General features: G+C 42.9%; 1 protein-coding gene across 4 annotated transcripts; it reads left to right on the top strand.

The window, feature by feature from the left end:
- The first annotated feature begins 143,428 nt into the window (after positions 1 to 143,428).
- Positions 143,429 to 287,221, top strand: glra1 (glycine receptor, alpha 1). Of its 4 annotated transcripts, none has more exons than XM_030740163.1 (11): positions 143,429 to 144,623; positions 171,620 to 171,744; positions 172,028 to 172,039; positions 180,513 to 180,551; positions 203,986 to 204,053; positions 220,706 to 220,929; positions 225,978 to 226,060; positions 226,993 to 227,130; positions 252,103 to 252,317; positions 260,204 to 260,350; positions 286,268 to 287,221. In XM_030740163.1, the coding sequence occupies exons 1-11, from the start codon at positions 144,553 to 144,555 to the stop codon at positions 286,574 to 286,576; spliced, it is 1,431 nt and encodes a 476-aa protein (XP_030596023.1). In that variant the 5' UTR covers positions 143,429 to 144,552; the 3' UTR covers positions 286,577 to 287,221. The 4 variants fall into 4 exon arrangements, with proteins under 4 accessions (XP_030596023.1, XP_030596025.1, XP_030596027.1 ...); XM_030740165.1 differs by having other exon boundaries at positions 286,292 to 287,220; XM_030740167.1 differs by lacking the exons at positions 172,028 to 172,039; positions 180,513 to 180,551 and having other exon boundaries at positions 286,292 to 287,220.
- The last annotated feature ends 1,137 nt before the right edge of the window (positions 287,222 to 288,358 follow it).

Genomic DNA, 288,358 nt, shown 5'->3' with positions numbered 1-288,358 from the left:
GATACAGACAAACTGGTGATGGCTAACTAACCCGATATAGTGGTGGTGGACAAGTGAAAGATGGCTGTGATAGATGTAGCAATACTAAATGATAGCAACATCAGGAAGATGGAACAGAAGAAGCTGGATAAATACCAAGGGCTCAGAGAAGAGCTAGAGAGGATGTGGAAGGTGAAAGTATCAGTGGTCCCCCTGGTAATCGGAACACTCAGGGCAGTGACCCCCAAACTGGGAGAGAGGGTCCAAGATCTCTGTCCAGAAGAGCACAGTCCTGGGAACAGCTAAGATACTGCGCAGGACCCTCAAGCTCCCAGGCCTCTGGTAGAGGATCTGATCGCTTGTAGGAGAAAGACCGCCTGCAGAAGGATTCTGGATATACTTACTGTTTATCTTAGTGGCTCAGTGTGAGCACTCTGTTTGCAGCATGTGAAAAATCAAAAGCATATTAGCCAGGGAACGTGATAATGAACTGCATGAAACACTATTGTACGTTCTACATTTTGTTCCTAAGTTTTAGCCTTAATCTGCATTAACAAATATGACCCATGCAATTAAAATTCATACCAATAATATCTGTGCTCATCTTCTTCCAAAATGTACTGGTCGTCTTCTCTTCTTGCCTATGCAGGCAGATTATATTTGCTACATTCATATGGTAAGGTTTCTGTTTCCTCCTACTCTTTGAGACCTCTCTGTGCTCCCACAGCTTGTCGCCATAAAAACAGATGGCTCTCCTGCAGACTAGCATCCCTACTGCTCTTGCAGAGGATCGTAAATTGAGCCGCAGTGGATACAACACAGTTTCATCAGGGCCACAATATCTTGTCATGCGAGCAGAACGTGGAGCTGAATAACAATACAATACAATGTCAGGCAATGACAGACACCTCTCCAGGGACCAGTCGTGACCCAGGAGATGGAGCGAGTGTGTTTATGTGATTGTGTGGAGGGAAAAAGAGCTTCACTGCCTTCATTCAACTGCTATGTGAGGCGTAAAGAAAAGGAAAAGAAAGTTAAAAAGATTTCATGTAAAAATGTTGATTGTTGTCTCTTTTAATGCTAATGAAGGTAAGTTGACATTAAAATGAGGGAATAAAGCAGCATCTCACCTGCAAACTATACCACACATTGTCTCTGTATCACTATGGTATTAATTCAGTCATGACACCAGATCTAATCAGAATGGAGATGTTTATTATTTTAAAGATATTTGGCATTGATGTTAAATTGTAGCATCTTTTGATGCTCTGGGAGCTCTGACAGTGGTAGTGGTGGATGAAGCTGCACTGACAACCATGTGCTGTTTTATGCAGAGTAGTTTAAAGCTCCCTGTAGCTAACATGATCTGTCACGGTCCTGGGTTTGGTCACAGGGTTTTGAGTTTTTGTGAGTTAATTGTTAATGGTCAATAGTTCTTATCGGTTGTGAGAATGATTTATATTCAAGTTTTTTTCTTGTTTCTTTAGTGTGGCTGTGGCTCAGGAGGTAGAGCAGGTCACCTACTAATCAGAAGGTTTGCAGTTTACTTTCTGGCTGCTCTGGGCTGTGTGCCAAAGTATCCCTGGGCAAGATACTGAACCCCAAGTTGCTCGTATGAGTTCATGTGAATGGTAGACAGTAAGCACATAGTTTAGCTTCATAAGGAAGTGAATGGGTAAATGTGTTGTAAAAGCACTTTGAGTGCTGGATTGCTCAGTCAGAGTAGAAACGTACTAAATAAGAACTATTCCATTTAGTGAATGGGGTTGTCAGCATTGAGTATACTCTTTGCATTTATTATACCTTTCCTTGGCTCCTTTGGGTTTAGAAATTAAAAACTTTGTTTATTTTCTGATGGTTTATTTTTCTAGTTATTTAGGTCTGATTTTCATTTGTATATTCCACTGTCTGTCAAGTCTTTAGTTATTGTCACCTAAAGTATTGAGTAAAAACCTTGGATTACATAAACTGTATGATTACAAGTGTTATATAAGAGAAGAATTGATATTTCTTAGTAGTTTTTGATGTGTTGTGAAAATGTTTGACTTAAATTGAAACTACAGTACACTGAGAGTAATATGCAGATTTATATGTATTAAAATATGATGTTAAACAGGTGAAGGCCCTTTCTGCTGTGTGCACCTCTGCACTAGGAGTCAGAGACACGCAGCTGTCAAATGCAGCAACAAGCCTTCTGACTCTAAGCTAACATGGTTCGACAAGTATTCAGTAATCACTTCTTTTTCCTCACTGAGGAGCTGTAATGTGTTCTGAAGGCTGTGAATAAACTGATGGGATCATATCAAAGGCACAAAGCTGCTGGAAAGAAGCCTGTGAAGGAAACAAAGGCCCCCTGGCCCCCAAAGAAGCAAAGCTGCAGTGCTGTGACAGCCCAGAGAAGGACAAGTCAAAATTAATTCCCTCCTCTGTGATTGACCCGCTGCAGAAGTTGTCAGAACTTGGCTATAAGACAGCATGGCTCAGACATGGCTGGGAAAAAGACATCTAACCATTTGCTAAAAGAAAAAAGGAATATGGAGAAATGTGCAAGACAGAGAAAAGATGGTTTGATTCATGAAGCTTGATGGAGCTTATCAGTAGCAGACAAACAGTGAGGAGACATCAAGTTGACAAAGTAAAATTCAAACTGGGAGTCTCTTTGGAGCAAATTGACAGTTAATTCCTTTAAGCCATTTTGGAGAATGAACATTTGGGACTGCGTGGAAAATCTCAAAGTGAGCTGCACTCGTCTCAACACTTATGGTTTTTTTCTTTTCCAGCAGCTGAAATTCTAGGATTCAAGAGTGCCATCAGTCATTGCACTGGTGATTAGTCTTGATGCTTGGAGCTTGTAAAGTGAGCAAGGACTTAACATAGAAAACCAGTTAATCACCAAAACCAGGAGAACCTGATAAACACAGCTGACCCAGGAGCTGCATTTCTATGCTATGGCTCCAAATAAACAGAAGGCGAGTGCTGTTGTGAACTGAAGCCATATTAATGGGGTGGCTGTGGCTCAGGAGGTAGAGCAGGTCATCTACTAATCAGAAGGTTGGTGGTTCGATTCCAGTCTACGGGCCAAAGAATCCTTGGGCAAGATACTGAAACCCAAGTTGCTCTCTGATGCAACTGTCGGAGTGTGAATGCTAGCTAGAAAGCCCTTCAACATAAAAGAAACAGTGCTTGTATGAGTGTGTAAATGCAAACTTGTTGTGTGAAGTACTTTGAGTGCTCAGCTAGAGTAGAAAAGCGCTGTATAAGAACAAATCCATTCATCATCAAATTGAAATTGAAAATAGGGGCATTGGACAACCGGAAGGTGACATGATAACATCAGGCAAAGTGTCAGAGAAAATCCAGTCAATGAAATGATTGTTTTAGTCACATAAAAACCAATTTCTTTTTCTCTTAGGCTGAAACATTCAGCAGTACAACAAATTTCAATTTGCTTATGCAACTCTCAGTATTTTGGTATGCCATGACAGAAAGAACAGAGCTCTGACATCAATGATGGATGAACATGACTTTAATGATCCTGGTTTAGCATCAAAAAGACATTTTCATTTGTCAAAGCTAGAAAAAAAAAAAACACAGAAGGAACTAATGACATCAACGAGGGCTCAGTTCCATTCAACTGGTCCCCAATGGGAAATGAATTAAATCATTACTGTAGCACTGTGTGCTGGTGCAGCAGCAAAAATATCAGGATTCAGCAGGGTGAAGGACACGCAGAATAGAAATTTAATTAGAAATCACCTGAGAGCGCACATTTGGACAGCCATCTTCCTTTCTTATAGATTCCTAGCATGTTTGCTGAGAACAGTTACAGTCACATGTGAAGCAATGTGTGACTGTATCAAAAACTTTCATGAATCATGAATTAATAGGCTTGCAGTGATGCATCGTCTAAGTCTCCTCTGCTGGCTTATAAACCCTGCCAGCAGCAGCTTGCAGCTGTCTCTGATTTGCATGTATATGATCAGATTTTACCTCCTCCTCTTGAAAAGCTGCTCCTTGCAATCCCATCAGGACCTCTCTCACCTCTCGTCCCTCCTGCCCCCGCTGCAGTGATGCACTGGATTGATCCGTACAATTAGTCAGGTGCCAAAGCTTTCAAGTTAGTGTCCGTCATGTGGACAAATGCTGACTCGGTGAGGGCAGTCGGGCTTCATCTGCACTGCTGTGACAGACCAGGCAACGAGGCCATTTTCCCCTCTGCTCAACAGTTTTCTATTTACAGATGTATCTCCAGGCCTGATTAATGTTTTAGCATTTTTGACTTTTTAACTGGAGAACTTCATTTCCTATGTTGAAGCTGTGGCTGAGGGGGACACCGGCAACAGTCAGGTCAAAGGTCACATATCAAAAATTAATCCAAGCTACAGGCTGACACAGCTGTACATTCACACCCAGTTTAACACGATGGAGCTCTAACTTTGCTGCTCTATTATTAAAAATATTCTGTGCTTTCATGGTACTTAGAAGCATACCAGAGGAAAATGGGGTTTTGGTACCTTCAGTGTGAGGTGAAGCAGCCTATGACACGCTTCATGGAAGGGAATACCAACAACCTCGACAGCATTTGATACAGTGTATGAGAAGTTAAAGTGTTATTTTATTCCCATATTTCCCTCACAGACATGGTGTGCAGTGCAAGTCCTGCAATCACTCAGGCTATGTAAAAAGACAACATTTCCTAAATTACTTTCTCACTGTAGCGTTTTGAAGGAATTTTTCTGTAGACTTATTTGCTTTCTTTGCAAGAGTTTTGTGAAATTTGTTCTCATCTGTATATGAAGCCACTGTTACCAGCTGGCTAAATAAACTCAGCAAATAAACTGGAAAGAGCTGGCTTGGCTGTGTCCATGGGCAACAAAAGCTGCCAATCAGCACCACAGCTCATAAACCTCAGGTTAAAGCTCGGTCGTTTAAACTGAACCAAGGTTAAACCCAGAACTGTAACACTGTGATCCTGGGTTTTACATCCATGGCTTTGTTTTGTTCCAGAAGGCAGATTTCTTTTGGGCACAGCCCAGAGCTGGAGGGTTTCAGATGATGTGCTTCTGTTGGCTTCATCAAGTGATGAGCTCCAACTCACACTATGGCAGTTTGCAGTAGAGCCATGAGGCCATGGTTCTCAGCCACAAATCTCATGAGGAGATTGAGAAAAAGAGAACCCTCTTTCCTCTTGTCTGACTGACAAACCCTGCTGGCTATGTTATGGACTCCTGTGGAGAGTGGAAGATGACGTGCCTGGCTGTACTGTCGATTGGACGTGGCATATATATTTGGCTTATTGATACCAGAATTTCTCCTGATTGGACTTGGGGATACCTGGCTTATCGTGAAATTCAGGACGTCTGGGCAGCCATTCGGGCCTTGGTAAGGCTGCCTGTGAGGGTGCAGCGCAGTACAAACTCAGACTCGGCTGGAGCTGAATCGGAATGGATTAGATCTTGGGAATGTCTGTGTCTGAACGGCAAGGGTAGAACCAAGAAAATTTGGATGATTGGATTTTTTCACCATTGAGAGGTTCCAGCAAGCCTGTAAGGCTGTCAGCAAATTAATCAGTTATGGCAGCCTGTAGCAAAACAGTTGCAGTATCTGAAATTTGGCACCCTGACCAGCCTTGGATTGCCGGTTATCTCGTTTTTCTCCTGGATGTTATGTAAACAGATGCACTGTCCCGTCTTCTGACCTGTGTGAACTGACCAAGCTGCTGATGAACACTCCACCTCTTATCAGGAACTGTTAGCTGAGGGGGGAGCTGGGTCAGCTCCACAGTAACCCAAATCCACTCACCTCCACTGGCCCCATTCCATCCCCACCCCTCCCCACTCTAGCGCTCCCATGCTATTTGTGCTTACACTATGCTATGCTATGCAGAGGTTTTTTGAACCTTATATATTACCCTGGAACGGGGAAAGTATGAGATGCTTTTTTCTCCTCACTTACACTATTGTATTCACTATGTTTCCATCTTCCTTTTAAAACGGCAGCAAGGCTGCCGACACTTATCTCCCCTGTTTGTTTGATTTCTTTGTCTTTTCTTGGATGGGTGTTCTGAAACTGATTTCGTTATATGTCTGACATGTAATGACAATAAATTGATTCTGATTCTGAAAAGGGTGAAATGTCCACACCGAGTGGAGGAGTTTAAGTACCTCAGGGTGCACGAGTGAGGGGAGAGTGGAGCAAGTGCTGCTGATGCTGCACTGGTCTGTTTGGTGAGGAGAGAGTTAAGCATGACTGAGCTACATTCCTCCCCTCATCTGTGGTCATGAGCTTTGGGCAGCAACCTAAAGAATGAGATCACTGATACATGTGGTGGGAATGAAGCTTCCTCCAAAGGGTAGTGAGCCTCAGCCTTGGAGATAAGGTGAGGAGCTGGCTCTGAGTAGAGTCCTAGACCTCCACATCCAAAGGATCTGACCAGGATGCTGGACCACCACTCCTCGATGCCTTCAGGGTGAGGTGCTGCTGGGAGGAGTGCTCCTGGAGCTGGCTTAAGAATAACCCCCTCCTGGAAGAGCTGGAAGTGGTGGCTGGTTTCTAGTTTCTAGTCAAAATATTATATTTTCTTATTTTTAAGAAACCCCATTGAAAGATCATAACCAACAATAATACACACAGTACTTTCTGCTACTGTAGTTTCAAAGTCCACTGGTTCTGATTGGCTATGAAATGTCTTTAAACAGCCTCGTCTTGAAACAGCAAGACAAATATTATTCAGTGTGTATGTTTATGATATACCTGTCATGTGTTCAGCTGTTGCAAAGGACTTACACTGTCTGAGGCGCTGCCTGCACAGGTGACACGTGTTAGTGATAAAGACTGAAGAAGAAACTGAAGGCAGGGAGAGTCCAGTGAGAAAGAAAGGACACATGAGGAAAATATGTTTATATAAATGAGCTGCGCTTGAACCCCGACTGCCCCGTTTAGAGTCACATTTTATTTTGTTTCATGGTGCGCCATCAACATCCATCATCTGCTGCTGCTTTCAAACAATTTGCAAAGCTTTTAGTGTTTGATTCAGCTATTAAAACCCTTTCTCCAACCAGAATCACTCGAACTGCATCTTGTATTCAAACGTTGGGCTAACAGAATGAAAGGCTCGGGCAAAAAGCACATTTGGCCGTAAACAGCTTTTTGTAATATGTACAACATTAGAAGTGGCTTTTTAATATATTAGTGTTTATGATTTGGGCACTGCTGTTTACCTCTGTCCAAATCCAGAGAGACAGGAAAACAAACTACAGATTTATGCATGGTGAAGAGATTTATCAATAGTAATAATGCTTTACAGTAATTAATTTGCTCTGGAAACAGCCTAAGGAGGCTGGGACTGCGTGACTCTGTCATCTGTTAAATTACTTTTTTCACTTCAGTTTATTTCACGTCCTTCGTGACTTTTCTGTGTTTAAAGATTATGTTTTCTATCCAGTTTTTATCCTGCAGTGCACCGTTTGAAAATGACTTTGTCCTATAAAAGGCACACACGATGACATAGAACTTTTCTATTATATTTCCTTTTATTATGGTTTATTTTCTTTCTATTATTATTTTTTAAACATTTCACAAGTTAGATCTGTCTCTGTCTTCATTACTTTCTGTAAGTGGGGTTTGGGTCAGCTATATAAGGATTACAGCTACTTTCTGGCCTTACTCACTGTTGCTGCTATTCATTTTACACAGCAATGCAAATATAATTATGCTCTACATGATAGTCCACCAGCCGATTCAGCAGCTTGTGGAAAACTTGCAGTAATGGTTTTCTGTGTGACTTTGTCAGTATCTCACTTCCCTGTGGAGGAATTTTGGACCTGTCTTCTTTACAGAACTGAAGCAGCGCTGCAGATTTTGTTTGTGCACAGCAGATGTCACGCTGGAGCATTTCATCCAGGTCTGAACTAGGGATGGCACGATACCACTTTTTTATGTCCGATACCGATACCGAACTTTTAAATTTGGATATCGGCCGATACCGATATAAATCCGATATTTAAAATTTATCTAGGCATTTAAAAACATTAAAAAAAAAAATAAAAAAAGAAGTCAACAGTCTCTCACACAACAAAATCAAAGTCTTTTAGTTGTCCCACATACAAGACTAAGGACTAGGGTGGACAGAGCTTTTTAGGCAGTGGCACCAAAGCTCTGGAACTGTTCACCACTCCAGCACCATTTAGCTGACTCTGTGGCATCATTTAAAAAATAGTTGAAAACTTTTCTGTTTAACCAGGCTTTCTGGTTTCTGACTTTATTTTTATTCTTTTAATATGGTAATGTTATTATGTTTTCAACATAGTGTTTTCTGGGGGTGGGGGGTTGATATTGTGTTTTAATTATGTTACAGTGCCTTTCTGTCTGTGAAAAACGTTATATAAATAAACTTTACTTACTTACAACAATAACTATCACCTGAATCCTGTTGCTTCTGTGTGAGAAGGTGATGCATTGGCTTATGGTATGTTGCAAATTTCATTAGGGCTGCAACTATTGATTATTTTAGCAATTGACATTTCTATTTATATTGATTACCTAAGTAACTGGATAAGAAATACGTTTTTTCAACGGTTCATCTGCATATTTTAACTTCCGTACTGCAGTTTTTCCCTGTGTGAAACAAACAGGGTGGATGGAGCAGCTACAAAGTTCTCTTTTCTTCACTTACTGATCAGATGGTTGATGAAGGACCTCCGGCTGTTTCCCAGTAAAGGTTTATGGAGGTTACAGGGACGAAAAAGACGAAAAAAAATTTCCTTCTGCTCCATCTGAGCTCACCGGCTCCGCCTCTTTCCGCTTGTGCAGACAGACTGCAGTAAATCAGCTGACTGCTGCTGTTGCGTCATCAGTGTTTATGTTGACAAACTGGGGGCTGCGTGAGCGCAATCTTGTAATGCTTTATATTTACAAGCATTCTCCTAAATACGTTTCTACTGCAGGTCTATATTTAGTCACAAATCAGGGATTAAAGTATCAAAAATATTTTGACGGGAAAGGGGTCCTTCCGGTACCGGACGGTCACCTGTGCTAATAGCTGCGCTCGCTAGCAGTATGTCCGGGAGCTGAAGTAGAGAAAAAAAAAATAACAGCTGATTCTCAGCACAGCGAGCACAACACACAAACAAGACAGAGATCGGTGGAGGCGGAACAACATGTCAGCGATGATCGCTCACTGTCAAAGGGAATCCGTCGCAGCGACGGCGAACTATATAGAATGTGCGGAGGGTTGTTTTCTAACTCCTGATCCCCCCACTCCAATCCAGTAGGTGGTGGTAATGCAGCTCTAAGCTGGTTTGGTTAGCCGCAAACCCACAAGAAGAAGAAGACGACGGAGCACTGTAATGCAGCTAATGTGAGCGAAACGTTATTTAATGTATCGGATTACATTTTTTATTTCTCTCCGATATCCGATCCAGTAATTTAGGCCAGTATCGGACCGATACCGATACTGAATATCGGATCGGCGCATCCCTAGTCTGAACTCCGACTGGGCCGTCAGTCGTCCTGTTGGAGATTTGCTGCTGTGCTTGGATCATTGTCCTGCTGATGACTGTGAGACAGACGGCCTCACGTGTGACTCTAGAATACTTTGGGCACCTTGCAGTCACTGAGTCAGCCGTGAACTCCTCCATATACCAAATCCTCAGCCCTCCTCCACCATGCTGACAGCTGGTCTGAGGTGTTTGTGCTGCTGAGCATGACGAACAAACATCTGCGCTTTGGTCTCGTCTGGTTCCAGAAGTCTTTGTGGTTTGCTCAGATGCAGCGTTGCAAACATAAGCTGTGCTGCCGTGTTCTTTTAGAGAGAAGAAGATTTCACCTGCAGCCCTTCCAAACCAGCCATACTTGTTCAGTCTAACTGTGCTGTCATGACCTTTAACCTTTAACATGCTGGCTGAGGCCTGCAGAGTCGGAGATGGGGGTCTTGGCGCAGTTTCTGAGCGTTGCACGGTCTGAGCTTGGGGGGAGTTTGCTGACTGGCAGCTGTCTTGAGTGTTTTGCAACTTGTGAATAATCTTTCTCACTGTAGATATTTGACTTCAGGTTGTTCGAAAATGGCCTTAAAGCAACTCCCAGACTGAAGCAACAGTTGCTTTTCTAAGATCATTGCTGGTGTTTTTCCTCACTGGTGTTGTGTTAACACACACATGAATGCTCCAGACCAGGAAATGTTTTATAGAGGTGGTCACACTTGCTGGTGTTCATCTGATGAGCAGCACCTGGCTGATACTCAGCCTTTGAATTGCTGAATTATGGAGATGGTAAGGATGTTCTTCTATTTTCCCCACAGGACTGTGAAAAGTTTATTTTCCTTGTGACTGCAGGTCACTGTGGGAACAATATCAAATGTATGGATGTGCAATATAAGTTTAAAAACAAGCATGTTTTTCTACATGCAGTCATTTGTAATGTTTCAGGGCAATCAAACAATAACTTGTTCCTTTCTGAGTTGATAAATTAACGGCAAAGATCACAAAGCCTGAACAGCTGAGGCTTCATGCATCGGAGATGATATTTATGCCACGTCTGCTTTTTGATTTAGTGGTTTACAGATAAATTCATTAACACTGAGCAGCTGTCCTGCCTTCATATTCATCATCTGTGATCTTCTGTTAGTATCTGTAATGTTTAAAATCCTCACTGCTACGATCAGAGGCGACGTTTAAGGGTTTCTGTATTGCTGCCTTTGAGGCTCTCTGACTGTTCTGCTGACTGATCTCCCCAAACGCTGCATTGTGACAATCAGCACTACAGATCCATTTAGCATTCATGTCATTACAGAAGAGTCTTAGTCATCAGTACAGTACACTGGAGAGTGTGTGTGTGTGTGTGTGTGTGTGCTCTCTCCCACCACATTTTACTTATCTTTACAGAGACATTGTAAGTGCAGTGCAATCATGTCACCATCACCAGAGTAAATTAGTTCTGAAAGTGGTCATTTTTCAGTTGCACTGATATGTGGCAGCAGTCAGAGCTCTCTGCTCATCCTGCATTGGACTGCAGCTCTGCACTGCTGCAGGTAATAAGCATCCATTGATCCACTGAAACTGCTCGAGCACATCATTCACTCCAACACAATGAAACATTCAAATTAGGCTTTGTTTGTTTCTTTGTTTGTTTTTATCAGGCAGGCTGTTTCTTTAAATGAATAATATGAATAATATTAATGCAGTCTCTCCTGCTGATGTGAACTTTTAGAAGATGATGTGTCTGCTAGGTTTCATTTTCTTAGATTTTTGCCAAAAACAAACCTCATGTTTGCATTTAAACCATCACAGCGGAAATATGACAAAATATTTTCCTGCAGAATTCCAGCAAAAATTGAAATTCTGACCTTTTTTTTTTTTCAAAAGTTACAGTCAAGATGCCCCTGCTGCACTTTCCTGTGTGGTGCTTTGTCCTGTGCTGCAGTGGACAGTGGATGATTTATTCCATCATGTTAGTAATCTAGGGCATTTGTTTTTCCATCCATCCATCCATCCATCCATTCTCTTCCACTTATCCAGGGCCGGGTCGCGGGGGCAGGAGCCTAAGCAGAGAAGCCCAGGCTTCCCTCTCCCCAGCCACCTCCTCCAGCTCATCCGGAGGGACCCCAAGGCGTTCCCAGGCCAGCGGAGAGATATAATCTCCCCAGCATGTCCTGGGTCTACCAGGGGCCTCCTCCCGGTGGGACATGCCCAGAACACCTCACCCAAGAGGAACCCAGGAGGCATCCTAATCAGATGCCCGAGCCACCTCAACTGGCTCCTTTCGATGTGGATGAGCAGCGGCTCTACTCTGAGCCCGTCCCAGATGGCCGCACTCCTCACCTTATCTCTAAGGGAGAGGCCAGCCACCCTTCGAAGGAAACTCATTTCTGCCGCTTGTATTCGCGATCTTATTCTTTCGGTCACTACCCAAAGCTCGTGGCCATAGGTGAGGGTAGGAACGTAGATCGACCGGTAAATCGAGAGCTTCGCTTTTACACTAAGCTCCCTCTTCACCATGACAGACCGGTGCAGCGTCCGCATCACTGCAGAAGCAGCCCCGATCCGTCTGTCGATCTCCCGTTCCCTTCTCCCATCACTCGTGAACAAGACCCCGAGATACTTGAACTCCTCCACTTGGGGCAAGAACTCGTTCCTGAGCCGGAGATGGCACTCCACCCTTTTCCGGCTGAGGACCATGGCCTCAGACTTAGAGGTGCTGATTCTCATGCCAGCCGCTTCACACTCGGCTGTGAACCGTTCCACTGCGAGCTGGAGGCCCCCCCCTGATGAAGCCAACAGAACCGCATCATCTGCAAAGAGCAGAGATGAGACTCTGAGGCCACCAAGGAAGAAGCCTTCTGCCACCTGGCTACACCTAGAAATTCTGTCCATAAAAATTATGAACAGAATCGGTGACAAAGGGCAGCCCTGATGGAGTCCAACACCCACAGGAAATGAATCTGACTTATTAACGGCTATATGGACCAAGCTCTCACTGCGGTTGTACAAAGACTGAATGGCCCGCAACAATGGGCCAGACACCCCATACTCCCGCAGGACCTCCCAAAGGACACCCCGAGGGACGTGGTCGAATGCCTTCTCCAAGTCCACAAAGCACATGTAGACTGGTTGGGCAAACTCCCACGCACACTCGAATATCCTTGAGAGGATAAAGAGCTGGTCCAGCGTTCCGCGACCAGGACGAAAACCGCATTGTTCCTCCTGGATCTGAGGTTCGACTGAAGCGGAAGGACCCTCCTTTCCAGCACCCTGGCATAGACCTTTCCGGGGAGGCTGAGGAGTGTGATCCCCCGAAAGTTGGAGCACACCCTCCGGTCTCCCTTCTTAAAGATGGGGACCACCACCCCGGTCTGCCAATCCAATGGCACTGCACCAGATCTCCACGCGATGTTGCATTTCGTTTTTGTTGTACAAAATTCTAAATAGTTGGGATACTCTATAAAATGTAAATAAATAGAGAATGCAATGATTTGTATATTTAATTTAGAATACAACATAAAACATGTTTAAACTGAGAAAATCTCCATTTAAAGAATAACATGAGCTCATTTTGAACTTGATAGCAACGACAGTGCCGGAGTCATGTTTCCCACTCTGCAGTATCTCTGTTCTTTTCTAGGAACTGAGGAGCAGTGGCTGGACTTTGGGAGAGGAATGTTGTCCCGTTCGGTGTGATAGAGGATTCCAGCTGCTCAGCAGTCCTGCTGCTGCTTTGTCCTGGTTTTGGGTTCCTGATGCTCCAGATGTTCTCAGCTGGTCAAAGGCCTGGACTGCAGGCCGGTTCAGCACCTGGACTCTTCTACTGTGACGCCGTGCTGCTGGAATAGCTGCAGGCTGCGGTTTAACATCGTTCTGCTGAAACATGAAGGCCTTCCCTGAAGAAGACGTCTCTGAATGGGAGCACATGCTGCTCTGAAACCTGGATACACCTTTCAGCACTGATGGAGCCTTTCCAGATGTGCCAGCTGCCAGTTCCATGGATCCACCCCCCCCATACCGTCAGAGATATGGGCTTTGTGACACTGAACTTTCTCCATTAACTTCACAGTACACAGTAATAAAACATGGGAACATGGGAACACAGATGACATCTGTAGCTTGAAAAATCCTTGGAAAATGTATTAAAAAATAACTAAAATTAGACCCTGATGAAGAAAATACCTTTTGACTAAAACAAGACTTAACCTAATAAAAAAAACAAAAAAAGTATTTGGAAGTTAAACAAAGTCAACACTGCTCACATAAGGACGGGGTCAACCTGCTCATATATGGAGTCCAAACCTATCAAAGAGGGTTTTGTCTAACTTCCTTACAATGCACCTGGAAGCTTCTAGAAATGGGAAATGGACTACTGTAGTTCTTAGACAGCGCTGTTCTACTCTATCTGAGCACTCAGAGTGCTTATACAACACATTTACATTCACCCATTCATACAAGCACTTCCATCTGTAGTTAGGTGCTGACATTCACACTCCAACACTTGCATCGGAGAGCAACTTGGGGTTCAGTATCTTGCCCAAGGATACTTTGGCATGCAGCCCGGAGTCAAACCGTCAACCTTCCAATTAGTGGGTGACCTGATCTACCTCCTGATCTACAGCCACCCCAAGAATAGTTTGGGATAAACATTCAGTTGTCTTCATTCTTCATTCTAAACTATTCTAAGAGACAAACTGGATACAAAAAATGTCCTCCGTGTAATAAGATATCAGTCAATAATTAATATTACTTAAGCAAACATTTAGTTTTGCTGGCACTGATGGATAGTTTGGTGATGTAATGCTCTCACATTTATATACAGTAGCATTTTCCTAATCTCACTGATCATTTGAAACCCTTTAGACTACAGGTCACACCTTACCTCCCCCACACCTGTTATCCTCACATGCCCGTCCTTACTCTGTGGGAGGGACAGAAACCAGCGAGAACATGCACGCTCCACACAGAAAGAACCCAGCTGGGATTTGAAGCTGGAACCTTTTCCTCGTGAGGCCAGAGTGCTAACCACTCCACTACTGTGCCACCCCAGTGATGAAGAACTTCATGTAATTTGTGGAAAGTTCCAGGTTTTTAACTTTTTGGTACCCTGGCACATGCACACATGCGCACGTGCACACACGCACACGCACACACACACACACACACACACACACACACACACACACACACACACACACACACACACACACACACACACAGATTCTGTTTTTCTCTTCCATCTCCTGGATGAAAATATCGGGGGAACTCAATCAGTGCGCTGATAGTGAAATGCCGCTGAGCAGGGCTGGAGGGAATGCACCTGAGAGGCTCAGTGATTTATTGCGAGGCGAAGCCGAAGCCAAGTCGCCAACTCTAATTAGAAAATCCTGTGCAGGCAGCTGAGTGCAGCAGCCAGCCTTAAATCTCAGACTGCAGCACCATGCTCACTCAATGTGGAGGAGAGATCGGGTCCTCACAGCACAGAAAACACTCGTCTGCATCTGCAGAGTTTAACCATGAACGGGAACATCAGACGATGTCCGCATCCCTGCGTGGCTACAATATGTCTGCATCTTTCTGTGCTAACGAGCGTTGATGCTGAGGTGCATCAATAAATGTGTGTATTTCAGATGTCAAATCTGCAATATGTACAGGACATACACAGGATCGAAATTCCGTGTGTTTGTGTGAGCAGGCGTTGGCTAGTACTGGGCTGGAGATGATACTAGAGCTCTCTCACATGCACCTATACTAAAGGTCTTATTCTCAGTTATACCATTATGATTAGGGGTCATGCCTCACCTGCCCTCTCTGCTGAAGAGGTGACATCAGACTCTCTGCCGCCCCTGCTGTACATTGTTCTGCAGTGGAGTTAGCTTGTACAAAGTTAGCGTGAGCCACTAGTCATAATTTACAGCGTATCGCTATCATAAAAGGGGAAATCTCACTAGAAAAGAGCTGGTAAGATTTTGTAATTATGAGAAAGGTTAATGTGATTATCAATCACAGTGAGGAAAGGAGCAGTGGTGCTCTATGTTATGTCTATGAGCTTGAATCTCATTATGCTGCTACTGCTGGATTGGATGATGTTGCCATGGTTGCAGGCCTGGGAGTCAGCGTTTGGAGATTTTTGTACTAAATTCTCGTCTCTTATTTGATAACTGGTTCTTCATTGATTGTTATATTTGATTTTCATGTATCTTGGGCCAGTAGCTCTTAGTTTCAGCTTATTTCTAATGATTTCTTCTAAGGTTTATTTAGAACAGTTGCTTATGTTAATTTTCCATCCACAGAGCTCAGATCAGCAGACCGGTTTCTTGAGCATGACGATGAGTTCACTGCACTCAAATGGCCACAGCAGAGCCTTTGGGATGTGGTGAAATGGGATATTTCAATCATAGATTGCCAACAAGTCTGTGATTCTGTCATGTCCCAACATGTTTCCAGCACCTGATTGAATCTGAAGAATTAAAGTAGCTTAATAAAGTGGCCAGTGAGTGTATTTATTTCATTGTTAGTTTTTATAGTGAACGACGCTGTGAATTGTCACAGTTTAGTATGCTTATGATCATCCACTCTTCATTGAAGAATAATTAGGCTAACAAAGCTTGATATGAGCAGAAATATGTGTGCTGTCTGTGTTAGCTGCTGCTGAATCTGATTCAGGGGAAGCCCCAGTAATTACAGGATCCTAGCATTAAGTAAATACTGTATTTTCTCTCAATAAAGACAAACATCACAATCAGCTTTGTGTTCCTAAGTGTATGAACACATCAAGGAGCTGGGCTCTGTTTTTCCATTGTTTTTGATGTATTTGACAGAATAGACAGAAAATATGAACAAAACAACACGTATAGCATATTTTCAGATTTATATATGCAATGGTGCAGAGTGCAAAGAATAAATAAGGGATAACAAGTTACTATATATAGCAGGGGTGTCAAACTCAATCACAGAACGAGCCAAAACTGAAAACACAGTCTAAGTCGGGGGCCAAACAGGACAAACCATTATTGAACATCTAAAACTGGAAATATTTTAATCAGCAATATTAATTTGAACAGCCAGAATACAGCAACTTTTTCCTCAACACATTAAATGAAATCTAAAATTATACTTTTCTTCAAAAACAACATCAGGGAAAATGAGAATGTTTCAAGCTGATGAAAATTAGGTGATTTTTCAGATAAAAACTGTGATGTGATGTCAACAAAAAGTCCAGAAACCAGAAACAACTAGATATTTAGTTTCTCTCTTATTCCATTTCTTACTTTCCATAAACTGACAGATTTCCTCAGGTAGCTCAGCTCACCTGCGTGATCAGGCACGTCACCAAATTCAGAACCTATTTCCTCCAGAAACCTGCAGGGATTTAAACCTTTGCCTCTAATAAAGTTCACGTCTGTGTTATGGTGCGTATGGCTCGTTGTGTCTTCAGGATTTACTGCAGTATTTCCTGCTGTGTGGCAGTGATGCACTGTCAGCTCACCTGTGCAGGTCTCCCTCTGCATCCACCCCACCAATCCGCTCTGTTCCCCGCACATCGCAGGAAAAGAGACCCACGGTTTACCTCTGACGTCAGGGATCAGGTCCTCTGCCTCCCACCTGGTTAGTGTACAGGTCTTGGCCTGCGCGGCATCTGTTGCAGTGCATTGTGGGATTTACAGTATGAGTTGGTGGGAGCGCTGTTTACCGGCCAAATATAATTATATCGCAGGCCGGATCTAGCCCGTGGGCCTTGAGTGTGACACGTGATATATAGTATATACATGAGGACTTGACAGTATAGATGTCTAGTATATACTGCAGCTACATATGTCCAACATACAGGATACACAGCATGGTTTTGATTCAGTAACAGGTATGAATAAAGATATGTGCTTCTGTAAGAATTAAATAAATACATCAGTAGAAAACTGAGAGCAATTTTTAAACTGTAACCTCCTTAAATCATGCTGTCAGTGTTAATGTTTTGTAACTAATACTTTTCAGTCAATTTTTGTATGGACAGCTATAACTAATGGAATGTCTCCAGAAATGTTTGAATGCTGTGTTTAAATTAGTTTAAGGCAAAGACAGTAATTAATACTTCCTGCTCTGATCAGCCTGTGTCATTCAGGCTGATCATGTGGACTTCAGCCTTTTCACACTTTGACAGCAGCCTTAAACTTCTTTAGAGAAAACAAATGTTCAACCTGCCAGCGCTCTACAAAGCTCATGCATTTTCAGATGGCACCAGTGTGTGAGTAGCATAGGTAATATCATGGTGCACTGACAGCAAGCTGGAGACGTGTGCTGCATGCAGTTCTATCCGGGTACTTCCCAGACCTAAACCCAGATTAGTGTGAACACGTCTGAGTGTTTTCAGCTGTGGGAAAGAACAACTGCAGGAAATATCCTCACTAGATTCTCCCAAAATTATTACGCTCATGTGTGAAGAGGGCTATAGAAAGTTCCTGCTGCGGCTGTAGCTCAACTAAGGCCCCAGTCACACAGGCCTAGAGACCTGCCGGTCACCACCTGCCAAACACTGAATAAGGAAAAAATGGGAAAACCTTTCCCGGCTGTTTGGCAAGCAGTGGTGGGATGTTGTTGGCAGTTGCTGGGTGTTGTGATTACTTTATGGTTTCCCATAGTTTCTATGGAAGACAAACTGTGAAAAGAACTGCACAACCCTAAGACTGAGACATTTCACCTTCAAAGTAAAAGCTGCACCTTTCAAAACATGCTGGTTTCAGTGGATGGTGCAGCTTTTACTTTGAAAGCAAATGTTCTCCATGTCCGGTTGGCGTCACACGCAGTTTTCGAGCTGGTTAGTTATCCAGTGTCTGCAGACAAGTTGTGTCTTCAATGCAAAGTACAAGCAAGAGGTTAGTGACCAAAGCAACCACATCTTTGCAACTGATTTCGCTACCAGCAACCACTCCAAGCAGTCCCCAACTGGTCTGTATTCTCATATGAGTGAAGATGGCCTCAGTCACACAGGCACAAAGTGTGAGTGAGTGTTTTTGTGTTCCAGTATTTCACGTAACTGTAAGATTCTGTATATTTGTCTGCGTATCTGCCTTTCTTGGTCTGTTATCACAGAAATGTACTGATTGTCGACATGTGTGCACATTATTGTGCGATTAGGAACACCTGTGAACACTGTGTTTTCCAATCTGGATTGCAAAAGCCAAAAAAACCAGCAACACAAAAGGTGACACACATGGCATATTTCATTGTTGGGCATCCCTCTACTACACACACACACACACACACACACACACACACACACACACACACACACACACACACACACACACACACACACACACAAAGATTCTCAGTGAAGCAAAGCCGAGACTTTCGTAGTCTGTCTGAATGGCAGCAACGTTGGCAACTTGGCAAGTCTGTGAAATTATATTTAGATATGTCCTGACACACACTCGCACAGACACACACAAACACTCAGATACATGGCTGACAGCCCTGTTCTCACTAAAAAAACAGCAGTATCAATGGAAGCGCGTCTCGTCTGCTGAATTGTGTTTTGATGTCTGCTGGCGCGCAGAGAATACATTTAAACGTCTGTCCCACTGCAGATATAGAGCACACACACACACATACACACACACACACACACACACACACACACACGTATTGTCAAATAATGGTCCAACAAATGCAAATTACCAACAATTTTTCCATTCAAAGCTTATCAGAGCTCCTCATATATTTACACCTCAGGATCAGAATAATGTTTATTCAGCATGAGAGTCCAGCCACCCAAATTACCGTATTCATTATTCTGAGGATTAATTTCAGCTGTGTTATACAGCTGGAAGCAGGGGAGCCATGGGGAGACATTAATGCCCGACTAAAAGAGCAAATATCATCTACAAATGTGGCTGATTAGATATGTTTTATAACAGTGCAGTTCACTGATATTCCATAACCTGCATGTTTTATGTTTGACCCATATTTTTTAAGCCAACCGTGTTTTATCATTGTAATTTGCAGTTATGGTTACTGTTAAAATTGCCATTTTTGGTCTCTCTATAAAACGGTCATTGCCGTTTGTTTTCATTGCCCTTTGTCATTGTGACTCATCACAGTTGATGCTATATTGTAATATAGCAGCACAGCAGGAGGACGAGGGAGTATTTCCTCTCAGTTTCAGCACAGCTCTTCAAGTCTAAGACTAAACCTTCAAATCCAGGAAGTGTCACCTCACCAGTGTTTAAAAATATACCAGTATAATCCCTCCTCTTAGCAGAGGTGTTCAACTGTGTGCAGCCTCAGTCGTGCTGGCTCTCCACCCAGTCATCCCCACTTTGAGAACTCCTGCCATTCAGTATAAACGGGATTGAAATGACCGCTCCTATGAACTATAGAATAACGTGACTGCATGAAGTCTCAAGGAGGACGGATCTGACAAAGGGAATAACTTTAATCCAAAGTTTGCAGTTTGTCACTGACAATCAGTGCTGGTTTCTTTTGCCAGTGAAAACCCGCCTTTCCCAAACTCTAACAGCAGCATTTTGGACGGTCTGACCAACTACTTCATCCTCTTAAAGAAGAAGTCAAGTCCACCTGTGTGATGATCCTCATGGATTTATGGGGGCAAAGCTCAATATACAAATAGGTTTTGGAGGCTCTCGTGTCTCCAAAGCTCTCCAGCGTGGGTGATATGTTCAAAGTGAGCAGGAGCTACTGAATGAAAGGAAAACACATCAGGTTGAATTTTACACTCACAGCTAAAGGTGCAGGAGAACCTCTGCTGCAGTCAGAGGTAGACTCGCTGCATATACCCGCCATGCAGGCCATACTGAAGCCACATGGGAAGCATGACGTGTCATGGCTTTGACCTTTGACCTCCATCCACCTGGCAGCTTGTAATATTGCTAATCTAGAAAGTTCAACATGTTTTACTGTTGCACTTGTCGTGATTCACAGTATGAGCTAAACACCTGAGACAGATGAGGCCATTTTAAAAATGCAAATGCTCACCTTGGATCAGCTTGTTAACAGATTCTCTCTCATCTGCATTCCTGCACCAGCCGGCTCACCTGACACAGCGCCGATTATATCTTTATTGTCTGCCACAGTGTGACCTCTGCAGAGGTAATTCACAGCCGATTATGCTCTTTTCCCAGCTGTCTCCATTAATTATTATAAGTTGCATGTGGAGACTGGTGTAAAAGCTCCATTTCAATTATTCCTCCTGCTTCTGTCCTGCATCATTACTGCCAGCACTTCTATTTTCTTTAATGTGACATGACACAGACCAATGGGAATGTCTGCACTGCAAATAATATTAGAGGTTCTTGTTGGGTGTGTGCTGCTGGGGTGTTTACATATAACACCTGAGTCAGTGGAAAAAGATATTCGCTTCGATTTTCCTTTCAATCTACAGCAAGTACAGCTACGAACCTTTATGATCCGTCACATTTTACGTGTTTGGTGCACCATCACCCTGTGGCAGTGTGGTGAGATATTTGTTTAAGCTTAAAACTTTGGAAGCAGCTCAGAGCTGAGAAACATAACTGCATCCTGTGATGAGTCCTGGGTGTGGACAGAGTTCAGGAGGAATGTAATTAAAATGTGACTTTGATGGCTCTGTTATTGCAGCTCCTGCTGTGCTGTTTCCATCTGCTGTTTGTACCTAATGTAATTAGGAACTTTAGTTAAAGACAGAATTCATTAATTATGCACACTATCAAAATATTCCTTGTTGTAGTTATGCAAATTCATCTGAATAATTCAAGACTAAGATGCAAACCGTCTGATGCTTTTTCAGAGGAGACGTTTGTTTCCCATTAAACTTAAAGGAATTATATTTTTATTAGGAATTAAATGGGAAAGGCATCATTTTCCTATTAAGTCAGACTGTTTTTTAACGAAGCTTTCTCATAAGACGGGAGTTTACATGGTCATTGCTTTAATTCTGTGAAAAGTCATCAGTAATGTTTGAACTGACGGCTGCCATCAAACACAGCATTCAGCATCTTGTATCTCATGTGGTTCTGTTGTGTATTTGTTGTCTTAAGTGTGTTATTTCAGTCTCATCAGTTGCTTCAGAAACACACCCACTCTAAGTCCAGGTGTGAAGACTGTACTTACTCACAGAAGGAGGAAGAGGAGGAGGAACAGTACAATGTGGATTCTGCCATGTTAGTCATACTAGGGGAGAGGACCTAGTGAAGCAGGCATTTGGCTGGCTGCCTATTTGAGAACAGATGGTTTGTTCTTCTAGATCATGCAGCCATAATCACAGCTCAATATTGGGTATTGGTTATTCAATATAACCATGCTGTTGATGATTGTGGTTAGTATGTTTTTCGAGCTCATCTTCCTCCTCATTTTTCCCTTTCTGTCAGCTAAGCAGGGGTGACAGAACATGTTAGCTGGGAACCTCTTCAAATGCCCACAAAGGGAATGCCAAGCAAGGTTGTCAGCTGCCAAAAGGCAAATGGTACCATAAGGCAAATGCAGTTGACCTTTGATGTCAACTGCAATACCTTGACTTTCGAGACATGTCATGTCTTCCTCCAGCAGCTGTAGTTTGCCAAGTCCCTCTGTCTGTGGCAGGAAAAAAGAGACAGAAAATGAGCTTCGCAATCGAGTTCCTTTAATAATTGAATAATCAAGTCATTTTTGGATATTTATCTTTTAAAACCTGCATGATTCTTTCCATAGTCTAAATAAAGCTGTATCTGTAAGGCATGTGGATATCTACGCTACAGAGGATGTGCAGTATGCTACATGTAAAATGGTCCAGCTAAAAAGAAACCCGATGGTGACCAGGACAGAAATATACTGAAACATGACTTCAGCCATTTGGCCTTTTTTTCTGTTGTTGGTTTCTCAAGAGACATTTTTAATCAGAGACGTATTTTCCTTCCATGTTCCAGTTCCAACTCAAACCATCATCACCATAACGTTTGGCACTGGTATCTATAAAGATGAGCGTCCTCAGCTGAACAGTGTCCCCGGTCTGCACATATAATGCTCCTGTACAGACCAGTGAGAGCTGACCTGGGTGAAGAATGTGAAATCAATACTTCATGAATCTGCCTTAAAACCTTCAGGACTGAGATCTGCTGCAGTTTCTGCTAAAAATGCTTCATATTGATGTTATTTGACACTGAGTGGTCGTGGACGTGCTCAGTTTGTCCATTTTATGTCTTTTTTGTCTGTCTTGATTTGGAAGTTCTTCTGGCAACAAAGTTATTGTGAAAAGACAGATGAGCTTCCTGACTGTTCCTCCAGTTACACGCTTGTACTTTGGGCCACATACATATGTACCTTATTATGACATAGCCTAGAGCATCAAAATATGCTTGAACAACCTGGGATCTTTTCTTACAGGAAACAGGCATCCTATAAATATGCTCCAGGAAACAGAGACTGAATTTGGAGGCACAGCTGCAAATCCTCCTCTTGAGTGTCCGAGGCATAAGATGTAAGGTTGGCGGGACCTAGGACCCGTAAGCTCCAGAATATTCTCTACTGGGACTGAATAATTACGTTTAATGGAGTTCTTTTAACCCTTACACACGGTTCATATTTCATGCCTTCACAGTATGGTCCTGTTCCCTCTTAAAGTATCCATCCTGAATTATGAACTACAGATCTACATTAATATATGGATGATTATCCCTTAATGAATGTCTCAGAGAGTAGGAAAAGTGTATTTTTTAGGTTTCATATCAGACACAATGATTTAAATTTACTTTGCTGAAAGTGAAAATTTCAAGAGTATTTTGCTAATCATGTATATCCATTACATCTCTGTCCTCACTGCTATATCATTAAAAAAAAATCCTCATAAATCCAATTCAATTATCATTTCCAGTCCATTGAAAATGTGCCTTTGGAAATCTACTTTTTTTTCCTCCTCCTGTTCCCACCCACAGCACTCAGGATTATGAACCAGGAGATGGGATTTCACTGGACAGGATAAATATTGACTAGTTAACCCTTTCCCAAAGTGACAGATTGTCATAAAATCTTTATGTTTGACTTCAGGAAGCAGGGACATGTTCATTACCACAGGTTTAACACCGTGGAGCACATTATAAAAATAAAGCTAAAGCAAAGCCCAGATTGTTTCTGCTGAGAGAGAAGAATGTGGGAATATTTTAGGGCCTATTTTTCAGTTTTGAAGGTTTTACTTGCAGAGAGAGACCAAATCAGTGTTATCATAGTGATGATCCATCAACACTACAGTTAAACTGAAAGGCGACTGTGGATGAATGCCCAACAGTCACGTGATGCTTTCATGTTTCCAAACAGGCCGAATGAGATTTCTTTAGCACGCACTGCAGAGCGCTGAGAACCTGTGGTTTCATCTCTGTGCTCTGATCTCTGCTCCAAATTACAGCAAGCACTTCTCACAGTGCTGATTGTGACAAAGGAGCAAGCGAGTGACCTCACATATTCATGTGTCTGTGTTTGTGATCCAGCATTTTTGAGCTAAAAGAAAGATTCTTCACCATCTGACATAAGAGCAGTCCTCAATCGCCCGCAAGCGTCTGAGGGGAAAGAGCAACAGAGACTCTGTCCTCTCTCTCTTGCTGTGTGTGTGTGTGTGTGTGTGTGTTCCTGCTGAAGACACACTGAAACGTCAGCTATTTCCGAGCGTCCAATATTTTCCGCCACAGTCAACAGTTGCCTCGAGGCACAGAGGAAGCTCCCATTTGGCTCTGAGTCTCTACTCCCTCCTTCATAGCCCTCCAACTGCAAACACACACACAAATAAACCCACACACACACACACACACTAATGCACACACCCTCAGCTCCTTGGGTATAATTCAGTATTTGAAGAAACTGCAGTCAATAACAAAGAGCAGCCGTCTCTTAACTTTGATCGAGGCGTCTGTTGGCCTCGTACACAGTACTCTTTATTTTGCTAAAAGGGTTTAGAAAGATGAGGGCATGCACACTCTGCAGGACATTAGCAACAAAAAGTCCTCATTTTCATTCATTTTCTCCCCTAAAATGATTCTTTAAGCATGCACCAGCACAGGAAATGTACATTTAATCCTTTATAAAGTCATTTTCAAAATGTTAAGAGGAGGTAAAATCACAGATTTATCTATGCTGTAATGCAAATAGTTCATAAAGATTCTGACCTTAATCTGTGATCAAACACTTCTGCAACTCTACCAATAAAAAATGGCTTAAATTTGCCAAAACTCCCTTTGAGGTCATGTCCTTGTGCACCTCTGGACCTCAAAACCTGTGCAGAGAGCAGGTCGAGGGTAGCACTTCAAAACTGCAGTCATGCACTTTGTCACTTTGGCGTCTCACAGAGGATCATCTCCATGGTTAATATGGACAATTAATAGTTTGTTAATAGTTATTGCATTTGAAAATAACACGTTACTGTTACCACATTACATTTTCCAGTAATGCAGTAATCTAACATGTTACTGTACTAAATTCAGTAATTACATTAGAGTTACAATTATGTCATCACTTGCATTACAAGGGTTCTTCAGCTATCTGCACCCGGAGTACTGCGCTACAATCAGCTGATTACAGGAGGAAACTGGTGGAGCGGTCTACAGCTCGTGAAGAGTGGCGATATGGACATTACTTTTATTTTTATTGCACAAAAGGACAAACTGCATCTAAGACAGAAACAGCTGCATTCTGCTGCAAGCACAACTTCAGCCCTTTGCAAGCATCCGCACAGACAGCATGCTAACACAAAGTTAGAGACGGACCCACAAAGTGTGTGCTGACCCCAGCCCAGCAGCAAGAGCCTGAGCTTCAACAGCTGAGCAGCACTGTAGCTTGTTCCAGCCCACCCATTCTCCTGCTCTCCTCCTGTCCACTCACCCGACCCTCACACACTTGGTACAACATGGCTCCACATGCCGAGTCTTAACTGAATCCATCCATCATGAATTATTCATGAGAGAAACCAGCTCAGAACAAACCGTTCAGTGTTTCCGTGTGCGTTTTATCATTAGCTCTATCATAATTGTTGCATGCATTGGCACGTTAAACCATTTCCATATTACTGATGTTTTAGAAAAGTCGTTTCCAAATGGGCTCCTTTCAGTCCTAGTTTTCAAAATTTCCATTTCTAACTACATCTTCATTATTAAACCAGTTACAGTTATCAAATGATTTCTTGGCTAGTGCTGAAAGTAACAACTGTCACACAAACACAGATGACAGCAGAAACTTTGTTGAAGTTTCAGATCATTTGAATGATTCTGAGGGACGCATTCAGCTTTATGGATTCTGAAAGCTGGATGGGAAAACCCCTTCAACAGTGTTTGAATGAAATTATTCTGATCATTAATGCTCGCAGATAAACTGATGCAGAGGGATAAACGTTGGTGAACCTTAGCATAAATCTAATCTCTCCATGAGCCAGATCTTTACCCTGCTGACACGGCTGATTTATTAATGTCAGCTACAGAGGAGGTGTCTTCCTCACAGCAACTTTGTTGTTTAGGTTTATTGGTTTTTTGTGTGACTGCCCAACTGTGTTATGTAATGAATGTTGTTTTCAGTACAAGTTCATCATATTAGTCCAATAACGTTTGTTTTTAAACCAAAAACATGAAGTGATCAGGTGATCAAAAGAGAAAGAAAAATGGTTTCAGATTGTGCAAACACAGAATCTGGAACAGTCATGTTTTGGGTTGTGAGTGCTGGTGCTCCTGATTGGAAAGTATGGCTTTGTGGATTACATCACCAGTCACTGCCTCGATACACTCTTAAGTGTGCTTCAGCTGTTTTTGTTGTCATGAGATGATATGACAGGATGTTTTTGGTCTTCTCTTTTCTTATATATTAATATCTGTGTTCCTGTCAATGAGGGATGAGAGCACAGAAAAAAATGTGCAGTGCTGTGAAAAAGTATTTACCCCCTTCCTGATTTTTCAGTTTTTTCCATATTTGTCACATGTACACGTTTCAAATCATCAAACATATTTTAATATTAGACAAAGAAAACCAGAGTAAACACAAAATGCAGTTTTTAAATGATTTCATTCATTAAAGGCCGTTGGGCAACAATAGTTTGGTGGTAAATCAGATTGAGATGCTTTGGCATGACCTTAACCCTTTAAGTCTCAAATTATTGTAGGGCCTTTACAATATAATGCACCATGAGGTGACTGTTGTGATTTGGCACTATATAAATAAAAATGAAGTGAATTGATCTGACCACTCCAAAACCTTCATTTAGTTTTCTGGGCCACTCAGAGGTGGACCTGCTGCTGTGTTTGGGATCTTCGTCCTGCTGCATAACCCAAGTGAGCTTCAGGGCACCAACTGATGGGCGGACGTTCTCCTTCAGGATCTTCTGGTAGCAGAATTCACGGTTCCATCAATGACAGCAAAGCAGCCCCAGACCATCACACTCCCACCACCACGTCTGACTGTTGGTCTGATGATCTTTTATGAAATGCTGTGTTAGTTTCTGCAGATGTAACGGGACTCAAACCTTCCAGAAAGTTCAGCTTCTGTCTCATCAGTCCACAGAATATTTTCCCAGAAGTCTCGGAGATCATCCAGATGTTTGTGGGCAGATGTGAGCCGAGCCTTTGTGTTCTTGCTGGTCAGCAGTGGGTTTCTCCTTGGAGCTCTCCCATGGAGGCCATTTTTGCCCAGTGTCTTTCTGATTGTTGAATCATGAACTCTGACCTTAACCAAACTAATGTCATCTACAAAAGCCATTAATAAGCTCTTCATTTAGAGCCTTGTTGTCCCGGAGGTTTCTTCCTGTTAAAGGGAGTTTTTCCTTCCCACTCTCCTTGAGGTAACTGTTGGGATTTGCTGCTATATAAATAAAACTGAATTGAAGAAATTGTCCCCTTTATGTTTGGCAAAATCAATAAAGACTCAGAGTGAAATGTAGAGTGAAACAGTTTTGTTGTGGTTAATTAATTGAATTAAAATAAAGAAAAGCATACGTTGCATATTACTGGGACACATGTTTAAAGGCCCCTGCTTCATCAAGGACAGCTCACACCCTGGCTTTGACCTGTTTGACCTGCTGCCCTCTGGCAGGCGCTACAGGTGCATCAAAGCCAGAACAAACAGACTGAAGAACAGTTTCTTCGCCAGAGCAATCACCACCCTGAACTCTCACACTCACCCACTGTAACTGTGCAACACCTACATCTCTGTGCAATATTAGATTATTCATACTGAACAATATCTAACATTCCTATATTGGTAATATCCAGTATTCATTCACTAGTGCAATATTCATCATCTTCATTATTATATGTATACACTTATTTACTTTTCTTACAATGTACAGATGCACCAATGTATGTATATATTTTTATACATGCTATTTTTTGTATATTTTATACATTGTTTATTTTCTGTATATTTCTTGATTATACTAGACTATAATATTTTTATTTTTTATTTTAGAGAATTTGATTTTCTATTGCATGGCACTGAACAGGAGTGGCCCTCCTATCTCATTGTACATCCTGTATAATGACAATAAAAGGCATTCTATTCTAAATATATTGTGCATTGTAGGACTCACAGATGCTGAAACCATACAACTGTTATGACCAGCAGAACTGAAACCAGACTTTGAAACTTGATTCATTTAATGTAACATCCCTCAACAAATCTAACCCTGCAACATTTATGATATTTGAGCCAATTCTTACACAAAACACCTCATAATAATTATCTCTTGTAGACAGTGGCCTACATGGCAGTGGTTTCTGGCCAAGATGAAGAAACAGGCAACATCTGAACAAAAGGCAGAAAGCCGTCCCCTGGGACTGGCAGCTTCACAGTAGTGCAGTAGCACAGAGTCCAGTGCAGTTACTTCTGATTTGGGCTGCAGCTTTGATATTAATTGTTAGATTTTACCAATGAGAAATGTCACAGTGAGTTGAGATAACTGTAATGCTTCCTGATAACTTTCTTAAGTTGAGGGAGTTGTTTGAGAGGAAGGAGGATGAAACACAGCAGAAGTGGAACAAACATCACCACACAGGTAGGTTTGAGTCTTCCAGTTCTTTCAGCATAAATTGTATCTGTTATATTTCATTATCTGTCATTTCAGTTGTGTCAACATTTTTTTTAAAAATCCAACACATTACAAAAACAAAGACATGAAAATGGATTGGGGAAATGCAAAGAGAAAAACAATCAAAAGAAAATAAAACTCACATTTCAGGAAATGATTTAAAAAGTGTCACTGTTTTTCCCGCTGGCAGGGAGTTACAAGTTCAATTCAAAACGACACCATTACATTCATTTTCTTCTGTTTTCTGTTTGTATTGGATACAGCTTTGTCCAAATGGACCACCTATGATTTTTACTTTTTGCATCCCTGCAGCTAGATTACGTCATATGGTGAGGCCGATCCTCCAGTGGAGAGGTAGAACTGCTGGAGAAGCACTAACACTGTTTCTGCCAGACAAACGATGACCTGCTTGGTACCGATGCAGGACTGTAACCGGGCTTTCTGTCACATGTTCATCTGATCTGTTTTTAAATTTGATCGTCATCTTGGATGAAAGAAAGAAAGAAAGCTTGTGAGCCGTCACATCACTGCTTGGAAGATGTTCCAACCGAGGACAAACTTGTAAAGCATGAATAAAAGAGCTGAATGCAGCTCAGAAGGCACACGCATGTTTCACATGTGTCCTTCTGACCACATTAATTGCAAGGCCCTTGGCTCTTTGTCAGTCTGCCACTCAGTGCATTCAGTCAACCTGCAGCCTCTCCCTCCACAGATCACACAAAAGCTCAGAGTATAGTGATGACCAGAGGCCATGGGACAGAGAGGAGAAAAGAACTGAATCATGCTCAGCTGGACTCTGTTGATGGCTCAGACTATACAAACATCAAAGCCACAACATAGTCAGTTTGTGTTAACTGGCTTGACAAAACCTTTAGTTAAGTTAGTATAGTTGTGTTATGTAGTATAAGTTATACATTTATATAGGTATATATAGGTTACATATAGTATAGGCTAGGATAGTTAGGGATAATCACAGAAAAGATTTGCATAGGTAAATGGAATATTACTGTTTGGATTCAAGCCTCATATCTTTGTTCTTAGACTAAAATATCTGCTTCACACGCCGTTCATCTCATGCTGGACCCCCATACTCTCAAACATACTGTTTTAGCTCCTCGCCCTTTAAGCTAACTTCTTCTGCTCCTTGGAAGCAGAAGCTTCAAAGCTGTCAGCCTGTAACGACCATATTCAGAACATCACCTCTCTCCAACATCACAGAGAGTCTGGTGGAGGAGATTACTCGAGGTCCTCCTCATTTGGAACCCTGGTCGTGAACATTCACCAGTGTAACAGTATCACACCACCTGACTTGCTCCTTGTCACTTCACTGTAAACATGCAAGCTAAGGTTTCTAGCTTCCTCAGGAGAGCACACTCATTTTGCTACAGTTTGTTACTTAATTCCAGCATCAGTGGCTCATTTGTAACATTTCTCTGCTTCAATCCCAGGTTGAACGAAAAGTATTTCTTAACTAAAAGTCAGCGGCTCAGCAATGTTCAGCAAGCACAACACAAAGAGCAGAACGTAAGCAACACCGTGACGACAAGGAGAGATAAACTGCCATGACAACTGCCTCATCAGCACATCACCCTCACTGTTAATTAACAGCATAATTAACAAAGACAGTGTTCCAGTGCTCACCTGTGGGATGCTACAGTTTCTCTGTCCACCATTATTTCCTCTCTCTTGCCCCACTCTAAGCTCCCATTTTCCCCCCAGTTTCTTTTATCCACGGCAGAGTTTTTCTTAATTTGGATCGCTGCTCCTTTGATTATCTTCTTTGAAATCTGTCATCCATATTTCAGCTACTCTCTCTTCATTTCACTCAAGGCTCCTCTCTTTTCTCCATCCAGGTTTTCTTTAACTGCTTCCTGTTTTTTCTCTTCTCTTTCTGTCTGTCCTCCCTCTGCTGCCCAGATTTCAGAGGACTCGAGAGCTCACGTTTCCTCCATGTTCTAAAAATCATTGTATTAATTTTCCTTGATGTCCTCCTCATTTATGTTTTCTCTCCTCTGTAGTTTCATAATGGTGCGGCTGGTGTTGCTCTCGTTTCTCGTTCTTCATCTCGTTGCTGTGTGGCTGCAGTTTTTGATCTCACTCGTTCCATCTTTGTTTTCCTGCATGTTTCCTTGTTATTCTCAGCTCTTGTGCAACATTTGCATTATTCTCTCTGTTTTTGTCTCATTTGTTCTTTGTCACTGTTTTTACTTGTCTCTGTAATTCTCCACTTTGTATTCTTTCTCTCTCAGTTGTTCCCCAGCCTTCCTTCTAATCTCTTCTATTTTTCCTTCCCATGTCTTCTTTATCACCATCTTTTCCTCCATCCCTCATCATCTTCCCTGACCAGTCATCCCTCTCTTTTCTGTGATTTAGACAAGTGTTATTTCCCTTGAGGCGTGCGTTCACCTGAGCCCATGAGCTGCTGCTCTTCTCCTGCCTTCTTGCATTAAATGGTGCAAAGCTGCTAAACCCCTCATTCTTTCTGAGCTCTCCAGAAATGCAACTTACACTGCACTGCTACCTCACAGCTAGAAGGTCCTGGGTTTGAATCCACTGTGGCAGCTTTTCTGTGTGGAGTTTGCATGTTCTCCCCGTGCCTGTGTGGGTTTTTTCCAGGTACTCCAGGGACATGCAGTCAGTGGGGTTAGGTTAACTGGTGATTCTAAATTGCCCATAGGTGTGAATGGTTGTCTGTCTCTCTGTGTTAGCCCTGTGAAAGGTTGGCGACCTGTACAGGTGTACCCTGCCTCTCGCCCTATGACAGCTGGGATAGGCTCCTGCGACCCTGGACAGGATGGATGGACATTTAGAAACTATTCTACATGTTTGAGCTTAATTACCATGAACACACACGTACTGTAGTACCCATACTCAATCTACTGCTGCAAATGGTCCCCAATGTTTAAGCCACGGATCAGTTTAGTGTTAGACAATATGTCCACGGACCGGCCTTTAAGGTGTGGTGGATAAATACGTCAAAATAAATGATACGTCCATAATCAAAAGTGATTTTTTGTAAGTATAATAATAAAAGTGAATCCACTGTGTATTCGTATACAACTCTATCAGTAGCATCCTCCTAACATCGCGCCACAGCATGAATAACATCCTCTCTGCCCACAACGCTCTCTGGTCGCCATGGTAAAGTTTAATCATGCCTTCAAAATAAGAGACAAATAAAGTAGAAATCGCCTCAGTCGGATTCAAATGGCCCTGGAATTTCATCCTACTTGTAAAAATCCATCATAAGTGTAAGTCAGATAAAATCCAAATATCCAAATATTCTTCCAAATATCCGACAGTTTGGAGTCTAATATCGAATTTTGCTGCAATTGATTCTGCTTTGTCTCTGGATTTGTTTCTGCAAATTTTATCTCATATTTTTGCTTGTAAGTGCAACTTTGTAGCTTATGCTTGACTCCAGCGCTTACCATGATTATCTCTGGTGAAATGAACTGATTCACCCAGTGCAGCCAATCCAGACATCACACGACTAAAGTGATCTCCGGGCGTTTAGTTTGTGTAGTAAAGGCAGTATTTTTTGATGTGGAAAAGGCATATGACATGTCATGGAAGGAAGGACTTCTAATTAAACTGAATAAGTTAGGTGTAGGGGGCAGACTGTATAACTGGGTGACAGACTTCTTGTTTGGCATAACAATAGAAGTTTGGGTGGGCAATAGCTTTTCTAAATTGTATACAGTGGAAAATGTGTGTGTAGCCTGGTGCTGTTTAATATAATGATTAATGACATTTTTGTAAATCTAGAACAAGGAATAGGCAAATCTCTGCATGCAGGTGACAGAGCACTCTGGATCAGGGGCTGGAATCTCACCACTATACAACAGAAAATGCAGACAGCAATAAATGCAGTAGAGCAATGGTCAAATGCACGGGGATTCAAACTTTCAGTGGCTATGACTCAAATCATTTGTTTCTCTAACATTACTCGAACATTAACTGGGCCTTAATGAGATCAACACTTGACTATGGTTCTATAGCTTACATGTCAGCAGCAGAGAGCAATTTAAAACTTCTGGATGCAGTACAAGCTCAAGCCCTCAGAATTTGCAGTGGTGCATTTAAAACATCCCCAGTAGCAGCTGTGCAGATGGAAATGGGAGAAATGCCACTGAGAATTAGAAGAGTTAAACTTATGCTTACGCATTGGGTCATTGTACAGGGGCATAATGAGACTCACCCTGCAAAGGCCATTTTGCAAGAGTGCTGGGAGCACAGCAAAACCAACTGCATGAGCTTCGGGTGGGTCTCAAATGTAAAGGCTGAACAGCTGGGTCTTCATAATATAAAGTGTTGTCCAACAGTCCCATATTCACGTCTTCCTCCCTGGGAATTTGTCTTGCCATCCGTGGACTTTTATATACAAAAGGCAATATAAGGAAAGTCCAGTCACACACTTGTTCAGTATTTAACGCAGAGTTACTTGGAGAAGCGGCATACAGATAAGGTCATAATATTTACAGATGGGTCAAAAGATCCAGAGCCTGGGTGCACCTGTGTGGGAGTCTGCATCCCACGACTTGGAGTTTCTATTAAGAAAAGATCAACAGATTATCTGTCAGTATATACTTTAGAACTGGTGGCCATAATGCCGTGTTTACAGCAGGCAGAAGGAAACAATCAGGAAGATGTACTTATTGCATCAGATAGCTTGTCAGCTCCAGTGAGTATTAGATCTGGGAATTCGTGGAGATTAGATGTTGTATATGAAATATATTATAATCTGCAAAGCTTGTGTAATAGGGGTGTGAAGGTGGCTTTTCTTTGAGTTCCAACACATGTAGGTGTGGAAGGGAATGAGGATGTGGATATACTGGCTAAGCAGTCATTGAAAGTGCAATCAGTTGAGTTACAGATACCACTGAGTAAAGCTGAAGTCAAGAGCATTATTAATAGTCAAGTCTGGAAACTATGGCAGGAGCACTGGGACATCTGTGACACAGGAAGGCATCTTTATAATATTCAAAGGCATGTTGGTCATGGGAAGAGAGTGGGTAGGGACTGGAAAGAAGAGATAGTAATCACTTGTCTTAGATTAGGACGCACAGGTCTTAATACAACTCTCCAGCTGATAGGAAAGCACCCAAATGGACAGTGTGTTCGCTGCACTGAACCTGAATCCATTCCGCATGTGTTGTTAGCGTGTCAGGCCTATGACCGGGACAGAAAGGAATTGGTGGAAACTTGTAAACACATGAAGGTTAGTTTCATATTAGAGAACCTTCTTGAAAAGGGGCTGTCGCAAGTTTATGGTTCTTTGATGAATTTTTCAAGAAGAACGGGCTTAATTATGACAGCGTATTAGGGCCACATTGAGAAAAAAATAAATAAATTGTGCATTTTGAGAACAGTCAAAATTTAGAGAATAAAGTCGAAATACTCTTTCGAGAAAAAAGTCGAAGTCATCATTTCAAGTCATATAATGGCCACAACTGCTATACCCTCTACAAAATGCCTTGGGTAGATGAAACAACTTGATCAGCTGTCTTAGGGGCTCGACACACAGGGAGCGACGTCGCTCCCGCTCCATTCATGGAACTTGTGTGAAGTGATTGTAGCCTCATCGCACAAGTTCCATAGGAAAAGAATGGAGAGTGCGCAACGTCGCTCCCCGTGTGTCGAGCCCCTTATTGTGTCTTGTGATTCTGCAAATCCCCGCTGTACTGCACGAAGGTGCAATCATCGAAGTCCTTGCATCTGACCATTGCCAGTTTGTGTGGTTTTTCCTTCTGAGCCGATGCAGCTTTCTGCACTCTCTCTTTAACGTCTTCATAGTCATCACTACGTCGTGTTTGTGTACTAAAAGAGAAAAAAGTTCCTTGTTACTAAACCCGATTCTAAAGTATAGTTTTTCTGACTAGTTCATTCTGACTAGTCAGGATGATGTTTGAGATATCTTGAATTACGGAGCATTTTGGCAGAATGTTTATAAGGCAGTTTATTAAAACGGCCATAAAAATCTGAGATTCTGTGCATATTTCTGAAGCAGTCTTTAAGTACACGATTCTCGCGCTCCCCGCATATCCCATACTGAGGAGCTCTTTCTATATTGTTGCATTTTACTACAATTTTGTCCACAACAGTGCCATTGCAGCCACCTGAAATTCTACACAGGCAATTGTTTGGACAGCTCAGTACAGCACAAGGGGGATTACACGCAATCGTTTAATTCAGATCTAAAATGTAATTTTGACTAGTCATAATTACGTTTGCGATATCTTAAATTGTAATTACAGATGTGTGACCCGTCAAATCCGGTGACGTCATTTGAGATATCTTGAAAGGAATTTTGACTTGTCAAAATATAATTGAAGATATCTTGAATTATTATTCTTACTAGTCAGAATGTAATTGCGGATATCTTAAATTACCATTCTGGATAGTCAAAATGTAGTTTTGTCTAGTCAAAATGGAGTTTTAGATATCTGAAATGTAATTACAGATAGTCAGACAAATGGATTTTATGTTAAAACGACCTGCCATACTACTTCTAATATAGCACTTTTCTACTCTTTATTTATTTAGTGCGGCCTGGTACCAAATGAGGCACGGACCGGTACCGGTCCACAGCCAAGGATTGGGGACCTTTGCCCTAACCCATCCCAGTGTTACATGATGATAATTACCATGCCATCTGTCTCATTATCTATGAAGTTTTATTCCTTTTAAATGGAACTGTGTAGTTGTGGGGTTTTTTTAAGGGGAGGGGAGCGGGGGAGGGTTAAATACCTGGGTCTCTCCATCATTTGGTTTGAGAACTGAAGAAGCCTTTGGGATGAGAGGAGAAACGTCTTCAAGAAGCAAAAAGAGGTCCATTCGCCCTTTTTCAAGCTCACGTCACAGGACCTCTGAATGCTGCTGGTGCATCATGTCTGCAGCCTAAAATCTGTGCTTCAAATCCTCTTTTTCAAAGGTCAGATCGACACAAAAAATTGGGATTGAAGTGAATCTTCCCTCAAGTTTTACTTAAAAAAAAGAAATATTTCTTGTGTATCTGCTGCTGATACCATAGAGATTTGTTACCTGTTAGCTGCAGTTTGTTGTTGGGTGGGTTCTGCTTGGTGAAGTTCTTTTTAATCCCACAATTGCATTACCATTCATTGGGATGTCTTGAGCCTACTATTATCCCCATCATCCTTTTTTAAAAAAGGAATTAAAAAAGCCAAAACGGACTACAGGAGGAGAACAGAGTCCCATCTGTCCAGCAATAACACACGGGAGGTGTGGCAGGGCAGAACATCACAAACTTCAGAGGCTGTGATGTGACTGCAGGAGACCTGAGTGTGTCACTAGCAGAGGAACTTAACTGTTTCTTTGCTCGCTTTGAGATGCCTCAGGACCACCTATCTGCTCACCCCCCACCCCCCCACCCACCCACCAGGCTGCACCCCAGCGTGAGGTACGGCGCGTGCTCCTGGCAGTGAACCCCAGGAAGGCTGCCGGACCAGACGGGGTACCTGGCAAGGTGATCAGAGCGTGTGCCCACCAGCTCACCCTGATTCTCACCAGGATTTTCAACAGTCATGCAGTCATCCCCCCCTGCCTCAAACCAGCCACAATCATCCCCGTGCCCAAAAGGTCATCCATCACCAGCCGAAATGATTACCGCCCTGTGGCCCTCACACCGGTAATCATGAAGTGCTTTGAGAGGCTGGTTCTCCAGCACATCAAAGACCATCTGCCCCCCACTTTCGACACCCATCAGTTTGCATATCGTGCAAACAGATCCACAGAGGACGCCATTGCTGTAGCTCTCCACTCTGTGTTGAGCCACTTGGAGCAGCAGCAGAGCTCTTTGTGGATTACAGCTCAGCGTTCAACACAATCATCCCAGACATTCTCACCACCAAACTGCACACCCTGGGCCTCCCCCCTCTCACATGTTCCTGGATCAAGGACTTCTTAACCAACCGGCCCCAGACTGTGAGACTTGGCCCCCATCTCTCCTCCACCCGCACACTGAGCACTGGCTCCCCACAGGGCTGTGTGCTGAGCCCCCTCCTGTACTGCCTCTACACCCATGACTGCAGTCCGGCCCACAATAACAACCTCATCGTCAAATTTGCTGACGACACCACAGTGGTCGGACTCATCTCGAAGGGAGATGAGGCAGCTTACAGAGAGGAGGTCCTGAAGTTGACAGCCTGGTGTTCAGAGAACAACCTGGTACTGAACACCATGAAAACCAAAGAGATCATCATCAACTTCAGGAAGCACAGGACTGACCCAGCCCCCCCTCTACATCAACGGCGAGCGTGTGGAGAGGGTCCACACCTTCAGGTTTCTCGGTGTCCTTATCTCTGCTGATCTCTCTTGGTCAGATAACATCACAGCTGTTATCAAGAAGGCTCAGCAGCGACTTCACTTCCTGAGGGTCCTCAGGAAGAACAACTTGGACTCAAACCTGCTGCTGACCTTCTACTGCTCATCCATTGAGAGCCTGCTGACGTACTGTATCACAGTATGGTACGGCAGCTGCACTTCTATTTTTTGTATATTTTATACATTGTTTATTTTCTGTATATTTCTTGATTATATTTTTTTTTATTTTAGAGAGTTTGATTTTCTGTTACATGGCACTGAACAGGAGTGGCCCTCCAATCTCATTATACATCCTGTATAATGACAATAAAGGCATTCTATTCTATTCTATTCTATTCTTTTAGTGAGCATGGTGCTTGGAATTGCTGCCAATCCATCTCAACTTTCATTTAAAACTGAGCAAGATGAGTAACACTTAGCTAATCTAATCAGGATCTCATCCTGTTTGGAAATAACTGGATGGGTTTTAAGGGTTTAAATTAAGGATGGAAGTCTGGGCTACAACTACTGTAATGTTAAAAAAAGAACTATTTGGCCACACTCTCTTCCAATGACTGCAAATAAGCAACATCATTTAGCAAAATTAATACAGCACAACAAACATCAGCTACTACCGCCAGTGAAGGTGATCTTATTTATTAACAGGCTGTGACACCCACACAAGGCCACTGTCAGCTAGTTTGAGGATGTACCCACACTTGGTAAGTACAGTATTTGCATTCCTGAGCTTTTAGAGCCCAAAGTCCAGTTCATTTGACTAGAGTTCTCTGCTTACTGTGCCCTGACCTGCTCACAGAGATAACAGTTTCCTCATTGCTGTCAGCACGAAAGTCATTGTGTTGAGTGACACATTTATAAAGGTAGGTGGAAGAAAATTTGGTCACCACTTCCAAAAAATATCCACGTTTAAGCCACAAACTGTATCATAAACCTCACTAGGGTTTAATATTTTTCCCGAAAATGACATGAATCAAATCCCGGGAAATGACGAGCCATTTCCCGGGAATCCCGGGAAAAAGTTTATTTATTTTTTTATTTTAATTAGGCCTTCTGTAGCCTGTGTCGGCCTTAACCTATTGTGATATTGTAGAGGTAGCTTTCCAGCTATGTCCTGTTATGCCCAGTAGGGGGTAACGTTGGCTTGATTAACGCAATAAAACCTACATCTCAGCATTTGAGTGCTCGAGCTATGCGGTGTTGTATCGTTCCTCAACACTCCCTTAACAAATATAATTCGAATATTCCTCCATTGTACATGGAATTATACCAAGCTATTTTACAATTGCTGGTGCAAAACAATACGGTTCATCTCCACAGCATTGATAATGGCTCAGCCACGCTGTCGTGGCGACATCTGTTGCACTATATCTCCACCAGTGGAACGCTGTAATAGTCATTGAAAAGTTAACTACCGTACTACACTATAATATGGCATAACACAGGGCCTTGAGTAATGCACCACGACTTGGTCATTGCCATTCTGGCAACAGCAAATTTATAACACCGTGTCTGAGGGTTAAAGTAGGTTCGCTGTGAATCGTCTTTTGAAAAACTGGCCAATCCTTATAGCCTAAAAAATATACATTTTACTCAACTCCATTTTAAAAGCGAAATATGTTAAAGCAATCTATTTCATGATAATTTCTTCACACATTAGGCCCGTATCCTAATTCATGATTGTTAGTAAGCGGCTGCAAACGAGGAAAAGAAACACTCGAAGTTAAACAGATATTTCTTTATTGTTCAGGGCAGGCGTATTTTATAGGCTATATAATGCAATATAACAATATATAATAATATAAAATTATATAATACAAAATACCTTAGGGTAAACACATTGCCTACGATTTCAACAAATTAAAGAGGAAAAAAGCACAACTGTGTAATACCTCTATTAAAACGCTTGAGATGAAGGCTGAAGCCTTAAACGGAGGCTGAACGTGCCTGAAATGAAGAGTAATGCTTTTCGCATTAAACGAACCCTTCTCTCAACATTTCCTTTAAATTTAACTTTCTGAAGCTTTCTTTTCTTTCTGAAAGTCAAATCGACGCGCGCGACTTTTTTCCCGGTTTCCCGTCTAACGTTTCCCGGGAAACGGGAAATGGTTCTGATCGCATTTCCCGGGAATCCCGGATCCCGGGATTAAACCCTAAACCTCACTGTGCTTCGCACCTGAATAAGCCCCGCCCACATAAAGCAATGCACATCCGTTTGTAGCTTTTGGATTTGTCACAGCATTCTGTTTGCAACAGTAACTCTGTATTACTCACCCTATCATATCAGAATCAGAAAGCTTTTATTGTCATCAAACACAGGTGCTTGACAAAAGTGACAGTTGCCACTGGTCAGTGCTTTATGTCATGGGAGCTGTGGCAGGGAGGCAAAGGTTAGACCCCAAATGCAGGACTCAGTGAACTGAACTTAAGTGTAGTTTATTGAAAATGATGACAGCTCATACAAATAAACAGAACTGAACACAAGGAACAGAGAGACACAAAGCAGGAACATTGACAACACAACAAAGAAAACACAGAAAAACTGAGGGCTTAAATAAACACACACTAGGTAATCAGGGTTGAGGAAACAGCAGGCACAGCAGGTGAAACAAATGAAAATAACAGGGGAAGCAAAATTAAACACAAAGTACAGGGAACACGAGACTGTCAAAATAAAACAGGAAACACAAATACAGGACCGAGACGCGGGGGAGACAGGAACAAAGGGAACAAGTAAATCAAAATGTAAAACATAAGACAGGAACTACGATGACTAGTGAAAACCCAAACAAACAAGACATAACAAAACTCAGTGAAAAGAGAACTAAACAAAAGGCTGGGCACACAGCCCAGGACCATGACAAACATAGAAAAATAACACATTTGCATATAAATATAGATAAATAAATACAAGTATATACACACACACTGCTCAAAAAAATAAAGGGAACGCTCAAATAACACATCCTAGATCTGAGTGAATGAAATATTCTCACTGAATACTTTGTACAGAACAAAGTTGAATGTGCTGACAAAAAAAAAAAAAAAAAAAAAAAAAAATCACAAAAACCACCAATTAACCAATGGAGGCCTGGATTTGGAATCACACACACAAACTTAAAGTGTAAAAACACACTACAGGCTGATCAACTTTGATGTAATGTCCTTAAAACAAGTCAAAATGAGGCTCAGTATTGTGTGTGGCCTCCACGTGCCTGTATGACCTCCCTACAACACCTGGGCATGCTCCTGATGAGGTGGCAGATGGTCTCCTGAGGGATCTCCTCCCAGACCTGGACATCTCCTGGACAGTCTGTGGTGCAACGTGACTGGATGGAGCGAGACATGATGTCCCAGATGTGCTCAATCGGATTCAGGTCTGGGGAACGGGCGGCCCAGTCCATAGCTTCAATGCCTTCATCTTGCAGGAACTGCTGACGCACTCCAGCCACGAGGTCTAGCATTGTCCTGCATTAGGTGGAACCCAGGGCCAACCGCACCAGCATATGGTCTCACAAGGGGTCTGAGGATCTCAGCTTGGTACCTAATGGCAGTCATGCTACCTCTGGCGAGCACATGGAGGGCTGTACGGCCCTCCAAAGAAATGCCACCCCACACCATTACTGACCCACTGCCTAACCAGTCATGCTGAAGGATGTTGCAGGCAGCAGATCACTCTCTACGGTGTCTCCAGACTCTGTCACGTCTGTCACATGTGCTCAGTGTGAACCTGCTTTCATCTGTGAAGAGCACAGGGCGCCAGTGGGGAATTTACCAATCCTGGTGTTCTCTGGCAAATGCCAAGCATCCTGCACGGTATTGGGCTGTGAGCACAACCCCCATCTATGGACGTCGGGCCCTCATACCATCCTCATGGAGTCGGTTTCTAACCATTTGTGCAGACACATGCACATTTGTGGCCTGCTGGAGGTCATTTTGCAGGGCTCTGGCAGTGCTCCTCCTGTTCCTCCTTGCACAAAGGCAGAGGTAGCGGTCCTGCTGCTGGGTTGTTGCCCTCCTACGGCCTCCTCCACATCTCCTGGTGTACTGGCCTGTCTCCTGGTAGCGCCTCCAGCCTCTGGACACTACGCTGACAGACACAGCAAACCTTCTTGCCACAGCTCACATTGATGTGCCATCCTGGATGAGCTGCACTACCTGAGCCACTTGTGTGGGTTGTAGAGTCCGTCTCATGCTACCACGAGTGTGAAAGCACCACCAACATCCAAAAGTGACCAAAACATCAGCCAGAAAGCCTAGGTACTGAGAAGTGGTCTGTGGTCCCCACCTGCAGAACCACTCCTTTATTGAGTGTGTCTTGCTAATTGCCAATAATTTCCACCTGTTGTCTGTTCCATTTGCACAACAGCATGTGAAATTGATTGTCAATCAGTTTTGCTTCCTAAGTGGACAGTTTGATTTCACAGAAGTCTGATTTACTTGGAGTTATATTGTGTTGTTTAAGTGTTCCCTTTATTTTTTTGAGCAGTGTATAATACAAGCATTCACACAGCAAAGCTATATTTACATTTTTACATTTACACAGGGCAGCCTGGTGGTTAGCACTGCTGCCTCACAGTTAGAATGACATCTAGAAGGTCTGTGTCTGTGTGGGTTTCCTCCCACAGTCCAAAGACATGCACTTGCTGGGGTTAGGTTAATTGGTCACTCTAAATTGCCTATAGGTGTGAATGGTTGTCTGTCTCTCTGTGTTGGACAGGCTGGCGACCTGCACAGGGTGTACCCTGCCTCTTGCCCTATGGCTGCTTTTCCACTGATGGGGTGCCGGTGTCAGTATTTGAACCGTTCAGTGGTCTTTACACCGTGAACGCACTCGGTGCTCGGCCAAAAAACGGGTTCAACTCCGGCCCCGCAAACTAGCCGGTTTATCTCTGTGCTGCACACAGATGCTGCAGTAGTTTGGTTTGGACCATAAAATGTGAGAAAGAGGAGCGTGTTCTCCCACGTTTGTGCCCTTCGGCTTCAATGTCCAGACAAGGACCCCCCCCCTCCACACACACACACTCATATGTAAAGGAGCAGTTAACAAAGCGCGGTGGAAATGCGGGCCCGTTCTTAAATGTTTTGCTGGTTCACTGAAACCGACACCAGCACTGGCACGAGCACTGGCACCAGCCCCCCCGTTACCCTGAACGGGGGGGCCTGTTAATATTCATAAATAATGCATTGTATTGCATATGGGTTTGTCAGTCAGTGGAATCCTTTGCGTCAGATTTAAGATGGACTCTTCCTTAATGGCAGGTAAATGGACTGGTTCTTATGTAGCGCTTTTCTACTCTAGCTGAGCACTCAAAGCACTTTATACATGTTTGCATTTACCCATTCACACACATTCACACAAGCACTGGTTTCTATTTCAAAGTGCTTTCTATCTAACCTTCATATTCCAACAGTTGCATCAGAGTGTGACTTGGGGTTCAGTATCTTGCCCAAGGACACTTTGGCACGCAGACTGGAGCTGCCAGGAAGCAAACCGCCAACCTTCCAATTGGTAGATGACCTGTTCTACCTCCTGAGCCACAGCCACCCCGAAGGCCTATGGAGAAGTTGTAGTATCAGCCACCAAGAATCTATGGAGTAAAGGTTATTTTACCTTTTGGAGAGACCGTTTGTCCTAAGAGCATCAGTGGAATCCAGGTAATCAAGACTCATGAGACAGTTTTCATTCCTAAAGTTTTAAACTCTACCATTTTGCTAAAGCTGCAGAAATCAACGTGTGCTTTGTATCTGTGCTCTAAAACAACAGGTTATGGCAGTAGACAGAAGGGCCTCAGTCACATTCGAATGTCTATAAAGGACTCCTTGGCATAACATTTAAACACACTGGGTAGGTGTCATTTTTTCAGTGGGCGGGGCTAATGATGTAACTCAGTATATCTGAACCCAAACCATGAGCTTTTCTGAAACCTAACAAGCAGCTTTTGTGCCCATGCCTAAGGAAGAAGGGTGTGAAGGCCAAAGCAAAACAGCCAGTAAAAACAAAGCAAATTACAGAGCTCCCAAACCACCATCCTCTGGATGACTACAGATTGATAAATGTCAGCATTTATTGGGTAAGTTGCCATAAAACTGTTGAGTGCAGTTAAGAATTTGGATCCAAATGCAGAAAACCGAGGACGGGCAGGCTGAATAAACAAAAACTAATAAAAACTGTCAGGGAAACACAAACTGCACAAGACAGTCCAGCAGAAGATAAGAACACCAGCACGAGTTCAAAAACTAACACAAAAGGCTGAACAGCAAGTGGAAACAGGGCAGAGCGGATAAGACCAAGGCAGGAAAGAAGGCTGAAACAGGAAGCAGCAACACTGTAGACACAAAAGAAACACTTTCAAAATAAAAAGAGAAACAGGGAACAGCTCTGATGTAACAAAATCCGAAAATGGATGTGTCACAGTCAGCCGTAGTGATGTTCAGAGCCTTTCCAAATGAAGCCTGTGTCGAGGCCTACATCGTTTTTCAGGATATCACGTGATAAAAGCTTCGTTTTTGTTACCTGTACAAATCAGCACTTCGGTTTCTGTGCACCCTGCTGCTTCAGTCCTTTGTGAGAGAACGTCTTCTAAGGCTGGGGTAGTTATACCAAAACGGAGGAATCGCCTGAACTCCAACACATTTTTATACACTCCTGAATAGGAATCAATAAAGCACCGCCCACCCCAACCCAAGCACTTCCTGTAACTGTTCATCCACAGACACACACCACACACAGGCTATATACAGCATTCCATTGACTGATCTATTGATACTTAAATCTATCCTGATCGTGGTCTATTCACCTGGCTATTCACCTGGCTTTACAATACCTCAAATGGAGATTTTGACATAATATTTACATAATTAGCCCACATGTAACATGACAGCAGGAGTGCTGTACATCAAATGTCCAGCAGGTGTCAGAACTCCTAAGTGAGCTAAATGGGCTTTGTGTGATCAGGCTTTTGGAGAAGCAGTTTGCTGGAAAGATTCGACACATTCACAGGGCCTCAACACACCATCACATCTCTGCAGATCATGCACACTGTGTGGAGCCTGAAGTGGATGACCCAAAATGCAGATTGTGGAGCCTAATAAAAGGGCCAATTTTCTGTTGAAACCAAGGGCCAAAAGAGGTACTGAAAACATGATGTACAGGAATATGATAGCAAAGACTAGGGCGAAGCCAGGACAGTATACACACACACACACACACACACACACACACACACACACACACACACACACACACACACACACACACACACACACACACACACACACACACACACAGAAGAGCAATCAGGGAGTGGAGACAGCTAGGAAAACAAGACACAACTGAACTGAATCAGATGACCAGATAAGGGAAGTAAAGCTAAAAGTAAAGCACAAAGGACAAAAAAAATATCCAAATAAAGCAGGAAGTGAGGCGTGATAACTAACTGGGGAAACAAATGAACTTCACAACTGACACAAGAGGATGTAACAAGAAACACAGAGGGAAGAATTAAATTAATACAGCCAGTAAATTAGAACCTGAGACTAATTACACAAAGGAAATACATAAAGAAGCAAATATAAACATAAGCAAACTAAGAATCAAACAGAAAATATTTAAATGAACAAAACTCGAAACTCAAAAACTCTTCAGTTTCTGTGCATCATTACAAAGAGGTACAGACAAAAATGTGAAAACCTGCATGATGAAAATAGAATAAAAAAACCCACTCCATTCATACTAAAGGTCCATAACTGATTCAGTTCTTTAAAAATATTTTCAATACATTTGTGTTAAGAAACTAGGCTATACACGGCTATATAATTAAATACTTTTAATGATAAAATTAGCTTTATATTAACCCTTGCAATGGAATTAATACAAACCCTCTGCCATGTTTAACAGATCCTGAATAGAGTATTAAAGAATATGTAAAAGGGAAAAATAACAGAGAGGGTGAAGAACAAAATGAAGGAAGGGACCAGAGGATCCCTGAAAGTGTGTGATGAACAACTGCAGCAGTATTGTCAGCTTGAACCTCGTCACAGCTCATAAACTCACAGGAAGAAGCGGAAACAGGTTTCTCTCACTCAGTCCATCAGATATGCCGACTGTCTGTGCCAGGCAGGGTTTTTTTCCTTTTATTTTTTTGGATGAAAAAATAAGACAGTGAAACGGCCTTCGTTTCATTCTTTTATTTTATTACTTTCATTTTCTTGTTTTTATACGTTCATTTCTCGGAGGAGGGCGATTCATCACGGTGGAGGAGAACAACAACAAAACCCAGACTCAGATGGTGGAGGATGATTTATCACCCCCCCACTCCACTTTCTTCCCTCCCTTTCTCTCTTCTACCATTGCCCCCCACCCCCCATCACCACCACCACCACTATTTACTCTTCTTCATTCTTCCAGCAGAAAGAAGAAGGAAAGCAGGGGAGAAATGCAAGAGAGCACGGTCATCTGGAAGTGTGTCGTATGAGCTCAGTGCAGAAAATGTAGAACATAAAGGAATAGAGATACTTCACGTTTCCCGGTCAGCAGGGGTGGCTGCAAAGTTTAGATTTACACCTACATTTATCATGTGGTTTATGAAGTGAAGTGACAAAAGAGGGAGAAAGCTTTTAGGACAGCACATCTAGCCTAATGTAATAATCCAGATAAACATAATAATCAGAATAACTTTATTACAAATTGCTTCACAGTTTAAATAAAAGCCACACAAATGTACATGTTTGAACCAGGGTTATAATAGTTTTGGATTTTACATTATAGTTTAGTTTTAGTTAGTTTTTACTTTTTTTTCTCCAATTCAGTTAGTTTTAATTAGTTTTCAGAGCTGTTTTTCTCATTTTTATTAGTTTTTATTTTTGGTTTCATGCTTAGTTTCAGTTAGTTTCAGTATTAGTTTTAGTATTTTCATACTTAATCAGGTGCAAGATTCAAGGCGCAAAAGTGACTCTTGTGTAATGAAAACTTGACAAAACATACCGTTTAAAGAAATATATTCAACAACCAACTGTTCACAAGACATGCTAAATGTGTGTAATATTAAGGACACTCATGAACATCAACAGGGAGAAACAAAGAAAAACATGAACTCCCAAACTCAATAAATTCTACAATAAACTCCACAATAAAGTTCAGCCTCAGTGCAGCAGATTAACAACACCTACATGTGGTGTTTGACAAAAACAAACTCCTTGAAGGAGTCAAAGCTCAAATCCAGCTGCATCCTGATGTTCTCACCACCTGAAGCTGCTTCTGTTTTGGAGCTAGCTTGGTTAGATGCTGCTAATTAAACCTGCAGGGTCTTTGCGGCCTCTGTACATAGCCTATGGAAGTGTCCGACCTCATGTCCACATTTATGCTTGTGTAGCTGGATTGTGTGTGTTAATTACCTTGTGGTCGTGTGCAGGTGTTTTATATGCGGCGCAGGCTGGGACTTCTTTTTTGGTCCTCGCTCTTTGTGCTCAGTTTGTTGGCTGCAAACATATTTGTCCCTGTTTTTTTTTTTCACTTTCTTCATTCCTTCACGTCCATCCTGATAGTTTCAGCAGTCTCCCTCCAGGAATTTGCTGACAGTTGTGAGTCCTTATACTGATGCTTTGATTATTATTCCTGATTGTTATTCTCTCACTGATAAAGTAGCCGGAAACGCACAAGGACGCAACAGTTTAGTCACAACACTCTGGGCTGCGTGGACCCGACAAGTGGTCCCGTTTCTCAGAGGCTCAGGCCAGGTTACCTGGTAGGATCAGAGCAGTTTCTGTTGTGCGCTTCTCAGGTGGACTTTGATGTTGCTGGTTTTTCCTGACTGAGAAATGTTCCACACATTTTTCATCATCCACAACAAGACTTTAGATTCTATCTGTGCTCTTGTACTCAAAGAACCTCCATACGGGACTCTGCTGCTTTCTCTGCAGACCGCAGCCATTACTTTGCGGACCAGCGCGGTGAGCGCACGCACATGCACACACACTCACACTCACACAGTTGTCCTGTGGCGCTCCCAGCTTAAACTCGGAGAGCAGAAAAAATGATTTCATATCAATCCACAAGGCTTAAAAAAAAAAAAAAAAAAACAAGTAAATGAAAGTCAGTTTATCGATAATTTCAGTTAGTTTTAGTTAGTTTTGTAAACTCACAATTCAGTTTTAGTTAGTTATCGTTTTTTCCTTTTAATTATACTTTTTATTTATTTCAGTTAACGACAATGTTTTTTCAATTTCAGTTTTCGTTATTTCGTTCGTTTTCGTTAACTATAATAACCCTGGTTTGAACATACATACTTCCCACACACATAAGTAAACTATGGCCTAAATATAAGGGGAAAAGATTAAGGGAAAGCTGACCTATGAAAATGTGTTTTCAGCCGTCATTTAAAACAAATCAGAGCCTCAGCTTTGAGGAGGGCTGTTCCAACGCTTCAGCGCAACCTCAAAAACGTGATCGTATGGTTTTAAAATCACACAGTTAAAAGATCAGCGAGGCCGGCTACAACGATAGGGTCTTAGAAGCTCAGCCTGCCCATGTCGAGCTTTATATGTTAATAATAGGATTTGAAGTGGATTCTGAAGCCAGTGAAGGGATGCAAGAATAGGTGTGATATGTGAGCACCAGCTAGTTTTTGTTAGCAGCCTAGCTGCTGCGTTCTGAACCGACTGGAGACGGCAGCGGAGGACTGAGAGAGCCACGTGAAAAAGGAGTTACAATGATCACGTTGGGAAAAAATTAAACTGTGCAAAAGTTCCAAATGATTGAATGATATGTTTGATTTTTGCCATATTTTTGAGGTGAAGGAAACACGACTGGATGATATTCTGTTCTCTGGACATCATTCTGCCCTTCACAACCTTCTGCTTTAACAGAGGCCGCGCTCATTTTGACTGTGCCGGCACACCGTTTGGTCCAAGGTCAGAGAAGCCTGGTTAATGTAGTACCGATGGTGTGACCTATGAGAGAGCAGGCATGACGCCAAAATGTTGATCACACTTGCAGAGATGGTGAAAAATATCCGCCACGTGGATTCAATCACTCCAAACTAAGTGAAAAATGTGTTCATTAGTATTGTTGGTACAGTTCACTCATCAAAACTGAAGCAAAAAGTTGCTGAATGGTCCACGCAAACTGTGAGCTATAATGTTTGTTAGGTAATTCCATTAAAATGGTGCTACAGCGGGAGAGGCCGCTCAGTTAGGCCTCACAGACCCAGATGGACTCGAACTGTAACATTCGTTAATTAAAGCAGTCGCTCACTTAATTCCATCCATCAATCCATTTTCTGACATGTATCTGGACCCAGGTTGGGGAGGCAGCTGCCTCAACAGAGAAGCTTGGTCCCCTTGCTCCCTGGCCACCTTTCCCACACTAAGCCATTCTCAAGCTGAGAGGTAAAATCTCTCCAGCACAGTCTGGATCTGCCGCAGGGCCCGATCCCAGTAGGACATGCCTGAACCACCTTGCCTAGGAGGCATCCTAGTCAGATGTCTGAACCACCCTGGAAACTATCCATACACACACACTATTTTGTGTACAATGCTGTACACATGCTTTTAAGTGTGTATTTTAACATGCAAGTCTATGCAGACTGACTTCTGGAGCCTTCTGGAGGTATATTAGCTATAGTTTATCATTGGGTTCTTCCTCAAAACAGTCAGAGGACCTAAAGGTTCAAAGCCCCAAACTTTAATCCAAGACGCCAGCGCCATAGCAGAGGAAGGTCAAGCCTTTGAGTTACGCCCAAAGAAACCAACAAAGATTAAGTTATTTAGTAAAACAGGTCTCTGACTCCTTTTCACTATTTTTGGTTCTAGTTTTTCTGATTTACTTTGAGTCAAAGCAAACAGAGAATTTCATGTATGACCTCAATTCCTACAGAGTTGGGATGCTGTGTAAAAATATGGTCTTCAAACTCATATTGTATCCACAGCGTGACACAAAAATACCTATGTTTAAACTGAGATGGACCATTTTAAAAATGATCTGAGCTTATTTTAGTTTGATGGCAGTAACGTCTCAAAAAGTTGTTACAGGTCTGTGTTTCCTGCTGTGCAGCACGCCCTCTTCTTTCAACATCAGTCTGTAAATGTCTGGGAACTGAGGAGCAGCGGCTGGACTTTGGGAGAGGAATGTTGTCCTGTTCTTCTGATAGAGGATCCCAGCTGCTCAGCAGTCCTGGGGCAGCTTTGTCCTGTTTTTGGGTTCCTGATGCTCCAGATGTTCTCAGCTGGTCAAAGGTCTGGACTGCAGGCCGGTTCAGCACCCGGACTCTTCTGCATGAAGCCGTGCTGCTGGAAGAGCTGCAGGATAGGTTTTAGCATCATCCTGATGAAATATGAAGGCCTTCCCTTAAGAAGGCATCTGCGGATGGGAGCACATGCTTAGATGGTGAAGCTAGTACATAAAACAGATAACTGGTTGTGATACTACAGACTTATGGAAACATTGCAAGTTTCATCACTTTCAACAATAGGTTTCTCAGATGATCTACGAGGTGGAAAATGTAGGATAAACTCTCCCTCAGTGCTGAAAATGAACAGCAGGCTTTCTCCAAGAACTGTTCCGTACTCGCCACCTTTCAAAATAATAAGAATGATTTGTTCTCCCTTGTTTTTAATTTAACAGACATTCTGTGCACTTTCAAGGAGATTTTTGCCTGGAGACCCTGTTAATGTCTGTCCCTGATTCAGTACATGCTTCAGTACAAAGTACAGTGTGAGATATCAGTGGCCATCTCTGGAGGGCCATTGTCCTTAATTAGAAGTGTGGTTATCTCCTTCGTTCTGCCCTTCATCATTAGCAGCTCCTCTGCTTCACACGGAGGCTATGGTTCACTTTCAGTTCACGCTATTCAGCTGAAGAGGAAAAAAAATCTCCTTTAGTTCAGCTGCAGATTTGTTGGTGGTATGAAAACCCCAGGTAGCTCATAAGATGTGTTAGCAAACTGCTGTGTACCTGCAGTGTTTTATAAAGGAAAAACAGCATGAGGTGTACTCGCTGTCAAATAAATAATCATAAACACAGAAACATATGCATGAGAAAGTTCGTAGACTATACTGTACCATTCAAAAAGGATTAGGACACACCATTTATTCTCATTATTAGACGCGACACAATGACTTTATGTGCTGAGTGAGATACCAAGTGTTTGTGGATGTCTCTCGGGGGCTCCCCCCATCAGCTGCACAGCCAGTGTGCAAACACTACACTACACTTGACCTTTAACATCGCTGCACAGCCTCACAGGTGTTTTCACTTATTCTGGCTAATTAAACCCCTGCTGAGGTTGACATTGACTGGAGCTGTGATGGGAACTGGATGAGCAAATGTTTTCCTATCAGAAGACACTGTGTGGAAAGCACCACACTGTCGCTGTGGTGGACGATGTGACCTCAAGGTCAGGTTTGAATTTGCTGAACCAAAACACTTGAATTTGAGCTGCTGTCGCTTCACAAGTATCGTGACAGTGTAGAACAATGCAAGCACATGCTTCAGTACATGTCCCCCCTTTCCATCTGTTTTACTTAAAATTTACCACCAATATTAGTGCCTGCTCGGTAGTGTGTAGTACAGTCAGTGGGACAGTTGGTTCACACATCACAATACTGGCACAAAGCTATCCTGACCTGTTAAACACTGGGAACTGCAGACTGTAATTGGTAGCTGGCACCTACATTGACGTCACACAGACTGTCACTGGTCTCCAACCAGTGATTAGTGTGTCATTTAAGGTCCTGTCCTTGAGCTCTTCTGCTTCATGTGCAACAATGTAGCCAAGAAATCATATTTTGGTTTCACTGATCCTACTTTATCCTGTACATTTATGTAAATGAGACATATACATTTAATGCCAAATGTAGTTCTTCAGTATCAAATTTCAGAGCCTTCAAATCAAATCAAATTTGACTCCAGTAACCCTGGAAACAGCAACTGAAGGCCGTTTTTAGCTGTTTAACAAAGTGGATGGACATCAGCTGAGAGAGAGAGTTATACTCATATTTGAATGACTTAGCTGTATGGTAATACAGTAGACATCATCTCTCAGTTTAGGGCCACCCCAGCATTGTGGTTATACTACAGGAGGGGTCCAGCCTAGTTAACCAATCACATGCTCTTGGTTTAGCAGCATCCCATATTCTGTGATGAAGCCATTAAAATGCCTGACTGAGGCCAGATGGTCGAAAAAGAGAGAGAAGGATGGAAGGAAGAAATCTCAGCTGGGGGAAATAGAAGAAGGAGGGAGAGCCATGATGAATAGAAAGTGAGAATAAAAAGATGGAATAAAGGAGAAACAAATGAGGTCGTGTTTGAGGAGAGACCAGAAAAAAATGCCAACAACAGAAAAAAGAAACTGATGACATGTAATGTGGAGGGAAGTAAAAACAAGAAGGAAGAAATCAGAGAGCATGAGATAAAAGAGAGGGAGACTGGAAAAATGAAGAGTCAAACAGCTGGAGAGGGAAGTGGAGCAAAGGCAACAGGGAAAACAGTGTGTGTGTGTGTGTGGGGGGGGGGGGGGGGGGGGGGGGGGGGGGGGCAGAGTCAAAAATTACAAAAGGAAGAGAACTTGGGATGCAGAGCAGGGGGAGGAGAAAAAAGGATCAAAATATGTAGTTTTTTCTTTTTCGCTTCCCTTTGTTGTTTTTGCTGTATGCAGGTGACTAAATGCTCCAACTGCATTTGTTTGTAAAGGACTTTAAAGTTCATTGATATATTACTTATATCCAGGAATGAAAATGTAATCACAACCAAATGTAACAGCAAACGTGACGAGCTGTTTGGCAAAACATTATGTTTGTTATGTTTGTGCGTGTGTGTGTTTTCATGTTTGCCATGTTGTACTGTTAACTGAATAAAGGTAAATACAGCCAGAACAACACTGTGAAATCTGCTCGACAACAAGTCATTAAATGTATGCGTAGCAGTGGGTGTGGTTTCTGGCTCAGCTGCAGGAGGAGAGGTGGGGCAGAGTGATTCGGGGAGCAGTGCCAGGTGAGATGAGCGGCACACCTGGTGTACATGTGCCTATCACTCGCTCCAGCGTGGGACCAGAGAGCGACTCGCACACACTGACCTGAGGGGACAGCCAACAGGCTGTGCTCTGCTTAATGTTTAAGTTACTGTGGACAGTCTGTGTGAGCTTTGCCTGCCGGGCAAACTCTGCGAAACACATGGTGTTCGGTGTATACAGTATGTGTGTTTAAAAGTGCAAATAAAGACTGGGGTGTGGAATTGCTGAGCGGCTGTCTGCTGTACTGAGGAGAAGCCACGGGTAGCACAGGCAACTGCTTCAGCACAGTCTGCAAATGATATTCTTTATGTAGCACCACACAAACGAGTCCCCACGTTTTGCACGTTCTCCTGCCTTCCTGCCATCTGAAACTGGTCTAATAAAGGCAAAAAATAAATAGATCTTAGAGATGGTATGAGGAGCATTTTTTGGCCCGATGAAATCTTTAGAAGGTGGAATTGATTTGTTAGTCTTTCAGAAGACGAAAGAAGAAGAAAGCTGTTTTCATACACTGCTCACTCAGTGGCTAAACACACACGCACACACACAGTTTATTTAGCATGCATGGATACATGGTAACTGACGGGGCTTTGCACTGCCGTCTGTTTAGCTGTCTGAGTGTGTAAACAGCAGAAAATATCGCCCTACATCACAAATATGACGGCAATTTCATATTGTGAGCATGAAAGGATTAACGAGAGACAGTGTGAGTGAATAAAATTATGATTTAGAATAAATAGCTTAGTAGTAGAAGATGACAGGCAACATATAACTGAAGGAACTGAGGTATGATTGAAGGATTGGAGGTGTGTGTCAGACATGAGCTGTCTGTCTGTGCTTAAGCAAAGAGGTAAATTCATGTGTTAGTGAACAGATGAATAAAATGAGGTATGAAGTGAAAGAATGGGGATGCAAATGATAAACTGCTGCAACAGGTAGGCTATTTAAAACAGCAACTCAGTGATTTATGAATGAATAAGTGGTTACAACAATGAATTAATTTTAGAAAAAATGAATGATTGGGGAACTGATGTATGACTGATGCTAGAGCTGCATCACTAAGTCTTTTGTATCAGTTTCCATGAGGTGGAAGCTGAGTTCAGCTGGAGGTTTATGAAACTGGAAGTGGAGCAGAGATCTGTGTGCTCACTGTCAGAAAGGCCAGACGATGCTTTGCTGCATCGGGCAGGTCTGCAGGGAAGATGGTTGAAAAATTATTCTTTTAACCTCCTGTTAACTTCTCCACCTATGCAGGCGCTAGGGTCTCATCTGCAGCCAACCTGGGGCTTCTGCTATCGCTCCCCAACATGTGTATATATGTCAGCACTCTCATTGTACCCTCATGGATGTGACCTGGATACACCCTTAATCTGTCACGGACCCACGAGGTTGGATCATGCAAATGTGGAAAGATTGTTTGTGGTTATAAGCAGAAAATGTGATGTAATATTCCAGGGTAGATGTGAACTAAGCTGCCATGTTTAGCATAAAAATAAATTCAAAATTTCTCTTTTGAAGGGAAATAGTGAATTTAGGAATTTAAATGTCCTACGAACCTCCTGTGCTCAGACTTCAAACACGGTTTTCTCATATTTGTAGAGATGTTGTGAAAGCCGTAAGATTAAAGTGTAGGCCTCAAAGCTAGAGGGTAAACTGGAATAAAGGAATGTGATCGGTTTGTTTGTTTTACTGCTGACCAGGGTTATAATAGTTTTGGATTTTACATTATAGTTTAGTTTTAGTTAGTTTTTACTTTTATTTCTCTAATTCAGTTAGTTTTAATTAGTTTTCAGAGTGGTTTTGCTCGTTTTTATTAGTTTTTATTTTTGGTTTCATGCTTAGTTTTAGTTAGTTTCAGTTAGTTTCAGTATTAGTTTTAGTATTTTCATACCTGATCAGGTGCAAGATTCAAGGCGCAAAAGTGACTATTGTGTAATGAAAACTTGACAAAAGATACAGTTTAAAGAAATATAGTCAACAACCAACTGTTCACAAGACATGCTAAATTTGTGTAATATTAAGGACACACATGAACATCAACAGGGAGAAACAAAGAAAAACATGAACTCCCAAACTCAATAAATTCTACAATAAACTCCACAATAAACTTCAGCATCAGTGCAGCAGATTAATAACGCCTACATGTGGTGTTAAACAAAAACAAACTCTTTGAAGGAGTCAAAGGTCAAATCCATCTGCATCCTGATGTTCTCACCGCCTGAAGCTGCTTCTGTTTTGGAGCTAGCTTGGTTAGATGCTCGCTAATTAAACCTGCAGGGTCTTTGCGGCCTCTGTACACAAGCTACAGAAGTTGCCGACCTCATGTCCGCATTTATGCTTGTGTAGCTGGATTGTGTGTGTTAATTACCTTGTGGTCGTGTGCAGGTGTTTGTACTCAAAGAACCTCCATACGGGACTCTGCCGCTTTCTCGGCAGACCGCAGCCATTACTTTGCGGACCAGCGCGGCGAGCGCACGCACATGCGCACTCACACAGTTGTCCTGTGGCGCTCCCAGCTTAAACTCGGAGAGCGGAAACAATGATTTCATATCAATCCACAAGGCTTAAAAAACCCCCCCAAAAAAACAAGTAAATGAAAGTCAGTTTATCGATAATTTCAGTTAGTTTTAGTTAGTTTTGTAAACTCACAATTCAGTTTTAATTAGTTATCGTTTTTTCCTTTTAATTATAGTTTTTATTTATTTCAGTTAACGACAATGTTTTTTCAATTTCAGTTTTCGTTATTTCGTTCGTTTTCGTTAACTATAATAACCCTGCTGCTGACCATGTATGAAACGAATTGTTGCTCTACATGAAGACTGTTATATAAGCTGCACACAGACTACTTTTCATTATGTCAAAGTGTCATTTTGTTTCATGGCGGGCGGTGTGTCGGGCAAAGCTGGACCCAGACGCAGGACTCCAGATAATATCATGACTAAAAGGTGTTTATTGGAAGACGTAAAGAAACAAAAATACAAAATCCTTCTGGGGGTAAACGAAGAGCAAAATACAAGGCAGGCAGGAACACACAGAATAAAACTGAAATAGCACCAAAAGAACATAAAACACTGGGCCACCGGCCCAGGACATGACATTTTGTCAGTGTTGTCCCATGAAAAGATATACTTAAATATCTGCAGAAATGTACTCACATTTGTGATACACTGTATCTTGGTGAGAGTAGTCAGCTTGGAGTTCTCCCAGACATGAACTGTCAGTCATCCTAGAGTTGTTGCAGCCTTGCCGATGTGTTTCTTCGGCATCTAAGGACAGGTTGTATGATGATAGAACCAAGATAAGTGAACTGGTGTACCACATTGAGATCATAATTGTCGATGGTCATGACAGGCAGTGAGTCCACATCTTGACCCAGCACACTGGTCTTCTTCAGGTTGATGGTTAGACTTTACAGGCCTGTGAGAATCTATCCATCAGACACTGTAGATCTTGTTCTGTGTGAGCGGTGACTGCTGCATCATCTGCAAAGAGCATGTCTCTAATGATGGTCTCATGCACCTTGGCTTTTGCTCGGACTCTTGCGATGTTGTAGAGTCTGCCATCTGTGCACCCCTTAAATGGAGTTCCCAAAAGCATGTTTCAGAAGAAGGGAGGAGAGGATGCTGAAGAGGTGTGGAGAAAGGACACAGCCTTGCTTCACACCACTTTTGATGTCAGATGGTAAAGACATGCTACCCTCGTACTGGATGGTTGCCTTCATACCATCATGAAAAGATCTAATCATGCTGTGAAGCTTCGGGGGGCATCTGCTCTTCAGGAGGATGTGGAAGAGCCCATCTCAGCTAGCCAGATCAAAAGCCTTGGTCAAATCTATGAATGCATCGTAGAGGGGCTTCTGCTGTTCCCTGCACTTCTCCTGTAGTTGGCGAAGGGAGGAGATCGTGTCTACTGTAGTACATTCTGCTCGAAAGCCACATTGGGACTCAGGGTAGATGCTTTCTGCTAGCTGTTGGAGGCGCACCAACACAATTCTGGCAAACAGTTTGCCCAGGACGTTCAAGATGAAGATGCCTCTATAGTTATTGCAGTCACTCCTGTCCCCTTTGTTCTTGTACAAAGTGATGCACTGAAAAAATATATCATTGACTCAACTTAAAAAAATTGAAGTAATCTGTCACACCTAATATTTTTGCATTGACCAAATGTAAATAAATCTTTTAGTGTAACCTAAAATTTTTAAATTCATGTAAACTAATTTATAAAGGTGAAGAGAACCAATTCTTTCAAATTGTTCTAAATTGAAATTAATACATTGGCTTTATTACTTAATGTAAATATTCTACTAAATCTAACCTGAAAATTTTAAGTTGATGTAAACCATGTTGAAATGTTTGAGCATATTATTTCTTTTTAAGTTGGCTTGAATAATTTTATAAGTTGTTCATAATGTATATTAAGAATCAAATAAGCATTTCAGAAACTTTTATTTGTAAAATTTTGATTTAAACACAAAACATGTCTTTACATAAACATTTATGGTTCAGTGAACATCCAAAACATTACATATATTTGAAAATGTATAAACATTAACAGGCATTTTGAACAAAAATGCTTTGCATTATAAATTGAGAGAAAAAAAACAATTAAAATATGTCTGCAGTTTTAGTTAACATACAATGGGTACATATTGTCCTTGTCTTCCTAAAATAAAATCAGCAGTTGCCCCCTCTTCAAAATGGTCAACATAAAATATGTTATCAAAAATAATAAAGTGAGAGCTATTCCAAAAGGAATTATCATCAGTTCCATAACTTTCAAACATATGGGTGGGGAAGGGCCAGCCTCTTTCATGGTCTGAAAAACAAACACTGCAAATCCAATTGCTCTTCAGTTTTTCAGCACAGTGACGATGTCTCTAAACTCAGGTCATCGTGCAATTTAAATCTCTGAATGCGAACGTCTTGAATGTACTGTAGAAGAACCAATGGAAAAGTAAAATCAAGTGACTGAGTCAAATTTAACAGCTGTGAAGTTGGGTACTCAGCCTATAAACCTTTGAGGACATATTTTTTCCACCAAGCTCCATGAGGACTTTTTGAAAGAATTCAAGAGTGTACTGCAGATTTTTGGGATATTTTAGGTTGAGTGCATATATGAGCCCAAAGAACATGGCAACAGCTGTTGCAACAGAAGGCCCATCATCCAGGACCTGTGTTCCATCGATGATTGTCTTGATGTCTTTGGGTGGATGAAGAGGATCCTCTCTCCCAGTGACAAAGATCGCCATGGTTTCCAGCTGCAGTTGGTCATCCTCCTGCTCATCCTGCAGACACACCAAGAAAAAATTATTTATGACAACTAAAAGAGTACAGACCTCTACCAAAGCATAACAGCCTAAATATAAACAGTTCCATTACTTTCTGAAACACTAGACAATTTACCAGATATACTACAACAACAAGAGTTCTGTTAAAATTAAATGTATTTGTTTCTCCCACTATGGCATGCCGTTACTTCAATTTGGGCCCAAATACAATAGACAAAAATAAGAGGAGAAAAATATCTAGTGAAATGTTGAATTTCAACCACAAAAAATGGTCTGTGGATGTTACTAGTGTTAGTGCAACAGATCTCCTTACCTGGTACTCTTTAAAAAGATGCTCAACAGGCTCACCCAGGTAGATCATCAGAGCTTTAAGGACAGCTTCTCTTTTGATGGTGATGTCAACACTCTGAGTAAGAACAATTGTTATTAATTAAAATCTAACTCACTCCTACACAAAACAACTTTTCAGCTATAAATCCCACTGAGTCTTCTCAGATACCTCATCTACAACTTGTAAGATCCTGGAGGTCTGCTCTTTCACACGTCCTCCCTTCCTCCTAATGACCTCCAGCAGTTTGGTGGAGTGCTTGTGCCAAAAACGTAGCCTCCAAAGGAACTGTTGTAATTTGCAGGAACTCAGCATTGATCTGCAAAACAAAAATGAGCATGCAGACAGAACTGAAATTTTCTTTCAAAAAACATCTATGGGATTGATCACACTGCTTCAAGATCAGCTTTTTTTTGAATGTGCAATTAATATTAATAAATTTCTCTTCTCAGAAATTGCTTATCTTTATTCTTACAGTATAACCATTAGTACATGAATAAACGAACTGCTCAGAAGAACAACAACAAAGCATACCTCTTCCATTAGGAGAAGTGCTGGCCATCTCACCAAAATTTCTTCAGCGGTTGGCTGCTTCTGTACGATTTCCTGTCTTCGGTATCCAAATGTCTTTGCCATCTTTGCTTTTACTGTTTGCTGGTTGTTTCTTTCTGCATTTCTGCCAAAAGGGAAATCCTCTCTTGTTCCAAGCTTTCTATAGTCTCACCAATTGGAAAAGATGGAAAATGGTTGACCTCAGCTCGTCTAGGACTCTTCACATTCTGTGCCGGAAAGGCATCCCCTGGAATTTTTGCTTTTAAATAATTCACTGTGAGCTCAGCAGACGTGCCATGTGCCTTGAGTTGGGTCCGGTAGTTGGCCATTTTTATCTTGAGCCTCTGTTTCCACCCATAGCTCTGACTGAAAGATCCTGGCTCTCTAAGGCAGGGGTGCTTTCTTGTGAGTGGATCACTGGCATCCAGTGCTGAAGTGGCAACAACATTCTCTCTGGAGTAGAGCTCTGAATAGTGATCCACCCATCTCTCCATCTGCTTGGCTTTGTCCGTGATCACTTTTCCACTGCTGGTTTTAAGGGGTGCTGTTTTGTTCTGCACTGATCCGAGAGCCTTCTTTATCCCCTCATACATGCCCATGATGTTTCCTGTTGCTGCTGCATTCTGGATGTTGTGGCTTAGCTCTTTCCAGTACTCGTTGGCGCATCTTCTTGCAGTCTGCTGTCCTTTGCTCCTGGCTGATCTAAGTGCTTGCAGGGTCTTCTCACTAATCAGCAAGGGCAGCATACTTTGCTTCAATAACAGGGGTCAGCTCTGCAGACTTGGCATCAAACCAGTCACAGTTCTTGGAGGTCTTACTCCCAAAGGTAGCAAGAGCTGATTTCTGAATTGCTTCACACAGGTGGTTCCATGACTTGGAAGCAATGTTGAATGGGTAGCCTGCAGACAGAGCATCCTTGAGAGATGCTGTAAATTCTTCAAGCTTCTCTGAATGTTGCATCTTAGTTGTATCAATGTGTGGCTTCCCTTCTTGTTTGGAGCGGTGCAGTTTCTTGGGTTGCAGCTTGACCTTGCAGCATACCCGTGAGTGGTCGGCGTCACAATCGGCGTTATGGTATGAACAGTGTTAATTTCATTGGTGAACTATTTTCATCATAGTTTTCATCAACGACCCTTTTTTTCATGACAAAAACGAGATGACAACTAAATAAAAACTACCTAAAAGGATAAAAACAATGACAAAATTAATTGACACTTTTGTCAACGAATGAAAAAGAGACAAAAAGCTTGGCGGGGACAACATCCAGTCAGAACTGATTTAATTTTGTGACAGGGTGGGACAAGTTAGGAAAACATCCAATCAAACACACAGTTGCACAAACTTCCTCTAAACCCGGGAAGACCAAACTAGCCTGTAATTGGTCGTTACTTCCGATAGAACTAAGTGATGTAAACAATGTCAGCAGGGAGAAAGAGAAGAGCCGATGTATGGACACATTTGTCCTTTGACGTTGTGACAACCAAAACGATGTGTAAACCATGTGGGGCGACTATCTCGGGTAAAAACACGACAAATCTTAAACAACATCTGCAAACCAGTCACCCAGATCTCCATGCAAAGGTCAGCATTTTAATGTCATGCAGGGTAAAGTGTTTTACCCAGTTTGTGTTTAGAGAAAATCTCCACACCGCGGTGGATTAGCCTTTATAATCTTAGTCCTGAACACTGCCCTGTACCTTTCAGAGCGTCCTGCTGTAAAACGCTCAGATTATCTCAGTAAGGTGGTGTTAATGATCAGGTGTGTGGGAAGCAGGTGAAACGCTAATGTTAATATTATTAATAATATTCATAACTTTTAATAAATGTTTAATTTTGTGTAAGTGTGTATAATGACTAATTCAAGGGAACTGAAGAAAAAGCATTTACATTTTACACCCTTTCTATTTTAGTCGACTGAATCGACTGTAGATTTAGTCGACTATATTCTTACCATAATTTCGTCGACTAAAACTAGACTAAAACTAAAACTATTCAGATGACTAAATTATGACTAAAACTAAATTACATTCTCATCAAAAGACTATGACTAAAACGAAATAAAAATTTGTTGTCAAAATTAACACTGGGGATGAATGATTGAGAAGCACATGTTTGAGGCTTGTCCGTCTGAAGATAACCGTGTCAAGCTGGTGCCAGTGACTGGACCAAGGGTGGCACCATGACACTGTGTGATGTGGCTTCATCTGGAAATAGGAGTTGGTCACACAGACGCTGTGATAAGAGCAAAGCTCCAACAAGTGCTGTCCATTCTCGTTGATCTTGCCAACTCCAAAAGAACCCAAGGAGGAAGGCCAAGAGTCATGGTCTGCACCTACTCTGTCATTGAAGTTGCCAAGGAGGATGAGATGGTCACTGGTGTGGATGCTCTTGATGGTGTCATTCAGGTTGGTGTAGAACTTGTCTTTTGCCTCAAATGTGGAGGTCAGAGGTATGGAGGCGGCAGGCATTTTGATCCTGGCCAGCTGGTTCAACCATCTTCAGCATATGTTCCTGGCGACTAAGTTATTAGTTGACTAAACGAGGAAAAGAATTTGACAAACCGACTAATCTAAAACTAAGAAACATTCAGATATCAAGTAAAATTTTAGGCCTGTTTAATGGACAATGTCAAAATCAAAGGCATTTGAAACCATCAATCACATGACTATGCACTATGAACAGTGATGTCAGTAACGCATTACTCTAATCTGACTACTTTTTCTCGGTAACGAGTAATCTAACGCGTTACTATTTGCAGTCCAGTAATCAGATTAAAGTTACTTATCCAAGTCACTGTGCGTTACTATTTTTGTCATCTTCCTCAGTACAAAGATATATTTTTGCTTTCTTCTTGCGTCTCGGGGAGTGACGTCTGGCAGACGCAACAATTAAGTCTTGTTTTCAGCATGAGGACAATAACAGCACAGCGACACAAATGTAAACAATGGAGGGATGCGTGTTTTCTATCTGAAATACAGGAACTATTGTGAGTCTGTGCCAGCTAAAGATGACAACATCAAGGGTAGTTGTGCACTCTGTGCTGGTGACAAAGTGCTGTCTAGCTTCAAAAACACTACGTCAGATTTGAAGAAAGATCTGGAGTCAAGGCGCAGTCACACTTACAGAGAGAGCCCCACCAGGTGGTGAAGCAGAGCTGCGGCTAACGCAGGAGCCCCCCAGCACCCAAACAACAAAAGCTGGACTTCAGTGCAAAACCTGTAAGTGGGGGGAGTTGAAGAAGCTGGTTGGACAGTATGTAGTAGAGGAAATGCTGCCCTTAAACAAGGCTGACTCGCCCTCATTTTGAGGTTGTCATTTTTATATTCAGGGACAACAGATGAAAAATAGCCTTTTGGCTAATTCTGGTGCATTTACTGTAATGTTAATTAATGTACACTGTCCCTGTCAAATAAACTAATAATAAATAAAATGCTGAGGCAGCGGGGGTGCTGCCGGTCTTGTGTCAAAAAGTGATCGTCTGCCAAAAGGCGATTTTCAGTGTTTGCTAAAAAATGATTGCTTGTATTTAAATGGCTGTAAATGACTTGTTGACCTATAATCTGTGAAACATGTCAAACATATCTCTCATGAATGATATCAGGTCATTCTGAGCAACAAACAGCATTTCTATCACAAGGTAGAAGCTGGACTCAGTTTTTGGCAAAGTGACTTTTAGATATAAATTTTTTTTTATCAAGGTAAAAACTGACATTAAAAATGTCTTTTTAAACAGAAATCTGGCTCAGAGCTGCAGAAATCACAACAAATATAACATTACAGTTATATAAAGATATTTGAAGTGGCCAAAAAGCTCTGGATTGATTATAATGTAGGTACAATAACACAAACTCCTAAAGATTGTTGAAAAACAGGTTATTTCTGCATTTTATATATAAGCCTTCATAAATCATGCTGACTGCACTCTGTTTACCAAAATAAGCAAAGACCTTACACATAAAAACACACAGAAACATCAGGATCACTTTATGGCAGACGATCACTTTTTGGCACAACACCGGCAGCTGTTGATGTAACTAATGAAGTAACTTGTAATCTAACTTAGTTACTTCTAAAGTAATTAAGTAATCAGTAAAGTAACTAAGTTACTTTTTAAAAGAGTAATCAGTAATCAGATTACTTTTTCAAGGTAACTATGCCATCACTGATTGTAAACACTGCACGTTATACTCCAAACAGACAACGAAGAAAAGAAAATTAAAAGAAACTGATGTTAACTACATGAAAACGCGTTACTTCAAACGATGTTCACGCATCACCGAAATATGAGAAAATAACATCTGAAAAACAAATAAAAAAAGTATGGTGCATTGTGCAGCGAATTATGAAAAATGCTTGTTCTACAATTCATGGCACACATCTCAATAAAAATTAAAATCTAAAATGATAATAAAACAATACAATACAAATATCCATCATTTCCTTCTGTTTATCTGGGGCAGTTCATGGGGCCTCAGTCTGAGCAGTAGAGCCCAGACCTCCCTCTCCCCCAGCCTCGTCCTCCAGCTTAGCCCTGAGTCAGACTTCAGCGCCGGGTCTTTGTGGAGCTACAATGTAACCTATGTTGTGACGATGCTACGATGTTGTTGCCGCCTTTTATGCCTGTGCAGGTGTGTTGCATGTGTGTTAATTACATTTCAGTCGCGTCCTGGTGTTTTACACGCGGTGCCGGCTGACAGAAACTCAAAATGCTGGCACTTTGTTCCCTCCTGGGTCTTTACTACTCTACACACATTTGTCCCTCTAGTTTTTTTTGTTTGGTTTTTTTTTTTGCTTCTTTGAACAAACTTGGAGGGAAGTAGTTGAAAATGAAGGAGTTTCCCAGGAGGTGGGCTTCAGGTTACATTGTAAGACTTAAAAATAACTAACAATATTAGACCTAATAAAAGTATCAGGCTAAGATAAACAGAGTTATAGCTTTTTTCTATAACGATGTCGGGACTGCAGCGCCATCTGGTGGCAGATGGCTGCATAACATTTAGGACAAACATTAGGCTAACCAACTAGTACGTCTGGTACAGACTAATGGCAATAGTAACAATTAGTCCATTAGTCAACTAGTCTCACACATCACTAATATATATATATATATATATATATATATATATATATATATATATATATATATATATTAGAGGTGGGACTCGATTAAAAAAATTAATCGAATTAATTACAAGCTTTGTAATTAATTAATCGAAATTAATCGCATTTTAATCGCATTTCAATATTTGACATGATAAATATTAATTTAAGTTTGGTTGATGAATGAATCAATATACATAAGCTTAAACTTCAAAATGTTGTTTATTTTCCCACCAGTCTGCTACACAGACCAATGAAGGGTGGAAGTGCTCCTGTGATAAGCAAACTCCTGAAACTAAAGTTAAGCATCATAACTGGATAGTTTTATTCAACATTAATGTCTCACTTGTTATAGTTGGAAATTAATCATTCTCTCAGCTGTATTCCTTGATGTTGAAATGTGTTATACTTGTTTTAACAGCTTATTTTGAATTACAGACTTAAAATTAAACCACAAAAAGGAGAAAAAGTTCGTTCTCTGTTTAAACAGCTGCTTTTACACAGCTGTGCTTCACACTCACGGTTGCTAGGCGACATGAGCTACGCAGAGGTGACGGCAGCTGATATGAAGGCTAGCCGCTCACTTCCGGCCTTTGTGGTGTTCGTGGGCTGCGAAAGACGTGGGCCGGGTCCTTCGCAGGATGCGGCCCCTAATTTGGACATTGTGCGTCGATATAATCTGTATGCCGGGAACTCGTGCACTGAGAAACGTTCCACGGTGCAAAGTGCGATTAAAACGCGTTAAAATTTTTAACGCGTTAATTTCCCCATAATTAATTAATCGAAATTAACGCGTTAAAGTCCCACCCCTAATATATATATATATATATATATATATATATATATATATATATATATATATCCCAGCTTGCCCTGTTCTCTCTTCTGGACAGAGATCTATATATGTGTACGTATTCTGCTCTTTGCTGGAAAAGACTGTGACAAGTCACTGTTTCTCATTTCTGAGTACAAGAAACGATTGAAATATCAGCATACAGCCAATTAGGCTGCCTTCAGTCATTCAGTCAGACCCAGGACTACGATGCTGTCACATTTTACTTTCATTTTCACTTTCATATTTTCTTCAAGCCAAATATATGCAGAGGAGGGGAAAGAGTAATTTAAAAAGAATGCATCCTCACTTCAACCTCCATACTTTCCATCTTTGTAAGCACAATCTTCAAGTTTCATTTTATCTTAAATTTTTCTTTTAGGTTCACCTTAAATCTCTGAATAAACTCTACATCACTCCTGGATGGTGGTCTATTATGTCCTGAAACTGGCAAAGATCTTCTGCTATTTTTTTCTCTTTCAGGGCTGCTTTCAGCTACTGTAGGCATTTGCTCTCTGTGGAAGAGACAAGCACCAAATAGACATTTATGTTTAATATGTAGTAAGGGATGAAGAATATCATCCAGTCAACACGCAAAGCCAACAAACATAAATACAACTGACCTTCCATAAATTAATCTCTAAAAAACAAAATCTGTATATAAATATGTCAAATCTGTAAGCAAGGGACAAAAATGTTGGTACAGGAAGGTGCAACTGACCAGTTGTGTTTGTGCAGCCTTTGGTTGTACGCAAGTATGTAAATAGTGCAAAGATTTGCAAAAATGTATCAGACAGCCATCGGCTACTGTCTGACAAGGAGTTCATGTTCCTATAAGAGCAGCATTTGTCTTTCAGGACATCTGCTGCAGACACTGATTGTTTATCAAGCCCACATTTAGGACAGAATCTCAAATGACCTAGAGACATTCAAAGGACCTAGTGTGATTGGATTTTACTTGTGAATCTGATTAAGACCAGCAAACTATGCTGTGATTGAACTTATTGTGATGTTTACCACTTTAAAGCCCACAGCACCGTTCGTCCCCACCTGGTGTCTGAATGATCGGCTATTATGGGATTTCACATTCATATACAAAGCAGGTAGCTTATTAGAAAGGTTAGCATGAATTACAACCTCATGGAAAAAATCTCTCTGCAGTGTAATAATTTATTTATGAGTGTTTGTGTGACGTTCTGTGGATTTCTCCATTTTTATGTGAGTATTCCTGATTAAACCAACCTTTCATGTCTGTACACTTGCATATTTATGTTGTTTAAAAAAAATAAAAATCAGTGTGTCTTTTTACTATACAGGTCTGCTTGAATAAGTCTGAGGCGCCACACAAAGTAAGATATGAATAAAAGAGTATGCTAATGGAATAGTCTGTTTATGAAGGAAATATGTATTCAGTGAAAGCAGAAAAGACTCTTTGCATCTATAAATTACTTTGGGGGCTCTGCTGCCTCTCTCAGGGATGCTGATATATCAGACGGGGGGGGGGGGGGGGGCTATTTGTAGAGAAAAGATAGATAAAATGAGAAAACAACAGATGAGAGAAGAAACCTCTATGCAGCTGATCTAAAAGTGTTTTTAAAATGTTTTGTAAATATTTCATGTAATGTATTATCTTTTGCAATCTGTGCAATTAAAAGCCTTTTCAACAAATGCCTGAAAACAACACACTGAAGTAAGAAGTTGTTATGACTCAGGTCGTGTGGGAGCAGGGCAGGAAATGGGACTGCTGGCAGAGTTTGTAAAAAGTCCAGGTGCGTCGCTCAGCAAGCATTAGAAATAAACTCGAGAGAATCGCGTTTTCTTCGTGTTTCCTAAAGTGTCAGCTAAACTGTGAGGGTCGCCGCTCTTTAACGAAGCAAACGTGATCCTAACTACAAAATCTCTCTAATGCTAACAAACTCTTCCAGGGGTGTCACATTTTTTGCTCAGATTTTAACACTGATGCCATATCCACAAAGTTTTCCTCATCATGCTTCAAACATCACTGTATTTGTGCTGGAATTTTCCATCTCTTGCTCTGCTTCACCTACTGTGCCATTCCCTCCTCTGGAGATCCAGATGACCCAGACAGGCGCCTGCCCAACCTCTGCTCATTCACACTGACAAGTCAGATGTTTCAGCCTCACAGGGTCAGATATCAGCTTCTTCCTCAGAACGGTCTCACATTCACTTCTATTAGCGCGCACAGTGACCTCCAGCTGACTCCAGGAATAACTTGCAGTTCAGGCTTTTGCTGAGCCGTGACAGAGTGGATGTGCTCCAGCTCTCAACATATTTGTTTCTTACCCACATGTAAACCATGATGTTAGATTCTTCAGTGGGAACGGGGGTTCAGAATATTCCAATGATTAATAAATAGTGTAGTAATGTAATGTGTTGGATGTAGTTCTGGACACAGTTGGTGTCTGGTTCTCTGACCAGGTACTGTCCTTGTTCTTCTACCAGAAGGCAAAGGGTCTCTATACTAAAATCTATCAGAATCAGAAGGTTTTTATTGCCATATGGGTGAACAGGTTCACAGCATTAGGAAATTGCTGCGGTACTTCGTGCTTACAGAAAAAAACAAATAAGTATAAAAACTATAAGACAATATACAAGTATACAAATTGCAAATATACAGAGATATTAGAGCTATAACTATAGCACAATATTACAAAATTACAAAATATACAGTGCAGAGACTAATTAAAAGATAAAAGAATGTAGACTATATTCCACTAATATGTACATCAGTGCAGTCAGACAGGTGCATAGACATAGGGTCATCAGCGTTTGTGGAGGGTGGTGGTAACAGTCTTAGGGTTATTGTTCATGAGTCCAACAGCAGAGGGGAAGAAACTGTTCTTATGGCGGGAGGTTCTGGTCCGTATGGACCGTAGCCTCCTGCCTGAGGGGAGAGGGTCAAAAAGTCTGTGCCCAGGGTGAGAGTGGTCGGCTGTGATCCGACCTGCACGCCCCAGTGTCCTGGAGGTGTACAGGTCCTGGAGAGATGGGAGGTTACAGCCAATCACCTTCTCAGCAGAGTGCACAACGCGCTGTAGTCTCTGTTTGTCCCTAGTGGTGGCTCCAGCGTACCACACAGTGATGGAGGAGGTGAGGATGGACTCAATGATGGCAGTATAGAACTGCACCATGGTCCTTGCTGGCAAGTTGAATTTCTTCAACTGCCGCAGGAAGTACATCCTCTGCTGGGCCTTTTTGATGACAGAGGTGATGGTGGGCTCCCACTTGAGGTCCTGGGTGATGGTAGTTCCCAGGAAGCGAGAAGAGTCCACTGTGGTGATGGGGGTGTCAGTCAGGATGATGGAGGGTAGAGGGGCTGTGTGCTTCCTAAAGTCCACTATAATCTCCACTGTCTTCTGGGCGTTCAGTACCAGGTTATTGTGGCTGCACCAGGACACCAGACGTTTGACCTCCATCCTGTAGGCCGACTCGTCCCCGTCTGAGATGAGTCCGATGAGAGTCATGTCGTCTGCAAACTTAATAAGCTTGACAGACTGGTGGTCAGAGGTGCAGCAGTTGGTATACAGGGAGAAGAGCAGAGGAGAGAGGACACAGCCCTGAGGAGTGCCAGTGCTGATGGTCCGGGAGTCCGAGACATTCTTCCCCAGCCTCACGTGCTGCTTCCTGTTCGTCAGGAAGTCAATGATCCACCTGCAGATGGGATCTGGCACGTTCATCTGGGACAGCTTGTCTTGGAGGAGATCAGGGATGATGGTGTTGAAGGCAGAGCTGAAGTCCACAAACAGGATCCTGGCGTAGGTTCCCTGGGAGTCCAGATGCTGTAGGATGAAGTGCAGAGTCAGGTTGATGGCGTCCCTGACTCTTGGAGCAAGTCAATATTTGCCTCTGCCTCTCAGCTGAAAGTTGTGTTGATCTCAGAGCCTCAGAGTTTGCCAGATTTGGGATATTCTTTTCCTGTTTGTACAGTCTTGGGTCCAGGTCCATATTCACAAAACGCCCCCAGCTAGAAGTAGTGGCTAACTGAATGTGACAAAGGTATCGTTATGATTGGAGGGATATTTGATAGTGGTGAGGCTGATAAAGGACGCCTCATCATCTCATCACTAACTTTAAATCAAGTAAAATTAAAGTGCTTTGTCAACTTAATGCAATTAATGTGGTGTTTATGCAGTCAACACATTTGCATGGCAAGTGAGCGGTCACTGGGTCGATTCCTTTCCCTTTGGGGTTACGTTTTGAGGCCAAATCAAACATGTGGAGCTGCAGACCCGTCACTATGGGTGGGCCCTAGGGGGCCGTGCCCGCCCACTGATACACTTGGGCCCGCCCTGGCCCGCCCACCCAAGCCAGATCACTAACCAAGCTAATAATAGTGGTGCCCCCCCCCCATTGGATTTCATAAGGTCCCCTTAAGACTGAGATCTGGCGACAGGACTGTGGAGCTGCCTGCTGTGGTGACACAGGGGAGCAGCTGAATCCACTATTGTTTTTAACTGACAGCATACATCCACTCACTGCCTAATCCGAGTCCTGTCCTGTGTATCCAGAATCCAGCCTGCTTCTTCCTGACTGCTGCGCTCAGGCTGAAACTCTCAGGCCTTTTTTGCCCTGTTCTGATTTTCTCTTTATGATTGTCTCATAATTCTACTTGCATGTGGATTATTGGCTATAGTCACCAGGTGTCTTCAAAACAGGCTTGTTTTTCATTTTCATGGACAAGTGTGTGTAATTTGTCTTTTTTAAAAATTATTTCTGCATGCACCCCACTGTGTGCGTACCAGTGCACAAACCAGAGAATGGAAGCAAAGTGATGCTTGCATGTATTCATTTGTATGGAAGAGGAAGTAAGAGAGATGGGTCCAGGTAGCCCAGCAGGTAGCCCATAGTCAGAGCTGTTCCTTTGCTAGAGATCTCATTTCTTTTCTTTTTTTTTCATAAGCTCATTTCAGACACAGGATCCACTTTGAGATGTCATCAGATGGACAGAAAGGAGAGCATCTTTTACTGTACTTTCCTCCGTCTCCCACCTTTTCCACAGTTGGCTCACAAAAACAGTTTTGAGGAAGTTTTGGACATTTCCACTGATCATAAAAAGCCAAGCAGTAAAGCTGATTATCACATTTCTTTTAGGATTTCAATGCAGAAAGGCAGAAAAAGCATTATAGCAGTTTTTCTTTTATTCCACTGATGAGTGAGAAAAATTAAACATAAAATGAAATTAAAGTGAAATAATTAAAAGATTTTTTTACAACATGCTGTTGACAAAACTGAGACTGGCAATTTGATTAAACTGATTCCTTGAGTGTCGTGCTCTCTATTAGGATCCATAAAAGTATTAAGATTGTGCATTGGTTAGCCTGTGGGTTCTGTGGGTATGTCTGGAAAGCAGACTGGTTTATTTTGCTTTTTGATAGGTCATCAGCTGATGGTTGGTAAGGGTCTCTATTTTTCTGGTTGTTTTTCATTGGTTGAATCAGTGCATTGTTTGTAGGCTTGTGGAAGCTACCAGGATGAGAACACGTGTGACCAAAGTATCTTTTCACCTGAAGGTTTCATTTGACCTCAGGGTCCTGAACCCCACTGGGGTTTTCGCTCTTTTCTCTTTACCTTACTGCAGCATCACAGGATCAAGCCTTCCTGCGCTGCCCTCATTCCACAAGAACACACACACAAAAAAGAAAAACAAGCACTGCTGAAGGCTGCAGGCAACAAATCTCAGAGAAAATGACAATGTTTCTTTCTACTTGAGAACAGACCAGCCACACCAAGGCACAGCACCAACCCAACTGTCTTCCATCTAACAGACAAGAAGCCAAATAGGTTTTGATTTGTCTGAATGTGGCCTTTGGCCTTGTTAGTCTGTATCAGGAAGTCTCTGACAGGCTGCTGAAAGAAAGGGACATTTTATCATGCTGTAGCTGACTGCCAGGAACAGTGTGACATAGGAAGACGGACCAAAAGAGTTTCTAAAGACACTGCTGCTTTCTTAAATGACTTTGGGAGTCATCTGAAAGTCAAATACAGTTTCTACTTTAAAAAGTGCTATGTCCCAAATCCAGACTTGGTATTTAGTTCAGTTGAAAGACTTTCAACTTGTAGTCTTCTGCATTTAATCATTAGTTATTATTAATCTCTGGCTCTCTTCCACAGTGTGTCTTTTGTCCTGTCTCTCTCCCCTCAGCCCCCACGCTGAGCCCCTCCCTGAGCCTGGTTCTGTTAAAAGGGAGTTTTTCCTTCCCACTGTCACCAAGTGCTGCTCATAGGGGGTCGTTTTGACTGTTTGAATGTGTTTGGCGCTATATAAATAAAAGTGAATTGAATTGAACATGCAAAATAATTGTACAGTGGGCATCAACACTGTTGACTGACAGTTTATGGCAGTCTCCAGTCATCTATTTCCCATGCATAATAAATCATTTACATTTGAGGAGATGTCATTTTCACAGTTGGTTTGACACATGACTCCGACATAAGAGAAATACAAACCTGTGCCTGCTGGGTTTAGCTGGAAAAAGTTCAGATCGCTCCGATTGCTCCGCCCACTTTAACCCACAGATGTTACCGGGGTTTGTAACCAATGCTAACAGATGTTCTGTCAAAAAAGGGTAAAAATCCTTGTAAAGGTACAGATGTGAACCTAACCCTTAGCCCAAAATAATCACATGAAATGTGGTGACTGTAAAGAGGTTAAAGTACACTATCCACCAAAAATGCTGGCTCTGAACTAAACAGCATAATTACATTTCTATGCATTCTTTGGCATCAATTATTTAGTGCACAATTAGTGCATCTCACTATAATGTGGATTACTTGTTTTTCCATTGCATCAGGTCATATTCATAGTCCATGATTATTTTTTCTTTTTCTCAGCCATGTCACAACCAGAGACGAGTTAAGTACATTTCTAAAAATCAGATTCCTCATACAGTATCAGGCTCCTTGCAGCTGTGAAGCATGGGAGCATACCCATGAAAACACTCTGCTCTTTTACAAATAAGTTCATTTAAATGTTAATTCTGCATGTAAATAAGTAAAGCCAGAATACGACTCCACCTCCACAGGGTAAACATTGCTCATATTTGAGCTTTCCACCTGCTGGAGGTTTCACCCTGCTAACATGCAGAGAAGAAATTACATGTCAGCCACAGTGTCAGAATGATTAATTTGCCTCTGCATCATGGCATAGTAATCCTCCTTGCAATGGTGTGATCAATCACACAACACCCGGCGGGCCGCCATGGCACACACCACATAGCCCAACTGAATGCTGAGCTGAGATGGGTTCCTCCCATAATACAGTCACATCGAACAGCTTGATAGAGTGTGGCTGCCTGGTAGGAACAGAGGGAAAGGATGCAGAATCAGAGAGAGCCATAATTTGTACGTTTAGCTTCTGTTTCATCATGCAACAAAGGAAAAGTTGGAGACGAGTGTGCCAAGATGGGAGAAGCTAGAATAAAATGTATTTGATACTTGAAAATACAAAGATGGCAAATGAGGAGAGTGAGGGAAGGAAAACTGGCAGCAGCTGAGAACTCAAGTGTGTTTCTTACTTGGAATAGCAAGAAAGAAAAACAGCAGAATACAGCTTAATGCAATGAGGATATACAGAGAAAATAATATTTTGTCCCAAAGGAACAAATTAATGACCACGAAAGAATCTAATATTAAAAGAAAAATCATTGTGAATCCATCTGTGTGGTATGTGGTGTCTGCCTCACAGGAGACTGACACAAATGTCAGTCAAGGCTTTTTTGAGAGAAGCAGCTAATGAGAAAATCTCTATCAGCTTGTGGCATCGTGGCAGTCATGGTGCGATGATAATGGTAACCTTTTAGTGACTCTGCTGCTCACAAACCTCAGAAACTATAAAAACAGCATCGGTGTCAAAATCAAAAAAGAGTGGACTGCAATGGACTTCATCTTATTCAAAGAGAAATATGAGCTTGTTTTTATGGACTGATTTGGATTTGACTAAAGGCTGACTGGCTTTAAGGTGCCTGAGTGTGCCAGATGATTGACAGGTATGCAGCTGTTGACAGAAAGTGCAGGGGGTCTGTGAGCATTAAAGATACAGTTGTGCTCAAAGGTTGGCGTACCCTGGCAGAATCTGTGGGGTTTTTAGCCATTTTACAGAGAATATGAACAATAACACAAAAATGTTTCTTTCAGTCACCGTTAGTGGTTGGATGAAGCCATTTATTATTTCAGATCAAAATGACAACAAAACTACCCAAATGATCCTGATCCAAAGTTTACTTAATCCCATGTATCGCCTCCTTTAACCGACGACAGCCTGAAGTCTTTGGTGGCCGTTGTGGATGAGGTGCTTTATTTGCTCAGATGCTGCCCATTCTTAGCAAACTGCCTCCAGTTCCTGTAAATTCTCGGGCTGTCTTTCATAAACTGCATGTTTGAGACAGCCGCTCCAGAACCTTCACTTCTTTCTGCTGTAGGTCAGGTCGACTCGGCCTTGTGTTTTGGATCACTGTCATGTTGGCACGTCCCATCTCCACTATTTTCTGATCTGCTGCGATCATCTTACCATCAGTTCTGACCATGTTCCCTGTGCCTGTGCAGCTCACACATCACCAAAACATCAGCCATCTGTGTGTCACAGTAGGGATGGTGCACTTTTCATCACAGGCCTTGTTGACTCTTCTCCAAATGCATTTATGCATTTATGATTGTGACCAAAAACTTCTATTTTGGTCTCATCACTCCAAATAACTTTGCTCCAGAAGTTTTCAGGCCTGTCTCTGTGCTGTTGTAAGCATGCTGCTTTGTGGCATTGGTACAGTAATGGCTTTCTAACTTTGTATGTCCTGTATGTCAGCTGAAGTTATTTGTTGGTTTTTCTTTGCATCATAAACAATTTTCCTGGCAGATGTGGCTGAAATTTGTTGTTCTACCTTCAACAGATCCCTCATTAATTAGAGTTTGAATACTGCTGATTGGCATTCTGAATTCCTTGGATATCTTTTTACATCCTTTTCCTGTTTAATAAACTATCTTCTCCCACAGATCCTTTGATAATTGCTTTCCTCGTGGCTCAGAATCCAGCAGCCTCAGTGCAGCACTGGATGAAACTACAAGTAAGCAGATCGCAGGTGAGGACGTGGTGAGGTGAGTTACCTTTATCAGTCATTTTAATGCATGTCAGCGTGTGTGTACAGCACCAAACGTTTGGACACGCTCACAGTACGTGTCCAAACGTTTGACTGGTACTGTATGTTATCATGCCATTACACACACACACACACACACACACACACACACACACACACACACACACACACACACACGGGCATCCAGTAATCAGTCTGAGACAATACTGAGCTTTACCACCAATAAATGGCACATTGATCTGCATGTACGGGGAATAAACTGAGCAGTTGAACTATTGAGTTTTCTGCAAAAAGAGATGTTTGAATCCCTGCTGTTCTTCTTCACCTGCTCAGGAAAGTTTCTCTGAGTTTCAACTGAAGAGTTTTTTCAATAAAATGCAATTTACTGGCAGAAGATACATCCATCCATCCATCCATTCGCTTCCGCACATCCTGTTAAGGGTCGCGGGGGGGCTGGAGCCAATCCCAGCTGTCACAGGGCGAGAGGCAGGGTACACCCTGAACAGCTCGCCAGCCTGTTGCAGGGCCAACACAGAGTGACAGACAACGTTTCACACTCACGCACTCAGTCACACCTATGGGCAATTTAGATTAGCCAATTAACCTAACCCCAGTAAGTGCATGTCTTTGGAATGTGGGAGGAAACCGGAGTACCCGGAGGAAACCCACGCAAGCACGGGGAGAACATGCAAACTCCACACAGAGAGAGGGAGAGGCCTGGGCCAAGGTGGAATCGAACCCAGGCCTTCCAGATGGTATTCTAACTGTGAGGCAGCAGTGCTAACCACTGCACCACCGTGCAGAAGATACATTCTGATTAAATATATATAACCCTGAAAATGACAGGACACAATAACAGGGGTTCTTTAATAACGTTTAATAACATTTTTTATAACTTAAAACACAGATGGAAGTTGTAATGTTCCAAAACTTAAGTACAAATTTAGCAAACAACAGTTATTTATATTAAAATGCAGGCGATGCCTCGAGCATTTCTGTATTAACTATTACAGAACAATCAGGTGTCAGTAAGATGCCACACAAATCATTTTCTCCACTGCAAAAACAGTTCCTGTCCTCCACAGACAGAGGGCGCCATCACAGGGCTGACACTTCCAGGTGTGCCCCTCCTCCTGCGACAGTGTTTACATTTGAGTCTACCTTTGGTGGTGTTTTGTCCATGACTACACAACACACTAACCTCACACTCCAAACACGCTAAAGGCTCTTAAATTTAAAAACTCGCTTGTCGTGGTCCTGGCTGTAGGACCCAGTGTTTCTGTTTTTGGTTTTGACTCCTATTTATGATAAGAACTGTTTATTGTGGTTTGTTTTCCTTCCTTATTAGTATGTTTTCTGTTTTTGCCTTGTTATGGGTTTTGTTCTAAGTTTTAGTGTATTTGTGTCTTCAGGCTTTCTTAGTTTCGTTACCCGAGTCTTGTGCATGTTTCAGTTATGTTTGATTCCCTCAGTGCGCCTGCCGAGTCTGTAGTTCTGTGTTCCTGTTATTTACTTCCTGTTTTATTTTCCTGATCTCTTGTTCCCTGTGTGTTCAGTTTTTCTTCCCCTGTCTCATTCCTCATTCTGTGCACCTGACCTGCCCAGCTGTTCCCTCTTGTCTTGTCGCCCTGATGTGTTTATATTGTCTGCATTTTCCCTCGTCCTGTTGCGTCCTTGTCGTTGGTTTCTCTGCTGTGCGCCTTCATGTTCTTGTTCATGCTCAAGTTATATTCTAGAGAGTTTTGTGTTTTCTTGTGTTTTTATTCCACCAATAGGAAAGGGGATGTGATTTTTTGTTTGTTTGCTCACAGGCACTTCCTGCTACCAAAGACCCCATTTTTACCATTTCTTCTTGCACCAAACCACATCACACATGAGGACAATATAGAGGAAAAAATCATGGCATAAAGTACTGGTCATAACTCTGGTCTTTACTTGGTCTGTCAACACAATTTTAAAACTGGTATCAAAGTCCACACTGTCAACACAATTTTAAAGTTGAAAGGACGCCTCACCGAGGCTGCGTCCTGCTGCTACATCATCTTAAATCCACGATGTCATTTGGACGCACCTGCATGGTCGTCAGGGCCAAAGATAGAGTTTTCTTTTTTTTACCTTGACCCAGTTATGGCCAAAATCTAATCAGGTGATCTCAGAGTGTACTGGTTATATTTGGTATGAATCAGAGTCCCGGTTTTGCTGCAGTTTTGTTAACAGACAGACAGACATACCAAAACAATACCCCCTCTCCCCTCCGGGGGCAGCCTAAAAATACCTACAGGCTAACTTTCACCACCTTCACTGTTGGACACTCTGCAGACTGCACACCTGGCGTCTTGCTACACATATAAGACGTGACCATCTTTAGCCCGCTCAGCAGATACCTGTCACGAACACCACCAGCAACAAACATATATACACTTGTTAAAAAATTTCCTGATAACTTCTTTGATGTATTGACACAAGAATATTTTAACGTGTTACCGGCATATTTACCAAACAGGTTTGCATTTCCCGCTTGGTCCAGACCAAACGCAACCCCAGCAAAAACAAACGTGACACGAACCTCAGGCCAGGGGGAAACATTGTTCTTTGCAATGCTGCCCCCTTGTGATGGGTGTCTGTAACATTATGCTGCCAATACATTTGCAACCACAAATTAAAAACAAATGCATTCAAAAGAAACTGACAAAGCTCGTGTTTACACTGGCTCTAACATCCCAAGAGAAACACGTATTCAGCCCAGCTGGAAACTCCATTATGAGATTAAGTTAGGTTTGAACCACCTGGTTCCATAAAGTTAGAGGACAGTTCCTGCTCATTTCAGAGTCTGCTGCAAAGACACCACCTGACATGTTCTGCATGTAGACCTCTGTGTTACCCCTGTACAACCTGCTTTACAATGTTGATGTCCAAATAGATATTTTCTTCATTAACACACCTTAAAGGTATTTTAATAAGCTTAGCCTAACTTCATGTGTTGGGGAACATGGGACAGAAGAGCCTCTGCTACAGTCTGAGGTCCAAACTGCTTCTGTGTTGCTGTGAATCTGAAGATTATTGGTGAGACTGTGAGCTTCAGTTATGCCTTTTCCCTGAAGTCTTTAAAAAAAAAATAGTTATCATTTCATGAGAGCTTGCTGTATTTTTTCATATTAATTTGGGAAATTTTTCTTGAAGTTCTTAAGCTGGACCAGCTGACACTGGTTTTGTGTGTCACGCTCCTGGGTCTTTAACCTGGCTCTTTAAGTTTTGGGGATCAAGTTCTGTTTATTATGAAATATTTTCTGTTTCCTAATTTCCTTTTTAATATTTTTATCTTCGTGAATTTCCTTGCTCTTTTCTGGCTTGAGTTCTTAGTTCCAGTTTGTTAGAGTTTAGTTTTTTTTTTGTGTGTTTCCGGGTTAGTTATGGTTCTCACTTCCTGTTTTATTTTGATAGTTACTTGTCTCTAGTGTCTTGTTTGGTTTTGCTTCTCTGTGTCTAATCATCTGATTAGTTTAGTTACCGTATTTTTCGGACTATAAGTCGCACCAGCCAGAAAATGCATAATAAAGAAGAAAAAAACATATATATGTCGCACTTTTTTTTGGGGGGGGGGGTTATTTGATAGAATCTGAGACCCAGAGCAGACGTTCCATCTTGAAAGGCAATTTAAAATAATAATGGATTAAAGAACAGGGCGAACACGGTTACGCATACGTTATGCTAACGTAACACATTCAGCTACATGACGCACAACGAACTGCGTATGTGTCTGGTATGTTAACGTAACATTAACAGTTATTCAGATAACCATAGCATAAAGAACATGCTAACAAGTTCACCAAACCATCAATCCATTGAATTCTTCATCCTCGGTGTCACTTCTAAACAACTCCGTAGGTAGACGAAGCGCCGCTTCCTCTTCTGTGTCGCGTTAGTCAGACTCGTCGTCAGCTGCAGTTCCAATTATTCCAGCCTTTCTGAATCCCGACAGGATGGTTTCGGTTGTCACTGAAGCCCACGCTTTGTTGATCCATCCAATGACTTCCTGGAAAGTTGGGTGGCGCATTCTCCCAGTTGCAGTGAAGCTGTGCTCTCCATCCATCATCCACTGCGCCCACAGGTTACACAAGACTGCCTTAACGCTCCGGTTCACGGAGATGTCAAGTGGCTGGAGTATTTTGGTTAATGTGTTATAAATTTCACATATAAGTTGCTCTGGAGTATAAGTCGCACCCCCAGCCAAACTATGAAAAAAAGTGCGACTTATAGTCCAGAAAATACGGTAGTTACCCATGTTTCTGCAGTGTGCATGTGTGTGTGTGTGTGTGTGTGTAGCCTCAGTTTGCCTCCCTTCCTTTGTTGTGTCATACTGTGTTCCTGCTCTGTAATTCCTGCTGTGTTCCCTGTGTGCTTTCCTTGGTTTCTTCCTGGAATTCCTGGCGCTCTGAGTTTCCTCTTCACTTTGGACTTTGATTTCTCTGTTTTTGGATTTATTGTTTCAGATTTAATCGGCCTCAATGATGGCTCACCTTTTGTTCTGCCAAGTTTGCGTCAAACATCTGCGTTTGTGTCCTCCACTTCCACACGCTCCCACCTTCATGACAGTGTCTCAGTTCTGTTGCAAAAGTGGCAAATAGCCACTTTTTCCCATTTCTTTTGGCATTTTTTGCCAACAAAGCGAAAACTGTAAATACCTGCAGAAACTTCTCAGAGGATTTTTTCTGTTTTAAGCCTGTCATGTCTGGCAGACAGAATTATGATCTGAATGCATTGTTGTGCCAAACGTATTTGCTTTTACAAGAAGAGCTCTCTAAATAGGCTCCTCTTGTTAAAGATGATTTATTGTTACCAGCACGGTTTTGCTCCCCTGTGTCCTCCACATTTTGGTTGAGTAGGTTAGTTTACTGATCAGTCCACTGGGTATGGTCTCTGCCAGGCTTTGAGGGAAATCATATGAATTCTTGTTGTATTGACAGAACATAAATATAGAAACTGACAGTGGATCTGAGAACGTTTTATTTGTTGGTTAAACTTTATCAGGATGCTCTATGAAGAGTTTCTAGTTTTCCTGTGAATGATGAAAACAAATCTGCATTTTATCCCAGCTGAGACCTTGAATGTTACTTCTTATCAAAGTCAACAGTGTGTGTGTCTGCAAGTGTGTATTACTACACTAATAGCTGCACATTGATGTGTTTGTGTTTGCTGCATAAAAGTATATTGACGTATGCGTGTGTGGCCTAATGTGCTGTGTGTATAATTACAACCCACCTCGCCAAAGTGTACTTAAGACATCATGCTGCTCACCTCATTCGCAGGGATAATATGATTAAGAGCCACCTATGGCGGCTGGTGAGTGAGTGTGCCTGTGTGTCTGTGTGAAGGGGAACTGGTCAGCAGCCAAAAGCTCCATCTTAATGCGTGCTTCCTGCCCGGGCCCCTGTAGGGCCAAAGCAGCACGGCGCCTGCGCCACACAGAGCCTGGCCTTCAACATAAGCCAAATCATCACCCTGTACAAGGTTACATTAACACTCTGAAGCATCCAATCACATATTAGACTTCACACACTCCGGGGCCTGAGATTTCATGTTCTTATAGGACAGAGATTGCCTTGCAGTCTGAAGTGTGGCATTTGCCTCTGTATTTCCAAGCCTGCATGCTTCGGTGTACGTGTGAATTTGAGTCGCACTCTGACACTGATGAGGTGAATCCACATAAAGCCGCCTTTAATAAATCTGCAGGGATATAAAAAATGAAGGATTTAATATAAAATACTGATGCTGAAGATGATATACAGCCATATAAAATATTCAAGACATTTAGTTCAGTAAGTGCACTAATGGCGGAAAGCTAGGTATGAGCATTCTTCCTAATAGATTTCTCTCATTAATGGTGTAATGATTAAAAAGGAGGACATGGAGAGTCAGAAGGAATTTTAACAGTGCAATTTGATATTACTGGGTGGTTTCTGCTTTTTGGGTGTCTCCACTAAGAGAAAAATCAGCAGTCAATGTGAATTTAATTTTTGTGCATGCACTATAGAAACAAGTTTGGAACTCTTTATATATATATATATATATATATATATATATATATATATATATATATATATATATATATATATATATATATATATATATATTAGGGGTGGGACTTTAACGCGTTAATTTCGATTAATTAATTACAGGGAAAGTAACGCGTTAAAATTTTTAACGCGTTTTAATCGCACTTTGCACCGTGGAACCTTTCTCAGTGCACGAGTTCCCGGCATACAGATTATATCGACGCACAATGTCCAAATTAGGGGCTGCATCCTGCGAAGGACTCGGCCCACGTCTTTCGCAGCCCACAAAGGCCGGAAGTGAGCGGCTCATATCAGCTGCCGTCACCTCTGCGTAGCTCATGTCGCCTAGCAACCGTGAGTGCGAAGCACAGCTGTGTAAAAGCAGCTGTTAAACGGAGAACGAACTTTTTCTCCTTTTTGTGATTTAATTTTAAGTCTTTAATTCAAAATAAGCTGTTAAAACAAGCATAACAACATCAAGGAATACAGCTGAGAGAATGATTAATTTCCAACTATAACAAGTGAGACATTAATGTTGAATAAAACTATCCAGTTATGATGCTTAACTTTAATTTCAGGAGTTTGCTTATCACAGGAGTACTTCCACCCTTCATTGGTCTGTGTAGCAGACTGGTGGGAAAATAAACAAAATTTTGAAGTTTAAGCTTATGTATATTGATTCATTCATCAACTAAACTTAAATTAATATTTATCATGTTAAATATTGAAATGCGATTAAAATGCGATTAATTTTGATTAATTAATTACAAAGCTTGTAATTAATTCGATTAATTTTTTTAATCGAGTCCCACCCCTAATATATATATATATATATATATATGGAGCATGGTGGCGGCCAGGCCTTTCTGTGTGGAGTTTGCATGTTCTCCCCGTGTCTGCATGGGTTTCCTCCCACAGTCCAAAGACATGCACTTACTGGAGTTAGGTTAGCTGGTGATTCTAAATTGCCCATACTGTAGATGTGAATGTGAGTGTGCATGGTTGTCTGTCTCTCTGTGTTAGCCCTGTGACAGGCTGGTGACCTGTACTGGGTGTACCCTGCCTCTTGCCCTATGATATCTGGGATAGGCTCCAGCCCACCCACGACCCTGAACAGGATAAGTTGAAGAGAATAGATAGATAGATAGATAGATAGATAGATAGATAGATAGATAGATAGATAGATAGATAGATAGATAGATAGATAGATAGATAGATAGATAATGTAGTGGTAATGGCAGGTGTTGACAAACTAGGGCATACTGATGATAAGTTGGCTACTGGAACTAGAAGGATACGGCATAAATGAACACAAGATGGGACTTGGGAATTGTTGGAATGCTACTACACATGTAGTCCCAGTAAAAGGGGTTACATGATGTGGGACCTATGGACTCTTCAACACCAAACATCCAGACTGAAATCGAAACAACTTGTAGCTCAGTGTTCCAACATATGAAAGAAGCAACTGCTATCGCAACTAGAGACTGACAAGGTGCAACACAAAAAAATGCTACGGCAAGGGGGAGATTTCATCATCCCCACACTCCGAGATTGGGTACCAAGCCCTGACAATAACAACAACTAGTACGCTGAATAACAGAGCAGCTAACCCAAAAGGTAAGATCATGGCTAAGATGGAAACCCAGACCCCTTGAAGCCGACTATCAAGACTACGTGAAATAGCCTCTGAAGTCTACTAGAAGATGCAAATGTAGCATTACGGACAGTCCCTAATGAGTTGATGTATACCACAGCAGCAGTGATCCATGAGCTGCTTGGCTATAAGATGAACAGCCACAAGGAGCAGTACCCTCCATGAAAAAGAGAACTAGAGGCCAAGATCAAGGCAGCACGAAGGGAAGTTAGCCAGCTATCAGAGCTGCAGAAAGATGTGATGAAGAAATCAGTGCCTAAGAAGTACAACAGGCTGTCCATACTTGAGGCCTTAGAGACTGCCAAGCAAAAACTCACAACCTTGGCTAACCACCTGAAGAGGTATACCAGAGAGATAGAAGCCAGGAGAATAAACCAGATGTTCTCCACTGAACCATCCAAGGTGTACTCTCAGTGGCAGGGGAACACTATGAGGACAGCACCCCCACCAAGGCTGGAGATGGAGCAATACTGGAAGAGCATATGGGAAAAGGATGCATCACACAACACCAATGCTCAGTGGCTAGTGGATCTAAGAGCAGACCACAGCAACCTCCCTGAACAGGCTCCAGTAACCATCACAGTGGCAGACATCCAGGAAAGAGTCTCACATATGAAGAGTAAGTAAGTAAAACTTTATTTATATAGCACCTCTCAAGGCAGCTGCCACGAAGTGCTTCACAACAATAAAACACAGAAAAAAGAAAAAAAAAACTTTAAGCAAATGCAATATTAAAAAGATGACTTTTTAACTGTCCTTTAAAAAATGCCACCGAATCCACCGCTCTCAGGGAGACAGGGAGAAAATTCCACAGATGGGCAGCACCAGGCCCTGATTCACACCTACTGGCTAAAGAAGCTAACTGCACTCCACAAGCGCCTGGCAGCACAAATGATCCAGCTGCTAAAAGCTAAGACACACCCAGAATGGGTGAAGGTCTGAATGTCAGACTGAAGGTCGGATGGTCCTGTCCCCTAGGACTCACAGAAGGGACCGGTCCCATCCAACTACCGGCCCATAACCTGCTTGAGTACAACATGGAAACTCCCGTCAGGCATCATAGCAGCTAATATGAGGAGACATATGGCTCAATACATGAGCGAGGCCCAGAAAGTAATTGGCAGAGACACCAGGGAAGCTAAACACCAGCTACTGGTAGATAAAGCAGTCACTCAAGACTGTAGGACTAGACTTACCAACCTGTGCGCTGCCTGGATTGACTACAAGAAAGCCTATGACTCGATGCCGCACACATGGATCCTGGAATGCCTAGAACTGTACAAGATCAACAGGACCCTCAGAGCCTTCATCAACAGCTCAGTGGGGATGTGGAGAACAACACTGGAGGCCAACTTCAAGCCAATTGCACAAGTCAACATAAACTGATACCGACTATGAAATGGAGCAACCAGCAGCCACCTCCTGTATATGGATGACATCGAGCTGTATGCTAAGTGTGAACAAGACATCGATTCACTGATCCACACCACCAGGATCTACAGTAATGACACTGGAATGTCATTCGGACTGGACAAGTGTCGTTAAATGGTAACAAAGAGAGGGAAGGTAGTCAGAACTGAGGGGATTGCACTACCAGAAGGCAACATCGCAAACACTGAAGATAGCTACAAGTACCTTGGAATCCCACAGGCAAATGGGAACCATGAAGGGGCCACTAGGAAAGCTGCAACCTCCAAGTACCTGCAGAGAGTAAGGCAAGTCCTGAAGAGTCAGTTGAATGGACAAGATCCGGGCAATAAACACCTACACACTGCCAGTTGTCAGATACCCTGCTGGGATAATAAAGTGGCCAAAGGAGGAGATGGAAGCCACTGATGTCAAGACAAGAAAGCTCCTTACCATGCATGGAGGGTTTCACCCCAAATCCAGCACCCTGAGACTGTACGCTAAATGGAAGGAAGGTGGCCGAGGACTAGTGAGTGTCAGAACCACCGTCCTAGATGAAACAATGAAGATCCATGAATACATCAGGAAGATGGCCACAAAGGATCATGTGCTTAGTGACTACCTCAGGCAGCAGAAACCTGAGAAAGAAGAGGAACCATCATGGAAGGACAGACCTCTGCTCAGCATGTACCACCGGCAGATCGAAGAAGAAATAAATAAGGTTGATGTTCTTTCTGAAAAAGTAACCATTCATCAATTTGCCCAGAATCTAAGATGTGCTATTCTGCTGTTAATATGATGTTTAACTTAGCTAGGCTAGACATTTGTGTGCTTTTGCATTGTACTTCTTGTTATTTGATTTTGGATAAATTTGATGCTGCTTTAGCAAACAGAAGCTAACTGAACACTGATAAAGCTCCACTCCCTCATGTGACCAGCTGGATCTGATGTTCTTCAAGTTCAGAAACATGGTAACCAGGTGGCGTTACCTTGGCCTCCTGTAACAGTGTGAGAAATCTCATCTTAACCTTTTAGAGGGCACTCATTGAGCTACTTTGAAATTCAAAAATTCAACCTTAGTGTGTTATTGGAGGACATAACAAGACTTAATTACTTTTGTGACATTTTCAAAATCAAGGTCAGTGAAGTTACCATACTTGATTACTCGCCCGTACATGGTAAGAAAAAAAAAAATCAAATGGCCTAGGCTGCTGTGGGGTCGGGGTGGGGTGGGGGGTGTCCCATGATTCACTGAGTGTCTCTTTTTCATTCACCTTTTTTCACTCCCCACATGTTTATATACCGCTGCAGCATATTATTATTTTTTCCTCTTCTCGCTCCCGTAGTCTGTGTTTGTCCCGTCTCTCTGCCCCTCCCTGAGCCCGGTTCTGCCGGATGGTTCTTCTTGTTAAAATGAAGTTTTTCCTTCCCACTGTTGCAAAGTGCTGCTCATCATCTGATTGTCTGAGTGTTCTCTGTAATATTTTAGGGTCTTAACGTACAATATACAGAACCTTGATGCGACAGTTACAGCAAAATGGAATCAAATATATTTTGAAATGAGAACAGTTTGCGATTTGCTATAAAACAATGACAGAGTATCAGGTTTATTTCAATGAATTTCATATTCAGTAAGTTTTAATCATTTGTAATTTTTTTCACATTCCTTGTCTCCCTCTGTCTTTTTACTTATTATGGCATACTTTATTTGTTATGTTCCAAAACCAAGAGCCCTTTAATATAAGCCAATCAGCTGACTTTTTTCTTGTGACTGATTGATAGTGTGTCTACATAGCCAGACTTAAAATGTATTATATAAAAAAATAAATATAAATTATAATAGAATAAAGTCAGTGTGTCTGACTTTCAGACACACATGAAAGTCAGGCATGTAAATGTAACCATGTAAATTCCCAAAGCAAAAGGGGTGATGATTATTGTTCATAAAAGCACAATGCTAGATTTCAATGCTTCTTTATGTGTTCAGTCACAGGTCAGTCTGCAATATCTATCTGTCACCAATGAAACTGCAGCTATCTTCTGACTCTACATGCATGCTGAGTTATAATTTTAAGCCACGAAGCTCAAGTAGGAAGCTGCGAATCAGTGAGCTGCATTTTGTACATTCACTAACTGTGAGTGTGTGAGTCTGCATTGTGTTGTATACTAAGGCTTGTGTGTGTATAAAAGGCTGAGACTCCAAAGTAGGACTCCAGCAATTATCTTCTAGAGAGATGTTGCTCATTAATCACAGATGGAATGACCCCCCCCCCCAAAAAAATCTCTATTGTGACACAAAAAACATTTGCTGAGAAGAGAGTGTGCTTGTACACAATCACCAAGGATGGAGGCTGCTGCTGAATTTCTCAAGGTTATAGTCAAAGAAAATTCTGCTCTATCTCTGTGACATCCACGTGCTCAGAGTGAATAAAGAACATTAGAAAAGACAGGAAGAGACCTTGTCTTGTTTATTACAAAAGCCTTTTTGTCTGAGAGCGTCTCATCTCACTTTATGCGTTGCCTTCATGCTGCTGTCCTATTTCATATGGTCATTTTGTTCAGTTTGTACATTTAACTTTAAGTATATTTTGTTCAATTCAATTCAATTTTACTAATCACAACAAACAGTCACCTCAAGGCACTTCAACTCTACCATCAATTTCATGCTCTCAGTTTAACAAATGTGAAAACAATGTGACAATCACCCTGACCAATGCCCTGTTTCATGCTTCTAAAGCTAACAATAATAAAAAATACAAAGAGACAATCAAATAATAAAATCCTTCACTCTGTGCCTTTATTAAAGCTGATTCCAGTAATAACCCGCCCACCCAGAGCTTTATAATGAGTTCCACCTTGTTGGTCAGCTGTCGTGTCTATAAATTAACTTTTTTTTTTTTAGTTCATTCTGGCCATTCTCAATGGCAGGTCTGAAAAATGACTGATGGTGAACACAGTGAAACTTCTAGCTGATGAAAAGTCAGATATTTTCCCTCAGGAGGTTGTGGACACCGAAAGCTGAGACCAAAACATCTAAAGGAGAAGCATGTTCAACATATGGTTGCTAGGCTGCACACAGCATTATGATGCTGTATCAGTACTTTGATTACAACTTGCACTTGTGAAGGTTACTACAGAAGCAGACTTTCAACCGAATTTATCCCAGATGTTGCTGCTGTTCCTGCTGTCAGATGACAGGATTCTACAGTTTGTGTTAAATGAGGCTCTGTGAGGGTGAACACCACTAACAGTGAAGGGAAAACACATGAAAAGAGATGGAAATAAGGTACTGAATATACACCAGTCCCTACTTAAAATAAGCTATTAAAAAATCAAAGTGTTTGTTCTGTGAATCCTGATTTATGGGTGCACATTTGGTTTGTGCACTGGAGGGGGGACTTTAAGCTGAGGCCTGCAATCTCACATTTTTAAGCTTCAGACACTTGAATGTCCTGTATTCTGGTGAATTTCTGTTCACTAATTCATAACTCATTTATGATAGAAATAAGGCACAAGGATTTACTTCAACTTATACTAAGGATAAGTATGGAGTTCCACAGGGTTCTGTGCTAGGACCAATTCTATTTACATTATACATGCTTCCCTTAGGCAGGATTATTAGAAAGCACAGAATACATTTCATTGTTATGCAGATGATACTCAGCTTTACCTATCAATGAAGCCAGATGACACACATCAATGAGTTAAACTGCAGGAATGTCTTAAAGACATTAAGGCCTGGATGACCTCTAATTTCCTGCTTCTAAATTCAGATCAAACTGAAGTTCTTGTACTCGGCCCCACAAATCTTAGAAACATGGTGTCTAACCAGATACTTACTCTGGATGGCATTACTTTGGCCTCCAGTAACACTGTGAGAAATCTAGGAGTCATTTTTGACCAGGATATGTCCTTCAATGCACATATTAAACAAATATGTAGGACCGCTTTTTTGCATTTGCGCAATATTTCTAAAATTAGAAACATCCTTTCTCAGAGTGATGCTGAAAAGCTCATTCATGCATTTATTACTTCTAGGCTGGACTATTGTAATTCATTATTATCAGGCTGTCCTAAAAGCTCCCTGAAAAGCCTTCAGCTGATCCAAAATGCTGCAGCTAGAGTACTGACAGGGACTAGAAAGAGAGAGCAGATTTCTCCCATATTGGCTTCTCTTCATTGGCTCCCTGTTAAATCTAGAATAGAATTTAAAATTCTTCTCCTCACCTACAAGGTCTTGAATAATCAGGCACCATCTTATCTCAAAGACCTCATAGTACCATATCACCCCAACAGAGCACTTCACTCTCAGACTGCTGGCTTACTTGTGGTTCCCAGAATACTTAAGAGCAGTGTTTCTTACTCATTTATCTCCTTTCTCTCTGTTTGTACACCATTCTGCATTTAATCATTAGTTATTATTAATCTCTGTCTTCGTCCCCTCACCCCCAACCAGTCTCAGCAGATGACTGCCCCTCCCTGAGCCTGGTTTTGCTGGAGGCTTCTTCCTTTTAAAATGTAGTTTTTCCTTCCCGGTGTTGTCAAGTGCTGCTCATATGGGGTCATCTGATTATTGGAATATTCTCTATATTATTGTCAGTCCTGATGGTATTTACCCTTACAGTTTAAAGTGTTTCGAGTCAACTGTTGTAACCTTTGTGGCGCTATAAATAAAATTAAATTGAATTGACTCGAACCATTCTGTCTGTTACCTGTGTTGCAATCAGTGTGTCAAACAGCAGCTGGTGGTGAAGTAAAAGTCAGAGCTGCAGAGGGGAAATGGTTAGATTTCAGCTTTCAGGCCCCTCTTCTGTGGAACCAGCTCCCAGCTTGGATTCAGGAGACAGACACCCACTGAGTGCCTGGTTCTGCTGGAGGTTTCTTCCTGTTAAAGGGAGTTTTTCCTTCCCCTGTCACCAAGTGCTGCTCATAGGGGGTCATTTTGACTGTTGGGTGTTCTCTGTATTATTGTAGGGTCTTTACCCACAATACAAAGCGACTTGAGATGACTGTTGTTATGATTTGGTGCTATATAAATAAAATTGAACTGAACTGAACTGAATATGTTGAGGCTTTTTACATGTGTTCTGAATCACTTTCAATAATTATTTCCAAATTTGTTTTTTTTCTTCTGGGAAGTAACCTTTTTAATTATGCATTTGTTCACTGTACACTTCTAAGATAACTTTATTTAAATGCATCAGCCCTGGATGTTAATAGCTCAGATGTGTTTAAAGTTCAACACAATCTGAACATTTAGAACATGATGCCTGTTTCTGCTTTGGGAAGATTTTCTAGGAATCACGTTCCTCTCGGCTTTGTTACTGACACTGGATGAAAACACGGAAGAGCAACTTTATGTTAAGATTAGTTTAAAATCAGTATAAAACGTTGTCAGTGGAGGTCGAGATATTTTTCTAAGTCCTGACACAGGACTTTTCTAAGTCCTGTGTCTGGGGTGGGTGGGGGGTCTGGGTTCCAGCATGCTGACGACCTCACCTGTTTCTCATCGCCGTTCAGGAAGCAGTTAAAGGATCAGCGTGGACACCCAGCCTTCGCCAGATTGTCAGCGCACTCAGAGTGGTAATCTAGCGTGCCTTATTTTTGCAATTGCCTTTTTCCCAACTAATCTCGTGCTCTTTTTCCACTGTCTCCAGCTATGCTTCACCTGTGTTGGACTCTCAGATCATTCCCTGTGCTCACCCATTTTCTTGGATTAGCAACGCTCCTCTGCTTGCCAGTTCTCAGACTCTCTGCCTGCCCTCCCAAAGAAAGCTCTTCCACTGACTTTGTGGACCATCTATCCACCCCATTTAGGATTTATCCAACCATCCAAGTAAACCAAAGAATTGCTCTCCTTTATATCACATCTGCTGTTGGAACTCACCTACTCAGCCCAGGTCTCTAACTCTGGTCCTCCTCTCTCCCTGAGCAGACTCCCCATGGACTGTAGCCCTGCCTTCCTGAGCCCCTCCTCTAAGAAAGTGTTCAGTAATCTTTGTCCCTGCTTACTAATAAACATTTAATGTCTGCCCAAGCATTCGAGTGTTGTCTGCATTTGAGTCCTCCATAGTTTCAGTGACAGCTGTTACAACGATAAAATATAATCCAGTGGCTCACGACATACTTGTTTTTTTTTTCCTAGTAGACTAAATGTCCTGATATGAGACCTCCTGCTTTTCCTTCTGGCTCCTCCAAGTTTATCAACCTGCCTGCAAGCACACAATGCCAGAGGAAATGCTGTGCAGCTGCTGACTGAGATCACAACTATGTGTGTGTGTGTGCTAGAGATAATTATGTTTACCACACAAGATTCATAGACTGTATGAACACATATTTCATATTTTGGGACTAAAAAAGACCCATTGCTGGAGGAAAAAAAAAAAAAGCTACCCACCCCTGTCAGAGCTATTTCTCACTGAGCAGTGTTATACTGTTTTTTTTTCCTGAAATCAGCCCTCTGCTACCTTCATACTGCAGTGTGTGTGTATGTGGGGGGTCTACACATGGTCTGAGCTGTGGTGCACTGGGCCCAACTTCTCTGGAGCTGCACGAAGTATGAAGCATAGAACTGATTATGGGAAAATGAAAGCAGGTGTGCATCATCACCTTACCTGAACAGTAAATAAATGTGCGCTGTGGGTGGGAGAGGAAGGGCTTATGAGTTTGTAAATTATGATATTTGGATCTTAAACCAATGCGATTTTCCAAAATTCATCCATAAAATTGTGCCTTGCTTCAAATGCAAATATATTTATGTTTGATTGAGAGACTGGCACCAGAATTCTGCTCTAGTTCAACATCTGGGGTTATTTTTATACTGTTTTGATAATTATCTCTACATTGCTGTTTTCTATGACTTTTCTAAAGGGGAACTGTAGTATGCACTAAGTGCTTATGATGAAGTTAAATTAAATAATGTGACTCCAGATGAAGCTGCATGAAATCTGAACTGAGGGAGTCTTCGGACTTGATTAAAAAGAAGTGAGCTCATTCTAGTCGAGTCCTAACCTGCCATGTAGATACCAGATTTAGACTAAACCAGGAGTAATGAGCATCAACAGCATTTTTTTAACTGTCCAATCCATTATTGTTATTGGAGTGGATTACTAATGTGCCTTGTTTTCCAATATGTATCCTGACCTTTGTATGCAGAACGAAGTCTCCAAACACAATGGAAATAATTTCTGATGCAGAGAATATTGAAGACCAGTTTCTTCCATTTGAAGATCACCCTGAGGCCAAAACAGTAACATGATAGATAGTTTTGATTTGGTCAGTTGTGCGTATCACATTCTCCCACTGTTCATTTGCATGCATGTTACTGTTCCCATCTCAGATTTCTATTTGTATCTTGTGCGATATTCTTGTTATCTCCTGTGGACTGTATGAAATTGAAGCTTTTTCTTGTCGAATGCAGTTTCACCTTCTGGGTAACTGCTTATTTTATCTATCTCTGCTTTGTGCAGACTGATGATGACATTACCTGAACTCTTGTTTTTTTTTTTGTTTGTTTTTTTTGTGTTGTTGCATTTTTTCATTCACTTTGTGCAATTATGAACCTTTTTGAGGCTGGGGAAGAATGTCTCGGACTCCCGGACCATCAGCACTGGCACTCCTCAGGGCTGTGTCCTCTCTCCTCTGCTCTTCTCCCTGTATACCAACTGCTGCACCTCTGACCACCAGTCTGTCAAGCTTATTAAGTTTGCAGACGACATGACTCTCATCGGACTCATCTCAGACGGGGACGAGTCGGCCTGCAGGATGGAGGTCAAACGTCTGGTGTCCTGGTGCAGCCACAATAACCTGGTACTGAACGCCCAGAAGACAGTGGAGATTATAGTGGACTTTAGGAAGCACACAGCCCCTCTACCCTCCATCATCCTGACTGACACCCCCATCACCACAGTGGACTCTTTTCGCTTCCTGGGAACTACCATCACCCAGGACCTCAAGTGGGAGCCCACCATCACCTCTGTCATCAAAAAGGCCCAGCAGAGGATGTACTTCCTGCGGCAGTTGAAGAAATTCAACTTGCCAGCAAGGACCATGGTGCAGTTCTATACTGCCATCATTGAGTCCATCCTCACCTCCTCCATCACTGTGTGGTACGCTGGAGCCACCACTAGGGACAAACAGAGACTACAGCGCGTTGTGCACTCTGCTGAGAAGGTGATTGGCTGTAACCTCCCATCTCTCCAGGACCTGTACACCTCCAGGACACTGGGGCGTGCAGGTCGGATCACAGCCGACCACTCTCACCCTGGGCACAGACTTTTTGACCCTCTCCCCTCAGGCAGGAGGCTACGGTCCATACGGACCAGAACCTCCCGCCATAAGAACAGTTTCTTCCCCTCTGCTGTTGGACTCATGAACAATTACCCTAAGACTGTTACCACCACCCTCCACAAACGCTGATGACCCTATGTCTATGCACCTGTCTGATTGCACTGATGTACATATTAGTGGAATATAGTCTACATTCTTTTATCTTTTAATTAGTCTCTGCACTGTATATTTTGTAATTTTGTAATATTGTGTTATAGTTATAGCTCTAATATCTCTGTATATTTGCAATTTGTATACTTGTATATTGTCTTATAGTTTTTATACTTATTTGTTTTTTTTTCTGTAAGCACGAAGTACCGCAGCAATTTCCTAATGCTGTGAACCTGTTCACCCATATGGCAATAAAACCTTCTGATTCTGATTCTGATTCTGATTCTGATTTTTGTGGTTCCTCCTTCCTTTCTTGAAACTCACACTGAGACTCTGAGACATGGAGTGGGCGTTAGGAGTGTTTGGTTCATGTGTCTGATATTTGGACAGATATTTGCCTTGGACAAACAGGACAAGAATAAGACAGGAGAAACAAAGTGGTTTGGAACCCCCATCTGCTGCTGGAGCCAGGAGTGAAATTATGGGTTTGCTACGTCAACTAATGCATTCTTAATTAACATCTTTACTCAACCACCAGATATGTACTGTTTGGTGGATACATTGCTAAAATAAATGTGACTCCCAGAAAAACACAACTGTTTAGGAAACAGTGGATCTCTTCACACCCAGCATCCATCCAGCTCTAAGTAAACATGAAGCACAGCGATCATTCAAGGCCACATTCCTTGGGAGGTGTGTAGGGCAACACACTACACCGAAGGACCACCCACTCAACGGACCCCTGCAGAAGCACGAGCACATACTCATCCATGCACTAATGCATTACTGCACTGAAGTAATCCATTGGTGCAGGATTGCAACTGGAATCGTGTTACAATTACAATCATGTTGTTACTTGTGTTACAAAAGTTCTTCAGTTATCTGCGTGATGATGAACAGATGGAGAGAAAAAATCTTCAGTTCAGTTCATGTGCATTGCAGAGCATAACTGCTCTGCAATGCACAGAGAATAACTAAGTAACATAATACATCACCTTTTTAGAAAAATAAAAACATGTAAAGCAACATTTTTTGAGCGCTGCCAATAACACTTCAACTCCCGCAGACCCTCAGGTGCATGCTGAGTTGTGTGTTTGCATGCTAATGTCACACTGGAGCTCAGAGCTCATGTTTCTGTCAGGTGTGAAGGAGGCCAACGCGGCATTCAAGATGACTTTTTTACTTTGGATTATTATCGAGCATCCTTAGTGTTTCAGTTCTGCAGCTTAAAACCAGATTTATTTATTTGACTGTTTCCCAGCTGGTGTAGCTGTCCCAGGGCAGGACAGATGGTAGAAAAAGGAACTGTGGTTGCTCCTGTTGTTTGGAGTGTTAAATCAAGAAATGGGTAAAATACAAAAACACTGAATTCAAGATCACATCTGTCAGGCCTTCATTAGTATAGATACAGTATTCAAAGAAGGAAAAAAGTCAAATCCCTTCAAGCTTTCATTTTCAAGGATTTTTAAAAGTATGGTCATGTGCTATCATCTCTTTGCCTTCTTTCATTTTTTTTCTCCCTCTTAAAATTGTCAGCCTTCTATTGCTCATTTTATGTCCTCCAAAAAAAAACAAATCCAGAGCCATAAAAGAGAACAACAACAGCATTTTACAACGCAGCAGATGTCACTGTGTTTCTGGGATGTGTCCTCATTTGGCAGCTCTGAGCACAGAACCTCTGCAGTGTCATTCTGTCCATCACTCGCTGTCTGGGAAACAAATGAGCAGGCACATTTCACACATCTAAAGCTCAACAATGTGATGGCTCCATTTACAAAATTCCTGCTGACATATAACTGAAACAAGCCTGCTGTAGCCGGCACTGGAGTCTCTGCTTTCTTTGAGGTGGTTGCACCACATTGCATTGTAGAATTTGTTTTAACTGCCTTCATGACAGGCATGAGGAAAGCAACAGCAATGCACATGATTCTTCATCTTCTTCTTTCAGCTGCTCCCTTTAGGGGGAACCAAAGTGGATCATCTGCCTCCATCTCCCCCTATCCCAGAATCCTCCTCTGTTACTCCAGCCCTCTGCATGTCCTCCTTCACTACATCCATGAACCTCCTCTGAGGTCTTCCTCTTCTCCTCCTGCCTGCAGCTCCATCTTCAGTAAATCCACCTGCCTCCCTCCCATTTACACCCATAGATTCTGTCTTGCTTCTACTGACTTTCATTCCTCTCCACGTTCTCTTCCATGTAAATGGTAAACGGACTGGTCCTTATATAGCTTTATACAACATGTCTTCATTCACCCATTCATACAAGTACTTTCTGCTACATCTAAGCGCTTTCTATCTAATGCTTACACACACATTCAGACACATCAGAGAGCAACCCAGGGTTCAGTATCTTGCTGAAAGAGCAAACTACCAACCTTCCAGTTAGCAGATGACCTTCTTCTACCTCCGGATCCACAGCCACCCCATATAAACTCCTGCTGACATCTTCTGTCAGCCTGTCCATCTCCACTGCAAACAAGAAGGGGCTCAGATCCTGATCCCTGATGTAATCCCACCCCCACCTGCAACCCATCTGTAACTCCTATCACACACCTCATCCATGTCCTGCACCACCCTCACACTGCAAATCCAAATGACCTTCTCTAAACTTCTCCATCAGCACTCTTAAAGCAAACATCACATCTGTGGTGCTCTGTCTCAGCATGAGGCCATCCTGCTGCTCACTGATCATCTAATAGTAACATAGAAGCAACAGAAGGGTCAGTGGAAGCATCACTGAGCACATTCACAAGTAGTCGGGTAAAAATCTATAAATTGGTTCATCAGTATTGTGTTAAACATTTAACTGAATGCAAAATCTGCTCAGTGCAAAGAAAATAGCTGTTTGTTCACTTTTTAACTTGATTAATGCACCGCAGAGCTGCCAGTCCTGGAGGACAGCTGACACTGTTAAGAAGTAAATGTTGTCAGAATGATATGCTCAACAGTCACTTATTAAATATTTTCACACAGTGGAAAAAAATACCACAGCTGAGCAAAAGATTGAAGCTGAACTGTGCAAAAATCATGTTCATGGGAAATCTTAAGGCGATTTTATTTTATATTCAGGGCTGTAAGTTTTTGGACACATATTACACACATAACACATATTTTGTGATTTTTGCTCCTCTGTACACCAGCACTGTGGACATTAAATCAGATGAACACTGCAGTGCAGATTTTCAGCTTTAATTTGAGGGATTTAGCAAAGTATTGCTCTGTTTTTGGAGTTATGTACATTTTTATACTTGTTGTCCCCCATTTTCAGAGGCTCAAAAGAAATTAAATACTAGTGAATAAAAATTTAAAAAGTATAACAAATGAAAAAGTGATATCTTTGTTGGGTCTGTTTGAGTAGTTTTAAGTGTATTTCTATGCATTCATTTTCAGCACCATGGACAGCTGAAAACGTCTCAATAGCTGTGTGACTGCACCCAGAGATAACTGCTTCTTAAACATACAGTGCTGTGCAAAAGTCTTGAGCCACCCCTCAATTCTTTATGTGTTGCTTGGAAAATGGGAAATAGGTGCAGCCATTTAGTGAAATAGACATGGAAATACAGAGTATAAGGCAAACAGGGGTTTTACAACTCTAACAAGCTTAAAAGCTGGTACGACCACCTTTATTGTCCATCACAGCCCGAACTCTCTGAGGCAGATTTTTGAATAGGGTTCAGGAATAGTTCCCCAAGCTTGTTGAAGGACATTCAGAGCTCTTCTTCTGGATGCATTTTGTTCACTGTGTGTTTTTCTATCCCGTTTTGCTTTTACTGCACTGGCAGTGTGTTTGGGATCATTGTCATGCTGAAAAATGAATGTGGATCAAAATTCACAATTCCATCAGTTTTGGAATGAGTGAAAAAGCATCCAAAGAAAAACTTGGACCTGGATTACAGGCCAGTGGCACTGACTTCCCACATAATGAAGACCATGGAGAGGCTCGTCCTGGATCAGCTCCGGCCCATGGTCCAGTCATTTCTGGACCCCCTCCAGTTCGCCTACCAGCCCCGCCTGGGAGTTGAGGACGCCATTATCTACCTGATAAACCGAGTCTATGCTCACCTGGATAAGCCGGCCAGCACTGTGAGGGTCATGTTCTTTGACTTCTCAAGTGCATTCAACACCATTCAGCCTGCTCTTCTGGGTGATAAGCTGACAGCGATGCAGGTAGATGTCCCCCTTGTGTCCTGGATTGTTGACTACCTGACTGGCAGACCACAGTACAGTATGTACGCCTGCAGCACTGTGTGTCTGACAGAGTAGTTACCAACACTGGAGCCCTACAAGCGACTGTCCTCTCTCCCTTCCTCTTCACCCTCTACACCACAGACTTCAGCTACTGCTCAGAGACCTGCCATCTTCAGAAGTTTTCTGATGACTCTGCAATAGTTGGATGTATCAGCAGGGGTGATGAGGATGAGTACAGGAGGACAGTGAAGGACTTTGTCACATGGTGCAAGCGGAACCATCTAGAGCTCAACGTGACAAAGACAAAGGAACTGGTGGTGGACTTGAGGAAAGACAAGGCACCAGTGGCCCCTGTGTCCATCGGGGGGGTCAGTGTGGACAACCGTTGAGGACTACAAATATCTGGGAGTACACATTGACAACAAACTGGACTGGGCTAAGAACACTGATGCCTTATACAGGAAGGGCCAAAGTCGTCTCTATTTTCTGAGACGCCTGAGGTCCTTCAACATCTGCCGGACTATGCTCAGGATCTTCTATGAGTCTGTGGTGGCGAGTGCCATCCTCTATGCTGTTGCATGCTGGGGCAGCAGACTGAGGGCGGCAGACGCCAACAGACTCAATAAACTGATCCACAAAGCCAGTGATGTGGTGGGAGTGGAGCTGGATTCGCTTATGGCAGTGTCGGAGAGGAGGATGCTGTCTAAGCTGCAGGCCATTATGAACAATGGCTCCCAACCACTCTACAACACAGTGATGGGACACAGGAGCACATTCAGTGCAAGACTCATCCCACCAAAATGCAACCACAGAGCGCCACAGGAGGTCATTTCTACCTGTGGCCATCAGACTCTATAACTCCTCCCTTAATAGGTGACATTGTGGTTCATCAGTGTCATTCATTTATCAGTATTCATTTATCAGTATTCATTTGGTGTGTGTGCCTGCAATTGTACATACAATTGTTTAAATTTCCATATACATTGTTCATACACTATATACATTGTACAAAAAAAAAGGACTGTGCATATATATATATATAATGACACTTATTTAAAAAATTTTTTGCACTCACAAGTTTCATATGTGTATAGATTTAGATGTGTATATAGTCAAATTATCTCTTTAGTCTTTATATTTTTAGTCTTTATATCTTTATATTTTTATGCCTTTAGTGTATGTTATTGTGTTTTTGGTTTACTCATTTAAATGAAACGGTTGCAGCTGTAACAACAGAAATTTCCCTCTGGGATCAATAAAGTATTCTGATTCTGATTCTGATAATGCCCACTATAAAAAAAAAAGAAAGAAAGAAAAGAAAAAGAAAAAAAGATGATTCCTTGGAAGCAAATTATACAAATTGAGGGTGGCTCCAGAATTTTGCACAGTTGTATTTAACAGTAAATATTCTTTCAAAGAAACAACCTAAAAAAAAAAATCATTTCCTTCATAAGTGATGAAGCACCTAAATAACCACATCTCAGGCTCCTGCTAATGGCTGCTGTGGTTTTGATGGGAACACAATCATTTCAGTGGGACTGACTGCTGTGGCTGTAGCTCAGTAGGTAGCGCAGGTCACCTACTGATCGGAAGGTTAGCGGTTCGATTCCTGTCTACTCCAGGCTACACGCCAAAGTGTTCTTGGGCAAGATGCTTAACCCCAAGTTGCTCTCTGACCCAACCGTTGAAGTGTGAATGTGTGTGAATGTTAGATAATTAAAGCACTTAGCTTTGTTAATCATGGAAGTGCTTGTATGAATGGGTAAATGTGTTGTATAAGTGCTTTGAGTGCTCAGACTGAGTAGAAAGCCGCTATATAAGAACTAGTCCATTTAATTACTGTGTACATTTCTCAGTAATCAAGTCAAACTATTATTTTTCACAAGAGACATTCTGTATGACAGCTGGGATAGCCCCCCCCCCCCCCCCCCCCCCCCCCCCCCCCCGTGACCCTGAACATTTCAGTATAAAAACATATTGTTTCAAAGAGGTTGGACAGAAGATTCTCCAGGAAGATGCACCCCAACCACAGGGAGTAACACCAGCTGCAAATACTCAATATGATGCAGTCGATGGTCACACTGATTTTGAGAGGTTTTGAAAATGTCCATGTCACATAGACTTTTAGATTACAGGAGAGAAACATTCATCTGTCACTCAAAATACAAAGAAGTCTTTTCAAATATATTTGTGTTTAGAGAAGCTAATACACTGTAGGCAATCACAGGCACTTTTATCTATTCTGAGCAAAGCTCTGCCTCTCTCTCAGCTCTGATCTGGACAGCCGTATGCGGTTTGTAAAGTCCCGTCTTGGCTCTGACTTCATGCATGACTGGTTCTCTCAACCTCAACATCTTATGAATATACCATTGTGGTTGCAAAGGGACTTTTGTTACACATCCAGTATTCATGGCAAACTGCCGGGGTAAGGTCTGGAGAGTAGGAGACAGTTTATCATAGCTAATGCTTTTCTCCTTCTTTAGCAATGCTGCTCACCATGCATAATTCAATTAGCATTTCCAGCAGATTTTCCATATGTCTGATGCATGTTTTTATGTCTTTCTGGTTCATTTCTGCTTCCTTCCCTCTGTTTCTTCTCGTTTCTCCTGGGTTGTACAGCACAAGTGTCCGGGTCTTGACATCTTTTTTGGGGTTTTGGATGAGAACTGTATGTCGTAGTACGTGGATGCAGACGGCTGCTTGTACAGTGTACAATTTTTCAGTAGACAAGTCGAAGCCAGAGTGGAGGCTAAGAGGATACATGATTGCAGAGCTGATTGCAGAGTAATTCACTGTACAAGTCTGGACATAAGAAGGAGACAGAACCAATCTGCTCAGTAAACTCACATCACTCTGTCCTCTCAATCAGCTCCTCTCACTCTGTCCTACTTGCTCCTCAGCTCGCTTGTGTTCTGCTGCTCACAGCCATATGGCTTCATCAACTGATTCTTTTGCCACATGCTATTTCTGCATGTGTAATTCCCTAATGCACTCTTGTCTCTTAGGTCTCATCTTTTCTCACTGTTTGTTCACTGGTTTTGCATTTGGCTAGGGTCAGTGTTACTGCTGGTAGTATGAGGTCATACCTGGACCCTACAGAGGCTGCACAGGTAGTCCAACTCCTCCAGGATGGCACATCAATACATGCTATTACCAGAAGGTTTGCTGTGTCTCCCAGCACAGTCTCAGAGCATGGAGGAGATTCCAGGAGACAGGCAGTTACTCTAGGAGAGCTGGACAGGACCGCAGAAGGTCCTTAACCCATCAGCAGGGCCGTGAACTGCTCCTTTGTGCAGGACGAACAGGATGAGCACTGCAGAGCTGCAAAATGGCCAGTCCATCTGACACCATCAGGGTGCACCTCAGTCTGTCCAGGAGCTCAGTGATGCCCTGGAGATCCTCCAGGACGCCATCCATCATCTCATTAGGAGCGCCGACCTTGTCAGGCATGCATACAAACACGTGGGGGCCGCACAAATTACTGAGGGCCATTTTGAGTTGCTGCAATGAAATTTCGGGAAACTGGACTAGCCTGCTGCATGTACCTTTGAGTTCAGCCTCTGTAGGTTGATCATTTTCATTTCCATCAAACAATGTAGCATCCTTTCATTCCTCACACACCACCCAGTCCATATCAGTGCAGATATCCAGCAGGAGTTTTTCCACTGAGATCTGATGTGATTTCAGTTCCTGCAATTTTTTTGAGCAGTATATTTAGATTTTGGGGCATGTCCAAGGTTTGGGTCCTCTCCTGTGCAGCAGGTAGGTCAGTAGGGATGAATGTTGTAATCCTGGGGATTGGAAATTGAAGCATGTAACCCTAAAGATCCTGGTTCATTATCAGATTGTGAACCATTATGATGCTGCCAGGAGCCTTTGGAACATGTCATCATCTTCTCCCTCTCTTTGTGTTGCTGTCTCTCTTTCAAACTACTGACTGCACACTGATGTTTTATTCATGTGATCACTGAGTGCATGTTAGGCTCGTCGGGTGACTGCTGTCTGCACATGTTTAGTTATTAAGTTCAGGACAAATCAAATACCATAAATACTAGATCAACAGGCCAGGACTGAACTTTGGGGGACACCAACTGAACTCTCCCAAAATATATTTATTTTTCCTTTAATTTTTGTGTGTTGTTCAGAAATATCACCATTCAGTGATGTTTTCTCATACATTACGAGAGCATCAGTTAGATGACAGCAAATTGTGACTGATCATGTCAAATGACTTTTTCAAACATATCTCATACATATATCATACATGTATCTCTACGACATATTTCCATTTTCAGAGTTTTTTCTTTTCTTTTCTTTTTCATAATGGATTTCTTTGTAATCAGGTGAAACAAACTGATGATATTACCCATTATCAATAGTCTGTCCCATGAACTACTGAATTCTTTAAAGGTACAGCCAGTCCTTTTTTTTAAGGTTTTTTAATAGGAGAAAAATATTGTACCAACAAACTGATGCATTTTCATGAATTTAGAATTAATCCATGCATAATACACAGGAGCAGGTGGTATGTTGCCCTGCCATCTTAAGTACAGTGGCCTAAAAGGACATCGCCAATCTGCCTAGAGACTGTATGCAGTAGACCTTATAAGTTACTATTAAGTCAAAGATCTCATTTACCTGTTTCAAACTATATATGATTATTTAACAAACGTACATGTGTATTTTCACATATTCTTATTCATTATGTCTTTCTCCAAACAGCAGCACTTACCAACAGAAAAGCTCAGACCGCCTCAGTAGCTCAGGTCAGTGTTGTGGTCATCGGTCAGAAGTGCTTCACTGACTCATCAGCTTGTATCGGACTCCTTTCACAAAGTTTTTCAGCCCCCTCCGGAGTGAATAGACGTGGAGACCTGCTGAGGTAAACAGCAGCCTGAAAGCCTGCACTCACTAGACGGCAAAATCGGGGTGCCAGGGCACACTTCCAGAGGCACAAGACGGAGACAAACGGGAAACTTTTTTCAATCTTCTGTCGTCCAGTCTTGGTGAGTCTGTGTGAACTGTAGCCTCGGTTCCCTTTTGTTAGCTGACAGATGTGGTCTTCTGCTGCTGCAGCCCGTCTGCTTCAGGGTTCAGTGTGCTGTGCATTCAGAGACGCTCTGTTGCAAACTTTGGTTGTAGTGGGTGTTTATTTGAGTTCCTGTTGCCTTCCTATCAGCTCCGTTCTCCTTTGACCTCTGTGACATCAACAAGGCCTTTCCTCCCAGAGAGCTGCTGCTCACTGGATCTTTCCTCTCTTTAGAGCTTCTCTGTGAACCCCACAGATGGATGTGAGGAAAATCCCAGCAGATCAGCAGTTTGTGAAACACTCAGACCAACAACTACGACACGTTCAGAGTCACTTACATCACCTTCCTTCATCATTCTGATGCTCACTTTGAACTTCAGCAGGTTGTCTTGACCTTAGTGCTTTAATGCCCTGAGTTGCTGCCATGTGATTGGCTGATTAGACATTTGTAAGCAATTTGATGAGCAGTTGAACAGGTGTACCCAACAAAGTGGTGAGTGCAGATCACAAGTACACATAACTCTGATCTGCAACACTCAGTCGAGGTTCTCTACTGCTTTTCAAAAAAAGCTGTTGCTACAGTTGAAACATGTATAATATAATATGGGATACAATGTGGATAATATATATAACGCTGTGATGGAAATGATAAAAAAGCTTCATCCATCATGTCTCATTGGACCCACGAGGCTCGAGAGCTCACATCATCTGTGGGTTGTCGTCGTCTTCATTGTGTGTGCTGCTCTGCATTGGAATTCATGCAGGTTCTTTATTTCTTCATATCTGAAATAATGTAAAGAAACAAAAGCTTGTTTCCGGCAGGATAAAATCTGTTTGTTTTTTCCCTGCGAGGAGCCACAGAGTGCATTTCTCTGTAAACATACCTCATCTTTCTCCGAGCAACATATGGCTATTACTCAAAGGCTCCCTCTGCTTAAGCTGGATAGACAGCAAGAATTACATAACAGGTTAACTCACTGTTTGTGTGTTTTATATAATTTTACGTCCAAAAAGCTACACACACACACACACACACACACACACACACACATGTGCAAAGGAGCCTTGTTTGTATTTCTAAAAGGAGATATAAGATGCTCATAAGCTGAAATGTATTCTAACTTTTGCCCTTGACAGCTGTGTTTAACAAGCAGAGTGGATTTAATAATTTGTGCTAACAAATGGCTCCGCCGTCCTTCGCTGGCAGCTCTCCTCTGAAGAACAGCTCAGGGTTTGCCTGCAAGATAACAGCTGTTAGACAGTGTGCTCATCTAACTGGACATTAACACAGTAAAACACAAGACATCCTTCAGACCTGTGTGTGTGTGTGTGTGTGTGTGTGTGTGTGTGTGTGTGTGTGTGTGTGTGTGTGTGTGTGTGTGTGTGTGTGTGTGTGTGTGTGTGTGATAAAAAGGGCTCTTTAACTGCCAGAGTGAAGAGTTTCATGTACCTGCCTCTATAAAGGACACACACAGTATGACAACAAATGAAAGTAGGACATTGACTGTTTTCTGTCACGGCGGCGTTCTCCTCTTACAGGTCATCTGTCTGTCCACCTCTGGACTGTTTCACATGTTGCTTCTATATTTCTTTATTTCTCTTCTGTTCTGTTCTGGCCGGTTTGCTTCTGCGATTTCACCACAGACCTGGAACTGCCTGCACACACAGCAAACATCAAACTCTGCGTCAAACATGCTCAAATTTCATTTGAAGGATCTTCAGTGGTGGTGAGAGACCAAACAGAAGTCTTCAGTAGAAAAGTCCACGGTCTGAAGCCCAAAGCAGGTGCATCAGAGGAAGGCCCGACACCAGCAGCGTGCTTCGTATTTTTATCCCCGTTCACAGGATCAGGCTGTCAACGCTGTAAGCACACACAGCACGATTCACACACTTCTATTAATATCTGTAGAGGAGATTGTCCACACTTAAATCAGACATGAATTTTAGCATGTTTTTAGTTCTGAATTCAATTGTTTTTTCTTTGAAAGGAAGATTCTCATGTCTTGTTACCATCACCAACATTTTTGTGGGCTATTTGGGCAATATTAGGAAACTGTCCAGTTCCACACATTTAGTTATGGGTTATGATCGCTCATGATTTGCATAGTGTGTAACCTGTTGGTTACTAGTCAAGAAAGAAAGATTACAAAGTTGTGATGTGAAAGAGCGGATGGTAAATTGGAGAGCTGGAAGAAACCAAATGATTGCGCTGTGTGGGGGTGAGGCCCGCCTGAGCTGCAGCACAAAGGAACCAGAAAACAAATTCAAAATGATTCTGCCAGCAACGCAGAGAGGCAATTCAGCAAAACTATCTTTAGCCCGCAACAGGCTTACTGTACAGTTTTGCTACTGTAAACGTGTGTGTGTGTGTGTGTGTGTGTGTGTGTGTGTGTGTGTGTGTGTGTGTGTGTGTGTGTGTGTGTGTGTGTGTGTGTGTGGCGTGTGCATGTGTTTGCATGACTGCCCCTTTTTTGTTCTCCACCCATTTAGCAGTCACCAGCCGTCCTCTGTGCAACAACCAAGCTTTGAATTATAATTAGGGTGATACCTGTATGTGTGTGTGTGTGTGTGTGTGTGTGTGATGGTGTATAAGTGGGTGAGAGAGGGTGCAACAGACAAATTGCTGCATAATTGTTTGTGTGCACACAAAATGTGTGTATTTGTGTGTGAGTTGATAAGAGATATGGAAGGAGGGAACGTGAACGCGAACTCCTGCATTTTCAAAAGTGTGTGTGTTTGTGTGTGTGTGTGTGTGTGTCTGTTTGTTTGTGTGTGTGTGTGTGTGTGTGTGTGTGTGTGTGTGTTGGCATTGCAGTAGAGGGAAATCCATCATCGTCAGGCTTCTATTGATGTGAATGTCGGACTCAGTGAGGACCAATCACAGTGAGACGTTCTACAAAGCACTCACTATAATTAGATACATGCGCGCACACACACAGACACACAGACAGACAAACATGAACTGTCTCCCAGGATCTTGGAGAATGTGCACATTTCAAACACACACACACACACACAGACGTGCGCAGGTCCTGTGTGCACAGCAGTGACATCATTCATGTCAGAGTGACTCAGAGCAGTTCGTCATTTTAACCAAAATAAACTCAGAGCGGCACCAAAGTCACTCTCTGCTTGTTATCTGGAGCACTCTGTTCACCTTCTGTCTCATTTCAGTTCAGTGTGATGCACTGAAATCTTCACCATGGTTTGAAAAATAATAAAGCATTAATTTTATCACTTTGTTTGTTCATGTGAGGTCCGAAGCTCCTGAAACCATTTTTGTTTTGCACAAAGCAGGTAGGCTAGTGAAAATGCCCGCAAAAATTTGACATACCCCTGGAGGTAGAACTAAACCCAACCATGTTTTTCCTCATCTCTGAGGTCTCCTCTATATAAAATGGATTCTTGGACAAAAATATTTTACTGCCAAGGTGGTTAAATTGATAGATATTGTTATATACCCCAAAACTAAAAAAGAACTCAAGTACAGCCTGTCCGCATGGGGGCTAACACACAAAAACTGATGTAGATTAATAACACAAGGCCTGAGAGCTTTCAGAAAAGACATATATGTAGTCAGGATTTTGCTTTACCCAACAGAAAAAACTGGATAAAGTATGGGGTAGATAGAGACCTTGGAACATATACCTAAAATAGGCGAACGTGGAAAAAAATATATCTAAGCAAAATGTTTTGATTTACTTTGTAATTTCTTTGCCAAGGTTTGTCATAGAAACACATATGATGGCTTGTTCGAAAGGCGAGGTTGTGCTGAATCCATCAATATCAAATATGTAAACATAGTCTGCATAATCAGGGTGTTAAGTCACTTAATGTATGAAGTACCCCAACTGAAACAAAGTGAAGTATTGAGAAAAGTCTCCAGTCCCAAGCTTTATTATGCTGCATGTATTGTCTTATAACACAGTAGGCTTGTTGAATTAATGTGCATGTTTTCTAAATCCAGCAATACCAAATATGTAAATATACCATGCAATATACTACATTTCATTGCAATATACTAGACAGTACCGGGAAAATCAACAGAGGTGAGTGAGTAGGACAGGAAACCACAAGAGAGTATAACAGTTTGGCCTTGATGGGCCTTTTTAATAAAACTATAACTTAACTGCACACAGTATAAATCAAATTCCTGACTCAAATCAAACAAAAGGCCATTTAACAAAACAAGTGTGGAGGTGGAATTCCTCCTTTTGTCGAGCTGCAGTGTCCAGTTTTAAGCTTGAGGCTTTTAGCAGCAACCAGAACACATGCTGCTTTGGTAGCAGGTAGGCCACCTCCAATAAATACTTTGGTGAAGTCAGCTCCCCATGATATCACGACTGAAACACATCACTGCCACTCTTCCAAATAATCATCAGTAACAAATGTGGTCATATTTGGACAGTTTGAGAAAGAGCAGGAGCAGAACTCTGTGCACATCAAGCCCTCTGACAGACACCAGCATCTGCTGATCTCACTGCAGCTGCCGTCCTTACAGTACAGGTGTGTGAGGTCACAGACCTCTTTAGGTGCTGATGCCTTCTGATACATAACAGGTTCAATGAACCCATCTTCTCTGAGCCTCCATCTTCTATCCACTGGGTCCCAGAGAAGAGGTTTGGGCAGGTGATTGTGACATTTTACAATGAGGTCTGAATGTGAAGGTGCAAGGTGTATTGCATGTAACACCAGCCTTGTGTCAGCCTCTTCCTGGTCACTGTAAAGTTCTGTCAGTCAATTCCTGACGTGCTAATCTTTCTGACCTCTTCACCATTTTCAAAGCCACCTGCCAAGATGACTGTGTTCCCTAACGAGATTCTCTTTGGACCAATACTGATGATGTAGCTGCTGATAAAGCTTCATACAGCAGCTTTGTTCCCACTGATCCTCAGATAGTTCTTGTAGTTTGGACCTCTTGCCTGGCCCGTGATAATATGTGTTGCCTGCTGGTTTGAATGGTGCCTCTTCTTTGCCTTTCAAGATCTTTGACTGTTGATGGTCACATCTATCAAATACTAGAACAACACAGCTCATGCTTCCTCTCCCATTAACACTCTTTTTTCCAAACATATTCTCTGAGATCATTGAATGTCTGAACTAATCATGGAGACTCTGTAGAAGAGCCATGCCATCGATGATATATGCTGATGGTTCATCAACATTATGAAGCTGCTGTCTCTCTTCAATGACAGTTTCTTGGAATGGCCAGCTTTTCTCATCTTCCATCATCATAAAACAAAGAAGGTGGGACAGCTGCAAGCTCATGAGACATCACCGTCTCCATGGACACGTCTCTTTGCTTGGAGACAGCAAGTGAATGCTCTGATTATTAAACGTGAGAGTGATGCTTTGTTCGTGATGACAGTTTAGTTTAAGCAGCTAACACGGGCGTTGTTCGGTGTGCTGCAGGCGTTCAGTGACTTTTACTTCATTCATGATTTCCACATGAATCTGTCTGCACGTTCACATGCTGTTTACAAACAGGCGTCCACAACTTTCCACACTTTTAAAGACTTCATTACTCATGTTCTGCTTTTTGCAGTATTAGTTAAGTCTGTGTGTGTCAGTGTCTGTGTGTGAGAGAGTGTATGTTTAATTGAACAGTTTAACGTATTACAGAAAAGATCCTATTTTAAAAAATGCCAGCAGTCAAATTAATATTAACAGAGCCGAGAGGCAGCTGAGAACAGTTTTTACCATTGAACCAGTTAGAGAGTATGCTCCGTCTCTCCGGGGGAAATATTCTTACAAGTATTAGCATATGAAGCTAAATATTGAAGCACACGAAATGCCTTGTGGAGCATAAAGCAAAGAAAGAGGAGGAGGAAGCATTATAGTCCCGATGACTCATAACATGCACAATGAGCATTTGTTTTTATGTTTCATATGTTTCCTCATTTTCTTGTTTTGTTTGTTTTTTTTGGAGGTTTTTTTGTAATTTGAGAGTCAAATTGCAGAAGGCAGCCGGGCTTTGGTTGCTCATGTCAGCCTCTTCCTGTGTGCTGGCTACATCTGTTCGCTCTGCCCCACGGGAATACAGCTGGGCTTCGGTCTCCATAGGACAATACGGAGAGAGCGAGGCACTGAATGACAAGACAGAGAGCGGCAGCGGGAGGATGAGGAGGAAAGAGAATCTTTTCTGCTTTTGTAAACTTCACATATCCTGCACACAAAGTCCCAGAAGTCAGCGTCCTGATGAACTGACCTCACTGTGGTTATTGTAACCAAACACAGGTATTAAACAGAAAAGCAGAAGTGATTGAAAGCAAAATTACAAATGACGTCTGCAGTGCTTTTAAACCTGAGATCAGCGCCCGCTGAGCCAGGATCAGCCTGATCGAGCAGTCCGTGCTGAAACAACAAATCAAATCAAATCTTTTTATCTAAAAATGGAAATGTTAGAAAAAGAGCTTCCATCCATCCATCCATTCGCTTCCGCACATCCTGTTCAGGGTCGCGGGGGGGCTGGAGCCTATCCCAGCTGTCACAGGGCGAAAGGCAGGGTACACCCTGAACAGGTCTGTCGCAGGGCCAACACAGAGTAACAGACAACCTTTCACACTCACATTCACGCGCTCAGTCACACCTAAGGGCAATTTAGATTAGCCAATTAACCTAACCCCAGTAAGTGCATGTCTTTGGAATGTGGGAGGAAACCGGAGTACCCGGAGGAAACCCACGCAAGCACGGGGAGAACATGCAAACTCCATACAGAGAGAGGGAGAGGCCTGGGCCAAGGTGGAATCGAACCCAGACCTTTCAGATGTTATTCTAACTGTGAAATCAAATGAAAGACTGAATGATAGAGAGTTTATTTATCTCAGACTTGGGAAATTTTTTTCCCAATGTCAGTCATTAACAGCTTGAAAAATTAAAATAAATAAATAAATCAAATCAACAAGGTTAACACAGCATATAACAAAAGCTGAAATACACAGAATTGTTCAATCAAATAAAAACAAATGGAAAACGAGCAGAGCTGCCTTCAGGGGGACACGTGCTGCAGAAAGTGGGCAAACCTCAAAGTGTTGTCATGTAGCTCAGAGCACTTGTGTCGCCTTCAGAGGACGTTTGATTCCAGCTCCTCAGTTTTCAAAGCATTTAAATGTTTCTCCTTGTGTCGCTGTAGGTACCAGGACACTTCAGCCTCCTTCAGCTCAGAGAGCAAACTGAGCAGAAACTGCTTACAGCAGGAGAAACTGCTGCTCTTTGCAGTTCAGGCCTCAAAGGTTGACTCCACAGTCAGGATGGACAACCACACTGGAAGAAAAAGAGGATGGGTACAGATCAGGCTTTTCACTGCTGCCGACTTCCCTTTAACGCCACATGAAGTGATGCTGTTGCTGTTCACCATCATCACAGCACTGATGTGGTTTCAGAACGCTGCCGCACACTTGGATCAGTTACTGAGTGGAAACTGCATCAGAGATCAAAATGAAGACAGTCAGATGCTGTTTTTAGGATACACCATTACAGCCTCATTATAACTCAGTGATAAAATGGATAAAAACAATGGAAACAAAATTATTTCTATTATTATCTCTGCTTCTTGTTGATTAGCTGACACATGCTGACAACAGTGTCCAAGTATAAGAAAGTTGCTCTGCTGGCAGAGACAGAAATCCCACCCAAAGCTCCCCAAACGTAATAATAACCTTGCACCTTTCACCCTTTCACCCCATCTTACTTTCTCTCCTCACACTCTGATCGCAGTTTGCCTGAATGTCACCCACATCCTTCCTCCTGGTTAAACTTGTGTCAGTGAGAGCTGCAGTGACACAGAGAGCCGCTCATCTGGGCTGGATTGAGATTTCAGAGTCCACAGGATGTGATGTAACTCCTCGCTGAGCTATTTTAGACGAGCCTCAAGGAAGAAAACCTGGCCTGCATGTTGAGGGAAAAGTAGATGAGCGTGAGCATATGATTGGGGATGTGAAGTTATATAGCATGTTTTTAACTTATGCTGTAATTTACATTTATTCGGCGTGATGTCATTGGATAATAAACGCAGTCTGTTGTGCCTTTGTGTCATGTCTTATTAACGTCTCGCTCGGCTTCAGCCACAGCAGATAATCTAAAGAGGGCAGTATCATTTTTTCTCTATCATATGACTCATGCAGCATATGCTGTTTGTTGGCCTCTTATTTGATTCAATATGCCTGTGAATAGCATTGACCCCTTTCGTGTTTGCAATCAGCAGCAGGTTTGCATGCAAACCCTGCAGCGTGAAGTTAGTGTGCGCTGACGAGGTCAAAGTTCACTTCACATTGTTCTGTCATTTTCCAGCCACAGAAATAAATCCCTGTCATGTTCTGATTGTCAGTCTGTTGAAAATAGAAAGATTCAGGTCTCACTGCTCATTAGCACATCAATAGTGTGACGACCACTGGGTTGGCCATGTTTTCTTGTTGCCTGTCTCTTTTTCAGGCAACTAGTGGGTGGAGCTGACCCAGTTTCAGATGCCGCACACCTGAGCATGTCAAACTCAGATGCACTATAAAGCAGCCCTGCCTGAATCTACAGGAGGTTCCTGTTTGCTCCTCTTCTCCTTATGGAGGCTGTTTGGCTGACAGTGTTTTGGTCCTTGGTTTAGCTCATTCTCATTCTCACATCCTCCATCATTCCAGCATGGGATGCAGGCTGATGTGCTGACAATGATTCAGATGATTTTTTTTCAGTTTCTTTGTTTTATTTTCAATAAACCATTCAATAACCTCCTACATCTGTGTGTGGTCTCCCCTTTGTATCACATGCTTTTCAGCTCAATTCAATTCAATTCAATTCAATTTAATTCAATTCAATTCAATTCAATTCATTATTTATATAGCACCAAATCACAACAGTCACCTCAGGGTGCTTTGTATTGTGGGTAATAACCCTACAATAATACAGAGAAAACCCAACAGTCAAAACGACCCCCTGTGAGCAGCACTTGGTGACAGTGGGAAGGGAAAACTCCCTTTAACAGGAAGAAACCTCCATCAGAACCAGGCTCAAGGAGGGGGGGGTCATCTGCTGGGGGGGGCAGAGATTAATAACAATTAATGATTAAATGCAGAGTGGAGTATAAACAAAGTAAATAAGGTGAATGAAAAGAAACAGTGCATTATGTGAACCCCCCAGCAGACTAGGCCTATAGCAGCATAACTAAGGGAGGGTTCAGGGTCACCTGATCCAGCCCTAACTATAAGCTTTATCATAAAGGAAAGTTTTAAGCCTAATCTTAAAAATAGAGAGGGTGTCTGTCTCCTGAATCCAAGCTGGAAGCTGGTTCCACAGAAGAGGGGCCTGAAAGCTGAAGGCTCTGCCTCCCATTCTACTCTTAAGTATCCGAGGAACCACAAGTAAGCCAGCAGTCTGAGAGAGAAGTGCTCTGTTGGGGTGATATGGTACTATGAGGTCTCTGAGATAAGATGGTGCCTGATTATTCAAGACCTTGTATGTGAGGAGAAGGATTTTAAATTCTATTCTAGATTTAACAGGGAGCCAATGAAGAGAAGCCAATATGGGAGAAATCTGCTCTCTCTTTCTAGTCCCTGTCAGTACTCTAGCTGCAGCATTTTGGATCAGCTGAAGACTTTTCAGGGAGCTTTTAGGACAGCCTGATAATAATGAATTACAATAATCCAGCCTAGAAGTAATAAATGCATGAATGAGCTTTTCAGCATCACTCTGAGAAAGGATGTTTCTAATTTTAGAAATATTGCACAAATGCAAAAAAGCGGTCCTACATATTTGTTTAATATGTGCATTTGTGGCACCTGGGTGTAGATGGAGGTAGAGAAATAGATGCCCCCCCATTTAATTTTTACTCTATAAAAAGGACACATTTGCTTGGGACAAATACTATTGCTCTTTTTGTTACTGTCAAATCATCTAAATGTGTGTTTTGGGTTGATATGTAGTTCCGCCAGCAGGGGGTGCTTGGTGCCTAACGCATTAGCAGCTGACGGCCAGAAGAAGAAGGCTAGTCAGTTGTAATGGCAGACTTTACACCGAGTGCGCTCCGAGAGTAAACCTTTCTCTGTATTTCCACAGGTAAGCTGGTTGTAAACAACACTTAAATGTTAGACAACAGTAGCAATAGATCATAAATGCCCAGTAGTGTCAAAGAGATCGAGCTAAAGAGTAGATCTTAAGGTTTGTGTCTGGTAGGATCAAATCGCCACACTGTTATTGTAAAATGGCGGATGCGTGTCCATAGCGACCGCGGCGATTAATCAGACGAGTGTTTGTTTGTGAAAGCTAAAATGATGAGAGTAAACTGTCAAAGGAAGCAGATGTCTAGCACAGAAGCATGAGTGGCTGGCGAAGAGTATGTTGGACAGAGTGAGTGTGTCAGGATAATGAGGTGACATCAGAGCTAAGTGTAAAGCTAAGCTAAAGCACCAAGTGTTGGCTGTGTAGTAGTACAGACCCAGTTACTGAGTCGTGATTAAAGTCTATGGACTCTATATGCTTGTTATGTGTTTTAAAGCAAGGATTTATATTTTGTTTGTGTTTGCTAAAGTTTAACATGCCTGAAGTTTGTTTTAAGAAGAGTTAATACAATATAACAGTGTGTTTTGAGTTCTTAAAAGAATTTGTTTATTATGTGAATTTATAAAGTTATGTGTAAAACTGTGGCTACAGATACACCAGTATGGTGATCAGAGAGACTGTCCAGAAGTAATATGGTTTGTGTTTAACAGTATTACTGTAACATGTTACGCATTAGCAGCTGACGGCCAGAAGAAGAAGGCTAGTCAGTTGTAATGGCAGACTTTACACCGAGTGCGCTCCGAGAGTAAACCTTTCTCTGTATTTCCACAGTGTCTGGAAAAAAAATAAATATGTTGCACGGGATCTGACTAGGCCCATCATTTCCGTCTGTGCTACATATTTTGGCGAGCCAGCCAGGAGGTGGCGCTAGTGAGCCACAACACCACCAGCCGCCCCTCCTTCCCAAGAGACGAACCTCCCTCAATCAGTCAAAGATGGAAAAGGTGCAACCTCTGCGAGATCAAGTGAGTGCAGCTTTGTGGCAGCTGGAGAGAGAGCCTCTCGTGGACGTCTGCAGGCGATTGAAATGTTCCGGCTTAGACAGCGGAGGCCTTCCCAGCCAAGCCAAGAGGACACTCATCAAGATGGCAGAAGGCGTGTTTGATGAGATTGAGGAAGCTCAAGAAGTGGATGAAGTGGAACAGTTCTACACAGACATAGCCACATACATCCAGAGTTTAAGTGAAAATGAGTGTCAGTCATCTGAGAAACCCCTATCAGAGGAGTCTGTGCCAAAGAAAGGCCCTGAGAATGTCAGGCTGTGCGCCACTCCACTGAAGACTACAGATTCTCCACCCAAAACCCAGCCAGAGCCAACACGAACTCTGCAAGAGGTAACCTTGAGGAGGGAGTTTAAAATCTGTGGGCAGATTGGAGAGCAGGGACAGAGGGATAAATTATCCTATCTCAGCTTAGTCCGCCAAATTGAAATGGGGGTTGAGAGAGGACACTCAGAGGCTGAAGTAGTTGAAGCAGTAATCAGGGCTATTACCCCAGGAATGCCTCTAAGAGATATGCTGGAGATAAAGCGTGGGCTGACCCTCAGTAAAATGCTCACTATATTAAAGGGTCACTACAAGGTAGACAGTCCCACAGAACTTTACCATCAGCTCCTCAACATCTCCCAAGAGCCCAGAGAAACTGCCCTAAATTTTGTATTTCGTGCCATTGAGCTAAAAGATAAACTGTTATGGAAGGTAGCAAACGAAGAGACTGATGAACTGTACAGCAGAGCCACCATCCAGCGCAAGTTTCTACGTTCTATTGAAACCGGGTTGCTCAGTGATTCAATAAAGTATCAGTTACTTCCTCTTCTTCACAACATAAGCATAACAGATGAAGAACTGATAGAGAGAGTCAATGAAGCTTCAAAGTTGGAAGGTAAAGACTTGAGAAACGTAAAAGGTCAACTGCAGCCAAGATTCCCAAGGTGCAAGAGCTCCAAACAGAATGCCAGGTCACTCCGACGTCCACTCAGAGCTCCACCGTGCCCAAAGATTCTCTTACTGCAGTGGCTGTGAAGACAGTTAAAGGGAAAGAGACTAAGTCGGACAGCCCGAACACACAGCAGATTATAGAAGAGCTGCGCAAAGAAATGAAACAGATGTTTGCGGCTGCTCTGGAAACCAGTTCACGCCCTATGCAACCAAAACAGCGAGAGAGAGGCTGTAGAAAGTGCAGAGAAGAAGGAAAAGGAGAAAACTGTTCACACTGTTTCAAATGTGGGCGAGAGGGCCACTACTCTCGTGGATGCCGAACACCAAGACAGCCGTCAGGAAACGGAGAGGGACTGCTGAGATGGGACCATCAGTAGTCCAAAACCATGTGTCCCAAAACAAACAGTCGAGACCAGCACCAGCCCCGAAGGAGACACCTAGTGCCTCATCAGCAGTAACTGAAGTTCACTACCTTCCCCCCCGACGTCAGTCACGTTTGGTGAGTCTGGTAGGAAGAAGATGCATGGTGAACTGTTTCATGGACAATCATTCAGTCAAAGCATTGTGGGATACAGGTGCACAGTCCAGCATAGTGAATGACACCTGGCGGCGAAACAATCTTCCCCACACAGTTATTCGGCCCATTTCAGAACTGTTAGAGGATGAGACACTGACAGTTTTTGCCGCTAATGACACGCCCATCCCCTACATTGGCTGGATAGAAGTCAGTTTCAGACTAGATAATGACTCTTCCCAAGTAAATAATCTACAAGTCCCGATATTAGTATCAAGTGACCCAGCTGTAGCCAGTGACCCCATCATTGGCTATAATGTTATAGAGGCTATTGTCAACAAGAAAGATGGAAGTACAAAAGATGGAAGGAAACAGCTTGCACACAAAGTGAGTAAAGCCTTTGAAATAACTGTGAAAACGGCACACAACATGGTCAAGCTGGTACAGAACAGCAGCAAAGATTCAGAGACTGGTGTGGTATGTACAGGAGTCAAGAGAGTGCCCTTACCAGCTAACCAAGTCACAGTAGTCTACCTGCGGGCACATGTTAGTCCACAAGCCAGAGGTCAACACATGCTCTTCTCACCAGATATGCCAGACCCACCACCCGAGGGCATAATTTATCATGAGGTACTTCTACAAATCCCAGAGAGAAAAGTGCCATATGTGCCCATCCCAGTGACTAACACAACAAGCCACCCCACCTACTTGGAGAGCCGTAAGGTGATTGGACACCTCGAGCCAGTTAAGACAGTCTATGCAGCAACCGTGGAGACAAAGGTAAATGAACTGACACAAGAACCCAAAAGCAGTGCAGCGCTCAAGTCACACGAGCCAGAGAACGTGTATGGAAACAGGCCAGAGTCATGGGACCCACCTGTTGATCTCCAGCACCTAAGTCCAGGTCAGCAAGCAGCGGTAAGAGAGGTGCTGAGAGAGGAATGTGAGGCTTTTGCATTTGATAGCGACGATGTGGGCCAGATACCATCTCTGAGGATGCACATCACCCTCCATGATCCAAGCCCAGTGCAAAAGACCTACATGTCTGTCCCAAAGCCCCTGCACAAAGAGGTGAAGGAGTATTTGCAAGACCTGCTTAACAAAGGCTGGATCACACCATCACGATCCCCCTACTCATCACCTGTGGTGTGTGTCCGGAAAAAGGATGGTAGTCTCCGCCTCTGCTGTGACTTCAGAGAGCTCAATCGCAAGTCAGTTCCAGACCGCCACCCGATACCCAGGATTCAGGACATGTTGGATGCGCTGGGTGGGAGCTCATGGTTCTCAGTTTTGGACCAAGGAAAGGCGTACCACCAGGGTTTCCTGGATGAAGAAAGCCGCCCGTTGACAGCCTTCATCACACCCTGGGGGCTTTATGAATGGGTGCGCATCCCTTTTGGAATGAGCTCCGCACCTGCAGAGTTCCAGAGGAGCATGGAACATTGTTTGGCTGGCCTCAGAGACACTATCTGCCTCCCATACCTGGACGACAATCTTGTGCACAGCGATAGTTTCGAGAACCACCTAGAGCACATCCGCCTTGTCCTCCAGCGGTACAAGGAGCATGGTGTTAAGTTGACCCCGAAGAAGTGTGAACTGTTTAAGTCGAGTGTAAAGTTTCTGGGTCGGTTGGTAACAGGAGAAGGCTATACCATGGACCCAGCGAAGTTGGCTCCAGTAAGGGCTCTAAAGGAGAAGACACCTGCCACTGTTGGAGAAGATGCTTGGTTTTCTGTCTTATTATAGACCCTTCATCCCCAACTTCTCTCGTGTGGCCCAGCCACTGTACAGCCTGCTTAGTCCGCCAGCCCCTGAAACCAACTCTACAGCCTCACCAGCAGATAAGCACAAGGGAGGAGAGAAGAAAAATAGAGGCCACTTACCTTCACGCACACCTGTCCAGTGGACCAGCTCCCACCAGGAAATACTGAGTCAGCTTGTAGACGCTCTTACACGGCCTCCTGTCCTTGGATACCCTGATTTCACCCAGCCCTTCGTGTTACACTGCGATGCTTCACAAGTTGGTTTGGGTGCTGTGCTATACCAGCGACAGCAAGGAAAAATGAGAGTGATAGGCTATGGCTCCCGCACTCTAAGTCCAGCAGAGAAAAAGTACCACCTGCACTCTGGCAAATTGGAGTTTTTGGCGCTGAAGTGGGCCATTTGTGAACGTTTCCGGGATTACTTGTATCATGCCCCATCCTTTGTGGTATACACAGACAACAACCCGCTGACGTATGTGCTCACTACTGCAAAACTCAATGCCACAGGCCACAGATGGGTTGCAGAGTTGGCTGATTATAACTTCACCATACGCTATCGTCCAGGCAAGACCAACACAGATGCAGATGGGCTGTCGCGGATGCCGCTGGACATAGACGACTACATGAGTCACTGCACAGTGGAGGTCAGTCAAGAAGTATTAAGTGCATCTATAGAAGTGGGGGCAATAGAAAAGAACGACCCCTGCCAAGGCATTGGAGTCGTGCAGGCCAGTGCTCTTGAGCTGGTAAAAGACCAGAACAGCAATCAGCCTTTTACCCCAGAACAGATCCGCAGAGCACAACAGGAAGATGAAGTCCTGGCAAGAGTCCTCTGGTACAAGTCCCAGAACCAAAGACCGAGGAGAACTGAGGTGAAAGCAGAACCACCTGCTGTAGCTACACTACTCAAGCAGTGGTTAAAGCTTCAGGTAGACCGAGATGGCATTCTGCGCCGGTATACTTCTCGTCGAGAGCAGTTGCTGATCCCCAAATCTTATCGTCCATTGGTCTTTAAGGAACTGCACCAAGAGATGGGCCACTTAGGAGTGGAAAGGACATTAGACCTCATTCGAGAAAGGTTCTACTGGCCTCAGATGAGTAAAGACGTGGAACACTTTGTCACCAAAGAATGCGAATGCCTCAAGAAGAAGAAGCCGAGTAAGCAGACCCGTGCACCTCTGACACAGATCCATACTACCTACCCATTCCAGCTTGTGTCTATAGACTTCCTGCACGTGGAAAAGTGCAAGAACGGATATGAGTATATATTGGTCATCATGGATCACTTCACGAGGTTTGCCCAGGCTTATGCTACAAAGAACAAGGCAGCTAAAACAGTCGCTGACAAGCTCTTCAACGACTTTGCGCTCAAGTTTGGTTTCCCAACCAAATTGCATCACGACTTGGGCAAAGAGTTTGACAACAAGCTGATGGCAAGGTTAAAGGAACTGTCTGGCATCCAGGGCTCACACACGACACCCTACCATCCACAGGGTAACGGTCAAGTGGAAAGATTCAACCGAACCCTATTGTCCATGCTACGTACCCTGGAGGACAAGGAAAAAGATGATTGGAAAGAGTCGCTAGCGAAAGTTGTACATGCGTACAATTGTACAAAGAGCGAGGCAACAGGCTACGCACCCTATCACCTGATCTTCGGACGTTCACCACGCTTGCCCATTGATCTGCTGTTTAGTCTATAGAAGGATGAAAGTCATCTTGATTATGATGACTATGTGGACTGCTGGAAGAAGAGAATGCAGGAGGCATATGCAATTGCTGCCAGGACTGCTAATAAAGAGGCAGCTCGAGGAAAGGCCTATTATGACAAGAAAGTTCAAGGGAGAGATCTTCAACCCGGGGATAGAGTGCTCCTCCGGAACCTCACTCCTAGGGGTGGCCCAGGGAAGATCCAGTCCTACTGGGAGAACCACGTCTACAAAGTGAAGGAGAGGAAAGCTGATGACAATCCTGTCTACCAGATCAGTCCTGAAAACGGAAAAGGAAGAGATAAGGTAGTGCACAGGAACCTCCTGCTCCTGTGTGACTTCCTTCCCCTTGAAACAACGCCAGCGAAGACTGTTCATCTGCAGAGAGACTCTCAGACTGTTACACGGAGAAGGTCACCACCAGCACATGGACCACAGCAGCGGCCAGAGGACAGCGACACTTCAGATGACGACTACAGTGGTACCTATCAGGGGTACCTCAGACCCGCTCCAGGGAGAACACCGAGGCACACTTCACTAAACCCCTTGGTGGAACCCTTCCAGCCTCAACGAAGTCATCAGGAAACAGCAGAGTTGCCACCGCAGAGTGACAAGGATGTATCCCTGCAGGTCGGAGTCCCTCAACAAAGTCGTCAGGAAGCAGAGGAGTTGCCACTGCAGAGTGACAAGGATGCATCCATGCAGATCGGAGTCCCTGAACCTGACCTTGACAGGTTGGGGAGTGGTGAGTCAGAGACAGATGTTCCAGCTGGAGTTGGAGGTGAGACAGAGACTGTAAGACAGCGGCCTCACCGGTCAAGACAACAGCCAACGATGCTGAGTTATGACACGTTAGGTCAGCCGACTTTGGTTCAAAGACACTGTAAGATAATTAAGACTCAGGCTATTGAGACAAGGGCCTTTTGGAGACCCTGGGCTGTTGGACTGTGTTAAAGACACTATTGACTTTGTGATTTGAACTGAAATGTCAGGAGACATTTAATTTTGTGGGGGAGAGTGTGGCACCTGGGTGTAGATGGAGGTAGAGAAATAGATGCCCCCCCATTTAATTTTTACTCTATAAAAAGGACACATTTGCTTGGGACAAATACTATTGCTCTTTTTGTTACTGTCAAATCATCTAAATGTGTGTTTTGGGTTGATATGTAGTTCCGCCAGCAGGGCGTGCTTGGTGCCTAACGCATTAGCAGCTGACGGCCAGAAGAAGAAGGCTAGTCAGTTGTAATGGCAGACTTTACACCGAGTGCGCTCCGAGAGTAAACCTTTCTCTGTATTTCCACAGGTAAGCTGGTTGTAAACAACACTTAAATGATAGACAACAGTAGCAATAGATCATAAATGCCCAGTAGTGTCAAAGAGATCGAGCTAAAGAGTAGATCTTAAGGTTTGTGTCTGGTAGGATCAAATCGCCACACTGTTATTGTAAAATGGCGGATGCGTGTCCGTAGCGACCGCGGCGATTAATCAGACGAGTGTTTGTTTGTGAAAGCTAAAATGATGAGAGTAAACTGTCAAAGGAAGCAGATGTCTAGCACAGAAGCATGAGTGGCTGGCGAAGAGTATGTTGGACAGAGTGAGTGTGTCAGGATAATGAGGTGACATCAGAGCTAAGTGTAAAGCTAAGCTAAAGCACCAAGTGTTGGCTGTGTAGTAGTACAGACCCAGTTACTGAGTCGTGATTAAAGTCTATGGACTCTATATGCTTGTTATGTGTTTTAAAGCAAGGATTTATATTTTGTTTGTGTTTGCTAAAGTTTAACATGCCTGAAGTTTGCTTTAAGAAGAGTTAATACAATATAACAGTGTGTTTTGAGTTCTTAAAAGAATTTGTTTATTATGTGAATTTATAAAGTTATGTGTAAAACTGTGGCTACAGATACACCAGTATGGTGATCAGAGAGACTGTCCAGAAGTAATATGGTTTGTGTTTAACAGTATTACTGTAACATGTTACGCATTAGCAGCTGACGGCCAGAAGAAGAAGGCTAGTCAGTTGTAATGGCAGACTTTACACCGAGTGCGCTCCGAGAGTAAACCTTTCTCTGTATTTCCACAGTGTCTGGAAAAAAAATAAATATGTTGCACGGGATCTGACTAGGCCCATCACTTCCGTCTGTGCTACACATTGAAGGACATATCCTGGTCAAAAATGACTCCAAGATTTCTCACAGTGTTACTGGAGGCCAAAGTAATGCCATCCAGAGTAAGTATCTGGTTAGACACCATGTTTCTAAGATTTGTGGGGCCGAGAACAAGAACTTCAGTTTTATCTGAATTTAGAAGCAGGAAATTAGAGGTCATCCAGGCCTTAATGTCTTTAAGACATTCCTGCAGTTTAACTAATTGATGTGTGTCATCTGGCTTCATTGATAGGTAAAGCTGAGTATCATCTGCATAACAATGAAAATTGATGCAGTGCTTTCTAATAATACTGCCTAAGGGAAGCATGTATAATGTAAATAAAATTGGTCCTAGCACAGAACCCTGTGGAACTCCATAATTAACCATAGTGTGTAAAGAAGACTCCCCATTTACATGAACAAACTGGAGTCTATGAGATAAATATGATTCAAACCACTGCAGTGCAGTACCTTTAATACCTATAGTATGCTCTAATCTCTGTAATATAATGTTATGATCAACAGTATCAAAGCTGCATTGAGGTCCAACAGGACAAGATGAGTCCACTGTCAGAGGCTGTAAGAAGATCATTGGTAACCTTCACTAATGCTGTTTCTGTACTGTGATGAATTCTGAAACCTGACTGAAACTCTTCAAATAAACCGTTCCTCTGCAGATGATCAGTTAGCTGTTTTACAACTACTCTTTCAAGAGTCTTTGAGAGAAAAGGAAGGTTGGAGATTGGCCTATAATTAGCTAAGACAGCTGGGTCAGTGATGGCTTTTTGAGTAGAGGTTTAATTACAGCCACCTTGAAGGCCTGTGGTACATAGCCAACTAATAAAGACTGATTGATCATTTTTCAGATTGAAGCATCAATAATTGGAAATTCTTTGAACAATCTAGTACAGGGGTCTTCAACTCCAGGCCTCGAGGGCCCCTGTCCAGCAGGTTTAGATGTGTCTCTGCTTCAACACACCTGAGTCAAATATAGAAGTCATTAGCAGGACTCTGGAGAACTGAGGAGGTAATTAAGCCATTTGAGTCAGTTGTGTTGGATCAGGGACACATCTAAAACCTGCAGGACACTGGTCCTCGAGGCCTGGAGTTGAAGACCCCTGGTCTAGTAGGAATGGGATCTAATAAACATGTTGCTGGTTTGGAGGAAGTAACTACTGAAGTTAACTCTGAAAGATCAACTGGAGCCAAAGAGTCTAAACAAATACCAGCAGTGCTGAAAGCAGCCGAACATGAAGATAAATCTTTGAGATGGTTATGAATAATTTTTTCTCTAATGTCTAAAATTTTACTTGTAAAGAAATCCTCTTTGTCGCCACTGCTTCCAGACTCTAAGCTAAGCCAAGAGTCTGCTGGCTCTCAGCCAGGGGCCTCGCACTGAGTTGCTGCTTTATAAAATCAGACTGTTCATGACTGAGACACTGACTGTGTGTGATGGACAGATGAGGTTTCACTGGCTTGTTCTGCTAATTGGTTCTAAACTGGAAGTAGCTGTGAATGTGAGCATGAATGTTTGTCTCTGTGTGTGCGACCTGTCCAGGTGTACCTCGCCTGCTCTATGAGGGCTGGGATAGGCTCCTGCCCCAACGTTACTCTGAACAAATGTTCAGATTCACTGACGTGTTCTCAGATAGAAAATAATTTACTCCTGAACATTGGCTACTCACTAAATTATAGCCGTCCTTTTAAATTCTGAAGCTTATGTATTGCACAGGGGCGTCGCTAAGGTACAACACACAATTATCACCACATTCCACAAAAGCACAAAACATTTGCAGCTATAAAGGTCACAATAACACTTACAATCTGTTTTAATTAACTCCTTATCAAGCTGTGCAATAACTTCACCCTGCAGCTTTGGAGTATGTAAGCAAGAAAACAGCCACACAATTAGAGAGCAAAGATAAGATTTGTTCCCAGACGGCCAACAAAGCGCACATTCATCCAGCTTCATGTATATTTATTTTTTAAATTGTGTTTTTTTTTCCCTTCCTTCCTGCCTTTACTCTACAGCTCTTGAGCACCTGAGGGAAATGTAATTGCACCCTCCTCTTGGCAATAATACAAGCAGACTGGCTTTATGCATTATTCATGCTGTCTAACATGGCTCGTTGGATTTTTAAATTAGAGGTCATCGTGTGTTTTGACTCTGTGGGAATTACCGTCTCCACAAGACGCATGCGTATGAGTAGCTCTGTGTGTGTGTCTGTGTGTGTAATCAGTACATTTATATGTGTTGATGTGTCCATACCAGAGGGTGTGTATTTATTTAGTATATATTTCTATATGTGTGTCTATGTGTTGAGGTGTGTGCTGTTCATTATCTCCCTGCAGGATTACCTCTTACTGCATAAACCTTTCATGATATTTGCACCTGGAAGCAGCCGGCGCTGTGACCTGACTCCTGTTAGGGTTCAGTGTCAGGACGGCAGGGCCGTGTTCTCCTAATCTGAGCAGTCTGGCCGGGTCAAATGCAAATGCACAAGATTTAAATACTGGGGAATAGAATAGGTGTTTTGCACTTTTAAGTTCAAATAAGTTAATTGTGTAGTACAATGCATGCATGCATACATACAACCTTAACAACTTGCACAATACATTTTTGAAACTTGAAGCTTGCATATGCAGATATGCAGCAAAAGATGGATGGATGGATGTATGGATGGACGGATGGACAGATGGATGGATGGAAGAACGGATGGATTGATTTTGTAGCGGGACAGCGTGGGGCAGCGTGGTGTGGCAGGAATGAGCCATCACCTCACAGCAAAAGCATCAAAGCTGCCATCTTTCTGTTTGCATGTTCTCCACGGGTTCTCTCCGGGTCCCTCAGCTTTCACAGTCAGCTGTTGTCTCTTTCAGGAAAGGTCTTGCGTATTTCAGCAAGACAACGTCAGGCTGCATTCTGCACAAGCTACAACACGTTTCATAGTAACAGAATCCAATCCACTGACAACATTCGATGCATTGTTGATGGAAATATAACAAAGGAACCTGTAAGAAATCAGAAAAAAGTTGGAGAATATTTGATTTTCAAAACTACATTTAGTTTCCTCATTTTGCAATTTTAAAATGACAAATTAAAATGGACATTTCATGAAAAGCAATAAAACTTCAGTTTCAGTGCATAATGTGTTTGTACTGTTTTTGATTAAATACAGAGGAGCTGAATAAAAACACTTTAAAATCCATTGCATATCAAATATTCAGAGTAAAATATCATGTTTAATAGAGCGTTACAGCTCCAGGTGTGAAGCAGAAAGGTTGCAGAGCGTGTTCCTGTCAGTGACACTGCTTAAACCGTGGCTGTAGTCTTCTGTTCAATACATTTTGTCTAGTTTTAGAAAAATTGCACATTATAGGAAGCTAATTTCTGTGCATGTGACACCAGCATGCTGTCACATGCAAACATAAACACATGTACACTGTAAGGTACACCAGCCACGATCTCTGCTCACTACACAGACACACTTTAGATTTTTCAGCATAATTTCACACACAGATAAATCCAGTCTATAGCTGCTTTCAGTGAGGACTGCAGCCATGCATCTCACTGTCAGCACTGAAAAGTGAAACCACAACAGTGAGCATGTAGCACTGCAGGGTGCCGAGATAAAACACCTGTACATTCATCCAGCAGCTACTCTGGTGTTTCAGCTCACTCGGCAAGACAGCAGTTTTTCATGCCAGGTCTCTGATTTGAGTCCTTCTCTAATAAATTATTCAAGCATTTGAGTTAGCCTCTTAAAGTGCGCGTGCACACACACACACACACACACACACACACACACACACACACACACACACACACACACACACACACACACACACACAAGTGTGTTTTGCTATCTTTGTGGGGAATTTCCATTGACTTCCATTCATTTCTACAGCCTAAACCTTACCTTTACCCTTTTCCTAACCCTAACCATCACATACCTAACCCTAACCCTAACCTAAACTCAATTCATACCTTAGCCCTAACTCTGACCCCTGACCCAAAAAACAGGGTTTCCCCTTGTGGGGACAAGGTTCCAGTCCCCACAAGGAGCAATTGGTCCCCACAACGTAGTATATGTCAGGAAAATTGTCCCCACAAGGTATTATAAACATACGCACACACACACACACACACAAATGGCAAATTAAAATAAAGGCCTTGATCTCCTGCAGGAAGGAATGTGATGGATATGTTGTGTTGTGAGGGGCATTTTTGGAGGGGTATTACTCCTGCTGTTATCATGACTGTACCGCGGGGGGGGGGGGGGGGGGGGGGGGCACTCTCTTTCAGGACAGCAATGCCTCATTCATGGGAACAAATGGTCAGTGAGTGATCTGTGTATGACAGTAATGTGATAGACTGGGGTATGAGGCAGTTCTCCTCTCCATCAGCATCAATCACAGCATTTGGGAATTTCCTTTGGAGAATGGTTTTCATCCCTCCGATAAAGTTCCAGAGAGGAGGCAGGATCACTTTAAATTTAGAGCAGTCCCTACAGGCTGTTGTCTCTAGAAATGAAGCCTTATTACTTTCTCTCCACATTTCACTGAAGTGTTTTTGTGCACTAACGATGGTCATAATTTAGTTAGCAGGAATAAACTCATTAAAATGTTACATCATGTTGAAGACTAACTCTGGTATTCTGGTAGTGTTGCAGTTCTTCATCTGTCTTCTGTTACAATTACAGATTATTTGTAGGGAATAATTCCAAAGTTCAAACATCTGGCTGGTCAGATACAGCTGAAAGTTAAAACATGCAAAAAGAATCTTCCACCATTTAATTCATCTTTCCTCATTTGCATCTGCAGACATATGGATCCCATCAGTTTGTTGCCGGCTTCCTCCATCCCTCTCTTCCTCTCTCATCCCTCTCCCTTGTTCCTGATGGAGCAGCCAGTGTGTGAACTGTGATTCAGGCCCTCATGCTGCTCGTCGATCATGATTTTCCTGGTGGAGCTCTCAATAACTCAGCAGGCCCTCATGCACCATGAGAGCGCAATTAGGTCGACTGACAACTGCATTTTTCTCCTCAGGAATAAAGTGGCTCGGCCCGTGGTATTAATCTCAATGGAGATTCTGACTGATGTAATGAAAGGATGGTTTCCTGCTGAGCTTGGTGCTGCTGTACTGTCACCTGCTTCCCTTTAACCCAAAGTGGGGACGAGGCTCTTCAGAGGTTGCTTCATTTCTTTTTTAAGAAAGAAAAATGTTCAAACTGGGTCAGCTGTACTTAAGCGTAGCTGCACAGTGAAGTAAAGGTCACACCTTCTTTTTTTAAAATGTCCATGACATGAAGGCAGACGATGAAAAATGAGACTGTAATAACGGTGCTGCTGTGGAAAATGTTCCCTTTCAACCATGTGAGCATTAAAAATGCTGATTTTGCACAGTTTTCACAATGCTTATTTTCAGACATACAGTATAAGTGCTATATGTCAGCTAAACTATATGTCTTTTTATGTCTCAGTCATTAAGATAAGTGAAGATAAGAGAAGATAAGATAATCTTTTATATGTTTTAGGTTTGTTTCCTGTTTTCAGTCCATTTCAGTCCATTGTAGCAACAAAGGATGGCAGCGATGCTCAGGCATCAGCGACATCTCCCAGATCAGCTTTGGCACTGCCAATGAGCATTTGCTGCTGGATTCTTTCACCTGTACTTTACCAAATTGCACTTGTGCTCCAAGTATTGGACAACTAGGATCACAGGACAGAAATTAAGGAAAAAGTTTGGTCTCCAGAAATGTGAAGCCAAAATTCAGGAAGGTGTTTTTGTTGGTCCTGAAATCATTGAACTGATGCTTGACAATGAGTTCAAAAGGAAACTGAAGCCAACTGAATGAGCAGCATGGGAAGCATGCACATTTTCCTGTCACTGACAGAGCAGAGAATTACTCTGAACCTGTGGAAAACATGCTGAAAGCATATCAGCCAATGAACGTCACTGAAGATGCACTTTTTACATTCTCATCTCGGCTTTTTCCCCGCCAAATCTGGATGATGTCAGCCATGAGCAAAGGGAAAGATTTCATCGAGATATAAAAGTGTTGGAAAACCGATAACAAGGAAAATTGAATCTGAGCATGATGGGTGACTGCTGTTGGTTCTGGCAAAGAGAGACAGATGTGCAGCACAAAAACGAGTGCCTCAAACATGTTTGAGCAAGCTGACAGTTTTGAGATCACAGATTTGGAAATAGTTAAAATTCCAAACATTGTGTTGATCCATTACACTGATATTCAAAAGTGTCAGAATGCCAGCGGCGTGCACGTCATCAAAAACCTGACGTGCACGCTTAAATCAGATTGCATATCTGAAATCAGCTGAAAAGACTAGATGAAGAGCTGGGCTGAAGTTCCCAGTAGCATGCAAAAAATATGTTTTTGGAGACCAGTGTAATCCATCCAGGTAGCCTTCAGTCAGCTGGCTGGAGTTGGTAGCTGGTAGGTCCTGAAGGGAGGGAGCCCGGGAGAACATCTTTTTCAGCTGTCCAAACCACCTCAGCTGGCCTCTCCCCCTGTAGAGGAGCAGCAGGTCGTCTCTGAGCACCTCCCAGATTTGAAAATGCCCTGACTGATTGAGCATTTCCACCCTGCTGTTGTTTGTTGTTGTTTCACTACCCAAAGTTTGTGACCATAAGTAAAGACAGGAGTGTGGACACTGTACAGTGTTTGATTCTCTGCAGACACTGACACTCTCACGGTTTCTTTCCCATTAGACACATCTGGGATAGGCCATCTCCTTCATCTGAAGAGGGCATGCCATCATTTTTTGGGATATTCTGCCTTCGTCACACTCAGCACTCAGTGAATGATGGAGGACCTGATGATGGTGCCAGGACAACAGAACAGAAGGTAGAGACATCACCTCCTGATCCCCAGGCTGAATGCCTTCTGCACTGCAGCTATGCCTTCAAATTCTGTCTGTGAAAATCATAAACAGGAGGTCCAACTTTTGTAAAATTCAGCACCCACGCTGAGCAGGTCTGGGATGGAGCTGTGTTTGCACGCTCAGCACTAAATGTAGAAGGAACTATCAGCACACAGAAGCACCCCGACACCAGATACTTCCAAAGCACCTTCCACAGTATCCCCAGGAGTGCCGGGCCCAGAGGCCCTTCAGTCATCTGTAAGAGAGTAAAAAAAACTGGTTCACAGTCCCACAACCGGACTGATGAAATGTCTTTTTCCTCCTGGATCAGGGCTGGAACCTGTTTTTAAAGTACCCAGGCACTGACCACGGTGGCTGACAAATGAAATGATTCACAAGTCCACCTCCTTAAAAATCCACTCCATCCAGTCGGGTCTGTGATGCCTTCACAAAAACTTAGTGATAAATGTTTGTCCCTATAGGATTGTTCAGATTCCCCAGCATCCTCGAGCTCTACTTTTCACAAGTCTAAAATAGTGAGAGAGTAGGTCTGAATGTCACCTCCTTTACTCCGCAGGTCAGTACTTGTCCTGTAGCGCACGGGGCCCTGAGAGTGCATATTATGCCTTATTGTGTTGCAGGTGTTTGTGTCCTGAACGTTTAAGGAGGACCACATTGTTCTGTCCTCATGAGCCGGCCATCGTTTCCCCCCCTCCAGAGGACGTTTGGCATGTGACGCTGTTCTCGTGCTGCTGAGGCTGCAGCTGTTGTAAAGAACATTTCAGTGAAATGGTTTTAAGATATTGCACACTATCTAAAAAATCATGTACATGCTTGATGTTGGTTAGAAATAGCTGTGCATTGTTCTCAGCTTTGATTAAAGTTATATTTAGCTCTTGTGTAACTTGTTTGTAATGAAATTTTGAAACGTCACTGTCCTGGTCACAAAGCAAAGTTTGGAAAGAATAAAATAAATAATCGAGCCAAAAGCACATCTGACACATAATAGAAAACAGTAAATGCAGTAAATGTCCAGCTTTAACACATTTCTGTTCAGCTGATAATTAAACTATAATGTGCCAAATGTAGGCCCAAGGCTCACGAGCTGAACTTGAACTCGAGCTGCTTTCTGTTAACCACAATGTTGACTTGACTGAAGTCAACTGTAAATAATCAACCTCCCAGTTTATCGGAGGGACTTCTGCTCAGGGAAGCCACAGAAAGAACCCACATGGGTTCAGAGGTGAACTGTGGCAGCACAGAGCAGCTGCTGCTTGTCAGTAATTAGCAGTGAGCTCGGCAGCTGGAAGAGGGTGAGCCTGTTTCAGTGATCAGTTTCACTGACATGACATGAAAACAGAGGTTTGATCATTTTATGATAATTTAGTAACAAAGAAAATATTTCAGCCAGCATGCAGGGAAGCGCAGCAGCTGCAGCATAAGTGTTGTCTGAAATATTCTTAGTGCTTCCTGTAAAATGAAACAAAGAGGACTGACAGTACTGGGTTCAAACTGATGTTTTAAATGTAGCCTTTCATGCTGCCTGTTTCTTTCATTTTAAGTCAGGACTTTAAAGGTTGGAACAAAGTAACTAATTAGTTTCAGTGCATGTGAGCTAAGATTCATTCTTTTCACTCATGTAATCTCCCATCATGCAGCACAAAGCAGCTGGCTCTTTATCTTTTCTTTATTAAAGACTAAAACACCACTTTCATTTTTCAAAGTTTTCACTGTGTTTAGTGACGACCCAAAATTCTGTCACAATAAACAGATTTCAGGGCTGCTGTTAGATGACCGTACGGGCGACACGTGAAGCAAACAGAAAACGTAACATTGCATTCGCGGGGGGCGGTGTGGGTGGTGTGTGGGAGGTGGGGGCGGTGATGGATTCGGGGCTGGGTTGATGGATACAAAAATGTGGGATTTATAATGAATGTGTTTTTAAACACGTTAATAATCAGTGTGTGTGTTGAGACGATGTTTGTGCAGGTTCACTGAGATCGGCCTGCCCTTTAAGGAGGAGATACAGACACATACACACTACAATCATCATAGTAACATTTGCAAATGCCCCCAATAACTGGGACTCCTGCAATAACTGGTGATTCCAGGTCAGGGGTCATATTTGGGGTTGCTGTGGTGTGACGCAGTTCTCTGTCTGTGAACACAGTCATAGAGTTTATTTGCTAAAACAATGCTAATGAATAAATTACAGCTAACATTAAGCTCTTATTCTGAGTGTATTAAGTTCATCCTACAAACTTAATAAAGTTCATACAGCATGCCCCTCTTACTTAATATTTAAGGAAACAAGTTTTGTTTTGTTTTGAATTGAAACCAGTTTATTAAATCTTACAGTGTATGTGCTTATGCTTTTAATCATATCAGAGAAGTGGTCATTAACACATCACTCATTTGTCCAAGAAAAAGGAAAATGAGACATTTTTAGTGAGATCATTTTAATTCCATTAAATATGAATATATTGGAGCAGATTTGTTTCATTTGCATGAAACACAGTAAAGCACATGGGCTGAAATATATGAGATGGGATTTTACTGTTCTGCCTTTGGAAAATGATCCTTCTCATATTTCCTGGACCTTTGCAGGAAAAGATATGCTGTACGTTAACTATCTGACCACAGCACCGGCCTGTCGACAGGTAACTGTCTGAGATTTCACCCAGCTGCCAGCTCCATGTGAAGGACAGCAAGGCAGACACAGAGGAAGACAGCAGAGGCTGAGAGACAAAAAGATGAAGACAAGAAGTGACAAATTTGATGGGGTCAGGGAGAAAAAGACAGAGGGAGCAGAGCGATACAATTCACCAGTCTGGCTAAATTAAGCAGATTAATCATGTGCTCCCCTGTGTGGATATGAAAAAATGCACCTCTTAATGTGATTGCCAATAATGGCCACGCTCTGAGGTTGAGGTTGTGGAGGACTTCACAAGGACAGTTACAATGCGATGATGCCAGGCGGCCATCGAGAGGAGGACCTCAGCCAGTCAGTGGCTGGTTGCAGGCAGAGGGTGGAGCGGCTGAGAGCAGTGGGAGCAGCTTCTGAAATTAACTGGTCTTAGTGTTCTGCTTCATACAGCATTACGTCTGCAGCATGTTTGGACTGAAGCAAAATAAAGGAGATTTTGACTTTGCATCATTATAATTTAAATCTGACTGAAGCTCAAAAGTTTCCATCCGACACACACACACACACACACACACACACACACACACACACACACCCTCACTAATTACGCCAGAAGCACATAATCCTGGCTGGATGTGTGACCGCTCTTCTTGGTAGAATTGGTAGTTTGATTTCCCGCCACAGACCCGACTTTAAGTGTAGTCCACAAATTTCCAGCAGGAATGAGGTCGGAGGTGCTGTATGATCCACCCTGGAAAAAGTTTGTGACCTCTTAGTAATAAAATGTACATATTAATTACTTCTATTAGACCTCTCCCTTTTAATGTCAATGCTGGTGAAAAAAGTCAACTTTTCTGGACAGATTTCATTCAAGGCTGAACTGAAAGTCTGTGCCTTTCAAGTGTCTTCCTACTTTTAAGCTTAAGCTGAAAACTCTCCTTCTCTGATGAGGCTTGAGCTTGGCTGATGACCCTTAATCATCTTTTAGTTGCACTTTTATAGGCCTCAGGCTGCTGCTGGACCCACCACAATGCTCTGAGCACATCTCCTCTAATCCCTTCTCTTTCACTCTCCATGCATTCACGAGCCACGGTTGTGTGTCAGTAACTCTGTCTTCTCTCTCTCCCTCAGGTTTGTGCGTTTCCCTCCACATTTGTGCAGGTGGCTCCTGAGCTGCTTGTTTCTGATCTGTGGATGCTGGTGTGCCAACCTGCGTCTGTTGTTGCTCACATTTTTTCTCTCTCCTCTCTTTTGTCATCTCAGCGGGTCGAGACAGATGACCCTCCCTCCCTGAGGCAGTCCCATCAGATGTTTCTTCTTGTTAAAAAGGAATTGTTCTCCCTACTGTTGCTAAATGTTTCCCCCAAGGAATCGCTGGGGTGCTTCCCGTGATGCTGTACGGTTGTCACCTTACTGTGTAAAGTGCTTGAAGTGGGATCATCCAAAACTGGTTTGAAATTAATGGAATTCTCAAAAAACCTAATTGGGACGTGATTCCATTTTTTATTAGATAATGATGAGATGAGAAAACATTATTAATACATTTGTCACAAATATTTAGATACTGCATGAACCTCTGATATATTCACTTAAAACATGGCTGCTTTTTCCATCAAAATGTCTGATCCTACAGCACAATAATAGCACGCAGAGATTACGGGATTATTAAATTACTTTGTTGCTCTAAATTAGCTCGAGTCCACCCGCAAGACTGAACTGGAGCCGGTAGTTATGAAAATGATGGAAGGAAACTTCTTATTTTTACTTCAGCCATTCGACATGTTTGTTCACACACAGGTCTCAGGAGTTACACACATTTTCTTTTTCATTAAAAAACTGCATTGCTGTCTAGTTTATCAAAGGTTTAAGGTTTTATTACATCACCCAGAATATGACTCGTAAATATTTCAAAGCTGGCTTTATCAGCTGACCTCTGTCATCTTCTGATAAATGAGGACTCTGTGATGTTTGGAGCCACCAAACCTACCTGGAGTTACAGTCCAGATATGGCTCCCACCTGTTTGACTTTTACAAAGAGTGATGAAGATGAATGAGCTTCTTTCAGTCTTTAAAGCCCTGACAGTGTTATGTTACAGGCTTTAACTGACCTTTCAGTCCTGGTTAGGCTCTGCTGTGAGACAGAAAAATGAACACAGTTCTTACACAGTGATGCACAACAGTGCCTGACCCACAAGTATTGCGATACAGTGACGTACAGATCTGTAGTTTGTTCATATTATACAGTACTGTCAAAAGGTATCTGCCTCTTCCTGATTTCTTTTTGTTTTGTTTTGTTTTGTTGCATATTTGTCACACTTACATGTTTCAGATCATCAGAGGATCAGAAACACAGCAGCAGGTCCACCTCTGAGTGGCTCAGAAAACTAAATGGTTTGGAAGGTTTTTGAGGTGCTTTGACCTTAAACAGGTCGCTCATGCTGGAAAACCCTCCAGTGTGGCTGAATTCAAACTATTCTGAAGATTTCTCTTCTGAGCCTGGTCTGAAGTTCAGCATAAAACATAACCAACACTTTGAGATGAAACTCACACTTGAAGAGTTGGGAAGGACGTGGCACTTAGGGGAGGTAATGCAGGTACACTGGTCATGATGCTGAGGCATCCCTGTGATTTCTATTGTTATATCTACAATAGCTGCAGGCATTTCAGTGTATCAGCACAGCTGCACCATGGTTAGCACTGTCTGGCCCGGGCCTTTCTGTTCTCCCCGTGTCTGCGTGGCTTTTCTCCAGGTACCCCGGCTTCCTCCTGCAGGCCAAATACATGCAGTCAGCGGGACTGGGTTACCTGGTGATTCTAAATTGTCCACAGGTGTGAATGTGAATGGTTGTCTGTCTGTCTGTGTTAGCCCTGCAACAGGATGGTGACCTGTCCAGGTGCAGTTTTGTTCTACAACCCGAACAATTGTACCACACTTGGAGAATGACAGAACAAATGATGGCTGAACATTAAGTTCATGAAACAAACAAATCCAGTTCAGTTTAATTATTACAGTGTTTTCCCAGATCAGGTAGGAAATATGATGGGATCTCACTGCACTGTGCATTTCTAAAACAAAGCTTTAGTAAAGAAAATAATTGCGTGTCATATCTGTGGTTTGATTATTCGCTGCAAAGCAAAAGAATTGCTGAGGGAACATCCTCCCAGTCTGGGGATTCCTTTTTGGGGTTCAATATTAAACTTCAAGCATCCGTCTCATGGTACATATCATAGTGTCGATGGCAAACATGCACCTCTGCACCTCCATTTATCCCATGAGTTGTTGTGGCTGCTGGAGGCACCAGCTGTCACAGTATTTCACCCCAACTTCCCCGTCATCAGACTGTGTGGTAAAATCACCTTTATATCATGTCTTGTGCCCTGCTTGTTAACCTTTCCTTGCCTCCCAGTGTATCAGCCTGCCCTTCTTGAAGCCCCTGTCTGTCCCACTCGTGTCCTGTTGACGTAACTTACCTGTGTCTAAGCTTGTGGAAATCTGAGGAAACCTACCTGTGCTGAAACCTGTGGGACCTGGACTCAGACCTAGAGAAACACTCTTGGAACTGAATCCTTGGACTTCACTGCCGTTTGAATTGAAAGCATGAACTTGCTGTAAAATAGTGACCTGTTGTACTTACCTGTGTTGCTCATTAAACTGCTGAACCTTTTTCAGCTGTGTCCTGCTGTTTTCTTTTAGGGTTAACTGTGAGACCAATTTAATGCCTATGATACAGAGGAACAGAAACAAGCATCAATTTTCTGATAATTCACTGGAGAAAACTTTAAAAATTGCATTTTCAAGTCTTATATCACCCTGTGGGAGAGGTAGATGTTTGAAACAAGTTAGAGCATATGAAAGGTCTCCTTTTACTTACATTCTGAAACCAGGCTCATCTTCTTCCCTCTGTTTGAAAATAATTTTCTGGTGTAAAATTGATGTGGTTGCAGTTTCTAACAAGACCTTAAATGTGTTTTTTACTTTGTGTCGATATCTTCTGTTAAAAAAAACATGAAATTCCAACCAGAAAATGTTCATTAAATGCTGAAGTCACTGTACAAAAAATCAGTTAAGTCTGACCTGCAAAAAATCACTGACACAAACCCATGTAGCCACTTAGCCTGAACCTGCTTCATCCACTGTTTCAGGTTGTGAGTCCTCACATCTTCCTGGTCCTGGACCTTTGGTCTTTTCTTTACAGAGAGCAATGTTTCTGCTAACGGCACAAACTGGGTTTTGATTTGATTCCATGTTGTTGTATTTTTCCCAAATATAAACAATATATCACATGTCCGACCAGAGAGGAGAAAGCACTAGACCACTGCTACAGCACGATAAGCGGGGCTTATACGCAGTGCCCCGCGCTGCACTCGGCCTCTCTGACACGACATGATCCACCTGATCTCCCCGCGTACAGACAGAGGCTGAAGCTCTCAAAACCTGTGGTGAGGACAACAAAGCAGTGGACCCGTGAGGCTGTGGAGGAGCTCCGCACATGCTTCGAAACTACAGACTGGGACTCAATGAGGGCTGCCTGTGACAGTCTGGATGACTACACGGACACTGTAACCTCGTATATCCACTCTGCGAGGACAGCATTGTGCCATCACGCACCAGGGTGTGTTATAACAGTGACAAACCCTGGTTTACTCCCAAACTGAAGCAGCTGGGATAGAGAAGAGGGAGGCTTTTAAAGTGGGGACAAAGACTGCTACAAAGAGGCCAAGTACAGGTTTTAGCACAGAAGTGGCCACTGCTAGATCCATCACCTCTGAGAATATACAGCAGCAGATCTCAGAGAACGACGCGGCCTCTGTATGGAAAGGTTTTAGGCAGATTACCAACTACAAGCCTAAAACCCCCCACTCACAGACGACCTACAAACTGCAAATAGACTGAACGAGTTCTATTGTCGTTTTGATGATCAGTTCAGAGCCTTCACACCTCCACCAGTCCCAACTACATACAGCCAACACAAATATTCACCCCCCAACCTCCCCCACTCACCCCAACTAGGAAGCCCACATCATCAAGGACTCCCACCCCAGAGTCCCCCTCCTCCCCCACCCCCACAGTCTTTTGTATTCAGGAGGACCAGGTGCTAAAGCAGTTCAGGAGTGTCAAGCTCGCAAAAGCTCCAGGTCCAGATGGTGTCTCACCTGCCACACTGAGACACTGTGCTAACGAGCTTGCCCCATTGTTCACGAACATCTTCAACTCCTCACTGGAGGCTTGCCCACGTGCCTGTCTGCTTTAAACCGCTACCATTGTTCCTGTCCCCAAGAAGCCAAGGATCACTGGACTAAATGACTACAGACCTGTGGCACTGACTTCTGTGGTCATGAAGTCATTTTGAGCGTCTGGTGCTGTCCACCTCAAGTCCCTCACAGCCCCCCTTCTGGACCCCCTGCAGTTTGCCTACAGAGCCAACAGGTCTGTGGACGACGCCATCAACCTGACTCTGCACTTCATCCTACAGCATCTGGACTCCCAGGGAACCTACGCCAGGATCCTGTTTGTGGACTTCAGCTCTGCCTTCAACACCATCATCCCTGATCTCCTCCAAGACAAGCTGTCCCAGATGAACGTGCCAGATCCCATCTGCAGGTGGATCACTGACTTCCTGACGAACAGGAAGCAGCACGTGAGGCTGGGGAAGAATGTCTCGGACTCCCGGACCATCAGCACTGGCACTTCCTCAGGGCTGTGTCCTCTCTCCTCTGCTCTTCTCCCTGTATACCAACTGCTGCACCTCTGACCACCAGTCTGTCAAGCTTATTAAGTTTGCAGACGACATGACTCTCATCGGACTCATCTCAGACGGGGACGAGTCGGCCTACAGGATGGAGGTCAAACGTCTGGCGTCCTGGTGCAGCCACAATAACCTGGTACTGAACGCCCAGAAGACAGTGGAGATTATAGTGGACTTTAGGAAGCACACAGCCCCTCTACCCTCCATCATCCTGACTGACACCCCCATCACCACAGTGGACTCTTCTCGCTTCCTGGGAACTACCATCACCCAGGACCTCAAGTGGGAGCCCACCATCACCTCTGTCATCAAAAAGGCCCAGCAGAGGATGTACTTCCTGCGGCAGTTGAAGAAATTCAACTTGCCAGCAAGGACCATGGTGCATTCTATACTGCCATCATTGAGTCCATCCTCACCTCCTCCATCACTGTGTGGTACGCTGGAGCCACCACTAGGGACAAACAGAGACTACAGCGCGTTGTGCACTCTGCTGAGAAGGTGATTGTCTGTAACCTCCCATCTCTCCAGGACCTGTACACCTCCAGGACACTGGGGCGTGCAGGTCGGATCACAGCCGACCACTCTCACCCTGGGCACAGACTTTTTGACCCTCTCCCCTCAGGCAGGAGGCTACGGTCCATACGGACCAGAACCTCCCGCCATAAGAAACAGTTTCTTCCCCTCTGCTGTTGGACTCATGAACAATTACCCTAAGACTGTTACCACACCCTCCACAAACGCTTGATGACCCTATGTCTATGCACCTGTCTGACTGCACTGATGTACATATTAGTGGAATATAGTCTACATTCTTTTATCTTTTAATTAGTCTCTGCACTGTATATTTTGTAATTTTGTAATATTGTGCTATAGTTATAGCTCTAATATCTCTGTATATTTGCAATTTGTATACTTGTATATTGTCTTATAGTTTTTATACTTATTTGTTTTTTTTCTGTAAGCACGAAGTACCGCAGCAATTTCCTAATGCTGTGAACCTGTTCACACATATGGCAATAAAACCTTCTGATTCTGATTCTGATTCTGATTCCTACTTATTTTATTTCTTCCTTATTTAGTTTCCATCCAAACAAACTGAATGCATATTTCCATCAGCTACTGTTATGGAAATATTAGGAGATGGTTTGTTGAAGCTATCAATTATTGACACTGTAATTTTCCATCTGGGTGCCATTAAACCCTTTCAGAAGAAAAAGTGCAGCAAAATGATTTAATTAAGATAAAACTAGTCAAACCCCAAACTGTGGAAAAAATGTGATAAATTAAATAAAATGAGAAAACACGACCCTCTCTGTAAATCACCATCTCATCGTGGTGGAGGGGTTTGTGTGTCCCAGGGATCCCAGAGGCTATGTTGTCCAGGCGCTTTTGCCCCACTGGTAGGGTCTCCCAGGGCAAATTGGTCCTGGGTGAGGGCCAGGCACAGGGCATGCAGATAACCAACAGGACAGTGAGATCAATGGAACAGTTTACCCTGCCTGGGATAGGGTTTACCGGGGCTCCAGTTCGAAGCCAGTACTGGGGAGGGTGCTTGAGGGAGAGCATCTGATGCCCAGGTCTGGGCCCATGGGGCCTTGTTGGGCACAGCCCAAAAAGGAGGGATGGACCTCTCCTGGTGTAGGCCCAACACCCACAGGAGGCACCGTAGGGGTTGGGTGCAGTGTGTGTCGGGTGGCAGCCAAGGGCAGAGGATCGGATGGACCAATCCCCAGCTATCGAGGCTGGCAATTGGGACACAGAACATTGCTATCCTTCCCCACCCTCCTTTGGTGGGGAAGAAGCCTGAGCTAGTGTATGAGGTCAAGAGGTGCCGGCTAGATATTAGCTCACCTCGACCCATACCTTGGGCTCTAGAGTCAGTTTCCTGGAGAGGGGCTGGACTCTGTTCAGACTGGAGTTTTCCTTCGCTGAGAGGCGGTGAGCTGGGGTGGGTATTCTTATATCCCCTCGGCTTGGTGCCTACATGTCGGAGTTTTCACTGGTTTCCCTGTGAGGGAATGGGTCGACCATATCTTTTGGGTATCCTATCATTGGTGCAGTGGCAGTATGAGGCCTGTTGTTGCGGGGCATTCAGTCCCTGTGCAACTGCAGCGACAGCTTGGTCCATGTTGCCAGCCATAAGTCGGACTCGTTTCCTGTGGGTGTTGGACTCCACCAGGCCTGCTCATTGTCACAGATTCTGGCGTAGCCAAGTAGCAGCAGGCTTCCACCTCAGTGGCCTCAGAATCTCATCAATGCTGTTTGCAGATGATGTGGTCCTGTTGGCTTCATCAGGTGGTGGTCTTCAGCTTGCACTGGAGCAGTTTGCAGCCAAGTGTGAAGCAGCTGGTATGAGAATTAGCACCTCTAAATCTGAGGCCATGGTAAATATCCAGAAAAGGGTGGAGTGCCCACTTGGGGTCAGGGATGAGTTGCTGCCATAAGTGGAGGAGTTTAAGTATCGCAGGGTGTGGAGTGGAAGTATCGCAGGGTGTGGAGTGGAAGTATCGCAGGATGTGGCTCAAACATTCCACTCCGAATGGAGTGAAGGGAGCGGGAAACTGACAGACAGATCGGGGCAGCGTCTGCAGTGATGCGGATGCTGCACTGGTTTGTTGTGGTAAAGAGGGATCTGAGCATAAAAGCTAAGCTGTCGATTTACCGGTCAATCTACGTCCCTCCCCTCACCTATGGTCACGAGCTTTGGGTAGTGACTGATAGAACAAGATCGTGGATACAAGCAATGGGTGGCCTCAGTGTTTCCCCAGATAAACTGGTGGAGGTGGGCTTCTCTGCTTAGTCTGCTGCCCCCACAACCTGGCCCCGGATATGCAGCAAAAGATGGATGGATGGATGGATGGATGGATGGATGGATGGATGGATGGATGGATGGATGGATGGATGGATGAATGGATTCATAGTGATGTTACTTTGGCATCTACACCTCCATGGCAATGGCACTATTTAATTCCCTGAGAAAGGCAGTGAACAGCTCAAGGAAAAAAAGAGCCCAAGATTTAGTGCCACCCTCCCAGTCTGATCAAGCATTTGTGAGATGTGGTGGAACAAGTTAAATCCATGGAGGCCCAACCCTGAAACCCACAGGAACCAAATCATTTTTTTGCCAGTGTCCCAGTGCGAGACACCATGGGACACCCCCACGAGGTCCTGCATTCATGACCCGCAGTGATGTTTTGGCACCACCAGTGGCACCTACACTATATTATTCAGGTGGTTTTAACACCTGAGGAGAGGAGAATATTGATTTCATCTCATGCAGTTCTTTTTTCCAAGTCTTTCCAGCAGAAGCTTAAGTGGGTGTTAAAGTCACATGCTTCATGTACATCATTATTTATTTAATACAAATGGTTTCCATTATACTTTAGTGATACAACAAAGCTAAAAATAAAATTCTCCTGTGGTTCAAAAATAAAGCAGCTGCTTATTTAAACTGAAACCTTCATGTTTAATGATTAAACTAACTCAACAAATTTTACTGTCAAATTCCAAATATCTACTGAAAATAAATTTACATCATCTTCAAAGCCCATTATCCACGCAAGAAAAAAATATGCACATTGAAAACTGCTGTTTTTCTTCTTTTTACTCTGCTTTTAATCTAATGTACTACATGTTTTCTTTTGAAGTTACAGCCTAGTCCAATATGACTTTGCTGACCAGCTCAACATAGGCATTTCATGAATACAAATCAAATATTCTCATTTTATATGGAGATGATCCAATGAAGGTGATCACTTTCAATGCAGTCCCATATTTTGTAGATCTTTTTAAGAACCAGAGTCCTCTTATATAAATGGAAACATGTCCTAACGACTGAGGACGACATCAAAAAGCAGCAGCAGTTTTCTTTGTGATTTCCAGTTAAAACAGCTGGGTTAAGGAAAGATCATTGTCATGGATACAAGAAATCAATGCTGACTTTGTTTGTATGCTAACCATCCAACTGGACCTCATCTCTGAAAAGATTGTCCTGGCAGGACAGGAAGCAAAGTTTAGAGTTGGCAGGACTGCATACAAGGTGAATTCAAAGATTCAAACATTTCCAACTCCCAGTCTGCCTCCTATCATCCAGTGAGGTGGTGCCTGGGTAATAATAATTGTATTTCTGTTGTTCAGAGCTCGACTTTAAATAGAACCAGACAGCTACACACAAGAGTGGTGCTGATGCTACAGCTGCAACGGTGAGCTGAGAGAGCGGATCAGCCCGACACCCTGAGGGAACCTACCAAGCTTTCTGTTGGTTACATGGTGGAAAAGTGCTGTCAGAACGAGCTAGCTATGCAATAAGGTTAAGTGAGTACAGGACAGCAAACTACACCCCCCCGAGACAATCCTCCTTCCTCATTTCCCAAACTGCGCATCCTCATGTCCTCTCCTCACATCTAGGCCCTCCCTCCAGAGACGTGAGCAGAGGTGAGGAGGAGACACGGGGAGAGAGGAGTCTAGGTAGGAGACACCAAACAAAATGAAACATCCTCGTCTAAGTCTGATCATCTTAAAGAGCTCTCCTCCCCCCATGGTCCAGCTGTGGCCACGCCTCTTCTATATGTTGAAGGTAAAAACACTTCTAAAGGATGCACCCGAGCATCTTCCATCATAGCTCCTCCTGCAGCTTCCTCTCTCCTCTTCCTCTCAAGATGCTTTTGAGGAACTGAGACATCCTTGAGCTTGAAGCACTGAGGATGATTTCACAGGCAGGAGGATCAGAAGACGGAGGAGACGAAGAACCAGAAATTAGAGAAAAATTAGAAAAGCCAAAGATAAAGCAAAAGCACTCTAATAGGTTGGTTTTCTTAGTTGATGACACTGTGTCATGTTCAGTACTCAGGCTGACAAAAATGGGCCCTCATGCAGACTCAGTGATGGACGGGGAGAACGGTAATTAGGCACAAGTGAATTCAATCCAGAGGAGGGCAGAAAAAGGGACTCAGCAGACAGGTGCAAACACAGAAACCAACTAACCTTCAAAATAACAGGAACAGGAACTGAAAGTGGGCCCAAGAACTGGCATGGATAACAGTGAGATGCAGACCGGGGTCCAAAGTGCTGCGCAGCCTCTTTCCTGTCTTTGACTGTTTTTAAAGAAAATATTTTGGTAATATGAAAAACCTCTCAGTCTGCATCTGTTTACGGGTCCCTGTGGAGTTTGGTTCTGATCAAACAAAAGTTATTGATGCTGAGTGTTACTGAAACGCATGCTGAATGAAGGACATGTATCCACTCCGTTCATCATAAAACATTTACAAGTCAATATTTTCAAAAGTCTGAACTCTTTGCATTCGTGTTTACTTGTCTCCTCTTCGACCTTTGCCCTTTGCACTGATTAGATTTCACTCCAATTTCTTAAGAGATGAAAAATGAAATAATAAAAAGCTTTTTGCACAAATTTAGCTCTGACAAATCCCAGAGATACAAAGAGAGGAAGATTTGTGCTGAAAATGTTTGAAATTATGGACACAAACACTGCACTGCATCCTAGTTTTTGAACATTGATGTATCTTAATATCTGTATTCTTTCAGTCACAGCCTGTGCTCAGCTGGTTGGGACAGACGCTCTCTTGGATGCCTAACAGTGCGATATTCCTGCTCACGAATCCGAACTTGAGTGTTTTGATAAGATTATTTACTGTAAAGAAATCAGTTGGGTCATTTTCATACTGTATCAGATCTATTTCAGATATCTTTCACTCCCTCTGTGACACTGAATACTTTAGCACTGCCTCCTACAGCTGCCATTGACTTTCTGCTCTGGTATGAAGAATGCTCAAGTTTAGACCTTTTTACACGTCTGCCTGTGAAGGCTACAAGAGTGGGCTTGATGACCTTTAGTAAAAGATAAATGTTAGTATGCTTTCATGGGGAAACTACTGATCCGTCCTGCTACTGAACAGCATCCTGACTCAGAGCACTGGCTCACCTTCCAGCAGAAACAGTTAATCTGCTGGATGAAGGCCTTGGTGGAAAGTAAAGGATACTGCTGAGCACACAGCAAATATCAAATATCCGCAAATATAGCAGTTTAGCATATTGTACGTTTGTTTCTGGGCTGCTGCTCTCACAGGCTTCACGTTTCTCAGTGAATCAGAAGTTCAAAAACACAACTCGTCCCTGAACTGCTGCCATAGCAGTCTTTGAATCAAGAGACTTCTGGTTTGGCTGCTGTAACTTCACCTGCCAGCACCTGCTGGCTCCTCCTACCAGGAGCTGAAGTTTAACACGACAAATTACATCCTGTTAGGAGGTTTGGCATTAAAGGACATCTCAGTTGTAGCAGTGAGTTCTTATCTCCGGGCAGAGTCTCACCAGATGGGCTTCGGTGTTGGCTGTGGTAATATCTCACAGGTTTTCTGTCTTGTGTGGCCATTAAATTATGCTAACTCTGTGCACTGCATTGGGACAACAGTGGCTTCTTTATGTAAATAGATGCAAGTGAGAACCGTCTCACTGTCACCATGACCAAAGGACACCCTGAGCTTATCTGTGAAATGCAGGCAGCAGGTAAAATAGCTGCACTTGACACTCTGCGAATGACAACTCACTAAGTATAAGTTAGCAAAGATGTGGTGAGACACAACAATCAGGTGATCATACAGAGGAAGATGCAGAGGTGACAGAGCCTTGATGACCTCTAACAGGAGCAGCTGAGAGCAGAAGAAGAATCCAGATAAAGCCCATTTTCCTTGAACCAGTCAGAAATTGTTGTAAATGTTGGATGTGACTAAGCAAACACTGCTCGTCTCTCAGTGAGGTAAACAACATTTGATGGGGAACTGTGTTCAACCACAGACTGACAGTTTTTAAGAATATGTCAGTCACGGTCGGATTGCTGGAAGATCTCAGGCAGTCTGAAGGCTCCTGGGGTTAAATGTTTGAAGAGTTGACCGTCTTTATCATTCACTCGTTGCTGAGAGTTCTTCCAGCAGGGATTTGAACCTGCAACCTTCCAGCAGCACAGCTGTTGCTCTGACCATTTTCCATGTGTGCCACCTTCTGCACTGCTGGGTCAGCTGGGCTGGTCCACATACTCCAAATAACAACAGAAGCCAATTAGAGCCTGCTGTGACTATAAATAACCACCACAGCACTTTACTCTACATTTCCATAAAGAGCTATAATGGCTGTGTAATGGTTTAAATATTCATCATGCTTCCTTTGCATTCCACTTTTCACTGAATTACAAAAGGACGTTTGCACTGAAGTGAAGCCAGAAGATTTTCTGCAGAAAAACTACAATATAAAAACAAACGTGTAGAATGAAAAACATGTAATTTAAACTCTTACAGATGGTTCAGTTATATGTAAGACAGACTTCTGTAAAATGGCTCACACAAAATAAAATAAAAAATCACATAAAAACTAAAAATGAAATGATTACATGAAAAAATGTGATTCAGCAGTTTTTGAAGGTTTTTTTCCCCACAGGGCTGCTAAGTTAGCAAAGGGTCACACACTGGTAAACTGAACTGAAACATGACAGGTTACAATGAAAATACATCAAAAAGAAAAACTCATTAAAGAAAAAATCACCTAAAATACTTTAACATAAATAGCAGCACTGACTCATTCCACTCTTTAATGTAACACATACATCGTGCCCACTCAAGATTACACCACACGTGCTGCAGTGCCTTTCAGAAGTGTCTCAGAGGTGGCTCTCCTCTCTGCTGTTATACCGCTATAGGTCCATTTTTTTATGGAAGCCACGTGAGACAGAACAGATGAGAAGGACAGGAAGTCCGACACAGGAACGGCTCAGAGAATTCAAAATAAAAGACGCCTAAATCCTCTGCTTCTGAAAGGCTCTCAGTGTGAGCTGATGCCATGTGAAGAACAGAACAAAACTGCATCTGAGACGTGACATCAAAGACGAGCAGGCGTATTTTTTGGAGGTTCCCTTCCACTTTTAGGATGTCGTGGACCAAACTGAGATGCTCGTTTTGCCCACTTCTGCTAAATGTCATTGATTTAGACAACATTACAGTAACGAGAAGATCATCATAAAAATTACCACAATAATTATCAGACAATTTACAGCAAATGAAATCCAGTGGACCTTTGCTGTAACCACTGCAACTATGATGGATGCCAGCATAATTCTGTCAGACTTGATCCTGTATTTCAGATCTCAGCACAGTCAGTGCCACTCTGATCTTTGTTTTCTGTGTTTAATGAATAATTCAGATATTTAGCATAAAGTGTTGTGTTACAACCTGTGTGACCCAGCCATCTCTGTGAACTGTTTTCTTTATTTATTCAGAAATGAGACTGAGGTAGAAGCCCTGCAGATGGAGCATTTTCCCTTTACAATAATGAAGACATCATATTCTCTTCCCTCCCTCTCTGTCTTTGTGTGTGTGTGTGTGTGTGTGTGTGTGTGTGTGTGTGTGTGTGTGTGTGTGTGTGTGTGTGTGTGTGTGTGTGTGTGTGTGTGTGTGTCTGCTCTTCAGTCCCAGTATCGCTCAGGCTTGTGATTCCTTCAGTGCCTGCAGGCATTAGAATCAGAGTCACGTTCCAGCGGACACTTCGGACAAAATGGTCCTGAGAAAGAGGAGGAGGAGTGTGTGTGTGTGTGTGTGTGTGTGTGTGTGTGTGTGTGTGTTAGTGTGCTACAATAATATCACAGAAGGCATTATTAGAGTGCCAACATTACAGTATTACACTGTTTAAAGTACCTCTCACTTACTTCACCTTGGCAGGCCTGCACTCTGTTGGTAAATTATTGGATCACTGAAAAAAAAACAAAACTGTAATTATAATACATCCTTATGAAAAAGAAAGCATGAGATAATGAAATTACAGGCAGCTAAGCAACAATACATCAGCTACTGCTAATGAAGGCTCTCTAAAGCAGGATTTAAGCAGTTTTAGAAAAAAAATCATAGTTGGGCATTTATGCAAGTGGCATTAACTGCATCGCATTTGTGTCCGTTTGTAAACATATTTGGCTACACTGAGTGAAGTATTTTAGGAATGCAAGCAGTGCAGATGGGCTTGTATGCAGTCCCCTAAAAATTCAACAACGTGGAGCCTTAAGGCGATGATGCTACGCGTAAGTAAACTGGTTGAAAAATGGGCTCAACTGACGGTTTCTCTTCACCACACAGAAACTCTACATCTTGAACGCAGTCTTCGCTGCGGCAGGAAGTAACCTGAAAGCTTATGGAAGTTTGTCCATTAGTATCAGAGGATGTCGTGAGGGTCAAAAACTGAGGGAGCTGAGCCTGAAGAAAGAATGAAAAGAAAAGTGACCGTCCAATCAAAAAAAAAATAAATTACACAGCCCATTAAAAAAAAAAAAATGCCCATAAAGAAATTCCCATGAACTGCTGCTGTTTTTAAATCACTCCTGAACCTACTGCCATTTCATTTTATGCTCTCACACGCGCTAACTATGAAAACTCAGGATTTGTTTTAACTTTTGAAGGATCCAAACTACATCACAGAATGAATGCAAGTGGTCAGAGCAGGACTTCCAGGCTGCCACCTAACAATATACAGCACTTCCACAGGAGAAGAGCCTGAAGAAGAAACCATCAAAGCTGCAGGACTTTATAATACATAAGGAAACACTAAACAAACCAAGACCTTTGCTGGTACCAAAGTGTTCTCTGTTATTAACAGACGAGTCATAATCAGTGATCACATGAGTCACTTCAGTCCCTTTGAGTCAAGCAATCAGACTGTGGTGCTGTGAAAGACCGCCTTCGATCATGATTAGAACACAAAAATAAATCTGATAGTTTCTCCATTTACTTCTGAAGTACCTGATCCCTGAAACTGCTCCTCCCTCACATTATTTTTCATTAGACACATCTCAGTGTAATTTTGCTAAATTCTCGGCTCCCTTCCAGTAACACGACTGTAAACTCGCCACAGACACATGATACATCTCTTTTGGGCTCAGTAAGTTCAGTGATATTTCCTCAGGGGATCCTCACATAAGGGGCAGAAGCTCATATCCGGCTAGTGACACCTCCTCCGGCCAATCACTGACGAGCTCCAGGACCGCGCAGCCCAATGGCAGTATCTTGTGGGCGTGTCTAGCCGCGGCGAGGTGGGTTTTTTGGAGTTTGGTAAATGACTGCAGCAAGAAAATACAGTGTCGGAACGCACCGAGGCTGGCTGTACCGTCTGTGTCTCACCTCCGCGTATATGTGTGTGTGCGTGTGCGCGCGCGCCGGCAGGGGCCAATGTCGCTGTCGCTCTCCTGCCACGGAACAGGGTCCACATGAGTCCAGTACGCCGGTTTGTTCGCTAATGTAACACTCTCACCTCTCCGACGAGCGTTGATTTATTTTATTTTTTATCGTTTCGGCGGAACCGGTGCCCGGGTGGGAGCGGATGCGGAGCGCAGCAGCGGCCGCCGGTGCGTCTCCAACTTGACCACCACCAGACAATGGGAGTAGCTGAGCCGTGCTGCTGCAGCGCCAAGTACTACTACTACAACTACTCGCCCCTGGGAGACAAGTACGAGAAGAAAAGGGAGAAGCGGCAGCAAGAGGAGGAGGACGTAAAGAAGAAGAAGGAGAGGGAGAAAAGGAGGCAGACTTGTTCTACCTGCAGACTCCCCTCTCTGAGCAGCAGCAGCGCCGGGACAACAGCTTCTACGCACGGTTCCAGAGTGACGCTCCGCTGGCTCTAGGATGCATGTGAGAAAACCTGCAGAGAAAGCACTCCTCTGTGTGGGTCTGTTCTCTGAGTGGATCTGGGGAATATAACACATGCACATTTTTTTCAACCCTCTGGAGACGGCAAGGTTCCCGCAGCCAAACAGCCACCACTGAAGGAATATGTTTTATTTCCCCCGCCGCGGATCGCACAGACAGGACTTTAGAGTAATTGGATGTAATTGTGTGTCAGTTAACAGCAGCCTGTGATCTGCTCTCGAGAACCCCCCCTCTCCTTCCCTTTTTCCCTCCCCTCCCAAACCAAAATCTGGACAAGCTTCCCCGCCGCAGCCTGCCTCTGTCCGTGGTCCTGAACACAATTTCGAGGTGGATTTAGTGGATTGTCCCCCTCCACAGTGGCGGCGCAGGAGGCGTGAGAGCGGACATGAGCATGATTTCATGGAGAGTGAGGTCATGAGCATCGCGCGGCTCGGCACCGGCGACTCCGGGATCTGAAACACACACAAAAAAAGCGGAACATTTTCGGTTCACCTTGGAGGTCATAAACCATAACCACAACCCCCCTCCCCTCTCACCCTCATCTTCCTCCTTCTCTTCCTCCACCAAAGATTTTTTTTCTTTTTTGTCTTTTTTTGGAGGGGCTTTCGTCCTCTCCAGAGTGTGACTCCCCACCCCCATTCAGAAATACCTCCTCACCCCCCCCTCCAAACAAAATGAGACTGGCAAAAATGTGCCGACTAAACGTGCTGGGGATCTATTTGTGGCAAACGGTTGTGTTTTTCAGGTAAGCAGAGGCATGAAATGGACTTGAGTGGAAAATAACGCCGCGTATATCATTTATTTCCAGGTCTGAGAAAATGTGAATTTGCATTTTTATTGCTTTGCCGCCGTGCTGGGGAATTAGAGCTCCCTCAGAAGACTTGAAGGGGGAAAGAGGAGTTCAGGTGCAAACTTATGAAAGTTGCCTTTGGGTTTCGTGTCCTATTACTCGTGAGCACGCCAGTCTGCATGTACAAGTAAGTTGAATTAAGTTGCAGTGAGTCCAGGCAGGAAACTGCGACCACTAGCGGGTGACGCGCGTTTATGGCGTCAACGGTCATGTATGGAGAAACGGAGCCTCTTGGAGCACGTGCTCCCATTTGTGAGTCCTGACAGTGATGTAGAAGCATGTGTTGCTCAGTGTGTAGAGGATAGATGGGGCTTCTCCTCACTTGTAGGTGAAGTTTGTTGTTGTGTAAATGTGAACAACTCAAATGATTTTCTTGGCCTCTGGGTTGGAGTGGCCTTCACTGCTTCAATAAGACAATCAGTTATTGTGAGTTTTGGATTGTAATTTCTTCTTTCATTACAAGCAATCCATTAATCGATTCTGTTGCTGCTGCTGTTGCTGAGCTGGTTGTCCATCATAGAGCCAAACAGGATGGAAGCCAGCGCTCAGTTTCTGTTGACCGGATGTAACATATTCTGCCAGCAGCTGCATGCAAACATATTTTTTCATTTTATCTTTTTTTTCCTCTGGTGTTCCTGTGTAGACTTTGAGGTCATCTCTGGTCCCCCTCCCTGCTGGAAGCAGCATATACCCTGCTGCCCCCAAAGCTGCCTGTTTGTCAAGGTCCTCTTAAATGTTCTGTTCTTAAATCCATCCCGTTTCTGCAACAGTAATCGAGCCATGCGGTAAAGCCACTGTGCTGCTGGACAGTCAGTGGGATGTTACCCAAAGCATGAAGTGGCAGTCACTGTTTTAGTCGTGCAAATACGCTGCGACCAGGAGGACGCTGTCACTGTCAGCTGTTGTGGTTCTGGATTTGGATGACTGGCTTTAGCAGATTTGTGTTGACATGGAGGTGATGATGGTGATGCTTAGGAATAATTTTCCTGGTCATATCTAGTATTCAGATTCAACAGCTTAATAGGGGCAGAAAAACCTGAACTTCATCCAGTCATCCCCCTCCAGTATATGATCAAAACTATTTAAATAACTCAGTAACTGCTTTGAAATTATTTTGCAGAACTGTGGCCCAGATGGCCAACAGGGGTCCATTTGCTTTGGGTTGCCAAAAGAACTCTGTGGGTTCGATAAGCCCTTCCTGGTGAGTTTATGGTCTCAGTTGCTAGTTTCAGATTTTATTTTATACAACATGATATTCATTCTCTAAAAGAATGATGGCCATAAGACTCAGAAAGAATGATAAAAGCAGGTCATGCTTTAAGGCAGGCCTACCTTGATTAACAAGTTGAAACCAAGGCACATATCCTACGGTAGCGCAGTCATATTTATATTATAGATAGATCGATAGATGATGCAATCGTTTCTCCTGGAAACACTGTAGAGCAGAACTATGAAACACCTTAATTGCTGGAAAATTTAGAACTGCACTGTAGCTCCCAGTCACAGTCAGGTTTTCCTTTTCTGTAGCATGTCGGAAACAAACTGCGAATGAGCCTATTTACAGTTACCAGCTGTTTCTTCCAGTTTACACTGAATGTATATCATATGGAAATATCTCAAAATATTATTTGCTAATGTGTTTGGGTCCTGTTTGCATTTCCAGCCTGCAGGCTTTTTGCATCCTTCGCTTTATTGCATCACACCTGGATATCATTTCCCTGCACGTCCTCTGGATTTCATTATGTGAAGTATCAAAAGTGTTTTTCTACCTGCTGCAGTGACTCCTTTCCATTGAATAAGGCAGCCATTTACTGTTAAGGTGGGAGGCGGTTTTGTAGGAGGGGGCTGCAGGAGTTTTGCATTCAGCACACACTGTTTAGTTAATGAAGCAGAGTTGGGATATTGCCATCTCAGCTCCTCGCGCCTGGACCTGCAGTTCCCTGCTTAATTGATATCTCTTTCCTCCATCCTGACCCAGACCCACCACACCTCATTCCACATTCAGCCTTATTACTAAACATTGATTAGCCTGTCAATGGCCGGGGCCAGACCTGATGAATACACATTTAATGCTTGCACATATCTCTCTCTCACTTTCTCTGTCCACACTTGTAGTATTAATCAAGCAGACAGGAGAGGAGAGCTGGGACTTTAGATTGGACCTGCAGGAATCGTTCGTTTCAACAAACCATTTTATCTTGTATTCAGGCTCAAATCTGTGATTTGTGTTAAAAGAGGTGGAGGAAAGTGGCAGGAAGGTGAGATAATGTCCTGTTTGCCAGATCAAGTAACATTTTTAAGAAGATGGAGAATCAGCCTCGACACTAACATGTTTGGAAGAAACTGCTGGTCAGTGGCAACAGAGGCTACAAGCAGCAGCTCACATGCCCTCCTTCATCTCATGAAGATTCCTGTTGTGAATATTAGGAAGGTTCTGGAAATGACCATCAGTACCAACACAGCATAACTCGGAGTGTGGCAGTAATGCAGTCAGTTCTGCAAATTTACGATAGGAAATTAAAACATTTTGATTAAGGAATCAATAAATACATTTTAAATGAAAGTACAGCAACAATTTAAGTAAAGTAAATGAACTGGAGGCCCCAACAGCCTGATGCTAGAAGAGAGACTCATGGGACTCAAAAATCTGTTGGCTCTTAAGTAAAACCAAAAATGCTAAAGTTATATTTAAAAATATGAATAATACCTTTAGTCTCTACTTCAGTCAGAACATGTGCGGTAGAGCTTGACGTTATTATTGTTAACGTAAACTGCTAGTGATCCATAGACTGTACTGTATATAAAAGACATAAATATATATCATTTCGAAGCCTTTGCCTTCCTGGGTGTTGGAGCCAGAACTGACCAATGAGAAGCTGCTGCTACATTATCAGCTTGGTTGCACCAATAAACTGTATCGTTTAGCACACGGACACAATTAGCTGCAAAACCAGTTTTTGTACTAAACATGTTTAATTCTGCTGTAAAGTTTTTTAACATTAGACTCATTGGGTGGAGTAACTGCTGGAGCCAGGCTCTGCTGGACATTACAGCACTGTGGTCAACTGTTGTTGTGTTAAATGTGCTATATAAATAATATATATAATATATACATATAAATAAACTTGACTTTACTTGACATTGGAGGAACTGCAGTTTTTGCACATTGGTTTTATTTCTCATCACTGGAGGTTGCTGTTTGTGATAATCCAGGTGGTAGCTTATGTAGTAAAAGCACAAAAATACTGCATATGTCTGTCCACGGTGAGACACATGTCAGTTTATTGTTGAAGTGTCTTAAGTTTCAGGTTTATCAAAATAGTAGGTTTATTTTTTATCATCAGAGTGATCTTCTAAGTTCCTTCTAAAGTCCAAGAAATTATTTCTTGCATCACGTTTTGAGATAAGTGAAGTGAGCTGTAAATTTTGGATTTCAATCAAAAAGAGTTCTGCATGGAAAAGAGCTCAGAACCTCCAGCAATGTTGCTCCACATTGCCCATAAAAGATTACCCCATATCTGAGTCACAGCAGCAGCAGACTTAAAGTGCACAAGTAGAACATCACGTGCTCCTCAGGCCCGCAGCACATCGTCTGCTTCTATTGACCGCTCAAGCGGGAACGATTAATCAAACTGGTCAAGGCTGCATTTAGAGAATGCCAATGCACAAACCAGCAGGGAAAACCAATCAGTCATTCACAGTGATTGACAGGCCTCTGAACAGCCACTGACATCTCTGCTGTATTGGTTTCTACCAGGCAGAACAGCAGAATCTTTGAGGGTAGTTCAAGTACAGGAAGCTGTGGGGACGGTGCTCCTGTGTGTGTGTGTGTGTGTGTGTGTGTGTGTGTGTGTGTGTGTGTGTGTGTGTGTGTGTGTGTGTGTTATTTTACAAGTATGTGTGTTTGTGTGTGTGTGTGTGTGTGTGCGTTATTTTACAAGTATGTGTGTGTGTGTGTGTGTGTGTGTGTGTGTGTGTGTTATTTTACAAGTATGTGTGTGTGTGTGTGTGTGTGTGTGTGTGTGTGTGTGTGTGTGTGTGTGCGTGTGTTTACAAAGGGAGAAGAAACTCACCCTGAAACTGGAACATGTGCACAGTTTGTTAGATTCTTCTCAAGGGAAATTTATATTCAGTGATATAAGTTTAGATACAGTTATGAGCTGAATTTATTATCTTACAAAGATGCTTTTCTGTTTACAGTTTAGTTATTTAAAACAGGCATTGGAGGTGATTGCAGGGAGGCTGACTCTGTTTTTACGGCTTCATTTGCTGAAACAAACTATATTTTAATTTTGATCAGCTACACATCTGCCTCCCTGTGATAACGGAGATTGATCACCTCCACCGTTCACGGGCGCTCGCACGTGTTGTTGTTATGCACAAAGGCGAGCACCAGCCTTCAGTTTTCAAACTCTGCATCATTACCATGAACAAAGTGTGCAGAGAGTGACCTTTTCCTCTGTGGACTTCAGTATTCAGTACAAAGCTTCATCCTCTCAGATGGAAACAGTGACCAGTTCATATGAACATGAATGTAAACAGTCATGTCTTCCATCTGCTGCTGGAAGGTAACCTTGAGCTGGCCTCGATCTCTGCTCCTCGGGCCTCTCGACTCTTCGGGAGCAGAGCACGCTCAGACCCACACACCTCCTCCTGTCGCAGAGGAAATTAAATCCGACTCTACCAGTTCATGAACTAAACGAATGTTGAAATTTGGCAATTTAAAGAAGGTCATTCATTGGCTTTCTCAAATTCTTTCAAGCAGCGGATGTCAGATGCTGTTGATATTAAATAAAAGTATTTCAAATGGGCAGAATGGAAATTAGGAGAAGACAGACACTTTAAAGAGGACAGAATGACCCCGGCGGTTTGTTCATTAAATAAAAGGTCAGCCTTCATGTAGACGCCCAGAAAAATGGAGCCTTGACAGAGTGACTTGCTGGAATGTCATGTTACCTGGAGTGATATTTCACTTCAGCCTAGTTTTGGCATTCATTAGCTGTGTAAGTGTTGTGACTCAGTGCTGGCTGTCATCTGTGTTTCCCTGTAACCAAAGTCTGAGCTTCACTGAGAACTTAAAGCGTGTTGAAGAGAAGAGGATGCCTGCCTGGGCTGCTTCACGGTCCATCCTGAAGTAAAAGAGATGAAAACTCTTTCTTGTGATATAAAAGCAGTAACGGTGCTACTGTACAAACTGTACCAGCCAGCACACAGCGATGCCAGCAGCTGTGTGTAAATGCGACGACAGTAGATCCTCTCAGTGGATTCTTTAACTGATCAATGGGAATTATCCTCTCTCTAAAATAAGACACAAATGCATTTGAATGCAGACGGTTGCTTTTAATGTCAGTGGTACTTGGTCAACATTTCTGGTGATTCAGTTATTTTTGGTAGTGTTTATTCTTAGAAAGCCAGTAGGTAGCTTAGAAATGAATATTGCTGTTATATGCAGTCATGCTGGGCTTGCACTGGATTGTTTTTATATGATGCTGATAGTAAATGAATGGATCCATTTTTACTGCATATTTCTCAGCTCCAACACTGATGCTAGCATGTAAAAACTTAATTTGCACTAGAAAAAAAAGTGTATATAAGCTGAAATTATTTGATTTCAGGTGCAAAGAAAAGTATTCAAACCAAAGTGCTACCTCACCATCCCATTTTGATAGATACAATTCCAACAAACATAAAACTAACCTGAAATTTGGTTAAGACTTCTGAACTCATTCCTGATTGCTGTACATGAAGTCACTGCTGTTGGGACGGTCAGAAACGAAGACACAGCTTCAGACTTCAGCAGAAACATCCGAGGGTAACTTAGAACATCAAATAAGACCTGCTTCCACTTTCTACCCAGAATTGTTGTCCAGGAACTCCCAGGGCTCAGTTCTTCTAGTATGTTCTGATTCTGACTTCCACAGCAGATCCAAAGCCAGAGAAAGATGAAGCAAATTACTCTGCTGACATATCAAACCACAAAAGCCTCCAATTACCTCTGAACATTGTGGACTGCAAAATATGACAGCAAAAACTGAACTTTGCTGTCACTCGCACAATAAAATCTCCTCCATCCCGATCCAGCCTCGTTCTACAACCTAACGCAAAATGGAGGGATAAAACGAGCTCCCCCTGAATGTAATTTTCTCCAGTGGAAACATTGCTGCGGTTGGAAATGCACCCATAAAATCTGTTGGGTGTACTAAACACATCAGTGATTGATGTTGAAGGATGCGAGTGAATTTTCTCCATGGGCGCTGAACAAAGGAGATTATCTGCTTTAGCTGGTTCAAACCGCTGCATCTGATTCAGTATTCAATAATCTTCTTTTGATCCCCAGAGGGACAAAGCTGTCTTCATGGCTTCCTGCTGTGAACTTGCTTGTCAGGGTTCACAGTTCAGGGATCATAGTGGGCCCCAGAGCAGAGCATCTCTCCAGCAGGATACGATTTGCTCGAGGACACAAAGGCAGAGAGCTGAGCACACACCTCCTGCCTGCTGCCCCTCCTAGAAATCTTCCTGTGTCAGTTAGCATACACCCTACTCAGCCAAATTAAAGCAACTGTTTTATTTATGAATCTGCCCTCAGGCTGTTTCATTTGTTCTGCAGATAACGTGGCCAATATTTATTACTCACATCTCCTATCATAACAAATCATAACATATATATTTTTCCCCTGTGATCAATGTCCCCGGGTCCTCTAATGAAAAACAATCGACTCCTCTGGTGGAGTTCACCACCATCTCTACAATAATTAACTTCTGGGCAGGTTCATTTCCAAAACTTGATGTATGATAATACATTATTGATTAGCAGACAGTGACAGATTTTGACCATAAATAACAGAGTACATTATCAATGGCCTCTCAGAGCTGTAACTGAGTTAAAGTGAAGGTGAATTCCTGGAAATGTTCGGCGCTACGGTGCACTTCTGAAATTAAAGTGCTGCTGGAGATGCAAGAAGAGCTTTTTTTAAAGGATACCAGGAAGAGTTCTTACTTGGAGCTCAGGTTAACGAGCAGTTTCACATCACACTGCTCTCCCCCCCGTCCTGTGGGATTCATGAGAAGGAGAGGAAAGGGAAACCAGGCCCTGCTGACTTCCTAAATAAACTGTTAACCTGTACAGAAGCACGGCTTCAATTTCAAGAGAAAAACTATTTCATTTCTTAGGATCATGTTACTGTTCATGTTAGCCCAGGATAGAAAAATATCTGTTTAATATATAAAATCCAATAAGCTGTGGTAGTTCTAACATTATATATATATTATTATAAATACAGTGTTTATTGATGCCATTGTTGATATTAATTATCCTGCTGTGTGAGCTGCTGTTGGGGCTGAAAATATGCAAATTTGTGCTGTTTGGAAATTTAAACACTGATTTCAAACATGTCCTCGAAGCTTTTTACTTTGTGAAGTTTCAATATAACATAAAACTTATTGGAGTGGTTCAGCGTATCTCACAGCACCACAAACATGCAAACCTGACACGCAGACGCTGAGCTGCACGCAGCCACAGCGGGCTCGAACTTCCAGTACCAGCACCCTCGTCCTGCCTGCACGTTCTGCATATTCATATGAAGCAAATGAGATTAGTATCAGATCAGAGCCATTAATGAGGAAGAGTTTTTAAAAAATGTTACCATGATGACGTCCCAAATCATTCGAGAGTCGTATCGATCGGTGAGATCAAACCTACTGATGGTATCTGATCTAAAAGTGGAGCTGTTAGTGTCAGGGCTTTCCTGCTCTCCTACCTGTAAATACATTTGAATTATCTTGCTGTGTTTTATGTTCCTAAATGTTCCTGTGTGCCTAATCACACAGTAAACCTCGCAAACAGGGAGTATCACACAGCATCAGTGAGAAAAGAAGGGTTTTAGTGGTCCAGCACTTAGTCTGTCTGGGGTCCATTTTTGGTCCATTTGGATTCAGTTTCTTCATCGTTTCTGAAGATGAATGTAAAGGAAAGTTTATTAATAGAATGTACGCACAAACCTCCAACTGTATGTGAATATTTTTCTAGAAAGTAGATTTAAAAAGAAAAAAATGAGTTTGCAGCTTGTTGGAAATGTTGGCTCGACACAGAAACAACCATAAAACCAAAGAGCGTGTTTACTCGATGAAGAGCGCTGCAGATAGTTCAGTGAAATCACCCCTGAATGGCACAAAATGCCAACAAAAAAGTCGGACTGAGGCAGTTTGACTTTTTGACCTGTGAATGTGAAAATGTGACTGTGGTGCTTTCTGCTGTTATCAGAGCAGCGGAGTGTGTGACGCGGCTCAGCCATCCCACTTTCAGGCCTTCATTCGCTGTGATGAGCCAGAGTGGGCGAGCCAGCCGGCCTATCTGTTAGTGCCAGGGAAGCAGGCAGCCCTTCGCTTTCCCGAGTGTTACTAAACGCCAGGATGAGATCAATTAGGGATTCGGGTCTTCAGAGGCTTTAAGAACATAATGAGGAACACTTAGGGCTAATGATTGGAGTCTTGCATTAGCTCACACCTCTCTTTCGCACTGGCTTTTCTCTCTGCTTGCTGTGTGCATATGAGACACCGGCACAGGACGACTCAGCTGTTTTTCCCTCTCCTTTGCTGCCTCAGCATTGGCCACGGGTCTCCACAGCAGCAACGGCCAGCATTGATCTGAAATAATGAAAGCAAATCCAAACTTTGATCGTGGAAAGCCGGAGGAGGCTCAGGGAGAAGATTGGATGGCGATTGTGTGCCAGTTGTATCAGCTGATTGTGAAACTGTTCCACCCACGGTGGCCTCGTTCCAGCGACAGAAGTGTTTACATATGGAAGAGGAGTGACAGTCAGTGGTACCTGACAGAAAAGGCTCAAACACAGAGTGAAAGGGCTCACATTAAAGATGCAGTTCACAGAATATTAGAAACATTTGTTCTCAGTTCATTGATTATTGTGGGACTGTTAGCAGTGCCATTTGGCCATTTCTTTAGTACAATTCTTGAGGACACATTCTAGTGAATACGGTCACGTTTGCATTATGGGAAATGTAGGAAGCAGGACTTTCTTAGCGTTCTCAGTATTGTGGGCTGAAACATCAGGACATCGCTGCCTCAGCTACGCCGGGTTCTTCTTGCATGTTTTTTGATACTCACCTTTTCACGTGTGGCAGGGTTGGGTAGCCCGTGGAAGTGTTCCAACAGGCCAACAACCAGTGGCTGCTGATATTGTCAGAGGTGTGTGTGAGACGCCCCAGCTCATTGTTTCCAAAAAAAAAGACTGTAAAGAAAATCCCAGATTTTGGAATTATTTCTAATTTAAACCTGCCCAACATGTAGGATGTGTTGTAACCTCTAGAGACACCAATAGGTTGGGATAAATATGCTTTTAACTGATTGGTGCAAACCCTGTGCAAGAAATATTAAGTACAGAGTTCAGCTCTCGAGAGGCCGATACTACAAAGTTTAGCCAAAAAACTGCCACTGATGGATTATTTTTCTCCAATCACCCAACTCTAAAATGTAGTGTCAGAAATTTTATGTCAGCACATAAAATATTTGCTTTGCTTTTAGGGGTTTTGTTTATTACTAGTTTGGTTTTCAGTTTTGACCCTTGAAGCTAAACACCAAAAACAGTTCACGTATTAATAATCAGTTCCCTGAAGTGTCATCCTACTGCTGTGCAGGGGTGTCACACAGTACAGTATAAGGACTTCTACGAGCCAGATAGACAGCATTATGAAGCTATTATTAGAGAAAGTACTCCGTGGTAGCTCGCAGCTGGAGTAACTTTGTCCCCAGATGAGAAATCTAAGCAAAAATTGTGCAGCCTCCACTGCAGAGCTTCCTTCTAATTGTGTGTGCTATATTATCCTCATAAGGCTCGTGCCATTCTGTAGTGGCTGCACCTGCTGAGATGTAAAGTGTCCGCAGTCGTCGATGCTAACTCCTCGAGCCTTAAGGTATTTTTCTCAAACTGCCTGCAGTACAGTCGGTCAGAGAGGTAGGTGGAATATTATGTTTACTGGGTTATTCATGGAAACTGAATATCAACACATTTAAAGTGTCTGTAATGACATTTAAGCAGGTGGGCTTTTAAAAGTACCGATCTGATCTGTTGACCCAAGCATTTATGCAAATGGATCAGACAGCTGGCAGATGTTCGGCTGGCTGTTTGGACCCAATCAATATGTATTTTGTGGAGCAGCAGAGAAAAGACACAGATGTATTCAAAGTGCATCTTTCCTCATAATGTGTTTTAGAAACGTGTCACTTTGAATCGTCGTTTTGCTCTCAGCAGACCAAAAATAACACATGAAGGGAAAGTTCACACAGGAACACTCAGGTGTGTGAGAGCCGCTCTTCTTTGGTGTCATTGCATAACTTTTCATATTTAGTTTTTTGTGTTTGATCATTTATAAGATGACCGGCCTCAAACAAATGGTGAGTTTCTGTTGAACTTTTCCTGTGTGGGCCTTGGGCCAGAAAGCAGAGTTCACATCAACAGGTTTTAAAATCCAAATGTGACATGCCCCAGTTTGCAATGAAAATGACGTGCATTGGAAGATTGTTTTGGAAGTACTGGTTGTAATACACATGGCAGAGAGGTATGCTGCATGGCTGCACCGGGATCAAACGGGGGTGAGGAAAAATGGGAACAAACAGGACAAGATTACGTAAAGGGAGACAAATCACGTGAGGCTAAAGTCAGGGAGCAAAAGTCCTGCTGAGTTTGGATTATAACCATGGCTGCACCGAGTCGGGACATTTAAACACCAGGTTTAAATGATCTTTTCTCCTGTCTGGATCATCCAGGGATTTATTCTAACCTTTGTTTATTCATGTGTTTGAAAAGGCTCTCAGCACCGTCTGCTGCTCTAACAGTAAGGGCTAAGCAGTTTCACAAAACCAGGCTTAGGTGGTCTTTTATGGAGCAGGGGCATGTGGAGGAAGCTAGTTTATTGAACAGTATCTTCATCTGTGGGGCGGCTGTGGCTCAGGACGTGGAGCAGGTTGTCTGCTAATTAGACGGTCAGTGGTTTGATCCCCAGCACCTCCAGTGTGCATGTCCTCAGGCAAGATACTGACCCTCGAGTTGCCCCGATACATCCGTGTGTGTGTGTGTGTGTGTGTGTGTGTGTGTGTGTGTGTGTGTGTGTGTATGTGTGTGTGTGTGTGTGTGTGTGTGTGTGTGTGTGTGTGTGTGTGTGAGTGAGAGAGAGAGACAGAGATGCACTTAGGCATAGAATAAAGCATTGTATGAATGAGGCTTGTACTAAAAAGCACTTTGAGTGCTTAATTAGTAAAGTGCTGCTGTACACGCAGCAGTCCATTTCTTTAAGTAAAGAGAAGCAAACAAACAGCATCACTGCTCCTCTCTATCAAAGTGTGACAGTCCACATGCTTCCAAAAGCATCTCCAGAAAAATGCTCCAAACAAAAAGGGTCAAAGTTTGTAGAATTTTTATTTCTGACCTGCTTTCACGTTTGATTTCACACCGTGGAGGAACCCCTGATCCCGCCTGGAACCGGAGCACAGAGACACGGGAATCAAACGCTCCAACAGCACACGAACCCACCGAGCTGTCGCTGCACTAAAATCGCAGACTGGGTCGTTCATGAGCTCATCAGCGTTTCCTTCATCTACAACCAATATTCTGAAGTATTATGATGCCATAGGTGATGGATTTTAAATATTTTTAAAAAGCAAACTTTACAAACAGCATTTGTTGGGACAAACTGCTATTTCTTGACTTCATACTTTGTTTCTATGATTTAAAAAATTAAAATGTAAAAGTTCACACATGTTTGAGTGAATAATGTGTTACAGCACGCTGTGATCAGATTAATACTGATTCCTCTGCAAGACCTCGATCAGCAACAAATTCCAGTGAATTCATCATGTTTTTTTTTCATCTTTTGTTGCTTCGGTTTCAAACATCTGAACCAACATTTGGAGATGTGGAATATTTCAGACACGTGCAGAAACACTCAAAATATTCAGATTACTGAAATATGTGAAAACTAAGGGCCTAATTATGGGACAAATTAAAAATGACGTGTGTCTTCAGGACCATAAATGATCCCACACAACTTTCCATTATCCTGGCCAAATCCTGTAAAAGCTCTGAAACGCTGGAGGAGACACAGTTCCTAATGAATGGTGGGAAATATTAACAGCAGCACATAGAAATTTGCAGTTGGGTCCATAGAAGCACACACTGGATACAGCAAACCAATGTATCAGTTTTTTGTTCATGCTGAATTTATTAATATGATTTCGAGCGTCGAACACCTCCCAGCAGCACGTTTGTTGAAGTTTCGGGGCCATAAGGCCGAACTGCCTCTTCACGAGTTCACACTGTCAGTGTTATTCAGCCTGAAGTGTCACCCCGCGCCACACGTCTGAGGGAAATTATCTTTGTGTCGATGACACGCTGGTGTAATCCCAATCTGTGACTAATCTGATTGCACTGTCACCAGCCCGGCGCTGTGTTTGTTCACTGCTAATTTGGAAGCCATTTCACACGGGTCTTATGCTGTATTGTATCATCTGTGCAGCGAGGGCCGTGCCAAACAACAGAAATGTGTGTTTTTTGGAACAGCTTGATCCTATCTCACTCCTGCTAGTCATTGTTGTAAAGAGGATTAAGCTCCGATTCGTCACGTTGCAGCGGGAATTATCAGCACAGAGATAATCTTTGATCCACCTAATTTGTTGTCGCTGAGAAAAGAGTTGGAAATGGTCTCAAAGTCCTGATGTCTTCCTATTGATCGGCATTGCTTCTGACTGTACCGTTTTGGGAGCCACCATTATCTGATCAGTGACGGTGATTTTCTCCACAGAGGTTCTGACCTGACCCTGTGAGGCTTTCATAAACTATAGACAGTTACAGATGACCATCAGCTGACCACACATCAGTTCACCCTGAGATCTGAGCAGCGTTTCAACAAGAAGGCGACTTTACAATCAGCACAACAGTGCAGACATTAGCTTGATTTCATCTCAGCACTCACAGTAATCTCGCATCATTATATCACTTATCATAATCATACCCAACATGTGCTGATAAAAGTTATTAAATTAAAGGGAATTTCACTGGTGGGTGCGCTCTCTGTGACATCACTTCCTGTGGGAGCAGAAAAAAAGCTTCATGCGTTTTTAAAAATGTCAGCTCTGTAAAATTAGATCAGCTGCATGTTTAAAAAATGCTGCTGCATTGCCTAAAAGAGCTGAATGACACCAACTCACCGCGTTGGTTATGCTCGTTTCTTTACTGTATAATATTTTAGTATACTATATTAAGTTAAATGCACTTTGTGAACCTTAGTTTAGTAAGAGTTATAATAGAAAACTGTCACCGTGAACACACTGTTACACACTGTTACGTGTCGAGAGAGCGGTCTCAGTTTTTGTGTCGTGCACCGCTGAACTGGTTTTACTGGCACGTGAACCACAAACCTGAACACTGAGCCGGAGTCATTAATCACTGCAGGAGTCTCAGTCATGCTGTCTTGTTATTGGCTAATCTTTTACAGAATCACAGAGAAGCACCACATACCTGAAATAATGACTGCATTTAGGCTTTAAAGTGAAACATTAACAGTCGCACTTCGACTTGCCTTTGCAGTACAGCATGAAGCAAAAATTGCTAAATAAGATAAGCACAACTTTATCGATTAATATGTGAGCAAAAGGTTCAGATAAATCAATATAAGTAAGAAAATGTCAAATGGTATAGATGAAGTTAAATGCACTAATGGGACATTTGCATTTACACTGAGGTCGTGCACAGCATCACATTTTTGGATCTGAATTAAACATCAGTATGAAAATTAAATTCCACACTCATCATTTTGAGAGCAGTGACATCTAATTATTAATGAGGTGAAAGACAGAGAAATATGACTCAGATAAGAGTTTGACTGAGGACAGTGTTCAATAAAAGGGCTCCACCTCAGAGCACTTAACCTGATATCTAAAGACGTTCCCCCGGAGCTTCCAGAGGAATCTTTTATTCTCCTGCAGTAGAGGTCCACAGAGATGATCCCATTTACAGATTCAGAAGAATCAGAGACTCAAATCTCATTTCTCACATTCACCCATAATTTCTGTTCAGTCACAATTAGACACGCAATTCATTTACGGCTAAATAAATTTAAACTCCGAGACACATTTGTAGTTTAAAAGTTTTATACACTGGATTTAAAAACACCCTTCAATGTATGGATTGTAAAAAACATCATCAGCATATTTGCCATTCTTGAAAGAACTCCATTGTCTTATATTCACCAAAGTGCTGCTGATATTTAATTTTGAGTATTACTGAGGGTCTTATACTTGGTTTTCATATGCTGTACTGTGTATCACATATTATAAATATATTTACATGGAATACTCTTTGAAAAAAGGGCAGACGGTGATCTTTTGAGACCTAAAATCTCGGCAGATTTTGCTCTTTATTCATGTGTCAAAGATCAGATTCTGTACCACTGCGTGTTGTTAAAATCAGTATTAGTTTGTAGGAGCTTGAAGACACACAACCAGAGGGACGTCAGCGACTGACACTCAGGAGTCTCTACAAAATAAACTGCTAAAAAAAATGCCACACTGCTCTTCACTGTAATTTTAGGTTTTGGCTGTTTTATTAATCCAGTTTCACTCCCAATCACCACGCTTGGTTAAGACCTGTCAGTGTCGCAGTGTGGCGCACTCTGTTTCCCTTTAGTGTAGTTTTTCAACATGCATGGCGGTCTGAGAACTGCTTCACTGATGTAGTGAAGTGAAAACGTGTTGCTTTATTAATGATCAATTCTTGTTCTTGAATCACTTAATGTGAAATATCACATTAGAGACATGGAGGACACATGAATAGCAACAGTTTCTTAGTCTTACTCAGCTTGTCATCATGAAGTCAGTAGAAAGGGAGAAAATACACTCATAAATGCAGCCATCTGTGCCCGCCCTTACAAAACCCTCTCAGTTTATTTTATGCACATTGTTGTAGCTTGATGTGTTCCTCAGCTGTAAGGTTTTCATGTATCAAATCAGAGCTACTGCCATCTAGGCTCAGCATTTGTACTCAAATGTGACATCTCAGGCATCTGTGGCTTCTGTTTGATAAAACTTTAAGGTGTGACACATGTTGGCTCTGTGCACTGGCATTTAAAAATTGCAGGCTCGCCAAAAGCGAGGGTCTGCAACCAAAGGTCAAAATTTCAGACTTTGAAAGGCCACAGACAGTACAAATTCTTGATGTATCTTGTTCCTAACTGGCCCAAAGCCTGCCTCCATCAACATTTGCTCCCAATGTAAAAATGTTCAGACTGAATCATGAGGCAGCAGAGTGAGTCAAAATCCCCCACACACTGCAGGACATGTCATTTAGTCCCTCAAACTGTAACTGCTGCATCTGTGTGACTGATGTGTGTCAAGCCTGGGTTTAGCTGGGCATGCAGTTTACATAAACTAATGCAGGTTACGTGAGGAAAAGCCAAAAATATGTTTATTTTGCACATCACATGATATTTAGTCTCAAAGTATAAATGTCTTTAAAGCTTGTATCCGGGTATGATGTGTGCTGGGTGGTGTTCAAGGACAAAGGCCCTGCTGGACCAGCTTGCAAGTCTGGCTATAGGGACATGGAAGTGGATGAGATGGTCACGTCCCAGCACCTTCAGGGATTGGGTCCTGACTGTTGTTTGCACTGTGCAGAATGACAGCTCAGAGTACCCAGCCTTCTTGGAGTTGCTGGGTGGGGTGCTCGAGGCTGCTCTATCTGGTGACCCCATCGTACTGGGAGACTTCAACGCTCATGTGGGCAACGACAATGAGACCTGGAGGGGCGTGATTGGGCAGAAAGGCTTGCCCGATCTGAACCCAAATGATGTTCTGTTATTTGACTTCTGGCAAACCAGAGTTTGTCCATAACCAACACGATGTTTGAACATAAGTGAATATGCCACCAGGACACCCTAGGTCGCAGGTCGATGACTTATTTTGTAATCTTATCATCAGATCTTCAACCATATGTTCTGGACTCTCGGGTGAAGAGAGGAGCTGAGCTGTCAACATCACCACCTGGTGGTGAGTTAGATCAGGTGGCGGGGGAGGGTGCTAGACAGACACAGCGCACCTAAAGGTGTGAGGGTGCGCTGGAAATGCCTGGCAGAGGCTCCAGTCTGTGAGATTTTCAACTCCCACCTCCGGCAGAACTTCAACAGCATTCCGAGGAAAGCTGAGGACATTGAGTCCAAATGGACCATGTTCTGCACCTCCATTGTTGAGGCTGCTGCTCAGAACTGTGGCTGCAAGGTGGTTGGTGCCTGTTGTGGTACCTATCGGGTGCCTGAAGAAACCTGATAGGATTCCTTCTTTAGCTTGATTAGCCTGTGGGACTCCAGGTACCAGCAGGCCAAGTGGAATGCGGCTTGGGCGGTGGCCGAAGTAAAAACTCGGCTGTGAGGCTGTGGAAAAACACTTTCAGATGGCCTTGAAGCAATTTTGGCAAACCATCAGGCGATTCAGGAGGGGAAAGCGGTGCTCTGCTCACATGGTTTATAGTACGGGTGGGGTGCTGCTGACTTCAACTGAGGCTATAGTCAGGCGGTAGAAGGAATACTTTGAGGACCTCCTTAATCTCACTGACACGCCTTCTGTAGTGGAAGCAGAGTCTGGGGACGAAGAGGACGACTCGCTCATCACTGTGGGTGAGGTCACTGAGGTGGCTAAACAACTCCTTGGTGGCAGGGCCAATGGGGTGGACGAGAGTCACCCTGAGTTCCTGAAAGCTCTGGATGTTGTAGGGCTGTCTTAGTTGACACGCCTCTGTAACATCACATGGAAATCTGAGGAGGTGCCACTGGATTGGCAGACTGGGGTGGTGGTCCCCATCTTTAAGAAGGGGGTCCGCAGGGTGTGCTCCAACTATCGAGGGATCACACTCCTCAGCCTCCCTGGTAAGGTCTATGTCAGGGTGCTGGAAAGGAGGGTTTAACTCTTATACTTTCTATTTGTATGTTTATTGTATCTTAGTTATTGTTTGTGCTCTGTGCTAAACCTTTGCTGCTGCCAGACTGAATTTCCCCATCGTGGAACAAATAACGAGATTTCTTATCTTTGATGAAAAGACTTCACACAGGACAGTTCATCTGTGTGATAAATGCAGCTGTGTAATAGCTGCATATTTTTTGGCTCTAAATACATTTCTTGTATTTTACATTCTGTAAAAGATAGAAGAAGATATATATAATACACAACAGTCACTAAACCAACAATAAATATGGACAAAAATATGCAATAAAACCATAAACCTCTAAAAAAGAAAATCATCAAATAAAATAATAATAGAAGTAAATAATAATAAGCCAGGATATCAACTAGAACTGAAAGCAGGTGAGAATAAACAGGTTTGTAACAGGCTGGGAAGCTCCACAGATTAGACTAATCTTCTTTCATTTGTTCATTTCCTGTTTGCATGAAATCACATGATCACAGTCATGTGACCACAGTGAGTCTTTGTGCATATACACATTCAGCCAGTCTGCTCACAGCGTGGATGGCCCACCTCTACCCGGTCCTCCTCTTAATTTAACTAGCAATCAGCAGAAACAGAGACGCTCACTTACAGGTTTGTGTCGGCCTAATGAAAGGAAGTCTGATAGTCGCTGTGGATCACTGCTCTTTGGTTGTAGGGCTTCCTTTTCCCCAGCGTGTGCAGTTTGGACCTGGACATTTAGCGCCCAGTGCTCAGGACCACCACGTGCATGTGGTCAGGCAGTTATACACTAACATCAGAGCATCTGTAAATACATGTTTGTGAACTGGTTTGAACACTGAGACTCAGATTTAGAGACTCAGACTGATGGCACCGGGTGAGAGCTCTCTTCACATTACAAGTTGTGATTAAATCTATAATCCCGTCAGCTGAGGAGACTGTGGAACTGTTCTTGCAAAGGAGTCATTTATCTTCAGTTGGGGGTCTTCTTATGTTTATCTTGTTAGTTTTCTCCATCATAGTGATTATCATTCATCAGCCATCCTCTCAAACCTGTGCTAACTTTTTCCATCGCTGTCATTAATACTCTGATCATTCTGATCATTATAATGTCATTATCACATGAAGAGTTATGATTATCAACAAGGCTATGAACTATTGTCAGCAATTAACACCACAGACTGATGGAGACTGCTGTCTGAATCTCTGTGTGCGTGTACGTGTGTGTGTGTGTGTGTGTGTGTGTGTGCGTGTATGTGTGTGCGTGTGTGTGTGCGTGCGTGTGTGTGTGTTGAATAGGTCATGTGATTCTGCAGGCAGCTTGGCCGGTTATCTAACAGGACAGGGTGACCTTAGCGGCTGGTAGCAGCATGGACAGAGACTGTGTCCAAACTTCACTCACTGCTCCTTCTCCAACACACACACACACACACACAGACACACAGACACACAGACACACAGACACACAGACACACACACAGACACACACACTCACACACACACACACACACACACACAGATGCACACACAGACTGCATGATTTGTTTTCCAGTGTTTTCACTGATGAGGGTGAGTTGTTTGGAAGGTGTGTGTGTGTGTGTGTGTGTGTGTGTGTGTGTGTGTGTGTGTGTGTGTGTGTGTGTGTGTGTGTGTGTGTGTGTGTGTGTGTGTGTTTATTTACTTCAGCGTCATGCTTGTGTACACATGAGACAAGAACTAGTGAGTGATTTGTTCTTTTCCATTTTGTTTTCCAATCACGGCTCCACCATAATTCCCGTTTTCGGCTGGCGGACTGCGATTCTGATCAGCAGTTTGCTGATAAAGCGACAGCACTGACTGCATTACCTGTTTATGAATTGCTAATGCTGCTATTTATCATGCCGTGCGACACGATTTACCATATTGAAAGTCACGGTTAGCGGTTTTACATTTAGAAGGTGAGTGTGATCGACTGTATCATCTGTCATTTTAATTTATGAGAGATTAATGCAGCAGCGTGCTCTCCTCCCCCGCACTCATCAGGAGTTACAACTAATGGCTGAATAATCATCATTCTCACATTTACTATTCAAACTCCCAGCGTCGTTCTTTCACGGATGTTTGGAAACACAAAAACTGAAAGTCAGAACAGGCTTTTTTTTATGAGGACTTTGTGAACGTAACTTACTCTGAAATTTTGAGAAGAGCCAAAAGAAAAGCAAAATCGGCCGCTGTTGCCTCACTTCAGCGCTTGGACTCAAGTTTCTTAGGAAATCATTTTTTTCTGTTTTCAATCATTGATATCCTGCTGGGATGAAGTCGTGGTGGCTGAGACTCACTGAATGTTTGAGTGCTGTAAAGAGGGAATGTTCTAGCTCCAAAATGAATTATTCCTCAGAAACAAAGTCCATAACATCTCTCACTCCGAGGAAGCTTGGTCCAAGTAGATCCCTTATAAATCATGCATGTCATTAAAATTAAAATATCTTTTCATACACCTTGTTTCCATTTTTTATGAATCATGTTTAGGATTTTGTTCAGCAGCGTGAATAACATTCTGAATTGTCTGTGTAGATTCTCAGTTATCCAGGTCATAGTAGTCTCTGGAGCTTGAAAAAAGGCGACTGGACTTCTTTTTGTTTCTTGAAGACGTTTCACCTCTCATCCGAAAGGCTTCTTCAGTTCTCAACCAAATGGTGGAGAGACCCAGGTATTTAAACCCCTGTGGGCGTAGTCCCCTGGAGGTGGTTATGACCCTCTATTGATCATGTGCTTGAACACATGTGCCCAGGTGTGAAGGGGGCGTGGGTCATATTTAATCAGTGGTTTCAGTTGAAACCAACTTAGGACTCCGCTCCATTGTTTCCTGTGGCCTATTGAGGTCACTGGAACAAAGGTGTGAATGGGGGTTGAGACGTCTGGGAAGGGAGCTCAGGACAGCACTGTAAGCGGGGGAAAGTTGGTGACGTAATCCACCTCCTCTGTTCAATGATGGTTGTTCACAGTGGACATAGATGGCTTCTTTCACTCCTCTTTCAAACCATCTGTTTTCCCTGTCCAAAATGTGGACATTGGCATCCTCAAAAGAGTGCCCTTTTTCCTTCAGATGCAGATGTACTGCTGAATCTTGTCCTGTCGAAGTGGCTCTTCTATGTTGTGCCATTCGTTTGTGAAGAGGCTGTTTGGTTTCACCAATGTAGAGGTCCGAGCACTCTTCACTGCACTGAACAGCATACACTACATCGCTGATCTTGTGTTTGGCGGGTTTGTCCTTGGGATGAACCAGTTTTTGTCTTAGGGTGTGACTTGGTTTGAAGTATACTGAGATGTCATGCTTGGAGAAAATTCTTCTGAGTTTCTCTGACAAGCCTGACACATATGGGATGACAATGTTGTTCCTCTTGTCCTTCCCATTCTCTGTAGTTTGTGTTTGGCCTTCATTCCTGTGCATCTTAGCTGATTTGATGAAGGCCCAGTTGGGGTAACCGCATGTTTTGAGGGCTTTCTTAATGTGTGTGTGTTCCTTATGCTTCCCTTCTGCCTTAGAGGGAACACTTTCCGCACGGTGTTGTAGGGTCCTGATCACCCCAAGTTTGTGTTCCAGAGGGTGGTGGGAGTCAAAGAGGAGATACTGCCCACACACACAGACCAGTATCTCCTCTTTGACTCCCACCACCCTCTGGAACACAAACTTGGGGTGATCAGGACCCTACAACACCGTGCGGAAAGTGTTCCCTCTAAGGCAGAAGGGAAGCATAAGGAACACACACACATTAAGAAAGCCCTCAAAACATGCGGTTACCCCAACTGGGCCTTCATCAAATCAGCTAAGATGCACAGGAATGAAGGCCAAACACAAACTACAGAGAATGGGAAGGACAAGAGGAACAACATTGTCATCCCATATGTGTCAGGCTTGTCAGAGAAACTCAGAAGAATTTTCTCCAAGCATGACATCTCAGTATACTTCAAACCAAGTCACACCCTAAGACAAAAACTGGTTCATCCCAAGGACAAACCCGCCAAACACAAGATCAGCGATGTAGTGTATGCTGTTCAGTGCAGTGAAGAGTGCTCGGACCTCTACATTGGTGAAACCAAACAGCCTCTTCACAAACGAATGGCACAACATAGAAGAGCCACTTCGACAGGACAAGATTCAGCAGTACATCTGCATCTGAAGGAAAAAGGGCACTCTTTTGAGGATGCCAATGTCCACATTTTGGACAGGGAAAACAGATGGTTTGAAAGAGGAGTGAAAGAAGCCATCTATGTCCACTGTGAACAACCATCATTGAACAGAGGAGGTGGATTACGTCACCAACTTTCCCCCGCTTACAGTGCTGTCCTGAGCTCCCTTCCCAGACGTCTCAACCCCCATTCACACCTTTGTTCCAGTGACCTCAATAGGCCACAGGAAACAATGGAGCGGAGTCCTAAGTTGGTTTCAACTGAAACCACTGATTAAATATGACCCACGCCCCCTTCACACCTGGGCACATGTGTTCAAGCACATGATCAATAGAGGGTCATAACCACCTCCAGGGGACTACGCCCACAGGGGTTTAAATACCTGGGTCTCTCCACCATTTGGTTGAGAACTGAAGAAGCCTTTCGGATGAGAGGTGAAACGTCTTCAAGAAACAAAAAGAAGTCCAGTCGCCTTTTTTCAAGCTCCAGAGACAACATTCTGAATTTAAACTCAGCATCACATCATCCAGCGAGCATTTTGAATGAATGTCCTTTTTTCTTTTTTTATGTATCCGATGGAAAAGGTAGTTCCTAAATGCAAGTTGTGCCAATTTTCATGACATCTTTCCTGGACTTCCTGGACCCAGTGGGAGCGCCTTTTCCTACATTTTAAAAATATATATATATACTTTTGGCAGTTAAAACAAAAACAGCCAGGCCATGAAGAGCGCCACAGTAAGCTACTCACGGCATCATCTCATTCAGCCTCATTTAAGTGGGGAGAGGTGATTGTAGTCTCCTGCAGGCTCCGTGCCAGTCCATAGTCACACATGAGTACGCTCACGACAAGACAAGAATATGATTTTATGTAGATGTCAATAAATGGCTTTTTTGTTATTGTTTATATAATAACAGCTGATCCTTGTCAGCTGTCTGTGTATTTATATATTATCTCTGCCAAGGTCATTGTGTTTGTGAGCATTTGTGTCATTCTGTCTGTAACGATAGTTCGAAAAGTTTGAGTTGGGGTAAAACTCTGTAAGGGTGCAGAGGTCAGAGGTCATGTTAACGATCCATTACAATCTGGCTCCCATCCACTGAGGTCTTCAAGGTCACCTTCATGATTTACTGGTCCAAAACTGGCAAAAAGCTGACGACGCTGACCTGCATGGTGTTTATTGTCGGCATATAAAAAGAACCATATAAATATTTAAAATATTAGGTCACATTTGACCTCTGACCTCACTCTTACGTTTCACATCTGCCTTTATTTTAAGATCATCTTTAAAGAAAATGTTGTTAGGAGACAGAGAATGAGCAGCCTGCTTAGTCAGAAAAATACTGCAGTATGATATGATCTAATAAGCTCCGATTAATCATGAATCAGTACCTATTATCCATCACCTGCTCCGACATCATGTTTGTGTAATCAAACGTCTGTCATGTTGCCCTGATCGGATTTTTTTCTGCACTACAAACTTCTTAAAGTTCATTTAAAAAGAACAAAGAAAATGAATTTATGCAAATACAGTAATATTCCCTTCAAAGGAAACAGTGCCAAGAGAGGGCGCTGTCCTGGTGGAGGTTTGCACTCTCTGAGTGCTTCTTGACTATTTATTTTTAAGAGCAGCACATTATTTAATATTATTATGTTCAGATCAATAATATGATCAGAAGAGAGTCATGGAGCACTGCCGAACATGGAAACAAACCTTCACTGATACCAGCTTTTAGATATGAGCATTAGATGAAGTGAAATACTGAAACATGATTTTTCAGACTTTGAGCACAAAAGAAGAAAATTTTGCAGCAAAAACATGAACAGAATGACAAACACAGAGACACACAAAACCAAAGAGAGGTAAAAAAAATCAGTCAATAAAACTAGTAAACAAAAAAGCATGTGTTGATACACTGGCAGAAAGGTAATAAGTGAATTAGCTAAAGAGTTAAAGATTATAAGAAGCACAAACATAAACCAGAGATATCTAAGTAAACAACAAATACAGAAATAAATTTGGACATAATTCAAAGTGATGTCAGAGGACAGCACAGCTTACTGAAGCTTTATGTGGCCACGTCACCACAAGGATGATCTACAAGACCTCCAGAATACTCCAGATGTCCTCTCAGGGGTCTAACCTGCACCACGCTGAGGTCATCTTACGCAGGGCTGAGAATTTCACCGATTCACTATCAGAACTCTTGGCTAGCAGTCGGGTGTGCACTCCGCCCCGTCGCCGATACCACACTCTGATTTTTTGTTCTCTGGCTAAATCGCTGCACTGTAGTATTATTTCACCACAACTTGCAATCTACCACGTTCACAATGTGCACGCGCGATCTCACGAAGGTCCTGTTCCCGCTTGATTTTTCCGGGCTACAGAAAGCAAAATGGGAAGCGAATGGGAAGAAGAGGAAAAAGGGAGATCAAAGGACAATTTCGGGCTTCCTGTTAAACATAAAATCCCAGGAGCTGTGAGAGGCCTTGGAGTAAAAAAAAAACTACAGTTCCCAGCAAAATGATGTCACTTTCTGTTGTCGTAGCTAGTGACTTGCATTAAAAAACGTGATAGTTCATGCGCACAACTGATTGATATTCCAACATAGGAAGTGCTACTAGTAGCTGATCAGATCGATAAAACACCTGGATTATAATGTTTTTGTTGTTAGTGGAAGGAAATGGTGCTCTGGGACACGCTGAATGCGTGATAGTGTAGCTCTTCTGGTTAATACGCAAAAAGAATTATCACTATCTAATTGTTAACTATAGCTGCAATTAGAAAGCAGGCGCGGCACTTAGCGTTTAACATTAGCAAGCTAATTAGCATTAGCTTGCTAATGTTACACCCGCCGGGCTGAAATTTTTTCCCGGCTAGAACCCTGCTTTTGTCTACACAAACCTTGAAGATTACATGGGAACAGCAGACTTTAACTCACTGACCCTCACAGATGGGCTGTCTCCGTATTTTAATAACGTCAACTTTGATTTCCTGTAGTTTCAAAGCACAAAGCCTCGTTATTCAGTGTGAACCAATGGAAACACAGAATACCACAGCAGCAGGAACTGCTCTCTGTACAGTACAACGGCAGTTTGTTAGCTTTCTGCTTTGGCAGACACTAACTAAATGCTAACATACTTATATTTTTCTCAGGGAGACAGAAGTGGAACAAAGTGCATTTTTAGCATCTACTTAAGCACAAATTCAAAAAACATGGATGATTTAAGAATAAAAAACATAAACTGTTTTTTCCTGTACCTAAGAAACAACTTATGACTGTTTCAGCTGATTAATTCATTGACTCATTAAGACAAAAGCTGACGCTGTAAAAGGGTTTCACAGTTCCTCCCGTGTCTTCTCAGATAACATGGCTCATTGTGAAGCTGTAGTCAAATGAAATGGGTCAGCTCAGCAGCTTATTTATAGCTGGGATCACACTGCTGTCCATGCTGTCTCTGGACCCAGCAGGAAATGATGCAATGAAATACAAACTGCACTACAAGTGGCCACGAATGCAGTTCCACTGTCAGGCCACGGGTCAGTTCAGAGTCACTGTCAGTTCACTTTCCATCTAACTGAAGCAGCCAAGCATTTCACTTCAATTCCAGAGACAGGCCTTTCTACAGTACAGTGTTTATGCAGGCTGTGGCAGAAGAACTAAAAGCAGCGTCAATAACTGATAATCAGCTGCTCCACCTGAATCAATGAATGATTGATTCGCTGAAAGGGATTCACAGCAGGTGATAAATCTACCAATCCCTCCATTAGTTGTTCAGATCACAGATATCAGATCAGATGTTTTTTGGAAGTCAGGAAATTTTAGAGATGCGTTGCATTTTATAAAGTAAGGATATTTCAGACAGGACTGATCATATGTTTTGAAAGTTGCAAGAGTGGAAAATTTTCCATTTTTGGATTTTCTTTTGGAAGGTATAAGGAGGATTTCTGACTTAAACTCGGAGGTGAGACTTTATGAAACCTGTAGAATTCGAGTGTTTTCAGAACACCTCGCCTTACACTGAATACAGACTCTATGTCCATCTTCCATTTTAGCCCCTCCCTTTAAATCCAGCTTTTTTTCTGATTGGCTGCCTCTTACAAACAAATGGTTTGAACAACAGTGTGTGCCTGATATCATCACATGAAGGCACCACCACTGTGGCATCGCCCACACCCAAGAGTAGAACAAACCTGCTGAAACCGTTTGCTGCTCATGTTTAATATGAACAGAAAGCAGAAGAGGCCCTCTTTACGTTCAGGGTTAAGGTTTGAATTAGGAAGAGCTCAGTGGGCGGCCCCCGGGAGTAAAATTATGAGCACATTTTCAGTATTCACAGTGGGAAGTATGATGACAGAGTTTTGCCACAGTTGTAGGTAATGAACGCAGTCCCTCTGCATGTCATTAAATGCAGGAATATTTTGTGTGCTAACCTGCACATTTACCATATCTGTAAGTCCAGTCATGGCAGCCAGAGAGCCAGTTTGATGTGCTGTAGCTGCTCTCTTTGATTTTCAGCACGGTCCATCATCGTCTGTGTGTGTTCAGTGTTATTGACTGTTTGCTCTGGACTCATCATATGTCTGTGGGCTAAAGGCTGTGCTGGGGGGGTGACATTATGCAGAGAGCATCTAATGAGCACAATGAGCTTAATAAGGTAAAGAACTCAACAGCAAAATCAATGTGGTATTAAGGAGAGCTGGTTGAGTGAATTAGAGCATTTGTTTGAGTAACTACTTTAAGAAAAAGTGTATTTCTAGCAGCCATGCATTACATTCAGCCACTGTAAACATTTAATTAGTCAGTTTTAATTAAAATAGATAAAACAAAATGACATCAAATGAGGATAAATTTAATACTTTTTGAATCTATGTTGTGGACAGGAGTATCAGCACTGACATTTAAGAGGCAATATTTGCAACATGAAAATTTATCAGATCTGCTTTGTTAAAATAACAATAAAATCTGTCATCATAGCTGCATTTAAATCTTTTTAATCTCCTTTATTCTTTTGGAATTGCACAGTGAAGAGGAAGCATGCTAATTATTGTACTGCAGATCAGACTCACAAAGAACTTGTTTTGTCATCTAAATTTTAAATATGTACCAAAAATATTTTAAAAAAGCAGTTCATTAAAGAGTTCTGACGCTGTGTTGTTGTACTGAACTCACTTCATACAATTCAGTAAAATCGGCTTCTTTTGTCACATTAATTTGTAACATATGACAGCTGGTGTTGATGTGGCCTTTCTAATTCGGAGCATGATGACACTTATAGGTGCTTTTTCATCAGCAGAAGTACGTGAGAGCTGACATGAGACTTTAACTCTGCTACCTTTGCTTTGTGCTGTGGTGGTTTGGAAACAGATGCTGAGCTGGGATCAGGGTGTGTCACTTAAAGACCTTTGTTGGGAGGGTGTTACTGAAACACGTGCCTTTATTCTGACTGCATTGGCTGGACTTTTCAGCTACACCCACTAATGTAGCATCAGGCCTGCAGTCACAGCCTGGTTTCCAGGAGTTCATTTAGTCATTTGATGTAATATTTGATATAAAGCACGGTTGGTTTGAATCATTAATATCAAACGTAATTGCCGCAGTTTTTCCAGCACTCTTATATGTTTGCAACACTGCCAAGCTACACAAGTTTCTCTGGATATGAATCTCAATTTCACCTCATTCAGAGAATGGTTACTCCCCTCTTTGCCTGTCTCCCCCTCTGCCTCTCCCTCTAATCGCCTCTTCTTTTCTGTCTTCCAGCTTGGCAGCATCCAAGGAAGCTGCGGCGAGGAAAGCTGCTTCCCCGATGCCACCGTCCGAATTTCTGGACAAACTCATGGGCAAGGTTTCGGGGTACGACGCCAGAATCCGACCAAATTTTAAAGGTAGGAGTTGCCACCAAGACTCAGTCGGATAAGACGGGAATGTAGCCAAACAATACCCTGAAAGAGTTGCGGTGTTTCTGCATTTCATTGCCTCTAAATGCCTTTTTAGCCAAGGTTTAACCAAGATTTTCACCAAAAAGGTTTGTATATATTTGTTTCACTGAAAGAAGGAAAAATCATATTTATACATTGATGTTGCTAATATTCAGTTGCTCTATGTTTAATCACTTAAATGTCTCTGTGTGTTCTCAATTTGTCGATCTCTTGTATTTGCCCTTTGCAGTGTGGAACAAAGGTAATTCTTCCCATGGCTCAGTTTAGGTGTTTTTTTTCTTAACATAACCCCAGCCCTGCACCTCTGCCCACAGTCAGATCAACAACATTCCCTTTAAGACATTTTAGGAACTTTAGTAACCACAAAGCTAGTTGGCTACATTCCTTGTTATCCACACGGTATCCTGAGTGCTTGTTTTGGTGGTCAAGGTAATGTGCCTCTCTCCCATGAGTGTGCTGCTGAATGAGGTTTCATGATGATGATGATGATAATAATATTTGGTGACCTCTCCCTGAATGGAAGCCCCCATAAAGACACATGTCAGAGGTTTCTATATTAAACCTTCCTGCTTTAGAAACAGAGTGGACATTAAAACTCTTGGACGACATTAGAGAACCGGGACAACCCTCCACATTCATCAGAGTCTAAGAACAGTGCAATGAGTTCAAACAACTTTACAGCATCTTTAATATTTAGGACGCACAGAAATTTCAGTGCACAAAGAAAAAAAAAGCAGATCTGATTTCCATGCGTGCTCTTTAATGGGTATTACTCATGAGTTGTGTAAAATGTTAGAATTAAGTCTTGCTGCATGTTAAAAACTGCCAGAACATTTTCAGAGTGGATGTGAAAAATTTCTAATGCCTCAGATTTAGTTTGTTAGGTCATGTGTACAAAATATTGGTACCCTTGTCATATTCCACCTTTTTATCGATATGTCTTCTTCAAGTGTCAACCTTTTAGCACTTTTAGTACAACATGTGCTAAAATCTTTGCATTGCATCTTTAGTTTTCTCCTGATCTGGTTTACTCATCAGTCATCCTCTTCATTGTTTTGTATGTAGTTTCTAAATGTTGGTAAAAGGTGAAATTTTGGCTTTTCAGGTTATTACAAAGACTCGCCTAATTTCCAATCATCAGTTAATAATGTGTCTGAACAGCACTATCAACACTAAAATCAGATCACAGTTACATTTGATCTGATTCTTTTCTTAAATACAAACTCTGGTTGATATAAAATGGTTGCAATCAGACACGTGTGTGTGTGCGTGCGTGCGTGCATGCGTGTGTGTGTGTGTTTGTGTGCGCGTGTGTGTGCATGTGCGTGTGTGCATGCGTGTGTGTGTGCGTTTCTTACCTACCACTGCATGTCCATGGCCGTGCGGTGGCAGGCAGCGTGTCTTCAGAGCACAGAGGCTCTGAAACTGTTGCATTGAGGAGGTTGAACGACGTCTTTTCAATAACCTGAAAAGATTTTTGCCTTTCAGTTTTTAACCAAATGCTGTTTGGAAGCTCTGACAGCATTAAAACATGGAGGGATGGCGTAATGCTGCCTGCATCAGGTCAGCATGTGATGCTGTTTGTATCCTGGTCTGCATCTGCCCTTCATCCCTCACTCACAAACAGGTGAAATTAAGAGGTGTCCTAATATTTTGTACACATACAGATACGCAGGCTGCTAGAATGTGCTCAAGTGAATCACAGCTTTTGTTTATGAATGCTGCCATGGAGCTTCCTCTTCTTTTCTTTTTTTTCTTTTTTTGCTGAGCCCATAATGGTACAACCCATTATATGGTGATGTTTGTAAGCAGGATGTCTCAGCTCGTGCAGGACAGAAATGAGAGGCGTGGAGGAGTTTGTCTGTGACTGAGTGTGTATTATTAAACCTGCCGTGGCTGCAAAACGTTCCTCCTGACCTGCCGAGAATTTGTTCAGGTGTTTGTCGCGAGTTAATCATTTCTGTTTTTTAAATTTGGTTTCTCCTCAGCTCTGCTTGGCAACACTCTAGTTTGATTTACTGAAGCCAGTGCTGCGCTGACCTTTACAAATCAGGATTCAAACAGGCCTGTGTGGCAGTTATATTTGAATTTATAGCTTTAATCTTTTTTTCGTTCTTCTAATGTGATTTAATAAAAAATTTAAATGCAGATGAAATTACTCTCTGGCAGTGTGCTGCACATGCACAGAATAATAATGACCCTACGGCTGATGTCACAGAGCTCTCAGGAGATGTCCCCTATAACACACACATTTATTTAAACCAGTTCAAATAAATATGCAGTGAGCCCCTCCAATGACTGTGATATTTTCTGTTCTGGGTAAATTTGTAACAAGCGGTGATCTGTAATGAAGATACATATTCACGAGGATGAGCCTGTCTTTTATATAATGCGCTTAGTTAATTGTGTCAGGGGCCATTGTTAGCAGACAGAGCCTGATGTGAATTTCCAGGCTCTGTCATGGTTGTCAGATCGATGGAGTAACATAGTGTGAGCTCTCCAACTTGCTCATTCATGCAGTTTTTTCTGTGTGTGTGTGTGTGTGTGTGTGTGTGTGTGTGTGTGTGTGTGTGTGTGTGTGTGTGTGTGTGTGTGTGTGTGTCATTCCAGCTAACTACGCCACTGCATTAATCACACCCATGAAATAAACAGCTTGACAGCTTGGTGCCCTCATAAACTCTGAAGAAGAAGAACTAGGATAGCACTACAGTTATTTCTATAATAATAATAGTAACATTAGTAATAGTAATAATAGGATAACAACAGAGCTTAGTAACTGAAGTGTTCATAATAAAGGGATATTCAGAGTTTTATTGGTCACAGATTATTGAGGAAGGGACCCTTCAACTGATGAGCTAACCAGCTGTTCAGCTAACATGCGTCTGAGCTGCTGTAGTGAAAGCTTTACAAGTCACATTGTGCATCATGAAGGCACAGTGCTGACTGTGACCTGTTCAGAGACACAGTTGTGGTGCTGGCTAGCTTACATGTAAGTGTTACCCTGAGACTGGATCGAGTGCGTGTCTGTGACGTTGCACAAACTCAGATTTGACCAGGAGCAAGAACTCAGCTGACAAGATGTTTTTTTTTAATAAAAACCAGCAGAAGAACAGCTGCAGAGCCCTGCAGCCATGTAACAAGCTGCCCGAGAAAATCAGGTTACCAGTGCCTGGGGCAGCTGTGGCTCAGGCGGGCCAGTGGGTTGTCCACCAATTGGAAGGTCAGCGGTTCAAACCTCTGGCCCAAAATGATATGGCCCAGGTGATATGCTAACAGGTGCCTTTGGACAAGACACTGAATCCCAAACTGCCCCTAATGCCTCCATCCTAGTGTGAGTGTGTGTGATAGTTACAGAGGACTTGAAGGTGTGGAATGGATGGCTTTGGCCTGTAGTATGAAGTAGTTTGAGTGCTCGGCTAGAGTGGTGATCCTGAACCCTCCCTTAGTTAGGCCTAGGCTGCTGGGGTTCCCATGATGCACTGAGTGTTTTTCTCACCGAGTGTCTTGTCTGCTAAAGTGAAGGAAGAAGCTGGAAACAGCGTTCTGATGAACTTGTTTCCTGACCAGTTCAGAAGGATCAAGTGGAATATTGTCCATATTGGAAGCTGGAAAACAGGGCTGTGGAATTTTTCTTTGGAACATTGACTTTTAAATGTGGCCAGTATGCTGGATATTCTGCATCCATACAGCATAGCAGTTTGGCTAATTTTCCTAAATGAAGGATTAAGGCTTTTCTCATCCTCCTACACAGTATACACACTCATCAAATTAGCACCAGCCCTGCTAATTTTGCTGTACAGCAACAGGAGACGGAGGGCGGGAAGGGACACGGGACGGGGAAGTGATGAGATTTGCCCCAAGCTACGAATATGCCAGCATGAGAGGAAATGAGAGTGATCGCAGGCAGGGGGTCCACTGTGTGGGCAAAAAGCTTCCGATTGGTTTAGCAGGTTCCTCCACTGGAGAGAGGAGAGCAAACACTCCTGACACATTCAGGACAAGCCATTTATAATCCATGACTTCATCCGCTGCTCCTTCCTCGTTTCCTGCTTTCTCAGTTTTATTACCGTATTTTCACGCCCCTTTTCACTTGTCTTCTTTGATTCCTTCCTTCCATCACCCATTCACTTACTCATTCATCTTTTAAAATGTTCTCTGCTCCGGTATCAGATCTTACTATCACCTTCGGTCCTTTGTTTGTTGGCCTCTTATCTTTCTTCGCTTCTTCTTTATTTCTGTCTGCTTGCACTTTCTTCCAGTGCTTGTAGCTGCTTTCTTAATTCTTTTGATTTCTATTTAATTTCTATTTAATTGTTGTTTTGTCATTTTGTTCATCTTGCTTTCTTCCTTTTTCATTCTCTCTTGAAAGAGAAGCTCGTTAATAAAGAGTTTGCCCCACGTGTCCATTTTGCCCTCCCTTCTTTCTTTGGGGCCTTTCACCTGGCTGATCAGGTGAACAGAGGAGGGAGGCTTTTCAGTTCCTCAAACAGCAACACCAGCCCTCTCTGATCGACTCCCCTGGTAATGAATGGCCACATGGCCCTGTGCAGATAAAGGAGTGTGTATGAGAGCGAGATAGGGGGTTAGCGAGGGAACCAATGAGGGAAAGGAGTGTTTGTGTAATTCTTCTTGTGTCCGAGTGTGTGTCTTCTTGCACACTTGATGAATGGCACAGACTGCAGCGCCGACCCCTCTCTCCCTCTCCTCCGTAACCTCGTCCTTCCTCATCATTCAAGCCGAGCAGCAGTGAGGACGACGACTCCGATCGAGCTCCTGGTTTTAGGCCCGACCTGAACAGACTTGAACCCCCAGCCCTCTCACCCCCGCCTCCTGCGAGGCAGGACCCTGTGAAAAGACACTGAGTGTGTCACCAGCTTTAAAATCCTTGTCTGCTTCAGCACTCTTGAGCAGCCACCGTTGTTGCCTCAGCTTAAGTTTGCCCCTTCATACACAAGCCTTTTATTTCACACTGCTCTCACAGGTTGTTTGCCAAAGCTCCCTCCTCCTTTCTTCTCTTAAATCCCTCTGATATATATTTTTTTTAAAAAGACCTCTCGCTGAAAAATCACCACTGTGTCACTTTGCTTCTGAGCTCAGTTCTGAATAAATGGGCCTCAGTAGAGGAGTCTAGCCACATGTTTTTGCTTCCTCCCTTTTCCTTCTACTTCTCCTTACTTTCCACTCTGTCTGTGCACAGCTGGAGTAGCTGTCACTGCACAAAGCTACACAGCTCTTTGCTACTCTTGCATCGTCTGGTTCGCTCCTCCTCCTTGTCTCCTTGCCAGGGTTGAACGTGTTGAGGTGGGACTTTAGTTATTAGCTGTCGGTGCCTGACGTTCATTTGGTGTTATCAGCACTTGTTTAATGGCTACTTAATGGGATTAATGGGCATAAGGTAATGAGTGTGGGATGGAGGAATGGCTGCAGAGGAAAAAATGGATGGGAGAGTGAGTGGGGGAGAGAAAGACAAGGATGATGGAAGTGAGAGAAGATAGCAATACAAATGGCCAAGCAACTTGGAGGGATTTGCTCATGACAGGAGATTAGGAAGAAGTGCAGGTGGCAGCAGTGAAATCCAGGGCGTCGCACTGCAAACAGAATAGATTTCTACTCACTTAGAGCTGGAACTCTGATGCTAACACGGGTCCCAGTAGGCTTCAGCATTGCTCAGTTATGTATTACACTTGCAGCAGTCTTGAATAAGCAGCTCTAAGATACAAACTATAATATCTACACCCTCCTCCTCCTCGTCTATTCTCAGCTCTCTACAAGGACGCAAGGGCTGAAATCTGCTCGAGTGAGCTAGGCCTCCTGCCCAGAGGAAGGTCTCATGGCTCTTTTAGTATTCAAGGTAATGGCCCTATCCTTTCCAAGCCAGGAAATTTGGATGGGGGATATATTGCAAGGAGCGAGGAATTTTAATGTTGTCACAGAGGTGACTCTCCCCTGAGTTATGACAAAAATATTGATCACGGTTGAGTGTCTAGCAGGAAGAGGCAGAATGGCAAGGGCAACGAAGAGAGGAATATTGAATAGGATAATGAAGGCGGCCAAACGTATGAGGGCACCCAAAACGGACTGAAAGAGAGTCTGGGAGGTGTGGAAGAGGAAAAGAAGTAGGATGCTTGGACTTTCTTTTTGCAGTCAAAAGTTTAAATCTGTTCATTATCACGAGCCAAAAAGGAAATGATCAAGCTGATAATTAGTGCACTGTCAAATGAGCCATGTTGTCAAAATGAATAAATCCCCTTCCTCTTCAAACAGTTTGCCTTAAATAGCTCCCGTCATTATTGTTTCCTCTGGAGCTTAAGATAGCAAAAACCTTCTTTAGCTTAAGGCTGCACAAAGCTACTCTGGGATGGGTAAAAGGAGTTGATGGGTACATTACTCTGTCTTCCTCCCTCTTCAGTCCACTGGTCCATGGCTAATAAGTTTATAAGGAGGGGAAGACTGCCTTATAAAAGGCCATTCGGTCCTCCTGTGCCATCCCATCACACCTCTAATTACTAGCCAGAGGAAAAAAAAAGGTTTAAGCCCACCACATCCGTTTAAATGGCCTGATGGAGAGGTTGGCATGTAATTGTTCACTTCTGCCACACAATCAGGCTGCGAGCTGCTCTTTTTGGGCTTTAGGTGTCCAGTGTTCAGCTGATGGAGGTACAGTAGCCTGGGGTATATACTATAGAGAACAACACATTTGGGGGAAACCCTGTATTTATCTGACAAAGCATCTTTGTTTTCTAACACAGAGGCGAGCTTTTTCCTTTTCTTGGGGTTTTATTTTTGTGCCTCCTCTGCAAAGCCAGGAGAATTGATTCTGCACAGTGCTAGTAATTAGCTTGCGCTATGAGAGCTCCTCTGCCAGCAAAGCAAAGTCCAAAAACCAAAGCTGCTGTGGCTTTAATGCCAGGATCAGGTGCTCAGATGTTCGACAGGCTGCCTGGCCGCAGGGCTAAACCCGGGCTTAGCCCTGACACGGAGAGATTGTCGTGCACAGAGGAGGGAGGAAAAATTGCCTTTCATGGATTGAGGCAGATTATAGAGTTTAAGTCACCTGTCTACAGCAGTTCATGGTCACGACGAATACTTTCCATCTATCTTAGAAGCCATTTCCCTTTTTTTTTCAGCCTGACAATGACAGATTACAATATCGCTTCCAGACTTCTCCTCTGTGTAGTTGCCATCCTTCACATTGGCACTTGTCAAGTACAGCAAAGCAGGACGGGCCCGCTTTTCAGTGCAGTTCGGAGGCAAAATAGGACATCAATCAACAAATGTGAGCTGCGAAAGAAAGAATCTCCTCTGCTCGTATTGATAGGACGTTTCGTTGGCCTCTGTTCATAGTTCTGAGTCAGTAGAGGAGAAAACGGCTCGTTACACTGATGAAAATCAAAGACTGTGTGCCGCTATGTCTTTGTTGAAAATAATTTGAAAAGAGAAATATTTGCGGTCAGGTGCACTTTGATCAGTATTTGCTTAGAAGCGTTTAGTATTTGAAGGTTAGACTGAGCCGTGCACTGACGTTATGTCTGATAGGGATTCACAGAATCGAGACACCTCAGTGTTAAATCGTTGCACACAGTTACAAAGGGTGATGGCCGGGGTTGTGCTGTGGGGTGGTGAGTATGTGCTGATGAACACTTCATCTTTACCTAGTGTGCTTTTCTTTTTAGAGAAATCCAATAAGCCGCTGATCTTCAGTGGCACATCAGGCGATTGTTGAACAGTATCTTTCCAGGAGTGAATGGGGGGGGGGGGGGGGGGGGGGGGGGGGGGGTGTCCAAGCTTTCCTTGACATTAGCAGGTTGGCATTTTTCCATTATCAATCAGCCCCTCTGCAGACTAAAAGTCCTCTTTCCCAGCTGTGACTGATGTAATGTGGACCATTTGTGAGAGGCTGAAGAGTTACATTTTCGGGGGTTGAAGTAGAACCTTTTGTCATTCCGATGGGCTCCATTTCAGCCAAATGACTTCTTATTAATAGCGCCCATTTAAAGGAAGAAGTAGAATTTCAGCTCGGATTTGGCGATCATTTATCCATTCCTTTGGGGTTAGAGTGCCATTTCTGTCGCCAGAGTCAAATTATTGATGGGGACAAAGAATCCATTTGAGAACTTTGTCTCTAGACGGGTTCATTTCATTTGGGTTCATTCAAGTTGTTGTGAAATATGCAAATCACCATCAACCTGTTGCCCAAATTTACAGAGTAAAATTCCCACTGAGGCAAAATTCAAAATGAAGCCGGTTTGACATGTAGTCTTTGCACTTCCCCGCCCTCCTCCTCTTCCTCCTCTTTCTCTCTGGCCTCTTGCATCTCCTGTAGTGCATTTTGCTAGTCTTACTTCAGCTCCTCTTGACAGAACTGCATTGCAACTCTCCTCCTCTTCATCTCAGCGCATCGCCTCTCCTCTCCTGCCCGCTGCAGTATGGCAGTAGATTGTTTCTCTACAGACTCATGCATCCCCCTTCCTGCTATTGCCTTCACAGTATGTTGCCCCCCCTCCTCCCTGCCCCTCCTAAGTCTCCCCCACTGCTACACACTCACCCTGGCTGAGTGTTGGCAGCAGTGCGACACCTTAGATAATCGAGCCTTGCTGTCTTGTTCGCTCCTTGATAGATAAAGCGGTTGTTTTCCTTAATGAGGACAAACAACGTATAGTTGGTAACGTGTTGTTAGTATATGCTGTGTTTAATTCTGATCTTTTTTTTATTAGACCCCAAAGGCTCCAAAAATGAAGCTACTCACAAGAAAGGTACTTTCCCTTTTCCTGTTTCTTTTTCCTTTGTTCAACTTTTTTTCTTCCCTCTCCATCGTTTGTGTTTGACAGTCACTAATGCAACGAAGAGGCATTTTCCAGATGTTGACAGAATTAGGAACATTAGGGAAATGCCTTCTGGTTAAACTGTGGAGATGTTTTGCTGCAGGTTTCATCAGAGAAAATGTCTAGAAATAACTATGCAATCAAGAAAACTGCATTTCTTAGACATTAACAATATTTTCAGCTTGTACTTAATTAATTAAGCTGACACAGATGTATTGCTCCTTATTGTTATTGGAGACAGTTGTGTCTGGCAGTGGAAGACCTTTTCTGAGAAAAAATTAAATTAATTACAACAAAAAGTGCAATCACACCACCAAGTCTATGCATAGCTAAATGTTGAGCTTCATATCAAAGCTTTTTGCATTTATTACAACACAACAAGAACAATTTGTAGAAGCTAACTGAGCTAAAATAAATAATAAAAAGAGGTCAGTGACTGAAATATATCTCACATTTTCCTGAGACATGACTGAAAATCATCGGAGCTTTCAGGCTTTTCCCTCCTCTCACTGATCAGGACCAACAGTGAAACTTACAGGTTGGTTCAGGGCTGATGTTGGCACCACGTCACTGAGAAACTAAACGAGCAGAAAGTTCACACAGAACATTTTTGGGGTGTTGGTCTGAACTCTGCAAGCATTTTTGGAACTGATAAAACATTAAAATGACTTTGTCTCCATCTCTGTGAATCATTTTTAATCAGTGCAGTAATGTGTGCAGAGACTTGGCCTACCTTCAGTGTGCAAAACATTAATACAAAGAAATTTAGCTTATTGTAAAAATAAAACATTAGCGTAAGTTTGCCCCACGTTAAAGAATCTCATTTGTCTTCATAGGTTAACATGCTAATTCTGGTAGCACAGCAGGCCCTTTAACACAGTGGCTCCTGTCAGTTGTAAGTAATATCTATGTAAGCCTAATCTGTATTCACAGACACTAAACCCGGTGAAACCCCCGTACACAATCCGCTCACATGCTCCGTCCTGCAATTACTGCTGCAGGACTTTCCAGACAATTACAGTTGGTGATGGAGCAAACAGCAGAGGTTATGCACTGGGTAATCTTATTGTGCAATGCTGCCAGACGGAGTCTGCAGAGTGCAGCACAGGTTAAAAAATGTAATTATTTTCAGCTGAATATCCCTGATCACTATAGCAACAATGCTGAGGAAATAATGGCGGTCCCATTCCCCAAAAAGTTAACTGAGCATCTTAAGATGATCACGGCAGAGATCAGCCTTAGCGGTGCTGCAGATCTGATCCTCTTATGTCTGATTACTCTGGGTGAATACTGCAGCTGAGAGAGACACTGGCTAAAGACTAAAGACCCCAATTACGTCCAGAGCTCGTTCTGCTGGCCGCTGCCGTCAGGAGGCCACGTTTCATATTAGCAGGCAGCAGCCTGTCTGCCTCCAGGCTGCCGCGACGCACAACTCGCACTCTAACGTGGGACTAAAAAAAAATTAAATAAATAAATAAAACTGCAGAGCTGATAAGAAATAATTTCTCATTTTATTGTTAAAATAGCAGGAGGAAAATTCCAGCTTCAGGAGTTCTCAGAGGTGCTGGAGAGGAAGGACATGCCAGTGACAGGCGAAATGTAGGTTTGGGCTAAAGTGATGATGCTGATATAGATTTCTTCTTTTACTGAGACAAACCGGCTCTGCTCAGTATGTTTGCTTATTGAGAGCAGTTTTTAAAATAAATGAGCAGGACTGCATTTTTTTTTTTTGTCATAAACTGCTCGTTCCCCCTGATTTCAGACCCTGTGGCACGCTCAGTCAGGAGTTATCATTCATTATATTTACATTACTATAGCACTGCTGCGTACAACTGCTGCGATATGTCAGCATAATCTGGAAACGTGCACACAGTCGTGACACAGTCGTGTGGTTTTTACCCAAACCAAAGCGAACCACAGTTCTGTGAAAGTTCGAGTTAAGTCCAAAATGCTGGTCCTGGAACATCACGGCTGCGCTTCATCAATCGCTAACTGGTTCAGATAATAAATCATTCTTACAGCAGCAAAAGAAAATAAAAGAATAACCTTTGACCCATTGATCCGAGCAGCCGTCTGACTGATGGATCAGAAGCTGCAGAGCTTTGATTGGCTCGCATTGTTTCTTACTAAGAAAACAGACGAAATAACAGAAACCTCAATAAACCAAGCACCAGCTAACCAGACCTACTACCTGTCTGAGTGACATCACTCATAGAAGGAGATCAGGTGACTGGGCTGGAATGCTTTAAAGTCCCTGCACAGATTACATTGGGGTGACTGCATGATCTGAGTTTCCTTCGTGCTTCCAGCATGAATAATTATTCCAACATATGCTGCTGATGAGGAATTTGACACTGTAACCAGCACCGATGAAACATGCAGGCATCAGGTGTTAATTACCTTGAAAGCTTAGACACAACATCTCCAGACGTATCAAAGATTGGATGCTGGATATTAGAGTTTATTGATATTTCTGATTATGGTTCTGACTCTGCACAGGCAGCAAAAAGGGAGCATTTCACTTCCTTTGTGTGCTTTTCCTTCAGTATCTTCACAGTGACTTTGGAAGCTTTTGATGACGTTTATTGATGTGCACTTTTTCTTTTTGTCATCACAAATGCTAACGATTATTTTTGTTCCAAAGCAGCGTCCAGCTTTGACTTTAATCTGCACAGCCTTTTGGCTTCAGACAAATTTGGTGGAAATGTCAGTTTTAGAAGGAAAAGCAGATGGAGGGAGGGACAGCAGAGGAAATATGATGGGAAATGATTAATGTGTAAGCAGGAGAGGAAGGAAGAGGAGAAGAAAAGAAGGAGAGGCTAGGATCGGCAGAAATTGGTACTGAGGAAAAAGAAAAGAGAAAATTAAATTATGGAGGAAAAGAAAGAAAGGAGACACATAGTACTAAGTAGTATAATAATGTAATAGTAAGAGTGGACAGACTAAATTAAAGGACAGCAAAGGGGAGGAAAGGGAAAGATGATTAAAGGAACAGACAAGAATACTAAAGCAGGAACACCAAAGAAATGGAACGAGTGAGAACAAATGAGATTCAAAGAAGGGAGAGTGTGTGCAAGAGAACCAAAGGGACCAAAAGCAAAGAACAGAGGAAAGGATGAATGAAGGAGTGTAACAACACACACTCGACAAGCCCTCATTGAGGAAGAGATGTAGGCAGAGGGGAAGACTGGAGACGAGATGGGACGGAGAAAAAAAAGGAGGAGGAGGAGGGTGGGGGGGCAGCAGATTTCAGTTCCTGCATGTTCAGCAGAATCCAGTCAGCAGGTCAGGGCCCCGAGCCTTCCCACAGCCACCATCCACAGCAGCCGCTCTCCCTGATTAGAGGCTCCGCTCTGCTCCTTCTGTTATGGGATGTTCATCGCATATTCCACAGGACTCACCTCCTCACACCACAGCTTTATGCAGATTAATGTTAGGCCAAGGGATATTTGTCTGCTAGCAGGTTCTGGGCTCTCCTTCCTCCCTTGGTATCGTGCAAAAGGGCTGATATTTCAATCCGCCGCCACAGATTTATGTTCAGTTTCATGGAGGACGGCCTTGGAATATGATTGCAAAGAGAGGTGACACTTTAATGTGACGACACAGGTTGGAGCATATTGCGGTTATTTAACTTTTTTATTGAGGGCAAAAAAATTGCTGCTATGTAGATTTATGCTTATCCAAGTGGCCTGTCTTCTGGAGAACACCTTTATAATGTGATTGCACAGTGCTGCAGAGAGCTAACACTGCAAAATGATTACTGCAGGCTGGAGCACGCAGGGTCGTTTTAGCGAATGTAAAGCTGAATATCCCCTACACACAGTAATTCCCATTCAAGCGGCCTATTTTAAAGAGTGTAATATTGCTGCACAGTGATTTAGTAAGGAAACTATAACCGCACGGCCTTCTTTGACCACATGAATGACTGAAGATTATTTTCATGGGTATAAAAAATTTACTTTACAAGGACAAATGGGATGCAGATTGTGGACTTGAATGTCAGAGTCACAGAGTCACCTCAACCCTCCACTACAGACTTTCACAACAAAGCACACGGGCTCCTGCGCTTTGTGCCGCGCAGGATGAACACCTTTGAAGCGACGAGCATCTTAAAAAGTAGATTATTAATATTTCCAGAGAAGAGCGTCAAACATCTCCTCCTGTGTTCGGGCCGCTCGTTTAATCTTCATCTAATTTACTGCCGGCTCGGAGTTCAGTGCACTTGGATCATTTGGGCAAAAGTAATTTTAGATTTTGCATGAATTTAAAGGAACTTATTCATACTGCCAGAATAAAAGTCTCAAAGTATTTCACAATAAAAGCACTATTTACCAATTGAGAATGCAGCTGTTTCCTGAGGAAAGCCTCAAATGTTCTTTGTTGATTAAATATTAAAACATGAGAAATTCTGGAAAGGATGAGAAAAAAGTATGTTTCAATACACTTTTAATACTTATGTGGGCTCTCATTACAGATATTTAAGGACACATAAAATATTTCCCCTGCACTTTATATATGTTTCCCATATAAAACAAAGGAAAAACAAACAGGAGGATTTTAAATATTTCAGTTTCCTACCAAAATATTGAAACCAAATCCTCAAAAAATTGCTTTATATTGTGATAAAATAATAAATACTGGAAGAGTACAAATTGTATTTATTGAAGCTTAGATTAAAAAAGTGAAACTGAGTCAAAATTTTAATAATTAATATTTTATTTTAATGTTAAAACTAGAATCTCTTAATTCTGTGCAGAAAGAAAACAGGTTAGTAAAACTGTGTGTGTGTGTGTGTGTGTGTGTGTGTGTGTGTGTGTGTGTGTGTCTATATTCCCCCTCAAGATGATTAAAAGCATCAAGCTAACGACACACCATTAAATCATACACCAACTTATGGAGATGAGATGACCATCTCTTCCTCTCTCTCTCTCTCTCTCTCTCTCACACACACACACACACACACACACACACACACCCTCTGCAGACAGTCCATGTGCACGAGCGCACAGTCAGGAAAACAAAGATCACACACAGAAACAGAAACACATGCAGTGCAAATACAAACAGCTCACATTTGTATTTTTCTCTCCCTGTTTAATCTCTTTCACACACACAAAGTTCTCACTTTGCAGCATCACTGCCTCTCACTAATCCATCGATATAAAGCCCGAGTCGCCTCGTCTCCGTCACAGCGTCGCCACCGCAGACCTGCTATTGATTTCTGTCTCCCTGCCGGCCGGCAGCTGCCAGCCTGTCATGTCCACCTGTCAGTCAAAACCTGGCAAAGAAAGGCCCGAAAGGTCCAGCAACTAATTCGATGCAGACTCCATTCACTATCTGCTTATAATTAGAGAAGATTATATATTTATTGGTAAAGAAAGTAGCAGCACGTTTGATGTCAGTCCTGCCTGAAATCAGAGTGAAGTTGGGTGTTTGAAGAAACTTCATTTGGAGGGTTTCCAGCAGCCGCCTCGTTGATTTGGACGTTAGATTGAGGCAGCAGGAGGTGTTGCAGAGGAATCCAATGAAAGGGTGAATTCAGCTTTCACCAGTACAACATAAAGGGATGAAGGATAATATCATTTTGTTTTCCTGAGATACAATATGGCACATAATATATTTTCTAATGATTTCTGGGTGTTTCATAATCTCAGGCTAATTTAAAAAACACCATCTGCAGTGATTGATAAAGTTTCTTCATATTTCTGTGTACAGAGTTCTTAGTTCCCTGCAAACTACTTTTCAGCTCATCCGTCCTCCCTCCTGTGTTGACTGTGGGACGTCACTGATTCGTCACTGATTCGGTGATTCATGGTACATTTTCAGAGAAAAGACTGCAGGACTGTGACTGAAATCAGGACCAGCCTCTGAACATTAGCAGAAGATGAAGCATCCACTGTTCCACCTGCAAATGTAAAAAACTCAGCAGCTGTTTCTCATCTTCTGAAAGGCCAACCTCCTACATCATTGACAACTGGCATTTCAAAATGCAACTTTATTGCTCAGGAAGAGCCACTTATGATGTAGAAATGTATTTCAGACACTATACCTATGAAAATGGACTCATTTTAACCCAGTGATGTTCATTAATGTTTCATTAAATTCTCCTTCACGTAGCATTAAGGTCAGGTCATGTATGACCCTGAGTGATGGCATCCCAAACTGCTTCATATGCTACATTCATTATCTGATTGCAGCTCCTTATTTCCCTTGTGCAATCACTTTATTAAATTGACAAATACCCAGTGACATCGCCCTCTAATGGCCACTGAAATAATGACAGGTGCTAAGGAGGAAATCAGATTAAATTTCTAAAGCGTCCAAAAGTCCCTTTAGTGAGGAGGCTGGGGTGGGTGGATGGGTTATTGAAGTGTTTACAGTAGGAGCACCGCAATGCTAAAAACGGGTGTCTACACTGAGCAGTTTTTTCCCAGGCTGCCAAAATTTCAGGTGAATCGTTGTCACTTTGTACTCAACCATCCAGTCACAGTGGAGGAAGCAGTTGGACAAACATCAGACCAACCAGCCGTCACGTTCTACAACTACACCTGCTAAGCAACAGTGGTGGAGAAGCTGAGTGCTATTACCAAACATCATCACCAAAATATGTGTTCATGTAACACACCTCTAAAATGCTCCAAAGTGCTCCTAGCTGACAAAAACACTTTGGTGTCCTTGGTCAGACCCATTTACCCTTTTAGGGTAGTTATTCAGATCACAAACTTAAAAGCCTCATTGATGGGCGCTTTCATAGTGTCGTCATCATGTGGTCGCCTTCCAACATGAGGCTAACTTATTGTGGTTTGTAAATCCAGCCAAAGAGAGACTAAAAGGCATGAGTGAAAAGTCGACACGCAGCAGCCCCGATGGCGCTGAAGGTCCTGAGATTTATGCCACCAGCTCCCCTCTAACCGCAGCATGAGGTCATTCTTTTATATGACCTCATCCAGCAAGAAGCTCGCCACGAAATCAAAACGTGACACCAGATTTACTAACTGGGGCAAATTTTCAAAAATGCATAGATGGGACAAAGAAGTTGTGCATACAAAATACTAACAATGCAGTAATTTACATACAGAGATGTAAACAGTTCATTCAGTAATAACCAGCATTCTGCAAAGAGCAGCTCAAAGTAGCGATTCAAAGATGAGCTGACCTGAGGAGAAGTGTACTAACCAAAGTAATGCAATGTGAGCATAGGGGTTAGGGTAAACAGGGGCCAATGAAGGAGAGTCAGTGTTTCTGATATAAGGGTCAATTCTTAGAAGTAGGAAACTGGGCCTCAGGTGGAGGGCGTGATGTATCCAGAGGAGAGCTGCATTAATAAAATGTTTCCACTGTGTAACCTGAAATCTGTGGAACAGCTGAGATGCACGATGTGCAGAGGAGCACGAGACATTCATGGTGAGATCCTGAAGAAGATTCTGTGCAGTCATGTGACACACTAACAGTCCCATTAGCAGCTGATTTTCACACATATTTAGGTGTGGGGTGTAATAGCTCTGATAGAGAAACGGACACTCTTTGAAAGCCACTCGGTGTGCACACTGCTGAGGAAAGACACACACGTATTTTTTCACTGTGTCCACACAGTGTGTAGAAATGTGACTGATGGCCTGTAGGAGGTAAAATGGCCGCCTGTAAAACGAGACGCATCCCTGTATGTTTCTGGTGTCGGGATACTCCTCCTTCCTCCGATGCACCACGTTAAGTTCTGCTCTGTTACACCAAGAATATCAGTTTTAATGAGGAGCACAAATAGATGACAAACACTCAGTGAGTAACAGGACAGAGCACTGCGCTCAGAGCTTTGAGCCATCCACCGGTCCCATAACCTCTCCATCTGTTATTCCAAACACATGGACACTTCTGCTCCAGCTACAGCACCACATTAGGCACAAAATAAGCTTAAACCACAGTGAGTCAAGTTTGCAGGATTTGTTTCAGTACTTTCTTCACAAAACTTTGCACCCAGAAAGAGAAACTCCCACAAATACATGTGCAAAAATACCAGATTCACCTTTCAGTCACAAAACTGATGCTGCGCTACTTCAGTCATTACCAGCAGCAGCTTTTTGATGCCAAAAGAGGCTAAATGTGGCTGCCAAATGTGTAAAAACCAATAATGGTTTCATAAACAGAAGCACACGTTAATATAAGAACCTGACGTGACCTCAAAAAGCTCCTTTTATTTTTGGGCTTAAACTGAAACGACCCTTTAACTGAGCTTTGTTTGTTTGTGCTGTGGTGCCTACAGGAAACTGTGTGTGTGTGTGTGTGTGTGTGTGTGTGTGTGTGTGTGTGTGTGTGTGTGTGTGTGTGTGTGTGTGTGTGTGTGTGTGTGTGTGTGTGTGTGTGTGTGTGTGTGTGTTCAGATAGTTGGAATATGGGAGAGGGGAATGCTCACATGCAAGCACATGCTCCTGGCAAGCAAACACACACTGTCACACACATTCTCACTGTAAACATACAGGACACACACACACACAGACACACACACACACACACACACACACACACACACACACACACATTGTCACACAGAGAAAGTGGAAATGCTCACAGGCACGAATGCCAATTTTTAGTAAATACGCATTAACAAACACACATTCATTCTTTCTTTCTCTCACTCACGTCCACACACACACACACACACACACACACACACACACACACACACACACACACACACACACACACACACACACACACACACACAGAGCCTCAGGTGTTTCCTGACCAGGCTGCTATGCATCCATCCATCCATCTCTCCATCCTCTGCTCCTTGCCTGCCTCCCACTTTGAATACATCTCATCTCATAATGAAACTTGAACGCCCTGTGGCTGAAAGAGGAAATACGAATAAGAGGAAGAGGCAAAGTGACAAGAGAGTATCGAGAAAAAAGAAGAAATAGAATTATGAAAAGACTGAAAGGGAGAAGGAGAAAATGGAGGTGGAAGAAGAATAAAACACACCATAATGGCATTTCTCCTCCCTCACTGGGGAGGAAAATGAACTTTTCCCTAAAGTTCACGCCATGGAAGAGGCGATGATGGATGACTGAATATGATGGCGGGAGGAGCCACCATTCCTCATCTCTCCACCCCAATTAAAATGTGACAGGAAGTGTTTTTCCCCCTGTTGCTGATCACCACACGATTTACTCCCTCACCCAAAGGAAAATGTGTTCCATGGGAGAGCTACGGATGCACTTTGTATGTAGGACAATAATGAGAGCTGTCTGTGTAAATGAGGAGCGATGCAGCACATGCGAGCAAACAGCATCTGCATGAGAATAAAGGTGGAAATAAACAAGAGCGGTGCAGACAGGTCCTTTTGGTTTGGAGAGCGCTTTAAATAAAATAGACATAATGAAGAAATAAAGACAAAAAAAAGGCCTTTCATTGTTGAGAGCGAAGACGGACGGCACTTTAATGTTTGAAAGCCTTCGAGCATTTTCTTTCCTTTCCCCGTGGTGTTTCACAGCCTTCATGTTTATCTCCTCCTCGTTGTCATGTCTGGATGTAATGGAGGGAAAAATGGATAAAACGGCAGCAGCAGCAGTGGGAGCTGAAAGCCACCCTTCCTCTGTTTTTTCCTGTCGGTTTGCTTGTGCAGAAAGTCGGGACAATCCTTGAAAGTCTGTTGGTTTGACAGAAAATAATGCCTAGTTAGAAATATTTAAAATCCCAGATCATTAGTGTGCTAGGTTTGGAAATGCAGGTTCTGACTTATGGGGGTCCGCAAGTATTTTAGGAATCCTGACTGCAGCCAGCATTAGTGTCGGTCTCCTCTAATGGTCTTGTGGCTGAAAGGGAGCGACTCCCTGCAGCCTTGTTCCAAAATCTGCTGGAACGTCTGCAACTAGAAAAGTGGAGGCTGTCACAGAGGGCGAGGACTGACTTACACAACCATCACATGTCATGCAGTGTTTGGCCATGGACTGAAAAGTTTCAAGTGGCAGTGAAAAATATGTTTTAATTGAAAGCCAACCAAACATCCACATCCATCTGTATATTCTTCCTCTGGTCTGTAGTGCTGTTTTCCCTGCACATCGTTTTGGTGTGGGTTGCCCACTTTTGGAGATAATGTGAGATGTCTGCCTTCTCTCAAATATAATCGAACTAAATGTCACTCACCTTGCCAAAAAAAAGAAAAAAGAAATTGGCTCAGCAGCAATGTTTCTTTCCAGAAATCATGACCCGTCTATTACCAACAGTAATTACACAATTACAATTACACAACTGTCCACAGCATGGAGGTGCATCAGTTCCATTAACTGGTGGCCAAAATATAGCTGCAGCACAGACGCTGCGTTTGAGGGCAAACACCGTCTGAAGATCGTCTCCTCAGAAGTGCAAAACCAGTTTTATGACTTTTAGCTAACTTTTTTAGAGGTTAGGCTGAGTAACTTTCAGGAATATAAAGCTCTCAGGGTTTGATAAAATGTTCATTATTTCTCTGTTTCACTATCGAGTCAGGGGATTTATGATGCTTTCAAGTTTCCTGGGAAACTTTTTTTTTCCCTCTGGCTGGCATTTCAGCTCAAATGTTTATGCACGGTGGAAAAGAACAAAATGATCGCTTCCTCAGCTGTCGTGTTTGGACGTAATGGAGGAAAAACAGCAATTGGAAAAGAAAAACAACCTTCTTGCTCCCTTTGTTTTCTTGCTTTTTCCCACTCCCTCAGTCCTGCCTGTAGAATCAGTTCTTCAGCTTCCATGGGCATGTGTAGGGAATATATATTAGTTCAATAAAAGAGTGAAACAGCTTTCCCCGGACCATATAGCCTACTGACGACACCTTATAAATATTTCATGTCTCACAGCCGTTGTGGGATTTTTTTTTTTTTTTATGCTGAAGGCAGCTCAATTGCGAAGGCAGCGATACTGCGTAATTCAGAGTATTATTCATTTCATTTGTAGCCTGTGACTATTCTTCTCCCCCTACTGCCTTTGCTTTGTTTAGGTCGATGCCATTTGTTGCTGGAAATAAATTCAGCCGGACTGCTGTGTGCTGAGGTGTCACTTAGAGGAGTGCAAATTGGGCATCAGGAGAAGAGAGAGTTAAATAAAGCATAGGAGAGCAGGCCGAGGCAATCCTCCAGATACCTGTGTTTTACAACCCTCCTAAGGCCCTATAATGGAGCGTAGCCCAATATACCACCTATACTCTTCCTTCTTGTAAAAGCATGGTGTGTGCTTGATTTATGCTGCTTCATTAGTTCCACTTGGTGGTCCAGGTATGCCGCAGTAGGGAGGTGCTGTAAAATGAAGATGTCAGCAAGCAAAGCTGATGGATTGACCTGTTAATTGGTCCCTGTAAACACCGGGCTGATGATTAGAGGTTTGGAGGACAAGGGTTAGGATGAGTCCCTGGAGACCGATCTGTTGGCAACAGCAGTTCGATAAATACATTTAAAATAAAGGATGCTGCAGTGGAACGAGAATTTCAGCTCTCAGACGTGAGTGAACGAAACAGAAACAGGACGGGCGGTGCGTCGTTAGAGAGCACAATAGCAGTTTGAAACACACATAAGGAAAGAAGTGCGGGAGAACGAAAGCACTGGAAGATTTGTCTGCAGACAGCCTTCTTCCTCATTGTTCCTTCATCCCAACCTCAGTTCTTTATTTTAAGTATCTGCTTTTCATTTCACGATTGTTTTACAGATTAAATCGGGGTGTTACGATGGCATTCGTAGTGTGGAGAAATGTGGTGTGATGCTGAAGCTAGGTGAATAATTGAACAGAGAGACTTATGGTCACACTGGCTTCATACAGGCTGTGATGTGTCAGTGATTTTCAACACTGAAGAAGAAATACAGGCTGTACCTGAACCTCATATTACAGCTGTCACCTTGCTGTTGAGGAACCCATCATTAAGACTATGACAGCTTCATGTCTGTGACAGTTTCTCCTGAAGAACTCCTGGACATTTTTTTCTGCAAAGGAGAAGGACTGTGGGTAGTTTACAGACAATAAAAAAATGAAATATGCACTGCTGTTCTTCTGTGCAGTGTGTTTGGTTGTGCCTGGCTTTGCTGTTTCACCTGTTAACATGAAACGAGTTGCAGTGACTGTGGGCAGAAGTGATCTTGTTGTTGTTTGAAATAATTGCTTCGAAGATGGGGAGCTCACAATCGGCTCTTGTTTTCAAAGCAACGTTCGTGTGTCATGATGGTGGTAAAAGAGTCGGTCTGCATCGAAATGGGGTCAAGCTGGCAATCCCACACGATCTGTTCGTGGTAACACGGTGATTACACTACGTTCAGCTGTTTCCTTGCCACAAGGCGGTGCCACAGCAGGTAGCTCTGCATGATTCATTTGGGAGAGTTTTTACTTTAGAAATTTGTGTCTCCAGCTGGAATCAAGCATTTTTTGCTCGCCAAGCAAATGTGTTGACCACTACACCCATGGAAGCCCTGTATGTGAAACAACAGTAATCTCTCTTAAAGTGATGCCATTATATACACATTATGACATGTTATGAGGTGTAACATTGTGACCACTGACAGGTGAAGTGAATAACACTGGTTATCTCCTCACCATTACTGGGTGGGATATATTTGGCAGCAAGTGAACATTTTGTCCTCAAAGCTGATGCGTTAGCATGAAAATTGGGCAAGAATAAGGATTTGAGTGATTCTGACAGGGGCCACATTGTGATGGCTGTGATGTTCCTGGTCAGCAGAGGTCAGAATCTATCAAATGTGGTCCAAGGAAGGAACAGTGGTGAAAGAGTGTCAGGGTCAAGGGCAGCCAAGGCTCACTGATGCACGTGGGAAGCAAAGGCCGACCCGTGTGGTCTGATCCAAGAGACGAGCTACTGTAGCTCAAACTGGCAAAAAAAAGTTCATGCTGGCTCTGATAGAAAGGTGTCAGTGCACAGTGCATTGCAGTTTGTTGCGTATGGGGCTGCATGGTTGCAGACCAGTCAGGGCACCCATGATGACTCCTGTCTACCACCACCAGTGCAAACAATGGGCACGTGAGCATCAGAACTGGACCGCAGAGCAATGGGATCCATGTGGATGTTACGTGGATGTGGATGTCACGTACCACTTCCCTAAGCATTGTTGCAGACCATGTCCATGCTTTTATGGAAACGGTATCCCATAATGGCTGTGGCCTCTTTCAGCAGGATGATGCTCCCTACCACAAAGCAAACAGGAATGGTTTGAAGAGCACAGCAACAAGTTTGAGGTGTTGACTTGGCCTCCAAATTCCCCAGATCTCAATCCAATGGAGCATCTGTGGGACAGGGCACAGGTACACACACATGCATACACACACATTCACACACACTATCCTACCAATGGCTGGACAAAGCTGGACAGACAGACAGCACAGAGGCACTAATCATGGCAGCACAGACCAAGCTCTGAGTACAAGATCTATAGAGGCTGGGGTCTACCACACCAGGCAAGACCCCAGGTGCAGGCTGTGCAGAGATGCTCCTGAGACAATTCAGCACATAACAGCAGGGTGCAAGATGCTAGCAGGCAGGGAATACATGGAGCGCCATAACCAAGAGGCCGGCATAGTATACATGAACATCTGTGCCGAGTATGATCTGGAAGTCCTGAGGTCAAAATGGGATATGCCCCCAGGGGTGGTTGAGAATGACAGAACTAAAATCCTGTGGGACTTCCACACATCCTGATGGCACACCCCAGAGGAGGAGGGAGGGAGACCCCAGACGGAGTTCCCATGGCCAAAGGGCAAGAGCCCCAGAGAGCCAGAGGCAATGAGCAGCCCACCTCTCCGTAGCTAGTTGATCTAAGAGGAGACCGCAGCAACCTCCCTGAACAGGATCCAGTGACCATCACAGTGGCAGACATCCAAGAAAGAGTCTCAGATATGAAGAGCTGGACAGCACCAGGCCCTGACATGATTCACACCCACTGGCTAAGGATGCTACCTGTACTGGCTGACTGAAGGCCAGACAGTCCTGATCCCCGAGGATCCCCCAAATTGAATTCAATTGAAATTTATTTTTATAGCACCAAATCACAACAACAGTCCCCTCAAGGTGCTTTATATTGTAAGGTAAAGACTCTACGGTAATACAGAGAAAACTCCAACAATTGGGCAGCCCCCTATGAACAGCACTTGGTGACAGTGGGAAGGAGAAAATCCCTTTTAACAGGAAGAAACCTCCAGCAGAACCAGGCTCAGGGAGGGGGGGTCATCTGCTACTGTTTGGGTATGAGGGGAGGACTGGTCCCATCCAACTACCAGCCAATAACCTGCCTCAGTACAACATGGAAACTACTGTCAGGCATCATAGCAGCTAAGATGAGCAGGCACATGGCTCAATACACGAGCGGGGCCAAGAAAGAAATTGGTATAAACACCAGAGGAGCAAAACACCAGAAGATAGATAGAGCAGTCAGTCAAGACTGTAAGAACAGACTGACCAACCTGTGCACAGGAAAGCCTATGACTCAATACCCCATACATGGATCCTGGAATGCCTAGAACTATATAAGGTCAGCATGACCCTAAGAGCCTTCATCAGGAACTCAACAGGGATGTGGATAACAACAACACTGTACTACCAGAATGCAACATTACAGACATTCAGGACACTGAGGAGCAAGAACAGGAACCATCATGGAAGGACAGGCCTCTGCACGGCATGTATCAACGGCAGATAGAAGAAGTGGCTGATATCAAAAAATCCTACCAATGGCTGGACAAAGCTGGACTGCAAGACAGCACAGAGGCACTAATCATGGCAGCACAGGAACAAGCTCTGAGAACAAGATAGATAGAGGCTGGGGTCTACCACACCAGGCAAGACCCCAGGTGCAGGCTGTGCAGAGATGCCCCTGAGACAATCCAGCACATAACAGCAGGGTGCAAGATGCTAGCAGGCAGGGCATACATGGAACACCATAACCAAGAGGCTAGCATAGTATACAGGAACATCTGTGCCGAGTATGACCTGGAAGTCCTGAGGTCAGAATGGGACACGCCCCCAACAGTGGTCCTCCACTGTTGCTTTTTTTTAAATTAAAGATGTGAAGTATTTAAAAAGCCAATAATAATAATGATAATATATGATTGACATTAAACACTGCTTCACTCTGTGAATGAATCCAGAATGAATTCCTTTTCTGAAAGGATCACTGGATTTAACCTCCATGCTTCCACTAACACCATCTGGAAGTTTACGTCCTAAGCTCATCAGAACTTAAATCTGAGACACACTCAGCTCAGCAGCTGAAATGGACTGTGACTGCTTTTAATGCTGCTGTGTGCTGTATGAGGTGGAGGACTAGCTATTGTTGTCTGAGTCATTGTTGGCAGATGGGGATCAGGACCCCACTAGTGGCTTGAGTACACCACAAGGACTGATACAGAGACCTCAGAGTGACACTGGAGGTCCATTAAGAGAGCAGTGATGTCATTTTTGTTGGTCAACATCTCCTCTGAAGCTGCTTGGATTCACCCGATAACTACATACAAAATTAGCATCTTTTTCATTGCTGTACCTTCAACTGCATCAAACATGTTTTGACAGAAGCCAGCTTCAGAATGAGGGCGACAGAAGGTTGTGATGGAGAAGTTCCCAAATGACTAAATAAACTGCTTTTCTTCGCTTATGACCAGGAGCAGAAGACAGCCTTTCAGTGGAAGAATGAAGCTTGTTTCCTTCCAATCCCATCTCTGTCCACATGATGGTATCTGTGTGTTCTAATGAGCCTTTATTTTACCTTCTCTCTTCTCTGAGTACATGTAAAAACTATGTTGTTTAGTTATTGAAATAGATGGAAAAATGAGCAGACGAAAGGTCATAATTCTGTTCTTTAAATGTGTGAGTTGAGCTGTGTTACTGGATTGGAGTTTCACCACTCGTTTCCTGCAGTCTTTAACATATGGCACGCGGTGGATGTGGCATAACATGCTGTGCAGTGGATGCTTTGCTGCGATGGAAGTGGGAAGCCTTATCTTGGGGCGGTGATGAGATGCAGAATGATAAATATGCCAAGTGTCCATGTTTTCAGGGGTTGTGTTGATGCAGAAACGGTGGTAAACAGTCCCACAGGCTCATCCCAGAATCCACAGCTTTTATCCTCAGTTGGCAGCAAAGTGTTTGTTTCTAGCATCAGCTTAAAAATCACACGAGGTTGAAATGTTAAATTGACACTTGAAAAAAAAACTTATAGCCTGCTGAGGGTGTGGTGCTGAACTATTAATCATTAAAAAAGCAATTACATGCACTTCCCTGGCAGGTTTATCAGGCTGCCATCTTCATACTGTCTCTATTTAGACCCATCTGCTTCCTGGATCACCACCAAACTCTTCTCACCCTGTCACTTCTGATCCATGGTGAAAAATGAGTAGATGCTGATGACCAGCAAGTACAACACTAAGAAATGAAAGATACTTTAAAGAACCAATGGTTCATGTCTAGGACCAAACTCACTTTTTAATGTAAGTATACATATTAATATGTTAGATTTGGCCATTTGTCATGTTGCTCTACATGCTCAGCGTTTTGCTTAATACCTTATTTATTTCTGCAAGAATGCATAATTATCTCAGATGCATTTTGTGATTATTGCAGACTGAGATGGTGTAATAGGAGCAGGGTTATTATTGGTGCAGAGTACGCTGACAAAACTAGAACATGTGCTGCACACACAGCAAATAAACAGAACAGAAAACGTTTCTATTTCATTTCATTTTACGCGTCTGAACTTCTCCAGTGATGATGTCATCAGCACCACTCATTTTACTTGTCACTTGGCATAAGTGTTACTTTTTTTATTAAAGATCTTCTGAGGTATTGTTTTTATGAAGTATTACAGGAGTAAAGGCTTTTCTTTTTCTAGCATGCAAACACTAAGAAGCACCATGACCATACTGTCCACAGTTATACTTTTAATTTCCCTTTTTATGGATTTAGATCACAGCTTTATTTCTCTTTAGGCCCCACCATTAACCGTCACCTGAATGACTACAGCAAGTTTACTTCTGGCTGAATACTTTCGTTAAAGGGAACACAAAGAAATCCCAAGTCACCGTCACTGATCCAGACACCACGCATAAAACTGATCAAACGTCACGTCACAGTGCAAATGGATAATGATCCAAGGCATACTGCGAACCAAAGAGGTACGATATTCCTCGATGAGCTCAGCCTAACAGAGCAGCTTTTCATTTATTGAAGAAAAATCTGAATGCAGAGACCTGCAAACAAGCAGCAGCTGGAGAAGGCCACGGGAAAAGCCTGCAGAGCATCTCAAGGAGGAAACAGCATGTGGTGATGGCCATGGGTTCTTCAGGCAGCCACTGCAAAGGATTTTCATCAAACCATGGAAACTAAGTCTTATATTAAAATAATGGTTTTTTTAAAACCGCTTAAAAGTTTGCACTTCAATCGCATCTGAGCTGTTTGATTTCAAATCCACCGTGGTGGTGCACAGAGGCACAACTTTCTCCACATACTTAGGGGCATAACTGAATATGACAGGAAATAAAGAAAATCATAAGTTTAAGTTCTTGTGTGTGGCATGCAGGGAAATGGTACGTGTAGAAGCGCAGAGCTCTGGGACTGTTTACAACGTCTCTACAGGAAATGGCTGCACTGGCTGCAGTTAGCAGAAGTGCTGAGACGCTGAGCCGAGTCGAGCCGGTTGTTTCTTCCTGCTTTATTGCTGTTGTCACTTGTTTTTAATGAAAATGGAGTTCAGCTGGAAGAGAGGGGGATTTATTTGTGCCGGTGCACCTCGGCAGGACTAGCAGATTCACTAGCCTCCACCAGCCTGTGTGTGTGTGTGTGTGTGTGTGTGTGTGTGTGTGTGTGTGTGTGTGTGTGTGTGTGTGTGTGTGTGTGTGTGTGTGTGTGTGTGTGTGTGTGTGTGTGTGTGTGTGTGTTTTAGAGTCAATGTGTGTGTTCAGTTAAGTTTGTATCCAGGGCCGTTGTACTTGTAAATTCGTCTTGTAAGAGCATTCAGAGAAATAAAATAATTCAAATTTAGCTTAAACCCACAGGCAGTTTTATGAAATGTAGCCTAATTAGTTCTACATTAATTATTAAGTGCATTTTATTAGTTTAAAAGAAAAGTGACTCATTTCGTTGTATTAGTGTGACATTTCAAACTTGCAGTTATTTCACTTTTTTAATAAAATCCCCTCCATGCAGTGGATTTTCTGCAGCCAGCAGAGACAGACTTTTAAGGACCACAGCTGTGTGGTTTCTGTTCATTGTGTGATCTTCTTCAGCATACGTGTGTAACTTTGTGTGTTTTTTGCTTGGTAAATGATGTTAATGCATTCCTTGTTTTGTGTGTGTAATTATTTGCACATTTGCACTCCTGCATGTTTGCTGGAGCTGTGTGTTTGTGCACCTGATGTATTCAGTGAGGTTTTGTGCTGTTTATTATTTTGTGTGTTTGTTTGTTTGTTTTCCTTGCGTGTCTGTAAGCCAGATGTGTCTGGTACTGATCTGTGTGCGGTGCTTTTTCAGGTTTTCTGGTGTCATTTTTACCAATAAAAATATCAGAGAAACATGAAAACTTTTTAATGTTATTAATTTGATTTAAAGTAGAGAGAGACTTTGGTCTCAGCATGACCAGCTGCCAAAGTCAAGGTTAAAAAACGTCATTCAAATTTAGATGTGTGAACTTGTCCATGTGTAAAATTAATTCTGTTTACATAAAAATGGGAATGCCATATTGCGATAGCTCAGATGCATTTTAATGAGCACTAACTGAAACAGAAGCAGTGCACAAAAATTCAGGTATGAAAATATATCAACACTTTGAAAATGATTCTGTCTACAGCTGAAAGCAAACGGTTTAATTGAGAAATCTCCCTTTTATTCCTGATGCAGTGAGGATGAAGTCAGGTGTGTCTGTGTGCGTGTCTGTGTGCGTGTCTGTGTGCGTGTGCAGCGTTTGGCGCCTACACTGAGGCAGGTAGAAGCTGCAGTATCCTGTGACTCACTGCCAGCCCGTCCTCTGTGACGCTTAACGAGCTGCTGCTTCTTTTTCTGCTGCATTCTCGTCTTCTGTCTTTACTGGAAAGCAATAACGTGAAACTGTCTCTCTCTGCTTCTCTCCTTCACTGGATGGTTATTAAATGAACTGCCGTAGTGGGAAGAGAAGGAGGAGGTTTCCAGTGGGTATTAGCTTCTCCTCAGACTTTTGCGTCACGTGCTCTGAGGGACGTCAAGAAAAGACAAATTATGACATCCCTTCGCTCGCCTCCCTCTCTCCTGCCACGGAGCGAGAGGACTTTAAAGGAGGGATTTGAACAAAGCCGGGATGCTGAGGAAACGTGTCAGCGGACTCGAGTTAGGCCTGAAAGCCATTCTGAGAGAAAACACGGTGATAATGTAAGACCGGCTGGTTTATGGATAAACCCTCTGATGCACTCAGACATATCAGAGCTTGTGCTCGCTGGCTTTGTCGAGCCTCCGTACATCAGACAGGTGCAGTCAGGTGGTCCAGCGGGGATGATTATTTACCAGGAGTCCGTTATCTTATATCTTCACCTCCGCATCATAGACGTACGGTTTGTATAATATGCCCATTTAAACAAACAAAGTCTATATTAATGCAAAAACAGATAAAAGAATATGATACTCAGTATATACTTGACAAAACTCACAATGTTTCTTTTTTGTAGGCAGGCCTATGATGTTTAATTACAGACGTCTAATATTAAAGTCTATACAGCAGCCACTGATTAAATCAAATATCACAGCAAACACGCTCCAGAAGACAGCAGCACCACTTTTTATGAAGCAGATATATTAAAGATAATGCTGCAGGTTTCTTGGAGGCTTCATTCAGCTCCCTTCAGTCTAAAGCATGTTCAATAAGGTCCTCCAAAATCCTCTGGAAAATATGTTTACATAATTCAGCCACATTAATGAGGTTTTTCCCAAGAATCTTTGTGCTTCCAACATTTTTGCCTTCAGTATTATGAAGGTTCCTCTGCTCTGTCCACTTTCCTAATTCACATCTCAGTGTTTGTTTCCCCTCAGTTTCTATATTCAGATTCACTGTAAACCAAGTAAAGCACTATTAAAATTAGAAAACTCATCACTGCAGGAAACGGAAATCCTCAGTCTCAGACTGGAGCTCAGCCGAGCTGGAGAGCAACAATAATCCAACCTTCAGGAACAGAAAACATTTTAAAGCTGCACAGAACGATTCAAGTCTGCTGATGGCTCCATGATGCTTCTTCTTCTTCTGTTTTAAAGTTTGCATTTGTCACGGACGGCATAAATGTGAAGTAAACTGCACATTTACGTGGCTGAAAAGCTCTCTGTACCGTGCGGAGCACCATAGACAAACGCAGAGCAAACAGAAACACAGCAGAGTCACCGACTGTTCGACGTGACGATGGCTGACTGTAAGCAGCATTAATCTTCCACAGTTCCCACAGGAATCAGTTATCTATCACATCTGAAGTAAATGAAGCCCAAACGCTGGCAGGTTAAATGTCTTTCTCTCCTCCTCTGCCTGCAGAAAGCAGTGATTTCTCTTCAGCTTCACTGGAACAAACTCATTTCGTGTGCAGCCACTTTCACTTGCTGCACTGGAAACAAACCTGGTTAATTTAATATCTCAGTTTTTCCATCACTCTTTGGTACTTCATCCTCGTCTCCTCACACAGTCGTGTGAGTAATCTGTTATTTGTTTAAATAAGATGCTGTAAGTGTCGCACGAGCGTCCGTCGCCTCTGGCAAGTTTTAGTGGTTTTTTTTTTTTTAACCTCTTAACCGTACATCATCAGCCCAATGGCGTAACCACAGTTGTGTGTGTGAATGACTCTCAGATGATATTCCTCCCCAGTGGCCTCAAGCACTCCTCAGACTGTGACAGGGAGAGTAATTGGCCATCAAAATAATCCAGTCCCCTTCCTTCATTCCCAGCTAGCCTCCGGCAAGTGGAATTAGACATCGAGTTTAGCCAGGGACATTAAACGCAAACTGTGTCCATAGTGTGCGTGTGTGTGTGTGTGTGTGCGTGTGTACATTTGCATGAGGCAACGTTTGACCTTAAGTTACATCGACATGTATCAGAATGTGACTGTGATTCAGCCTTTTGACTCATTAAAAATCACATTTTTGTAATCCAGCATCGTATTAAGAAGCTTTTTTTCTCCGATCTCTAATGGGAAACGGATTAAAAATAATGGGATTACAGTAGTCTGATTACAAAAATGTATTTGAAATATGTAGGCAGTTATTAGCATAATTATTTCACAGACAAAAAACTGACAATAATACTTTGTCTGCAGACTTTAATACAATCCTATATGACTGTTGCATTTTGGGGCCAGCCTGCTTATAATGGAGACATTAATGTCTTATCAACCTGATGCCTCTTTCATGATGAGTGGAAACATGCAGAATGTGTATGATAATATCAGAAGTGTCTGGATTTTACCCACGGGCTGTGATTGGTTCTGTTGCTGTTTCCACAGTACTGTACACCACAGGCTGTGACATGGTAAAAATGTTTGTGAGCAAAGTCAGAGGGACAAGAAGCTGAAAGCTGCATGGACTTCAAAACAGTGCAAAGATTTTTTTTAAATATGATTTTCAGTTTTTGTAAAACGCAGAGTCTGCAGTGGAGATTTGTAGCTCGATTAGGAGGTTTCCAAAAAAGAGACAACAACTCTAAAGTAGCGTGATGACGGCAGCTTCAGAGGCAGTTTCTACAGGCCAGACGACAAAAAGAGTTTTGGCAAATCAGCAGTTTAACAGAGGCTCATAAAAACTGCCTTCCACTGAGGCCAAATTATTCCTGATTAAAGTGCAGAAGGATTAAAGCACAGACCTGCAGGTGTGAGCAGAACCTGGACACCAGCCACTCAACACTAACATAAAGATCTGCAGCTATCCACTGGGAGGCACTGACGCTAACGTGCCCTCATTATTAACATGATGCACATTATTTCTTGAAACTGGACAAAAAATATGCATATGTACAGTAATATTTACTTTCTCCTCACCGTGCACAAAAGATTCTCAGGGTACTTAAAATGGTGACATCACACAGTTTGTGTCTCCATTGTGTGCAGCACTGTTTGTTGGGCTGCAGAGGTCACACTGCCTGCATCCTCCCTGTGCCTGCTCCAGTTTCCAGCAGATAGGTGAACATGTGAGGTCTGGCTGTTTTAGACTGAGGCTAGATTTGTGCTAACCTGTGAGCAATAGGAGTATGAATTCTGCCGTCCAGGTGGTAGTGAATATATGTAGGTTAACTAAGTGCTCAGCAGCTCAGTGTGTGTGATGGGCAGACAGCACACTGAGGCTTTAGAGGAAGCTACGCTTTATTTGGCCTCTAAAGCTGATGTTGGTCAGGTTGGTGTCTGGTTGCTTCTTACTGCAACTCCGCTGCATCCCATTTGTGTTTGTCCAGCCCAGTGCGATGAAGAATCAGTGGCGCAGCGGCACAAAGGCCTGATGGCTGCTCTCGCTCACCTTGACTAAGTTGTGCGACCTTGACCTCTGCAGAGTGAGGGCACCGTCTCACTCATTATGATTCCCGTTGAGATGACACTGCGAGTTTATTGACACCACTTGAGTTTGACCGGCAGTCTCGCAGGGATGTGTCATTGATTTTCTGGTTTGTAGTTTTCTTGAGTTGTAATGAGATGTTTGCACATTTCCTCGTCTCGGCGGCTCTGGAACAAACTTCCTGCTGCTGTCAGGCAGTCGGACGCTGTCAGAGTCTTTAAGTCCAGAAACGTGAATTGTTGATTCAGCCGGTGTTTGAAGCCAGCTCTCCTGGAGCACACGCTTTCTCTCACTTTGTTTACTTCCTGCAGTCTGTCATCAGCTGGCTTCAGCCGTAGTCTTCTCTGCTGCGCTAATATCCGGCCACACACACACTGATACACGCAAACACATCCACTCGGTTTACATCCATTCAGAGCACAACAAGAAACTCGCACACTAAACCAACCCCGACTAAAGATCTAAATGTTGGAAAATGCAGCGGTTATTAGTGATGATGATGTAAAGCAGTAAGCTGTTCAGTGAACCACACACGACCTCTGATATGTGCATTTTTACGGCAAGTGCAATATCAGTTTTTATGCCTAATTTGAACTCATTTTCTGAAGAATTCAGCATGGCCCCTGGATCGATGAAAGCAGTCAAACCAATTAAAGCTTTGCAGCTTTTTTAGAAGAGGAACATCTAAAAATTAATACACATTCGCTGCTCACAGTTCTTATGTTAACAAATGACTCAAATTCAAGTTGATGGTAGTGTGGTAGGCTTGCGTTCTGTCGCAGCCATCTCTCCGTCTGTTTTATCTGTGTGATAATATTTGTGTTGTTTCTCTAACTTTGTGTCTCCTTTCCTTTCTCCGTTCCCTCTCTGCAGGTCCGCCTGTGAACGTCACCTGCAACATTTTCATCAACAGCTTTGGCTCCATCGCTGAGACAACGATGGTAAGCTGAATTCTTCTCTCCGTCGCTGGCTGACCCAGCTCAGCGTAGACATGTTCACATCATTGATTTGTCACTTTTGCCTGCGTGGATTCGGATGGTCAGGTGACTAAAGACACCTGTCACATCTCGTACGTTTCAGCTCCGCTTTGAAGCTCTGCCGATATTCAGCACATGTGAAGGTTCACTTTTTTCCCTTTAAAATTAAAAAACTCTGTGCCCTGTGAGTGTTTAGACATTTCTCTGCCTCATTGACCCCGTCTCCCATTTGCAACACTTCATTTGAAAGAGCGCATCACTGTGGCGTCCATTTGCATAACAACGCGGCGGCTCCGTGCCTGTTTGTGAGCAGCGGAGCGGAAATTTACGCTCAACCATTACACTGAAAATCCATTAGTGTTAATATAAGTGAACCAGCAACCTCCACAAAGCAACAAGGCTCAAAGCTGATATGACACCAGTGAACCTTGTGTGTGTTTGCGTGTGTGTGACAACAAAGGTTATTTCAGCATCCACTGCCTCCATGAGTGTGTGTGAAAACGGGCTCGCTCATCGCTCTAACCTTCAAAACATCCATAAATCATTTCTTCATCCACTGAAAGCATTGAACTTGTCGGCTGTGTTAACCTTCTGCAGGGCCTTAGACACATTCGAAGGTTTTTGGATTAAATATGCACACATATGATTGGATTTTATTATTTTTTATTTTGAGGAGTGATGCATCTGGTAGTGAAAAGCTGTTTGGTGTTTTGATCAGCATGACCAACCTACCCAAAAATGTCATTATTTTTCTCCCTGTTTATTAAATTCTGAATGTTTTCAACCCACAAATGCAAATATACAAACGTGCCTGCGAAGCACCTCTCTGGATTTGGCCGATGTTGGTCGGTTTTCAAGGCCCAAAAGGTGAAGGTCAAAGGAAGGTGCTATGTTCTGTAGAACAGAAAAAAAGATTGTTTCTGGCATTTAACTGAGCAGAAAATCCAAAGTGAGGCTGCAGGGACATCATCTCCCCAGCACTCCCATTCCTCCAGCAGTTTCTGGGTCTAAATCTGTCTCATCCAAGCTGGGTGTGCCCGACAAAGCTCAAAGGGACAGTGCCAAGGGAAATCCCAACAGGTTTCTGATGACGTACCGGTCCACCTCATTCACAAACCAGATCCAGAGATACTGAGGACAAGAACTCTCTCCCAGTCCAGAGGAGACATCCAGGATTTTGCAGCAGAGAACCTCAGATCTGGAGGACATGTTCTTACTGCAGCAAATTACACCAGTAATTTCTCACAAAGCCACACACACCACAAACACACATCACAATACATACACCATATGGACAAAAGTACTGGGCTACACCTCTTAATCTTTGAATTCAGGTGATTTCAGTCCCATTGGTGTGTAAAACCCAGCACCTCGCCCTGCAGCCCTGCTAGGACGCCACCATCACAACAAGTCAGCAAATGTCTTCCATATTCCACGATCAGCTGTCAGTGGTATTATTGCAAAGAGGAAGCCTTTAGGAACCACAGCATTCAGGAAGTTACAGAGTGGGGTCACTAAATGCTGAAGCTCATAGTGTGCAAAAAGTCCCCGGAGATCCAAACCTCTTCTGGCATTAACATCAGCACAAAAACTGCATCCGGAGCTTCATGGCCCAGTGCTTGTGTCCATATGCTGCAGATCAGGCATGATTTCTTTAAAAAATAAACCAAAGGCCAGGAAAAAGAGAGAAAGACAGAGGAGAATAGAAATGATGAAAGAATGATGTCTTTGGATGAACCGGGGGGGGGCAGAGCAGAGAAATAGTAGAAAAGAAGGAGGGAGGGAGTACACAGAACTAAAGGAGGGAGGGAGAGGTGAGGCAGAACTGTAGGTGCAAAGCTGGACTTGAAACAAAGGCACTTCTACAAAGGAAACCAGAGTATCCCAGTGTGATCATCCCATAGTACACACTAACACTGTCACACACACACACTGAAACACAGTGAAACTGCTGGCCTCTACAGATCCTCAACAAAGTCCAGGTTTTCCACAGAAACAGTCGATCTTTGTCACAATCGAGGGGCTGATGGAGGTCAGATGGAGGTCAGATGGAGGTCAGATGGAGGTCAAACTGAGGACAGGAGCAGACCTGGTGTTGGAAGCTCGTCTCGCTCCTTCACCTCTTCTTTCTCACACTAACTAAAAACACTAAACTAATGTGTGTGTCTTATGTGAAATAAAATCTGAACCAAATGAAATGGACACTTGATATTAAAGTGCCAGTGAACATCTGTAGCACATCTGTAGGAGACCAACAAAGCCGAACCCTGAACCAGAAAGCCCTCCTCCGATGGTTGCTCCCATCTTGTCCTGATTTCTTCAGTGTTGCTGTCCTGTGCTCAGATGTGACTGGTACCTTGCACTTTAATCACAGGAACATTTTAAGTTGTGAATGCCCTGATTTGCCTGATATATACCATAATGAGGCTTCCAGCTGATTATTCACATTAAGATGAACCTCTCTGAAATGCTCCTTAAGTGTCCAAATGAGATAATATATTATTCAATGTGCTGAAAATAAAGACCTGAATGAATGTTTTAATTCTATGGAAGCAAAAATTTCTAAACAGACCATAGACTCAGTCCACCCACAGCAGACCACAGTCAGTGCTCACACTCTAATCTCTCAAATGGTGGATTAATGGAGGAAAAAGCAAAGTACTGAAATAATTGGATTTATCAGCTTTTATCAAAGCAGAAAATCCATTTTAAATCTCAGGAGGCGAAACACAGCGAGCAGCAACAAGGATGTGGTCTCAGTGCAGGTGTAGCTCTGTCCTCTATCCTCAGCATACACACACACACACACACACACACACATTTCTACCTATGTTTGTGAGGATTATTTTGTGTTCTTAACCGTTACAAGCAATAAAAATAAAACCAAGAATGATGATCTGCCCCAATAACATGTCCTCAATGTAAAGGCGTTAAACTGGTCCTCCCACACACACACACACACACACACACACACACACACACACACACACACACACACTCACACAAACGTATACCTGGAGCTACCCGGGTGTGAGTACAGTGATAGATGGAATGAGTAGAATGGTGCAGTGCTTGTTGAAGTCCCAGCGGTACACGGCTTTATTCCCGTTTCAGCGGTCTTCCCACTCACTTGCTCCCCCCCACCCCCCACACACACACACACACGGAGCACCATTTCTCTTCATTCTTCTGTTTTACTTTTATTCTCCTTCCCTCGCTTCCTTTTTAGTGCACACACACACTCACAATATTCCACACTGGGAAAAACACACATCCAAACCTCAAACATCCAGTTTTGGAATTTTTCGGAGTGGGAACACTGTTTATATATAAACAGCAGCTTCTCACATTTGGATAGAAGTGTACACACACACACAGACACACACACACACACACACACTTCTCATCATGTGATATATATATATATATATTATATATACATATATATAAAAGCTTCTTATCCTAATGACAGGACACAGACAGCCTGTTCTTGGGATTTCAGTTCAGTCATCACAGCACGTCAGCTGTGAGGAAGTAGTTATCTGTACACCTGAGCCATAACAAACAGCTGACTTTATGTTTTAATCATCACCATCACAGGATATACCTGAGCAACCTATACTTAAACCTATTAAATACCCAGAGTGCCCACCCCTAAGTAGCATGTGAATAAAGGTATAAACACACAACCATATGATCTTATGACAGTGAGCTTAAAGCTGACTCACAAAGGGTCAGAGAAGGTCAAACGGTACAGATCCTATGAATTTTTTTTCATGTATGTGTAAACTTATCTTAAATGCTGCGCTTGTGTACACTAATGAGTATTCATCATGGACTCATTTGCATAAATGTACAATAAACAAAGCATGGTAAATGTATATTCTGGCTGTTGTCTTCTGACTAGTTACAGCTAATTAATCTGCCGTGTTTTTGCCTGTGGAGTCTGAATGAATGAACTTCAGAGAAAATGCGTCATAAATTCCCTGTGTTCATATTTCATAATGGCAGTCTAAATGTTACCTCGAGACAGAAAACGGGATGAATTTCAGATATATGACTGCTGTCTTCCACTGATGTGCAGCAGCTCTGGGCCTCCCGCTTTTCTTTCTCAGATGTCTACAAAATCCTCATTTTCCAGTTTTTGATTTGTGACTTCATGTTCTTAGGTAATAGTAACCAAACGTTTCTTATCATCAGACAAGTTTCAGGCTCGTGATTTAATTTGAAGATTAAATTTTGACACGAGAAGGGTCTAATGCATCAGTGTTTCTGGAAGCTTCTCTGTTATGAAAGCCACCTCATGATCCAGGGAGAGGTTTGCTTCCCGGACCTCGGATCACTGATCTGACATCCCACCGTGCTGCAGGCGTTGGTTTGGCTTATTTTGCGGCCTTATTTCAGTGAAAACAGCATCAGCGCTGTCTGAGCAGAGCAGATGTGCCACCATAATGCATGAGCCTCCATAACCTCCTACCTCCTCTTCCTACCATCCAGGGAGACGGCAGGATGTTATGACAGGCGTGGAATTGGAATATGGCTGCTGCTGCTGCGGTTTCTGTGGTTATTGCAGTTGTTGTTGTTGTTGTTGTTGTTTGAGGAAGAAGAGGACGAAGAGTATTGCAGCCTTTCACGCGTGGTTTACTGTCTGAGTTTAATACATGCTGAAATGAGTGTGGCATTGTGTAAGTACAGCACTTCCTCTGCTAATGGTTTCATAGCAGCGTGCCGATGGTGGATGGTAATGTCAGGGTAGCGCTTAACTCTCCGATGGCCTTATGTCACATTCTCAGACGGAACGGTTTAATATGGAGCGTCAACATTTTTAATAAACCGGTTCTTTAAATTAGTCATCTGTTCTCTCTAATACTGAACTATTCCCTGACACGAATCAGTCGCGCATTCAAATTACTTTTCCCTCATTTCAATCCAAGACAGATTTGATGTCTGTTTGCTGATTTCTGCATTTCAGTGTTCATCCATCTGCAGGCACGAGGAGCCTCTGACCCATAATGATGAGGTTTAATAGACCAAATGAATCTGCAATGTGACCACTTTTCCAATGAAACTATTAAGCGCTTTCAAGGGATGTTAAAATGTAATAACTTTGTATACACAGGAATAACTGCAGGGTATTTATGTCTGTCAGATGTTTCTGAACCTAATTTATAGATTTTTTTTAGAGCTGCTTTCTGTACATTAATTAAACAGAAAATTGGTTTCTGCCAAAATTAAAGATCGGATTCTGTTACAACTCTGAAACTCATTTAAAGGCCTTAAAGTCTGGTTTCCAACAATATTACTCTAACATTTCCCACAGTTAGTAACCAAGAGATGCAGTTTAAATATCTTAATTTTCTCAAAATGCTTGAATTTTGTAAATGTATGTGTAAAGAATTAGGAGCCTGTTGAGGAAAAAGAGGAGGATCAACTTTAAAAATTCAAATGTGTTCTCGTTATTTCCCTTCACATTAAGAGGAGATGGGGTTCATGTGGAGCTCAGTTAGAAACGTGAGCACCTGTGATGTAGGATACACAAATCCAGTTAGAAAGGTTCCTGAGAAGTTCTCAGTAAAAGAATCACACATGAAGATACAGAATCAGATGAATGCAAACAGCTGGTGACCTAACCGAGATTCCCTCCAGTCCACATGTTGAACCACCCTTGGGGAAGATCCTGAACCGCACACTGTTCCCAGAGCATCCATCAGAGTGTGAGAGTATATGGAATAGAAGGCCTAGGATACAGCTGTCATGGTCCTGGGCCGTTCACCCAGTGCTTTGTGTTCTCTTGAGGTTCTGTCGTTGTTGTATTCCTTCAGTGTTCTAAGTTTGCTCATCCGGACTTTGTTATGGTTTTAGTTATTGTATTTATTCCTGTTTCTCTTTGTTCTTGTTGTCTCCATCGCGTCTCAGTGTTTCAGCGTCTGCTGCGTCTCTCTGTCATCGTGCCTTGTCTGGTGTGTTCTGTATTTAGTTGTATTCCCCATGTTGCATCAAGTCTGTGTTTGTATCATGTTTGGTCTCTTCCTGTTTTATTTTGACAGTTTCCTGTTCCCGTGTGTTGTGTTCAGTTTTGCTTCCCCTGTCTCGTTAGTGTCCACGTGTCCTTCACAGATGTTTCCTCTTGTTTCGCTGTTCGGTTCCTTTTCGTGTCGTTGTCGTGTTCCCCACATGCTGTGTGTGTTCCTCCTCCTGAGGTTTCCCTTCTGTTCTCCGAGGGTTTTTGCATTATGGATTAATTACGTACCTTGGATTACGTACCAGAACACTGTGAAAATTCCTCAGCATTAAAACTAATTTGATCTCGGATCTGTTTTCACATTGCATGCATTTGGGTCCAACCTTGCCAGCCACACAGCCAAACCCAACAGTACAACACGACCCAGCATGGACCCAGCAGATGCTTGCAGCGCTTGGGGATGAGGCTGGCAGATTACTTCGGATTTGCACTCGCATCAGTGTGACTATGGACTCCAAGACCCTCTTAGTTGGGTATTCATTAAGTTGGATCTTTCATTAAGAAAGATCCTCGGCTTCTCCGGTCACCGGGGATGTCCCGTGCATACACTCACCTGACCTCCATGTGGGAAAAGATCCCAGGAATTGGCTTTCCGCTCCTCTCCATCACCACAGCCACATCCTGACAGTAGCACCGTATGAATGAGTGTGTCAGTGGGTGAATGTGGCTTGTAGTGCTTTGACTGATCAGTATGAGACACTTGCTGTATAAATGCCCACACAGTTTAGAAAGGGTGAATACAACATTTGTATGAATGAAAGTGGATGTTAGTAGTTGCCGGGTAGATGAAGAGGTGTGCCTGTTTATGCCTTATAGGACATAGACAACAAACTTTATTTAATATGAGCACTTGGATCCATCATGTAAATATGTCAGATTTAGTCAGGTTGGTGATGTTTATAACCACTGGCCTTCATCAAGCTTGTTACAATTACAGTTCAGAATTTTAAGTTAAACATATTTAATTTCTAACAATTTTGAGCCATTAGAAATGCAAAAGGAACGTGTAACAAACAGCCCCATCTTGTATGTGGTACGGCTCATATCATCGTCAGCTATTTACTTTGATTGTTATATATATTTTGGCTTAATGGCTTAATTACTGCTAAATATGATTTTTAGCAGTGTTTAAAACTACATGTTTACAGGGCCAGTAAAAAGGGCATGAGATACAAAATAAAAACTTGCCAATTGTTAAATCGTAAACCCTCTAGTAACCATTAAAATGTAAGATAATGTGCACATGAATGCACAAACGTTACCTTCAATTTACGTGCATAAAAATTGTGTTCGTGACCCGGCCTCAGTTGCACAGTTTCCATATACAAATACATGGAAAAAGTAACTGTTCTTTTATTTGAAGTAAATGTTTTATTCAATCACCATATAAATGTCCTGAGTCTTGGTGGCCTAGGTAGTTTATGGGCTAAGTTTCATCAAGATCAAATCAGTCGTCTAGGATGAGCTTGGGGAGAAACTTTCAGACACCAGCTTCAGCCTGCCTACAGTAGCTGCTTATCTCCGAACCACCAGATACATTACTGCAGATGGATATAGGAATCTTCTTTTGACTGTGGTGGACCTGACTGAACTGAGATGTGTGCGATGGCTGACTATATATTATCTCTGCCAAGTTCGTGGTGTTGTTACCCACTCAGTTCTGGTGTAGAATTACAAGATGGGGTGTTGGCCTTAGTGGAGTCCTGCTTTCTCCGAGTGCCTCTCTTGTTATCTTTGTTTTGAGAAACTCCATCAAGTTCATTTCTGGCCAACTTTTGCCCTTTCCAAGCTGACATCAAACTGCAGGCTTATTGGTGACTGATGGTCCTGGCATCCTCTGTATTTCCTCGTTCGCTCTCTGCATGAACAGGCACTCTTCATCTCGGCTCCATTTCAGGTTATTCATCATGTTCTCAAGCAGAAGAAAAGGAGACTCATTCATGAAAGGTCAGGCTCATTTGTTTCATGTGAGATATTCAGTGTAATAAACAGTGATAAACGGCAAATGGGTTTTACTGAGGCTGATTGCCATGTGACTGCATTTCACACATACACACATGTATGGCACTGTGGCTCAATGCTCCTTTAAATGCCACCCGCTGGGTCTGCTGGCACAGTCGTACCTCGTCCCTGCAATGCATTTCTGCTACACCACGCCGCTTAATGATGGCTCCAGCCTGGCCGAAGTGGCCAGGCTCCATATTCTGAGAATAATTGACAATTAGGGAGATGGAGGGGCAAGCTAAATGCCACCCCGCACTGAATATAGAGACTCCAGCTCTGATTGTGAAACAGGGAATGGAGAATGGGTGGTGGAAGGGTTATACAACAAAGCACGGAGGGAACAGCAGTTAATATCTTCTACCTGGATCGATTGGACTGCACATTCAGAGAATTTACAGAACAATGTGTGTGAAGGAGGGCGACACAGGACCGAGGCAGACATTTGTCAATAAAGATGATAAAATACAGGGAAACCAGTTTATGGGCTAGCTCTAATCTAACTCCCAATCCTTCAGACCTTGGGAGGGCAGGAGGAGGATGTGAGGGGAAAAAAAGAAACAGTCACAGCTGATCCTTTAAAAGCCTGAAAAATGACTGTTGGTCCTTTTTAGACTAAAATAAACTGATTGTTACCTTCTTTTTTCCTTGTGTATGAGGGCAGATGGATTGTGGTGATCAGTCAGGTCCGACTGTGTGTGAGAGATGGTGGAAGTTAATTTCTGCCCTTGATTCTAGATATAACATCCATTGATTCTCTCCGAGCCCTTGGTGTTTGTCGAGGTTCTCGTGTTCCTTCTTCTTGATGTTCCCGTCACTTGGTATTGCATCGTCTATCACTACGACCTTCCTCCTTTGTTTGTCCACCGCTTCGATGTCCGGTTGGTTAGCCACCACAAGTTTGTCTGTCTGTATCTGGAAGTCCCACAGGATCTAAGCTCGGTCATTCTCGACCACCCTTGGGGGCGTGTTCCATTCTGACCTCGGGACTTCCAGGTCATACTCAGCACAGATGTTCCTGTATACTATTGCCGGCCACTGGGTTATGGCATTCCATGTATGCTCTGCCTGCTAGCATCTTGCACCCTGCTGTTATGTGCTGGTTTGTCTCAGGGGCATCTCTGCACAGCCTGCACCTGGGGTCCTGCCTGGTGTGGTAGACCCCAGCCTCTATCTATCTTTTGCTCAGAGCTTGCTCTTGTGCTGCTATGATTAGTGCCTCTGTGCTGTCTGTCAGTCCAGTTTTGTCCAGCCATTGGTAGGATTTCTCGATGTCAGCCACTTCTTTGATCTGCTGGTGGTACATGCCATGCAGAGGCCTGTCCTTCCATGATGGTTCCTGTTTTTCCTCCTCTTCTTTCCTGGTTTTCCTCTGCCTGAGGTACTCTCTAAGCACCTAATCCTTTGTGGCCATCTTCCTGATATATTCATGGATTTGTGTTGTTTCATCCAGGATAGTGGTTTTGACACTCACTAGTCCTCGGCCTCCTTCCTTCCACTTAGATCTGGGTGCTGGATTTGGGGTGAAACCCTCCATGCATGGTAAGGATCAGTGGCTTCTATCTCCTCTTTTGGCCAGCTTATTATCCCAGCCACCCGCTTCGAATGTTATCAGTCCATTAAATGCACGTCATCAACAGTTATCAGACCCATAGTTAAGGTCCAGTAGGTGCCGTCTCCACCTGCTAGCCGGTCAAAAAGGTTGTTATCATCGTTCTAATTGACGAACACTGTTCTGGTGTCACGTGGACTGGGCTAGGTGTCTGGAGTGGATCTGGATTCATTGTAGTCCCTCCCAGCAGCCAGCTACCGCTCTAGTTCAGCTGATTCGAATGTTATCAGTCCTTAAATGCACTTTATTACCAGTTTTCAGTCCCATAACTGTCGTTCAGACTGGCCCTCCTGCACCTGCTGGCCCTCTCAGTAGGCTGTTATCACTAATTTCAGCTGAATCCAGATCCACTCCAGACATCCACTCCAGTCCTGATAATTGTTGATAATGTCCATTTAATGGACTGATAACACTCGAATCGGCTGTCCCAGCAGGGTATCTGACAAGTGGCAGGGCGTAGATGTTGATTGCCCGGATCTTGTTCTTCCCATTCAGCTGACCCTTCAGGCCTGTCCTGACTCTCTGCAGGTACTTGGAGGTTGCAGCTTTCCTAGTGGCCTCTTCATGGTTCCCATTTGTCTGTGGGATTCCAGGGTACTTGTAGCTGGCTTTAAATCTGCAATGTTTTTTTTTTAATTTTTATTTATTTGGGACAATGCACATTAATAAAACAATCAATACTTAGTACAGATTGTAAATGAGCCAGATTATAGCATATTTGCTAATTTGCATCTGTAGTCCCTAGGCAGAAGGACAAACAACAGAAAACATCATGAATATACAATAGTAGTAAAAGACAACACATTGACAAACATTAAAACAATATACAAATGGAAAAAGAAAAAAGGAGAAAAAAATAAATAAATAAATAAATAAATAAATAAAAATTAGTGAAAGTGCGAACATGTCTGGGAACTTTTAATGAACTGCTTAAGGTGCTTTTTAAAAGTACTGTAAGTGGAGCATTCTCTAATGTTAGTCGGTACAGTATTCCAGAAATAACCCCCTCTGACTGACAGAACCGTTTGTCCAAAGGTTGTTTTTCTACGGGGGATCTCAAGGTCTCCTCTGGAAGAGGCTCTGGTGCCAAAACCTCGGTCAGTTCTTGATTTAATGTATGTTGAAAGTGGAACTGGAGCTAGTCCATGAAGAACTTTATAGATCAAGCAGCTATTTTTAAATTTAATAAAATTTTCAAAATTGAGCATATTGTATTTTTCCAAAATATTACACTGATGATATGATAAGGGCTTTTGATCAAGGATTTTTATAGCCTTTTTAAATAATATTTCTATTGGTTTTAAGAACGTATCTCCAGTGAGTGACCAAGATGTAATGCAATAATCTATATGTGATAATATCATTGAATGTAGAAAAACCTTAGCTGAAATAATTGTCATTGATGGTCTAATTTGTTTGAAGTTATTTAAATTAAATTTAATTATGCTTGCTGTAAGTTTTATATGTTTTTTAAAAGACAGTGTGGGATCCAGTGTGACCCCAAGGTACCTGAAATCCTGCACAAGATCAAGCTCTTCGCCCCCCAGGAACACACTAGACCGCTCCAGTTTTATAGGTTTTTTTGTAAACATCATTGTAACTGTTTTTTTCTTATTCAGCAGTAAGGAGGACTGAAGGAGACAGTGTTGTATATTCTCCAGGGCTAATGTGAGGATTGAAGATGCTTCCTGTGGACTTTTTGCAGGTGTAAAAATAACAGCATCATCAGCGTACATTTGGAAGTGGACACTTTGACACACATTTGGCAAATCATTTATATACAAAGAAAACAGGACTGGTCCCAAAATAGAGCCCTGGGGAACCCCTGCAGTCAAGGTATGACGACATTGTGCCCCTGACAGACACAGACTGTCTCCTGTTGGATAAATAAGATTGAAACCAAGCTAATGCATCTTCGGCAAAGTTAAAATAAGTCAGTTTGGACAGAAGGACCTGATGGTCCACTGTATCAAATGCCTTCTTTAAATCTAGAAAGACTGCACCAACACAGGTGGTTTTATCGAGCAGGGATTTCACTGTTTCTATAAGGACACAATTTGCCGTCTCTGTGGAATGATGCTGGCGAAACCCGAACTGCATGGGGTGCAGAAGAGAATGGTGGCTGAGATGTTTGTTCAGCAGCTTGGCAATCCATTTTTCTGCAACCTTAGAAACAACAGGGAGGATGCTAATGGGACGATCGTTAGAAATATTTGATTTGTCTCCTGATTTAAAAATTGGTGAGACTATGGCAGCCTTCCAACTTTCTGGGACTGTTGCCATTCTGATGGATAAATTTATCAGATGTGTTATTGGACAAACCAGTGCATCTTTGTGTGTTTTTAAAAAGTGTGTGTCAAGCCCGTATGCATCTTTAGTTTTTGAAGCCCTCATTGATTGAATTATACTAGCGACTTCCATATCTGTAATTTGATCTAATCTAAAAAGAGGCTGTCCAGAGTCATTAGAATTGCAAACTGTCTCTGACTGACTAAACATATGTCTTATTTCATCAATAGACTTAATGAAAAAGTTATTGAACTCAGTTGCTAATTCTTTTGGATTAATCAACAACTTGTTATTAACTTTTATTTCCAATCTATCATTGATCATTTTATGTTCCTTACCTATCAGTTTATTTATGTTTTGCCATATGATTTTGACGTTTCCATTAGCACCTTTGATTACATCCAGAAAGAAATTTGCTTTGGCTTTACGTAGTGCATTAGTAGTTTTATTCCTCATGGAAGTAAATCTTTGCCTATCAACAGTCAACCCAGTTTTCAAAGAGGTTTTAAGCAAAATGTCTCTTTCTTTCATAAGTTTTTTACAGTAGTTATTTAGCCATGGCAGTTGTTTTTTCCTTATATTTTCTTTTCCCCTTTTAAGAAAAGGTTCCATAAGTTCTGTGATTTTTGAATTAAATATTTGAGAGTTGAGTTCAATATTATCTTCCAAAAACAATTCGGGCCAATTTACTTCGTTTATAATATCTTCAAGATTTGAATGTGAATGTTTTGGAATAAATTTATGATGATTATTAAAATTAGCGGTATTGAATCGTTTTTTACTTAATTTGCGGGAGAAAAGTACAATATTATGATCAGAAAGACCTGTAATGAGATTATATGTTTTAAGAATCCTCTCAGCATGATTTGTAAATAAAAGATCTATGAGAGTTTCAGAATGATTTGTTAATCTAGTTGGGTTTTCTATTATTTGTGTTAAATTAAAATAATCAGTAATTCGTTTAAGATTTGTTCGTTCTTTCTTTACATTCCAATTAATATTAAAATCACCCAGTAAAATAATTTCTTTAAATTTATCACAATGATCAAGAAGAATCCTAAGTTGATCATAGAAATCATTTTTTGCTGTGGGCTTTCTATACATACATACTATTATAAAAGACATTGTTTCAGAAAGTGATATCTCTACACCAACACATTCCAAAACTATTTCACTTGGCCATTCAATCATTGTACACTTAAGAGTATTTCTAACATATATTAATACTCCCCCACCCTTCCCACTTTCTCTGTGGTTGTGCCACATTATAACCGGGCATATTTACTACAGCCTCTGGGGAAGAGTGGGACAGCCACGTCTCCGAAAGTCCTAAAAAGTCAATGTTGGAATTACAGAGCAGGTGTTCCAGCTGTTCACGTTTTGGCCTCATACTGCGGATATTCAAGTGCCCGCCAAATAATCCCTTTATTTTTGATAACGGGTCCCAGACAACCTTAGCCTGGTTTAATGTCCGGAATATTTTAGTAGATCTATGCCGTTTAAGAACTGGATTCCTGTACCTTTTTGGATGGGACTGCTGGAGATCATCAGAACAGTCAACAAGCCCGGGGAGCAGCAAAGGCAACCCAGGAGCTGGCACAGGTCGCAACGGTGAAAGCTCAGGAGCAAACCCGGGGAGCAGCGGTGTCAGCCCAGATACCAGACCAGGGAGCGGCGGAGTCAGCCCAGGAGCCAGACCGGGAAGCAGCGATGATAAACCGGAAGCCGGCCCGGCGCAAACCGGCGAAAACCCAGAAGCAGGCCCGGGAAGCAGCGGCGCCAGCCCCGAAACAGGCCCGGGGAGCAGCGGCGCCAGCCCCGAAACAGGCCCACGGAGCAGCGGTGCCAGCCCCGAAACAGGCCCGGGGAGCAGCGGCAAAAGACCAGGAACAGGCCCGGGGAGCAGCAAGGGAAGACCAGGAACAGGCCCGGGGAGCAGCAAGGGAAGACCAGGAACAGGCCCGGGGAGCAGCGGCCGAAATCCAGCAACAGGCCCAGGGAGCAGCGGCGGAAGACCAGAAACAGGCCCGGGGAGCAGCAGAGGAAACGGACGAGGCACAGGAACAGACCAAGGCAGTTTCGATGGCAGCCCAAATAGCAACGTTGGTAATCCAAACAGCAGCGGCCGCGGGCCAGCTGGCTGTGGCGCCGGATTTACTTCAATGTCTCCAGCCAAAGGAAGTATTATTAAAACATGAACTAGTTTAGTATCATCCAACTGTCCATGTTTACCTGAGGGTGAGGTGAGTCTGGCATGACCATTATCCAATAATATTGTGAAAAGGACATGCTGACTCGCCTGTGCTGGGCACAGGATTTGGTTATCCCTTTTTTCCAGACCAATATGACATACAGATAAAGAAAAACACAAAAAAGAAAAGAAAAGACCAGTTAAAGGCAAAAGCCGATTCCTTTCGATGTTATTAAAGGATTTTTGAGGCATCCACACAGAGCCAGCCACATTGCGTGTCATCCCGGCAGCCATTTTTCTCCTTCTGGTAGTGCAATCCCCTCAGTTCTGACTACCTTCCCTTTCCAACTACACTTCTCCAGTCCAAATGACATTCTGAGGTCATTGCTGTTGATCCTGGTGGTGTGGATCAGTGAATCAATGTCTCGTTCACTCCTGGCGTACAGCTTGATGTCATCCCTGTAAGAGGATGTGGTTGGTCTTTGCTCCATTCTGTAGTTGGTATCCAGTCTTGTTAATGACCTTGCTGAAGGGATTCAGGCCTATGCAGAACAGCAGTGTGGGGACAGCTGGTAAATCGCGCTCTTGATGGTTTCTTGTGCAATTGGCAAGTGTTGTTCTCCACATCCCTGTTGAGTTCCTGGTGTTTTGCTCCTCTGGTATCTCTGCCAATTCCTGTCTGGGTCTGAGCCATGTGCCTGTTCATCATAGCTGCTATGATGCCTGACAAGAGCTTCCATGTTGTACTGAGGCAGGTTAATGGCCGGTAGTTGGATTCCTCCTTAGGGAATAAATAATGTGATATGTATTAGAGAAAATAACAAAAATATTTAAGGTCTGATTAGTAGGAGGTATGTATATTACCTTCAATTTGTAGGTCACACAGAGCTTTTGTATATGCTACCAAAACTAAATCTTCATCTAGATGTATTTCTTTGTCTTTAAGTTAAACACACACACCCAAAAAACCCAACCATCCACATACTTTAATTAAAAATATTCCTTTTTTTGTTTGTTTTTAATAAAAACATGCAAAAATGTACAACCCCAGGAGCAAGAACAGAAATTCAGTCAGAGATTCTAATAAAAAACCAGAAAGCTGAGTTGTTTTAATTCCTCGTGGCTGAGGAGGATCTGAGGTGCCTCACAGGTTCACGGGTTAACAGATTTCTGCTAAAGCCGAAGGCCACAACTCACCACCATCAGTAAAATGTCTCACATTCACATAAAGGAGGAAATGACATATGGATGAAGACCCATAACCACCTGCTCATCCAACCGCAAAACACTGTCCATCACTCCTTCGCTGCCTGGATCTGTTGATCTGTTCCTCCATATGGAGTTACAGCATCTTGAGTCAGCGGTGCAGTGACCCTTGATGAGCCTTTTTCTTCCTTTTCCACAGTTTTTTTCTTATTTTTTTAAAGAGAACATCTCCCTGTGGATATATTTTACATCCTTCTGTTCGAGGTGTTTCCGTTATGCTTTGTAACTTTTGCTGTTATGTGTTAATTTAAAGCTGAAGCAGCCAGAAAAGGCAAAAAAAAGAAGCCAGAATTACTTTACAGCTGCTCTCCTGCAGCTTTCCAGTCTCTGTTGTATGTATATGTGTAAGCATACAATACCAGCACAACCTAACAAACCACTACAACACATGTACATGTTAAAGGAAAATTAAGTTAGCAGCTTATCTACTCAGGACAGGAACAGCCTGAAATGCAGTAGTTACAAACTTTCCACTACCTGTAGGCACATGTACAGATATCTGCATTTGTAAAACAGCCAATAGAAACTTCTACTCTCTAAAAAGACTGCCGATTGGTCAGTCTCGATCCTGGGCTAGGTGTGTATGCAAACCGGGTGCAGTCTAGGTTCCTCTCAAACCACTTCATCTACAACATGCTGAAAGGTTATTTTGGATGTTTTTCCCAATTATGCCCCTAAAATTACCACCTACTGAAGCTTTTTCTCTGCCAAAACAATTTCCCTCCCACCTGCCTCGTCTGCTTCAAGGAATATGTGCACCTCCAAAAAAATAGAGCAGTGAAAGTGAGGGTAACATATGCAGAGATTGTTCTTCTTGGTAGATGAAAATAATTTTCTCTAATTCTTAAATGTTCAGCAAAATACAACCACCTCTTGGTGGCAATTGTCAAAGTTTGATAAGTAATTTTATTCTCTCTTCACTCTCCAACTGAAAAAAATAACAACAGCTTCAGACCAACAGGTTCTTTAATGGTGTAGCTCCTACCTCCTCCACCATCCCAGTGCACGTCTTAGGTTTAGAATTTGGGATAGTGTGGTTGTGCTAGATTTTGAGACTCTGAGTCTCTTTATTGTTGAAATGTTCAAACCTCCTCTGAGCTTTCAGACCAGATGTTTGAAAATCATTGAGTAAAAGCTGCTGGATGCACCGTGCAACACTGTTGGTTTTTAGTCATGCTGCTCACCAGTTCCTCCTGCCTTCTTCTAATACTTCCTTATCCCCCGTCTCCTTGCAGGACTACAGAGTGAACATCTTCTTGAGACAGCAGTGGAACGACCCTCGGCTGGCCTACAGTGAATATCCAGACGACTCCCTGGACCTCGACCCCTCCATGTTGGACTCCATCTGGAAACCTGACTTGTTCTTTGCCAATGAGAAGGGGGCCAACTTTCATGAGGTCACCACTGACAACAAGTTGCTACGCATCTCTAAAAATGGCAATGTGCTCTACAGCATACGGTGAGTGGAGGGGGTGTTGGAATGTTTTATGTACCAACTATGAGAAACCCTGGTTATTAAACTGATTCCTGCAGCATGCATGCACCATGAAGCTTTCATTTCATTTCATTTGTTAAGAATATGTGAGCTTCGACTTTTGCACAGAACCCTTTTTTATTACTTCTGAGATATTTTTTAAAATTCAGCTCCCAATGTGTTGTTGCCTTACTGAGCCATGATGAGGTTTATAATTTGTGTCCTTTCATTCAGAAGAGTTGCCAGCCTTAAGTGGCATTTAGAGGGGGTTTTTTGGCATTTCTTGTTGCCGCTTGTGTGAGACTCAGACGCTTCAGTCAGTGCTGCTGTGGACAAGAATCCAGACACACTTGTTAGAAGGAAAAACTAACAACTCTGTCTGGACGAGGTGTTTCACTCCTGCCCCACTGGTAGGAGGTTCTGGGACAGATCATCGCTCAGCTGGAATGGGAACATCTAAGCTTCTCCCCAGAACGGAGACAGAGGTGTCTGGAGAGAAGGAGGTCTGAGCCTTTTTGCTTGGACTGCTGCCCCTGTGGCCTGGACTCAGATAAGCAGCAGAAAGTGGATGGATGACCTGACAGCAAGCTCAGTGGTCCCATTCAGATAGAACACATCAGGAACTTTATAATTCAAGGAAGGGTGGCAAAGAAAGTTTCTACCCAAGATGAAGCAGAAAGTTTACAGGTTAGGATCAGTTATAAAACTGTGATAGAAGATAAAAAGTGACTGTCCCGCTCTAACTTCCTGTTTATTGCATTCCTCATCCCTCCCTCCTCCGCAGTTCTATTATTGCGTCAAAGTTGGAGGTTTTTATTTCCTCCTGAGCGCTACTTGCTCACTTTTTTTTCTCTTTATCTCCAAGACATCCTTTTCAAGGCTCTCAGAGTTATAGCCTCCTTCAGCTGACAAACCTTTTAGCCTGCCGGAGCCTCCTCCTTACTTTTATTGCGTTTGCTCGGGGGCAAATGAAAAACGCAGCAGCCATGGTAATCTACTCTGCCTGTTAGTATTCCAGCAGTGTGTCTGATCCATTATCAACCTCAGTTTTCACCTTCATGTCCAGCAGCAGGAGGAGGAGTGAGATTGGCCCTTCATAAATATCATCAGGATAAACCCTGCGCTGCTCCTCTGCTGCTTTCATATTTTTAAACTTGACAACATCAGAGCAAACCCTCTGTTGATCAGCTTGATCTCAGAGGCGCCGCGATGACTCAGGATATTAAAGCATCCCAGGGGAAGAGGGAAAGAGTGGGTGTTGTAAATGCTGTTTACCTTTTTTTTACGATCATCACTCAACAGGAGAGCAGTACGAGGAGAAGCCATGACCGATAGTTGCTTCTCCTCCGAGATGAAAGCAAAGTTTCTGAGATTGGATGACCAGATCTGCATGTAGTGCAATCTCTCGCTGCACTTCAAACATAAGCATGGGCACTGAAGTGATATGCAGTCCCATTTGTGCATGTGGGGTACTTTATCAGAAGGAAAACTGATGCTCCAGCAGCAGTCCACAACTGCAGTCAGCAACACCCTACAATACTGGAGGAACAACCCCAAAGATCAGGCTGTCGCTCAGCAGGAGACTATCAGGAGAATGGGTGGGGGGGTTATGACAACATTTCAGACAGAACACCGTTATGACTCCTGACAGGAGGGGCCATCTGTCAGGTATGTGTTTGATCATTGCCTCATGCGGTGCACTCTGTCCCTCACTGAACTCACCTGAAGATGTGATGGTTTGTGTTTGATGCCATCTCTGGAACCTTGTGCCTGCTCATTTCCACCCCACCACCCCGCAGCTCATTCTTCTCTAAGAATAAATGGTGCTCCAGATACACTATTCCCCTCTAACTTGGGCCTGGCAATCTCAGTGCTCTTTCCATTAGATCTGCTCAGGCTATTCCATCCCAGCCACTGCTATCTATGCAAGCTGCAAACCAATCTCAGACTCTGAGAGAAAATAGCTTAAATCTCGAGATTTTATGGACCTCATTGACTCCTCTATCAGCTGTTTGCCTCCAGCTTAACTTCAGCAAAAATTGAATTTTTCCATGACAAAATCAGCTCTGCTCCATACACTAGGAAATAATTTTCCACCTTCACCTGCTTTCCTCCCACCTCCCTCACTGATGACATCCCTCTCACCTTTGCATTCTTCCTCACTCAGAGGGTGAAGGGCATTAGAGGTCAACTGAGTGAATCTCTACTAACTGAAGGTGTGTCACTGCATTTCTGTTGAATTTGTCTCCAAATTAAATCAGATCTATATATTAACTTTTTATCAGCCCTATCGACTGAATCCTGAACCTGTGTCTTCCAAATTAACACATAAAGTTTAGTAAGTTGAGAACAGCTGCAAATTCTCACTTAGTGCCATTTAGTCAAACCTGCTGCTGTGGCTAATTTTCACACAAGATGTCCTTAGACCAGCTTGAGGCAGCACGTCATTTTTTTCAGTGTGCAGAGGAGCAGTCTTTTCCTAAAAGCTATCAGAGTCGTTTCTGTTGCCTACAGGTAAGCAGTGAGTGAACGTCAAAGTAAAAACTGTGTGAGAACAAAAACACAAAGATCCAAATAGGATGCAAAGAGTCTGCGGTCTGACAAACCTAAACTTGCACCACCACAACCCCTCCAGTCTTCTGAGATGGACTTTGTGGATCTAAAATGTTGCCACCGTCATCGCAGCAGCCGGTGCATTAGGGCAACAAGAAGCACATCTTAAGGCTAACTGGGAGAGGCCAGTGGCATCCGACAAAACTCTTACTTTATTTCTTTCCTCCATCTTAGACTATCTTAGACATCCAAAGATAAAGTACATCAAACAAATCAGCTTTTAACAACTGATGAGAGATGAAATTATTTTCAGAATAAGCTGTAAATGTTAGTTTTTATAAGGGAAACAAATTATTTTTCTCAGTCTCAACTCAATAAAATTCCCATTTAATGAGATTTAAAATTAAACTGGATTTTTTTTCAAACTGTCAGCTGCACCACTCTAAAACATGTACTCCCTGAACAGAATGAAAAAAAGGTATTTTTACATGTAATCCACCTTCTAATTAATTTGAAGTCCAGCTTCCTTTTAAGCTCTTGGAGAAGAATGTAAAGTGGTGACTTTGTCAGTTATTTGGGTGTCACGCTGCAGCAGAAAGGCAGCAAGTCTCCTTCTGAGAAACTGGGACATCGGTGAAAGCTACAGCATGTATGTACAGTAGTACGTATTCAGCATCCTGTCAAGGATTTGTAACAATGTGCAGATGAGGCAAAGTTTATCTGGAGCATCAGGCAGACTGGACGTGTGTGTTGTAGCAGCGGGTGTCCTGTTAGAGCAGAACAGGAGGACTGAGCGTGTGCAGCAAAATCACCTCCTGCACTTCGCCAGCAGCTCCCTGAAACCTGAAACTGCTGCTTTACTCAGGATTCCTCACTGACATGAATCTCTACACAGTTTAATGCAGCTGTGAGGGTCCTGCTGATGGACGGGGTGTGTGTGTGTGTGTGTGTGTGTGTGTGTGTGTGTGTGTGTGTGTGTGTGTGTGTGTGTGTGTGTGTGTTCTTTGATTTCTATAAAGTTATTTGGCATGTTACCTGAATTTCTGTGTTCAGTACTGTTGTGGTGATGTTGAGGTTAATGTTGGGTGAAATAAGCATGTGTGACAATCTGCTGACTGCACGATTTACTGATGTAACTGAATTGATTGATTTGATTGATGATTGGCTTTTAATAAGAAAACACCAGTAACTACATTTTCTGCAGCTTCTCTAATTAAAAAAAAAATCTCCCAAGTCTGATGTATGAGGTATTCAGGTCTGATGGATGGAAGAGCTTGTTTTAATTTCACTAAAGCACCTTTTTACTTATAATAAGATGCATTAGTTTTTCTTCTTTCAGAGCTGCATTCCCCCATGTGACTGCAGGAATTAATTTCAGTGCCTGAGATTCAGAAACGTCCCTGAACATTTGCATTTGCATGGCTCACGTTCATTCCCAGATTCATTCCCATGTTATTACATGCAGCATGCTCAGTGATGGGGCTGGATCATGTTAGTGACCTCTAACATTCCTGTCAGAGTCAGTTTGTGTCCCTGCAGCTACACCACTCTACCTCCAATGCTAACTGTTGGACCTCACAGCCTAAAACCTGCATATATGTTTAAAAGCAGTGACATTTTTGCAGCGTTTCATACAATATCAGGAGGCAGTCTCCTGTGTTTGCCAAACATAAAAATAAAAAAGTAAATATAGTTTTTATGGCTTATTTAAGTTTGATGGACGTTCCTGCCTTCCTCTGATGGCTTTGTGTATCTCACACCAGTAAGACACACAGTTTTGGGTGATCAGTAAGAAAAATGTGACACATTGCAGCTGTCTTCCAAGTTTCTGAGTTAATAATATAAAATAAATTAATATCTAGTAAAGCCCTTAAAAAAGACCCATCTGTTTATCGTTGCATTAAGGCATCAAACTTTGAGCAGCTCTCAGACTCATGTGTTTAATCGTCGTCCAGTCATTTAAAATCCCAAATTAGAAATTAATTTCATTGATATTCTATTTAATCACCTTACCACACAAGAGGAGATGAAAACATTAACTCGATTAATTCATTTATGCTTAATAATTGACTTTATTGATTTAGATCAGTTTTGAAATGATTGCCCTTGTAATCAGTTAATCAGCTAATTGTTCTGGGTTTCATTCCAGTTACAGTTTCATCTGTGCTCTTTTTATGCTGCGATCAAATGGAAGTCAGATTTCTCTCATCTCTGCAAAGCTCATTTATTATTTCTGCTGCTTTTAAGGTTAGCATAAAAAGGGTTGTTTATGTGATATACGCTGGCTGCTAATAATGCCAGTAATTGATTAATTTCATCAATTTTTTCACTGATGATTGTTTCGGTGTGAAAATTAGATGCAAATAGACAAAAAAAATTGATGAACCTTCTGATGTGTGTGTGTGTGTGTGTGTGTGTGTGTGTGTGTGTGTGTGTGTGTGTGTGTGTGTGTGTGTGTGTGTGTGTGTGTGTGCTTGCAGAATAACACTGGTCCTGGCCTGTCCCATGGATCTGAAGAACTTCCCGATGGATGTGCAGACTTGCATCATGCAGCTGGAGAGCTGTGAGTAATCACACACACACACACACACACACACACACACACACACACACACACACACACACACACACACACACACACACACACACACACACACACACAGAGGCACATCATTCGATCAGTCACAGCAGCTGGAAGAGTCAGAGACGTTATATTGATTTTTTTATTGTTAAACGGATGTGAGAGGAGTCCCAGAAAAGTTGCAAAGGGTTATGTGTGTGTGTGTGTGTGTGTGTGTGTGTGTGTGTGTGTGTGTGTGTGTGTGTGTGTGTGTATAAACCACATGGTTTGCAGGAGTACTACAGATATGAATGCAGAGTTTATGTACAGGATGTTAATGTCAGGTCTGTTGTGACATATATACTCTGTAGAATCTCTGAGAAGTACTGAATGAATATGTTTCCTCTAAAATGCATTGAACTTTAGGTTATTAAGCTTTTCCGTGTCTCCACTGTTCCACCCTGTTGCATCGTATTCATCTCCTCTTTCCTTCCTTTGTTCCTCTTTTTTCCTTGATTCTATATTTGGTTTATGGATTACTTCTGTCCTTTCTTACTCTTCTCTTCATTATGTGCTCATTTCTTTTCTTCTTTCTTGTCTTTTGTTTCTTTAATTAAAAACACCGAAGCCTTTAAACTGCAAAAACAAGTTTACAGTCTTTCTCTGTCGAGACTTCAGTACATTTTATTAATATTTTCTCTACTCGTCACAGAGTTGTGGAGATTCCTGCTAGCAGTGATCAATGCATGACTTGGTCGGCAGAAAATATTATTTTATATGTTGTGCTGAACTGGCCTTTTAACCTCTGAAACTGCAGGGAGTGACTCTGCACCCCTGTCAGATACAGAAAGGTCCTGTTCTTCCTCAGAGGAAGAAGATGGACCTACACAGTGATGAATATAGTCTAACCTCCAGCTTGCTGCTCTCTCCTTCAGTCGGCTACACCATGAATGACCTCATATTCGAGTGGGACAAGAAAGGAGCCGTGCAGGTGGCCGATGGCCTGACGCTACCTCAGTTCATCCTGAAAGAAGAGAAAGACCTGCGCTACTGCACCAAGCACTACAACACAGGTGAGCAGGACATCGATGTGACTGATGTTCATCAAACTTGTTTTCCAGCAGGCTTGTTGTAAGCAGGCAGGTCAGGAGGCAGTGGTGTAAATGGCTGTGAGACCTGTTCCACTCACTCTGTATCTTTTTTAGCCACTTCCACTCTTTGGTTCTGTTTAGAAAAAGATGATGGATGGCTCAGGTAAAATATGCTTGTTTGCAAGCTTAACAATATGCTTGTGTTGAAAAATGATCATTAATTAATTGGTAATCATTGAAGGGGCTGGCATGGCTGTGGCTTGGTCAGACGCACAGCTCTTACAGCTGTTTCCTGTCACCAGGTGTTCAGAAATACATGGAACAACCAGTTTGGGGAACACGCTTGTTTGCGCTGTTGTTCCTTTAGCTGAGCTCCTGCTGTGGAGAGCACAGACACCACACAGAAAGCAGCCTGTCTGAGCCGCTTATGCTTCTCAGGCGGAATCAGCATTCGACCTACACAACAGCACAACTGCATCGGTTGCATATCCATAATCCTTCACTCTGCATAGCCAAATATCCATGCAAACATGATGCCATGAATTCCATTTAACAAATACAGACTATCCATCCATCCAGTTTCTTACGCTTATCTAATTCAGGGTCACAGTGGGACCAGAGCCTGTCTCTGCTGTCACAGGGCCGGAGACAGGGTACGCCCTGGACAGGTCGCCAATCTATCACAGGGTTAACACAGAGAGACCGACAGCCATTCATGCAGACACGGGGATGCAAACTCCACACAGGCCAGCTGAATGAGCAGGTTTTCCATCGATGGCTTCTTTCTTCCCTGATGTCATGAGCATATTTCAAGAGAGAGCAGGCCTCGTTCAAAGAGTGGCTCAGGGTGCACCAGACATTGTTTTCACTCTGGATTGGCCACCACAGCCTCCGTACTGGAGAAGACTTTAAACATCATCAATACAAGATCTCGATGAACGATCAGATCACCTCTGGTGAATGCATGCCATCATCAAAGCTGAAGGTGGTCCACAGAAATATTAGAGTGTGTGACTCTGAGCGGCTGTGGCTCAGGAGAGAGAGCGGGACGTCCGCTAATCAGAAGGTCAGTGGTTTGATCCCTGGCTCCTCCAACCTGTATGTCAAAGGATCGCTGTGCAAGATACTGAACACTGAGTTACCCCCAGTGCATGCATTGGAATGTGAGTGTGTGAAACATGGCACCTGTCAGTGGGTGGGACATATCAGGGAGAAAGTGAACATTTTGTCCTCAAAGTCAGGGTGCCTGTTCTGACCCCTGTCACCTACCAAAAACACCAACGATGGACATGAGCATCAGAACTGGACTACGGAGCAATGGAAGAAGGTGGTCTGATGGCTGGTTGGTGTGTGTGTGTGTGTGTGTGTGTGTGTGTGTGTGTGTGTGTGTGTGTGTGTGTGTGTGTGTGTGTGTGTGTGTGTGTGTGTGTATCCTAGCGCCAGGATACACTATGCAAAGAAGGCAAGCCGCAGAGGCAGTACAATGGTTGGGCAATGTTCTGCTGGGAAACCTCGGGTCCTGCCATCCATGTGGATGTCACTTTGACACGTACCACCTACCTCAGCATTGTTGCAGGCCCTCTACCCTCTTTCATGGAAACGGCATTCCCTGATGGCTGTGGCCTCTTTCAGCAGGATAATGCTCCCTGTAGAAGTAGAAATGGTTCAGGAATGGTTTGAGGAGCACAACAACAAGTTTAAGGTGCTGACTTGGCCTCCAAATTCCTCAGATCTCAATCCAGTGGAGCATCTGTGGGATGTGCTGGACAGACGAGTCCAGTCCACGGAGGCGCCACCTCACAGCTTCAGGATTTGAAGGACCTTACAAAAACACTTACATTTTGTTATTTAACTAAAATAAGTTTGTCGGTTTCCAGTTTATTATTAATGATTATTATAAAGTGTTCCAAAAGTTCTGGTTTTGATATGAAAAAGAGGATAAAAAATCTCAGAGCTGTGACACAGTTTGATCTGAGTTTGTAACGCGGATATCAGAAGCAGAGAGGTTTTCTTAGTCTCATCCAGCTGTATTAAAATCTATTTTTATTGACAGATTTTAGTGTTCTTAGATATTAAGGTGATCTTCAGCAAATAATTGGAATTAATCAGCTGGAAGCTTGTTAACTGATCAGTTTCTCAGCTTTCCTGAGATAATATGTCAAACTGCTGCATTTCAATGATATTTGGCCTTTGTCTTCTTCACTCAAGGAAATACTGAGCTTAGCACAGCAGGGAGTGATGGTAATGATTTCGCTCTCACAGAGCTTCCTGTTCCCAAGTGCTGCAGATAAAATGTGACTCCCTGTGCTGACTTGCAGTCAGCCTGCTGTAGGTGTTGTGTGCATAGGAAATGCAATGAAGTTAACCTGCATATTTTCAGTTTATAGGACCAAACCCACCTCAAGCTCCAACTTTAGTTTCCTGTTTCTCACTCCTCCACACTGCCTCGGCTTTCCTCAGTCTCTTCCCATCGAGCTGCCGTTGTCTGTTTCTTCTTCCTTCGTTTATCAGTTTTTCTCTGTCTGTGGTTCAGAGAGAGGAAAGGTGGCAGTAAAAGAAAGTGAGGAGGTTTAAAGATAAAGACAAGAAAGGAAGGAGGCCGGTAATAGAGAGTGATATATCTCACAATTTACTGAAAGAGATTATTATCTAGATTCAGATGTGTGGAATGTGAGGAATGTGCTGAAATCCTGCATGAGTCAGAGGCAGGACTTCATTTTTATTTTAGTCTGTGAAATATGGAAATGTGTGCACTGAAAGTTGTATTTTTTCTTTTCCTCCTGCTGTCATGAATCCCTCAGTGAAAGGAAAACACTGTGGGCGGCAAAGCTAGTTTGAAATAAGCTTTGTTTGTTTTTTCTGATTTTAATGTTTTGTTTGGTTTCATAACCAGAAAACTCTGAAATTACAAAGAAGAAGAATCCAGTGCAAAAGCATAAAGAGAAATACTAGATGATATGAAAGGATAAGAGGGTGGAGAAGGAGTGTAAAGAAGGGAAGAAAATGATGAATTGGACCAACAAGGCAAGGAGAGGAACACCCAAACATGAAGTCATGAAACAAAGCTGAAAATAAAAGCACAGCAAACACCAAAAATACAACATGTTTAAAACAAAACTCAGAAAAATAGATAACAACAAGAATGTGTTGGAGGCGATGGAGAGCGGGGGCGGCTGCCACACTCTGCTTCTCCCTCCAGGTCCTCCAAGTGTGGCTGAAAACCATCTGTCCGGTCCACACAGCGAGCCCAGGATCCTTACACTCCCGAGGAAACACCTCATGCATGCAGAAAGTGTCTTTTTGCATATTTGTCACACTTAACATGTTTCAGATCATCAAACAAATATTAATATTGGACAAAGAAAACCCCAGAAAATACAAAATGCATTTTTTTAATGATTTCATTTACTAAGGGAAGAAAGCTCTCCACACCTGCCTGCCCTGTGTGAAAAAGTAACTGTCCCCTTTTTAAATCATAAATTAACTGTGATTAACCATATTTTTAGAAAGCTGAGTTCAGCTTCACTCAGGCCTGGTAACTGCAGACCTGCTCAATCAAACATCCTTTAAATCCAACCTGTCCAAAAAAAAAAAAAAGATCTCAGAAAGCAGCACATCATGCCACGACCTAAAGAACCGTCTCAGGAACAAAGTCACTGACATCTATCAGTCTGACACGAGGGGTGGAAGAAACCTGGAACAGTGAACCTTCCCAGGAGAGGCCGGCCTACCAAAATGACTCCAAGGGCGCACCGATGACTCATCCACGAGTTCACAGAAGAATCCAGAACAACATCTAAAGAACTGCTTCCTTCACTGAGGTCAGAGTTCATGATTCAACAATCAGAAAGACACTGGGCAAAAATGGCCTCCCTGGGAGAGCTCCAAGGAGAAAACCACTGCTGACCAGCAAGAACACAAAGGCTCGGCTCACATCTGCCAACAAACATCTGGATGATCTCCAAGACTTCTGGGAAAATATTCTGTGGACTGACGAGACAGAAGCTGAACTTTCTGGAAGGTTAGAGTCCCGTTACATCTGCAGAAACTAACACAGGGTTTCATAAAGAACACCAACAGTCAGACGTGGTGGTGGGAGTGTGATGGTCTGGGGCTGCTTTGCTGCCATTGATGGAGCCATGAATTCTGCTCTACCAGAAGATCCTGAAGGAGAACGTCCGCCCATCAGTTGGTGCCCTGAAGCTCACTTGGGTTATGCAGCGGGCCTTAAATCAGACTGAGGGGCTTTGACCTTAAAGAGGCCGTTCATGCTGGAAAACCCTCCAACGTGTCTGAATTCAAACATTCCTGCAAAGAAGAGTGGGACAGAGTTCCTCCACAGCCACGTGAAAGACTCACTGCCAGTTATTAGGTTTAGGGGACTTGTTTAACCAGGCCCAGGCAGGTTTGGATTTGTTCCCTTACTACATGAAATCATCATTTAAAAACTGCATTTTGGGTGCCTGGGTGGCTTAGTGGTGAAGCTGGCGACCACATACATATGCCGCGTTGCGGTGCTGGTGGTGCAGGTTTGAGTCCTGGCCTGTCGCCAGCTTGTCTTCCCCTGTATCTTTCCCCCATTTCCTGTCTCTCTCCACAGCCCATAAAAGCAGCTGTGGGCAAAAATGCAAAAAAAACCAAACTGCATTTTGTATTTACTCAGGTTATTTTTGCCTAATATTAAAATGTGTTTGATGGTGTGAAAAATGTAAGTGTGACAAATGTGAAAAAAAAAGAAATCAGGAAGGGGCATATACTTCCCGACAGCAGCGTAAACAGAGCTATAGATGTGTGAAAGATGCCTGAAAATTATATTTTAAGTTTGGTGCAGCTGCAGAGAAACAGAATTCATTTTTATGTTTTTTTGAGTCTGACATTAAAAACAAAGTATCTGCAAGTTACATCAGGGGAAAAGATGAGTTTTCTTCTAATGTTTCCTCTTTATTTTTATTCATCTGTGGAAGCTGCGATGCTGCGCTGCATTTCTGTTCTGATCAAAGCAACACAAAAGTCACAATGTGAGGGAAACATTTCAACAAAGATACAAAAGTGACAGGTCCATTTCTAAAAAGCCGTACTGCTGGTTAGTGTGTGTGTGTGTGTGTGTGTGTGTGTGTGTGTGTGTGTGTGTGTGTGCGTGTGTGCGTGCGCGCAGCAGGCTGATTAGTTCACATTCAGAGGCATCACTCACACAGAGGTTGACGTCTGCTGTCGACAGTCAGGAGATGAATGATCCACCTCCAGACGAAAAGCCCTGACACAACTCAGCAACACACAGACACACACACACACACACACACACACACACACACACACACACACACACACACACACACACACACACACACACACACACTCCAAAATCCTTCTTCTCATTCCACACACAGAGACAATGAAGTGATGATAATCCACAGCTTTGTTACATAAATACATGTCAGCATTTTATTTCTGAGTGGCTCTCTCATCATCTCTCTTTCCTTTTATGCTGCTTCCTGGTTCGTCAGTCGAACATGTGCTTACCCAAATTATTGCAAATAAAATATGATCGTGCTTAAAATACTGGTTCAGGTGCAACGTGGACGACCAGGAGAGAAGTACTGATAGAAATGATGAATGAATGAATGTGTAACGTTTTTGTAGGAAATATAAACAAAGGTTTGTTGATGCTGTCAGAGTTCATTAAATTCAACTTAGAGCTTTTTCTGTAGTGAACTATTGATAATTAATATGAGATAAAGTTTGAGACGACTTGCTGTCTTCGTCCTGGGTTTTGGACCCAGGCTTTTGATGGTAAATGGACCTGTTAGCATTCACCTATTGATACAAGTACTTTTTTCTATCTGCTTTCTATCTAACACTCACTCACACTCCAACGAACACATCAGAGATGAACTCGGTGTTCATGCAGAGTGGAGCAGCTGGGAATCAAACCACCAACCTTCCGATCAGTAGGCGCTGCTCGATCTTGTTTGCTGTATTTTTAAGCATGTTGTTTTAGCTCTTTGTTTCAGTTTCTGGTTACTTTCATGAGGAGCCTGCTTTAGGTTTATTTTGTATAAGTGACCCACTGTGTCAGGTTTGTATGCTTGTCTGTCATCTCTGTTTAGTTACTTCCTGTTTTACTTAGATAAGATAAGATAAGATAAGATAGTGTTTATTTGTCACATGCACAGTTATACACAGTACAATGCACAGTGAAATGTATTTTGTACACACACATTTTAAACACACACATATAAATAAGAAGAATAAAAATAAAAAAAAAAAAAAAAAAAAAAAAAAGTAATTCACACTATACACTATACTCTATATACTATACACTATACACACTTTTTAAATTATAATATTTACACTGTGCAATAATGGTCCAGTTAGGGCTCAGAGTTGAGCAGACGGATGGCTTGTGGGTAAAAACTCTTCTTCAACCTTTCAGTCTTAGCCCTCAGGCAGCGGTAACGCCGGCCTGATGGGAGCAGGGAGAAGAGAGAGTGTCCAGGGTGGCTGGGCTGTTTTAGGATCTTCATGGCCCTCAGCCTGCACTGCTTGGTGTAAATGTCCTGCAGGTTGGGGAGGGTGGTTCTGATGGTCCGTTCAGCTGAACGAACCACCCTTTTTAGGGCCATGAAGTCCTGCTTGGTGCAGTTTCCCATCCAGGTGGTGATGCTCCCACGCATGATGCTCTCGATGGTGCAGGTGTAAAAGTTCCTGAGCACCTTGAGTGGGAGCTTGAAGTCTCTCAGCCGCCTGAGGAGGTAGAGACGCTGTCTGGCCTTCTTCACAGTGATGTTTATGTGATGAGTCCAGGACAGGTCCTGTGAGATGGTCACTCCCAGGTATTTGAAGGTGTCCACTCTTTCCACCTCAGCACCACTGATGACAAGTGGATGGTAGTCCCTCTGCTGCTTCCTGCTGAAGTCCACGATCAGTTCCTTCGTTTTGCTGACGTTGAGCAGGAGGTGGTTCTCCTGGCACCAGTTCTCCAGGCGGGAGACCTCTCTCCTGTAGGCTGTCTCCTCATTGTGAGAGATCAGTCCCACAACAGCAGTGTCGTCAGCAAACTTGATGATGACGTTGGACTCTGACGTGGCCTCGCAGTCATGGGTGTACAGTGAGTACAGCAGAGGGCTGAGCACACAGCCTTGGGGGGATCCAGTGTTGAGGGTGAGGGAGGATGAGGTGAGGTGACCCACTCGTACCACCTGTGGTCTGCTGGTCAGGAAGCTGTGAACCCACCTGCACAGGGATGGGCCCAGGCCCAGGTCCAGCAGCTTAGAGACCAGCCTGGAGGGAACTATGGTGTTGAATGCTGAGCTGTAATCTACAAACAGCACTCTCACATAGTTCCCCTTACCAGTGTCTATGTGTGAAAGGGTCTTGTGGAGGAGGAAGGATATGGCGTCGTCTGTGGATCTGTCTGGCCGGTATGCAAACTGTAGTGGGTCGAGGGTGGTGGGCAGTGAGGAGGTGATGAATGTCTTGATGAGTCTCTCAAAACACTTCATCACCACAGAGGTGAGCGCTATGGGCCTGAAGTCATTGGGGCTGCTGGGGTGTGGTTTCTTTGGGACTATGATGGACTTTTTAAAGCAGGTGGGAATCACACACAGTTTCAGTGAGAGGTTGAATATCACTGTAAACACAGGTGCCAGCTGGTCAGCGCAGGTCTTAAGGACACGTCCACTAATTCCGTCTGGTCCAGCCGCTTTCCTGGTGTTTACACGTCTAAACGCCCTCCTCACGTCGCGCTCCGTCACAGTGAGTGTCTCCGCCCCTCCGGCCGGGAGCGCAGCGGGCTGTCGGCTTCCCGACTCAAAGCGCGCAAAGAAGATGTTGAGTTCATCAGCCAGAGAAGCGTCGGCACTCACCGGGTGTGTGTGTGGTGCTTTGTAGTCCGTGATGGTGCGTAGTCCCTGCCACAGTCCCCTGGGGTCAGACTGTTGTAGTTGCTGTTCCAGTCTGCGGCCGTAGCGATGTTTTGCCTCTTTCACCGCTCTGCGGACGTTGTATGATGCAACCTTGTAGTCCTCCATGTTCCCAGAGGCGAGGCCGGAGTTGTAGGCAACGGTGCGGGACCTCAGGGCGTCGCGGACAGATTTATCCACCCACGGCTTCTGGTTGGGAAAAGTCCTGATGGTCCTCCTAAGTGAAGTGTCTTCAACAACTTTCCCAATAAATCCCACAACAGTTTCCGTAAACTCCTCGATGTCTCCGCCCGCGCTGCTGCGAAACATGTCCCAGTCGGTTGAATCCAACGCACCCTGCAGAGCGGCCTCTGTTTGATCAGACCACCGTGTCACTTCTCTCACAGCAGGGGGTTCCTGCCTGAGCCGTTGTTTGTATTTCGGCATGAGAAGTACAGAGGTGTGGTCAGACTTCCCAAAAGGCGGAAGAGGCTTTGCTTTGTAGCCATCTTTGAATGGAGAATAGCAGTGGTCTAGGGTCCTCTCTCCTCTGGTGGGGCAGTCGATGTGTTGAATCAATTCCGGTATTACCTTTTTCAAGTTTGCACTGTTAAAGTCCCCGGCTACGATGAGAGCCGCATCACGCTGGTTAGCCTGATAGGTGGAAATAGCCTCATGTAGCTCGGATAGTGCAGTGTTTGTGTCCGCCTGAGGTGGAATATAGACGGCGCTGAAGATGACCGACGTAAACTCGCGGGGCAGGTAGTGGGGACGGCATTTCAGGGTTAGGAGCTCCAGGTTAGGTGAACATGATTGTTTCAGAAGGACAACATTCCTACTGTCACACCAGTTGTTATTAATCATTAGGCACACACCTCCTCCTCTTGATTTTCCAGACTCACTCGTTCTGTCCGTGCGATGAACACTGAAGAACTCCGACGGCTGTACGGCGTGGTCCGGTATGAGGGGGGTCAGCCATGTCTCCGTGAGACAGATGATGTTGCAGTCCCTTATGTCCCTCTGAAACTGTATCCTGGCCCTGAGTTCGTCCAGCTTGTTATCCAGTGACTGGACATTAGCCAACAGGATGCTCGGCAGTGGCGTTTGGTGCGCTCTACGCCTCAGCCTCTCTCTTACGCCGGCTCTTTTCCCTCGGGGCCTTGTCCGTGACCTGGGTCCTTTGTTTGAGCTGGCCCACTGGAAACGCAGTATGTCCTGAGGCCAAGTCGGGTCGGGAGAAAAAGGTGTCAGAATACAGCCAGAGTGCTGTATTCTGATATTAAAAAGAGTCTGTCTGTCATACGTGATATGACACAGAGCAGGCGGAATTATAAAGTCCAAAATTAGAGCTAAACCTAATATATACAAACAAAGCGTAGGAGCAGGTACGACGGCTGCTGACCTCACCAGCGCCATCTTGGAAAACCCTTTGGTAGTCTTTTGTCACCTGTGCTTTATATTGAGTTCTACTTCCCGTGCCTCGTTGTTCCTGATTTGTTCCTGCCGTGTTCCCCACCTGCTTCCGTAGCCTCATTAGCTTTTGTATTTATTGTCTTCGCCTCTTCTTGTCCATTGTTGAGTCGCCCCACTTTGCTGGGCGTTCTCTGTTTGCCGGGGTTTCCACTCCCTGTGAAGTGGTTCCTCGTGGCTCCCAGGCTTTTCCCGTTCTGGTTTTGGACTGTGGTTTCAGCCCAGCATTAAACATGTGCGTCGTCATCCTGATTTCATGGCAGTTTCTAAGCCACGAGGGTTGAAATTCATTAAGAAGTTAAAGTTTAATTGATCAGGCGTGTCCCCTGTGAGTGATACATTTTGGTTTTTAGGGGTTTCCAACACCACCATCCTAAACCTGGCAGACTGTCCTGTATTCTGTTCTAAAACAGAATACAGAGTTTTGTCAAATAAGTTGTTTGCTTTGTCTGCACAGAGATTTCATTGTGTGGCACTTCCTGTCAGGACACCGCTGTGAGGCAGGCAGAATCAGGACCCCAGTGCAGGACTCAGAAACAGGAACTGACTTTAACAGCTTTATTGCCAGAGTCAAAACCAGAACAATATCAAACTAAATAAACTATGGAAGCAAGAATGTAAAATAAAGAAAAAGTAATATGCTACACTGGAAACACACAACAAGAGGGAGAACGAGACAAAGGGAAACTGAGACACTAAATGCACTAAAGGATAACAAGAGGATGGGAAACAGGAGGGCACACGGCTGGGAGCAACCAACATAATTATTAAAGGGGAAGTTAATCCAGACATAAACACAGAGCAGAAGTATTACCAAAATAAAACAGGAAGGGAGCAACAACCAAACAGGGAGGCAAACTCAGCACAACACACAAAGGATAACAAAACCCAAAAGCTCTGGATCAAATCCGGAGACTATGACACGTTCATATTACTGTGAACGTTTCTTGTGTCTCGATGCGTTTCAGCTCGCCTGTTTACTGTCACAGCCTCAGCGGCGGCGTCTGTGACCCAACGCGTTCACGCCACAGATGCATCTACATGAATTCCAATCTTAGTGACCTTGTCCTCAATCTAAAGGTCAAAGGTTAAGTTTTCTGAAACCCTTGTGAACACGATAACTCGAGAACGAGGACGTAGGATGTACAAATTACTGTTCAAACGCCACACGCTTCTTCACTGACTTTAGTGTAACAGCACTTTGACACACACACACACACACACACGCACACACACACACACACACACACACACACACACACACCCGTTGGCACCTGCTCAGCGGTGCTCTTGTCCTTCCTCCAAACACCAGCTTCATTTTTTTTATTTCAAACAGTTTGGCCTCCTGAGTGCTTTTAAAAGCATCATACATCATCCCACACAGTTAATGTACCGTCACTACCAATAATTAATTCAAAGATTCAAAGAAAGCTTTAAAGACTTTATTGATGTTTCTGTTCAATCTGTTTCTCGTACCAAATGATGATTTAATTTCCAATACCCAGGACTCCAGAGGATTGCAGCAGTTCTAATAAAATCATAATCTCACCTGAATCTAAACTTAAAACTCAGCTTTCCAGAGTAAATGAAATTGATGCTGATGAATGTATTCTCTCCCTGATATCCTGGATAGAGATGGATTGGATGGGCGTTCCCATCATGTTTTACATGTAAAAGAGAGATCCAACTTTATCAGAAGGACTGTAGATAACAAACAAACCACCTAAAATGATTCTGGCTTCCTGAATTTCCAACATTTTGTAACTGTGAACAGACCTCCTGCCTCTGTAAGGATGCTTTAGGTGACAAAGCTGCCCCACATTGAAGCAGAAGGTATGATGGCGACGTATGGGCGTTTATTCTGTCGAGCGACCCCAGGTCATCATTTTAGTGAGCACTGAGCCTGAACGCTACAGTTAATGTACTGCACAACCGAAACAATGAGCTAAAAGAGGCTAAAAAGCTCTCTGTGGTAAGGACAACTTACTGGCCCACCCTCCCTCTTTCCCATCTTTCTCTCCTCTTCATATACATCTTTTTCTGCCGCACATCTCCTCGCTGTTACTCTTCAGCCACGCTGCTCCTCTGTGGCCATGTCTGTGAGCTGCTGAGTGTGTGTTAGCGTGCGCGTGCCTCGCTGCTTCCCAATCAAGCATTGCGAGGGAATTAAGGTGTCGTTTTTCCTCAGATTTATTAGCTGCAGCCTATTGTGACTGTGAGAGAGGGAGCTTTCCCCTCCATCCGCTCCAACACACACACAGAAAAAGCCCCGTGTGAAATACTAATTACAGTTTCTGCTGCATTGCGGGGCGCTTTTGTTTCTGGCTAACGACATGTTTGTGGTATGTTTGCGTGAAGCAGTTGTTAACACACAAACACCTACAGGACCGAATGCCTTTTCTCGCCCTTCTCCTGATTCTTAATTGACAGCTACATGAAGAATCCCCATCGTTAGCCTGTTATTCAGCTTCCTACCCTGTTAAAGTGGCTCAGTGCATTCAGTCCATTCAGTGTCTCTATTTTGTGTCGTAACAGCTGAAGATGAAGCCATAGTTTTAACCTTGCAGAGCTGTAAAATCCTGGCAGTTTTATTAACTGTTTGGGATCTTGGCTCTTGTTTTTCTTTACCTGTCCCTTCTGCACTGTAAAAAAAACTATAAATTCAGTACTGCAAGAATCGAGCAAGTAACTGATATTTTTTCAGCATGAGCTGAGATATATGGACACCCGGCCTCTTCTCATCCCAGGGGCGTCAATTAGTGCTGTTTTGTCAAACCGCTGGCCCGGCTCATTTACACAGAGGGTGACCTTTGGCTTCTGTGCCTTCACCAACTGAGTTATGGCATCAGGAACAGGGTTACTGCTGTTAAAGGCTGTGTTTGAACCCAGATCACCAAACTAATCGAGGCCTAACTGAACATATTTTAGTGCCACTGAGAGCGAGCGAAGAACCAGCCTAACAAGGTCCAAAACAAAAGTCCCAACAGGATGCAAACCAGCTTTTCCTGACTGACAAACTGCATTATTATCCATTATTTAACCTGTTATTTTAACCCCTCCTGCCCTTCACACCTTTGTCCCACACGGCAGTATCTGTCATTAAAGCACAAGCTGAGAAGGTTTCAATGTGTAGCACAATGTTGTGGTTATTGGGCACCAAAGCTGCCAAAAAGAGGCCGATGTTAGGAGATCTCACGCTGGAATACTGATGGTGGAGATTTGGGCTCTATCCACACAGCTTAAGGTTTCTCAGTTTCAGCACATATGAAATGACATGTAACTGAATGTTGATTACTACGTTACAGGTTCTGAAGTTACCGGCTTAAATAATTTACTCCCCTGTCAGATACCAGTCAACAGTCTGGCTTCAGTCAGAGCTTCTTGATTCGGGGTGTCACAGTGTGTCACAGTGCATTATGATTTATTACAGGTGATCCTTTTCTTACTCACCATTGCATCTCAAATGAATCAAAGAGCAGCACTGTATGATATATATTTACAGGCTAGACTGCAAAGACTGCCTGCTTACCTCTGCTGCTTGATTGCAGTTTTAACACTAGCTGTACCTCTGATTCACACTGAATGTGGAAAAACCGGATTTAAATACTTTGCTGCCTACAAACGAATGAGCTACAATAAACTATGCAGCTAATTTTCTAATTTCGCTGGACCGTTTTAAAAGGTTTTATCTGCTGTTTTTCATAATTGATGATCATGTATAATGCATCAATTTATGTGTCTGTTGGTCTCAGTTGTTTGTGCACAGGTCTCTCTTTAAAAAGAGATCTCGATCTCAGTGAGACGGCCTGTTTGAATAAAGGGTTTAATCAGAAGAAGAGTTGAGAGTGGTTTAGTTTGACTCTTTACAAGCTCCTGCTTGTCTCTTGCCTTGCTTCTCCAGCTTTTACAGTTTATTGAGCTGTGGCTGATTGAATCTGGGTGTTTATTGAAGCAAACATTCATAAAAATAAAACTCTGAACAAGGACCTGATAAAATCTTCTGTTTGTTCACAGCTGTCTTCACCTTTAAATAGTCGTCAGTGTTCAAGAACGGTGCATTTTCACTTTTGATATTTTCACATTTACAGTTTATAGAGGCAGACAGGAAACAGAGAAACGAGCAGAAAATGGTTATGAAATTGCCAGCCAATCAAAATGAGTTTTCAGTAGATTTAAACATACAGGTTCAGCTGATGTGATGGAAGAGGAAAGGCTCTTACAAAGACAACCTCAGAGCTGGTCACATGTGAATAAGATCTTGCAGGAATCTGTGTGTGATGGATAACCTTTTTTAAATGGCATGCTGTTTCTGTTCGGTCTAGAGAGGCCTGAGTGTCAGTAAGGCAGGAGAAGTGAAGTAATTGGCTGATAATATTGAAGGTACAGACACATGTAATGGTCCTGGGTCAGCATTCTGAGTTTTTTGGTCTTTTGAGCTTTGTTTTTTGTGAATGTTTGATAGATTTTTGGTTCGGTTGGTGTTTGCATTGTTTCTTGTATGTTTTCCTCTTTAGTATATTTAATTTTATCCTCATTCTTTAAGTTAGTTCCTCCCTCAGTGTTCTCTCCTCCTGTGTCGAGTCTCCTGTCTTAGGTTATTTGTGTCTTCACAGTTTAGTTTTCTCACTTCCTGGTTTTTGTTCCTTGTGCTTTCCTTTAGTTTAGCTTCCTGTGTCTCACTGTGATTCAGTTCACCCGTGTCTCATTCTCCCCAGCTGTCTCTACTCCCCTCCTGTATGCATACAGTGTCATTGTCTCCTTTTGTCCCATGTCGGAATGCTGGCTTGTGTTCCTGTGCCAGTTTTCCGTACCCCAGTGTTTCCTCCGGCTTGTGTACCTTGTGCTCCTGCTGTTTGCGTTTGCACTGTGCTTTGCTTTGTGGATTTCTACAGTCAGTTAATAAAGGGCTCGCCTTCAGCTCACCTCTGCCTGCCTTTGCATCCTGCCTTTGGGTCCTCACACTCCTTTCACACACCACACACAGGGGATGGATGAAATTACAGACTTAAACACACACACACGTGGACGTTCATCCCTCCCAGTGTGTACAGTGTTAAGTACAGCACACACACACCTTCCACACAGCACCCACAGTGAGATATGGGCCCGGCTGAATAATTTCAATCTTCTTATCAGATTGAAAATATGGACAGCACTTAAAAGCTCTGAAGTGTATCACAGCTATAAATCAAGTCCAGCCGCATCGACTCTCCTCCTCCTCCTCGTCTTCCTCCTCTTGATGTCGTCATTCTCTCCTTCCCTCTTTCCTCCTGTCCTCTCATATCGTCCTTTTCCCTCTCTCCTCTCGCTCGATCCTCACGTTTCTTTCTGCCATCCTTTTCCACTTTACATTCTTCTCCTCCTGTCACCTCTGTCATTCCCTCCTCTCAGTCTTCTTCTCTTCTCCACTCTCCAGTCTTTTAGGGTTAACTAACTGATGACGCAGCCATCCATTGATCATCTTTGATTAAATGGATCGCCGGCCATCTTGCTCTCTGGCGCTCTTGTGGTATATTACGAGACCCGGCATGCTCATTACATTACAGAGAGATAGAGGGACACTGATACTGTTGCTACAGTGCTGCAATGTAAATAAGCCCACTGCAGTCTGCATTTACAGTGTACATTCAGCCATTTTATGGCCATTCCTAGAATTTCAGATTTGAAAATATTTTTGAACCATAGCTGTCATCCAGAAATGAATATTAATGCATTACCTAAATAGCTGGTAAAACCCTCACATGGCTTACTAGAATAAGCATCATGCTTAATTCAATTCAATTCAGTTTTATTTATATAGCACCAAATCACAACAACAGTCATCTAAAGGCGCTTTGTATTGTGGGTAAAGACCCTACAATAATACAGAGAAAACCCAACAGTCCAAACGACCCCCTGTGAGCAGCACTTGGTGACAGTGGGAAGGAAAAACTCCCTTTAAACAGGAAGAAACCTCCAGCAGAACCAGGCTGAGGGAGGGGGGGGTCATCTGCTGTGGGGGGAGAGACAGAGATTAATAATAACTGATGATTAATGCAGAGTGGAGTATAAACAAAGTGAATAAGGTGAACGAAAAGAAACAGTGCATTATGGGAACCCCCCAGCAGCTTGGACCTATAGCAGCATAACTAAGGGAGGGTTCAGGGTCACCTGATCCAGCCCTAACTATAAGCTTGATCATAAAGGAAAGTTTTAAGCCTAATCTTAAAAATAGAGAGGGTGTCTGTCTCCTGAATCCAAGCTGGAAGCTGGTTCCACAGAAGAGGGGCCTGAAAGCTGAAGGCTCTGCCTCCCATTCTACTCTTAAGTATCCTAGGAACCACAAGTAAGCCAGCAGTCTGAGAGCGAAGTGCTCTGTTGGGGTGATATGGTACTATGAGGTCTTTGAGATAAGATGGTGCCTGATTATTCAAGACCTTGTATGTGAGGAGAAGAATTTTAAATTCTATTCTAGATTTAACAGGGAGCCAATGAAGAGAAGCCAATATGGGAGAAATCTGCTCTCTCTTTCTAGTCCCTGTCAGTACTCTAGCTGCAGCATTTTGGATCAGCTGAAGGCTTTTCAGGGAGCTTTTAGGACAGCCTGATAATAATGAATTACAATAGTCCAGCCTAGAAGTAATAAATACATGAATGAGCTTTTCAGCATCACTCTGAGAAAGGATGTTTCTAATTTTAGAAATATTGAGCAAATGCAAAAAAGCGGTCCTACATATTTGTTTAATATGTGCATTGAAGGACATATCCTGGTCAAAAATGACTCCAAGATTTCTCACAGTGTTACTGGAGGCCAAAGTAATGCCATCCAGAGTAAGTATCTGGTTAGACACCGTGTTTCTAAGATTTGTGGGGCCGAGTACAAGAACTTCAGTTTGATCTGAATTTAGAAGCAGGAAATTAGAGGTCATCCAGGCCTTAATGTCTTTAAAACATTCCTGCAGTTTAACTCATTGATGTGTGTCATCTGGCTTCATTGATAGGTAAAGCTGAGTATCATCTGCATAACAATGAAAATTGATGCAATGATTTCTAATAATACTGCCTAAGGGAAGCATGTAAAATGTAAATAGAATTGGTCCTAGCACAGAACCCTGTGGAACTCCATAATTAACCTTAGTGTGTGAAGAAGACTTCCCATTTACATGAACAAATTGGAGTCTATTAGATAAATATGATTCAAACCACTGCAGTGCAGTACCTTTAATACCTATAGTATGCTCTAATCTCTAAACTTAGCATATCATTATTTATGTGTGAAGCTTTTTCTCACCATGTACACTTGTGCTTTTACAGCAACACAAAGATGTTGTTGATAAAAATTAAAATGAACATATTGTTAAAAACAGCTAAATGGGTGCTGAAATGAACTGCATATTTTCTACAATATTTGGGTAATGTACCAAGAGCTCAAAGCTATAACTGCAGACAGAGACATATGCTTTTAGGACACGTCTCTGCCACTGCCATCTCACTCAGGGAGTCTGAATTGTGGATCTGACCTGTTGTTATATATAATGCAAGACTTTTGTGCTACTCTTTGAAATTCTAATTAAATTCCTTACTACTTATCCCAGTTTGGGTGGCAGTCTAAGCAGAGATGCCCTGACTTCCCTTTCTTCCAGCACTAATGGGGGAAGACCAAAGCATTCCCAATTCAGTAAAGAGATAATCTCTGTAGTGTGTTCTGGGTCTGCCCTGGGACCTCCTCCCAGCAGGACACGCCTGAAACATCTCACCTAGGAGGCACTCGAGGCATCCTGGTCAGATGCTGAAACACCTCAACTGGCTTCTTTCAGTGTGGAGGAGCAGCATCTCTACTCTGAGCTCCCCCGTCTTTCTCTAAGGCTGAGCCCAGAGGAAGCTCTTTTCCAACACTTGTATCTCATTCTTTCAGTTACTACCCAGAGCTTATGGTAATATGAGAGAATAGCAGCATAGTTTGAAAGTTAAAATGAACAGTGTCTCAGCTCTCTTTTCTCCATAACAGAAGCATACAGTGCCCACTTCACTGCAGATGCTGCACCAATCTGTCTGTCAGACTCCTGCTCCTCTCTCCCCTCACTCATGAACAAGAGATACCAGACACTTCAATTCCTCCTTTACAAGCTGAGAACCATCCCTCACTCCTCTCACTCTGTCTACCACTATCTGCATTTAATCAGTATTAATCTTTGTCTTTAATCCACAGTGTGTCTTTTGTCCTGTCCCCCCCCCCTCAGCAGATGACCCCCCCCTCCCTGAGCCTGGTTCTGCTGCAGGTTTCTTCCTGTTAAAGGGAGTTTTTCCTTCCCACTGTCACCAAGTGCTGCTCATAGGGGGTCGTTTTGACTGTTGGGGTTTCTCTGTATTATTGTAGGGTCTTTACCCACAATACAAAGCGCCTTGAGATGGCTGTTCTTGTGATTTGGTGCTATATAAATAAAATTGAATTGAATATATGGAGATGCTCATTCTCATTAATGCCACTTTACACTTGACTGCAAACTGTCCCAGTGAGAGCTGGAGGTTAACATGTGATGAAGCCAACAGAAGCACATCATCTGCAAGAAGAAAGAAAATAAGGGGGGGCAGCATGTTTTTCAAAGGGCCAAACTGACGTAGACAAAGTCAGTATTGAGCCAGACATCAGATATCTGAACCAAAATATGGTTACAGTTACAATGAAAATATAACTCACATAAAAAATACAAAGAGGAGCTGCAACATGAGACAAAAACATTTCAAATCTAGACTTTTATGGATGTTTACTTCAAGGTTTCTACAAAGTAAGGATGATTTCGGAAGTATTATGAATACCTTTTTAATTATCTCCAAACAATTAAAAAGGTATTTTTAATCCAAACATCCTGTAAATGGGAAAAATGACTCTGTCTTTATACATTTTCCTAGGTAAACAGTTTTCAAGGTACTTGGCAAGAAGGCGCTGCTCTTTTCTGGGATTAGGCTGTCTCGGGGTGTTCATGTAAAACCAGACTGATGCTATGATTTTTGAGATCAGCACTCCGTGGGGGTTCTTACAAGCTGTTGTGGGATTTTCTGTTTTTCTTGTATCTGCAGAAGCTTCTTTATGTCTGCCTCTACGTTGGAGACCACTGCTATGCTGCAGAATGAATCCAGATAAAAATCTCAAACGCTAAAGTGCCTAAAACTAAAGCACAGTGTGTGTGTGTGCACTCTGGTACAGTAGGAGCAAAGGGATTAGGAGAAGTAGGTCCTGACTCTGTTCTTGCTAATCTCTGGACTTTTCATGGCAGCATGCTGTGAGTATAAACATCAAAAGGACAAGCAGTGCTTCTGCACTACAACAATCACATCACCAGGCTTTTAACTGCTGCATGCAGTGCACTGGCTTAAGAAGGCAACAAAGTCAAGTTAAGGTGCCACTTTGTGAGAGTATGTCAGACAAAAATACGAAGATTATGGTGATATGTGTCGACAAAAAGATATAAATAGCTTACTGGATGATTCATTTTTCTACACAGACACAACGAGCACACTGCAGAGGCACTTAGTGAGAGAGATTTGGAAGGGTCTAACAAAGCACCTGTTTCATCACTGATTTATGAAGATGTGTTAAACTCAGGAGGCAGCTCTTAGTCTTCTGAATGAACCAATAAAGGCAGAGTGGTTGTGCCTTTTGGGGAGCAACAGAGTTGGTAATTGTTTTGCTAGTTATCAGGAAACCTGACAGAAATCAGATTTCTGACATAAGTACTTTTACAAAACCAACAAAGTGGCCTGCTTCACTCAGCAATTAACCAGCTGTACAGAGAAAGAAAAGTGATCTTCTCAACAAAGCCATCTTTGTTTGTAATGGAACACCATAGCTGAGAATGTGTACTGTTATTCACCATATTTAAATAATTAGTGCTTTCCCCCCTCTCTGATGCAGTTATTAGGTTTTCAGCCCACCACTTTTGCCTTGCAGTGTCCTCCTAGTGCTAGTCCCAAGCCTGGATAAATGGGGAGGGTTGCATCATGTGATGGTTGTCTGCAAACACACAACTGAAATATTTATTTATATAAACTTAATATAGTAGGGTTTTATACCTTAATGCTTATACTTACTGAAGTTGAATGTGGTTTATTGTGCTGTTATACTGTGAGACCTTAAATAATGGTGCATAACTGGCTAACATTGCTTTCAGTGACTCATAAGTTCCAGTAATTCTTTTCTGTTTCCTGCCTGCTGCTCCAGTTCTTCCCTGTTTGAGCAAAAGAGGATGCAGAGGGTGGAGCTGGTTTAAGTGTGGAGGCCAATCAAGTGGACTTAACCATCTGTTGTGACCTCATGGGGGGAATGGGTTCTTTTGTGTTTTTTTCAAATATAGTTACACTTTGGTTCCCCCTGTGGCATTTAAAATGGTTTATTCCATTACTATATAGGTTGAGCTGTCTCTCATTTGGGCAGATCAGTTAGTTGAGTTCTGTTAAATGGTTTCTGTAAATTTTGTTTAGTTGACCTCTTTTACGGGCCCACTGATTTTTAAGAATTGCTTGTTTTTTGTGACATTTTTGCCTTTTTTGGGGGTATAAGAGAGCCCACAATTTGAAAATACACCTGTGCCTGTTTGTTTGTGCCAACCTGGTCCCTCATACATCAGGAAGGCCATCTGGCATAAAAATCTTGGCCAAATCAAACATGCGGATCATAAAGAAAGTGATTTACATACCGGATCAGTCGGGGCCGGGTTAACAACGACGCCGCCAGTACTGTTGGCCAATCAGTTGCCCGTGGAAACTGGTTGGCCAAAGACAAAGCAAGAGGCAAGGGGAAAGGCATGTTAGGAGGCAGCGAGATAGAAGAAAAGGCAGGAGTGTGGAGGTGAGAGCAGGGACTATGAATGGTACAGGGAGAGAGCTGGCTGATAGGATGGAAAAAAGGAAGGTAGGTACAGGGGTTTAACAATGAACCTGAAACACCTGGTTTTAGACCACAATAATTTATTAGTATGGTGTAGGGCCTCCTTTTGCAGCCAATACAGCGTCAGTTCGTCTTGGGAATGACATATACGAGTCCTCCACAGTGGTCAGAGGGATTTTAAGCCATTCTTCTTGCAGGATAGTGGTCAGGTCACGACGTGATGCTGGTGGAGGAAAACGTTTCCTGACTCGCTCCTCCTCTATTGGATGTGGGGAAGACAGTAAAGGTGGACTCATCAGAGAACAATACATGTTTCACATTGTCCACAGCCCAAGATTTGCGCTTCTTGCACCATCGAAACCGACGTTTGGCATTGGCACGAGTGACCAAAGGTTTGGCTATAGCAGCCCGGCCGTGTATATTGACCCTGTGGAGCTCCCGACAGGGTTTTGGTGGAAACAGGAGAGTTGAGGTGCACATTTAATTCTGCTGTTATTTGGGCAGCTATGGTTTTATGTTTTTTGGATACAATCCGGGTTAGCACCCGAACATCCCTTTCAGACAGCTTCCTCTTGCGTCCACAGTTAATCCTGTTGGATGTGGTTCATCCTTCTTGATGGTATGCTGACATTACCCTGGATACTGTGGCTCTTGATACATCACAAAGACTTGCTGTCTTGGTCACAGATGCGCCATCAAGACGGGCACCAACAATTTGTTCTCTTTTGAACTCTGGTATGTCACCCATAATGTTGTGTGCATTGCAATATTTTGAGCAAAACTGTGCTCTTACCCTGCTAATTGGACCTTCACACTCTGCTCTTACTGGTGCAATGTGCAATTAATGAAGATTGGCCACCAGGCTGGTCCAATTTAGCCATGAAACCTCCTACACTAAAATGACAGATGTTTCAGTTTCATTGTCCAACCCCTGTCTGTTGTAAGTACAGAAGACCAAGTGGAAAGGAAGCAAGGCCAGGAGCACTGGAGGTGGTTTCAAGCTGTTCTACCATGGTGTAGATAGGAAGAGAAATGGTTGCTGCTCAGAGTTCAGGAAGGAGTTGAGACGGGCTCTGGGTGGTAGGGAAGAGTTACCAGATGACTGGGAACGTACAGCTGTAGTCTGAGGGAAACTGCCAAGAAGGTGTTTGGTGTTTCCTCTGGACAGAGGAAAGAGAACAAGGAGACTTGTTGGTCGAATGAGGAAGTACAGGAAAGTATTCAGAGGCAGAGGTTAGCAAAGGAAAAGTGGGATAGTCAGAGGAAAGTAGGCAGGAGTATCAGGAGGCTGGGAGTACAGCAAAGAGAGAATTCAATTAGATTCTATTTAATTTTATTTATATAGTCCCAAATTGTAATAACAGTCACCACAAAGGAAAAGACTTACAATGAGTTGTTTGTTAAGCTGTACACTAAGGAAGGAGAAAAAGACTTGTATCAATTGGCTACACAGAGATCGAGCTGGAAAGGATGTGCAGCAGGTTTGGGTGGTGGAAGGAGGACTTTGAGGAGCTGATGAATGAAGAAATTAGAGAGAGGAGGACAGATGGAGGACAGTTACTGAATCAGGAGGTGCAGAGGATTGGTAAGGAGGACGTGAGGGCAGCTATGAAGAGGATGAAGAGTGGAAAGGAATTTGGTCCTGATGACATACCTGTGGAGGTATGAAGACGTCTAGGAGAGAGGGCAGTGGACTTTTTAACACAAATTTGGAAAGTGAGAGGATGCCTGAGGAATGAAGAAGTGTACTGGTACTGATCTTCAAGAAGAAGGCTGATGTGCAGAGCTGTAGGAACTACAGAGGGATGAAGCTGATGATCCACACCATGAAGACCTGGGAAAGAGTTGTTGAAGCTGGGTTAAGAAGAGAGGTGATAATCAGTGAGCAGCAGGATGGCTTCATGCTGAGAAAGAGCACTGAAGAGGTGATGTTTGCTTTGAGAGTGTTGATGGAGAAGGTGAGAAGGAGCTTCACTGTGTCTTAGTGGATCCAGAGAAAGCAGATGATGGGGTGCTGAGAGAGGACCTGTGGGACTGCATGAGGAAGACAGGAGTGGGGTTTGTGAGGGTGGTGCAGGACATGTATGAGGACAGAGACAGTGGTGAGGTGTGCAGTAGGACTGACAGGTGGGTTGAAGGTGGGAGAGCTCAAAGTTATAGAGGTGAGGCTGAGCTGGTTTGGACATGTGCAGAGGAGGGAGGGTGGAGATACTGAAGATGGAGCTGCCAAGCAGGAGGTTCATGGATGTAGTGAAGCAGGACATGCAGAGGGTTGGAGGATGCTGGTATAGGGGGAGACGGAGGCGGATGATCTGCTGTGGCGCCCCCTCAGCTCCCACAGGGTTAGGGTTAAACCTTTCCAGCAGAAACAAACATGTTTACAGCCTGATACAGAAACTGCTTTGGTCTCTATAGCTAATTTCCATCGTCCTAACAGCTGTACGAGGGGAGGATGTTTCTTTAACTCACCTGTTTAAATTGTTAAGGCTTAAAGTTAGATGTGTGGCTACTTAAACTAGCTGCTAGCTGTCTGCTAGGCAGACTGAACTGGACCTCAGAAGCCTCTGATGTTTACTTCATTCCAGAAACCTGGTGTACCACTTCTCCCCAATCAAAGCTGAAGATTAGGCAGTAAGTCTTATAACGCTCAGCACTGACATCCCCATCAGTGTGAGTGTAACCTTCTAAAGATACCAATTTAACAGCAGGTTTCAGTGCAGGGGGCTACAGGGATGGAAAGATTGAATAAAGTATGTCAGGATAATGATTCATAACCACTTTACAATTATGTCAAATAACTCTTCAACGACCTGGACATCATTTGATTGTGCGGTCAGTTTGAGCTCGATCAGATTGGTTGGAATTTTTTACCTGTTTTTTTGTGCTTTTGTGAACCACTGGCATAAATAAGCCTGATTATTCTTAACCAGGTTTAGCGTGTACAGCATGATGCCTCACCTCCTAGTTCATAGAAGGACTAAAGGAGGCACTATGAAAACGTCCTCTGTGTTATGAAGATGGAAATGCTTCTTTTCTCTTCCTACAGTGCAACATTTCCTCTTCAGACTCTGTGACAGGCTGTTATTGCAACAAGTAACTGGCAGGCTGAATCCCAACCCTCCTCCTGTGTTGGTTTTCAGATATTCAACATGTTTGGCTTCCTTTGATATTTGGCAAGCCTCGGTATGTCTCTCTGATTTTCTGCTCCTGATTTACACTTTGGCTTAGCGTGAGTGCTGAAGAAAGATGACATTTTGTCTCACAGATGTCAGTGTCATCTTCCGCTGCTGCATTTTTCCCTCTCTGGCTCTACCTCCTTTTTTCTGCCACTCTAACAGCTCCTTCCTTCTCTTATTCTTTCCCTCATTCTTGTTTCCTTCCTTCTCCTAATCTGTGCCTGTTCTTCTTTTAATTTACCCCTCTGTCTCATCATGTCCACCTGTTCTTCAAGGAGATGTGCCTTTGCCAGTGTTTAATGTGCCCTTTCAAATGAAGATAATGGAGAACTCAGTAACACTCTTCAGCGATAATGGAAGTGCACCGCCTCAGGGAAACTGATGAAAGAACATTTTGCTTTTGTTTAAACACTGACCAACATTATTTCTGTTTCCTGGAATCAACATTGTGTGTTTTATGTGCTGCACATTCAATCATTTCCAAATGAGATTTCATGTAGAAAAACAGAGCACCCACTGAGACTAAATGATTGGCTCTGTGAATATAAAGCTGTGGAGTGAAAAGCTTGGAAGTGACGTGAACCATCTCATTAGAAAATGGTGGTTTCAGAGTGAGCAACCAAATCAGGTGCTTTAAATAATGTTGAAGATTAGAACAGATTTAAACAAAATGGAAGCTCTTATATTTACATACATAGACCTTCTATGACCATGATCTCTCTCCAAAATTGACTGAACTCTTGAAGGTTCTTCCTCCCAGATGTCACCGCGAGCTCATAGAGGATCGGCTGATTGTTAGGGTCTTCTCTCTAATATTGAAGGGTCTTTTCTTTGCAATATAAAGTGAAGCCAAGCTTTAACCTAATTCACCACACTAATGAAGAAGATAAAGGAGAAGTGAATAGAATAGGGTTATATTTAAATTCAAACAATAATAAACCCAACCAAGCAGGAACTAAACCTAACCTAACAGAAAGCCCAAATCAAAGTCCAGAACCAGCATTCCCAGGTGGAACATGATATCCTGTTCTCAGCACCACCCTGCCGTGCTGCCATGCTTCCCGGTCCAGTCAGCTTATACCCTGCACATGAAAAACAAAGTGCTCTACAATACGACAGCAGTGGGTTCTGATGTGTTGGTATGAGCTGAGAGTCAGAATGTGTTAATAATAAATAAATGAAGTCATTTTAAGTGTAGTAATATTCATGTACTTTAGATTATGGACTGAAATCTTCATCTTCCAGCTTTAAAGAAGTAACGTCCTCCTTAAATGTATTAGTGGAGGCTGCTGGACTCTTGCATTGCTTTTTGCTGTAGTGCTGGCTCAATGCAGCAGTAACAGTTGTTTCTGTCAGGACATTTGTCATTCTCACTGTTCTCATTTTTCTCAGCTGACAGGAGGACCCAGAAGAAATGGTTATCCTTTCTCACTCGTTCTACACTTTTCGCTCTTATACCTCTTCACCCACAAACTCCTACCTAATCAAAAAATTACTTTGGATTAAAATCTATCTTTCTGCCTGTTGTTCCCTCGTCTGCCAGGTAAATTCACCTGTATTGAGGCTCGCTTCCACCTGGAGCGTCAGATGGGTTACTACCTGATCCAGATGTACATCCCCTCACTGCTCATTGTCATCCTGTCCTGGGTTTCCTTCTGGATCAATATGGACGCTGCACCCGCCCGGGTGGGTCTGGGCATCACCACTGTGCTAACCATGACCACGCAGAGCTCCGGTTCAAGAGCCTCTCTGCCCAAGGTGAGAACAAATCAAACACATACGTCGGTGTCAGCCTCTGTCAAAAACATTTAACAAGTATTTTATTAAAGTAATATTTTATTTCTGTAGCACCTTTCGAGATAAATGTCACAAAGTGCTTCACAACAAAAAAAGAGACCACCGAGTCCACAGATTTAAGAGGGAAAGAGTTGGAGTTTGTATTGAGAGTTTGTATGATGAATGGCCAGCAGGTCCTGATCACATGACCTCAGGGACCTGCTGGGGATGAATGAGTGCAAAGCTGCTCTGATGTCCAAAACCAGACAACAGTGCTGCTGGGAGGCAGTGACAACCTGCAGACATTCCAGTGAGATTTTGTTAAGACAAGTGAAAAATGAATTAAAATAATTCGGACATGATGAAATAAATGCATAAATAACAATTTCCAATTCAGAGTGTGACATGATGGAACTCAACATGGCAATATTAAGTGATAAAAGCAAGCTCGAACCAGGGATTTTACATGAGCATCCAGAGTGAAAGCTGTCTTAAAAGTTACCCCAAAGTTCCTGATAGAAGATTTAGCAAATGTGGCAAGGTGACCAAGAGTTTCCGTTACCTTAGGCACAAAACCAAACAAGGACTTCTGTTTTCACTTCATTAAGTTGGAAAAAATTGTCAGCCATTCAGCTTTTAATAGAATCTAAGCCCCTTTGTTACATCTGTGGCTTCAAAGAGATAAATAACTGAATACCATCTACACAGCAGTGATAACAAATGTCCTTAAAAGTGCTCAAAATGTGCTGCAGAGAGAACAGATATAACAGAAACAGTGAAGGCCCTAAAACAGAACCTTGTGGTGCTCCGTATGCAAGAGAAGTGGAAGAGGACCTGAACTCAGAAGCAGCTGCAGGATCATTCAGACGCATATGAGGAGAACCACTCCAGAGCAGACCCTGATATGCCCACCCACTCAAAATTCCCAGCCTGTCGATCAAAATGTGATGGTCAACAGAATCAGAGGCAGAACAGAACATTTCCCTGCATCACTCCACATCAAGATGTCACTGGAGACTCTAAGAAGAGCTGTTTGTGTGGAATGGGCTCTGCAACAGCCCGACTGAGATTTATAAAGAGCAGCTGTAAGCTGCTTAGCCACAGCCTCTTCAAAAATCAACAGTAATTTGGAGATTAGTCTATAACTATAAAGAAGAGAAGGGTCAAGCGTGGGTTTTTTAAAGTGGGTGGATAACAGCATTCTTAAAATAAGCTAGGACTTGACGGGACAGCACTGAAGCACTGATTATATTGAGCACAGTGGGACACGGCCGAGCTGGAGCAGGAACAGATACAGTTTTATATTTTTTTTTCTACAATGAAAGAAAAAATGGTAGAACAGGTGGAGCAGTAACAATATCACTGATGGTGTGAAAAACAGGCAGCCCTCATATCTCTGACTGAAGGATTGAAAGAAACTAAGATATCCTTTCAGTGAAGAAGGTGAACGTGCAAACAAGTCGGTCTCCTTTTTTAAAGTTTATGAGACTCTGCTCGGACCTTATGAAGTGGAGCTGTTCTGCTCATTCCTAATTCTGTGTTTTTCATTCCTGGACTCTTAGAGAGCCCCTTTGCATCAGTCATAATTCTTTATCTCGGTGCAGCCCCTCAGTTCATCCTCTGTTTGAAACAGGCTGTTCTAGCTCCTCCCCCTTGAAGCTAACTTTCTTTTGATTGGCTCCCCCTTAAAAGCAGATGGTATGATCACTGAGATGATCACATAAGGACGTCATACAAAGCCAAGAGTAGAAAAAAGAAATGTAAAGTCTGAGCTTTTTGCTCACGTGTTTAATATGAACATCACCACTGGAATGAGACACAAGGCAGGAAATAAGAAAAATATTAAATGTTTACCCATGTGCTGAGTACTTTTCTGCAGTCTTCACTAGTTTTATAAAGAATTTCCCAGATATGGGAGTATTTATGTGCTTCTTATTTTCTTAGAACAGCCTGTGATTCAAAAAAGATTCTATGAAATCACGCGACAATGACAAAATGCCCACGTACAAACTACTTTATACTTTATATTATACTTTATGTACAGGAAGTATTTGTGCTAAGCAGTGAGCGTTACGGGTGGTGGTAGCTGTGGTTTTATGTTTGTTTATGGCTGTTTGTGGTGTTTATGATAAACTAAGCTAATCTGCTGCTGGGTCTTATTCAGTACTCAGCTCTGTATAAAGACAAGAATATAAAACAGTGATCAACAGTTTCAGGAATCCTCTTCCTTCCTAAGTGAGTTTTAGGGTTTAAGCTTATTTACACATTGCACATCTGTAGTGTTGAGTTTTGCCTTTACAGAAAGCTTTTTTCCTCTGACACATCAAAATAAAGTAAAATACGAAGCAGGAAAAATCTGTATGCGCGAGAGAGCTGACGAAAAGATGGAATGAAGGGAAAAGATGAGTCAAGTATGAAAAGAAATGGGAGGGATAGACAGCATCCTTTTCATGGACAATCAAGAGTCAGAGCAGAGAGGAGACGAGAGGCAGACAGATGGAGGGATGAGAGGGAAAATCAGTAGAAAGAAAAAGAATAAAAAAAGACTTTTAACAAAGAAGGCTGAAGGAGACAAAAATGGAGAAAATACTTTTTAGGAAGCCGCAGGAATCTTTTACTGTCAGGGATTTTCAGATTAAAGTGAAAAAATGGTCAGGGTTTGCGTGTGCTAGTAGGATTGTATAATTATGTCCAGGAAAGCTGTAATCCCCATCACACACACACACACACACACACACACACACACACACACACACACACACACACACACACACACACTGTTGACATTAGGTGCTTCATGCGCTCTAAAAATTGAACAAGTGAACCGTGATTCCTCTGCAGTTCAGCTGTCACAATGATGATCACACAGCACAGCTGAGCTTAGGTGGGCCTACTGCTCTCTCACACACACATACATACCTTTCTGTGGGTGGGTGTGCGATTGATAGCAGACACACACACCTACACATATGGCACTTTTCACATTCTACTGCTGCACGGTGTCAGATCAGACCAGATGCAAGTGGACATGAGGAAAGGAGACAAGGAAGGGGGAGTGTGGAGAGACTGTGTTTGAGTAGCTGGTCTGTTCACGTTGCCAACATTAGCTCCTACAGCTGCAGTACACTGCACGCACAGTATGACCCTCTCCACATCTACTTATTGTACTTTTAGTGGCACTCTAAGGTCCAGCCATAAACCTGGGGGTGCAGTGCTGTGAAAAAGTATTTGCCACAGGTTTGTCACACTTACATGTTTCAGATCATCAAACAAAATTTATTAGACATAGGTGACCTGAGTAAATACAAAATGCAGTTTTTAAATGATGCTGCCTGCCCTGTGAAAAAGTAACTGCCCCCTAAACATAATAACTGCTTCAGTCAGGCACTGGTGATTCTGGCAGTGAGTCTTTCACATTGGCCCACTCTGCTTTGCAGAATTGTGTGAGTTCAGCCACACTGGAGGGTTTTCCAGCATGAACAGTCTGTTTAAGGTAGTTTTGGGAAGGTTCCCCACTGTTCCAGGTTTTCTCCATGTGTGGATAACGGCTCTCGCCGTGGTTCCTTGGACTCCCAAAGCTTCAGAAATGGCTTTGTGACCTTTTTGAGACTCATAGATGTCAGTGACTTTGTTTCTCAGCTGGTTCTTTAGGTCATGGATGATGTGCTACTCCTTGAGATCTTTCAGCCTGCTTCACTTTGTCAGACAGCTTCTATTTAAGGGATTTCTGGATTCGGCAGGTGTGGCAGTGAAGCTGAACTCAGCTTTCCCAAAAAAATGTGGTTAATCAGTTAATTCACGATTTAACAAGGGAGCTGTTGCAGGATTGGAGAACTTCTTCTGCTTAATAAATGAAGCCATCGTTTAAAAACTGTATTTTGTATTTATTTACTTACTCAGGTTATCTCTGTCTGATACTGAAATGTGTTTGATCTGAAACATGTAAGTGTGGCAAACAAAAAAAGAACAAAAAATTGAATCTGGAAGGGGGAAATACTTTTTCACCACACTGCATATTTGTGTAGATTTTAGCTGTAGCAGTGGGTATGGGCTGTGCGAGGACCCCTGTTTCTGACAGTGGCTGATTTCACCCCTCCTGAGAAGTGATTCAGATCAAGTCGTTCTCAACCCCGAGCTGAAAATACTTTTGTGAGGAACCGCTGACACCAGGGAAACACGTTTGCTTTGGAGTTGCTGCCAAGATGCAAGCACTGGCTGTGAGAGTCACCAAAAGGACTGCATGTTGGTGTCTCCACGTTTTCACTTTCATTCCTTTTTTACATGCAGTTCCTCTCTGCTGGCTTCGTTTTAAGCACCTAAAAAACATTTGATCAGGTTTAGGAAGAAAATCGTCGCTCTTAGACAACAAAAAACCAACATGCTGTAAATGTTGATCACGGCAGCAGGTTATGGAAACTTTGAGCTCGTCTCTGAGACATCAGCGGCTTTCGCAACAGGCTCTGACAGGTCAGGAATACTAATTGGATGTGCAGAGGCTCTACTACTAACCCCCCACCCCACACACACACACACACACACACACACACACACACACACACACACTCACTCCTGTAGAGCTTTCTGTTCTTATTACGTATTGATCAAATTCTGTATCTGTGATATTTCTTTTCTGTTTCTCGGTGAGAAAAGATTGATGTGTTGATCTTCTGACAGCGTGCTCACTTTTGATGTGCCTGATTGTACATGAACAACTAATGTCCCCTTAAAAACCTTCAGTCTAGCCATGGTTTGATGCTGAGAACACTCCTTAACAACAGCATTGTGCTGGAACCTTAAACAGGTGAACCATGTCTGCTGGTTTTTTTTTTTAATCCAAAGTTTAATGTGACCTTTGGTAAAATTAAAAAAGAAGGGTTAAGATGTCAAATTAGCTCAAATTTAATTGCTTGTGATTTTACATCCTCAAACACTTAGATCTGAAAATGCAAACCATCCCAACAAGTAATTTATGTCCAGGTACTCGTGGTACTTCGCGGTACTCGAGGAACAAAACCAGCACATCGCAGAGTTTTAGTCAGTTGCTCGGTTGATCAAATCATTCAGCTCATGGCGCTCCACTTCTTTGATCATTGCCCTGTGAAGCATGAGTACAGTAACTCCACGTAAGCTGCAGCTCAGCAGGTCACCACTGGTCAGTTTGTCTGTCAGAAGCTTTCAGCCTCACACAGGGAGTGAACGGGCTCAGCCTACAGTAGCACCGAGCTAAAGGTCACCGGCAGTCTCAGTCGCACGTGAAATATTAGTAAAGATACTGGAGTGACTCTCAGGCTTTTCACAACACTGCAGGATCCGTGCAGTGGTCAGGGTTAGGGTTAGTGCAGCAGTGAGAGCTGAATCCTCTTCAGTTCTGCTGGAGTTGATAGCTGAGTAAAGTCTGTGAAAGCTAATTTAAGAAATCTCTCCACCACCAGAAGGAAAATGATCAACACTCATAACGGTTCATATTGGCAGTAAAACAAAAACAGCATCAGGAAATAAACAGTTTACAGACATGTTGTCCAACAATTTGGTGCAGCTTCTCTCTCTCCATCTGCTTCATTTACCACACTTAATGCTCTGCTTTCCCAGAATCAGCCCAGAGAAGGTATTATGTTCTATCAGTCATGCACACTTAAGCTTTTTCAGGCAGGGAAGGGGTCATTTAAAAGGTTGTTTACTGTTCTTTATGGAAATGCAGTTATTTTGCAGTATGTCTCATTTTCTTGAGCTGCCTCATGCTAAGTTTATGAATACAGCCAGATCATCCAAAATAAAGCACCACAGACTGTATCTGAAACTGAAACTGGCCTCTGAAGTCTTCCATGCTGATTTTATGCATACATATCCATATGAGGGGGATTTGAGGAGGATTATTTCTACTGTTTCACACAGAGAAAGAGTGCCCTGCCTTCCAGAAATGCCTGTGAAATCATTTCCCTGGGAGATCATCTCCATTTCTTCTGTCTTCTCCCTGTCTCTGTCTGGATGACCATCGCTGCCGAGCGAGCCTGCTGACCGTTTAGGCCTCAGCGACTCTCAGCAGCTCGGGGGGAAGGAAGTCACTCAGGCATTTGAAGATAAATGATTTCATGAAGGGCCCAAACAAGCACGAATCACAACGAGGCCGAGCGACGATGATAAGCACTCTGTGTTTGTGTAAAGTGATCCAAAGTCATAGTTTAATTGGATTTAAACAGCTGATTGTGGGCTTTCTCTCTGAGAGACAGCACAGGTTCTCCCTCTCAGGCTGCATGCTGTAATTGTATTTGGAGATGAAGAGTTGTAATGACAGGCCGGGGTGAATGCACTTGAATAAAGGTACTTGGCGGGCAGATAGCAATCAGACAATGATCCAGCCAGACTTCATTTAGCCCGTATTATCTGGGCAGTCCTCACCCCGGCCATCTTCCTTCGTGTCACACAGGCTGCTGGAGTTTTGCTGGTTTTCTGAGCCCAGTGTGTCTTGTGGTTTTATGTTCACGTAACTTTCCATGTAGTCAGATGACTCTAATAATAAGAGAGCACCTTAAGCTTGTAGTCTAAGCTCCAGGCAATGACCATACCTTTACCCGGTCATGGATACATGAAAGTTTCCTCCAACAACAGTGGTTCAAGTCCAGGTTAGGTCTCCTGTTCAGGAACTCCTAAAAGCATTTTGTTTGCTGGAATCTTTGAATTGTGCAGCTAAACATTACATAATTGGGGCTGATGACATTCAAAAGAAGTACTGTGTGTTCAGGCAGGTAAGTAAAGCACTTTAAAAGAAGAGTTTCATATAGGAAAGGAGGAGGTGCTGCAGTGTAGTTTTCCAGAAGTATGGGGATCAGGGGCAGTCTCAGAATTCTGTACTAGTTGGAGATCTTGACTCATTTCTGTCCACTCAAATAATGCAGGCAGACATCAAATGTAGAGATTATTTGAATTTTTAGGTCACTTGTTTTACCCATTACATTCTGGCTAACTTGCATGGAAGGTGACAGGAGGAAGGCAAATCAAGTTTTTGGCTCTGAATTCTGCACTTTGATCAGCAGGTGGCTCTATAGGAATGGAGCTTTATTTGGCAACAACATACACTGATCATTAACACTAGCTGGAGTCACAGTGTCCTCAGTCACGGAGGCCTCCTCTCAGCCATACAATGCATACACCATCCACACCAAACATGGTAACTCTGAATGCTAACAGCAGCACAAATCTTTGCACTCTTTGGTTTAAACAGATTACTTTTATTAGTTGGCTATGGACCTCAGGCTTTTAAGGTGGCAGTAATTAAACCTCTACTTAAAAAGCCATCACTGACCCAGCTGTCTTAGCTAATTATAGGCCAATCTCCAACCTTTCTTTTCTCTCAAAGACTCTTGAAAGAGTAGTTGTAAAACAGCTAACTGATCATCTGCAGAGGAACGGTTTATTTGAAGAGTTTCAGTCAGGTTTCAGAATTCATCACAGTACAGAAACAGCATTAGTGAAGGTTACAAATGATCTTCTTACAGCCTCTGACAGTGGACTCATCTCTGTGCTTGTCCTGTTGGACCTCAGTGCAGCTTTGATACTGTTGACCATAACATTTTATTACAGAGATTAGAGCTTGCTATAGGTATTAAAGGTACTGCACTGCAGTGGTTTGAATCGTATTTATCTCATAGACTCCAATCATGTAAATGGGGAGTCTTCTTCACACACTGAGGTTAATTATGGAGTTCCACAGGGTTCTGTGCTAGGACACTGCTTCCAGCCTCAAACCAAATAGGATGAAATGCTGTTTGTCATTAGATCGCTGGTTAGTGTTGCTTCTTTTAAATGAACAAGTCAGACATTAACTACAGGGACCCATCTGATGCATTCTTCCTTCCTGTCTCAACTAACAGGTGTCGTACGTTAAAGCCATCGATATCTGGATGGCCGTCTGTCTCCTCTTTGTGTTCTCGGCCCTGCTCGAGTACGCTGCTGTCAACTTCATCGCCCGCCAGCACAAGGAGCTGCTGCGCTTCAGACGGAGGCGACGACACATGAAGGTTAGCGGCCTCAAACGATCCTACGATCTCACATTTTAATTCACGTTTACATTTGTTTTTTGTTTCTTTACACCATGCAGTGTCTCAACCTCATGAGCTCCATTCAAGTATTTGAATTTGCCCACATGACTGAGTTGTTTCTGAATAACCAAGCTTCAGATAACATAAAATGAAGATGAATTTGAATTATTTTGGTTTTCTACTCTTTGTTCTTCACCTGATTAAAATGCATTGGATTAAAAAGCACAGCCGGTATCTTTGGACAGGAAGAAGAACTAACCAAACCAAACTGGGTTTCCAGTGGTCAGCCACAAACATTTCACCAGTCCCGTCCCAACACGAATTGAAACCTAAGAGAAACAAATAGTTTAAATCTACAGATGTGTTGTTTTTATGGGGGAAAGGTAACACTTTTTGCAGCTGGGCAGCCTCTTGTTTTCAACACAATAAAACAGTTTAGTTTGCGAGGTGCGTGTTGAGGAGGTGTGGGTGTGTGAACACCAAAATCCCTGCTCTCCTCCATCCTCAGGCCTTCTGAAAAATTCACGCTGTGTTTGATATTAGCTTTTTCGCAGCGCTCATCATCACCGGGCAGAAACACAGAGCATCAATGTTTGATGGGCAGAGTGCTGGGAATGATTAAAGCCTGAGCCGCAGAGCAAACACAGACGAGGCTCATAATGGATCCACAATGTAAAAGAGAAGAAAACACACATTAAAACAGAAACTCTGCTCAGCCCTGAAACTTTTGTTAGTGGAAATGCAGAATAAATGGTGATGAGTGTGCTGCAGTGTTTTTGTGTGGTTGAGACCTCACAAAGAGATCACGTGTGTTTGAATTGTGTTTTTAATCCATGTAACATGATTAAAAAATCATATCAGCATGTTTTTGTTACTCAGATTTTTCCTGATCCTGTCAAATAAACAAACTACCCATCATTCCTCTCTCACCTGTCCATTTTCTGCTGCTTATCTGGTCATGATCTCAGGGGCAGCAATGCAAGCAGAGAAATCCAGACCTCCCTTTCTTTCTTCAGTTACCTACTCCAGCTCTTTTGGAGGGACACAAAAGCATTCCCAAGCTAGCTGGGAGATGTAATCTCTCCTGGATCTGTCCCGGGACTTCCTCCCAGTTGGACTTCCCAAACTCCTCACCTAGAGGTGTCCAGGAGGCATCAGGTGGCTCCTTTTGCTGTGGAGGAGTAACAACTCTATCTGAGCTCGTCCAGAATGGCTGAGCTCTTCACGCCATCTCTGAAGCTGAACCCAGCACCCCCAGAGGAAGCTCATTTCTGATGCTTGTATCAGCAGGCTGTATTTTCAGTCACTGCCTGCTACATTACTACAGATCGAGGGCATAGGTGAGGATGGGAACATAGACTCAGTCTTCAACAAACAGCTTCCTCACGCTCACCATCCACATCACTGCAGACAGTCAGTTTCCAGATCCACTCTCCTCCCACTCATGACCATGTTTCACAATCTTGCAACTCATTGACTGCTCTGCTGACTCAGCCTCTGGGGCGATGGCCATTTTTGGGGAGTTCTCGTGTAGTTAGCTGGATCAGAACTTCCTATTATTGGCTATTGTTTATGGATACCAATAAATAAAAGAAAAAACAAATAAAAAGAGAAGTTATTATCATCATTTTTGGGCAGCACAGTGGAACAGTGGTGAGGACATTTGCCTCACAGCAAGAAGGTCCTAGGTTTGAATCCACCTTAGCCCGTGTGTGGAGTTTGCATGTTCTCTACAGGCACTCCAGTTTCCTCCCACAGTGCAAAGACATGCAGTCAGTGGGGTTAGGTTACCTGCTGATTCTAAATTGCTCATAGGTAAGAATGCGAGTGTGAATGTTTGTCTCTCTGTGTTAGCCCTGAGGCAGGCTGGCCACCTGTCCAGGTATACCCTGCCTCTTTGACAGCTGGGATAGGCTGATTATTATTGTTTTGATAAATGCAGTTATTGTTTACACTCATGCATCCAACACTTCTTGCCTGTAGTGCATTTACAAATTCTTCATTCTGTATTTAAACAAAATTCCATTGTGGATTCAAATTTAGTTTTGCTGAGATTTATCTGAGCGACAAAGAACAAACAATAAAAAAAACTGGTCTGTTTTCACTTCTTAGGAAGTATTAATCCACCACTAAAAATAGTCCCCTAAAAATTCACAGCTTCCTCCTGTTGTTAAAAGATTTCAGTATTTTCTTTTTAAGAAATGACATAAAAACTTTCCCCAGGAGCTGGATTCATGAGGGTTACTAAAAATACAACACTGATTACATTTTTATCACAGAAAAGTGTTCTGTGTGTGTGTGTGTGTGTGTGTGTGTGTGTCTGTGCGTGCGCGTGTGTGTGTGTGTGTGTGTGTGTGTGTGTGTGTGTGTGTGTGTGTGTGTGTGTGTGTGTGTGTGTGTGTGTGTGTGCAGCCTTCGTCTCTCTTAGCTCTGACATCACAGTGAAGTCAAAAACAAATAAGTCTCAGAACTGCTTTTTGTATTAACTGACAAACTGCCTAAAAAGATCTCTTCTGATGAAACGAAGATAAAGTGGAGACCTGAAAATATGTCATTTTATTTAATTCCTCAACACGGTTTTGGATATATTTTGTTGATAAAGCGCAATGTCAAATTTTCCCTGGAGGACAGTTTAGATGTATCAGAGCCCCGTTTGCTCCGGTCTGCTACTTTCTTAGGTTAGCTTTTGTCTTTGCAGCATTTAATCAATCAATTCTGTATGTCCAGTTGGATTTATCAGGCCCGGTTGAAGTATGGAACAAAGAGCAGGGAACGCTGAAGTGCTACTTGACTGTGAAGCTGGTGGTTTGTGTCGGTGAAGGGCAGGAAAATGCAAACACCCACCAGAAATGCAACATCGTGCCTGCAGTAAACAATCCATACAGCACTGAGAGTGTGTGTGTGTGTGTGTGTGTGTGTGTGTGTGTGTGTGTGTGTGTGTGTGTGTGTGTGTCTCTCAGTCAGAGAGAGAGACTGTATCTTTTTAGCCGGTGAGCATGCATCAGTGCATCCACGGGGGCTGTCGTGCATTTTGGTGTTGTAGGGCATGTGTTCGTGTCTGCCATGACTGGAGCTGCTTGATTGAGTCTGACATGTTTTAGTGTGTGAGCGTGATTGTGTGGTCCTGTATTTATGAGAACCTCGTGTCCTCACAGGGTGACGAAGGCGCTGCCAAGTGAGGTCGTTGAGTTACAGACCTACATTTAGGATCAGAGCCTGTCAGTTTGTTTCAGGATTAATGTCATTAAGATTGAGGTTGGGCATGGAGAAAAAAAATGTTTTAGTTTGGAGGTCAAATTATTAGGGAACATTATTATTAAGTCTAAAAGTCTTTCAGCATGTTCTTTTATGGGTGAGTAAATCAAACATCATAAATATCAAATATATGATGATACAAAATAGATTAAAGAAAGAAAATGCACGTTTGACAAACTGGAGCCATCTGTGGTTTGGCCCTTTGGCTATTTGAGAAGATAAGATCAACTTTATCCTAAAATTTGTAAAAAATTCTTTGATATGACCAAAACATGAAAAACAAGCCAGTTCAATAAAAAAAAACTAATAGCCGAGAAAGAAAAAAATTAACAAAAGAAGGAGCTTAAAAAATAGAAAATGAAGTGAAACGCTCAATAAATCTAAATGTAAACATAATAGAAAAAGTAGTTTAATATCCAAAATCATACAAATAAATGCAGGTTTGACTCAAAGTGGATTGTGTTTTTATACCATTTATATGTACTGTTACTCTGTGTACTCTTTCCAATAATGAGCTCAGTGCATGTACAGTAATCTATGTGCACCAAACAGCTCTGAACACTCAGTTTAATAAGTTTTTTCTATCACTGGATCTGAGTGATGTCACAGATGTGCTTAGTGTGGCCAAAGCTGATATATATATAGATATATGAAAAACTAAAACTAAACATTTTCAAACTAAGCTGAAATAAAAATAAATGTTTAGAAAACAGAAATACATTATAACTCTGGTGAGTACAGAAGCTCCGCCCTCCTGCTGTTCAAACCTTCTGTTTATGTTGGGCAGCCAATCAGAAGAAGGGGGAGGAGCTAGCTTGTTTCAGGCTCACGAGTAAACCTTAGCTTTAAGTCAGCTGGGACCAGCAGTCTTATCAGTGCTAAAGAAAAATGTGAACATCCCAAGATGATGGCTAACGGACAAAAATGCAGCCTGCTGATGATGAGGAGCACGATGTGTAAGCAAACGCTCCAGAACAGCAAATCAGAGTGAAACTAGGGCACAACTGTACTCCCAACATATGGATATAAAAAGGGAGGAATCTGAGCCATGAGCAATCAGCATTATTCCCACTGGTGCAAATGAACCACATTAACCACTAGGTGGATTGAATTCAGCCTCCTCCCACAAAAGTCTCAGTCCACAGTAAGGGAGAGAGGGATGTGAGGCTGGTTTGTGTGAAATAATATATAAAAATAATCCAAAATAAAATATATAAATCCATAATCCCATTGTGGTAATCCCCAATCCCCCTGAGCAGTGATGGGAGCTGAAGAGGTAGATTAGCAGTCTGCTGCCGCTGCACTTTCCAGGGAGACCGCTCACTCGTCTCTCAGCCGCTGAGTCCGGAGAGAGAGTGAAAGAGGACTGCGGGCTCAGGACTGACCCACATCTGGCACAGCAAACCTTTTACAGACTTTTTTTAATCACACATTTTCTTTCTGCTCGTGATGGAAGCAGGGGGTGGACTGAGGCCGTTACACAGTTTGAGCTTCGTACATGAAGGAGCTCGTCTGCTCGAGCCCACATCGTCCTGACTTTACATCAGATTCTTTGTTTTTAGAGGAATCCTTAAAGATCTACTTTAAGCTCATATTACAAAACAGATGCTCTTACATAATATGATTTGGTTTTGGCTGAGAGTTTTTGTGTATTGTTGTGTAGTCAAGCTTTTCTTGAGTTTGATTGAGGTGACCACACAGTCAACAGAAATTCTTTATCCATCTTGTAACAGCTGACAGCAAATTTCACTACTTTCTATTTTTCACTACACATTTTTGTTGCATTTATGCAGAGGTGGCAAAAGTACAGAAATTCTGTACTTAAGTAGAAGTACAGATATTTGTGTTAAAAATACTTCAGCAAAAGTTGAAGTACTGGTTCAACTTCTTTACTGAAGTAAAAGTGTAAAAGTACAGGCTGTGAAATGTACTCAGAGTAAGAAAGTAAAAGTAGCTCTTTGGAGGATGTTTCTACCAGATATTTTTGTGTAAAGCTGAACCTCGTGCTATATTACTGTAATAATAATGTTATTACATGAGAATACAAACTTTATTCCAATCTAAATTCTAATGAATGCACTCAGCTTGAATCAGTTCTGCAGGACCTGAGCAGAGAAAAAGAGGGGATTAAAAATAGCTCTACATGATCCAGGGTGACTCCGCCTCATCACCTGCACGCTGGGATTCAGCAGGTGGAGGAACCCTAACATCGGCTGTAGCGGCTCAGTGCGGGGAAAACAATCACAGTCATTTCTATTGTGATCAGCTGACCTGCTGCTGCTGCTCTCTGTGGATGAACTGAATTCAACCAGATGTAACCCAGTATTTCAGAGCTATCCTGGCTGATTTCCACCCCCACACTGACAGTATACAGTTGATCCTGTCTTCATACTGACAGCATACAGCTGGTATGAAGGTGGGACCATCTCTGCTGCACTCATGTAACCTGTAACTCTGAGCATGAACACCACAGCTGCTCTGCACCAGTCCAACACAGAGCTTTACTGGAAACTCACCACAGTACTGCAGACTGACCTGCTCATCCTGCACTAAACTGCAGTATTTTCATGCAGCCTCTGAGTAACACAGAGTTAGTGTACCTCAGTGGGTTTTACAGGACGTTTCACAGTGTGGAAAATCATAACTTCACATCATAAACAGATCCAAGATCTGATTTTAAACTTCCAGCTTTAAACTTCCAGGTTATCGGAGCTCCCTGAGCAGTCCTTCCCTTTAAATCTGACCTCTCTGCTTCCTCTGCTTCCTCTTTCTTCCATCTTTCTCCATCTCTGAGTGAACTTCTCTCTCATTGTGGAAACACAGCAGCTGGACCTTCAGCTCGCAGACACACTGTGTGACAAACTGCACACAAACACTTTGTGTGTTTGCTGATATTTGTTGAGCTGATAGAAACGTTGCATTAGAAATGACTGCCATCTAAAACCCGTTACTCCCTTTATGCTCCTCTTCTGAAGCGCTAGCTAGATGCTGAAGTACCGCGACCCCAGCTTATGGACGTCTGCTCCAGAAACACTGTTCCAGATCATTCTGGTCCCCCTGTAACCCCTGAGTACAGCACTATAAATGATGCATAAATTATATGGTTTGAACTCTTTAATCTCTTTGTATGCGATAAGCCCCGGTGATGGAGGATACGCCAGTACGATTGTCCCTTAATGTGTTTTTGTTCCTCCATTTAGGCTCAGATCAGTTCGATGTTTGAAGGCAGTGAGAGGAAATAAAAACTTCCCTCAGATGTTAAACCTAAAGTAACTGTTTGAACTGTGAGGAGCAGAAAGGACAGATATTTGTGTACAGATGTAGGGAGGAAAAGGAAAAAAGTTTAAATACTCAAGTAAAGTACAGGTACCTGAAAATTCTACTGAAGTAATGAAGTATTTGTACTTCATTACTTTCTACCTCTGCATTTATGAAATTATAGAACTAACTGAATAAGGTTATTATCTCTATTGCCAGTGGAAGAATTATGAAGTGGAGGGGAAAATATCCATTAACCTGTATGGGCCTAGTGAGCAGCTATAAAACTATAAAGCTATCCATGCAATATTCGCTCCTGCCTTTTCACACCGCAGCCAAAAATGTAAAACAGGATAAAAATCCAATGAACAGATTAAAGTTCAGTGCAGGAGAATAAGATATAGGCAGGAATAGGACACGTGGCATATTTCAGAATCCCAAATTTAAAGTGAAGGTACAAAGTGTGGTGCAGAAAAGCACTGGAATTCAGATTTAAGAAGTTTAAAAGTCTCATTTTTGAAGACATTCGAATGCTGAAGGACAAACGTTTCTCTCTGCTCACTTTTAATCTGCACATATATGTATAATCTTTTTGAGAGAACATCTGACACAAATTATTCTAAAGTGAAAGAAACGCACAATATCTCCTTCAGAAAAGCCCCTGATATCCTATAATGTGCGTCTAACCTGCTGCTTTTCTGAAAAGTGTACATTGACGATAAACTAACTCAGCATCACGCTCAGAGGATTTATTCTCACAGCTTTATTATTCTCGCGGCTTTAAACTGCTTGTGAAGTAACTAGCTCGGGTTTTACACCACAGTTTAAGATCACAGTCACCAAAGTAATGTCAGCGCGCTTTTCTGAGAACGGTTCACGGTTCAGTTCAATGCATTTTGAGAGGACAGTAAATTGAGATAATACTGATTTGCCATCTTTTCCATTTTAAATTCCATCCTGGAGCAAAGCAGGAGGAAGCCTGTGATCCCGTCATGTTCTGTGGGGTCTCTATTTTAACCCAACCCACCGCCCCACAGCCTGAACCCGGCGTATGAACCCTGCCTCAAATTAAAGGTGTTTACCTAAGTAAAGTATCGCAAACCTGCAAGTATTTCAGGAGTGTACTTGTAAATCTACTCACTTCTCTACCACTTATGCACATCTCATCTCATCACGATACCCTAACAGCAAGTGACTACAAGGACTTCTAAGGACACTGAGAAAACCCAGAGATGAAGTCGAGGTATTTGCATTTGAAGCAGGATTTTGCCGAGAGGTCTGCATAATTTGGTGGAAATGGAGGAATTCTTCAGAAGTATAAAACAACTTAAAATTCAGCTCCTAGGGTCTTTTTACTTTATTTCAGGCACAATAAAAATGGAATAAAATGATCCCTTAATAAATGTATGAGCACCCTCAATAAGATCATCACCATTAATCCCGACCACTGTGAAGTAAATCTGATGATGGTGAAACTCCATCGACACACAGCGAGCGAGAGGCGCGCAGTCTTCAGGCGTCACTCGTTCTTAATTAACCTCTCTGGCCGGTGCTTCTAATGTGAGTCTAATGTGATCCACTGCCCTCCATTATGGCTCAGAGAGGGCTATCAGTCAGGTTTAAGCTCGCTGCAGAGGAAACTGTCACCACTGGCCTCCAGGACACGTGAACCAGTCTGCTACAGTACTGCTCAGTCAAATCGTATTTTTCCCAAAAGCAAAAGGAAAGAAGGCGAGGAGTTTTCCTTCCAACTCAACGGGAAAAATAACCATGCTCCAACTGCGATTATTAACCAAGTGTACCAAAGCATTAGCACAACAAAGTCCTCCCCTTATATTTACAACATTTACCATCTCAGATATTGTTAACTCTGTGAGGTTTAGGTCATCAGCAGGAAAAGGCCCAACCCCAGGAAAAATATGAACAGTTTTTGATGCATGTCAGTTTGAATAATTAAATGTTTTTGTCCCCTGGATGTCAACACTTGGGAGAATAATCTTACTATAATGATTGTAGCATAAATGTCTGTATGGACCCTTCTGCTCCTTTACAGGTGGTTACAGGTGGGCTTTTGCTAGTTTTAATTAATCATTTTAAGAACATCATCTGCTAGCTTTGGGTTATCATTTGGAGCTCACAGGTGTCAGCATCCTGGGTTTTTGGAGCCACATGTGACTACATTTGACTTAAAGGGTAGAGTGCTAAGTTACTAACTACCTGCTTCAGTTAGACTGCATTAGAGAGACAAACCCGTTACGCTACAGCATTAAGGAACATAATGGTCAAAGCATGACCAAAGTTGCTGCAACCATGTGCAATCAACTTTCCTTTGAAATGGTTGCTTTGAAGACAGGGACCAGGCCTGCAACAACATGCAGTCAGTTGCTGTAATCAGAGCAACTTTGGTGCATCGAGATGGTGATAAACCTGTGATCAGACAGAATCAGTCTGCTGTCAGCTTGTGACTGAATGGGGTCAAGTTGGAAGTTGCATGCAATCTATAATAATACAGCAATTAACTGTGACAAAACAAAAAGTCCAAATCAGAGCCCCCCCAGAGCCTTATAGAAAGTCTGTCTTCCATAAAGTCTTCCATAAATAGTGACATGGTTGCTGCAGGATGGTGATTTCACTGACCTGACAACCAGTTGGCATTTGGTTGAGTCGAGTCCCCTTTTGCAAAGAGAATCATCTCAGACGAGTTGCACTCGTTGGCGCAGATCTCATCTGTCTGCTTTCATAAATTAAACAGCAATTATTTGCAAACCTTCACCGATGTGTCTGAGAGTGACTGCAGTCAGTCCGAGACAAACCACGATTGTTTGGAGACGGGTTGCTTCCCACCAGGCGACCTGTTTCTGCAGTGGATTTGCAAGCTGAACCGCTGGGTTGAGTTGGTTGCCAAAACTATGTGCAATCAGATGCCAATGCAAAAAAACCCCAGTGCAATCACCCGTCAACCACTGACTGAGCCTTTGGGCGAGTGCTGCAGGCGTGCGTCCTACGAGGTGGAAATGATTTAGCACGTTTGCACTTCTTATTTCCTCATTTTGAAGTCAGTATGTTTTTTTAATGGTGGGTTTTGGTTAGAGACCTGAAACAAGGTTAATGCAAGCTTTAGATATTCTTGTGTTTTGTCCTAGAACAGAAAATACCATCCCTCCATTTTCCACCACTTATCCATAAGGATGTCTCCCACTCATGAAGTTTGAGACTTTAACATGTTCCAGAGAAGGTGTTTGCTAACCAGTGAATAACCAGAATACAAAATTGTGACAGATATTCAACGTCATCACGCCAAACACAGGGTTTTAGTATTGTTGTTAATTTCATGCAGTGGTGGTGTAGTTTGTAGTTTAGCAGAGACTTTATGGAGAAGATGACTCAGCGATCATATTCTTTGTAAATTAGTTGGTTTGAAAATGCTTCTGAAGACGCCGACATTGCAAACACAGTTGAGGGCTCCTCTACAGTTGTCACAAAGGTTGAAATGATCCACAGAGGCCAGAGCAGTTTCTGTATCAGCCTGTAAGCCTGTTTGTTGCTGCTGGAACGTTTTAACGTGGGAGTCTATGGGGACTGACTCACTGCTGGTGGTAGGTGATCGGTAGTCAAGTGGAGAATGCAGGAGAAGGATTTCTTGTATTTTCACCTTTTGCGTTGCTTTGCAGACATTCAGAACGACCTGCTGCATTAGCATGAAAATTACTGCATCGCTTCCAGTCACTGACAGCAGCAGCTTATGTCGTCACAGTAACGACTTTACAGTTCTTGTGACAGAAACTGACAGCTGGCGTGCACACAGAGACACGCCGCAGTCTTGGTCTAATGCAGTGAGAGCATTCATACATGTGCTCAGTCAGCACAGGACACTGGGCCTGGCATATAAACCTTAATACCATGATGATTTGTGGTAGTGTTTAACATAAACAGGAAAAGTATCCATCATATTTATTAGACTGATGACTGATCCTGTCATCTAATGGAACGATTCTCAGTCCATGTGTCCTGGAAGAGTAAAATCTCCCCATATATGTTGACATTAGCAGTGATATACAACTAGCTGTATGAAGGTAATCACAAGAATGCCTGTAGTTTAGTGTGGTAATTGTTTTAGGATGGTACAGTGCACTGGATTAGAGTACTAATTCCCCAGAGTGATTTGATTCCTCCCATTCTGGCAGCGCGGTGAGCTGGAAGCTGCTGTAATCTGAGTGTCCTCGAGGACTTCACGGCTTTTATGCAACTATTGAGATGCATGCTTGAAAAGTGCTCTTTGAGGCACCAAGTGCACATATATAAGAATGAAATTAAACAAACAGCCAGCTTGCTCTTTGATTTCTAAAGAAGTAGTCGGAATTTTCTGGGAATGTGAGGACAGTGTGATCAGCGTGATTCATTGGCTGAAATCAGCTGGTATGTAAATCAAAATGAAAGCCCCAGCACTGCCGTCTCTGCTTCAGCTCGTACTCCAGCGCAGGACGGAGCTGGTTGCAGTGCAGGTAGCCGCAGCAGCAGCAGTTGGAGGAGTCCCAGTTGTGCTGATTTCTGTGGTTTCTACTCTGATGTTTTATTGATTCGTTAGTGACACTGATAGTTCGGGGAGAGTGAGACAGAGAAAGAGCAGAACAATTGGACTCAGGATACCTGCTTCAGAAGGATGTCTAATTAGAAAGACGGAGCGAGAGGGCATCGAATAGACAGATACCGCAGCCCTGGGAGAGCAAAGACCGAGCCGGTGAAACATCCCCCCCTGCTGGGCGAGCAAAGCTACTGCGCAGGGATCAGATCAATAGCGCCACTCATCCTTGAAGGATGGGCCCGCCTGGCAGCAGCTCGCTTGTTTAACACAGACAAGCTCTCCAGACTGAAAAAGAGAACCCCTTTAGAAATCAAAGGGAAGCCGAACATTACTGCTTCTCGCCTCCATTTCAATCAGGACCGTCTTCAGCGCCTTCCCTTACAAGTTTCAAATTCTAATTAGTATTTAGATCAAGAGAGGCCTTCTTTAAAAAATTATTTGTGAATTATCTGTTGTGGAGCAGTCGCTCAGGACAGATGCATTCAAAGAGACCGCCCCACATTACATCCAGAATCAGAGTAAAAAAGAAAAACACTGAAGCATTTTTGGTTTGGCCTCAAGGTGAAGAGCTGCTAAAGCCAGATGACCGTCCTCTGCCCGTTCACCTCAAAACACCAGGACAGACAGAGAGACGCGAGAGTGACCGCGCAGCCTTCAGATGCTTCCTCCCCTGCAGCTGGCTCTGTTTCCGGCTCACTCGGCCTTCTGGGGAGAGAGATGTACATGTGGAGAGTGGCCTGAGGGACGTGACCCCCCCGCAACCGCAGACGCCGTCCCACTGTTTAATAATGACAGCGCTTTATTAGTGAAACTGACATCATGATTGATCAGCTATTAGCTCGTTAGCCGTGATTAGGCGTTTTTGGGAGGGGGTGCTCTACATGCTGGTTTGCTCTAAATGCCTTGATCTCACAGGCTGTTCAGCAGCTTTGAGAACAGAGGCAGATAAGAGAGCTCGGGGATTAAGAGCCCTAAAGAAGCAGCGCGGTGAGAGTGATGAGTCCTCCGGACTGACGGCTCGGCTGCTCTCCCTGCGTCCTGATCGGGAAAGGAAGTGCTTAACTGAGACACTGTTTGCATCTGCATTAGTACTCATCACACTACTACATCAGATTTGTATTGTAATATCTCTGTGGTTCTCTGCTGGACAGGGACATGTGCTGACTTCTCACCCTTACTGTAGTCTTGAAAGGCACTGGATTAATGACACATGAATTTTCATGAGGCTCTCCGTGTTTCCTCAAGAATAAGAGGTCGACCTCTTGGCCAGGAGGCCGTCTGTACACTAAACCATCTAATGTGAGATTTTTACCCGGAAATCCAGCGTGTAATAGTAATCAAAGCAGGACCATTGGGGTTATTTTTTATCATAACTACACAAGTAATCCTCATTAAACAATGTAATACAAAGGAAATGAACCCATCACACACATAAGAAGTGCCTCTGTAAGCTCAGTATAACATCCATTAAACAAAGGACCTGAACGTAGTACTTGTTGGACAAAGAACAGTGTACTTTAGAAATGGTCCTAACCTACAGTAAACACTAAATTTAATGCCAACATGACCTTTAACCTCAGCAAACCTCAGATTTAACGTGTTAAGCTCTTTGCACCACACTGAGGAGTGCAGAGAGAAGAGATAAAAGAAGGGAGCAGCAGATCATGTGGACACTTTAATGCAACAAGGGAGTCCAGTGGAAACAAATGGCAGGGATGGGAAATCAGTGGAGGTAGAATAAAGATGGTTATGGCCAAAGGTGTAGAAAACATCATCAGGAACATCGATGGAACTTTCCTCATTCGGCTTTCAGCAGTAGCATCTATACGTTTTCAGTTTCAGCAGGGTGCTGGTTATTCTATGGGAAAAAATAATCAGCCTGGCCTTCTATATTTGCAGGCCCTCAGAGTACACTTCTTAATTTACCTTATTTTCCTTTTTAAGTACAGGAAATATCCACATGAAAGTACCCTTCCTCTCACCCTGTGGCAGCTGGGATAGGCTCCAGCTCCAGTGACCCTGAATTGGGTAAAGGGAAGAAACTGGATGGCTGGATCAGTTTTCTGTTCTGTGAGCGTCAGCGTGAAGATCCGTCACAGTCTGAATGAATGTCTGAGACGTAGAGCTGCAGAAACAGCGTCGGGATGTTTGATCTGTTCCTGATCGTTCACTGCAGGAAACTTCACAAAGTGCATTCTGGGTAAACTTTCAGGGTCATATCAGCATGTGGGACAGGTGTCTGCTCAGAGCAGGTGAGAGCCGATGAAAGGTCTCCTTTTACCTACATTTAAAACCAGGATCATCTTCGAGCTGTGACGCCTTCTGGGTCAGAATCATTTTCTGATGTATTTGGTTGCAGTTTTTAAACACGTGTTTTCATGTGGATACTTACTGTACTTACAGAGCTGTGAGGGCTCAAATATGCTGGGAAAACCCACCTCAGTGCACTTCAAAAAAATATCCATAATATGAAGGGAAAGCTGACTCTCAGATGGGAACTTTTCAGATTTGACTGTTTTTCTACTGAATGATTATTTACATCATACTATTACCATGTTGCTCCTTGCACTACTCTCCACTGGCCTCATTCACAAACAGTGCAAACTGTTCATGCTCAAATCCAGGATTGATCAGGATTTGCAGGTTTGAGACAGGAAGTGTAAAACAATATTTTACACTAATTAAACATTCCCTTCACACTCATGTTCAGCTCATAATAACAAATGCTGTACAGTAGTACTGTATCAGTCTAATCTGCTCCTTTGTGTTTGTTCCCTTTCTCAGTGTGTGCTGATTGTTCCTGGAGAACATAAACACTGACAGCTTTTTCACATTTGGGAAGTTGGGAAGAGACATCCAGACTTTTGATGTCCTGACAAAATTGAGACCACCACTAAGGACGTCACCACAACTGATCCTTACGGTCTTTAGTTCTGAAAATACGACTGTACCTGTTTTTTTAGGACACGTGTACCTCAGCCACCATGTGTATCGAGTAGGAATGTCCAAAATATTCAGATACCATGTGATGTTAAAATTACTATCGATTAGATACCCATTTGACTCCTCCAGCTGGCACGCAATGTCACACAGCACTGATGCAGACAGGCAGCCCCCCCCTCACTAGCAGCTGAACATGTGAACAGCAGCATAACACACCCGCCTTTATGAGGAATTTCAGCAGCATTAAGTTATCATAAACATTAACCTGGCCAAGGCACATGTTAACGTTAACCATTCATCTATCGGCACTGGCCCACATTAGTCGTCTGATAAGTTATTATTAAGGTAGCTGGTAGTGGTTAAAATGATAACAATGTGGAAGAAAAGCAGCAAACGTTATCAGTCCTGCCCATCTGTAACTTTATTACAGTGTTAATTTAACAGGATAATTCAACTTTATTTATATAGCACCAAATCACAACAACAGTCGTCTAAAGGTACTTTATATTGTAGGTAAAGACCCTACAATCATACAGAGAAAACCCAACAGTCTAAACGACCCCCTATGAGCAGCACTTGGTGACAGTGCGAAGGAAAAACTCCCTTTAACAGGAAGAAACCTCCAGCAGAAACAGGCTCAGGGAGGGGGGGTCATCTGCTGTGGGGGGAGAGACAGGACAAAAGTGCGAAGTGCTCTGTTGGGGTGATACAGGACTATGAGGTCTTTAAGATAAGGTGGGGCCTGATTATTCAAGACCTTGTATGTGAGAAGAATGATTTTAAATTCTATTCTGAAGAGAAACCAATGGGAGAAATCTGCTTTCTCTTTCTATCCCTGTCAGTACTCCAGCTGCAGCTTTCTGGATTGAGACAACACAATTACTTGTGTGTACAGAGTGGTATCTTCCTCTTAAAGTCACAGAATGAAGCAGAGAAAAGTCTGTCGTCCTTTTTAAACTGCATGGTATTGAAAATGGTCTGGAGTATGGAGTGTTTTTCTGGGTATTGGTATCAAGTTTGGGATTCCAGTATCGTGACCGCCACAATCAGGTTCTGAGTCTGACTAGTTCACTGTCAGCTGCAGCAGCAGCCTGAAGCTGAAAGTGATCAATAATCCACAAAACGTTTACTTTTCTGCTCTGGGAGTGGATTTATCAATATACAGTACCAGTCAAAAGTCTGACTGGTAGTTCACACAAGATGCTTTTATTATTAATATGAATGAAAATAATCATTCACAGTGTCTCTGCACTGTTGTAGATAAATGACCCGCGCTCAGATGACTTCTTCTTGGCACAAGCACATCAGCACCTGTAACTATGGCAACTAAAAATAACACGTTTAAGTGAGTGGACGTGGGCGTTGTGTGGGAGAATGTAGTTAATCAGGGCTGCAGATGGTTGTCCAACAAGAAGGTCTCACATTTTCTCCCACCTGTTACAGACTAATAATGAAACTTCATGTTCAAACTTTGTCGGGAAACTCGTATCTATGGAAACTTGTTTCCATCTGCATGTCAAGATCTAAAGATTTTGACTTATTAACTCAAAGGTCTGAGACAATAACTCAAAATAAGACAATAGCTTGAAATTTTGACTCAGGACGTCAAAAACATGCAGAAAAAAGCTCCCATAGTAGCTCCCAGGAACACAGAGTACAGGGTATCGTACGCAGTCATTAAGTTTCTTATAACAGACAAAAGCCGAGCCTGAGTTAGAGCTAACCGGTCTGTTCTTGGATTACAAAGAGAGCAAACATGAGCTTCTGAATCCAGGTGTCAAAGGTCATCACTGGTGCTCAGAGCGAGAGACCAAAAAGCAGATTTTGGTGGAGGAGCTCACAGCGTCGGTGCAGCTAGGAGCAGCTTCCTGATTTTGTCTGTTTCTCTGATATTCAAAGGCTGTTGTTGTGAGTTCAGCTGAACTGACGCGAGTGTTACTGTGATCAGCACCTGCCCTGCTCAGAGGCAGCTCCCACAACTTTGCCTGCTCCAGATTTAAGTTCAAGTTCCATCGTGCAGATGCAAATGATCAGAACTATTTAAAGTAGCAGCCTATGCCCATAAGGGGAGGATAACCACATTTAAATCAATAAGGGGGGTTTTGTTGTTTATTTTTATCAGTGTGGTTGCAGTACCTGTTCCTCTTAGGTTGAAGGTCTGCCCCTAAACAGCAGTCCCTCCGTCAGCAGCCCTTTATTGTTGCTCAAAGACAGAAGCTCAGCAGCGCCTCATAACCGTTTTATCCAAGTCCATCGAGTAAAGGGTGGAAAACCAATGAGGGAGGGCAGACACAGGTGGAACCAATCAGGAGGCACAACAAGGACGTGCACACAATTCAAACAGCACAATAAGTGGAAGTGACAAGTTTACAGAATTTAATCTGACACTAAAATAGGCCTGCACAGGTGCTGGTCTGGAGCTCATATTTAAATACACTAAAAACACTCAGAGGATGCACTGAACAGGATGCTTTTTAAAGAAAAGCTAAACATGTGTGTAATATCACATGGACAGAATATTCTCCAGCATGGTTTGGAAAAAAAACATGCCAAAGCAGCCTTCCAGCTTTGGCCTGTTCAGTGTGTGTTATGGACACGTGACCACAAACTGAATGATGTAAAATACATAAAAATCTCTAAAACCTGTGCACAGCAGCGTCCCCACCAAAAAGCCTCTCTAACCTCCTCACGATGACAAATATGTTCCTCTGCTCGAGAGCAGTGATTGCACAGATTAAATCAAATCTAAGCTGCCATGCAGAATGCAGTCACAGGAGGCCAGACAGGAGATGGATCCTGGACATATTTCCAGGTGTGACGCACACGTTATCATAGCTGGATATCAGTCTGAGCTAGCTGCTTATAACAAACTAAGTTAAGGCAAATAAAAAGTAGTAAAATGGTATGAGCATTTTTTTAAGTTCCCATTACTTAGCTATTCCTCTCAGCACCCCAGAATCCACTCAGCACTGACATATTGATACTGAAACATCTTTAAAAAGCCTCAAATGGCCTTAATCGAGGCGAGAGGCAGAGGGGAGACAGGGAGAGGAGGTGAAGGACGGCTTGAGATGAATCCACCAGAAAATGGATCAGCAGAGGCAAATGTAAAATATATTTCCTTCCCCAGTGCTCTGCTGGAATTGCTTCTAGGGGGGAATCATAAAGCGAAACGCAAGCCAAGAAATTCCTCCTCCAGCCTCTTTCAGCAGAGACTGATGCTGGCATTAGTCGGGGCTGACACCTTTCCGAATCATGTTTTATGTAAATGCAGGTCTCTAAAACAAGTATCCGAGGGTAATATTTGCAGAGGAGACGGTGGAGAATGGCAGGCCTGATGCAGTTCCCTTTGGGCTTCCTGCTAATCTGCTCGATTAATCACATCAGCAGAGGCAGAGATATAAATGCTTCAATCGAGAGATGAAAGCATGATGGATGAGTGAGCTAAGAGGTCCTCTTGCTCTCTTTTCTCCTCCTCTTTTAGCATCTTCTCTCTCATCCATAGCTCTAGCTCCTTTCTAAAGATGATTTTATTTTCAGCATGATTATTATTTCATTCCCCTTTTTTTCCATATTTCTGTTTATCGAGCCTCGTTTGATATCTTCTCTGTTTGACTTTGCTTCCTGTTTCATTTTGTTCAACCATCCAGTCGTTCAGCTGTAATCTTCCTCCTCCAAATGTCACAAAATGATCACAAAAAGTGCATCTGTCACAGATTCAAGACAGATTCAGTTATTTTGTTAAACTTTCACATGACAATTTTAGATTTGTAGATTCTCAGCATCATCTGCATGCCCACGCAGTAGCCGAGCTATTCTCACAGCAGCACGAAGCCAGTTTTTACTGTAAATATGCGTATCACAGAGGTTCTCTGTCACAGGTTCACTCGTGCACATGGAAGCGTTTGAGCGGTGATTGCCTCTGTAGGCCCTCACAGTAGATGTGTAATGAAATTATGTAGATGCAGTAGAACTGTAGACTCTGCTTTAATTCAAGGGAGTGAACAAAAAATACTCACTGAGAAATTACAATGTAGTCATAATCATGTCTGTACCCCATAACGGTTTGGACATCACCAGAAACTGGGTCTGTCCCAGGGTCTGCAGCCTTGATCAGGTCACTGACTTGGCCAACTGCCCGTGTTGCTTTTGCAGTAAGATTTGGGTCTTTGGCCTGTGCTGTGAATCCCCATCCAATCAGCCTTGCTGAGTTTGGTTGAATCTGAGCATGTCAGTGTTGCTACGCTGCATGTGTGAAAGCACCGGCACACGGGAAGCCTTCCAGCCTTCTCTGTAACAGTTTCTTCATGTCAGTCTTTTACAGGCTGGTCTTAGTTTGATCTGTGGTTCCAGAGCTCGTCTGACTCTTTTTGGATGTTTTGACAAAATTGAATCTGATCTTCGTGGTTTGCCATGGAAAGGATCCTGTTAATTTGGCCACTCCTAATGTTCCTGCTCTCCCTCAGGTTTGTTTTCACACCTTTTAAGTTACCTGTGACTGGTTTAAGGTAACGGTTGAGCCTTGATTACACTTTTCACATCTGTGAGTCCACTAGAATTCGCTCAGGGCCGAGTGACGTAGTTTCTGTGATCAGATGGTGAGCGCGAGAGTCCACGTGGACATCCACCTGCCTCCCTGTTCTTTTCTGTCCACAGTGAATCGACATTACCAACTGTCCACGTGCACCAGGCAGCGCACTTGGGTTTGTTTTATTCCATGTCTGAGGGTGTTGAGTCTCCGTGCTGTGCATCCTTTGTGAGGTTCGTAAATCTGATATGTCAGCAGAGATAGCTGGCTGGCACCGCTAAACACAGTCAAACCATCACAACACATAACAGAAGATCCATTCAGCCAAAGTTCATGAGAGACTGGACTGAAAGGCAACATCGTCTATGCAACACTAACCCCAACACTCTTGGTGGACATCGGGAACACGTTGCAATTAGCAAGTTTACACAAGCAGCCTGTAAATGTAAATGACAGTCCACTCTCCACCTATTATCTACTTCATTTATGAAGAAAAGTCCACCCTTTCCCAAGGAACAGCTTTTGAATGAATTACCTTCAACAGTTAATGTGATTTTTGTTTTCCACCCCTGGTATTAAAGCAGAGGCTGCACATGTGGTGGTGTAGAGACCAAAATGTCACTGTCCATAAATTTCCAGATTTAATCTCTAATCCCATATTTCCGAATATGAGATTAGATTTCTTGGATGTGTGTTCCTTACTGGTGAAAACATGTAAAAGAAGAGAAGAGATTAGGTGAGCTGGATCCTAAAGCGAGGCTATAAATCGCCTTTTTGTAGAACGCAAAGAGCAAGCCTTAATTCCCCCCAGTTTCATCTCCTCTGTCCTTCCATCCATCCATCCATGGACTATACAGACCTGAAGCTTGCTGTGTTAATGGAGGACATTTTTGTAATTAGGCATAAATGTAATGAATCACCTGGTCCATCCGGAGGCGTAGCTCTTCTTTTATGGTTTGCTTCAGGGGCCTTCTGAGTGCTTTTCTGCAGGTCTTCCTCCCTCGTCCCTTATTGTTCTCCTTCTCTTATTTCATTTCTTTTTCTCATCACACCTCTTCGTCCTCCCTCTGCCGTTCCTCTCATTGCGCCTCCTCCTCACGTTCCTCCGCCCTCCACATTAATCACATGGCAGGGAGAATAAAGCAGAGCATCTGTAATAGTTTAGCAGCGTCACTGAAGGACGGGCAGAGGTCGGCTACCACAGACATCCAGTGTGTATGTGTGTGTGTGTGTGTGTGTGTGTGTGCGTGTTTGTGTGTGTGTACATGTATTAACAGTAATAGATGGCTTGGTGTGCATGCAAGGACAGAACAGGGACATGGGGCACTAAAAATGGATCGTTACCTGGTGGTCTAACACACACACACATATAGATGTGCACAATGATATACCAGCATACACTCTCATACAGGACATTTCCCTCCCGTTGCTTCATTTGATCAGGTTTTAAGTGCATTTTTAACCTTTTTTCTACCCCTTTATTGACGGCCATCAGGACATACTGGCTCATTAGTGACTGTTTTTTCCTCTTCCCCTGCTGGAAGCTAGAGGCCGGTCTAACTGAAGAGACTTGTGCCGCCTGTGTTGCTGGCAGGTTGATTTGTTGCTGCTGCAGAGGTTTTGCATCACTTTGGTTCTTCTGCTGCCAACAGTTCCTCCTCCTGATTTAGATTTTGCTCTTGCTTGTTTTCCGATCATAAAACGCTCTTTTTTTTTTTCTTTTCTTTCCCAAAATGAACTGGAAAGATTCCCGGGTGATAAGCTGCCACACAGGCTCCCACAGTGGCCTGCGGGAAACACAAATCGCATTCAAGCGTGAATTTTACAACCGCGGCTTTTATCAGAAATTCTGAACCCAGACAAAGACGGCTCCTTATCGTCGGAGGACTTTTTGCAGCTAATTTTTAATTTCACGGGTGTTGTTTTAAGTTCGAAGGACATTCTGCCGTGTTTATTTTCCTCATTTAAGTTTCTCCACACACCCTCGTGTCTCTCAGCCCGTGTCGATGTTTGTGTTGGAGTCCCTGAAGCAGATAAGGAAGTCTTTGTGTCTCCTGTAATGAAAAGGCAGGGTGAACGTGCAGATGGGATTTTCAATATCTCACTGTGCTCGGGTGAAAGCACCGTGCACTCGCCGTAACCTTGAGCACAGTGCATGTCAATCAATTCAAATCCATTCATCCTGCCCAACACGTCCTCTCGTTCTCCTTGACGGGCGAGATAAACACGTGGCGTCCAGCTTCAGCTCCCATTGATGGCTTTGGTATTGGGGCTGAACGTAGTGTGATCAATGGCGAGCTCTGGGGTCTTTCTGTGTTCCCCCCCTGCACGGTGTTTCTGATGACGTCTCCTTTATTGGGTACCTGAGGGCCCTTCATTTGCCAATCAATTAAAATAATTAATCAGTCACAACCAACCACTGGAAAACCTTTTGAAGAGTAATACAGGAAGTAAGAGGATGTTGGGGGGATTTAGTGATGCAGCTCTTAATATTGCACAAAATATAGCTGCATTTTTTCTGAATGAGGTGACATGAAAATAAATAGCAGAAGACACATCTGCATTTCTCAAACGCATTGATATTCATAAAATATATGTAACATATTTCCAGGATCCTTCTGCTTACTGTAGTGTGTTTACTGCTCACATTAAGAGGACCTGTTAAGACATTTTTATTGAATCCCAGCAAACATGGATGAAACATTATCGTCGTCAAACAGATGCTGAAGCTGTGTCCCTGTACGAGCGAGGGACAGTCAGACCCGCTGACGGAGCAAGAAATATCGGTCAGATTATTACAGTGAGAAAGCAAATCCAGGCTGCTCTTTAAAACAATAGAAACAGCACGTCTGACATTTACAGTGAATCATTTCTCATTCTGTGCCTCATGGTGAACTTTGAGGCTCTCTTCAACTTCTTTGTTGATGAAAGGAGTTCCTCTTGCTAGAAAGTCTAAGAATGATGTCCTGCAGGCCAGGACACAGTCTTCATTTCTGAACCAACCAGCCGAGGCTGCACGTCTGGAATGGACCGTTATTCAATGCTGAAATGTTTGAATTCAATTCAATTCAATTTTATTTATATAGCGCCAAATCACAACAAACTGTCGCCTCAAGGCGCTTTGTATTGTGGGTAAAGACCCTACAATAATACAGAGAAAACCCAACAGTCAAAACGACCCCCTATGAGCAAGCACTTGGCGACAGTGGAAAGGAAAAACTCCCTTTTAACAGGAAGAAACCTCCAGCAGAACCAGGCTCAGGGAGGGGCAGTCATCTGCCGCGACCGGTTGGGCTGAGGGGAGAGAAAGACATGCTGTGGAAGAGAGCCAGAGATTAATATCAATTAATGATTAAATGCAGAGTATAAACAAAGTAAATAAGGTGAATGAGAAACAGTGCATTATGTGAACCCCCCAGCAGACTAGGCCTATAGCAGCATAACTGAGGGATGGTTCAGGGTCACCTGATCCAGCCCTAACTATAAGCTTTATCATAAAGGAAAGTTTTAAGCCTAATCTTAAAAATAGAGAGGGTGTCTGTCTCCCCAATCCAAGCTGGAAGCTGGTTCCACAGAAGAGGCGCCTGAAAGCTGAAGGCTCTGCTTCCCATTCTTCTCTTAAGTATCCTAGGAACCACAAGTAAGCCAGAAGTCTGAGAGCGAAGTGCTCTGTTGGGGTGATATGGTACTATGAGGTCTTTGAGATAAGATGGTGCCTGATTATTCAAGACCTTGTAGGTGAGGAGAAGAATTTTAAATTCTATTCTAGATTTAACAGGGAGCCAATGAAGAGAAGCCAATATGGGAGAAATATGCTCTCTCTTTATAGTCCCTGTCAGTACTCTAGCTGCAGCATTTTGGATCAGCTGAAGGCTTTTCAGAAAGCTTTTAGGATAGCCTGATAATAATGAATTACAATAATCCACCCTAGAAGTAATAAATGCATGAATGAGCTTTTCAGCATCACTCTGAGAAAGGATGTTTCTAATTTTAGAAATATTGCGCAAATGCAAAAAAGCAGTCCTACATATTTGTTTAATATGTGCATTGAAGGACATATCCTGGTCAAAAATGACTCCAAGATTTCTCACAGTGTTACTGGAGGCCAAAGTAATGCCATCCAGAGTAAGTATCTGGTTAGACACCATGTTTCTAAGATTTGTGGGGCCGAGAACAAGAATTTCAGTTTGATCTGAATTTAGAAGCAGGAAATTAGAGGTCATCCAGGCCTTAATATCTTTAAGACATTCCTGCAGTTTAACTAATTGATGTGTGTCATCTGGCTTCATTGATAGGTAAAGCTGAGTATCATCTGCATAACAATGAAAATTGATGCAGTGCTTTCTAATAATACTGCCTAAGGGAAGCATGTATAATGTAAATAAAATTGGTCCTAGCACAGAACCCTGTGGAACTCCATAATTAACCTTAGTGTGTGAAGAAGACTCCCCATTTACATGAACAAATTGGAGTCTATGAGATAAATATGATTCAAACCACTGCAGTGCAGTACCTTTAATACCTATAGCAAGCTCTAATCTCTGTAATAAAATGTTATGGTCAACAGTATCAAAAGCTGCACTGAGGTCCAACAGGACAAGAACAGAGATGAGTCCACTGTCAGAGGCTCTAAGAAGATCATTTGTAACCTTCACTAATGCTGTTTCTGTACTGTGATGAATTCTGAAACCTGACTGAAACTCTTCAAATAAACCGTTCCTCTGCAGATGATCAGTTAGCTGTTTTACAACTACTCTTTCAAGAATCTTTGAGAGAAAAGGAAGGTTGGAGATTGGCCTATAATTAGCTAAGACAGCTGGGTCAAGTGATGGCTTTTTAAGCAGAGGTTTAATTACAGCCACCTTGAAGGTCTGTGGTACATAGCCAACTAATAAAGACTGATTGATCATTTTTAATATTGAAGCATCAATAATTGGAAAGACTTCTTTGAACAGTCTAGTAGGAATGGGATCTAACAAACATGTTGCTGGTTTGGAGGAAGTAACTATTGAAGTTAACTCTGAAAGATCAACTGGAGCAAAAGAGTCTAAACAAATACCAGCAGTGCTGAAAACAGCCGAACATGAAGAATAATCTTTGAGATGGTTATGAATAATTTTTTCTCGAATGTCTAAAATTTTATTTGTAAAGAAATCCATGAAGTCACTACTAGTTAACGTGAAAGGAATACTCGGCTCTACAGAGCTCTGACTCTTTGTCAGCCTGGCTACAGTGCTGAAAAGAAACCTGGGGTTGTTCTTATTTTCTTCAATTAATGATGAGTAGTAAGATGTCCTAGCTTTACGGAGGGCTTTTTTATAGAGCAACAAACTCTTTTTCCAGGCTAAATGAGCATCTTCTAATTTAGTGAGACGCCATTCCCTCTCCAGCTTTCGGGTTATCTGCTTTAAGCTGTGCGTTTGTGAATTATACCACGGAGTCAGGCACTTCTGATTTGAAGCTTTCCTTTTCAGAGGAGCCACAGTATCCAAAGTTATACGCAGTGAGGATGTAAAACTATTGACGAGATAATCAACCTCACTGGGAGCAGAGTTTAGGTAGCTGCTCTGCACTGTGTTGGCACTGAAGAGCATAACAATGAAGGAATTAGATCCTTAAACTTAGTTACAGCACTTTCAGAAAGACTTCTACTGTAATAAAACCTATTCCCCACTGCTGTGTAATCCATTAAAGTAAATGTAAATGTTACTAAGAAATGATCAGACAGGAGGGGGCTTTCAGGGAATACTGTTAAGTCTTCAGTTTCTATGCCATATGTTAGGACAAGATCCAGAGTATGATTAAAGTGGTGGGTGGGCTCCTTTACATTTTGAGAGAAGCCAATTGAATCTAACAATAGATTAAATGCAGTGTTGAGGCTGTCATTCTCAGCATCTACATGGATGTTAAAATCACCCACTATAATTATTTTATCTGAACTGAGCACTAAATCAGATAAAAAGTCTGAGAAATCAGACAGAAACTCTGAGTAAGGACCAGGTGGACGATAGATAATAACAAATAAAACAGGTTTTTGATTTTCCCAATTAGGATGGACAAGACTAAGAGTCAGGCTTTCAAAAGAATGAAAACTTTGTCTGGGTCTTTGATTAATTAATAAGCTGGAATTGAAGATTGCAGCTAATCCTCCTCCTCGACCTGTGCTTCGAGCATTCTGACAGTTACTGTGACTCGGGGGTGTTGATTCATTTAAACTAACATATTCATCCTGCTGTAACCAGGTTTCTGTAAGGCAGAATAAATCAATACGTTGATCAATTATTAAATCATTTACTAATAGGGACTTGGAAGAGAGAGACCTAATGTTTAACAATCCACATTTAATTGTTTTATTCTTTGGTGCAGTTGATGAAGCTGTATTATTTATTGTTTTTGAATTTTTATGCTTAAATAGTTTTTTGCTGATTTTAGCTTTGGTTTTTGGTGGTCTGGGAGCAGGCACCGACTCTATGGGGATGGGGTTTTGGGGGGATGGCAGGAGGAGAGAAGCTTTGCTGGAATTATATTTAGTAACCCTGTAAACTGGAGCAAAACTCGGGTGATTCTTGGATATGTCGCTTGCTTCTGGGAAGCATGCGCCGTCTCCTCCACTCCTCCTCCTCAGTTTCATACTGAGAGCAGAGACGTCGTCACAGGGAGGCAGACTGCACAGGTTGTGTTGGCCAAGTTCAGACTTGCAAACTAAAAACAGTTTTTAACCATCATCCACAAAATGTTGGGTCAATGTGAAGTTGATGTTTGCTCTCTGCACAACTTTAAGGTCAAAATCTCAATTTAAAGATGTAAAAATGGGCAGTGGTCCACAGGTGCATGAGAAGATTATCTTGAAGGGGAAATTGGTCCAACCAGGTATGGGGTTGTTTTTTAAGGGCAGATTACCAGCAGGTGATTGCACAGAAATTAAATTAATATTGTTCTTTGCATCTTTATTTTCATTAAGATGCCAAAGAGCTCCAAAGTGTTTCTTGAAATTTAGAATTCATTCTTGAAAGGGATCTAAAGTGAGGTTGGTGAGGGTGAAGCTGAGCCACGATGCAGAGCATAAAGACTAAAAACTGGGAATGAGAACACAAATTCCACCTTAAATAGTTTATTCAGACACATCATCACATAATGAAGTGCTTTGCTTCCTCACTTTTCATTTTCACTTCAAGTCATCCGAGTTATTTGGTTTTCATGTCTACACATCTCTGCAATTAACTCACACACACACACACACACACACACACACACACACACACACACACACACACACACACACACACACACACACCTCTCAACAGTAACGTCTTTCTCTGGTTCCTAACAGCCTGAGTCTTGGCCTGTGTTGCAGGAGGATGAGACGGGCGAGGGGCGCTTCAGTTTCCCCGGTTATGGTATGGGCCCCGCCTGCCTGCAGGCCAAGGATGGCATGGCCATCAAAGGCAACAACAACAATGCCCCGGCCTCGGCCGCACCCGAGAAAAGCATCGAGGAGATGAAGAAGCTCTTCATCAGTCGGGCCAAGCGCATCGACACGGTGTCCCGCGTGGCCTTCCCGCTCGTCTTCCTCATTTTTAACATTTTCTACTGGATCATTTACAAGATCATCCGCAGCGAGGACATCCACAAGCAGTAGTGGAGAGCCGAGGAGAAGGAGGAGGACGAAGGCGAGAACGGTGTGAAGAGGAGAACACAGAGAAAAGAAAAGAGAAAGAAACAGAGAGCTGACTTCAGTGGGAGAGTCATTGCCCTTTTTCACCTCCTGTCCTCTTCCTCATCCTTCACCTTCATTCAGTTGAGGAAAAGTGCCCCCCCCCCAATTCCCACAGACATGATTTCAAATATTTATTGCTTTATTTTTCCTTTATTCTGCTCTCCTACCCTGAATCCTGCCCCCTGTTCCTCTCTCTTTCCAACTCCTGAATAATCCGGACCAGTGCAATAGCAATGCAGTAAAATGCATGATATATGAATGTGGCAATATATTAAAGAAAAGAAGAAAAGTTCAACTTTTGCAGGCGCCCCAACAAACTGTGGGAGCAGTCAGACTGAACAAGCAAGGCTTGTAAAAGAAATGTTGTATTTGATTTTAGCTTTTTGTGTGAAGACAGATATATAATTCTATATGAAAAAGTGACGTGGGGCGGGGCTGTGCGAGAAGCAGCAGTGTAATATACTCATATATCTATCATAACTGGAAAAAGTAGGGTGTTTGTTTCCACAGGTGGGCATCTGGAATCAGAGGATTTTTCTCCCAAAAACAGGAAGGCGGGCGGATCGGTGCTTCCAGTGAATAACGCGACGCAAGGGTCACGCATTCTATATATGTAGATTTGCTTCAAACGTGTACTGCAAGCACTCAAAGCTTTCCCTCCCTCCCTCCCGCTGCAACACCGTGAAACCTTGAACTGCTGCCGCTGTCAATCACATGACTGGACAACAAGAAAAAAAAAAAAAAAAAGCTGGACAACAGGAATATGTGGCAAAATATCTCATTAATCTGTGGCCAGTGTGTTCCTCTACCTGTCCTTAATTTATTTCATGTTGCATTTGCTGTTTTTTGGTTGTTTCTTAACGAATTTCTGTGCCAACTCCACCTGCAGCGCTCTGCAGCTCCGCCCCGGAGGACGGCGGTGCGGCCCGGCCTTAGCGGCTGGTGTCGCCTCAGCGGCGGCTGCTGAGCGCGGACGGAGAGAAAAGCAGGTCCTCTTTGCTTTCCTTGTCGTGTTCGTGGGGACTGAGACATGTTTACATCTTTAGTAGTGCTTCCTTGCTTTGACCCCGCCTTAATGTGACTCCGCCCATCCCGCCCCCCAGCTGAGAGGACATATGTTACCTTAATGAACTTTATTTCCACCTCATTCTTATGCACCAACTGTAGCTGCAAACTTCATAAAGCTCCACGCAGCGTGACGGCCGTGATCCCATCGTTCGAGGCTTGATGAGTGTGACTGATGATTTTGCTCATTTCTTTTTTCTTGTACTTTGCACCAGGCTTCTCTATGCAACGATCAGTATATGCAATTATGATTTTCCCTCCATCGCACTAGCCTTTTTTTTTAGCATCCTGCTCCTGACAGCTAAACAAAGTCTTTCATGCTAAAAGTGGAGGTGATGGTGTTGCAGACTGCCCAGGCACTTTTGCCCAGTGCACACAAATTAGTAGATGGAAAAAAAAAATATATAAATATATTTTATAGCAGAAATCTGCAGGAAAGAGACCTGGGCAGAGTCTGGAGAGTGTCGAAATTCATGTGTTGCAGGTTTTTCCTTTGCACAGCTTTTATGCACAAGTGGTTGGTCCATATTTTCATCTCCTCACATCTGCATCGAGGAGAGAAAATCCCAAATAAGAGAAAATGAAACAACAGGTTATGATGTGAAACTTTTGTAGCAAAGCGACATGTGAAATGAAGCT

Source organism: Archocentrus centrarchus, chromosome 10 (genome assembly GCF_007364275.1).
Source record: "Archocentrus centrarchus isolate MPI-CPG fArcCen1 chromosome 10, fArcCen1, whole genome shotgun sequence".
NCBI classification, from domain to species: domain Eukaryota; kingdom Metazoa; phylum Chordata; class Actinopteri; order Cichliformes; family Cichlidae; genus Archocentrus; species Archocentrus centrarchus.
This window is presented reverse-complemented; position numbering and strand designations above follow the sequence as displayed.

Excerpts from the sequence above, each read along its gene's own strand:
- glra1 (XM_030740163.1), top strand. The coding sequence starts at position 144,553 with ATGAGACTGGCAAAAATGTGCCGACTAAACGTGCTGGGGATCTATTTG. Across the intron at positions 226,061-226,992 it reads CATCATGCAGCTGGAGAGCT|TCGGCTACACCATGAATGAC; the intron begins GTGAGTAATCAC and ends TCTCTCCTTCAG. Across the intron at positions 227,131-252,102 it reads CACCAAGCACTACAACACAG|GTAAATTCACCTGTATTGAG; the intron begins GTGAGCAGGACA and ends CTCGTCTGCCAG.